At 38.3% G+C, this 288,358-nt stretch overlaps 1 protein-coding gene, 2 long non-coding RNA genes and 1 other non-coding gene across 20 annotated transcripts in view; 2 read left to right on the forward strand and 2 right to left on the reverse strand.

Annotated features, from left to right (window-relative positions):
* The window catches only part of LOC135407041 (uncharacterized), a 2,406-nt gene extending 317 nt beyond the window's left edge, over positions 1–2,089 (reverse strand). Inside the window, exons 1-2 of the long non-coding RNA XR_010426657.1 lie at positions 1,192–2,089; positions 1–1,033 (exon numbers count right to left, since the gene is read on the reverse strand). The exon at positions 1–1,033 is cut by the window's left edge and continues 317 nt beyond it. This is a non-coding gene — a long non-coding RNA (uncharacterized LOC135407041). The remainder of the gene's footprint in view (positions 1,034–1,191) is intronic.
* A 32,485-nt stretch (positions 2,090–34,574) lies between these two features.
* On the reverse strand, positions 34,575–203,317 carry NFIB (nuclear factor I B). Of its 17 annotated transcripts, none has more exons than XM_064641621.1 (12): positions 203,179–203,317; positions 196,572–197,103; positions 107,969–108,022; positions 97,272–97,340; positions 95,375–95,495; positions 93,479–93,597; positions 77,578–77,709; positions 75,066–75,250; positions 64,427–64,565; positions 60,764–60,846; positions 52,110–52,198; positions 34,575–41,235 (listed from the first exon to the last, which is right to left on the reverse strand). In XM_064641621.1, exons 1-12 carry the CDS (start codon positions 203,206–203,208, stop codon positions 41,106–41,108), a joined length of 1,683 nt encoding a protein of 560 aa, XP_064497691.1. In that variant the 5' UTR covers positions 203,209–203,317; the 3' UTR covers positions 34,575–41,105. The 17 variants fall into 17 exon arrangements, with proteins under 17 accessions (XP_064497691.1, XP_064497690.1, XP_064497688.1 ...); XM_064641620.1 differs by having other exon boundaries at positions 64,400–64,565; XM_064641618.1 differs by having other exon boundaries at positions 75,066–75,313.
* A 96-nt stretch (positions 203,318–203,413) lies between these two features.
* On the forward strand, positions 203,414–203,945 carry LOC135406995 (uncharacterized). Its single transcript, XR_010426622.1, has 2 exons — positions 203,414–203,506; positions 203,634–203,945. It is a non-coding gene; the product is annotated as an uncharacterized LOC135406995 (long non-coding RNA).
* Positions 203,946–248,570: 44,625 nt separating this feature from the next.
* Positions 248,571–248,642, forward strand: TRNAH-GUG (transfer RNA histidin (anticodon GUG)). Its single transcript has one exon. It is a non-coding gene; the product is annotated as a tRNA-His (tRNA).
* Positions 248,643–288,358: the final 39,716 nt, after the last annotated feature.

Consider the following 288,358-nt stretch of genomic DNA (forward strand, 5'->3'; position numbering starts at 1 on the left):
CGTGTAAATATATTTACTAGCTCTATTTGTAAAAAGAGACTGTTTTTGAGGATAGTGTGCCATTCTTAACTGAGTTGGGCTCAAGCCTGCTTTTTAAGTTTGTAGTGATAACTGTTTCCTGCTTCTATTTTACTCCCTCAGCAACAGAACACAACAAATACTGCTACATACATTCCATTAATAATAACCTCAGTTTTACAGTAATAGCTTAGAAAAGAGGAATAGTAACTTAAAACCAGTAAATGAAATATTAACATATTATTGGTCAAGATTCTTTCTGGGCTTAGAAAATAAAAGCAGAATATTAATACAAGTTACACATTTAAACATGATCCAATGCTCACAATCTTTTTCTGTGTGATCTCTCAGTTAAAAAAAAGCAAGACTTAAAGATCACAGCCTCTGGATACCTGTCAACGAGACCATACACTAAGATAGTTTACAGTTACAACTGAGCATCTATAAAAAGGAACATTGAACAAGAACCAATTTTAGTGGAAACTCCCTTGAATCATCAAGACATGCATTAACAAGCCAAAAAAAATTCAACATATGCAAAATAATCATGTTAGAATAGAAAATAATCTGACTCAATGCTCCAAAGCTAGAAATTTGCCACATCTCCTTACTAGAGTCCACTATGAGAAAGATGTATATGTGTTCTTCTGCCAGGAGGCCCTGCAACAGTAGGCCAGCTTACACATTCTTGATGCATACCTGGGCACTTAAGTGCTTGACTAACTAGAGACTGTTCAGAAAACATGTATTTTTAAAGAGAAATAGGTGACTGAAACATCATCAGCCAACTTTCAGTTCTGTTTATGTGGAGTGTCCGTTGTCCTCCCATGGACATAAACTGACTATCTCACATAAACTCTGAGATTAAAGCTTTAATGTATTGTTTTGGAATTATTCTGAGCAGAGGAAGGTCACCAACCTGCTGGATCAAGTTCAGAGGCAGGACACCAAGTTGATTAGAAGGATGGAACACATCTCCTAGAAGGAAAGGCTGGGAGAACTGGGATTGTTCAACCTAGAAAAGAGAAGGCTCTAGAGTGACTTAGTTGTGGTCTTGCAGCACCAGAAGGGAGCCCACAAGAAAGATGGAAAGGAACTCTTTACAAGGGCATGTAGCTTTAAGCAGAAAGAGAGCAGGTTTAGATTAGATATAATATAAAAAAAAATATTTACTGTGAGGGTTGTGAGGCACCAGAACCAGTTGCCCACAGAAGTTGCTCCATCTCTTGAAGTGTTCAAGCCCAGATTGGATGGGGCTCTAAGCAACCTGGTCTAGTGGAAGGTGTCCCTGCCCATGGCAATAGGGTTGGCTCTAGACAATCTTTAAAGTTCCTTCCAACACAAACCATTCTAAAGCTAAAATCTCAACTAAAAACTGCATTGTAATTGATATGAATCAACTGTAATGTAACCTCTGATTAAACAGCACCATTACATATTTTCTTTAATTAAAAGTTTTTAAGAAAAGACAGCAATGATTTTCCCTCAGATAGTTTAAAAAACAGTCTAAAGCTCTGAATTTGGAGGGCAGCAAGAAAGTTTTATAAACAGACACCAGCAGCAAAAGAAGACTGAGGAAAATATGGACCAGATGGTGTGTGGAGTAGGGTAGCTGATGACAAAGGATAGAGAAAAGACAGGGGTACTAATCACTTCCTCCACCTCAGCGTTTACTGGTGAGACTTGTCTTCAGGAACGCCAGGCACCTAAGATTACAGTCCTACAACCCCAAGAGGAGATTGTTGCTCCCTTGGTGAAGGAGGATCAGTTATGGAGCACTAGAACAAGCTGGACCTATACTTGTCCACAAATCCAGGTAAGATGTAGCCACATGTTCTGAAGAAGCTGGCCTATGTCACCACAAGACTGCTCTCAGTTGTCTTGTGAAAGATTGTGAAGACCAGAGAAAGCTATGGAGGAGACAGCAAATCACTTTTCTTCATGAATGGTCACTTTTCTTCATGAAAAGTGACCAGCAGGATCTAGAGAAGAATATACTGGTAAAGTCTCACATCACTCCCTAGGGAGGAGATGGAGTGAATAATCCTGGAAACCAGTTTCAAACTTTTACATGTGTATAAATACCTGATGGGATCCCTGATGGGAAGAAATGAAGAAGAGGCAAGTAGAATGAGTAGCTGGGGAGAGGTGGGCAAGAAGTTGGGTGGGGTTACAGCTGGGACAACTGACCAGAGTTGGACAAGGGAATATTCTATATTTTAAATATCAAGATTCCCATGTGATGGGATTTCTCCCCTTCTCACTTGAAAAGCCTTGGTCTTTTTTAAAGAATTCCCATTTAATATTCTCCAACAACCTACCAAACAATCACAATCAGCACAATCATTAGCTTTTGATTGAAAGATTTCATTAGAAAAAGCTCAGAAAAGTCTAGGACAAGCAGATCATTTGAAGAAAGTGATGCCATGGCTTGTGCTGTCCGGTACTTAACTTCACTTACCTTCACCAGTTTTGTCTTTTCAGAAGGCTGATGTTACACAGCTAATACACTGTGTAACTAAGCATATACCCAGTGGTTACATCATTATTGGTAGTTTGAGTTACATCAATATGAAGAAGCCACATTGAGAATTTGATTGGCCAGATCAGCCCATTCCTTATTTTTCACTTAAGAAAGATCAGGCCCTGCATGGAGCAAAAGTCACAAGTAATACAGTCTCCCACCTTTTTACTTGCACAACCCTGGTAATTGCTACGGGTTGAAAGGACTCGTAGATTCGTCTTTTGTGCTTCGTTTTCCACTCTAATGTCATTCTCTCATCTAATTGAAATAAAAAGTGTACAATTTGCTGTGACTTTAGTAAAGCTTTTTTACTATTTCACAAAGCATTCTCGTGGAGAAGCTGTCTTCCCATGGTGTGGACAGGTACACTCTTCACTGGGTTAAAAACTGGCTGGATAGCTGAATCCGAAGGATTGTGGTGAATGGAGTTGCATCCAGTTGGTAGTCAGTCACAAGTGATGTTCCCCAGAATTCTTTATTAGTATCTTTATTAGTTAATATCTTTATCAATGATCTGAACGAGGATATCAAGTGCACCTTCAGTCAGTTCACATGTGACACCAAATTGGGCAGGAGATTTGTTCTGCTGGAGGGTAGGAGGGCTCTTCAGAGAGATCTGGACAGAGTGGATCAGTGGGCTGAGGCAACAGTATGAGGTTCAACAAGGCCAAGTGCCAGGTCCTTGCAAAGCTACAGCTTTGGCTGGGAAGGTGCCCAACAGAAAAGGACCTGGGAGTTCTGGTTGACAGCAGCTGAACAAGGGCCAGCAGTGTGGCCAGGTGGCCAGGAAGGCCAATGGCACAGTGGAATGTATCAGCAATAGTGTGGTCAACAGGATCAGGGCAGTGGTCCTCCCCTTCTGCTCAGCACTGGTGAGGCTGCACCTTAAATCCTGTGTTCAGTTTTGGGCCCTTCATGACAACAAGAACACTGAGCTTCTAGATTGAGTCCAGAGAAGGTCAACAAAGCTGGTGAAGGGTGTGAAGCACAAGTTTTATGAGGAGAGGCTGAGGGAGCAGGGGGTGTTTCAACTGAAGAAAAGGAGGCTGAGGAGAGACCTTATCACTACAACTACCCGAAAGTGGTTATAGCAAGGTGTGGGTTGGTGTCTTCTCCCAAGTTACAAGAGACAGAATGAGAGGAAATGACCTCCAGTTACACCAGAAAAGGTTTAGACTGGATATTGGGAAACATTTCTTCATGGAAAGCAGTCAGGTACTGGAAAGGGCAGCCCATGGAAGTGGCTGATTCACTGTCCCTGGAGGTATTTAAAAGACAGGTAGAAGTGGCACTTAAGAGACATGGTTTAGAGGTGAACTTGCCATTGTCAGGTTTGTGGTTGGACTTGATGATCTTACAAGTCTTTTCCAACATAAATTGTTCTATGAAAAATGACTGGACCTTGTGGACCTTTGTGTTTAGTGTAGATGTTAGCAGGTTTTACAGTCAACGCAGTTGTAGCACTATAACAAAACGATATTTTTATGCTGCCTTTGACTTTTGAGAAAACAGGTCCTACTTGCCTCCCTCAAGCATCCTTGTATGAATACATGCGTGCAGTTCACAGAAGTTGTGTTTAAAGTTCGGAAGTTTTTCACTGAGTTTTTAGAGCCCTAGCCAAGTACCACACTGCCAATCCTTTTTAACTGATAGGAATTCTGCTTTTCTACCTGTGAGTTCAGACAAAGTTGATCTTTTTATTTTAATCCCACTTGCTCAATAAATTGAAATGCCTTGAATTACTGTTTGTCTGTCTATACTATACATCTTCAAACTACTAATTTTCCCTTAATGGCTTTGAAAATCCTGTTTTAGAATATAATTCTAAGCAATGACACAAATGCCACCAAAAATTCTGGGAAGCAGCCCTACACCTTCTGTGAACACTTAGCAACACTATGCATTTGTTTTATTCCTGCTGGTGTGAATCATGGCCTTATCTTTAAACGCTCTGGCTTTTGTCACTCTAGGTCTCAGACACTGCTATTGTCACGATAATTTTCTCAGAGAATTATCCAGGCAGGAATACTCAGCACAGCAGTATAATCTTTCACATCATCCTAATACTGTCTGGCTTGGATGTATTAAAGTACATAGCTCTAAGACAGGCAGCAGTAAAAATGTAATTTGCAAAGAATTATTAGAAGGCAGAGAGCCCCTAACGAGATGAGTAATTTAGAAGTCGTGATACCAATCCTATTCCTCCCTGTAGACTCTGGCAATTTACTGGTTTTTTGTCTCTCCTCACCCCACACCCACTACTTTTCTGTGTTGGAAGGGTTAACAGCAAACCAGACTGAAGTGGCATGTATTACCATGTCTTCTGCATGACTGATACTGCAATCGATCTGCAGCGGTTCATTTTCTCTCTGGAATCTTTGCCTACTGAGAACAAATACAAACACATGTGGAACCAATAGGAAGCAGACCAAGGGGTTTAAGAGCGTGTACCAACCTATGTCAGAAACTTCTCACTTAACAGATGGGGCAATTAATAAAACATTCAAGTGGTATGACTACGTCAAGGTGCCTTTAAGTGCTAACAATCCTCTTTTGTCTTACTACTGTAGTGTACAGATGGATTCCAACTGAGAATAAGCACTGCATTGTGCCCATGTTTGCCATCATATAGTGTCACAGTATTTATGGACTGCCAGGTGTCCAATGCCTATTATTTTAAAGACAAATAGGAAACTGGTTCCTTCCCTTCTTATTCCCATCTACTCTAGTATTTCAAGTGATGAAGTGATCACTAATCAGAATAGATTTAAACTTTACAAGTAAATCAGTCTTTTTATCAATTTATAAAGGAAGGATTTGCCATAAAATAAAGCTCACACAATGACTCCTCAGTTAACATGCATCTTTACTGTGCTGGTCCTGGACAAAAAAGTGCTTTGTAGTATAGTGCATACCTTGCAGTATGCCTCATGACATCATATGTTGATTCTCAGAATTAGACAGTTATTTTCCCTCTGGAGTATGAAATGCAAAACTGTCTATTTCCTATTTAAGACTTCGAGGTAGTTTTTACCAGGATTACTAACCTGGGTGTCCTGACCAAATTCAGCTGTGCTGATCTATGCTTATACCTCATCTTCAATCCCCTTTCCTTCTCTTTCCTCTTTCTTTTCCATGATATTCTTTCTCAACATTCTGTACCACAGCTGGCACAGGATAACTCTCATCCTTGTAGAGGTCTGTTCTCAGTTAAGCACAAAAAATTTTGGTCTCCTTTGAGATGAAAATGCTTTAAAAATACTCTTAGGCTCAAAAGAAAGTATAATAAATGTTGATTTGGGTTTTTTATATATGTCATCCACCTTTACTTCTCAGTCCAGGACAGAAATAGAGCAGTGAAGGTGAGGCTGTTTCCTCAGGATCACTGACTTACAGTCATCACTACATACTGCTCAGCTGCCAGCTCTCAAGCCAGAAATGCATTAGAGAAGGGCATTCAGCAAGACACTTGATGCACAGGCAGTCCAGTGATATTTTGAATTTTACTTTCTCCCTTTGTTAAACCACTAAATGGAGGAGCAGAGTCTAGCAAAAAGATATCATTGCAAGATATTGGAGTGTTCTAATTCTATTGTTGTGGGGTGTAAGTATTTGATTATGTCACCTTCACATTATTGCTTTGTCATAACATACTGCATAACTAATAATCTGCTTATCCAGTGAGTTGTGCATTATTGGTTTTACTATTGTTAAGTTGCTTTTTACCTCAAGAATACATCAGAAAAAAACAGAAGACTTACTTGTGTCTCAGATCATCCCTTCATCAGCTTCAGAAATATTCTGTTGATGGTAAACTTGAAAAAAGGGAGGAAAAATATGTTTATTTTGGTCTTTATTTGTCCTTTATTTTGCACATAACAATGGCATTGCCTCAAACTATTTTTCACTCTGGTGAGTAAGGTTTGCAGGATCAAGTCCTGCCTATTATAAATGTAATGAGCCTGTCAACTCACCAAAAATTGATGGAGTTGCCCCCACCCATTTGTGAAATCATTAAATTAAATGCCACTCACAGAGAAATCTCTTTACTATGACTGATGAAGAATACACACAGTTTCCCTCATTGATATTTGTTCAAATTTCAAATACTATTTGCTACTGGTTTTTCTTACAGTTTTTTGTTTTCATTCAGCTTCTACACTAGCTAATCAGTTCCACAGAAGGAGGATCTTTTTACTATAGACAAAACTTTTAATTAAGGCTGGAGAACATTGTAGGAAAGCTGTGTTTGTTCAAAATGAAACAAAATGGCTGTAAATTCTAGGCCAGGTCTTTTCAATAAACAAATTGCAAACATTCATAAGCTTGAATCTGGAGAAAAAAAGAAAAAGCTTCAGCCAGCCCAAACCAGATTGAGTCCTGCAGCTGCACTAGTGCTAGTTACTCCTTTAGACAGCAAGCTTGACTGGCATCTTCCAAGTTACTGTAGCATTATCTGTGTGGGCTGAGACTAGCATACTGCAGCACTCAACAGTGGGTCATGCCTGCCCACACCTGTGTAATGGGCTACAGAACATGTAGACAAATCAAGATAAAATTACCACCATGTCTGCAATATGACATTCAAACATCCACTAGAGATCTGCAGTAAAAAGGAGTAACAATGCTAGCGAAAGGACTACTATACCAGCTTTTCAGAATAAGAATTACACCATCCTTTCCTCCTGTAGGATCTTTACTGTCCTTATCATGACTAAGGTTTAGCAATAATGAAGCTGTAGGGTCAGTTTGGTTAAGGCTGGCTGGTTTCTTTGTTTTAGGCTGTGTATGAATTGTTTGTGGATTAAGACATGTGGAAGAGAAATAATTGTATTGGAGTTAGACTGGATTCTCCTCATCCCCTCCAACCCACCTAGAACATCTAGTTCATCCACCTATAATTAAGGGAATAAATATCTCTACAGTGATCCATGGATATGTAGACACCTCATCTGCACAGGAAATAACGTAACTGTAGACAAAGCACATCAGACAATTCTTTTAAAGTTTTACAATAAGATGGCAATATACTCATGTCCAGTGGGCTGATGTGTTCCAGTGACTTCCGTAAAGGTATAACTGTTGTCTCTCCTCAGCATTTTCTTCTACGCATTTCAACTTACCTATGTAATTTTTGCCGCATAGTAGCTCTTGTATGGCTAGCAGATCCTCAGTGGGTGGAAAGCATGTAATTCCAGAGAAATACCCAATTTTGTTATGGTTTAACTCAGCCAGCAAATAAGCACCACACAGCTGCTCACTTATTCCCCCACAGTGGGATGGGGAAGAGAATTGAAGGTAAAAAAGCAAAAAAACTCAAGGGTGAAATAAGGACAGTTTAATAGGTATAGTAGAAGCTGCACACACAAGCAAAACAAAAGAAGGAATCAATTCACTGCTTCCTGTGGGAAGGCAGGTGTAAGTGTTGCTCAGCAGTAACTAAAACATCTCTGTGTTATCAACACTGTTTCTGACACAAATCCAACACATGGCCCCATCCCAGCTACTATGAATAAAATTAATTCTACCCTATGTAAGACCAGCACAAATGTACACCAGAAGTTCTGCTTTGCATTAAATCTATCTATCACTGTGAGGCACAAGTGTCCTTATTTCTGACCAATGAGCAGAAACTCAACTTTCTCAATATGATTTAAGTTTGCTACCAAAACTTCATTATGCTCCTTACCGGAACCACCATCGATATGAAGCTGCTGCAAATGTCACCAACACAAGGCTGACATCTTTTAGTTCAAGAGCCTTTCATAGTAGCATAAAACCTTTCACAGTTGAATAAATTACAAATAATTTACTGACATATTCTTTTCCATCCCAAAACTATTTGAAGCTTCTTTTGATTTCTGAATTTATATATTTGTAACAACCAGATATAGAAGTCACAACTTTATGATTTATTTTATTCCACTGGCAGTCAATGAATTCAGGATGAAGTAGAAGAGAAAACCAAATACCACAGATTTCACAGATTTTCCCACATTCTGTGCACAGCTCCTTCAGAGGATTTGCGCCTTCACCATCTCACTTTTGGTCATCATTTGCATGTTTTGAACTCCTTTTTTTAAGAACTAGCTGCAATTTACTTTGTTTCAGAAGATGCTTTTGGGTCTCACTGACAAGCAGAAATATGTCTAGAAATGCTTTCTGGAAATAAATAAATAATTTTTAAAAAGGCAAATTCCACTTCCCAGTTTTGACTGTTCTTCAAATACAGTCTGATTCAGCAATCCCCCTCCTGACAGGCCTTACCTGCTTGTCTGCTGTGTAGATGGATAAATTAGTTGTCTGGCTGCCTGTATAGATGTATAAAACTCCTAAATTGCTTCAGTTTGCTTTTCAGGAGGAAGACATCAGAGAAAGCCAGAAGATGTTCAGGTTGAAGGAGTGCAGTCTAAGGAAGAGCTCTTTCAATTTTCTTCGTCACAGGAGCTTTCAGGTGACTGAACAACACTAAGAGTGTTGGAGACTGGGAGGAGATGCTGCCCAGGCAGCTGGAGAACATGCTTGTTCAGCACACACACACTGCAGCTTTGGCCAGCTGGTATTGTATACAGTGCCACATAGAGATTAAAGCTAACATTCTGCACAATGCCAGGGTGGCATTAGTGGGACAAACATGCCTGGTCCTCCTTACAGTTTGAGCTGTGATAGATGCAAAACGGAGAAGGAGATCCGCATTGCCAAGTGATTGAGAAGACAGACCAAGCTACTGTAGGAACTAGTACCAATGCAGTGTACCCTGTGGGCAGTATGGATGGGTGCTTTCAGTTCATGCATTTTGAAGAGTGGCTGATGCATAGCCTACAAGAAACCGTGTATAATGTGTTAGTTATATTAAGCCTAAGTTACATATTGAGCAATCACACGCTCTACCCATCCCTCCCCCCATTTAACCTTGCAACACATTAATCTAACAGCAAATATTTTAATAAATGTCTCTTTTGGTTTTGTATCATGCTATTGTTTCGGGAAAACAAGTTTATAGTTTTTTGTAGTGTCCATCTTCCCTTTCCCCAAACACACTGTTTCCTGCCAATCATGCAGGAACACGGAGTGCCAGGCACTTTTGACAGGATGTTTGCTTGCTGCTGACGTTAGCCAAGTTGCAAGTCTCAGCACTTACACTGAATATTCAAGTGTAAGAAAATGTCTTGAACAATTATTTTAACATTAACAGGATTGTTTATGCTCTAAAACAGCAACAGATTATTCCCAGGTGAGGAAAAGTTGCTGATGAACACATAAGATTCAGCAGTTTTCATATTCGAATAGTTTTGCAGAGCAGATACCAGACAACTTACAGCGTTCACTTAAACACAACTAGATCTTTTTGGTATTGTCAGTAAAAAAACAAGTAATACCCATATACTACAGACTGAGAAGTCTGAAACCTATTTCATTTTTTTTTGCAGAAATCAGTCTAAAATAGTCACTAGTTAGCATTCCATAGGTAGACTTCTACTCTGATTATAAAACATCATTATTTCAGGACATCAAATATTGATGTAACAGTGTGAGATGTAGTGGAAAAACAATCAGAACAGCTTTCCAGACTTCTCAGTAGCTCACTATGCATTTTCTATTTGCTGCTCCATTTTCTGCTGTTAACCTGCTTGTGGATGTTCCAGATCAAAAACAGCCTGGGCATGTTTGCATCCCTGGGGCAGAAGAGGCTGGGTCACTTTACAGAAAATGGTGGTAGTTGTGCTTGAACAGAAGAAATTAAAGACTTCAAGATAGATGACATGCCTGCAACAGCTTAAGCAGTGGTTTGTGCAGTATTGTTATTCTGAACGAACTAGAAACCCACACAGGAAGAAGCATTAATTCAGAATATAAAGGTTTGTAGTGGTCACAGGTTAGAAAATTATTCTATTCACAGGATTATGTCTCTCTGCGTCAATCCATTCTTAAGTGTTGGAAAGTTTTTGTTTCTTTTTCTCTCAATATTCTATGCCTTCACATGTGTCTCAGGTGTAGTGAGTATACGCAGACTCAGGGTCCTCTTTTTTTTCTCAGAAAGGCAATATGTGACAACAACTAAGGTAACATTTGAGAAAGAACTTTTAAAAGCCACAGGTTCCTAAAGATATATTTCAGAATATATCAAGATTCAATTTAAGGTCAGAACATGTCACATTAAGTACCAGTTTTGAGAGATGTATGCAGTGAAATCATGTAGCTGCACAGCCCTGAGTGATGGAGTATCACTATTCCCAAACTAACAGTTGCTTACCTTCTAGGTATGTACATAGTTCTTAGGTTTCCAGCTTGCATCTTTTACAATCAGCTGCATTTCCCCACAACAGCTTTCGATGCCTGGACTTGTGGGTAAAAAAAGAAAAAGCAGTATTTTTGAGAAGCCTTCAGAGTGGGGCTTTCCTGAGTTGTTGACCTACACATATCCAGAAGGGGCCAATAACTGAGCATGAAGCACATTTACTCAGGAACTGAAAGCATAGTCATTCTCAATAGCTGGATTGGATTTTTTCAGCTATTGACTAGTTAATCAAATTGACTTCCCAGAGATATAATTTTAATGGAGCAAGAATAATATTCTATGTAAACAGAAACTTACTTGTGTCATAGTTTATTTTGCCTGCTACCTCAGCAGTATCTTCTCTGTCTTAGTGTTTGGAGACCAGTGCTTGTTCTTTATCCACAAACTCCCCACTCTGCACATCCAGCATAAAAGCCTGATCTTTCATCCTGACAGCCTCAATGGACTGAGGCCAAAGTGACCTCTCAAATCCACATGATTTGCAGCTTCTCCAGATAACTGTTAATCACATACATGGAAATTGTCTATGTCTTCAATAAATTTTATAGAAATAAAATTTCTTTGTTTAAGAACCTTACAAGGACTCAGAATAGAAGAAAGTTTCTTTTGCTACTAGCAGTTTCTTGTTATGTATATCATTCTGTTTCCCTTGCTGTATCTGGACTGAGTGGAGGATGGGTGTCATTATGCATGCCACAATCCCATGCTCACAGCTGCCAGGGTTGGGGTTTGGCTAAAGTATTCCCTAGCTCTATTGGGCCCATATCCTTTGGCAAAAGTCCAGACCAAATAGTGCTATCCTGGTTCTGGGTCTTCACTTGAATAGAGAGCTGGAATAACGTCATAGTAGACCTGGAAAGCAGTCCTGGATTCCCCAGACTAGATATAGCCTTTGCCATAATTGTTCACTTGCAGACAGACAGAATAAGTATTTGTTTCCTTCTGCATTTAGACTTCTTAAATTTAAAAGGTGGGATGGCGTTTTTCAGATACTGAGCTGCAAGGTTTTGTAAACAGAGGTTACATGTTTTCATAATATGTAGTTGCTGTATCTTCTGAGTGGGCAGAGGCTTTCAGTGTATCATAGATACAAAATGCTGAAAATGACATACATTTGCTGAGCAGCTGTGAAAAGCTTTACTTGAGATCAGAGCATGCTGACCATTTTCACTGCCCTGTGTAAAACCAGCCTTCTGTTTCAGCTGTTCTCCCACAGCAAAACATGAAGAATAACAAATACAGAGAGAGGATATACAAAGAAAATATAATGATATGAAGAAACAAATCCAGTCTCCTTTAGGTAATAAGAGTTTGAGTTTGTCTTTGTTCCATGCTGCACTTTAGTACTTAGGTACTGTGGTGGCTGAATGTCTAACTGAAACAGACATATCACCTAAATTAAACAGGCAGCTTTTTCTCTTTTTTTCCCCTATTTTTCTACCCAGGTGTGTTACACTGTGGATCCCAAAAACTGCATGAGAGAGGTACTTCTTCACAGCTTGAGGAAGAAATTATTTTCAGAACAAAATGCCCCAGAAATCATAACACAGACTTTAGTTACAGTTGAAAAGTACAAGCAAAATTTAAATGGTGTGCCTGAAATCTCATTTTAAAAATATGTTCACACAGCTATCAGCTATTGAAAATATTTTAATTTTCAGAACTAAGATGTAGTGTCTCTATTTTACAGATCCTGCAAACAATAAAAGAAAAATGGGCTTCTTACAATAAGAAGCAGACTTCACAAAAAAATAGAAAGAAAAAAAAAGAAAAACTAATGAAACCAAGGGTTAAGTGAATTTAGTTTTGTTCCTTACATAAGTTTTGGTGTTATAAAATATGGCACGTTTTGTACTGTGTGTTCCCTCAGAAAGCCAAACAGAAACTTGTCATCATGGTTTTGAGAGCACAAGGCCTCTCCTTTCTCATATTTCAACTAAACAGTCTCCACTTGGGCTGAGGAACATATCATATATCATAAATCACTCTCTGATAGATATTTGGCAGCTAGTCAGAACCCTAGGCTATGCAACATATAGTATGGAACATTTTTAAGGTGGAATCTAGATTTTGCAACTTAAAGACTTAATAATATCTCAAAACCTTTTACTACTACCCGGTACAAAAAAAGAGTACCTAAGAAAGAAGAATTCTCCATATGGTTTTAGGTTCTGAATAATGCATGCACATATACAGACATACATATATACATACATACAATCAACCATGGAACTATAAACCTGCTGGGTTTACTTGACTGAATGAAAATGAAAAATAAATTCAGGAGCATGATTACAGCTAACCCTTATAGCAACAAAATAGCAAAGAAGTACTGAAATATATTTTTCATCTGTTAAAGGTCTTAACTCTTTCATTGGCTTGGAAGGCAAAAGATTTTAGATACCCACGCACATGTAGTCCAGATTCTGGTGGTTTTGATAAAAAGGTTTCGTCCAAAGTTTTTTCTCTTCTTGTTTATGAAATGTTGCATGTGCATAAGGCAGAGAAAGAACAGATGAGAAAAATGGCATTAAGTAGAGTACATAACTGATGGCAATTAACCCCTTCATCACAGTGCATCATTGGTTAGTTCAGGAAAGGATGCTTTATCATCATTTCAGGACAGCAGCTACGAGGAAGTGTTGATTGACAAGGCTATGCAAGAACAATTTCCTTGAGTTTATGCAGCTTGTCACGGGACACTTAAGGGTTAATTTTATGTTTTTGAAACGTGTCATAGTGTTCTCAATGTACTTAGACTGAGTAGTTCTCAGAAGGATGAAATGGAAACAGGAGGAATTGCAGAGCATGTGGTATGGGGGTTTGATTGGAAGAAACAGAGACACATGAGAAACAAAAGAAAGCTGCTGCACAAAATCTAGACCACGTTAAATTAAAATCAAGTATTTACTGAGTTTTTTGAAGAACAAAGTATTAAGTTCTAAATATTTTTTTATAATTTAGACTCTAATCTTATTCATATTTGGGACCGAAAAAAATTTTCACTTAAAAATTATTTTGTTTACACTGGATTATGCCACTTTTGTTTAATCTATTGTTTTGCAATGTTTTATTTCATTTAGAATGGGAATATGAAAAATTATATCTCAGTCACTGCTTTGCCTTTGGCTGTGACAACTTCAGATCAGTTGTTTATGATGAAAAACTACTGCTTAAATCTAACCACTACATCATTATCTAACTTAAATCAAGAACAAAGAATGTAGAGCCTTTTGTTCATAAAATACTGAAAATTTATCTAACTATTTTACATATTAACCTCCCTCTCCAAAGTTTTCTAAAGCTAAGCATATAAAATTTAATAGGCAATACCACATTGCGCATTTACAAAAGGGACAGTACAATGATGTGGAACAGAGATGATCTTCCTTGTAATTTGCATGTTTGGTAGTTTCACTCTTCATCTGATGGTCAACAGAAGACTCTGCTAAGTAGTTGATACAATGCATTAGTAAAAATACATTTTTCTGCTCCGTAAAAAGACAGTTCTCTGAGTGGGCAGCAGGCTATTTAAAACATCAAGAAATTTCTGTCCCTGCTGCTCCTTCAACTCACAGTCTGAATGATTAAGTCCTGTTTATATAGATGCATATGCCTACTCAGACATCCTATAATAACATGTTACAAAGGTCATATAGTGGTTTCTATAGTAACCTTCTTTTCCTGTAGCTCTGAATTTCAATTTATCACTTTTCAGTCTTGAAAATGACTGCAGAACGTTGCATTCATGGTCTATACCTGGAGGAGACTATTTATTTATTTATTACTTTGCAGGTCAAGCAGGTCATGCTTAGTCCCTGCAGATCTCAGTATTTCCTACCAAGCAGTTCTTGTTTACATGTTTATAAACTATGTTGTACTATCTGAGAACTAAGATAAAAGCAAAAAAAAGGTACAGTCCGCAGATCCGTCTGCGGAGTTCCAACATTCCTCTTCAGAATTTGTAAATATATATATATTTGAATCCATTATTAATTTAACATAAAATATTAATTAATTAAATAGCTGCAATACAATTAAAAGGTATAATCCAATAGCCAGAGGTATTGCATGCAGTATTTGAACCAGGTAATCTAGCCCAAATCACCATGAAAATCAAAATAATTAATCCTGTAATTTGCAGAACAATATGAATATACACCAAAAACCATTTTCCCTTACCACCTTTTCAACAGATAAGGAGATCATGTTCTTCTAAATGTTTCATCTGTGTGGTTTTTTTCATAGAATAATTAAGGATGCAGAAGACCTCTAATATCATTGAGTCCATAGCACTGCCAGGATCCCTGGTGGTCTAGTGGTTAGGATGCAGCCCTCTCACCGCTGCAGCCCGGGTTTGATTCCCGGTCAGGGAACTCCTCCAGGCAGATGGAGCTCGTCAGCCCTGTAAGGCCATCCATCTAAGAGAAGGTCACTCTAAACAAACCTACATCCTGAGGACCTCGCTGCCACCGCCCAATCTCACTCAACCCCAGCAGCTGAACCTCAGGATTAAAGGGTGGGCTCAGTTCAGTGCACACTGTGTCTCACCTAAAAAATCCACTGCGCAGGCTCGAAGGGTAATGACCTTTCCCAAATCTTCATTCACAAAGACTGGCCATGATGATAGCACTGCCATGTTCACAGTTCAAGCATGTCCCCAGGTGCCACATCAACATGTTTTCTGAACTCTTCCAGGAATTGTGATTCCATCCCTTCTCTGGGCAGCCCATTCCAATACCTGACCACCTATTCAACGAAGAAATTAAGAAATTATTGTCAGAATTTAGTTTTGTTTTTTGTATGCATTTTGTCTATGTGAAGCATTCACAGGAACAATAAAATTATTGTTTTACTTGGAAAAACCTGGGTGAGGCAGCTCTAACTAGGTATGTTAAAGATCACACTGTGATCTTTGTTCTTTTCACCTGTGTCTTAGATCTCATATGACTTCTTACACCTAAGGAAATTTTATGCTCATGTTTAAATCTTCAGAAGACTTTTTAAAGTCTATGTATAAAGCTGAAATTAGGTGTCCAGTGCCACTGAAAATCAATAAGCTGCATAACTAATCTATAAGTTATGTTTGAAATTGTTAGGCTTGTTCTCCTGAATAAATTATTAACTTGCAATTTCAATTGTATCCTCAGTTTCAATCTAATACAAAGAATAAAACTTACCTTTCTAAATTAACTTTGAACAGTGTCCATTCATGCAAGCCTTTTAGGACTGCTACTATTAATAGGGGAATAAAATTCAGTAGACTTACATTTGATTCACACTTAGTTTTAATTCTTCCCTGCTTCTTTTTCATGGAATGTCTATTTAGAAAGAACTGAAAATATATCAGTGGGGGGAAGAGAAATGGATGTTTATTATTAGAGAAGAATCAGTCAAAGTGTTAGTATTCCTTGCCTTTAAAGGAGCAGCCTTGAAGACTAAAGTCAGCCTTGAAGACTAAAGTATACTTGATTTTGGGGGGTGGAAGAACATTATTCATTATTATTTATAAAACAGGTCATATAAAGAGGAAAAAACTAATATGCTAATAAAGTTTCTAAGCTGCTATCTTCTATAATTCAGCCATCATATTTCTTAAACAAAACCAGAAATGGCCCTTTAATCAATGATGTTAAATAAGGAGTCCCAGACACTTCTATTGTGGACAGAACAAAACTTCTGACTTTGTATCTGGCAGCACAACAAAAAGAAGGCATCTGGAAGGAACCAGAGTCCCTTTTCAAGGAAACTGACTTGCATATTTTTTCTTTTTGATGTCATAAATTGACCATGAGTGTGTCCAAACCCTACAGTGTTTAAACAAGGTGTCAGCTACAAGAGTAAAGTTTTACTATTTCCTGAATAATCTTTACTCTTCTTCACAGAATGGATCCCAGCTGCTTTCCAAGCTATGGGAACACTTCCCATAAACTACTGTTTCCATGTGAAGATAAACAACAGTGGAATCCTTTACAGTCACAGGACAGATATGAGACAAAAAGTGGGAAATAAAGAAGAAATTATTTCTGCAGTAAGCTAAACTTGCCTCAGTAGAGGTGTGACTTATTAAACTTCTAATTGTAAAAGATACAGCAAGTCCCTTGGAAAGGAGATGCCTGGCTGCATGTGGCATTTCAGGTGCAAGCATTTCTGGTAAGGTGATCCATGGATGCACCAAGCTGCAGTACACTGCACTTCAGGGAATGGCAATGTTTTTTTGCACAGAACGAGGAGAACCTAAGTGCTCCTAGGAAGGAATTTCTGTGACATTACTCACAGTGGCTAGAAATGGCTTTATCATCATCATGGCTGGGCTTTGCGAACGAAGATTTGGGAAGGGCTCTACCCACGTTTGTTGCAAGCACGTTGGTGGCTGAAAAGGCCAATACGAGACAGGCACGTCCGGTTGCAAAAGGCACAGCAGAAAGACTCCTTAGGTGGTATATTCTGCAAGACATGATTCTTTCTGTGTTGCCTTTTCTCCTCAAGGGTGATCCTGCGTGCATTCTCAAAAGCATCAGCAGCATTAGAAATGGCTTTATATATTCACCTAAAAGGCAGCCTAACAAACCGGTCTGACTCTTCACAACATTTTGTTAAAATGTAGCTGTACAATGGTCTTGTCTGATTAAAAAAAATAAAAATAAAAAAAAATAAAATCACTGTTTGAAACTTAATCAAATTATCTAATGTTAAACTACACTAAAAAAAAATGCATTTTTGGACCTTGTGGCCCCACACTGGCTGAGTAAATTAATTTTCCCTACTTGTTTTATTTAATCTGATGTTTTAGAGAGATGAACTCTCCCCATTACTTACTATATGAAATCTGCAGTTCATCGTGTTTCATTCGATAAAAAGGAAGAAGTGACTTGGCCAGATTCCTGGGGGAAAGATAGCCTGTCATGTTTTCAAAGATTTATTTGTGAAAAAGCACTCAGGATGATTTTTTTTTTTTTTTTTTTTTTTTTTGTGCAGACCTCACTGTTTCTGCTCTGAGCACCATTATCAGAAACTCAGTTTCAGGATTCATTTGAAATCACAATCACAAACCATCAAGAAGGACTTTTCTCTACTGCCGTCACTGACTCCTCCACTTAGTTATTCAAAATTTCCTTATAATTATCATTGCATATTTTAAAGTCATGCATCTGGTTCTGCCTCTCCCTCCATTTGTTTCCCTGTTCCCAAGATAATTACATTTTGACAGAAATTTATTGAGACATCTGTTTTTTGCTTCAGATCTCCAGGTCATTCTATAGCTGTACCAGTGGTGCAGCATAGCTCAGCCATTTTCACCAAGGAGGGGGCTGCACTAACTAAACTGACGGCCAGATTGAGGGGAATCTCAGTATAAATCTGCCAGATGGTTTAAGGTGGAAAGTGGTAGTATACTTGGGAATGGAAGGAGAGATGAAGAGGAGCATCTTTCTGATAATGCTATCCTTCCAGCACTCGTAGTTCACCTCTAATAAAGCTAAGTTGCACAAAATGAGCAGTGCCAGCAAGCAATAGCTCTGTCAGGAAATGCTGAATTAGTGCAGCAAGGGCCAAGGGAGACTGGCAAAAGTAAAAGGAAATTTTAATAACACATTAGACAAAATCTAGATTAGAGCATTCCCTGAACACAGGAGGGAGGAATAAAGAAATTCATTGAAAGGAGGGGACCGTGTGTTTAAGTACATGGCCTAAGCAATTTAAAACCACTGCCTTCCTGGCTGGCTCAAATTTGGATCTGTGGCACAGTAATCCAGATGACATTTCAGCATCTGGTCTTGCATACCTTAGAATTTAACACAGGAAGAGGAAAATGGTATGATTTCAAGTCTGCACTATTAGATGGTATTCAGGAGAAGCAGGAGCTACAATGCTTTATACCTGCTACCACCACAACTTAGTCCTAAATTAAACTGCAAATCTCTTTTAGTGGTGGTAATGCTTCCTATTTTTCTCCATGTATCTTCCTATTTTTCTCTCTCTGTATCTTTACTTTGAGCATGTGTTATAAGTATTGTGTGGACAGTCAGTTGTATTTCCCATCTCATGAACTACTAAAATAACATCCAAAATACTAGTGAATGTTGACCTTAGCCAGCAATTTTGTTCAGCTAGGGTAGGGAGAACTTGGAGAAATTATTATTAGGAGCCTAGAGGGCATTTCAGTACACCTCTCCCAAATCTCAAATAAACCACAGTTTATCATTATTAAACCTCATCTTAGCTAAATCATACATAATGTAAAATTTCCTGTAATAATGTAAAATTTCTAGGACTCCTCTCACAAAACCCAAAGGTAGCATAAAAACTTTTCCAGCCTTTCTTTAACCAGACAAATATTCATTTTGTACCATGACATCAGTGACTTCATAACATGTTGTAAGGCAGGAGATAAACATCTCCTGTAAAAAAACATCTCCTGTAAAAACATCTCTTGTAAAAACCAAAGTTTTCTTTTAGCTATAGGAAATTAACTGCTTCTTTTGAAAATGTGATATTCCCTTCATATCTCAGGGCAAACGATATGGCCTACACTTCAGCGATCCCCTCAACACAGTGTGTGGTGTGTTTCTGTGGCTGGGTTTTGGTAGCAGAGGGGCTACAGGGGTGGCTTCTGTTAGAAGCTGCCAGAAGCTTCCCCTGTCCCATGGAGCCAATTCCAGCCAGCTCCAGGATGGGCTTCCTGCCGCTGGCCAAGGTCAAGCCAGTCAGGAGTAATAGTAATGCCTCTGTGATAACATATTTAAGAAAAGAAGATTGTTTCACAGAAGAAACTCCAGCCAGGGAAGAGCGGAGTGACAACATGGGAACAACAATGCACACACCAAGGTCAGTGCAGAAGGAGGGGCAGGAGGTGCTCCAGGCACGGGAGCTGAGGCCCTGCAGCCCGTGGTGCAGACCATGGTGGAGCAGCTGTGCCCCTGCAGCCCATGGAGGACCATCAGGGTGCAGAGACCCACCTGCATGGAGGAGCCCATGCTGGAGCAGGGGGATGCACATGAAGGAGGCTGTGACCCCATGGGAGGCCCAAGATGGAGCAGGGTTTTCCTGGTTAGGACTTGTGGCCCCTGTGGGGGACCCACACCAGTCCAGCTCATTTGTGAAGGACTGCACCCCACGGAGGAGTGACCCAGGGAACAGCAGTTTGGGAAGAACTGCTGCCTGAGGGATGGACTTACGCTGGAGAGGTCCATCAGAGGGACCCGAGAGGACCAGGGGAAGGACTCCTCTTCCTGAGCAGCGGCAGAAACAACAACTGACCATAACACCCATTCCCCATCCCCCTGCACCACAGAGGGGGAAGAGGAAGAACATGGAAGGAAGGAGGGGTGGGGGGAAGGCGTTTTACAGATTATTTAACTTCTCACTCTTTTACTCTGGTCCTTTTAGTAATAAATTTAAGTAATATCCCCTCTTTGAGTCTGTTTTGCCCATGAAGGTAATCATTAAGTGACCTCTCCCAGTTGTTATCTCAGCTCAATAATCCTTAGCTTTTTTTATCTCTCCTTTGTCCAGTTGCAGATGTGAGTGAGAGAGTAGCTTTAGTGGGTACCTGGCATCCGGCCAGGGTTAAACCACTACACAGTGTAAGAAACAGTGCTCATGGGCCAAAAAAGGAGTTACTTTATGAACTATTTTTATGTGAACTGAAATGAGTTAGTACCATTCCCTGGAGAAAAATATGCATCACAAAGAGAATAGGTGATCCTCATTGGCTGTTAACTCCATGGACTAAAACAACACAAAAGAAAGAGGAAAAAATGTCTGGTGGGATTTTTTATCATAACATGGTACAATAATTTCTTGGGTTAGATCGTTAGGCTCAGAAGGAAATAACTTACAAATGGAATGCAATTGAAATGCAATTGCAAAGTTTAGTTGGGTTTTACAGAGAAGTCCTTTCCTCAAACCTCAAAGTCATCACTGGGCATTTTTGCTTGCTGGACAATTTTGTGATCATATTCTTGGTAAACAGATCTATTCCTCTTCTTAGTTTCCTTTTTGTCAGCTCTGTTTTAACGTTTTCCTTGTAACTGGTCCGTCTGAGCAAAACCAACCTGACTTTGAGAAGATGAAGTAGTATGTTTGGAAGTAGGAAGGAAGGAAGGACCTAGTATCTAAATTTGTTCCCATGTTTCTGGGAAGATGAATATTTCTACACCTACCCATGATCCTGGGGCAGAAACTGAATGCAGGATACATAAACTGGTTAGCACGTTGCCAAATATTCTTTCACTTGTTCACCTAAACATTGCCTGTGAAAAAATGCCCTTTATGTTTTATATGAAGCGTAAATTCAACCTCCATCTTCACTCATTTTCTGTCATTTACTAGGCCTACGCTGCCATTTGTGCCAAAAAACATCAGCTAGACTAGTGATGAATCTGTCAGTTTTATATGTTACCCCAAGAGACAGAGCCCTGCAAACTCATCTCAAGTGTAGAACTCGTTTCAATCCCAGATGAGATAATTCAGATGAGATAGGAAGAGTACCAGCCTTTTTTTTTGCAGCGTGAGGAAAGAGAACAGCTGAGAAAAGCTCATAAGAGCCTACTTAAAACAAAAAGGACCTTGAATATAATTTGCTTCTGTCCTTACAAGTTCTGTAGACACTAGCATGATGACCCAAGTTATTTCTACTTAAAAACAAACTGAATGTGCAGGAAAGAAAATAAACAAACAAACCCCACAAAGCAAAACAACACATTCCTTGATTTTCCCATGCATTAATAGAAGCAAGTCGAATTTATTTAGCTTCATGAAATCTGACAATAGACATTGACAAAGGGGATGAAATGTATCTAGGGTGAGGAAGACTCAACATGTTTGTTGCATGTTTGTTAAAGCCAGATGCTTTGCTGGCTGCTCAGATTTGACAAATATTGCAATGATAATGACCACTGTATAACAGTAATTTTATCTCACAGAGCGATTCATAATCTTTTCCCATGTCATTGTGCGCAGAGGCACAATGTATGTGCTTTCTAAAACAGAAATGTTTCTGTAAGTGTTTAGTGTGTGCTCTTACTGATTGGCTGCTATGTGTTCCTGTGGCTTAATGCATCTGTTTATGCCCCATTTGCTATGGCAAGTTTTGTCTGACAGAAAAAGCATTTTGATTCTTGAATTATTAATAGACAGATCAGAACTGTGATTGAACAAGAGCCATTCAAACTGAAGTTTGAGTGAATTTAATGTTTTGGTTTAACATAATTAATAAAACAGCAAGTTATCCTCTTGAGTGTTCAAAATTGCTCTGTTTTCATTGGTAACAGTATTTTTCAAGTCTTCAGGGGACTCAGGAATATTTTCAGTAAAAGAAGATAGAAAAATACCATTATTGTTACATGTTGCATTTGCTCAGCTCATTGTAGTATTTTGCTACATTGGCTTTTGGAAATATGTTAATCCCATAATAATACTGTCAGTGCTCTAAAGGTGTTATTACTGTGAGACCAGCAAAAGTGTTATTCTTACTTTCCGTCTCCCTAGTGTTGCATTTCTATAGTCTACTCCCACTCTGAATCTGAATTTCCTTCTGCTCTAAAAAAGTTTTCAAATGCATTGTATTTGAACCCCTACCTGTCAGTGAATTGCAACATGGGATTGTGCAATTTTATAAGGCCCAGTAAGAAGAAATAAAGCATTTTAGTTTTTCTAAAATGCAATCTTGAGACTGTATCTCTGTCATGAGGCAGAACATCCTAAATCCCACCCAAGAAACATTTTGTGCTTTCTTCATAGGAAAAAATGGTTTGTTATTTTTCAAAATACTATGAATCTATAAAATTATCATTTATTTTTTCTTATTCTATTTAAGTATGCAATACCACAAGATTTGAGTATCTCATGCCATAAGAATTAACACAATGAGCAGACATGTTTGGGAATGTTGTCTGAGGAAAGGTCTGGGTGATCTTCAGTCTGATTTTGGAGTCCCAGATCCTCAAATACCTGTCAGCTGATGTAAAAAATTTGGGCATACCAAAAGAATGAGAAACAGAAGGTTATGTTTGTTGCATCATTTTTTTTTCCTCTACACCTTCTTCAGGTGTAGAGCTGCAGCAAACCTCTGTTTGTCTCCCTTTTCTCCAAAATGATTGTTGTGGAACAGGAAAAAATGCATGGCTTCTGGCATCCTTATATTCTGTACTGGACAGTTAGTCTTATAAGTTTGTTTTGTATGCCATCTCCACCTCCTTGCAACCACATACCAACCTGCTTTTATGGATGGAAAGCTTAAAATAATTTTGAAAAAGCATTAATCTTAGCTAGTCCCTGCACAGTTTATGCTGAACAGAGGCTCACACTTTTTTTTCCTATTCCCTGGAAAAGTGTCAATATGTAGTGACAGCCCCTGGCAGCCCCTGGGCTGATCTTCAACTCACTGCACACAGAGAGAACTGCAATTGATCTTATTCTCTGTGATATTAAAACGTGTAGCCATTAGAACTCATGACGTTGGATAGAGCTTAAAAGAGGAAAAAAGTTCATTTATTCCTTTATCCCTAGAAGTACAAAAGAGCCCATCTCTTTCATGCCAACCAGAATGTGTGAGGCAACTGATTTGCTCAGATGGCACGTAGTCTTCATTTCTCTGTCACAAATCAGTCAGAAGACTTGCTGCTCCCTTTTCCCTCAAAGTAGCTTACTTGCACAGCTGCACTAATGTCTGTCTCCACTGTTCCACTTCAAGAAGTGACTGGGATATTTTCTCTCACTGTTACTGAGCTAGAGTCTTTCCAAGGGAAACTGTCATGCATCTTGTTTTGGAAGTTAACAGTAGAGGAGTTATTTACTGTCCTTACACAAGCAATCCCTCAGCCATGGGCTGGCTCTTAGCCCTCTGCTTCAGCCAGCTTCACCACAGTGTGTTTCAGACTCCTGATGAGAAAGAGGTCCTGGTTACAAGTCCTGGATACTCTTCCTGTATTAGCCCATACCCCAGGAGTTGAATCAAGGTCTGAACTAAGTTAAATGAGGTTATCTAAGCATATGAAGTATGTTCCAACGTTGCAGTTCAGCTAGAACTTGTTTGCCAGCGTTTCTCCACTTCTTTAGCAGTCTTTCCAAGTTTCAGCTGAAAACAAAACCTAGAAGACTATAAAATAAGCATCATTCTTGTAGTAGTTTTACCTCAAAGAAAAGGACATTCTTGCAAATCCCCCAAGCAAACTGGACCTTACAAGAATACTAGGTAAAAATCTTGCACAATGGTGGTAAATACAAATATTTTTCTGCATTGAAATAATGCTCCCAAAATGTATGCCCCTTCCAAGTACAACCGTCGAGTTCATCACTTCCTCCACAACTTCATTCAAGGAAATAATTTCTCATCAAAAACAAAGTTGCCACTGGTAGAAGGAATTTGGCGTAAGCTGTTCTGCAAAGTAATATCAACTGTGGCAACAAAAATTTTTCTCTTTTTTTTGCAACACAGGGTACAGCTACACATCCTCTAATCCTAAGAGTAGATCAGATGGGCGGAAATAACAAGGATATTGTACTGGATGTTGGTGTCAATACCTTGGTATGGGTTTGCCTCTGTGGAAGAGTTTGGTGTGCCCAGTGCTAGACACAGAGAGCTCCAACACATCCACAGGACACAGCTGAACCCATCCGCCAGGCTGGTGATGTCTTGTGGAAAATGTATTTAAGAATGAGCAAAAAGCACTGCACAGGCAGTGAGAAATGAGGAAAAATTTCTCAGGAATGGACAGACCTGTAAACACTAAGATCAGAGAAGGAGATGGAAGAAGAGTTGGAGCAGACTCCAGTGGAGCAGTTATTTTCCTGGCTAGGAAAAAGGCATGAGGAGATATCTCATGGAGAGGAAAACAGCAGAGCAGGTATCCACACTGGTGGTCACGGAGGATCCCATGCCTATTTCTTGAAGGACTGCTGAGTTACCCACTCTGAAGTAGGGGAAGAGTGTGAGGATGAAGAAGCAGCAGAAATGGGTAGTTATGGACAGACTGTAATCCCCTATTCCTCATCTCCTGAGCTACTTGGGGAAGGGATAGGGCACAGGATTTGGAATTAGAGAGTGAAGTTGCACCTTGCAAAAAGGTGAGGGTGGAGGGAAGATGTTTTAGGTTTTGTGTTTGTTTCTCATCCAACTCTATTTTTAACTGGAAATAAATCAAATTAATTTTGTACATGCCAATTATATTTTGACTGTGAGGGTAATTTTTAACTGACCTTCCTGTCTTCATCTCAATCCAACTGCTTTTTCATCTTATTTTCTCCCCTCAGTCCTTTTGAAGATGAGGAGTGGGAGGAAACATGGGTAGGGGTTTGCGGCCAGCCAAAGTCAACTCATCATGGACACAATAGGAGAAATTCTGGTTTCAAGAAAGATGAATCCCCAGCAAACACATCCAAAGAGTTCACCCACACAGGCTTCACCTGAAGTGTGAATAGTCTGATGGTGAAAGAAAAAACACTTTTTCTTTTGAGAAAATTAAACCCAGGTAGAATTCAGGAAATACTTCTTTGTTCTTTCAGCAGATTGGAAAAAATCAAATTTTGTACAGCAAATCAAAACTGAAGATAAAAACTCATAGAGCCTCTCAAACAAAGATAAAGTCTTAAAACTAAACTTGGATAAAGTACAGACTTTATTTTGAAAGTGAAAGGTACAGTTCAATATCCATCAATCCATTTAAGAACTGAGATTTTTTTATTTGTACATAGAATTAAATGGTCTAGAAAGTAAACCTCCAAATAATTCCTACTTCTACAACTTCTATCACAACCATGTTAGCCTATTTCTTTGTACTTTCCTATCAGTAAGCCAGTCCTCAGTAGTAACAGAGAAGGATAGCAGAAGGAATTAAAGCGTTACATGTTCACTAACAGACATCAGCCAAAGGCACTAAGTAACACACTATAGCACCAGTCTGGTTTGAAGTCCAATTATTTTCATCATCTCCATTTGATAATGGCCCTGTTTCACTGCAAGGATTTCTTTGTTCCTAACATATTTTGGCTCCTTCTTATTCTGAGTCCTATAAACCGTTACTTTCCTTAACATCCTTTGTTTCTCTATATAATTTTTGTCATATTACATATATCCTTGCTTGTACATTTTTTTAGCAGACAGCTCCACTTCCACACTAGAGTCAGATGAGATTTTTGCAAAGCTGTCTCATTCTTTGCAAGCATCCTGGGATTCATAGCTATTTAATAAATGGTTTCAATGGCTTTAAGAAATCAGAAGACTATAGAGATATTCTCATTGCTTTCCATCCCACCCCCCCTTTCTTCTTTCTTTTCTTCTGTTTGTTTGGGTGGTTCACTGTTCTTGCTGTTGTGTTTTGGGTTTCTTTTGAAACATAGCATTCAAATTTATCAGAGAAGACATGTCAGATCCTTTTGTTTCCGCTTGAGAGGATTGAAATCCTACAATTACTCATGAAAATTATCAAGTCAGAAAAAAGAAAAAATGTCTTGCAAGGTGATTGTAAAAGTAGTTGTCAGATTATAATTACATTTCTGGCTGTTTTGTGCTAGATTAGGTACTTGATGTCTAGGAGAAAAAGGCATGCCTAACCACCATAACTCTAACCTGAAGACAAGTATCTTCTGAGTGTTTCAGGTAACAAAACACAACAAATGAGGAGATGTACATTGTAGCAACAGAAGTTGCATCTCATGTTAGGCATGTTAACAGCAAGAGATCAGGCAGCACATGGCTCTAAGCACATCATCTGCACAAAATTATGATTTAGCAAATTCTGGACTCTCTGCTTTATACAAATCCCCTTACAATAAATGACGTAGATGCTATGCAGACTGAAGAATGCCAGCAACTTGTTCAATATTGACTGAAGCCACCTCGTAACTATTTTCAGAAGATGCTTGGGTTTTCTGTTCTGTCCTTTTGACCTAGACAGCAACTTCCATCTAGGAGGTGGGTTCTTCATCTGCAGTTTTTGACAGAAAAACAATGGAAAAACATCAGGCAAGCCCAACACGAGCGCTCCCCCTGCCATCCTTGATCTCTGAAAATGGCAAAACATGCCATCACCCAGTAGTATATACCTGCCCTTTATTGCTAGCAGTTTCTATTGCCACCTTACAGTGTTTGCCTGCAGCCTTGCTCAGTAGGTCACCTCTGCTGCACTCTTGGAACAGCTGTTCAACTGCAACATGCAACACCACTGTGTAGGATTGTTGTTTTAGTTTAAAGTTGATTCACATTTGCTTGTGAGCTGTCTTGCCATATCGATGTACACCTCTTCAGCTTTTTTATTCTGTCACTATCAATGAAGCCATGCTTTAGAGAAGGTTTTCATAAAACAGAGATATGGTAAAATAAGCAAAGGCTTTCACCCAGGTTCTGAATGTATAATCAAAATCAAAACAGAATCATGTTGATCGTGCAAATTGTGTGAAGGAATGCCAACAATCAGGGAATTTGATAACACTTCCTCCAGATGAAGAATTATTTTTTGCCTATTGATATAATCAACATCACTGAAATAGCTGAAGATAAAGAAATAATTTAATACAGAAGGTAAAAAGAATAAATGGATATAAAGTAAAAAAATTGTAAGTAAGCACTAAACTTTGGGAACTTAACAGATCTTTCAAGAAAACTTTGACTGTAGAGGAAGTGATTTTGATTCCTTCTTTCAAGATAGAAAGCTTCAGATTGAAGAGTTTGAGATCCATCAGAACTCTTAATGAATTAAGTGACTTTCATGTAGAGAGAAAGAACTGATCATCTGAGTGAAAACCATCTGTGTTAGAAACCTACAAAATCTGATTCTTCAAAAAATGTGTATTGAGTTTGTAATAATAGTTTATTACTTGTATTAATGTGAACACCTAGAAACCTCAAGGAAGCCTGGCATCTCAGTTTCCCAGAAGCTAAACAAGTAGACCAGAAAATTAAGTGCTGCTATCCTATTTGACCATCTAGAAACAAAGACATACGAAGGTTAAAATCTAACTATTCCAGTTTTCAGTCTCCATGGACCTACATTTTGAAAATGATTGTTGGGAATCATGATTCAATAGACTGTGCTTGTGCTGAGAGTACTCACAGTTAAGCCATTGGTGGCACATATAAAATCCTTTTAAAATTGTCATGTCATTCGTTATTCCAAAATCACCAAAATAAATATGCTAAGTGCACAGTTGTGCATAAGTTCCACTGTTAGATGTCTCACTGACGGAAGACTCCCCAGAGGACCAGCATGGAGGAAAATAGGGAATAAGTCGTTGATGGTGAGGTGTGTGCTGGCTGCTTAAAGTCAGCCATTCCATTCTTCCCAAGGACGCCCAAAGGCACATGAGTCCTTGTGGCAGCTCAGGAAGCTGTGATTTAGTGCCAAACTCATCTGAAATTTTCTGCTTGCTACCAAATTATCTGTTTCTGTACTTTCAGTTCTAAACGACATACCTGCAAAAAAATTGGATGAAAGGAAGTCGAGCCAAAAAAGTTTGTGCCAGATTGCAACCCAGGTCAATATGAATATCAGAACATCAGATTATTAAGAAGTCCTAAATTTTACCTGAAAATCAACCAGAGAGTTCAGTATGTAACTTTCAGAAAACAGCCTTGAAACTATACTGGTTTCAAGGGGTGTTTTTGTTTATGGAAAAACATTAAAAGTTGTTAAGTCTGAGTGACCTTTATAATCTCCAGCAGCTGCTCTGTACTTTTCTAAGAACTATTGATAATGTTTGTGCATTGACTCATTCCCCTCAGGCAGATATTTTTACAGCCCATCTCTACACTGTAAAGGTGTCATTAGTGTGCCTGACTAGTGGCACGCAAGAGCAACAGCAGAACACTTAATTTTGGAGTCATTAGACAGGGCTGGACAGAGGTAGTTAGATTAAGCTCTTCCTTATAGACTGTTTTTAATATTTCTTCCTTTAATCTCCTATAGATTCTGTGGTACAGTAGCTGGGACCTACCACTGTGGTGCATACACCAGCAGCCACTGGCAAACCCTGTGCCAAGCACAGAGCAGAGTTTGGTTCTGAGTCAGGCTCCTGACCCCAGCTCACATCTCCAGGGTCTCTCAGCCTGGGGACTTGACTGAAGCACACAGCCTCTGAGGCATTGCCCATCCAAGGGAACAGGGAGTGAATCCATCCCTGAAACTGCTTTAAGGTATAATTAAGCTGAAACGTTCCCTTTCCATACCAATCCTTCCTTCACCTCTATAGCTTGTTCCCAATTCACTCTTTCACTAATCACTGTTAACCGCTAGACAACGTTGTTCAGAATCACAATTTTGCCTTATACTATGCTCACCCTATAAGAATTTTCCCCTTGCTGGATATTTCCAGACAGGACACTCAAACACTGGATCTGTTGCTCCAGTCATGCCTAACAAAGCCCTACAGGAAAGTTTTATCTACCAGCATTTGTCAACCACCTTTGCAAAGTCTTTCTCCCTTTCACCACAAGCCTGGAGCAAAAATGTAGAAATGAAATTGTTTCTACTTACAATCCTACAGTCACCTTGATTGTTTCTATGGAACAAAACACCCTAGACCCCAGCAAACACAGATATGGCTACCACAGACCCTCAGCTTGTGTTCATTTATTTTATCAATCACTATTAAAAACTGGAGTCAAGTGCAGCCAAGACAGAACACATACCTTCTATCTGAAGACCTAGCCAGTCCCACCTTCTTTTGGGACATCAGGTCAGTCAATCTCAAAGTTAGGCTGGAAAGGCACTCCTGATAATGTGGCACCCTGGTATAGCCACTCCTCGGAGAAGTGATGCCATTGAAGGTGAAAGAGAGGGCAGGCATGCCTATCATCTCTGCATGTGACCTTGGAGCACCCTTCTCCCTCAGCTGCTCCCCGACATGGGAAGGGATCCTACTAGAGTTCCTGTTCACCCATTATGAGTCACCACTAGGACAGAGTGATTCAACTCCACCACCTCTCATACTCAGGAGGAACAAGGAGGACACACGGCACAAGGGAAGCATTATAGGAACTGCTGCTTTGATTATTATCGGGCTGAGATAGTGGGGAATGGTAAATAAGGAGCCTGAGCAAACAAAGAAGAAGGGTAAAGGCAGGAAAGGGAAAGGTGTTCACTGACCATGCTGGAGAAGAGCCTTGTGAGCCCATGGGAAGACCGGGACAGGGCTGGCAGCAGGAGTTATGAAGCCAGCTGTGGGTCTGGATATGTCAGCTGTCTGTCTTTTCAGTCCCTAGCACCCTGTGAACACAGAGTTTTGATGTCTCACAGTGGGATGCTATGCCCACCCAAATTTGTTCCCTGAGCACAGGACAAGACTCTTTCTTTTTCCTTACCCTAGCATCATCCTCCTGGAACCCTCCACACAATATCAAAATCCAAAGTGAATGAACTTGTAATTTTATAAGATAGCATGTGTTTCTGATCTTCACATTGTTCCTTGCATGAAACATCACAAGCCTGAACACAAGGGTTAGAAACCTAAAAACTGCTTGGAAGGGGTCTCTTGCCTCCTTAAAAGCATAAGGGTGCAACAAGAAAACTAATTACTAAAATGCCACCACTGTACCATTCCCTTTATCTTCCCTATCCACTACTTTAACAGAAGTGTTCCAAGGACCCCCAGGGTTTCTTATGACCACAGATTGAAAGCCACTAACCTAGAGAAACACATCATCCATAGCATGTGGTGTCAAGCTTCCTATTGATACACCAGTCGAGGCTTGCCAGCCCCCATGGCTCTTGCTGCCATATGCTCCTGAGCGGAGTGATCCTGGTGGGTGTAATGGCACAGTCATTCTTGTGTGATGGCAGCATAACATATCCAGAAGGTACTAAGCAAAAAAGGTCTAACAGGTGACCATCTGATTACAGCTATGTTTGCATGATCTGCTTAAGTCACTTTCACATCCCCTAAAGTGCCTTAACTGATATTCAGTCCACCATTAATATTTCTAACTTGTGCAAGTTCTAAGTCTTAGAAGCATCATATTATATCAGGTTTATTTTCTTATAATTAGGTGTATTTTATGGGTATTGTAGTACATGTCCTCCTGTCCTGTTCAGAACCGAAACACGCTAGCGTACATTGAGGTATTAGATACAAAGTAAATTCTTGTATTTTAAAAGGAGGGAGTGAGGGCAGGAGAACATCAACCTACCTTGAAAAAAACCCAAAAAAACCAAAACCTAAAAACCAACCAAACAAAAACCCCCAAAACAAAACAAAACAAAAAAAAAACTAGCAAACCAAAACCTTATCTTCGTATTCTTGTTTCCATGAAACAGAAAAATATACTCAACTTCTAATGGGTTTCACAGATCCAGTTTTTCTAATCTGTGAAACAAATCCACTCTAAGTAACTGTGACATTTTTCAATGTACTTCAGCAGAAAAATACACTGAGGGAAACATTTCAATCTCAAATAATTTGGGAGAGAGGTGGTTTAAAATCAGAATTATGTCTGAAAAGTGTTTAAGTACTAAAGCCCCCACTTATCCTTGGGTGACCTCATTGCATTTAGTGGCATTTCAGCATTCTAACTGGGGGCACCATTTGTTTCTTGAAACATCAGCAATTATCTGATCAGAGTTTTCGAAAATTGAACAGACAGCTGCTTACAATTGATATAGTGCCAGCTTTACAGTGCTGCAGATCTTGACTTGTCAGTTACGAGGAGATACATCTTTTATCCCTGCCTCAGCCCTGTTGTGTATCAGTTTGTTGCTTGTCTGCCCACAGCAATGTGTGCTGGTTTTGGCAACTGCAATGCATCTAAATATAGTCAATGGAGACCATTGTTTTAGTAGTGAGTATCAGCTTAGCAAGCAGAAATAGTTTGAACACCTCTGCCCATCCTAAGGCACTTGCCTCAGGGGAAAAAAAAAAGCACATTAAGACCTGGAAATACATGTTCACCTAAATTAAGGTGCCTTACCAGAAATATGGACGGTTTTTAAAAATCCTTGTTAAAGATCAGTCGCAGGATTTCAGAGGGACTTGCATCTGAGGGACTGAGGTTGCATCAGTCAGCCTTCCAGAGGAGCTGGTGCCCCCTCCACCCCCTGCTCCTTCTTCCTTTTTTTAAGTAGCAGGTTCTGTTTAGGTACTTGCCCACTGCAACGTATATCAAGCTTGATATAAAGGACTGGTGGTTTTCTCATCAGTTCCCATATGTTTTTTTAAGCTTTGCATTTTACAAGCAATGTCCAGTAGCTTCGTTCATTCTTTTTCTGGAGAACATGATGATACTCTCGACAGAGTAAGAAAAGAGGACCAGGGTACTATACAATGGTGAATGTCATAAAAGGTAAATCGAGTTCAAGACATACTTGAATCCTTGCACATCTTTGGACAGACCTTTACAGCTCTCAGTATCTTAGTCAATCAACTTTTGTGGGTAAAGGCCTTGAAAATAGTGGCTGATCTCATGCCAATAAGGACCTTAAAGAAACTATCAGAGGATGCTCGAAAGACATATTTGGCAGGTAGAAGTAGGATAGCTCTTCTAAGGAAGATCTTGGTGAGGTCCTGCTTATATCTGACAATGCCAACAGACTTCTCTCTGTCATTAGTCTCAATTCTGCCATTTCCGAGGGTGATGTATATAACCTATCTATAAAACAATCCTGTAGTTACCTTACCAGAAGGACTTTAGGTTGCTGCTTTTTAAGTGGAGATGTGACAAAGCACATGAAAGTCACCTGAAAAACAGCAGTGAGCCTTTTTTTTTCCTCCAACAAAAGGCAGACAAAATTTGGTTCAGTCTTGAGCATTCAATAACCTTCTTGTGTTCAGACAGCCCTGGCTGTGACTCAGATACTGGCAGTTAAACACTCCCAAGGGTCCTCTAGCACTCAGTGCCATCATCCTAAAGAAACAGATGCCCCTGGGCTCAGGCTTACAAGGAAGAGGCCAAGTCTATGTTTCTTTTCAGCTTTATCCAAAAAACCAGAAGCTGACTGAGCAACAGATATAATATAAAAATTCAGATGAGTAACCAGAATAAAAATTAAAATAAGGCTCAAAAAGAACCCCAGACATGGAAAAGACAATTTAAGAACTTCATTTAATTGCTTAAGCAGCAAGCAGCACTGCACATTTCTACCTTGTTCCTTGTGCATGTGTTTCGATCTGCTGTCAAGATTTATGTTACTTTTCAATTATAACATTTAAGCTCATGGGAAAATAAACAAAAAACCACTGCAATTGAAATTTTAAAAAGCGTTTGCCCATTTCTTCTCAAAAATCTAGCAAATGGGAGAGCAGAAAGGCCTGAACCAGGACCTTTCACCCCCCTTGGGCTTGTCCTCACCATGAAGTTGCAAGTCATGGTCTTTGCATTCTCTTCCTCTTGCCACTTCTATCTTAGTGTTCTTGGGCACTGCATTGTGTACCTTGAGCATAGCATTGCAGCCCTGACTGTGGCACTGGCCCTGTGAATAGATGCAGGCAGCTGCCAGTCTCTGTCCTGAACTATTTGCATCAGTGCTACTGTGCAGCTGGCTCATGGAGTGGGGCATGCATGGAATGGGGGATCAAAGTCATGTAAGATTGCTGCAGGATTCTAGTGAGTTGTATACAGCAGCAGGATGCTGAAGAGTGGTTGGAAAAGTAAGGCATTTTCTTATCAGAAAGGGGAGGTAGGACTGAATTTAATTGTCTCTAGATTATGCAGGAAAGTTTTATGGTTTGGAGCTTTAGGCATGGAACCTGAAATCCTCAATATAGTTTTCAAATCATGTCCAAATGACATCATTCAAGGAAATTCTAGCAGGGCAAATTGTTTGAATTTCCTAAATTTTCATGCCTGGCAATTTGTTTTGGAGACACACATGTACAACAAAGGGCCTTTCACAGAAAAAATAGTACAATTAATAAACAAATTGTCTTTGTGTAAAGAAACCAGTAGGGAAAAATATTAAACCATTTTCCATTTTTCTTACTACTAGTTGAAACTGGATAAATCTTATGCTCTAGAAACTGCAGAATATTTTTGTCTAAGTAGATGGAGAGTTGTTTAGTAGATGAAGAGTTGTTTGGCTTCACTGTGGGACAAAATTTGATGATTTATATATAATCCAATTTAAGTCCTTACATTGTGATCCCACCAGTCTCTTCTTGACTGTGTTCATTTCACTTGCTCTCTGTTGATACTGGTTTACAGAATCCTAACAGCCTAAGCAGAAAACTATCTATTTTGAGAACATGAGCTGAATGAAACATCCCATACATACGCCTAATTCACACTTATGAAAAATAATTCTTCTTTTGTAGAGTTGAAGGATCTTTAGCTGAAACAAAGTTTTCTGGATTCAGAAAGAATTTTGGGAAGATTGGATCTTACCATCTTTATTCAATTAACATGCTATCATGAAGGCAGTTAAGAAATCAAAGACTGACTGTCTCACAAATCAACGGCATTAAAAGAAAACAGAAGTTTCCTGCCCTTTCGCTGTCATGATGAATCTTACACCACATTCAGGTCACCTGTGTAATTACTAGGGTTGGTAAAACATGATGATGAAAACTAAACATAAAATTTAAATCTAGCCAATTATCTGACTGTATCTCCTTTTCTTCTCGTTCTCCTCTGCTTCCAGTGTAACTGCTAAGCCAAAATGTGTGCAAACAAATACGTTAAATCTAAACTTAGTATATACAGAACTCTCTAAGTTGTACCATGCTATCAGGGTACAAGCTTTCAGGTTAGTTTCTAAGATACTACTAATTATGACTCTTAGAGGCAGAAAAGAAAACATAAGACCAGAGTCTGTAGCATAGCTCATTTTTATTGTTTAAACAGTTTTTGCATAGGAAATATATCCGCTTCCAGTAATTGACTGCAGTATGAGCAGCTGCTAGCAGTGTAGGCTGGATATAACAGTAACAATCACATTAAGTCAAGCTTGATTTACACCAGTTTAAAACTTGTGGCAGTTGAGTTCATTTGTAACCTAAAAAAAAAGTACCAAAAAGAACATTATTATCCTCCAACCAGGCACAATAAAAACCTTTGTTAACACTCAGGCTAAAAGCAGTTTTGATGCCAGAGGGCCCTAATTCCAAAATTAAGTAGCTGTACTGTAATACATCCTACTAGTGAAGGTTCATTACACAAAGACTGTGCATGCACCGTCTTTTTAATTAAAATGTAACCTTCAGGATTTATGGCCTCCAGTATGGGGAAAAATGCCAAAAGTTTTAAAATGGATCAACCCTGGTATGTAGCTAGCAAGCAATAACTGACTACTTGTCACCTACAGTTGTACTAAATGTATCTAAAGAAACACACAGCCCTACAAAAGTTGTTCTCAGAGAAATATCATTGAGATGGGGTGCCTCTTCCCAGCTTACTAAAAGTTCTATATGATATAAGCACAAATTAACAGCTTAATGAAGACATCTAATGCAGCTCTTGAGAAGCCTATGCCTGGGATTAAGGAACCCCTCACATTCTACAATGTTGTAGAGATTATTTTTGAAGAAAATGTTATCTGAAACATATTTACAGCTGAACTCAACAGAGACTGTGAAATTGAACAGGCACTGCTCATTTGTTTGAGTTTTTTGGTAAACATTTTGCTGGTTTTTGTTTCTTTCTCATTTTGCATCAACTTCTATCAGTCCATGCAACTTCAATGCCCTCAATGAAGAATGCATAATAAGCCATACTTCTTAAAAAACTTCCTTCTGCATATAGAGATACATTTGCCACATCAGTCCCTGTAGCACAGTTTTCAAAACGATTCTGTCAAAAATACAGTAATACAAAGACTGGCTTTAGTGTCACTAGCTCACACTGCTCTCCATTTATTTAGGCCACCTTTTGTTTTACTGTTACCGTATCATGCAATGAAAGTATCAAAGGCTTATTCTAGTATATCATGATGCTAGTGGCACTGAAGCCCTTTTTACAAATTCAACATACATCTGAATTGCAACACACAGATATTTCTAAAGAGTACTAACTAGTGAACCCTTTTATCATAAAAAACAAACAAACAAACAACTACTTACAACCATTGAAGAAAAAATTGCAACAAAAAATGTAAAAATTGACCGTCTCCAACTTGTCCCCTTTACTACTGACAACGTGACCAACAGAGCTGTGGCATGGAAACAGTACAAAGAGTTGTCATGGCAATAAGTTTGGCTGATGCAAAGGTCACTGTGCAGGGTTAAAGGGCAAAATAAGTGGTCCATGTTATCCTCCAACTGCAGTGCTCCACCACACCCACATAATTCTGAAAAATTAGAAAAACTGGGGAACTAGCAGAAAGTGCAAATAAGAAGGAGGCAGTTTTCAGCTCCTTCAGCATGGAGTAGAACATTCAGCTTTGAGCTTTTCCTGTTTAACTTTATTAGCTGGCATATGATTTTACTCTCTCTTTTTTTTTTCTTAAGCTTTCTATAGAAACCCAATAAAAAAATCCAGGAGCATGCAGCTGGTTAATGTTAACAAAAGACCTTGACAGGATCATGTAAACCATAGAGGATGTCATGCTTGGGGCCTTACTGCCAGCAACATTAGAGAGTTTTTTTATTGAAAGTGAAAACTGTACACTGAATATGGGATAACTTTCTGCAGCCTTCATAATCTCACACAGTACACATAATTTAAATTTAGGTACAGAACACACTCCGGTGTCACAGATGTCCTTGTGCAATCTCTTTCATTAAGTCCTTATGAAGCTACAAGTTGCAAATCCAAAATTCTGCTCCCTGAGGACACAGCTGTGTGAGACTTAAGTACTGTTTTAGTTTTCTGCCTATCCTGAATTGCTCTGTGAACCTAATCTTAAATACCATCATGTAACAATCACAAAAACTTTTGCTAAAGGCCATATATACTAATAAAAAGACAGTGGTGCTTCCAACATTTTGAAATGCTCTGAAAACCAACTTTTCCAATACTAAATACAACAAAATAACCTTCATAAAATATAACTTTTCTCCATTTACATTTTTAAAGGATTAGTAACCCACGCTTTTCAAGCACAGGAATCTGCGAAATAACTCCTAACATGGACAGATTTTTTTTTTTAATACATAAATTAAGAAACTGGAGAGTTTTAACCCAAGTCCAGTTTCCAAACAAAGAATATTTTTGTTTAAAAATGGAAACACATTTCCATTATAATTGTTAAAAAGTTAGCTTTACAAACAAGGGTATTTTAATTAAAAAAAAATCCTTAACAAAACTATACAGTGTACAAATTACTGTCTACAAGGTAGGCGGTTCATTCAGAAGATCCTCCTTTCTTCTTGCTACTTGCAGCTTCACAAGCTCATTCACATATTTTCAATGGAGCTGCCCACCTGAACATCACCCCACAACTATATTGCTATAATTAATATTTTTGCCATGTCTTTATGTACAGTCTCCTTCACTGCCTTTTTTTTTTCCTTAGTCAAGCCTCAAGCGTTCATGTCACTCCAGGGGAAACACACTTCAGTGGCACAGCCATGAGGCCAGGGCTGCAAAGCAACTTAATAAAGGCAGAACAGTGCACATAGAACGGGGTGGCTCAATTTAGTCAGAATACACTTCCTGGTGAAGGAGGAGGCCAGAGACTGGATTTGAGTTCTCAATCATCTTAATCTTTTGACTGCTGAGCTCAAAAAAACCCAAAACAAAACAACCAACAAAACCAACCTACAATAAATGAAAAGTTCATTATCTTCCAAACAGGCTTTTCTATTAGAGAGGCAGGTGTCAAAAACCCACAGTTGCTGAACAATCTCATTTATTCACATGGAAGAAAAGAGTTTACTTTTTAAAAAATTGCATCTGTAAGCTCAGCTTTTTTTGCATATAGGTGGTCAGAGATTAAAAAAAGGCTCTGTTAAGGACATCCATCTTCCTACAAGGGCAATCATCGTTTTGGCTATTGCATGTTGAAGCCTGAATTTGTTCCAATTTTCTCCCAATGTGCTACTGAAAGCATATGGGGAACACCTTTCTAATGGTAATAATCAAGAATGTCGCCCTAGCACACCTTTCTGCTTCCAAACTGTTCTGCATCAGTGACATGTGTAAAGGACAACACATAATTTATTTCACCAGGCCAGAGCCTATGATGCACTCCGGTTGGGTCGAGCATACTTTGTCATATGTTTAGCAAACAACTGATCTACCATGGGGCTCAGAAAAAGAACAACATAATTTTACCTTTTTTTTCTTTTCTTTTCTTTTTTTTTTTTTTTTTTGTGTCTTATATTTTTCTTCAGTTTAGCTAAATCTCAAAGATTTATTTCTTTACAAATCCTGTCTCTTTAGTCATTCAGGCCCTGCCCACACGTTTCCTCCTGGAGACACAGGGTTGTGCCACCACCACGGCTCTTAAGCAACATGGACTGGCTGAAGCCAGAAGCGACTAATGGTGGTGTGCCCCTGACCAGTACTCACAGGGGTGGCTGAAGCTGGAGCTGCACCTCTGGGACTGCTCCAGAGTAAGAAAACCTCCTAAAGGCAGAGACAACTGCAAAGGATGGATTTTCCTACCAGGGTATCTTATATCCACATCTATACTCTCCTCTGCTTGCACCCTAATAAAAGGATGTGCTTTAAAGAAAAATTCACCCTGTGTTAAGCCACACATTGCAAAGAGCCCTGGTGTATAAGAGGTCTCCAGCAACAGGCCCATTACTGGTCTACCAAATGCGATTTTACTGGAAAAAGACCTTCATTTCCATCATAGTCTAATTCCTTGCATAAATTCCTTCTCCACTACCGCCTAGAACTCTCCATGTGATCTGCCGTATGAGAAGACTTTGCAAACCTCTGATGTAGCCCAAGCTGGCTGAAAGTTGTAATTCAGATGCTGTGAATTAAAAAACTTGGTGGAAGGACAGGGATGAAAATAATAATGTGAAGTAAAAAAAAAAAAAAATAAATGTTACCAGTCAAGCAGTCTAAGGGAGGCAAATTCTCTGCATAAACAACTCCAGAGTCAACTGGAGTCACTGGAACTATGCCGGCAAAGATTTTGGCCCTGTATTTGCATTTCCTAGACAAACCAAGTGTCTTTGTCATTCTGAGCTAAAAGCATTTTCTAACATGCACTCTTTTGGGTGCAGTATCTGCCAGAATGGAAAATGCTTCACCTCACTGTGGGTCTTGACCTATTTCTCTGTCTGTCTCTCTTTCTCAAGAAAAAAACCCTTGAAGTAAAACAATTTCCTCAAGTCAAGTCTGCCTCCAACAGAATTCATTATTTATTTTTTAAATCCAGAAATGATTTCAGCTTGCACCCCAGGTGTGAAGTTAAAAAGAGGGAACCGATATGAAAGTTTGTCACAGTAGGCAGAACAGTTGCTTTGCAGCCCTTGCCTGGCTAAGGGTGCACTGCTTCACAGCTACACTGTAAAGTGTTAAAAATCCTCCCCACCCACCCCAGAATATATATATATATGTATGTATAAAAAAAAATCCCCTGTCCACCTCTCAGTACAGAAAAGGACCTCATCACACTGCAAAAATAGCAGTACCCACTTTGGTCAATTAAAACAAACAAAAAAAGCATACAGTATTCCTTTTTTTTTTTTTTTTTAAATCTGTGTACTTACCTATAATAACCAATACAGCTAAAAGCACTACCTACATAGGCAAAACTTGGTATTGCATAATTCGTATAAATTTGTATCCCCTCCCCCCAATATTAATTGGAAGATGAAAAACATGAAAGGTTAATAGAAAAAACACCAAAATACTGAAAATATTGCTGGTCGATTACAATTCTTAAGCGGCAACTATACACAGCCATGATATGCTTTATAAATGTGAGATAAAGGTATAACTGTCTAAAAAATCCATGATGTCACACATTTTTCGCATCTGGAATACAAAATATTTTGTCATAAAAATGGTAAAGATTTAAAATTATAATAAATGCAGCAAAACAAGTGTAGTGATGTCAATTTTTTTGTAGTTTTTTCTTTTTTTGTTTTTTTCCATTTTTTAGATTTCAAGGCAAGGCACGTAATGTGGACATTATATCTTCGTGCAAATTAGGATAACTGGAAAGAGTATTTTAAATTTTTAAAGAGACATAGAGGCAAAATGTCTGCCCATGCACATTATATTTCTGTCAATATGTGAAAATTGTTGAACAAGGCTAACTTCTGAAAGCACCATGCAAGTTTACAGCACCCTGTAATTAGACTTACATTAAGAGTGCATTATTTAAATACAACATATCCCCATCCTGGTATTACCAGTTTGTAAACGGTAAGCTTTGCCCTTGTGACATGGATTTGCCTATGTCTTTGTCTCTATGATGTAGATTTTACTGAAAGATGTAAACCCTATGGGTTCTTGATGCAACAAGTAACTTTAAATAAATAAATCCTACCCCTCTGTGGAGGCAGCAGCTAAACCAACATAAGTGCTGTGTTTCCATTGATTTCTTTTTCTCAAGAACATGATTTGTCTTGATTTAATGCCTTTTAATGCCCTCAAAAATTGAGGGGAAAAGTAAGTTTGTTCAAAGTAATTTTTATTTCTATTTTTAATCCCCTCAATTTAGAGTCCAAGGGCTGAAGGACTTATAGTGATGACCCCTTAGATACGATTTTTAAATTGCACTTGCCTCTGTAAGTGTTTGTTTAGTGGGGAAAATGTCACTTTTTTCAGTTTCTTTTTTTGTTTTTACTGTTGCATGAGAAGATAACACTTTTACCTATGTAGAGGCATTTCTTTCATAGAGCCTGTGTGTTCATACTGATTGAAAACTTCAAACCGCATAACACACTATAAAAGGCTGAATTAAGGGCCAAAGTTTAATAAATCCATACTGATAACTAAAGGCTACAGAGCTTATTTTTAAAACATTTAGAAATCAGAGTGTTGAGAAAATGGCTGGCTCACAGCCCTTGTCCTCCTGCAGCTCTGCTGCTGCTGCCTAGCCTTTGTTTTGTGAGATAACCAGGAATAGTGATCTCATGCGTAAACAACAAGAATACTAAACCAACAGAACTAGCTTATCATGCAAATATTAAGGCATCTAGAAAGTCAGTTAAAATATATTGTCGGAGACAGAACATCTATTTCCCAGCGGACTTCATATAACAAAGGCTACTTAGCAGGAGCTGCATTCTACCCATCAGTGAAATATCATCGACCCTTTGTATCTCATTTCAGTTTCAACCATAAGGGAATTAGTGATTGTAAGAGCTGCATTTGCTGGTCTACTTTTTCTTCTTTCTTCAGTTTCTTTTCTCATCCTGTCTTCTTCTCTTTTTTTCTTTTTTTTTTTTTTTTTTTAAATTTTGCTTTTAATTGTAATAATTTTTTTTCCCTCAGTTGCTTGTTTCTGCTTGAAGGAAAGGCTCTCCAATTATGTTCAAACCATAATTTGGGACATTTGTCGGCAGGATCGATGTCCTATTTGATACTTGAAAAGGAACCAAGCTAGCCCAGGTACCAGGACTGTTGAAAAGGGGAAAGAGACAAGGAGAGAGAGAAAGAGAGAGAAAAAACAAAACATAAAATTAATTTGACTCAGAGTTAAGCCAATATTCATTATTACTACAGAAAATATATTCATTATATCACTACTATAATGAAAAATATTCATTATAGCACTACTTAAAATAAAATTGGAAACCAAATTGTGACCATTACTTGAGATTTTACTTCCCAGTTTTCTTTGTGAAAGTATGAGTTATTTGAAAGAAAAATAACTTTGTTGAACTCAGTTGCAAGTTGTAACACTCCTGTGTTACATTAGGTGGCCTGTCTATGAAAGCCCCCCAAAAATTTCAGACATAAATATATAGAGCAGACACAAGTAAATCATATAAGTGACAATATATAGCACAACAAATGTTATTTAAGAGCTAGTGAAATACACTACAGTGTACAGGTTTTTCTCTTTTCAAGAATGCTGTACAAAGATTCAGTTGTTCAGCTTCCTGTGCAAACCTTACCCTCTTACAACCCAGCAGTTTATCCCAAGTTGGGCCTCTCAGGTGTGCAGATCACCAAGAGAACAGAAGACTTTTAATATTCAAAAAAACAGAAAGAGATTTTTCCCTAAAAGTGTCAGAGTCTAAGGAACACCAGCTAACACAGGACCCAGTCATGTAAACACCTGCAGCCAAGGCTAGCCATCAGTCAAGGGTAGCAGTGAGTACCATAACTTTTTCAACAAACCTCTGAGAAATAAAATATTTTCAAAGACAATTCAATGACTAAAGGAACTTAAGTCATTATTTCAAAAGCACTCTGACACTAAGGAGCTGAAGTCCCAATGGCACTGACAAGTTCAACAGGCACCAAGCAGAACAGGTACTGTCCCCAACACTATTTGCAAGATGGATACTCAGAGACAGGCCTCAGCTGCTGCTAATCAGTACCCAGCACAGACCCTGAGCAGCCTTTTCCTTAGATGTGATTCTGGCAAATCAGAAATCCAACCCAAATAATCCTACGCTATATGGTTCTATGACTTTAAAGAAAGTCTTGTCACATTTAATCAGAAATAAAACAGCATCTTTATGTCAGTAATCATTGCCAAAGAAGTAACACCAAAACTGGACACAGAGCATGCAAACACATCCTTCCTCTGCATTCCACTTATCAAGTTTTTCTCCTCACTAGGTCTTTCCACAAACATAACTGCTTACTTGGAAATACATTCTGGGATTAGATTGATGAGTTTCATGATAACACATCTGAAGACTAAACCCTCTGACGGTGTTTTGCGGAGGATGCATGCTGGAAGTTTTCTTTCCTCTCTTCTTTGGTCCCCTTTTTGGACTGCTCTCTCCTGGGTAAGCAGATGCACTTTCATGGTAGTGGTGTAAAGAGTAAAACACACTCTTATTATCTATTTTAAATGTGTACAAAATAATACATTTTACCTGACAGACTTCTGTGGTCTTTTCAGTTGCTGCTGTATGAATATTAAAGAATGCAGTCAACTTATTTTGTGAAATCCAGGGGACATATTCCTCAGGTCTTTCATATTAAAAATAATACAAACAGCTACTGTCATGTACTCCTGTTTCATACTATTTACCTCTCTAAATCTGTTAATTTACTATTTTGACTCCTAACAATTAATTTCAGGTGTCCTGTTTTAGACACACAAAAAAGTGGAATTCCTGACCTGCTTATCTCAATGATGGTCAAATTCTGAAGGGAACAGCACCAATTTTATTTCATCAAGGAAATAAAATAAATATGAATATCTTATTTTTTTCAATGTCTCAAGTACAAATATTATTCAATAGGGTGTTTTGTTTTATTTTGTTTTTCAGTTGGTATATTCTTGAAGGACACCCGAAAATCTTCATAATTTTAAACTCTTCAGAAATTAAAAAAAAAATCTCCTGTTTTCAAAATCTAAGATCAGCTAATACATTTCACTAAAATTTTTCTTTTTTTTTTTGTTTCAAGTCTATTGACTATTAAAAAAAGTCTGTTATGGAGAAAAAAAAAGTTTTGAAAATTAAAAATCACAGTTACATCACAAATCTTCAAGCACTCACAAAGACTAAACCCCAGTTATGCATGAAAGATTTTTCCAATGAGATCTGATGAAAAGATTATGTTTCAAAAAAAAAAAAATAAAGTCAATACCAGAATCTCATCTAAGAGGCTTAATTGTTTCAACTTATTCTTCATCTTCCTTCAAAATTTGTTTTAAAATGCATTTTTTTTGCTCCTTCCTCTTTGGATTTCAGTGATGTTAAGAAGTAAATTATGAAATAACAGACAAAAAGCAAATTGCTTCCAAGCACAGGGATTTGTTAAAATAGGAATTAGTAACAAAAATATGAAGAACCAAGAAGATTTGTTTGCTTGGGATCTGCTTGAATGTATGTTTTACAGTGCACAGTTCTTTGCTGCCCTGTAACACACGATCTACAGTATTTAGTGACTTCAAACAAAATAGAAGACTAATTAAAAGAATGTTTGACATCAACATAGTATTTAAACATAGTATTTAAACAATTTCTGTGGCAAAGGCTAAACACACAGGCTCCAGGTTATCTTTCTGAAGATTTACAGTGCACTTCAGTGGTTGGACACATATATATGTGTGACATTTTGCTTTGTTTTAAAGTTGCCAACCTTCTAATGACTACAGTGGGTGAAGAAAACAAGTAAATGGTGACTAAAAACAAATTACTATTTGCAGCAGCTTTTTTATCCACTACTTCAAATACCAGACAGAGATTTTGATTTCTGTGGAAAGTCCTCAATAAAATAAGTTGTAGCAAGTGCCTAACCAGACTGTTACTGCTGTATGACCTACAAATCTATTACAGGTGTTTATTTAAACCTTTCAAGCCTCCATCCTTATATTATGACCATAAGAAAAATGCAGACTGCAACAAATTCATCAGCACTGTTTATGAATCCCAAGGGAGTAACAGATCTCCCATGTTAGCACTGTGTGTATCCCACGGGAGTTTTGAAGTCCCTTGCACTGCTCGCACCAAGCCTTCTGCCAGAAACAGTGGTGCAAGCAGCAGAGCACCCGTGGGACTGGGTAAACCTCACACCATCCTCCTGCAGGGCTCGAACAGCTGCCAATCCCACATCTCGGGAGATGACTGAAGTCCTGGTCTAAACATCTAAACTGGGCAGAGTCTGACTGTGCTGGCAGCTGGAAAAAACAGCCATTCCCTCTGTTTGCTGGCTCTTCTTGAGCCATGATCTTCAAGGCATGATGAGTTCTGGCTATATTTTAGGAAAAAACATATTTTGGGAAAAAACCTTATCATACTACAGTAAGTCTATCTTGGGCCACTGCAGTCCTGGTTTCACCACCAGATGCTCACTGTAGACAAAGGAAGAAACCTGACTGAAAGCTACTGAGGAGGACAACCCTAATCACAGCACAGAGCTCTGAGAACAGCCGTGACACAACAAATAACCAAAAACACAACACAGGCTCTGCTAAGCTGAATATCTATCCAGCATTCCCACACACACACCCATTATGTTTATGGCAAATTTAGCTGAATTTTCAGCTACCTCATGAGCCACAGTCTGCTTTGTAGCTCTCCAGAAAGCCAGCATGCAGCCAAGCCAGACTGACAGCCCAGAAGAGCAAGGTCCTCTTGTCAACTTTGTCTGGCCTGTTCTGAAGGGACCTCTGTGAATATTGCAAAGTTCAGCTTCTGCTGTGGAAACCATTCATGGTTTCTCTGTAGAGCATCCTAGCAGAAATGACAAGACAGTTCCTGCTAGCTGAAAAGCAAATTCTGCCTGGGTGTCCACATGGGTAGCAATAGTAGGAAATAGAATAACACCTTTCCCTTCACCACACTATCCTGCAGTTTGTGTAAGTGCCAGGTACAGTTCCAGCTCATGGTTTCACAAATATGAAGGCAATGCTTTGCCTCTGTCCACTAAGCGCCTCAGCACCGGTGAAGCCAAAACTCTTTCCCATTGCCCAGGACATAGGCAAAGTGGCTGTCCTTGAAGAAGTTAATGAAATGTCCCTCTGCCCACACAGCTTCTCCTTCCTATAAAAAAAAAGTCTTTGTATGTATGAGTGGAATAAAGCAGACCTACCCCGCTCTCCAGCTTACTGCTCCTGAGGAAATCTATGATACGTGTGCTGACACAGGTCAAAATATAAATGCCTTTCCCTTGGAATATGAATGACATCTAAAAAATCTGCTCAAGGTTAAGTTTTGAAGAAAATTACATGAGAACACCATCAGATACTGCAGTGAGATTTGTACTCGTAGCCTTTGTGATAGAAAGTACGATTTGCAGGACCACCTTTCTGAAACATTATATCTTTAAGTAATTTCACTACCAGGAAGGGTTTTCGCTTCACCATAGCTAGACTATCAGGTGTGTTACACAGTCATCAGTCCCTCTCTATCCACAGGAAGAATAACGTATTTATCTGTTCAAATGTAATAACACAGCAAAGGAAAATTCTGCAAACAGCCTACAGGGTTTACATTCTCCATTACAGTATCTATTACAGTTTCCAGATGTTAATTCAATGAAGATTTCTGCCATGATTTCCTCTTAAAGATAATAATTGCTGTTTCAAGAACCTCTCATTAAAATATTACTGGAATGGACCACAAGTAGTACTTACATTATGTGTATATACAGTCCATTTTGGGGCTTATAATAACATGAAGAGTATAATAATGTTAAACAATTAACTAAATGCAATAAAAAACAAATCTAATCTGACCTGAGTAAATCTGAAGTCTTTCTGATTCTTATTTTCCACCATTTACTACCCTCTTTCTTTTACGGTTTCAGAATTAAGAGTATTTCACCATTCAGAAAGTACATCTAAACCAGAGTTTCATTCTTGAGGCTTTATTACCATGTACATGAACCTATTACCTTACAGAAGATAAATCAGATCCTGCCAAGTCAGTCTTTGTACAGAAAAGGTAGAAATGCCTCCAATTTTGAGAGAAGACAATAGCAAGCCACCAAGCAAGGTTCATCTATGTCTGTACTAGGTTCCCACTTAGTTAAGGGACCTTTACCCTTTAAAATTACTAAGATAATAAGAATTTTAGAAATGCAATTTTGCTAATCCCAGTGCCCTGGCTAAATTTCTACTTGTTAACATTCTGAACTGGTCTCTGTAGGTAAACAGCTGCCAGATTTCCCCAAGGTGAGCACTTGTTTCAAGAGATACATTAAGTATATCTTCAAGAGATATATTAAGTATATCTCAGGTTAATTTTGGATGACGTTTATAGTTTAGCAGGCACATACCACCCATCTAGCAGATGGAGGAGGTAAAGACCTACCGATTTATGTCCAGAAGAGGGAAAAGGGAATTCTGCTCTAAGAATACTATTTTTTCTGTTCCCTGCAGACTCCTTCTTGTGACAATGCAACAAAAAAGGGTAAGGAAAGAACAGGAAGAGGCTACAGAGCCCATCACTAACAAAGAATACCCGTAGCAGAGGAAGGACCCAGAGAAATGGTGCATGTTCCTGCTGTGCTTTGGACCTGCATGTATGAGCATTTGGTGCAGGAGCAGGGCTAAAGGAAGTTTGAAAACATGCAGTTGCGCAGAGAAGGCCATGACCAAGTGAAGCCAAACCATGGAGAATATGTGCTTGGGTTACCAGAGGCCACTGGGTCGGCTATGACTCTCCATTTTACAGACCTGCACTACTTCATATCCTCCAATTACTACTATTTCCATTTTAAACCATTAGATTTTTTACCTTAGTACTTTTAAAAAATATAACTATGAATCTATCAAATTAGCATGACTAAATAGAGACAATCCTAACAGCACCAACTAACCAAACAAATAAAACCAGTGCAGTTCTACTGCTTCAAAAGAAACAACTGAGGTAAGCTGACAAAGTAGAAAGCTGGAGTAACCAAGGGGTTAAAGATACAGTCTACACTTGGGAATTCTCTATAATATGTTCCTCCTTCCCTTGCAGCTGCCAAAAATCACATGACAGGAAACATAAGATTAAGTTTGTCCCACCTAAGTGAACAAAGAGTGCTCAGAACAGGCAATCAGTTCACTGTAGAGCAAGAACTTTTCTAATTCTGCTGGAATCTGCAGTGCTACTCAGAAAATATTACTGAAGTTGTTTTCTTTACTTTTACATCTTGCTTCTAGATCATCTCATTCATTTTGGTCACACTGCAGTTCTTGTTGCTTCTCTCATAAAGGTTAACTTCAAGCTCCAAACATAATCATGTGGAAAATGGACATTATTGATTCCTATGGTCCATTGTTCCCCCATTCTAAGTCCCTGAAGTTCAAGTTCAATCTGGAATTACATCATGTCTGGTTTCTCCTGGTTACCAGACGGCTTGAGACGTGACCACAGCTACAGAAAAAACAAACAGCCTTCTTCACGCTTCGGCTCCCCTATCGATTCAAACATAAACTTTTTTTCTTTCTCTCAAGTACGCTTCAAGTATGGAGCATGGTTAATTTAGAGATTAAGTTCCAAATTAGATTATCTAATGGCATTTTAATGGATTACTGACCCATTTCCTGTGGGATGGCAGCATGCAAGTCTGGCTTGAATACAACTAATTTCTTAGGAAGTGTTTGGAACATATTTGCCTAGATGGAGAGGAAACATAATGTTCTGCACATCTTTCTGCATTATGGAGTTGGGCAAAACTATTAGAGTTAGTAATTTAAAAAGATCAGAAATCATTAGATTTTCTCTCCATGAATATTATTACAATCAGGATACTTCAGCCTTTTTTTTCTGAAATCTTAATGAATTGATACTTCTATTCCATAATGAATTGATACTTCTATTCCAAAACATTGCCAGGGTAATAGGGACAGGAGGGAGAGATGAGGGAGGGGCAGGGGTCAGAGTATATGAACCACTGCTCTAACAGGTGTCTGTGTTTGCCAAAAAGTGCTTGCCACAGCAATGCTCCTGACTGTGTTCCTTTAGCTATGTGTTTGCTGGATATCAGACATGCACAAGGTGGTGGGCTGCAAAAGCAATCTGCACCTATTCTCACTTCCTCTCTGACTTCTTTCACAAATCAGATTATCCCATTTGATTGCTTTATCAGCATTGTTACCATAAACACAGAGTGGTGCTGGGGGCGGGGAGGGAATGATGCTTGGAATGCTGAACACTCCTACAACCAGAGTTGAGAAGGAAATTTAGCACTCTGAGAACAGAGCTCCCCTCAGCATCTCCAGCAACAAACCAGCTGTTGTATCGTGATGATGTGTGAAGATAACAGAACACAAGCAGGAAATGCTAGCCTAGTCCATTTGCCTGGATACTGTAAAGGTAAGTTAAAGTAACAGTTAACCCACAAAACTAACACAGAATGATTCTTAAAAGAATTCATATAAATAAAAACACATTTGTCAATAGCTGAGTTAAAATGTACACTTTGTCAATGAAAAGCTGCCTACAGTCTGTGAAAGACTTGCAAATACTCCAAATACTCCACATGCTCTAAAAGAGGCCAACCATGCCAGCTTTTCTGAGTATTTATACTGGAAATATTACTAATAGTGTAATAGTGGCTTAGATTCAGGATCAAACTCATTATCAGACTCATACACACACTTTTTGTCACTCTCACTCATGTTTCAAGTGTACTTTTTGCAAACACTCTTGCCCTCACGTAGTGACAGAGATTGTGTTTTCCAAAATGAGCCTTACAGATTTTCACAGCTTCCCTCTGCCTTATGTCTCCAAGAACACAAGTATTATCATAGAACTGCAGTTACCAAAAAAAAGAAAGGTTTGGGGTTTTTTAATGGTTCTGGGTATCTTCTTTACATTTACACCCAAAATTGGCCTAGATTATCTTAAAAGTACTGGTGAACTTAATTCTATGGATGTGTTTAAATATTTTTCAAAATTCATCAGAAATAATAAAATATATTTACAAATAAATACAAAAACACATATATGTATAAGAAAAAATATATAAAGACGTAATACGTACAATTAATGCTCTAAGTAAACCACAAAAACCAAACCAAAACAAAAGTGTAGATGGTTAGGTTATCAGGAGCAAAATAAAAACTACTACTTTCAAATACCTTATCAAGTAACTGAGAGTCTTTTTGGTTTTTTTTTTTTTTTTTGGATGCTCACAGGATTTTTAATATATTTCCTTTAAAGATACTAGAATGTTTAGTTCAGGTAAGCAAAGTATTAATCTAGTTTTTTTAATCACTATTCCTTGCAAGTCTTCTGGTTTTGTAAAACATGGTGTTCATCAATGACTAAAAAGTTTTGTGGCTTGGTGTTGGGTTTTTGTCTTGTATTATTCATATTCTCTTCTTTTTTTTTCAAAATTCAGTTCCTTTGCGCACAGACCACTACTGTCTTACACCTGAGTCTTTAAATGCCTGCAGATACATAATTTTATAAGGAAACAAAATCCCAGAAAATATATTTTGAAATCTATGTATCATATTTTGAAATCTATTCATTAGATCTACCATCAGGTATGATAGGCAACTATTAATAAGACAAAGAACACAGAAACAACAGAAGTTTTTTCATCATTCACTCTCCCCAAGTTTTCAAAGTGTGGTTCACCAAAAATGCTTCATGACAAAGCTTTCAGCTTGACCATGTTTGCTCCCTGATCTCTTTAGAGACAGGGCAGTTAACACTGAAGAACTGCCAACTTTTTTACCTTCTTGAGGTCACTAATATTTCAGAAAAATCAGTATACTTAAAATAACCACAAAAGCCTGATGTAAGAGGTCAGATTAAGCACTATCAAAATGAGCACTGCAGATCTGAGGAAATCACATAATCAAACATAATCAAAGCATTTGGGGTTGTGGAAACTTGTCTGGACTAGGATATATTTCTTTGCCAACATGTGACAATTCGTTTTGCAATACATTCTCTCTCTTTTTTTTAGCGTTAGTTTTGGTGTTAGAAAGTCTCACTGCTCCTTCGCCTGTGTAAGTATAATTTCTCCTCTTAGATTCTCACCCCTGTGGAATTTAAGGAATGTTGTATTCCAAAACCCAAATCCTAAAAGCAATCTGCTAAGAGAGAACTGTTCGTTTCCTTGTCCCTCAAGGCTGTGCTTAATCCAAGAGCAAGTAACATAGCCAAGGCCTCTAAGGAAATGCCTATGGCAGAGTTCGTGCCCAAGCTCTTCTGGCAGCGTTTCTGTATGTTCTTCAGGCCAAAGTGGCAGGCAGCATTCCAGGAGTGACCTGCAAGGCAGTTTTGTCTATAACATTGAGCAGATCATGGAGCATGCTTGCATTCACCACCAAGGTTTTCATGGTCACTGCTAGAAATATTTTCCCCTGCCTTTCCTTTCTTTTTACAATTTATGCCCATGGTCTTGTATGATGGGTACTGAAAAAGAGAATTCAGCAAACAGTAGGACAGTGCTTCAGCCAGTATAACTGGCACTACTTTAAAGAGGGTTCGAGTGATGACTGATTAAAACCATTCAAGGGTATTCCTAGATAGGCTGTTGTGATGTAATTTCCTAAAGGCTGACAGTGCCCTGAAAAAGCAACACCCTTTGTAGTGGGAGAATAAATCAACCCTCTCTGTGCTATACTAGTTCAGTTTGGATTCATTCCTGGCCATATATTGAAAACAATTACTGCATGATGGGGATCTATAATGTGAATCATAGCCCTTGAGGAGTGAGGTGAATCCATTAGCTAAATTTCCATTCTGCTATTTAATCTACAAAGACAGAAATGACATGGCCTTATTTTTACACTACAATTCTTACAGATTTAAAACATTATTACAGAAAAAATTGGAAAAAAAATTTAAACTTCAGATTTTGTAAACACCATTTTCAAATTCAGTAATTGCCCTTCCAAGTTGATTCTCAAAAGCCCCAAAACTTCTTACAATCCATAGTACTATACAGTGTATCAAAAAGCATTTTGCACACAATATATATACACAACTACACTCACACACACTCTTACACAAACTATTCAGAAATATATATATTTTCATGTACACACAAATTTCCAGAAAGTATTTAAAATTATTTCAAGAGTGACTGGCTTCATCTGACAGGCTCCCAACCCCCCAACCTGTTTTACAGGTACAACTCCCATTAAGTGTTGAGTGCTGCAGATAATCCTGCACATGAAAAAGACGAAAACAGATGTATCAAAATTATGCTGATTTGTTTATACACCTATTTAGACACAAACACACCCCCATCCTCTTCTGTTACCATAATTCATTATATACCAAGAGGTGTAAAATATTAGTTTAATAATATAACAAAGGTTAATGGGGTTTATCGCTTGTTTTATTTGTGGAGGTTTTTTCATATAAAAAACTCCTCTTTTTTGTGTAAAACATCCCCAATTATTCTGTTATTTAGTTGACAAATAAGATTGTTTATAGCTTACCTTCATGTTCATTTTAGTGACCTACATCTACACCAGTCAATTACTCAGAAAAGACTCTATGGATAATATAGTTATTCATTGCCCAAAACAACCACCACCTCAGCCATTTATTCTTATACTCATCTACACCTCTAACAGTACTATTTTCTTTGTGTTAACACTGAGGCCCCCAAAATATGACTGGAAATGACATTTTTAAACCCTAAAATCAGTATTCCCTTCAATTCACAAACCCATTGCATTTGACAGCACAACATTATCGTTCCAGGTGTTTAACTAAGGTAGTTTCTAAATTCAGCTTTTACATGAAGAATAACCTGAATGTGTATAGGAGAAATGTTACACACATACTTTGATCAAACGCTGTCACATATACCTCTGGAGACCACTAACACAGATATCGTAGCTCTATGCAACTTTTTTAGAGGTGGTGTAGGGGTGGAAATAATTAAAATGTTACCTTTGCCAAGTAATTCCCAATGTATCCTCACTGGCACTGGGGTATAAATGCCTGCCGTTTTGATTCATGGTCCAGTCACAAATTCTCAGCTGTCAATTGAAACCTAGCAGTCAGATATGGATCGAGCATACTACAGTTTTTAGTATTTAAATGAATACATGCAAACTAGTACTGTACATGGCAAAAATCTTACCTTCCCAAGAAGTAACTTTAAAAAATAAAAGAATACAAAGAAAAATAACTTATTTTGAGAAATAAATGCCTATAGATTTGCTTAAGATAATGCTACTTTAATATGATCCTTTATTAATAAAGCATAAAAGAGTAACTAGTGTGTAGCACATAACAATTAGCCATTATTAGATTACAAACTGAGCTGGAATAAAAGGAAATGTTAATATTCAATAGTGAGATGATTTGAGAAAGGAAATAAAAATGCTGGGGTTTTTAAGCAATGCTCTGTATAATGTGTATTGAGTAAAGGTCAAATACAATCAATATCTTCCAGCATGCATTTTGTAAACCATAGAAGACATGCAATTTATAGAAAATTTGCCAAAATTAAACAAACTGTATGCCCTTATCTTTTTATTTAAGAAGAGTAAAGGTATTATGTAATTAACGTTTATTAATCTAGTGTTACTGAAAGTGGTATTACTTTGCATGAAGTGATAAAATAACCTAATCTTGCTTTAGACTCAGAAAAGTAGCATTTAAAATATTTTACTGCATTTTAATATAATGAGGAATGTACTAAATGTTAGCTGAAACAAATTCTTCCCAGATCCTCAAATCATCAGTTCTGCTTTCGCAGATTGTTCAAGCAACCCTCTACAGCTCTGTTTATTTAACAGCTGCCTGATAGTGTTAGCAGATTTATTGAAAAGATATGTTGCTTATTTTTAAGCTTAAGAAAGTGAACTTATCTGGCTGGTGAATAAAACATACATTTTAACCTCTGTATAGTCATGCTTATATAAATTGCTGTTCCAATGTATACGATGCAGCACTCCAAACTGAAGATAATATTGCTAAGTTTAAATGCATTTTATCCATATTCACAGTTTTTAGATAGCACAGGCTACAGCAAACAAACTATAATAAACTGTTTTCACAGGAGCACAATTAATTGCAGTCTTTTCCTGAAAAATACAAATGCTGAGGACAAGACAATATTGCAAACCTGACCCTGTCTGGCTGTTAGAGTCATAAGCTTCCTGCTGTTAAGGTCTGAGAAATGGAAATGTTAGTCTTTGATGTTTTCATAGCAATTGTTTCTTGTTTGTTATCTAAAGAACTCCAAGGGGACCTTCTAAAAGCCATTAAAAGCATGACTAAACCACATGAAATTAACCAGAAAAGAAACAGGCGGTCAAAAAGTTTGCTAGAGGTAACTGTGAATATGTTTAAAGAAATGGGTAAGTAAATATTTGATTTAGTCACTATACAAAACAGTGTTCTAAACCTGATTTTCATAGTGAAAACATAGTAAAATATTTCAGCTCAGTTACTCACTGTACAGTAGACGTATTTCTACTATAATCCCTAAAAATGCTATCATCTTCACAACAGATATATATTTTAAAACTTTATAATTTATCTATAAAAACTCACTTCCAGCTGAAACAGAAGACTGAAAGGTTAAACCCACCCATCCACCTTTTTTTTCGTCTTTCACAAAATACAAAATCAATGAGTAAAAGTCAGGCATTAAAAAAATATTAAAATTACAAACTTAGTGTTACCAAATAATTTTATGCACTTAAATCTAACTCAAAAAAACTGGCAAGCACTTAGCTTCCAATAGAACCTAACTGCACTTGCCATTTGGGGGAAAACAGTAAGGGATTGATATATTACATTTTAGTAAATTAGCTTCTGCACTAAATAACTATATTTTTCCTGCAGTCTATATGAAAATCTTCCACAGGTAAAATTAATGTGTTAAATTTATCATTAAGAAAGCTCCAAAAGGCTTTTTAAACATATTTCATAAAGGTTAGTAATGACACGCTTCTTATTACATAGTAATATGTACTTCAGCGCATATACACCAAAATACTGCAATGTAATAATAGAACATGTGCATTTTATACATATGCTGTAGACGCATACATGCACATGTATATGAAGATCCATGCTACACCAACTATTCACTGCACCAGCTGTGCCACACTTGCAATACTGACAACACCTTGAAGAACTGCAGGTCTACACAACTGGTTCTGTGGCAAGCCCAGGACTGTATCAACTGTACTGAAATATACCTTCCTAATGTTAAAAATTGTTACTTCACACTCCTCAGTAGGCTCACATAACTGCCACATTATCTTTAGAAACTAACCTGCCTGGAAAACCTTTTGGGTTGTGGGGTTTTTTTGTCTCCCTCACATAAAATTTTCTCTCCCAAATTACTCCTGCTGAAAGATCAAGATGTCTAAGATTTAGAAATATACTGTCAAAAGAATATAGAAATATTACTTCCAAAGTCTGCAGCAGCATCCTGTGAGTGTGTTGAATGCTTTCTGGGCAAAAAGGCTGGAAAACCTTAAAAGAACTGTGTAAGCCTGGGGTCCATTTGATGGAAGAAGAAGTCTGTTCACAGCAGCAGTGGGAACGCTGCCCTTGGAGAGTGTCCAGACAGCCCAGTAGGGAAAGCCTGGGGGCACAGACCTGACATGAGTACCAAGCTTTGGAAGGATGTAGGGCACTTTATTACAGTATTATGAGTGCTATATATTGTCTGGAGTCGTACTGAAAGCTTTCTGTCTAGTTATTGTCCTCAGAGTAACTTAGGTGAACTCTAAAACAATTCCAGCTGGAGATGAGAAGGCACATTCACTCTCAACCACTCTAAGCCATCTAAAAGAGTTACTCTGCAGGACATGTGAAAAGAAGAGGTGGGACATTTGAATTCCTCACTAGAGGGACTTAAACAATCCTCAAGAGACATCTGACAAATGCTGAAAACTTTACAAATTTTCTCAGAGATATGATACGAACACAAAATAAATGACCTGATTTGGCATGTGACATCGTGAAAAGTCTTTCCTAGATGCCTGTTGGACAATCTTGCCCTTCAGTCTCCAGTTTTGTCTTTTTTTAGCAAGGAAAGCCACAGGAACTTCATTTTAATAACACCTTCCATCCACAAAACATTATCAATGATTTTCTCATTTATCTCTCATCTAACCACAAAGGAACAGAGGATGGATCTGTATTCTGAAGTGGGAATGGATGCCCAGCCTTGCAGCAGATGAGGAATAATCACATGCACCCAGCAATTTCCTGATGCATGGCACTGCCCTCATCCCTATGATATGCCCTCCCTACAAGACTCACGAAGCAGCAGAGGAGCACAAACCCCACTGCAAGCACTTCTCCCAGGAGGCAGTGCAACCCCCTCATTCACCTTCAGCCACCTTACAGGAAGGGGCCACAGGCCCAGACAGAAGCAGAGCAGTAGACCAAGTGCTTCTGTTCTGTAAAATGTCAGCAAATTGACTTTGTTTAGCACTTTCCAGAGCTGTGAGACTGACGCGAAGTTCTACCCAAGAGCTAGATTTCACTACAGCTGTCTTTACAGCTTAAATGGCACTTTTCAAGCACAACCATCCTGCAGAGTTTTAAGTATGCAAGTCACATATACATTATAAATCCATAGCCGAAAGCACAATCTTTAATCATAGTATGAATAATTTTTAGAGGTTAGAATGTAAGCAGATTTTGTAGTCTTGTATTTAAAGAGAGGCTGTCCAAGACTAACACTCATTTCAAGCTTCTGTGACAGCTAAGGAAAGTAGATACATATTTTAGAAAGTGTAATAGGAGACTGTGCTATAGCTTCTCTTACTTGAGAAAAGCCCATAAAACTTATCATTTGCATATTGTCACTGTTTTGACTGAAACTTCCTTTAAATGTGTTTCCTTTCTAGCAGGCATATGTGAAAGGTGACCTCTTAGCCATTTACATACCTCCCCGGTGATCATGTGACCCAGTTTTACGTCAAACTGTCAATTATGATAAGGGACACAATAAGAACAGTCAAAGTGCTGATAACCTGTTTCCCGAGTTTACTGAGAAGTTCTCTTAAAAAGTCCACTTGTGTTCTTCTTTCAGCCTGCTGCTGAAAGCAAAAGTGACATTGACTCAAAACATTTTGCAAACAAATACTCTGTGTTCAGTAGATATTTAAGTTTGCAAGTTCCATTATGAATAGTATGAAGAGAACTGCATTTTGAACTGTGCAACTCAGTAAATAAAGGATATATCTGGTAAGAACGTCCCACTGAGGAGACAGGGAAGACTTTTGTAGAAAATAAGAAGCTATCTACAGTTTTCTGATTTTGCATTTTAGAGACCTTTTTACTATGTACATTGAAAATGTTTGACTCATAATTGTAAAAGCTGTGTGAAAATAATGAGTACAATATACCACACCCAGAAAGTCCACGCTCTAGTGAAAACCATGCCACAGTGATTATCAGAGCAAAGACTGGAGGAGTTCACTAGCTCCTTGGCAATTGGGCCAGCATTAGTTAGCACCTTTACTGTGATAGGAAAGGTGTAGAGGTCATTGTCTTCACACACCTTAATAGTTATCCAATTTATTTATGTTTTCTAATTAAAAATAGAATCACCCATACAATGCCTCAAGGTGTATAAAAGTTAAGTAAATAGTCAAGAAAGAAAACCTTTCAGTTATTTCATTCATTCGAACAGAAATATTACAGAAACCATTAGTCTGTATTTGCAATAAATACAAATGTCTTTGTATGTATCCATCCATCCATCCTTTTATCTTTTTATACTGTTTACACAGGTAAAGTTCACAACTGATATTCTAGCAACTTTCTAACTTTATTGCCAGAAACAATATACCTGACTCTAGGTGTCTGTCATTTCAAGAACATAATAAATCCATGAAGTTGAGATGCCAGAAATGCCATCACATAACCATGAGAGTTCTGATCATTAAGACTTTGTTACTGAATTAATGTTCTTGCCATTAAAGTTAATAAGCCAAAAGAACAGAGATACAAATAGAATCTGGTAAGGAATTTTGTCCACTTGTAGAAGGCTGAATTTGACTAACTTTCCTCAATTTGTTCCTTTTTCCTCTAGTCTAGGCTTAGAAACCTCAAATTTTCAGTAAGTGCAAATTAGAGAAATAAAGGGGAAAAAAGGTGCTCCCATACAATTGGAAAGATTATCCAAACTTTTATGCACAATTTATTTAAGATGTTTCAGCACAGATGAAGAGCAACGAGCACTAGATTTGACTTCATAAAATAATTCCACCAGCCACCAACAGTAAAATTAAGAAAAACTCTGTCATTCAGGTACTAACTCTTACCACTTCAGTTGCCCCTTTTCAAGAAAAGAAAAATGAGTGGTCTCTAATATTTTGCAATATACAGAAGGGGGCTGATATGAATTTTTTACAACAAAATTACAAGATAGGTGTGACTCTCTGTATGCCACAAAAGTGAGATACATTTTGTAACTATTCATGCCACAGTATAAAAATACTTGGTATTTCAATGGTAATGGAAGATTCAAATGGTAATGGGAAGATCCACCAGCAATTGCATCAGAAAGTGGACTACATAGTTATAATTCCCCAATAGAACCTGGTCGTCCTAACTATCACTGTAACATGCTAAGTAATGCATATAACACCTTATTTTCACAGTATCTATACCAGTAAAAGCTAACAAACTCTCTCATTGGTCCTATTATGCACTGTCTTTGTAAGTTTTATTCAGTGTTTCCCATCTAAATATGAGTATTCCAGTTCAACTGTGCTATAAATTGTTTACTGGAAGTTCTAGAAAGCTATCACTTTGTCAAGATTCTGTGTGCGCATGTGTCGCAAAATACATGTGTAACATTTAAATTTATTGTTGTTACTGTAATTTAAATGGGCTACATAATGGTTCTTTTTAACAATAAAAAGTACTCAAGGGTACATGCCAATATTTCTCATAACCAGAGAGAATAAATCTTCATAAAGACTCCTCCAATGAGGTAAAAAATGTACCGGTGACAATATTTATTCTTGAAGGGTCAATGTGCATTACAGGGTACAGTGAATATTTAAAAGACCTCTCTGGAACTAAAACCATTGGCTTTCTAATTTAGAATTTCTCTCCAGTAATACAAAATGATTGATTGCCTTTATTTCATGTACCCCTTGATTTTTCTTTTCATTCATCATGGGCTGCTTTAAACCAAATGCATTTAAAATCTGCCACAAGAAGAGTGGTCTCTTTTAAATTGTTGTAAAGTAATGAAAGGACATAGTAAATCAATCCCATTTCTGCTTTACCAAAGGATAACCTTTGCTCTACTGAAGTTGTTTAGGCAATCTCAATGCTCTACCTCACTTTCTGGGTAATATATGTATATGGCACTGTCATCTCCAACATGCCTTTAGAGTTGAGTGAAGGTAATTAATTAATTAGAAACTTATACATACATACTTATATATTCATATTTATCCATCTGAAAAACTTTTTTGTTAAAGTATACTGTTCTTTCAAGTGGTTTCAGCTGTACATTCTATTCATTAATTTCCTACATATGTATAGGCATACATACACACACACAAACACACTCAGGCAAGTATAGATATGTCCATTGTATATCTTAGAAGAGAACAGAGAATTAACAGCAAAGACAATAACACAATTTTTAAATTTACTCTATGGCTCATTGGTCACCAATTGATGCTCTTGAATTAATATAATGAGACTATTAAGCAATATATTTTATCAGGGAGAACATTGGTTTAACAAAGTGGCATTGAATGATTCACTCAGAAGGGCATGTGAGACGTAACCGAGTTTCCCCTTTCCCCTAAGCCACCGGGCCACATGTTTTACCATGAAGGGGAGTTTAAGATGCAGTGCATGTAAATGCCACAAAGACCCTTGAGATCCCTCTCACTTTTATATTCCAACGACATTGCTGAAATTTTGAAATATATTTCTATCTGCACAAAGCCACAAATAAATAGAAGATGCACAACATTAGCAATATATGCCAAAACTCAGCCAGGAGAAAATAAAGAGTGCTTCCGCTACTTTCTGGCACATGACAAAAGTTTGTAAGCCTTTCAGTGAACTTGGAAGAAGGTCGAATGTGCTTAGGCAGTAGCAAATTTGCAGAAAAAATGGTGTCCAAAAATACGGAGTGAAAAAAAATTATTGCACATTCCCAAATTAACTGGATGTCAAAGACATTTCAAAGGATACTGTGTACAACTTCACAAGAAGTCCACAAATTACATGCGCTGTGCTTAAAGAGAGATATTGTGTGTGTTTTAAAACAGAATAAACATATACTGTGTACGTTTTAAAAAGAGCTGTGTTATAGTAATTGCAAAACATTTCATAATACAAAAATCTTTGAGAGGTTAAAAACCCTCAACAAAACACTATGCCAGAAAATTTACTGAGAAATTAATGGTTGGCAAACCCACTAAATGTCATTCGGTATTTTCAGAGTGTACAGATGTTTGCAGTTAGGTCTCACTAGTTAAAAAAAAAAAAGTTGGCAAAGCACCAACTACTTTAAATGAACCATCATCTTTATGATTTTCTCTGAACTCTGCATGTGGTGACCTTTAAAACGGACATACTGCCACCTTGCCCTCAAAGTGGGTAGAGATAGGGAGTTCCAGCTGAAGCAGAACAGGTAGGTTTTACTGAAAAATTAAACAGGCATGTGTACAAACTGCAGACAGGAACCCAAGTCTGAGAAAAAAAATACATTACAACAAATACCAAGGACTACTTAACAGCCCCTTTCTTATTGCCCCAATCAGCTTTTTTCTTTATAAGATTTTACATGCTGTGAATTTCAAAGTACTCTACTGTTAAGATCTAGGAGGGAACACAAACACACATCATAAAGTATGTTAAAATTCTAAAGGGTCTGAATTTATGTTTGTTACTAGTAATGTAGCATTTCTGTATGTGCATGGCCTTGCTACTGACTGCAGCTAATTTATTTGTATGCCACCATTAATCTCGGCTGTATATTTTCACAGTTTGGGTAAACACTTCATTTGCATTAAATTTACAGCATTAATGAGATGTGAAATTCAAAATGCTACTTGAAACATAAATGATGTAAAAAACTAGAACAAAAACATGGTTTTATCACATTTTAAATCAGCAAACCAATTTAAGCCTATTAAACTAGAAGTGATGATGTGTTGCATTGAGAATGTTAAATATCTGGGGAAAAAAACAAAATAGCTTGAAAATAATAAATTGGACTTTCTGCTTTGGAAATTTTGCTTATTTTTTTAAACAGATTTTGAAATCAATATTTGTTTCTTAAACAGCTCATTCTCTTTCCTAAAATTCTATTAAAGATTACATGTATGAGCTCTTGAAAAAATAAAATAATGAAAGAAATATGGTTAGAAGTTCCTTAAGATGGCACAAATCTAAGAAATACAGCATAGGCTAAATTGGTATTTCTCAAAGGGTTCAGTTGTTTTGAATAAACTTCATCTTCACATGACAAATACTGAAACCCTTAGGATTTCAATCTAATCCAAGATAACAGTGGCAGCACGTAGGAAGGTAATATCGCAAAGGCTTCTCTATATCATCACACCTATGTGAAACTTGCCCACCTGTTGCTGGTGTAGGAAGGATGGGTCTCTTGGGCTTAGTCCCACATATCGATTGGCTTGGGATGTGCCTGAGGCTGTGTAGGCTGATTAAGGAAGAACAAAACATATTGATAAAAATACCAACCTATCATAACTATTACCTTGTGCAGGTACAGTACAAATATGAGAGATCCAGAGTTATGATTTTGCATTATATAGGATGTGTCTGTGGTTTTCCTTTAGTCAAGAGGAAGCAAAAGAAAAACTGGACCAAATATAGGAGGGCATGTGTAAATTCCTATAAACTTCAATGGAAGCTGCATGTGTAAATTATAATGATGTCTCTTTTAAATAGTAGTTCCTCTGATTAATTTTTGTCAAGTGATGTCTTAAAATATTTATTTAAAGGAATCACAATTTTTATTTCCATTATATCAATCTAAAGCACCTGTGAAATCACTGAAATTACAACGTTGAGAGAAAATATTAATATACACATTATCTTTACTGCTGTGAAGGCCCTGTTAAAAAAAAACCAAAAAAACAAAAAAACCCACAAAAACCAAACAAACAAAAACAAACAAACAAACAAAAAACAAAACAAACAAAAAAACAACAAAAAAACCCAACAAACCACAACTGTAAAAGAACAACAAAAATTAGAATAAAAAGTTTGGTTTACTTATGTAAATGAATCCTTACAGGCCTTTGAAAATGGGATGTAATCTGACTCAGATTTTCATAAGAAAGGAACTAATTCTTACTGTGCAATATTATAGTAAATATTCAACTCTCCCATTCATCAGGAAACAACTTTTTCCCATGGGAAAAATTTAAAGAAGTCTCTCGCTGTCTGCTACAGAAGATTGAAGAAATCCATTTCTGAGGAGAAAGAGAATGATGCTGGGATCAAGCTACAGGATATGAATAATTCACCTGTAGGACACATTCCTGTCTGGTCTCTGCTATTACCTGCTCATGGCTTTTATTGGTACATATCTAGTTACTTAGGTGATCTTACTCCACTGCCCAGTGCAGAGATGTCCACACTGCAACTTCAACCAACTGGAAACTTGCTGGCAAAATAGCAAAGACTTAGTAGCAAAACATCTGAAAATGGACAGACACATACAAGGATACCAGTGAGAAGCTAGATGGGAGTACTTACTGAACTGGCCTGTAGTACTAAAGTCATACAGAAAATACAAGTAAGCAAAATGTATTAATTAAAAAAAAAATTAAAAATGCTATATACAGTAAACAGGGTTTACCAAAAAACTGTCATAAAAATTAATGAGTTATTAGAAGGAAATTATGGTGGAGGCCGCAGGGTTCTCCAAATATGATTAAAGCCTGCTGTTCTTTCTTATTCAAAACAATTCTGCTATTGCACTTCAGAATGAAAAGGAGTGCTAATCATTTAATTGCTATTTAATTCTCATCAGACTGAATAATCATGATAACTCGTTGGCCAAGCATAAGTTATATAAATATATATCAATATATATTTTCAACCAATCAATCAGTTATTGCAAATAAAAGTCAAACTGTGCCATAAAGTACATTCAGTGTTGATTTTCCCATTAAGTTAACATTAGGACTTTCTGAGATGGGTCTATTATGACTGATAATACAGTTTATATGTATTTATATACATATAATTTAAATATCAGTAGGACACGATCCCTCATTTTTTGCTATTTTCTTCATTAACAAGCTACATTTCTTCATGTGCTTTGCTGTTACAGTAACAAACCAATTTCAAAGGGGTTTACCAGCAGATAGACTACTGCAGTGCTCTGAAAATCATAACACCCTAGGCATGTAGCATTTATACACTATCTGGCACATTCAAATAAAATCTGCAAATAGGGATTTTTTTCTGCTATTATCTATGTGCTGCAATGACAAGAAATTACTTGCAAACTGCTATGGAAACTCAAGGAGGCCTTATTTCAAGTATCTAAGCCAAGATGTTCTAAAGTTCAGTGGGAATGAGCTACCCAAGTTCCCATGAATCGCACAACAAACTGAGAGATTATTTAACTGGAAAATATACTCCTAACCATTCCCTTAGTAGTAGGACAATGAACAGACTAGGTATGCTTTCCTGTAATGTTGAATATTAAGATCAGATTACCAGAAAACATCCCAACACAGTCCCGGCACTGTGTGTGCTCTTTTGGCCATCTGTATCAGAAACCCTGACTTCATCTGACACAGATATGTAGGCCAAGCAAGATCATGACAAATAGCAACGAGAATGAAACCATCAATACTTGAAACTACACATGAACTCAGTGTTCTCAGTTTTCTGTTCTGGTCCAAATGTTTAGAGCAACAGTTTCTTCTTTGCTGCTAAAACTAACTCTTCTTAAAAGGTGCAAGAACTGTACCACAAACCACCAGTGGGGCTACAGATACACTCTACCTATACTGAAAAAACAGCTGAAATGCTTCCAGAAATCTATCCATATAATTATTTGTTTATCCTTAAACAGTAGTTCATCCAAACATTTTATCCTTTCATAATAAACATAAATTCTTAACCTCTCTTTTCTCTTTTACATCTTGACCGCTCCTACGCACAAGTCTCACATCTGCTTCATATTCTAATGAAAAGATTTCAAGGAGTGTGACACTTGAAAGGCATACAGTTTATGGTCTCTGTTAATGACAGACCAAAAGTTATCATCTGGATTTGCAGTTCAAATATCAAATAGGTCTAGAAAAAATAATCTTAATGTGACAGACCCTAAAGAGTCTATTTTTAGACTAGTAAATTTTTTTTCCAAAGTGTATATGGAAGCGTCTAAAAATCTTCACCACTCTGATAAACAACGGCACCACTGGCCATCTCAAGTCCGAGTAAAAGTTCAAATACAACAGAAATGGAGAACATAGTAAAAATGCAACATTTTGCACAACTAAACATGAGTATCTGGAAGAGATTAGCCTAGATATGGTAACACCTTTGCTCCTATTTCCAAAAGCGCAATTCCATTGAAGATAATAGGATAAATAACATGGTCCTATATGTAATAAAGAGCTTAAAATATTGAAGTTTGTTATTTTGTATTAAAAAAAAAACACCAAAAAAACAACAACCACAAAACAGTGGGTCTACCATCCTTTGCAGCAATGAGAAGAACTTTTCTTTTGCCACAGCAGTTGTTTCTGGTAAAAATGACACAACCTATATTAACATGCAATTGTCATAGCTCGGATTCAGTATGTGTTGCAAACAGACTTGATTTCTGTAGGAAAGTTCATTGAGAAGCAAATTATCCAATCTCTGTTTGTAATTCCATCTGTGGGTCATTGTAAAACCTGGTTGTCTTGGTGTGCTTCTCAGTGTCTTAACAATGTCCGCCTCAGATGAACAAACACATTTTCTTTTCCTTGAACAGTGGTCAAATATGCAGGCTTTTCCCTTTCATTTTAGTTGTCATGTCACAAACTTTGGTTCATGTAACATGATCCACTGGTTGAAATTTGCAGAGGAAAAGCTTTGCAGTCAGATCACATTTGCTCTCCATGTAAAATGATGAGCACCCACTTGGTCAAATAGTAGGAAAAGGCGCCTTTTTCTGGCCTCAATTTGAAATCATATCGAATCTTCGATGGACATTTTTTGTTTCCTAAAGAAATACTTACTGGTTGCTGTAGGTGAAGATGCCTCACCTTCAGTGGATGTAGTGATGGGTTTAGTATCTGTCATGGTCAGGGTCACAGGTCGCACCGCACTGTGATGGGGAGAGGGTGCCAAAACTGGAGTAAAATGGCCAGGCACTTTCCCTACTACTTGACCACTGCTGTTAGGCTACAAAACAAAACCAAAAGAATGCCTTGTGAAACATATACATTGCATTTAAGGAACCTACCTACCTATCTTAGGGTTTTCCAAAATGCCCATGGTTGTAGTACCTGCATTTTGGAATGTGCTGTTATAGCATTGCCATGAATTTCTAGGAGATATTTGTCATCAGGCAGGTCTCTTCTCTCATAGGTAGTACATGCTTAAGTGGCAGTACTTTTTGGTAAGCTTTCTTTCTGTTTGGGTGCAGCATGTGTCAGATAGTTCCAAAATATATTTGCTGTTCATGCAGTGTCTGTGAACAAAAATCCTATCATAGCAGGAGTAAACTGACCAGGCAGAAGCCGTAATGTATGAAGTATTAAGAGCAAATGACTGATGTGAAACCTCTGTTTTCACATGCCATACTACTCTGGCTTGGAGGATAATCAAGACTTGACCACAGCTGTCCAGAGAGATTACTCATACTGGAAGGCTAACTAATAATTCACATGCTTGGGAATTTGGATTTGGATACAATGCACTATAATGCACACATCATAACATCTGGCCAAAAGCCGCTTACCAAAAACACAGAAGTGTTTCATAACAGGAACTCTGCAAGTCAAGAGCATAATAAGTAAGAACGCTTCTTCCATAGATACAAGAGGCAGTCTGTGTATGGCCTTATGGTGCAGGTCATAAGGTAATACGCTACTTTATATGTATAGGTATATGTGAAATTGGCAAAGTTGACTGGTAAATGTATATGTTTATCCAGTGCTTAAACACGCCTTAAACATTCTCTATGACTGCAAATACTCCAAAGGTAAAAATAACTTGCAATAAAGTCAGCTAGCAGTAAGTAGTTTTTTCAACAGTAACTGATAACTTCTGTCTTAAACTGATTGTGTACTATACGAGTCATAAGTATTTTAAAAAAGCCATACAAATTATGAAATACTGGAAATCTTTTTATCAGAAGGATCTTGTCAAATTTAAGATAACTTAAAGACATGGACTGATAAAAGACCCAATTCAATTCATTCAAGGAAAGGTTAAAAGAGGTAAGCATGATTTTGGTAATGAAATAATAATCAGATTGAGACAATTACTGCAAGTATGTGAGGAGTATAAACACATAGAAGAGGAAGGAATTATTTGGAAAATACAGGAAATACATACTTGGGGTAATGGAATGAAATTGAGAAGGAGGAAATTTAAAACTAATAGCAGGAGAAACGTCCTGGCAGTATGATCTACTAGACTTTGCAAATGCACCCAAGGGAGAGTCGGAGAGTCTTGTTTAGGACACCTAAAACTAAGCAGCAAACACTAGAAAATATAAGTGCAAATGGAAACCAATCCGGTGTCCGCAGGAACATTGAGCAGTTAGCAGACTATTTCCCTCCCTAAAATCGCAAGCCTTACAATGAAAAATAACAGTAAAAATGCACATTAAATGGACAACAACCTATCCCTCTAAATGAGAAAAATTCACTTCCTAAACATAACTCTTGTCAGTAAGATCTGCTTGCTATGTTGGAATGAATTTTCACTATGCTTCTAGGAATTCTACTGCAGAGGCAAGCCCTCTCTCCTGTCCTGGCAGCCCAGCTGTCCACACAGCCTGCTGGAGGGAATACCACGTCTCAGTTGCATCTGGTAGCTCCTAGGTGGAGTCACTGACCTGTGGCCACAGGGCTACCTTAGAAGCCTTATCTTATGTGGTGTGCTAACATCACAAAAACAGTTGAGAATTCCTTACCAAAATCATCAATTTTTATTAAAAACTAAGAAAGCAGATTTCGCGGAGCGGAGCAGGAGCCCAGGATGATTACAGCATTATATTTTCCCATAGTAATCCCAGTCAATGGGAATCCAATGGCTCACATGGAGTCCAGCTTAGCCTTTATTTATATTGCCCAAATGAGCAAACTCTTTCCTTGTTCATTGTTAAGACAAAGATTATACTTATATCTCATTCTCTTGTAAACCATGTTTTTCCCTGTGCAATACACAACAGCAGTGCAATACACAACAGCAGTGCAACATCACATGCTTCATCCAAATAGAGGGTGAAATCCTGTTGACAACCATGGGGTTGTCACTACTGATTTTAGCAAATGCAGTTTGTGACTCCCCGCACACATTTCTTTTCTTTTTTTGTTTTCCCCAATTTCTTCTTAAATGGTAGGTATTTCTCTAAATCTGTCTCACATATGAAACTGAGTGCAGATGCAATCCAATGAAACTGATATCTACTAGACACAAAAATAAAACCTCTAAAGTAAGAAAATGTTACTTCGGTAAGTTTAATTCTCATAGTTCCAAGATTTCAGATTCTGCATATTAGATTTCAAATGCAACAGCAATCCAGTTATCTATCTCTTAAAAATGTTATTGCATATTGTCACATTTCCCCAAATATATTCTGATTGTCATATATGATTTATTCTTTTTTTATTTTTGTAATCTCTAATGGCTATTATTCTCCTTTTTCCAGTACTTTACCTGTGTTTTCACATTTATAACAGAATAGTCATTTTAAATTTTTGCAATAATGTCTAATAGTGTATATTGTTCAAGTATTGCACAGCAAAAAGGATAACACAAGAAAGGATAAGTTCATACTATGTCTAAAAACCTAACTTCTTCTCTCATACTGAAAGTTTCCTGTATTTAAATTTAACTAACCAGACCTGTAGCTAAGCACATACCTAGTGGAACTTTTATAAATATAGTTCTTCTTCATAGAAAATGGTGCATATGAAGTTCTCTTAAAACATCACTCTTTTTCCTAAATATTCTGCATTTAAAAGCAAGTTTATGAAAAGAACTCTCATGCTCTCCCAAATTCTGTTACAGGAATGTCACTCATAAGAAGCCTTCACGAAACATCCATACTTGCCTTTCTTACAGTGAACAACAGTGTAGAGTTAACCCAACTGATATTTAAGTTATCCTAATTAGTTTGTAGCTTAAGATCATGAAAGTAGTCCTAATAAGCAGATCACATAATTGTCTCAGAGTCATTGCTTTGGCCTGTCTTCAGAATTGATGCTGATACTGCTGCATCGGTTTATTTTTAATTCACACTTCTATGATTATCTTTGGAAACACAAAACTAAAAGCTTTTGAAATAAAGGTCTAGATCCTGGGCTGTGGTAGTTGATAGCAGTAGAAGCTCATGAACATTGACTCTCTCGGATGTCTCAAGTCCTCTGACCTGCTTTAAGTTTTTAGTCCGAAGAGGGAAACCCTCTGATCAGAAACAGCTCCTTTGTAATCTTACTGAAAACTGCCATCTAGAAATAATTTCTGTGACCTGTTCTCCTTTTAACTTTTACAATTATGTCAAGAGATATTTTGGCATGTAAACTGCATATCTATTTGGACAGTATCTGCATGAATTACAAGTACAAATATTTACAGCACATCATTTAATACAAATTAATTTTGTCCTTAGATCAAATAAGTTCTAAGTTCTAGTTCCAGTTTTCTCTGAAGAGATTCTTACAGACAACTGCATTACAGGTGAAAAATCAACTGTTACTATCAAATAGGGCCTCAATATGTCTTTGTGATGGATTCACAAAGAGATGATGCCTGAGGCATAAAGCTCAAGCAAATTCCATGGAGGCAGCTGTGTTAGATAAACAAGATGTGCATTTGAAAATTGGAGAGGAAAAGAAGCAAACACAATGAAGGTCTGGCACAGTTAACTCTGATTTATGCAGCTATACATTTTTCTACTGTTGGATTTATTTTCAGATGTGTTATATTTTCCAGTTTTTTAATTCCACACTATCTTGAATTGCCACAGTTTAATTCATTCATGTGCCCAAAGCCACAGATGAGTTTTATTTGTTGTCGTAGTTGTAACATAACTCAGACTGTTCCTATCTGATGGTGTGCATTGTACACACTTTCAGTCAATCCTCAGGTCTAAGGATATATATTCTGTTTAAATATATGCCCAAATATCAGCACATTTACCCTTACACATTCAGTTACATTTCAGGACAGTGTTTTGTCATATAGATCACTATTTCCAGTGTTACAAAAGTCTTTCCAATGCCATAGTGAAATATCAACCACTAACATCTACAGATGAGATATCCAAACATAACAGAAATTTGACATACCTATTAAACAACTCACATAAAGTATTTATTACTCAAATTTTCAAATATATTTGATGTCTAAATCTGAACATTTTTTTTAAAAATAATTGCAATTATAATTTCAAAATCCAAATAAAATAAATCAAATTTTCCTTGGAATCTTAAATACATAGCATCTTCAAATAAATAATTAAGAAAGGCCAGAAATCATCTTAATCTGTGCATGTCCTAGATATATATTATATACCATCTAATTACTACACTTGAAGAATAATATATTTGCAACTCAAAACACAGGTTTTTAATAGAAATTCTGTGTTTCACAAGAAGGTTACCTTATTATAACCAGGTGATCAACTGGATGCAGTGTATTTAGAAATAATGTCACCCATTTCCTCTCAACAATTCCACTCACTTGTAATGACAAAGTTCAGATGCTATGCTGGACAGTATCACTACAAAACCCTAAAACAGTGTAGTTTTGAGACCACTGATTGAATTAATTTTGCTGATGAAGTTATAGAAAATCCAGTTCATTTTGGTCCCCTGCTCACATACCAAGTATCTTACTTTCACATTTGTCTACTAGACACATGTGTAAACCTGGAGATCACAGTTCATAGATCATAGTATGAGATCATCATAAGTTCTTTCTGTGAGCCCATGTCCTTGTGCTCTGTGGTATCCACAGAGGGTGACTGATGTTTCAGAAAATCTACAAGTAAAAGAAACTAGAAGTAGTAACTTTCATTTTTCTAACTCACCTCCTCTCCCTTTTGCCTAGGGCACCCTAATGCTAAATCACCCGTAAAAATCCAATGGCCATGTTATTATTCCAACAGAGACAGCTCACTGGTACAGCAGGCAGTTTCATGTGTGGAATTCATATAAACAAGTTACCTATCTGAGTAATAATAATAATGAGCCTTTGAGACTCTGCTAAACATAAAGAAATGGCATTATTAGAGTAACACCAGTGAGACTGTAGAAGGTATTTTAGGGCAGTTGCCCTCAGGTTGAACCTGGTGGGTTCCAGAAAGCATTTGGTTAACATGAAGCAAGACTATACAGATTTCCTTTCTGCTACTGAACACTATGATAGCAACAGAAATGTACTTTGCCTTTTTATAGTGCCCCTTACCACTTTTCATAAGGATGAATCTCCCTAGTTTCTGTACCAGGAATCTGAGTAACTCATTGCAACAGCACATCTTACACAGGCCTCTCTCTGAGATGCCACGTAAAAGCTTCATCCGGTTGACATGCAGCTACCTGTCTACTTGAGGAATTAGCTTCAGAAAAAAACATGCTGTTGCCAGTTCTTGGCTGACAACATCCCTTCTGTACTACCTTCTATAAGAAATCAAGGTGCTAACTTTGATCTATAAAGCTCTTAGTCTCATCCATTTGAGAAAGCCTTGATGAAATGCTGCTGAAACTGACAGCAACCACACAGTTTCGGCAATCCAAGTTCAGACATGGATGCTATAAGATATTCTAGAGTCCTCCATCTTGAAGCACAATTTTACTGAGCTCATAAAATCTGGGTTATTTGTCAACAGGTAGAGTACAAAGAAATACCCAGCTTTCCTCGTAATTTGCCTTAACAACAGGGTAAGTTTGTGTGACAGAAGCATGGGAAAGGAAATCCCTTTGTAGATAAATGTTCAAAAGATATCTTTATGTTACATGCTATTTCATGCACTCTGGAGACTTATACCCATGCATTTAGTGCAGACTACACAAAGTAATCAGTTACAATTGCAATTAATCTTAAAATGCCTTGCTGATAGATAGCACTAAGCTAGGACTCTTTTGCTCTCTGCCGCCAAATCACAATTAAAACCTGCACATTGCTTTCCTTAATCTTCAATAATTTCTTAAAAATTACAAGAAAGGATTTGCCCAAGAAGCTGGAAATTATTAAATGTCAACAAATAAAGGTGCTAGCTATACCAAAGAAACCACATGCACACAACATTGCTTTTCTTGGCTTATTCTGCTAGTACTTTCCCAAGAACAAACAGGAAACCCTTTGACCAGCCCAAACAGAGCCTATAAGATTCCCTTCTCAATGCTAAATGACTGTAGTTATTGTATTGAAGGATGACAAAGCATCTGCCTGATGTTCTTGAAGAGTGTGCACGTCTGTCATTGAATAGAAACTTGAATATCCCAATCATTTATGAGAGGAAAATAAGTGGCTTCCAGAAGCAACTCTTCTCAAGCACTTCAGATATTTCTATCTTCAGAAAAAGATAAAACCAACAAAAAAATAAAGCTGCAAACTAGACCACATTGCAACAAAGTACATTTTATCAGGCTCACGAATTTTAGTCAACATACAGTTAGCAGTTCACTCAGACACCACATATGTAAGGCATTTATTGTAAGAGAAAAAGGGTCCAATATTTAACTCCTCCAAACTGGAGTCAATTTTTGCCATGTCACTGAAAACTGCATATGTCATCAAAAATATCACAACATTTGATCTAAGGTTACATGTAGATTTTGCCCTTCAAATCCATACTCAAACATCTTGAAAGATTTTCTACTTCCGTTTGCTTGGTTCAGTCAGAAAAAAAATTCTCACTGATTGAAGGATATTCCTCAGCAGAATTCACCTCAGCTGTTTGCTTTACCATTGTTTCCTTCATCACATCACACTTGCTGATCCTTCTTCTGTGATTCACCACACCTTAACCAGGAAATTTTTCTATTTAATTCAACAGTGCATTAAGTTTGGAACTTTTGGTTTTGTTTTCAGCCACACAAGTGGTGGTGTACTTGATTTGTTCAGGGTCATTAGAAGCCTGATTTTGATACTATAAAGTGGTTCATATGCTCTTGAGTATTCATACATTTCAAGTGTGCACAGTGCATATTTATGTGCGTGTGTGCATGCACACATTATGCAGACACAGAGGTAATATTTTCTAGGATTAAAAGATTCACCCATCTAGAATGATTCAAAAAGTTAACACACGCTTGAAATTCGTGGTAGATTTGAAAACCTCAACACTGTAGATGGATAAACACCGTAGGTGGATTAGACACATATCAATAAATTAGTTTTTGTTGAAACTTACAGTAACTAGTACCAGTTGGAGATACCTGCATCCCATCATAATACAGATACACACTCACACATACAGTCTTAACTAGTAACATGAATGCCTAGTTAAGAAGAAAAGCTTTGAAATAAGTATAATAAAAAGGGCTCAGCTGAAATTCTTAATCACTGGAAAGTGCAGCAGTTCTCATAACCTTGGGAACTTTTCAGACTACTAGTTGGAGACAAGTCCAGCTCTACAGCTAACAAGGTTCATTTCTGTTCAGTACATTTGTTTGTTTATTCTCCAGATTGAGCAGGCGATAAAAAGCAGATATTCATGAAACCGACAGCCACAGCTCTCTTTTGTTTAGAATCATCCATTGTTGAATCATTTTTCACTGCAGCCAAAGGGCCTGTTTGAACTTCCTGATTGTTCATCACACATAATTTAGAGTATTTGACATTATGTCAAGAAAATTGCCCACTGCTTCCCACCATGGAAACCTATGGGAGCTCTATATCTTTAAACTAATTTTACTTAAAGTATTCCATTGAATAGCTTGACTGTCTCACTATAATCAGTGCAGCAGGAATGTAATTAATCTCAAAATTGCTGTGGGGATACAAGGCATCTCAGTTGCCTGTCGTAACAATCTAAATTAGCGCATTACTGAAAGATGTTGGGGAGGAACAGTTCATTTTAGGTAAATGCTGTCAGGGTATCCATCCTTTCTATTTCTACAGATGAAATTAAAATGATCATCAGAGTTCTCCTTTTGAAATCCAAATGAGTATGTTTTGAGGTGGGAAAGTATAATTAAATTTGATGTATTCCTACATTATTCCTAAATTTGACCTGTATTCCTACAGATGCAGTTTTGCATTTTATAATAATTAAATTTGTCTCAACAAAAATTCACGTTTTATTTAGAAAAGAAAAACTGGTTTGGCTCAAAGCACGCCATTGTATCAGAACAATTCCCTTTTGTCACTGAAACTTCACAGACGGTTGCTTCTTTTCCTAAGCAAAAAATTAATCCTGCTGTTTTTACTCTTTGTACAGTCAAACTTCAAGTGTTCTATTTAGGGATATTTTGACTGGGCATGCAACTACTCCAATGTACAGCAAATATCAGAGGTGAACTCTAAAGAATTAAATTTTAAAAATATTCTACTAATAATCGTGATTAATGTTAATAAAATGTGGTGAATAGCTGATGCAGATGCCTGAAATTGCATACTTGTTGTTATTTACCCCATTCCTTCTTCTCAGGAACTAAATCAAACATCAAATGAAATTAAAAACATTGCCCTAATATAAAGGCTACGAAAGCTGATGAAAGTGTTAAATTTACGCCAGTTAGGCCTGTTATTCCCTACGATACCAGGATACAAGTATATGAAGTGTTTTCAGACTGTTAATACTCTGAAAAAAATCAGCAGAGTAAAATTTTATCTTTTAAGGTCTAAAGATTATTCTTTCAACCAGAGGTAAGAAAAGAGAGTTGGGCAAAAAATTGAAGGCGTAACTCCTGCTCAGTTAATATACTCCCCGATGTCAAAATCATAAGACAGCACATTTTTCAACTGTCTGAAAGAAAGTAAGATGCTTCATTTAGATGTTGGGTGTTTTTTCAGTAATGATCCAAAGTAGAACATGAAACAATCCAGAGAGATTATCACCTAATCTGCTCTTTTAACATATATAAGAAATCAAAATGTAAGTAAAACAAGCACTGAATAATTGAAGAAATGCATAACAGTAAGGGCCTGATTTAATTTGCATAATTTTTCCCCTAATAGTGCCTAATTAAGACATCAGTTTAAAAAAAAAAAATCCAACAGAACTCTGAGATTTTCTGCACTGAATTAACGCTAAGGACTTTTAATGGGTGTCTTAATTAGACTTTGTTATTCATGGAAATTTTACACAAATTAAAATCAGGTCCTGCATGCAACATTCCCAGCTGAGTCTCAGAAAAAGCGCTATACGGGACTGAAAGACTTTTAATCCACGTGCAATTTGTATTCTAAAATCGACATACTTCATGATCACTTTTTGGTTTAATTTGCATTAATATTGTAACTAACAAAAATCACACAGTTAGGATTTCTCTGTTCAAAGAAAATTTTAGTTTTTTGGACCCACTGTTTTTTTGTTGGTTGTTTTTTTTTTTCAACTAGACATATAGAAAGTCATGCAGCTGGACCAGGGAATTAGCCCATGGGGACAATAGCCACCATGACCTTCTGCACAGCTCAAAGGGTCTGTATCTGTTATTCAACATAGAAAGTTTGATTCAGTCTCAAGTTCTATTGCTGTTGTGTCCAAAATGAATGCTGAAAGGCCTGTCATTATTGATGAAAAACAAAACAAATGAAGCAAACAAACGAAGCCCAAAACAAAATGCTGTCATAGCAACCCCTTCATCCCTGATAAGACAGTCCTTCCAAAGGAAACTAACTCTTAGGAGCAGAAAAACCTGACCATTGTCTCTTCAGTTTACATTCCCAAGGCTCTTCCAAAAAACATGCTAAAGCACAAGCAACAGGGCTCCATAAGAGCCTTTCAGGCAAGGCATCGAAAATAAATAACACTCTGAGCAGCAAAGATTACATTACACTGAGATTGGAAATATTCCAGGTATTGACAGACCAAGTCTCAACTGCAGTTTATCCTATAGTGCAGATACATGCTAATGCTATGTGCTGGTGCTGTCATGGAAAGCAGTTCTGCACACAATCCTTCACAAATTACGTCACTAATGAAAAACATGTTAATTTTCTATATCAGACAAGTCTGAATAACTGAAGCTGCCAGCAACGCATCTGCTACTGCATGTTTTCTACAAAAGGAAGGAAAAAAGAATTTGTGGGTCAGTGCTGTGCTCACTCCAAAGAAATTTCAGGTGCCTATGGAACCAGGCTAGCATTACCTTGGCAGAGCTTATTTTCATTGCCAGCTTATAAAATACACCATGTCCATGTGTGTGCTTGGACATATGTATGTTTCAGCACACTCCTTGCTGCATCCTGCAGGAACTTTGCCTCTGGTGGCCCTGCATGAACACAGGCACCAAGCCGGCAGGAGGGGTGCAAGACCAGGACTGCTCTGTTACTGCTGCCAGGTTGTTCAGTCAATTAACTATTTTTCTTATGCTTGACAGAGCAAGTGGATATGATTACCCTGTAACCTTTATTCAACCACGATGAACAGAAAAAGTTGTATCGCTCATATATCATCTTCCAGATTTCTCTGAGACCAGAAATGGAGAGATACCAGCCTAGATGCCCTGGAATTCCTCATAGGATTTGTTTTGGAGGGTTCGCATCTTGTTACAGTACCTGGCTAGTCTGCGGACTGGACGGGTCGTAAGAAGGTACATAATTCTTCAGAGTATCCTGAGGATTCAGGTGGGGAGGATATCTGATCGTTGGATGAGAGAAGTAGCTAGATGGGGCAGGAGGGAGAATAGCTTGTGCTGGAAATGGCAATGGTGAAGGTGGAGGTGGAGTTCTAGTTGAGATGACTGGAGAAGATAAAATAAAATTAAAATTACTTCGCATCTTGTTTCTTCTAAAATTCTTCACCTCTGTGTCACAGCAAGAAAAATAAAAAGTCAGTTATAAATCAATACACCGCACTCCTGCTTTATGGTATTTTTATAAAGTATCTTACAGTTCCTCCCCTTATATCCTCCCAGGAAATGGAAAGTGCAACTGTTTCAAATTTGTAAATACTGTATCTTGTTTTGGGTTTATGAGTTATGCCATCATATTTTTTCCATTTTTTTTTTCTTTAAATAGTTATGGTTCTTCAGCATGAAAAGGTATTTCATTTGCACACTTTTATCATCTGGAGCCCAAATAAAGAAATCAAATACTTGCTTAATATATGAACCCCACGCTTTTATTCAAAGCACTCCAACACTGAAGAAAGTAACCAACCCGCAAGAAACAGTTAGTGATTTCTCACTGTATTGCACTCTATCTGCCTCATCTGAGGACAGGGGAAAATATCTACTTAGCAATATTGCTATGAATATTTGCTGACCTTTATGAAAAACCTAATGAACATCCAACTTCAGATCCTGGAAACCAATCCATCTAATAAAATTATCTCTGACAAACAAAAAGGTATCTACACTTTTTTTTTCTTTCTATTCTCTTTCTTTCCATCCCCTACAAACGTATACTTCTCCAGCTATAAAGTGTGTGCAGTGTCTAAACAACTGGCATTGTTTTCATAGCGAAAGGAATGTACAGCACGTCTTTCTGCCGCCCAGTTGTTGGTCCAGAAGTGAACTGCACAAGAACACAGTTTCCACCCTTACTACACACCAAGAGAGTATCTACTTGGTGTATTAAAAAAGAGCTACTAAGTTCAATAGAAGTGGAGAAAAGACATTTTCATTTTCATCAATGGAAAAGTGCAAAATCGAGTCTGTATAAGCAAGGTAAACCGCTCATGGTTCTTTACTGTATCAACACATGGTGCTTTTCTGGACCACCTTTCACATCTCTGTTTTTTTCAGCTTAATTTTTAAAGCTGAAATAGCTGGTTTTTGGGCACTGCTCACTGCCATAATAGAACAGCCTACAAAAATAAAAATAAGTTTACTATCAAGTAAATAGCTGACCTGCAAATTAGGCTATGACTCAAGTATGTATAATTGAAAATTATACTCTAAAGTTAATATAAAGATATACACGTAAGTATAGGATCAAAAATAATTTCTTTGGGGCAGACTCATTTTAAACATAGCCCCATCAAATTCAGCGTAAATATAAAATCCTATTTAGTGCTCTGGCATGTCGCAGCTGTGCAAAACAAACACAAATGTGCAGAAATCTATACCTTCCATTTCCCCCATCATCTCTGACGTGCTTGAGTATTTGCTGGTAGTGGAAACCTTACAGGGACCAGAATGAGCACAGGCCCATTTTCATAAAACAAAATAAGTGGATATTAAGAAGAAAATAATCTTTACACATTAATTGAATGATGGGAACTAGAAATCATGGAGAAATCATAAAACAGAAACTTCTCAAAGCAGAACTGCATGTAAAAGAAAAGAAGAAAGTTTTCAAATCTATTTTACTCCCCTAGTCATCCAGCTCTACTCAAAAAATTAAACCCTTTATATTCAGTTTATAAAGAGACATGATGAGATGCTGAGGGGACACTTCTGAGGACCACGTTCTCAACCAAAAAATCAGGGTCAGTCTCACCTCTAAAGTTAAACAGACCATGATGCGGCAATTTCCCTGTAGTTACTGATAAAGCCTCAAGACAACATGCATTCTGTCATATTACAAGTATACAAGTATCTCCTTCACACTTTAAGTGAAGTTTTACTGTGGACTCACTGTGGATTCCAGAAAATAGGTGTTGAAAAATACTTATCAGGACTCTATGTCTAAGCATTCAAAAGATGCACTGGTATTTATTTCATTGTGTGATAGAGAACATGGTTGTGACTTCTCTCGTGTATTAAACAACTGGAAGCTATTGGTATTTATATACAACATAGTCATAACAACAAAAATAAAAAAGAGATTTAGGTGAAAGGAAGAAATACAGAGAGAGTTTTCCTCTGTCAGTTTCTTCATGCAGTATACAGTTTATTTTATTCACTAGTTAATCCTAAATCCTTTTTAGTAACTTCCAGCAGTCAGATTACCTGAACAGTTTAATGAACACTCCTGCAAGGATATCATAACCTTTTCCATTTTGACTCTCAATCAGTGTTATAAATGGTATTAGGGCTCTAAGAAAGTCTGCAAAAATGCATCACAACCTAATTATAGGAAAGAAGAACAGGGAGGTTTTTTCTTCCTCCTCCATAACCCTCACCACTGTGTGCAACTCCTGGGATTCCTGGGTGGTGATGCTGGGGAAAAGTGCTCAATCTCGGTGAAGAATCCTGGGGAGAAGTAGGACTAAACAAAGGCTTTTCAGGTTTCTTCATTGTAGGAGAAGACATATCTGTAACAGAAAAACAACAGAAGGGTGACATTAGCTTAGAAGTCTGTCTCAGGACACATCATTTTGTAGACTGAAGGTATTTCTTTTCACTGTTCGTGCATAAATATCGTTTGGTGACCCAACTCCCCTATGACCAATAAACTAATTTTAAACTATTGCTTTCAAACTTGAGAATTATAATAATCCCATAACTGGTTTTTGTCCTGAAAAACAGAAACTACATTCCTTTCATACCAGACAAGTCAAACAGTGAAGAAACTTTGCTAGACACTTCTCAGCTCCCCAGAACATCACCAAATCATCTGTTCCTTCAACAGCCACTTAATTTTATTGCATTTTTTAATGGAACACCTACGCTCAGGTGTGCAGGATAACTGCCATACATATGTCAGTTTATGGTTTTCATTATTGTGTTACTTCAAAACTTATCCCTTACCCTTCCCAAAACCATAGTGAAACAATGTAACCTCCCTAAGAACAAAGGATGCTTTAAAATTCTCTATCTCATATTTTCCATATCTGAAGAAAGTCCTTCCCACTTCTTCCTTCCAGTTTCCCTATCAACAAAAACATCTCTTTAGAGCTAACTATGTGAAGATAACACATAGCAGGGACAAATGTATAATTTCTACCATGCAAGCTCACTGATATTTCATAGAGCTGTATTCTGAATTACTGTATTCTTTCTAAAAGTTTAAATTAATTAAACAACATTTGTTGGGCTTTGCACCAAATTATTTCAAAGTTAATTACAATATTTTTATAGGACACACATCAATACTGCATTTGGGTTCCATCTCAAATCAATGGTACTAACTCATGTTTAAAGAAAACGTAAGTTCTTAAGCACTTTACTGGACAGGAGCCACTTTGCAGCTGATTTTCCTACATGGGCCATGTAGCTTTAAATGGATTTTTGATAATTTTAATATCATACACTGGTACACTGTATTTTACTATTCTGGGACACATGTAATCACCTCAGAAGTCAGAGACAGGCCTGCAAAATGTGAATGTCTTATTGAAACCAAATTGGAGCAATACTTTCTGAACTGGATAAACATTAAGAGTGGGTTTTCACCCTGAAAATAATACTTAGAGCAGGACCCATGAAACTGAGGTTCCACTTCTCTGCTCTGCCCCGTCCTGCTGCCAAGCCCTGTATAGACACTAGCACCAGACCTCGAGCAGACTCTGGCTGTAAACCTCCATCAATCCCCCTGCAACTCCTGCAGTCCTCTTTGGCCCTGACAACTAAGTCTCGTGATTGCCTGGATACCCTGCAAAGTTCACATCTTCAAGAATGCTGTTGCAAAAGGATTCAGTTCAGCAAAACCTTCAGTAAGAACAAAGAACTGCTTACAACAGAGCAATTCAGCAATCATTCTGTTTTAACAGATGTCGAAGGTTGTTGTTATGATTTTATTATACTGATCAGTTGCAATCTAATGTTCTCAAAAACACTGAGTGCTGACAGAGGCATCTCTAGTTGTTTTTAAAAATTTGGTAAATCAGTTTTGTTGAGGAAGAAAATGGAGGAATATTTTTAATAGCTCAGCAGGCAAAAAAAGAAAAACTTGCCAAATGCTTACAGCTTTGTTGAATATATTCTGCTTAGCTAAGAAATAATTTTTTAAATTGTAACACTGAATTTTCTTAAGTTGAGCTTTGCACAGGTAAACCATGATAGGAATAATCCTGGAATGACTTTCAAACATTTCACTATGTTTGACTTTCTGCTGAAACGATAGCCCTAGCTTCTTCATATTAGGCTCTAGACCCATCAGGGTAAGAAAATTCCCACACTTCCCCAACAGATATGAAGTGTTATAGAAGTCCAGGACAAAATTAACTGGCTATTGTCTTTGTATTGTGGTTCTGTCTCTGCAGAAATGCTGCAATATTATAATCTGAGAAAAAAGATGAGTGTCTAATAGCTTACAAACACCATCTCTGACTACAACACTGTGGCCATCAGAAATTGTCATAGAATTTATCAGTGACCAAATATTTTGGTGACTCCACCACATATAGTCTATTGCAAAAGAGATAATGTACAAACAGTTTACTTCAAATTAAAACTACTGCACTTAAGTCTCCCTAATGGGGAAAAAAACCCCCAACAAATCAAACCAAACAACCATGGACTGGAACTGGAAAATCTTTTCCTTTTGTAAAGCTCATATTCAACAAAAGAACACATGAAAGAAAGAGCTGCTCATCTCCTGAAGGTCTACATATGTCAGCAGCTCTGATCTCTGGAATTCAACAGAGATTTAGTTTGATTGGGAACTGTTACTTCATTCAACACACAAAAGTTGTGTTTTTCAAAACCAAAATATTGTAAATTCTCAAAGGAAGTATGCTTTATGAAGTGCAATCTAATCATAATACCCATTAACCTCTCAGTGGCATCACTAATTTGAGATGAATACACTGAAAAGGTGATTGGTACCTATGATAATCCTAGCATTCACTTTAAAAATGTGTAATTCATGCCCCTACTTTATAGAAATAAGAACTGTAGCTAGCACAAAGAAAACAAAGAATAAATTACAAATCAAACTTAGTGAACTTCTCATACAGCTGACTCCCTTCTCATCATGGTAATGTGAGCCTGGAAAATAAAACTCAGTACTGCCATAAAAATACTTGTTACCCACCAAAACAGCAGCTTGTATGCTTGCCCAGCACACCACCATGGGATACCTTCAGAAGCCTTGTTATATATAGCAAAGCAACTGCAAAGAATAACTGCTGAAGTGCAGGCAGCAGCTTCTTTTTAAACCAATGCACTTTGCATTGAGAAGTAATTCGGATAGTCTTTTTCCTCCACAACAGTCACAGCTCTCCCCACGTGTCTGGCCATCATGATGGAGCATTCCTGCTCCTGCCCCTGCCAAGTAATACATAAAGCCAACAGGAGAGACAGAATAACTCTTTGGATAGGTTAGGAAGAAAGGCTGCAGCCATCTCCTCCTTGACCAAGAGAGAAAGCTTCAATATTTAAGAGGAAAACATGCGAGATATGTTTCTTTGGAGAGTTGCCAGTTACAAAAACAAAAAAGTGAGGAAAAAAAATTTAAAAATGCAAAGCAGTTTTTCAATGCCTTTAATTTTGCATAAGAAACAGAGCCTTTGAATACAGCACTTTAAATCACAAAATCACAGAATATGCCCAGTTGGAAGGGATGCACTATCCCCAAGAGTCACACCAAGAATCCTTAAACAAAGGTTGAGCTAAAGTGACAGTGAGGCTTCATATGATTTTACTAGTAGTTTCTATATAATAGAAAACACATACTTTTCTCATTTTAAAACACATCTTATTTTTTCCACATCATGTAATAAAGTCTAATAGCTACAGAGAACTTAGTTATATACTGATAATTACATAATGAATTACATAGTTAAAAAAAAAAGCCATTTGCCCTTATGATCATGTTAAGGTTTCAGGAATGGGATTCCAATCCTTACTACTTTGAGAATTAAAAAAAAAAACCAACAGACTTTTGGAAAAAAAATGTTAAACACAGATGAAAAGCAGAAAGAGGCCAAAAGCACTTGGACAAAGTTATTGAAAGGTCAACATTAATCAGATCCCTTGTCCCCTCCTGCCTAGAATTTTCTTCGAATGTGAAATTCTCAGTGCTGTTCCAAATCACTATTGCCTGTATTCTTATATTACTTTGGAGATGCAGCATGCATGCACCCAAATGGGTGGCATGTTACACATTTTAAAGCACCACATCAAAGTAAAAAGAGCTTATGCAAATAAAAATAGTTAAATCTCCTCATCTCCCAACAAGGTAAATCTGCCTATACAGGAAGGCAGAAGAGCTACTGTGAAGCATAGCATATGTAGCCTGTTCATCAGCAGCTTGCACAAATGGTGCTCCAGATGTATAGCTGTTCAAGACAGCCCAAGGCAACAATTTTGATCAATTCTAATGTGATAAAATGCTGTAGGGAAAGTGCAGAAATGTGTTTACATCAGCCTTTAATTAAACTGTTGTTCGTTTCCAAAGAACTTTAGGAAACACTAATGAGACATGAGTTTTGGCAATTTCCGCATCAGAGCAAAGACCCTCTTCCTCAGTCTGAAGCATCGTGCCATCCAGGCAATTCCTGGATGAGTGTCACCTTGGCACACCACTTGGCAAGGCCACCTGTTAGAAAAAGTCAGCTGGAATTGAGCAGTGATCCGGAGCAAGTTTAAACGTCCACCTGCCTGTTTCTGGACAGATGACCTGCTTTCTAGCTCACCACCACAACATAGCAGCTTCGCTTTTTTTGCTGATGACACATGCTCATGAGCAGAGTTAGAAGAATCGATAAAGAAATATTAACTATCTTTTAATCCAGTTAATTCTTGAACTCATTAATATATTTTCTACTGCTTAGTTTCACAAGTCCTTCTTTATAAGAAAGACTTGCAAACAACAATCTGTAAAGATTTATTTTACAACTTATTAGTGTAGCATCATCTCCAGAGAAAACAAAATAAAACCATATCCAATTTTATGTATCACCACAGCGAAAGAGGAAAAATATGCAGTCTACAGCACCTCTGTCAAGCTATAAGAGGCACCTTTTCATGCTACAGTTTTAAATTAATTGATCCTTTCCCAGAGGCAGTAATTAGGATAATTTCTGGTGTCAGGACACACTACATGCATCACATCCAGCTGGGCCTCACTCTCCCCTGCCTTCATCACGTTTGGTAGGTATGTACGAAGCACACGTGAAAACTTGGGCAAAATTTTAAATTCACATTGTATAGCTGTATGATGATGAAGAATCATAACAATTCCCATGGTGCTCAGAAGAATCTGTTTTGCTTTACACTTGTGCATGTGAAAAAGGAGCACAGACACTCTGAACAGAGTCAACATCATCAATTTTCAAATAAACTCAATCTGATTTCCTTTAGCATTGTAAGCATTATGTATTTCTCAGCTGTGGGTCTTAATAAAGCACCTAACAATGAATACTGACAGCTGAGTGACTTTAAAGCACAGCCATCTCTTACTTATTGGAAAAAGGCTTTGTTATATCTGTCCTAAAGACTTTGCACCAGGGCTGAATGGAAAGTAAGAATCCTGCAAATTAAAACATTTTAATTCATTTATCTTTTCAACAAAAAGAAAAGAAATGGGGACATATTTTTGTGAACAAATAGAAGAGAAAATCAGATGTGCCTGAAAAGCTGGGTGTCTGAGATACTTGGCGTCTATAGCAGAGAACGACTGGCAAGAGTTCCTATTCTGTATCAGACAGAGATTAGTCTTTGCAACTAGCTCTTCCCTTTAAGAAATCTGTGCTCTAATCAACGACTTGTTGATGTCTCATTGTCCTTCACTCTGTTTTATTTTGGACTAGAGAGAAACCCTCTTAAAAATTTATTTATTTATTTACATTAAAAAATCAGTTCTGGTAAACTATGTTTTCCTGTATGAAAAAAATCAACAAAATAAAACAAAAGCAACAAAAATTCACAATCAATTCTCTTCCATTAATTTCTGAGACATGTTTAGAAATACTCAGGGTGAAGGCCTTTGTAGTCACTTTTGAGAGAAACAGTGGGGTCTTACATGAAGATGCATGAGCAGCTGAGAGTGTTCTGAACTTTAGGAGAAGCCTGTGTTAAGGTTTGGTAAAAGCTGCTCACTTCACGTTTAAAAAACTGATCTCCATTTTATTTTTGCTCCTACATCAAGTGTGGAAAAGCATTTTACATATGAAAATTTTATACTAGATCAGAATATTTCAGTGTACAAAGATTTGATAACCTCTCATCTTCAAATCAGCCTACTTAGTGCCAATGTTATTTTCACAGGCATACCTCCTCTATTACACAATCCAGTCCACCAGACTGTGACACCTGTTTTCCCATCAGGAACCATGCCCAAGGCTAATTAAACACTCTGTCATGCTATTCTGCCATTTCACAACAGATAAGCCACTTCAATCTATTATCTTTTGTGATTTGTATTGAAAAACTTAGGAAGAGGAGCTAGACTAGAATTTCTACCAATATCATTTTCAGTATTGTAAGCTGTCAAGCAAAACAATAAAACAATATTTCAATTCAGAAAAGCTACAGTAAAATGACTAAATTACTTGCAATACCAACTGAATTATGTCTTTGTTCATTAGTCTTCTAATAAATTGCACTATTTTATTTTGTATTGCTCAATAAGTATTAATATACATAAGAGAAGTGATACAAGAACTTTCAGACAAATGAAACACAAAATCCTTTAAATGGTGTGGACATGTCATTCTTCTCATCCTTACCCACATGAACTTGCAGAATACTCTACTCCATTACTGACTGTCACATTCTGTGGGCTGTGTTGTTCTCAATTACTTTCTTTTCCTCAACAGAAAGGGGTTTGTAAAACAGACAGCATATTTGGGGAGGGGGAGGATAGGGAGGTGTGCTGGAAACCCAGATGAACCTATCTAGAAACAAATGCAGGATGCTTTTTGTTGGTGTTTGTGACTAACTGTATAAAGTTGGACAACTGAAATACTCCATTGCATTACTGATTATCCTACATTTTATGGACACAAAGCAAAACAACTCAGCATAGCTCCTGTTAAAATTATATGCACAAGCTTTTGGAAAGTATAATTCTAGTGCATGGTCATTTAAGTTAGGGTAATTAATATATGTTTCCTAAAATTACCTTTTGAAAATTTTTTCACTTTTAACAAAAGGCTTTTTATAAAACAAGGCATGAGGAAAGATAGGATGGTCAGATTAAAGCATAAATATTGAATATGTGTGCATCAAAACCATCCATATCCCAAAGTAATTTCAAAAAACATTCAACAGTAGGGCAAGACATACAGACCTAATCCCATAACAGTTGTTTGACTGCATCATATGACATGTAAGTAATTACCTACCATAGTGAAGATATTATTCCTATTTAAATTTGTATGTATTCCCACTAAGATTAGGCTGAAACTATGGCATGCTGTTCTGCAAGAACTTTGGGCAGAAATTCTTAGTTCCCATTCTTCAAACCCATCTTGTCACTCCTCACCAGAAGGCAACAGTAAACCTCCTAGGTAAGGTTCATAATCAGCATGACTATGATCTGCTGGCATAAAGCTGGCCAGCCTTCCTCACCTATCCTCACCCTCAGCTCATACCAGAAACATGACGCAGCTGTGTGAGCCCCAAGATGCTGGTGTCACCACAGAGACCATGGGGATCTGGGGTGTTGCTGCTGGAAAAAAGTGAGAATGTCTCCACCACCTCCACAGAGACCCACAGGGAGCAGCCGCAGAGTGCCAGACTACACCTCTGCAGCTTCTCCTGTCTCAGGTCTTCCTACAGCTTCAGACTCAGTTTATCCAACCACCTCTGTACCAACACAGCCATCAGATGTCATATGGGAAGTACTCAGGAGTAATACAGAACTCAGTGGGGTTGTCACCTGTTAAACATGGAGCACCCACTGCAAGTAATGAGGCTGATTTTGGAAACAGAGGTAAAAAGTATCAGACCAAAAATACAACATTGCTGTAACGAATATATATACCATCACTAACAAAGCTACATGAGGCTCCAAGAAATCTGCACTACCATAAAAACCCTTAAGCAGTTACAGTGTACTTTAGGTATTTGACTACTTTTTTATTTAACTTTACACTTCAGAAACAGACTGGGCCATTTTATCATCTATGAAGCAATATTGAGAGATTTGATTCCAGCAGATAGCTGTGACAGAAGAGCATTCTGGGAGACTGAGAAAATCTTATTAAAAAACAAAACAAATTAAAAAGACTTTTGAGTACATTTCAGTCATTTATTAAATTATCCTACAGAAAGTCATCCAGACTTCAAGGAAAATGTACAGCTATAACACCTCATTAATGCTGAGACTCCAAGGACCTTGGCTAGAAAATAAAGTCAACATTGTAACCGTAACTGCAAAAGTCAGAAAAGTATTCCCAGTTTCTAACACAATAGGATTAAAGGGGACTTTGAGATAAAATCATGTAAAGGAATGGTCTTGAATGGAGAGAAAATCATTAACTCATTTAAATATACTACTTTGATCAAGTTTGATACAGATTGTATGAAAGCAGTAAAAAAGAGGATCTTTTCAAATATATCTATCTATAAAGCATAGAAACAAAGAATTTATGAATGAAGACAAAAAAGGAGAGGTGCCCAAAAGAGTTTCAATATGTGGGCTAAATTACTTTTTTTCATCTCATGTATGTCACATAACAAAAAAAATTCAGTGAGGTACTAGATATCTATCCTTTTCATAAGTGAAGATATTCTGCACCACATCAGTTAAATCATACAGGATAATACATACCCTACAAGGTCTACTACAAGCTTATCGTTTTCAAAAATACTAATGAAATCTCTTATTCAGCAACATTGGGACAGGAAAATGACACATCATAGTTCCTGGGCAAATCTTGCATTAATACATGCATTTTATCACTAATTTCAATTAAAGGACATCTAGAGTCACCATCAAGGTAACATGATGTTTCCACAGAATAAAGTTCATTGCAGAATAAGTGCTATGCATACAAGAAAAATATGCTTTTGCACTTACATTTTTCACTGGTCTATAGGGGGGATCTTGAGTGTATTTCACTCACTAATCATGCATAGAAAACATTAATTAATAGGCCTTTCCACAATATATTTGTCAGAACAAAAGACAAAGAACCTGTAATGAGAATTTTTTACAGTGACTTTATTGAGCAAATAACAGCCATTTCCAGGAATGCAAAAAAAAGCAAACTTTTTTTGTATGTTTCCCACTGTATCTCCTACTCCTGTGTTTGTCTTTCTCTCTATTTCCAAATATTTCTTTACTCCTCATTCATTCAAAAACTGAAGTTTTCATGGGCTGAAAGTCAGGTCACTGCTCTGCCCAGAATAAAAAATTCCTCATCTGCTTCTCTGAATATGTGAAGATACTAATGAACAGGCTGCAAATTGGTCTAAAGCTATTCTAAACACAGAAAAAAAGTATAATCTCTGTTGCTTTACTTAACATAATTCCACTCAGTAATGGAGGATGTAAATTTTCTTGATGCACAAACACCTTCACTCATTTTGAGATAACATTTTGGCTATCCTGTTCATGCATTATTATTTTCTCTTTCTCTGTATTTTTATTAAATAAGCATTTGAAAGCGCCTTCATCTATTTTTCTATACTTAGTGCCTTTCAAACTTTAAGAATAAGAAAGCACTTTTCATCTTCATGAAAATAATATTTTACTTATTTTATGTACCAGCAGCTTTTCTTGCCGAATTGCCCCTATGGAAACAAAAAGTAAAGCAATTCCCTATTGGTTTTAAATTTGTTTTAACTATAGCAGCAGAAAGATTGATTTTTAACAAGTATACACAATGTTCATTCAATGAAAACTACCAATGTCTTGTTCTGCAACCAAGAAGAAAGAAAACCCAAACTGTCGCCTCCCAAGTATGACTTACTCACTAGAGCTGTGTTACTGTGATGCCTCTTTCAGCATCATAGCAGGCAACAAGCTAAGAGAAGTCATGGCTAAGAATCTTCTCTGGAAGTACACATTGAGAAGTTACTCGGTGGAAAGTACATCTCACTTTATGAAATTGAAGTTATGAAAGTTATGAAGTTATGAAAACATCAACTGGTAGCATTTGACTACTGTGCTAACTAGTCAAAACACTAGTTCACTAAGTTTATACATATAAGTCTATACTAGTTAAATCATAGAAAATTATATCTATTGAGATAGCTAGATATAAAATGTTTGTGTGTGTATATATTTCTTAAAGAGTATTTTGAAATAATAAAAAACACAAAGGCAGAAGTAACAAGTTACTAACAAGACATAAATTGCTTTCAAACAAGCTTTGAGATACAAGGATTTTGAGAACTCGGGCTGAGTCACAAACACAGAACTGCATTTATTAGACATTCATTAAGGTAAATGTTTGCAAGATGAATTAGTCTGCTAGATGGAGTCTGTGTTTCTAAAGCATTAACCTTCAGAAACAGCACCAGGAGCTGGAAAAAATTCCAAACCCTGTCTAACACAGGACACCAAAAAGCTAAGGTGATCTGTTACTGTTCTCAACTCCTGGACCACATTAACAACTTCCTCTTTTAGATCCCTCACTTTGAAAATTAGAACATCCTCCCTTGACGATTGATGAGCCAAAGGCCCAACAGAAGAGCCACTGGGAAGAATCCCAGGGGAGAAGGACTGTCCCGTGGATGGGGAGAAAGCAAAAGGGGACAAGTGTCCAGAAGAGGGGTATCCAACAAAGGGGGTTGAGACCTGAGAAGTGGAGAGTTCAACAGCTGCTGGCCAAACAATCAGTGAGGGTAGTCCAGCTGTTGGTGTGCTCGCATCTTGGCTCTTGACTGTTGGTAGAAGTGGGTGAGGTGTAAGAGAACTAACATGATGAAGAAACTATAAAATTCACTTCATTGTATATCGACATTCAGTATTTCTAGACAACTGGCTACTATGGAAAGCCACATGAATCAACTTTTATAACAGCATGCATACTTGATAACCCCTGTTTTATTTATTTCCAATGTACACATTTTTGTAACACTAGAACAGTAAAACAGATCTCAAGGACAGATACTGAAATTGTCTGCAACTATGTTAATGAACTTTGTCAAGATAGCTTTCAGAAGGAAAGCCACATACACATACACTCTGCTCCCCTCTTGTCATATTCCTGTTCCCTTAAAGAAACGGTTAAGGAAAAAGTGTCTGATTTACTTACACGTTAGTAAATCAAGATGTCCAACAACAGTTCTTAGCCTATTAGGTCCTAAGTGCTCTTTTATCAACTGCACTAGTCACTAATTTTTTATGTATTTTTAATAACTTCCTCTTCCAAATTGAGGTGGATTGGTTTTTTTTTTTTCTACCTGCATAAAATTTCTAAATTTATAAAACAGTCAGCAATTTTACTCATGCAGAAACTTATATTTATTTCACAAAGTCTTACTACTGCAGGAACTCAAAATTTTGTTTCATATGGAACCATGTAAAGAATTGAGTAACAGCAACCTGGAAAAAAGACTGGAAGAGATCTACAGCAAGTTATTTTTTAGATATAAAATATATTTTCTACTGATAGAAGTGTTAAGACACGATTCAGACATTTTTGAAGTTATTAAGACATCCAGTTGGAAGAAACTAAGCACAAGAGAGAATAAATAACTTGCACAACATCTCACAGAAGACACAGCATTTGAGCTCCTAATTGTCATGTTAGGACCCTACTTTTAAGTAATGCACCATTCTCAGAGATGACTTCACTTTCTGGGACTGTGGGATGTTTGAAGAATGGTTAATTACTTGGAAGGCTAATGGCAAAGAGAAGGTTTGGGAGAAATAGTTGCAGTTATAAACCTGCCTATTTGCTCTACCAGAAGACATCAAATCTGTCTCAAAATCATGCAAATCGAGCAAGGTTTATAAGTATTTAAGACAGTAAAAATAATGGCCCAAACTACAGACTCTTCCCACAACAACTGTATGGCTGTACAGTAAAAAAACACATTGTAATTCTACAGTATTTTTTTTATTTGTTTTTTAAACTGTTACATATACACTTGTGGTTGCATGTATTTTTAAAATAGTCACAAACTTTTTTGCAAGGCAATGAAGTAAACATCCGGGACAGTATCATGGCTTCATAAGATTTTCTTTTCTTCCATAAGGATTTATAATCTGACTTAAATAAATACAAATAAAAAATTATTTTCAATTTTAATTTTGGTTAATTAGAGGAAGTTTTATATTTTTATATCAGATCAGTAACATAATTCTTTGTGGATTGTCTTTATCCAAGTTTATGCCATTTCTAAACTTACTATTTTTCAAATACACTTACTTATTTCTGCCCAGAATTACATCCTCAAACAGCCAGCTCCCTGAAAATAGACTATAAAGTACAACATCTGGAAATCTTATCAAAATATTTTTGGCAGCAGTATAACAGGAAGACAGTTAACAGCAAAAGGACAAAATATGGAGTTTTGCAACTGAAAGCAGATTCTGGTATGAGCAAGATTTTGCTGTAACTGGGGTAGATTTACTTTACTTAGTTTCATGAATGCCAAGTCCTGGCTACATCACAAGTACTCCTGTAGTCATTTTGCTACCCCTCATGATGTGTGCTTCCTATAGAAGCTATGGAGATTACAGCAGAATCACTCCTCCCTAATGTCTACTCACTGACTAAACTACATGGTATTTGTTTTTGAAAACAATGAAAGGTTGATCTAACTTGTTCTACCCCACTGCAAATTTTCATCTGTCCTCTTTTAATCTCATTTATGTGGTACTCATTAATTTTTCTCCTGTTTTCTCTATCAAAATTGAAGATATCTCTTACACACCTATGAAACTCTAACTATGTTATTACAATCTGCTTCAGCTAGTATTGTTTTATTGTGTTTATTTCCAGTTCCAAACTACCACCATCAAGACATTTCTGCTTTTTTACAGATAGAGTTAAAGATATGAAAAGCCTGCATAATTAAAGAGTCTTTCAAAGCTATCTAATTGCAACTTCTATGAAAATACATTACACTTAGATATGGAGATGAAGAAATTAGATCTGTCTATCTAAGCTCAGAAGCTCTCTGTCAGGTTTGAAACTTAGACATGAAACTGAAATTAGTAACACTGTATCTTAGTATCAATCCCATTCTTCATTTTATTTCTCTTAGAAAAGTTAAAATTGCATTAGAGTGAAAGACAAGCTATCTACCCATAAACACGATATCTCTGCATAGTCTTATTTGTGGGTACTGTGGAAATATTCACATTTCTGATGCTGATGACCTTTGGACACTGCCTGAAGAAGCAGTACCTGTTGTGACTATATGTGTTCCCTATTGACACCATATGAACACAAATGTGAGCCCAAATGGCTTATTTCTTTTCATTTATCACTAACTTCATATGACATGTGGATATCCATAGGAGGGAAGTAACACCAGTGAGATCTCTGGCATAGGAACCACCTTCAAACTGCTATTGCTATTAGCTTTGTGTTTGCAGGAGTAAGGAAACAGAAAAAGAGGTTTTCATAAGCATCGTATCATGGTAAGATCACTGTGTCTAAAGGGAGCTTTATACAGATACATGCTCTTATGAATCACAGAATCATCATAGAATATCCTCAACTGGAAAGGACTCACAAGGATCATCAAAGTCCAGCTCCTGGCCCTGCACAAGACAGCCCCAAGAGCCACACCATGTGCATTGTCCAAACACTTCCTAAATTCTGACAGGCTTGGTGCTATGACCACTTCTCTAGGGAGCCTGTTCCAGTACTCAATCACGCTCAGGGTGAAAAATCTTTTCCTAATATCTAACCTAAATCTCGTCCTGACACAACTTCATGCCATTCTCTCGGGTCCTACCATGGGTCACCAGAGAGCAGAAATCAGTGCCATGAAGATGATATCAAGCATGTTACAAACTAGCAGCAGAACAAATATGCCAGGAGCTGCCACATACCCCTTCCCAGTGAGGCCACACATCAAGGACAGGCATTGCAGTTACCACCTTACAGGGTTTTTGCAACAGCAGGATAACCTCAGAAAGTGACTGGAGCCAAAAATAACCATTTAGGGGCAAAAGGCTTATGTTTCCCTCGAGCAATGGTTTTCACACTGGACAGTGGTGTATCTGTGCCTTTGCAGGAATGGAAGAACATCTTAAGGACAGAAAAAAACAAAATTCTTTATAGTGTCTCAAAGACAATCTCTCTGCCAAGGATCCAGTAAGATTTCACTAGGTGCAGTAGTTCTGGAAGACACAATATTCAGAGAGGCATGCCAACTCCAGGAAGCGAAAGTAAAACACACTGATTTAAGTCTGCCTCCTTTATTCTCTCTTCCTCATTTGGAGTTCACTGATTTATAAAACATACAGAGTTAAAAGCTGTTTCAGTCCAGAAGTCTAGCTACCCTGTGGCACAGAAATTAAGTAAAGGTTCATTGTAAATATACTCAAGCAGTCTGAATTTTAACATTGTTCACTACTGATAATTGTAACATGAAGAAAGCTGGTAAAACTGAACAAATCCAGGGTTCATGGAACATGGTTCTTTGCAAGCAGAATGATTCAAGACCTAAAATGTAATTGAGATACTTCAGAACTATAGAGATAATTCACGAAATGCTCTGTCAGCAGGACTTGTGCTCAGATGTCAATACAGCTCTGCACTTGTCAGAAATCCCTATAGCTCATTCAGTGGCACAAAAGGACTTAATTTCAAAACTGGAGACCAGTTTAGAGAGAAACAATGGGCTGTTTTAACAATTACAAAAATAATTTATCTAAAAAATACAAAATTTATTTGAGGTACAATCTGATCTTTCATGAAAATACTAAAATTTCCTGGCAAAACAGGTAGGAAAATATTTTGCATAAAGAGGAAGATTCTGGCTGTCAGAAGTCCTATTTTCTGTTCCTAAATTTGGTTAGGCAAAGCCACAGGTAAGATTTTTTGTAAAGATTCAAAAGTGAACCCTGCAAGCAGCTAAAAATAAGACAATACCTGAGTCTCCATGAGAAAAAGCAAGTACAGAAGAAATTATGAAGAAAAAGACTAGTAAATATTGTGTGAGAGGAACAGCCTAATAATGAGACCACAGATCAGAGGGTAAGCAGAAGCAGATTAAAAGGAGACCAACTACAACAGAAATGCGAAAATAAAAGGCAGCTAAAATAAACACCAATCACATGCTACCTAGCACAAGGAGATGAAGGAGAAAACTTAGCAGGAAAAAAAAGAAAGAGAAAGAAAATGGAAAAAAAAAAAAGCCTTAAACCAATATAAAAATGAGATAAAACCAAAGGGTCAGTCAGTTATTGAAGAACGGAGAGCAATGATGAACAGTGGACGTGGAAAAGAAGGGCAAACATCAGAACATCAGCAAGGGAAGTAATGTCTTTTTCTCTATTTCACTTGTACATAATGTACTGCACATTTCACAGACTCTCCAGATAGCTGCAGCACCATGGATCAGCCATAGGATCCATTAACAAACACTGTTATTACATATAAGTGTTTAAATACACTTTCACACCAAAAAAGGGGAGGGAAAAGACTACAGTGGCATCTAGGTTTATAAAGCATCAAGATAACATGAAGGAAATTGTGACAATTAATTTCACTGTTTTGACAGACATAACTTTTTTCTCCACACAAACGTGTTTGTAATTTTGGATAACCCAGAACACAACACTTAACCAACATCCCTTAGCATATGGATATAGTCCCACAGAGCTACGTGTGGGCTCTTCAGAAAGAACTATTAGACCTATTCTGAGTCACATGGTGTGGACTAAATGCACATACAGGAGTCTGTCATGGTATAACAGAAACTGCATAATCTAGTGTTGACTAAATCATAAATGTTTTGGTTTTTCCTTGAAAGCACTGTACTTAAAATTCTGCTGGGATGATCACAGTATACACAATATCGAGTACCTCACTTTCCACTCATCTTTTCAAACAATAAGTCTATCACCAGATGAAAAGATAATTACACAGTTGTTTATACAATATCCTGTTGACTGTTAGTTTTAACTACATTTACAAAAGTAGCATATATATACTCCAGACAGAAAAAAAAATATTATTCTGAAAAGCCATCATTTTATTGCAGGAATGGAAAGGCAGATGCAACAACTTGTATATTTGAATATACTTCAAGATAAAATAATCCCATGTTACTCACCTTGATCTCTTTCATGCCATGTCCGACTCCCCGCAGCTGGTGAATTTGGAGAAGGATAGAAGTCTCCTGTTGGGCTTGGCTCCATATTTTCATCTATGGAGATAGTTTTGGGTCTTTTGCTGTTGAAGGATTGTGAAATTTGGCAGTGAATATGATATTCAGCTAGTAGTGGTATATAAACTTCGGATTTCAACAAATATTTCAATAGAGAGCAATTCAGGTTTGCAAAGGAAAAAAAAGTGGACATTAGAGCCTACATTAACTTGCACAGGTGATGTTACTTAGTAATATGTAATGCAGGTATGTGCTTGCATTTTTCATCTGACTTAATATTTCAGAGATGGCGTGAACGGGTAACATAAAATCTACCAGCATTTCACTGAACAACCAAGAAACCAGTTGCTGTAGCCTACCAAAGAGAGATTGTGTCATGAGGGTATTAAATATTACACAGAAACCAGGAAAGCAAAACAATTCACTGTAAAGTATTACTAATAAAGACAAGGTAGAACAGGAGCTTTTGTGAATGTGTAAATGAGGAAAAAATGTATTTTATTGTATTTCATCAGATCAAACTCCTAAGCTTTTCAAAGGGGTCTAGCCTGAAACAAACACTTTTCACTTCTGACTAGTTTAATCAAAAACAACAAAAGGCCCATATTTCAAGTTACACTATATAAAATGAGGCAGAACTTCAATACAGTGGGGGAAAGTCATGATTCTTCATAGCAATATATACTGAGCTGTTATAGTGACTGCCAAAGAAAACTAGGATGAAGGTTTTAATTGTGTGTCGTTCTTGTTATTACTATTATTACTACAACACTGTGATAATTAATTTATCTATTCTAAATAATCCATATATTCTAATTAATCCATCCATTTCTAAAATGTACATGGTTTACTGCTAAACTGAAAATATGATGGAATGAAACAGGGGAACATGAGTAAAGTAATTCAGAAGCACCAGGTGCTGGTGAAGGAATACCTCAGCCCCCTGACAGTCCTATTAAATCCTGTCCCACTGTTCAGACACTTCCTAACTCACTGGATTGCAGAAACATGGGGCAATGACAACTCCTATAGTGTTTATGAGTTCATGGTATATCAAACAATTTCATAAAAGCAAGGGGCCCCAGAAGCCTGACAGACACTATGTTATCTGGAAGTGGGAAGGAGAGCACTGCAGGTCCCCTCCCTCTGTGGGCCCATCAGCCTCTCCTGAGGGAGGAAATGGAGTCTTTCTCAGAGATAGGAGAAGAGAGCATGTTGAACAAGGAAGAAGTGGGTTCCTCAGATTAAATTGCACCTGGAGCCTGTAACTACGTCACATGTTCCTCCTTGTTCCCATTCTGTTCGGAACTGCTCCCTGAGTGAGGCAGGAAACACACTTTCATGAGCTGGGCTGATGTTATGGATAAAGACACCTTTTCTTTGCATACCCGGCTTAATGCCTTTTCCACGAGAAACAGTAGCTTTCCTAACATATATCTCAAGACAGAGATCCAAGAGGGAGCTCCCAAAGACAGCCTTTGTGTCTGTAACCACCCTGAGACCTGCCAGCATGTTCCCAACTGCTAAACCTTCCTCCAAATCAGCAGCATTTTTGGGATCTGTAGCTATTCTCTTTGTAGATGATTTAGTGAGCACTTCAAACCCTGACAAAAGTTATCACCATCTTCAATACATAGGAAATGACAGGCAATAATTAAAACACTTCAAATTATAAGATTTATAACTTACATATCTGTACATAGATTAGGGTACATACATAAGTAGCTAACCTCGCAAAATCAGAGGAAATTCATAAAATAGTTGGTTACTGACAGTATTTGTGAATTGCTTGTCCTACACTATTAAACATTGTTCACATTAGTACTCATTTCAAGTTTTTACCTGCTTGGTGGAGAGGACAAGGACCTCTGTAGATTTACACCCGAATTCATATCATGGTAATATGGCTGGCTCGGAAGCTCTCCAATTGGGAAGTTCACTCCAGTTCCCTGGGTTATGGGTGCTGAAAAACACATCATAACACGTCAAAGATAATCTTCTATCTTTTCAGCCATCTTTTCATTTTTAACACTTGGAAAAATATCAAGATGTTACTGCAGGTATCTAATTTTCTCCCTCTTGCAGAAACCAAGTACAGACAAGTTCTATCAATGATTATATATCTAAAAAAGTGAATTATCTTCCTCAGTACCTAGAAATTCCTTAACAGTTATGCAGACATAATACATTTGTTTTATAAGCGATAACATGGAATCACTAATATGAAAAAGATAACACCAACCTCAAACATTATAATGAATGATGCCAAGTTTACGAGGACACCTAGCATTACTTATTAAAGAACTGAAAAAAAAAATGGAAATAATAAACCCAGGGATACAAAAATCCTTTTCCCTTAATTGTAACTCTTTTTTGTTAATAATAGCCTTCGGTGTTGAGCACATGATTTTCTGCTTTCTTTTTCTTTCACCCAGTGTCACAGGTTCTGCTATGCATATGTACACCTACACAACAAATACATACACTCAGCACTATCTTCACCTCCTGTGTACTATACAGACTCTGGCAACTCAAGAGTAAATTATATGTTACATATTGCGGTGTATTTACCTTTGTTCATTGTCTGTGCATTGTGCATTTTAACTGCCTTTGGAACTTAAAAGAATAATTGCATGTTGTGTAACCTATCTGTAGGTTTGTATTTTTCCTGACAGTTGCGGCTTGAGGTTAAACAAATGCATGGTAAGAAATCCCACAGAAACCACATGCTTTAAAGCTTATTATTAGAAGTATATCATATATAACAGCTGCATAAGGCACGATTTCATAGCGTAATTACAATACTGTTTCTTTTTCAGTCTCAATAGCCTGCCACTTTAGAATGTATTTAACCACCTGACAAAAGAAAGTTGTAATTCACACATCCTCAGCCTCCTAAAAAAACAAAACCGTATCTTCAGCAAGCACAAAAAAAAGAGTATGCCTTAACAATGCAGGATGGCAATGCTCACTGTTTTGCCGAGGTACTTCAGATAATTTTAATTGTTGAATACTAATTTCTGGCCACAGCAAATGAAATAACACATGCATTTGAAGCCTCGGTAAGTTAAAGAAATTCCTCAAACATCCTGACCTGGCATGAATTAACAACTGTGCAAAATCTGGACAAACAGTTTTGGAAACTCGTACCTCATTGGTTTTTCCTCACCTCACCAGAAAAGAGATTATTCTGGACCATTCAGATTTTATAATGCTGATATCACCACTGCTAACTATAACTTTCAACTATATTACTTCTTTTCTTAATGAAGAGACTAAAAGAAACACTAGCATTTAATACATTAAGTTAATTATCTTTTATATACATGCTGCAATTTTTCTTTTAAGAGCTACAAATTAAAAAACAAACTAAAAGAATAATCAGACATCTTAGCAAAATTCAAGGATGTACTGGGCAACTTTAAAAAGCTGACAGTCTAACAAATAAAAATTTTGCTACATAAGGTAATTTTATTGATAGACCATTAAGATGTGCAGAGAGAGAGAGAAAAAATTGATTCAATCTCTAAATATCAAAGAGACAGAAGAAGACCTTATTTGTTTTATTACAAACACATGCAAGATGAACAGTAATACTGTGGACAAATATATCAAAATTGTGCATGGTTATAGGCATTTTCTATGCAACTTACATCTTGAGGAGAAAAAACTTCAAGAGAAAATCCTTCACTTGATTATAGTAGGCTTTGGAAATTATTAAATGCAAATGACAACTTACTTCTTGACACCCTCACAAGTTCTGACACGTTGAATACACCGGATTTCACAAAACTGTCTTCAAGGTACACTGAAAAAGATCACAGTACCATAATCAGTATAATGAAAAGATTAATAAATAACTATAGATAGGTTTATACACCAGCTAACAATGGTATCAACAGAGTCCCAGAACTACAATACACAGATCAAAGTACACTGAAAGCTGCTCACAGAATCTAATATATAAGATAAATGTATATGATACACTTTCCCTTCTGTGAAATTCAGGCTCAATTTGAAGTACTGCAGTGAAACAGCAGATGATAATCAAGACTTATCTCAGGACTGTAACTAGATAACCTTATGAAAAGAGAGCTAAGAAACAGTTTTCTGTGGAAGTCTCATATCAATAATCGCTGCAAGACCTGTACTACTGAATTTGAGATTACATGGCATCATAGCCTTTAGAGGTAGTAATAAACACCATTTACCAATAAAAATATTTAGATCTATACTTAGTGCACGTTGCTGCTCCAACAGTGTTTTTATTTGCCTTCATATGAGACAGTGCACTAAGAATTTCTTACTGTGGATTCTCTAGTCTCTTTTCTGAATTAAAACAGCTTTCTTTCTTTTGGAAATAAACTGCCAATTTTCTGTTCCAAATGTTTGAATAAGTAAAAACATTCTGAATAAACAAACAAATGAAAATTGCACCTACTGGAATATTTACTGGTTTGGAAAAGAATGGTTCAGTACTATTTTCTTAGGGTTTCTTTTGGCAATTACTGCTTTCATCTTCAAGTAATTTAGCAACACTGTTACTATAATAATAAAAGTGACTGTAAAAGCAGTACACTTCACTTGAGAGGTCCATCCTTGGTATACCTGGATAAATCTCTACTTACTTTTCATGGTCAAACAAAAAGGGCAGAGGCCAAAAGAGTGGTTTTCACTGCTTACTCACAGTCTGTGAAGTCCCACAGAACTGTCTCCTCCATCACCTCTGGTATATTTACCAGTGCAGGTATAAACAGTGCACCTGACGACATAAGCTGAGAGAATTTGAATGAATTTGACTGAGCACCTTTCCTGACATCTCTGTTACACTGTCAGACCCAAGTGCTGTGGGTGTGCAGAGTATTGTAGGCCTGTGGGATCATTCTGAACAGTGTTCTGCCAATGCTGTCATCTTCTCATCTTCCAGTCAATGTCACTTCGCACACTACACTTGCATGTCTTTATTTCCACTAGTAGCTCTGCAGGTTTCCCTCTCCTTCTAATTCATTTCCTTCCACATTTCTCTCTCTTTCATTTTGAACAGCTTCTCTCCATCTCCACTACTTTTTCCTCTCTCATTACCCTTCCCCTGGATGTTGCAGGCCTCTGCAACCTTATATATCTCCAGTAAGAGTTTTCTCTTTCACCTTCTGCATTCTCTTGCACTCCTTCTCCATGTTTTTTGTGTGAATAAAAAGATGTCATTGCTTCCCAAATATTTACTTCTTTATTTGACAGAACTTGGCATACCCATGTCATAAAAAAATACAAAGAGTAAATTTTTATTTCTCCTTTCCGTCTCAGTTTCTGGTTTTTAACCTAAGAATGGGCAAGCTGGATGAATACTAGTAATTCCTTGAACAATGGCAATCATTCCCTTCTCTGCTTATTTGCTCTAGCAGGATACATCTGAAGTACCACACGGAAGAGAGATTTCCAAAGAATTTGGTTTCTTGATTTTAGTTGCCCCATAAGTAAAGTGTGGCTTAAAGCCAGCGTACAACCATGCAGCCAGCTCTGAAGCCGGTAATGAGACATGGTTGAACTTCTCTGCTGTTTTTTCAAACACCACTACTTTGGAGTACAATGCCTCTCATTCAAGTCAGACTAACTTGAGAGGAGCTTTTCCCAAGTGTAGATTAATCAAACTATATTATAGTGAGAACAAGGCCCAAGGCTCCTATTAAAAGAAGAAAAAGCCTATTTCAGATTTTATACACAGATGTGTACATATGTATGCACATACACACTCAGACATACATGTTTAATCTTCAGTCTTCTCTCCTGAATTCTCAGTTTCTTCTCACTGATAGTAATGAGAATATCCATGAAGAGCAATACAGCATTTCTCTCCTCGTGATAACAAAATGGAGCAGGGAAAAAATGTTGACACCGTGATACCACTATGTATCATTCCCTCACAAAAGGATGCATTGTTAACTGACGGATCACGTCTTTCACCCAGGTTTCATTCTGCCTTGGATGGGCCAAAAATAACCACACCCACAGATATATGCAAATGCTTTGCCTGGCATAAGGAAAGAGAGGGATCAATCTCCATGAACTTAAAAAACAACTAGACTTTTTTTCTCTATGTTATGTGACAAAATATTATTTAAAAAATTGATGCAACAATAAACAGTCTATCTCACAGGCACTGAGAAACTTCATCCTGAGTCTCATATTCCCACAGGGAAGGTGGACTCCAGTGGTGCCTCTAGGTGCAGAACAATAAACACAATATGTTCAATTTCTAGTAAACGCCAAGTTTCACCTAGTTATGAAGATAATCTATGGTGGGTATGTTACAGAACTATTCTTGGTTCTCAGCTGGGCAATAGGAAAATGTTCTTGCCATTAAACAGCTGCTATTTGTTGCAAGAAAATGCACTCTCTATAACATAAAGGTTAAACAGCAAGACAGTATGCAGAAGGCCAACAGTACAGAACATTTTCATTTTACGGTGTGACAGTGCCTTTTACCTTGTGAAACTGATCACCCTACTGAATTAGAGTTAACATTCATATTCTCATTACTACACTGCAGGCAAGACAAAAATATGTGGTGATACTTCATATGGTATAGGTCTTACCTTTTTTTTTGATTAAGCATTCCCTAATGCAGCATTTGCATGAACATGTTAAAAAGCCTTAAATTAGCATTCTTGTTGTGTGTTTATGATCTGTTCAGTAGAGACATTAATGCACTTGATAATAGTCCATTGTTGTATTCCTCATAGAGGATTTACTGTATCTTTCAATGATCATGATAACACTTTGCTGTCTCTATCATTCAAACCTAATGAAAGCATTGAGTATTGTCATTTACTAAAATTTATCTTGCCTGAGAGATGGCACTGCTGAAATGCATGCATGCATTTTACTAATTGACGTTATTTTTAAAAATCTGATTTTTACAAAAAGAACATTTCTGACAAAACCACCATAGCACAAGTTGCATAAAGACTCAGTAACTTCCAAACCCCATATATAACAGTAGATCATTTTCTGTATTTCCTTCTAGCTTTTGTACTGGGTGAGTATAAAATCTCTTTTCTCTGCTTACCTTTTTTACAGAAAACTCATTTCTAAAAAATATATTTTCCAAACAATTCCACAATGGCCAGGCTAGTGACATCAAGTATGAAAGGTAAAGAGGTTAAGCTGAGAAGCAGTTCTGATCAAGTGCCCATATGCAATGGTAATGGGAGAAACCTTCAGTAATGCCTCCAACTGCTATAGAAGTCATTCTGTCCTAGTCCTTCTACTCTATTCCTGTACTATGCCTTCAGGAGATGAGTTATGAGTATAGGTTTTAACCATTTTAAACATGCAGAGACTTAAATTGAGGGGGGAAAAATAAAATTGTATAAGCCTACTGAAAGATAAATTCAGTTTGCACTAACAATTACTCTAACGGGCTTGTTCTCACATTACTTAAAAGCTTACTAGTGACGTTTAGCTTTACAAATCTTTAACCAGTCTTTTTATGTCTTCTAATTCAATTGTACTTTTATGAATAGAATGCCTGTTTACGTTCTGTTGCATATTGACTAGGGCCAAACCATAAAACTATTTCCTGGTATCATTTTACATCTAGTTTTTTCACTGATACTGCCTTGGTTTTGAGTAACCTATAAAACAAGGGTACGGATCCAAACAGTGCTGGAACAAATTTGTATTAGTGCACTTTTATTTATGGATCCTTAAAAAGAGCAATTACACAGAAGTAGATACTGTAGAGTAATACTACTATAATACTATAATTCTACTGTATAGTAGAACGATGTTGCATCTGTCTTACTGCTACTATAATTCTGCTGTGCAGTAGAATTATACTAGCAGTAAGATAGGTACAACATCAGGAGCTACTATAAGAAGAAAGGCTGGAAGCTTCAGCCTGGTGTATAGCAGAGCTGTATGTAAACTTCAAGTTATGCAATGTAATGTTCTGGATGCTGTTACAATTTTGTACAGCTATTTACAGTCCAAACTGATAGTGAAAAATTAGTCTCACACTGTTCTTTGTAAGTCAAAATACAGCCAGCAGACATGCAGTTTGCTTTCTTACTTCATGCTTTTTGAAACCAGTATCTGAAAAAAGGTACAGGAAACAGGTTGCCACCAAACCAGAGTACTTAAAGGCAGTTATGGGTGGCTAGTATTAGCCAAGGAGTCACAAAGAAGATTCCAGTGATTATGTCATTTGAAACACTTGAACTAAGGTCTGTCCAGAGAATAAGGCTATATTGATTATCGCGCAACCATCTCCAGCCATGTGACATACCCACAGCTTATTTTGGTTTGTTTTTCCTGAAAGTTGCAATAATGTTTTAACTGGGACAGGAAACAAACATGCTGAAGAAAAAATGCCCTGACTCCATTGAACCTTTTAGCATGATGAGAAACTAAAAACCTAATTATGCCATTTTCAGAAACAAATGAGATTTTCAATACCCTCAAGATTATAGCCGGAACTACAATATCCTTCATTGCTGCAGTAATTTGAAGAAGTAAACACCAGTTTTAATAGACTCTGAAATCCATGTACTAGAATCCAAGAAGTGAGTTGCCCTGAAATCTAGCAAGAAACAGAAAGGGTAACTAACACAAATGCAGACTTGCCTTCCACTTCAGAAGGTCTCAGGTTATACAGAAACTACAGTCAAAATTTAAGAAGAGGTTTGGGGGACTGCTTCCTAACAGCTATGGTATTACCAGGTACCAAAAAGGAATTTTCTGATGCCAAAGCAGGTTTCACGAATTCTAACTGGCAACATAAGATTTTTCAGTAAATTCTTGCTCTGTGCACACTTTGAAGTAAAATCCATTGCAGTCAACATTGAACACCACTGCATCTTAAGTGAACACAGCATAAGAATTATCACAGCATCACTTATTCACACAGTAAGTTCATAAAGAAGAACAGTCAATGCAAACAAGAATTCAAAAGTAATCCTAAGCCAGTAGATAGTAGTAATCACCCTCATCAAATTTTAAACCATTGTGCAAGGCCAAAAACTCTCCCTTTTGGAAAAAGGGGCTGTACAACCTGTGCAGGTTTATGATTGCCAAAATAGCACAGCTGGGCTCTGCCCTCAGAATGTCCCACCTGGCTCAGTGTTGGGAAGCTGATGAGGAAGAGTACCACCTCTCAATCACTGGCATTATTAATTCATAAGGCATTTGGGAAAGGGAGAACTTCACAGAAAATCAAGCCCTGATCAAATCCAACCCTGTTGTATATGAAGATCACTATCTGAGATGGCACGGCTGAAGGCATACGGGAAACAGCAAGGGTTTCAGAATCTCCACTCCCATGCTGAAAAACAGTGTTGAATATGCGTTTGTTTAAATATACAATTCTATCTGAATCCCCAAACTGCTACTACGGCATCATTGCTTAAGAAAAGCTGCTTACAATGATGGGCCATATCTCTTCTATTCCTATTAATTACGGGGCTAACTCCCCATCCACAAGAGGGTAACTTGCAATACAGTAAAATAATGAAACCATCTGCGGTCTGAGTCATTCAAAACCTACGACATTTCCTTATTGCATTTCCAAGAGTGCAAAGGTTGAGACTACACTACTCTAGAGAGGCTATTTCTGAAACTACGCATTCTAAAACTTAAAACTGAAATATTTCTATCTGAAACAGTCATATATAGATAAATTTATTGCACAATTCTTAAGGCATGATCCAAAAAGAATGTTCTCCCTATGGCTGCTATCCCATATGAAACAGCAAAAAAACCCTTTGGGGCTCTACAGCTGCAAGACAGATTTGCATATTGAGAGATACGTGAGGCTTATGGCAAGCTTTTTGGCAACACTTTCTTTAACTAAAACATAAAACTAAACTAATCTTCAGAGATGGTTATATCACTCAGGTCTTCTTTGGAGGTGGTTCCAAGAACAAAATTTCTAGTGAAAATAGAAGGGTAAAACCAATTTCAGAGCAGTGAGGCTGGGGCTGGGAATTCACCTACCTGTGTTTCACTTAGATTAAGGATTTTATCTCTAGGCAAACTCCCTGACAATGTATCATGGGGTACTGTGGAGGAAAGAAGGGAAGCAGTGAGAGGGAATGAAAGGCAAAGAGCCAAAGAGACAGCTTCTCAATCTCTTTGTCTAAAAGTGTGTCACCCTATATAAATAATTTAATATTCATCAGCACACAGGCTCCAGCCTAAGTCCTCTGCATTTCTCATTCAGCCCTGACTGATCTTATAGAGTCTGCAAAATTCATATGCAAATATTCCTTAAACCACCTGAAGTGGAATAAGTTCTATCAGGAGAAAAAACCCAACCAACCAACCAAAAAAATTAGCATAGGAAATATATAACCTAATAACTTAATAACCTCTGAACTCAACTGCTTGGATGAAAGGAAAAATCTAAACACGCTTTTCTTCCCTCACCAGCAAGGCTCATAGCTGTCTGTGTCAGGAGGGCTACATTTCCTTTGCACTTTTTTTTGTATTCCCCAATGTTGGACAAGAATAGCTTCAAAATCTTGAAGGCACCTGTACAAAATGCATCTGGTTGCAAGCTTTTTGGCAACACCTTCTTTAATTGAGTCTCTTTATTTTCCTATCAAGATAGCTTTTTACTCTATCAGTATTGTTATTTCTTACTCTCATTTTAGTAGCTTAAAATGCTCTTCAAAGATTTGAGCAACAAGGTAACAACTGAACACAGGCATGTTAACACTGATGCATAATAAATAAATCAAGTCTGCCAAGCAGTAACTTCAAATCAATGGCAAACAATAAGAATCTTATTAATGTCAAACAGTTGTGGCCAGCAGGCAGTAAGGAAAAGAATAATAAAGTAAAACAAAACTCGGAAAATCCTCAACTAGAAGAACTAGTCAGTAAAAACTGTAAGTCTGGAGACCGAATTGTTATGGAAGGTGTCAATATCATTAGCTTACTTGTAGTTCTAGATATTTTTCTATTTTTACTCTTTGTCATAATTTTCTTAGGCCAAACAGGTGAACTTACTGAAAGATCACATATTCTGTCTTCAGGACATATCCTGCCACACCACTGCAGGTATTTCAAGACACGTATGAGAAGGCTCTTTTTTTAGATTTTTCTTAAGCTACACACAAAACCTATGAGACTTGCAGAAGCAAATAATAATGCAGCATTACACGGAAATTGCCACTCTAAGTTTCCATAATCAAACAGCGGGTTTCAGCAGTAGGTCTGAGCAGATGCCCAGTAGAATGTTAAGAAACAAGGCAGGCCTGAAGTACTTGGGTTGCTTATGAGTTTTTGTTGTTGTTTGCTTTTATTGATAGTTTGCAAAGCTATAAATATTTTCAGTTTTAAAACTTATTAATCCAGGTATCCCTCCATCTGTTCAGTCACCGTCAGGGGATCCATGGACATGTTTATTCTCTCTTTTAGATCATGTAAACTTTTAATAGTTAGAACTGTGATAGCATAATACAAACTTTTAGGTATCAGGAACTTAATGGCCAATGCAACAACGGTAGTGTCCAGATTCTTCTCCTTTCTCAGTTCAAATCAGCTCACTTATCTGTCTGGAATTTACTTAATAATCCCTGCAGAGAGACAATCTTTACAACACACCTCTTAGAAAAACAAGATTAATTATTTAAAAATACATCAGATAAAAGTAATTGAAAAAATAAAACTAAGGGGAGTATACCCCTGGATTTAGTTACAAAAGCTACATGCCACTTTCACCACAAGCTACACCATCTTAATACTGTATTGGGCTATCAGTTAAGTGCCCTTAATGTTCTTTTGTTTGGCAAGTGACATTACCCTCTCTCAGTGGTTAGGACAGCAAATTACCAGACACCCTAAAGAAAGCAACAGTCTAGCCAAACCTAGAAAAAAAACACTTTTAACACTAGCAGCTTTGCCAACTACCATTCAGTTTCCAACATCCTCTTCCGTGGCAATATCTTTTTGAAGGTGATGGCATCTGAAAGCTAACAGCACATATCCCCTGCCAGCACCCTGGTTCCATGCCACACAGGCACTACAACAAAACATGATAGAATAACAAACCCTCCCGGCACTACCAGTCCACATGCTCCTAGCCTGGGACTGAAAACAAACTTCAGAGTGGATATCCTCTGGGGTTCTGACAGAAGTGATTGTCTGGCTCTAATAATAAGAATCACGTGAAGTTTAGTAAGAAAGAACGGGACAGTAGCCCTTTTCCCAGACCAGTTGAATGGAGTGCAATACCCCCTCGTTCTCCTGCACAGCCCTAGAAGTCCTGTGTTCTGCTGTCCCACAAATCTCAACACTAAACACCTCAACTAAACCTTGCCAATTTAACTCCAAGACGGTATCACACAGGCAAGATGAACAAGGCTAGAAAGTCCTGTATGCTCTGGGAGATGACATTCAATTATGCCTCTGTCTCTGCTTAAATGAAGGGTTTCAAGGGTAGCAAGGCACAGTTTTCATTTTCTGTCCCCCCTTGGCAGCAGATAAAGGAATAATTCTGGCAGCAGTGAGTCCAAATCATGAGAAAGTGTTACGCTCTTATTTTTAAGCAGGAAGTTTCATGATGCAATCAGCAACATATTTCTCTGCTTTCTATGTCCCTCTGTCTTCTGAGACACTAAAGTTTGTCAAACATTAGACCCCCAAGTCTGCTGAGAAAACCTATACAGTTTGACTGCTGCCCTCCCCAGGCCTCTGTTGCTGGCAGCAAGATTACTCCTCACCAGACTTAAGACTGAGGAGTGGAGAGACTGGACTCACTACAGGATGTGATCTTCACTAGTAAAATACATAGTTCTACCTTCCCCGTCCAAATATTAAATGGTACTTCAAAAACAGAATTTTAAAATATATTAAAGGTTTCCAAACCCTGCCTTCAGCTTCCCAAAGGCAGCAGTTACAAAGGATCCTTCAAAATGACAAGGGGTAGGGTAATGCATTTGGCTTTTCTTGTACTCACAAACAGAGATACTCTAAAACAAAATTAAATGCTCTACAGCTAAATGCTCCAAGTTTCAAAAAACTGTAATTATCCATGAGGAAATTTTTCAGACTTGTTTTAGGTGTAAATTTGCTGCATTGGGTTTTTAAACCACTATTCTACATAATTTATGGCATGTATTTAACAGAAAAATAAAAGTCTACTCTTAACATTGCACACAGTTTGGAAAGAAACAGCATCCAACTCTCCAGCAAAAGTGATACCAAGCCTACATCGTTTCTTGAAGAAAAAAAAAATCATTTGAAAAAGAGCTCATAATTGTTTTATTTGACTTGTTTTGCCCTCTTATCTCTAAAATATATCTGCAATCTTCAAGTGTATGTATCTGGGGTTTATATTACAGGAACATGGCTTTTTGTATAATGATCTATGATAGTTCTCCCACTTTTGGGTATTCACATGCAACATGCACGATATATTTCACAAGTAGAGTATACTTTGATTGTATGCATAGTATAAAACTGTATAGCCACAAGGAAGGTTGCTTTCCATAATGTTTGAATAGAACCAGAAAATATCCCTGTATATGCAACAGCCCAGCATCACACAACTACTTCCTGGTCAGACTATAGTTCATTTGGCATTTAGAAAAACAGCAAACTCAGTTAGTTGCAGCTTATTTCAGATACACACATCTTTTGAGAGCTAAAATGAGATGATGTAGCATGATGGTGGTGGCAGGAGTCACTCCTTTCTCATTAAGAAGTGATAGTGCATCTGCCACTTGTCTTACCCTGATAAAATTCATAACGTGGCAAAGATTTACAAGATTTACTAGCACAACCCAATTGATGAGAAGGATAAATTCATGAAAATACAATGAAACTTTTGTCTAAACAGACTGGAATGATGAAGTCTGAGTTTGATTTTCTCTTGAATTTTTATGTTAGAATAATTGAAAGGACCATTTACTAAGACATCTCTCTCAAAGAAATTCCAGTTGTCACTACTGTGACCCATTAACATGTTCAAAAACTGCTCTGAGCTGATATAAAAAATATTTTTAAATTAACATAGATGCATTCTATAAAGCACATGTAAAAAGTAAAAAACCTTATAGCTCATATCACAGACTTTAGAAGTAGGTAAATTGCATTTTATTGAGATATAAGAAAAATCGTATCATTTGAAGACTTTTATAAAATTAAAGTTATTTGGGATCTTGTCTCCTTACTCCTCTACCCATCTCCACTTGGAAAATTCTAAAACCCATGAAATTAAAGAAAAATTCCTTAGATTAAATGAATGTTGATGAAACTGCAACTGAGGCACTGCCAGTTTAAAAGAACTAAAATAATTACAGCTTGTCTTGATTATAAATACTTACCAGTGCAAAATAGGTTGCTGACCGATTATGCTCTCTTTAGCTATTAACAATAGTATCTTTGTTCTCAAACAATCTTAGATGCATATGTTCTGGAACTTATATTTACCTGGTGGATTCTTGGCAGGATCATTGTGGCTTGGACTTCCTGGTTGTCCAGAATCTATAAAGAAATTAAAGAAATGTTTTAATAATTTGTTTTGCAAGTATCTCAAAATCTTTTAATGCTCTCCCTCATTATTCAACTAATACTTTACTTTATTCTGCAAAGGTCATTTCCCTGACTTTCTATGTGAAGCATTATTGAACAAACACACTATATATAACCTGTTTTATGCGAAACAGAAACATTGTGAAAGATGCAATGATCCTAATAAGAGGAACTCATAGATCACTGAATAAGGACAAGAGAGTCATTGAGGTAAATACTCAAGTTGTAAACACATTTACAAGAGTACCTTTTCATTCCCTTTCCTTCCATCCCCTAAATATAATATTGCATAATCAGCAAAGGAGAGGTAGCTTATTCTCGGGCAATGACCAGAAAGATGTAACAGATCACGCAACTAGTGGCACTTGCAGTGATAAGTCCTGTTTCATTAGGCTTTCCTTAAAGCACCAAGGCCTATGCTGTTTCCACAGACTTATGACTGCACTGAGGATATGACAGTATGTTTAAATACAATATCGGCTTTGTGTTCCTAGCCTGTGAGAACTGCTGTTGTGAAATTAAATTATGTAACATAAAAACTAATAAGACTCAAATCCTGTAGACCCCAAAGACTGGTTTTTTCATAACGCATGCACCGAATGAATCAAGAGGAGAATGCAATTTCATGTTAATACACTAAATGATAAGTGATATCCTTATTCATGAAATCAATTGCTTTCAAAACCATCTACGTATTCAATAATATAACAAGAATTGCTCCACTGTAAGAAATTCTTAACAAAGACATGACAAACAAAATATGCAAAGCAGTAAGAAACCAAATGAAGAACTGTCATTTTTTCCATATATAGGTATCTAGTTTTACAAACTGAATAAAAAATATTAATTTTTTTAAATGTAGCAGAGCTATTAGTAGCATATGAGCACAGGACTATCAAAAGATTGCATCAAAGCACCACAGAAATTACTCCCACCAAATAGACTCCAGACAGAAGTAGAGTTGTTTAACGCACTGCTGTATACGATGCCCAAATTAAAGAATAAAAAAGACAGAAAAGAAGTACATATTAACAAATACTCGTCCTTCAATTCCTATCGCTTCTTCTTAAAGCCAGTGTAGCCCTTAACCTAGAATGAGAGATTCCCTCTGCCTGCTATAAGAGGTTCCTTGAAATCTGTGCCACCTATTATGTAGCTTAATAAACATGGCTTGACTCATATGTGTCTCTTGTACACAATAAAATATACATTGAATAGCGAATTTCACATGAAATTTCATCTGTCTTCTTCAATCTCAGGCAGGAAGCATGAAGGGCAAGTCTGTGGGTCAGATTCTGCACTTGGTTTGCACACTTGGGGCACTCTTAGGAGTGCAATTGTACAGCACAGTACGTAGCCATTCAGTATGTCTGTTTCTTCTCATGATAAGAAAGAGTACAACCCTTTAAAATATCAAGTCAATTTGTAAACTTAATCAGCTACAAGAAATGCTAAAAATATGTTTCTCTGCATATGGACTTTTCTATCCTTCTTGCTGTGTTGCAATGGGAAGGTTCGCCCTGCAGGGGGTGAACTGTAATCTTCTTCTAATAGGCATTCTCTGCTTCTGCAAACCATACACACTTAAATTCAGATTATCAGAGAGAATTATTTTGCACAGCAATGTTGAGTGTAAAACTACTATAGACATGTAGTATACAAGAAGTGTCAGTTTGGTAGTGGATGCACCCAATAAAGCTTGAACAGCATAGCTTTGGAATCACAGAGATTTGAAACTGAATGAGGCCTACTAGAAAATAACATTTGAAGTTTTCTCCTGTTAAAATTCACTACAAAGAAGGACAAAGGAAAGTGATATTTTTAGCTCTTATACAGCAATTTGCCTTTACTCCTACTTTCTGGTTCCAGGATTTAAAGACTGATGATAGTTTAAACAATTGGTTTTCATATTATAATAAGAAACTTAGCAAAGAATTTTCCAGTTATAGGGATAAGCAGTTGGTTGTTTATTATAATTTTACAGTCAGACTTAGCTTTGATTTATGTTAACTACTCATTGATCATGATTTTTACAGATTGACTCTCAGAATGTGTTTTGAGCAGTAGATGTTACTAACAATTCACCAGTGAGGTCTCAATGATTTTGCAAAAGAAAATTACTGCAGATGAATATGAGAAGCAAATTCTCCAATCCTTCACTTAGTGCAGTTGAGAAAGCAAAGAATTTTTTTCAGCATGAGAGCACCAACCTACGTAACTCTGCACTTAAACACAGAGAAGCCTCTGATCCTCAAGATGAAAGACACAGCCCTGAGATGGCCTGTGATGATCCAATTCTCTTACCAGTGTCAGTAATTATAAAGCACTCTTCTGTTTTGATTGGATGCAAATAGCTTTGCAAAGGACATGAGAACCGTGATCATTATAGGATTAAATTATATGAATAACTTAATTTATAAGCAGAACACTGAATGAACAGAGAGATATTGGAGCAATGTTCTTCTAAAAGGGGGACTAAGAGGCATTTTTGGAAAGCCAAAGAAACTAAGGAAGAAAAAAATATATTAAGAAACTTTAAATCTGTCTTTCTCCTCATCTGTACAATATCATTAATGAACAACATGAACCCTTTCTTCCAGAGTGATGGAGAAATACATAAGCCAGACTCATTTTCTGTCTTGCTCACTTTGCATTCAATTGGCCCAGCAAATAACTCTGTGAAAATTAAACAACAACCACAACAACAACAAAAAACACATCCCAAAAACCCACAGAAACCCAAACCACTTCCTAAGCTAGAAGTTGTAAGAAAAGATGCACAACAAGAAGCAAGTAAAACCCCACAATGTTTATGTAACGAAACTGAACTTTTCGACATTTTCATTTAAGTAGCTCCTGGCTGTAAGTTTCCTTATTTTGTTGTTGTTGTTCTTACTACAGAGCAAAAGCACATACCATTTCCACAAAATGCACCTCACAGCTACAATAAGCATATCTTCTGCTCTGCTCTTCTTGGTGCTGACCGATCCAACAACCAGAGACTGATGCCTTGATAAGTTGTTGCCCCATGGATGAACAGTTTATATGAAATAGGTTCAAGCCAGAATTTACTCTTACCTGGACATGTAGCCCTGTACACTTTAAGTACAATTTATTATGAATTAGCAGGGCAATCACCAAGAAATTCAAACTCTATCTCAAATTACTCTTGCTTCTAGGAGACTGTACAAAAGGATGAGTAAAGAAGCTGATACGTTTTATACTTGTTTTCCCATGTTTTCTTTTCCAGGTGTCAATCCCAATGAGCATCTGTGAGTGCAGACAACTCTCAGTGCAGCCAGAGTTAAGCAAAAATGATTGCTGAGGCCTGGTGGAAGTGAGAAAATAAGCATCCATCTCCCCTGTATTGCACTAGGAAAGGTGCTGCCATGAGACATCATGGCTTATAAGTCCTGGCTTATAAGGCAGAGTGGAAAAAAAAAGCCAATGATTTGCCATCTAGGAAAGGACAAGACCTTCTCTCCATTTGCACTACTTTTCCTTTGAAGGAAGGACACCCACTCCAGCAAAGCCAAGAAAGTCACATTGCTGTTCACCAGATTCCTGAGTGATTTTCAGTATTCCTCACCCCAGTAGTCTAATCTTCCACTTTTCAGCTGATAAGAGAAGATACTCTCCTTAAAAACTAAGCTATGCTATGCCTTCCTTATGCTCCATATTGTACATGAGTTTTTGCTTTTAAGGCTCTCTGTAACAACATAACATTGAATGCCTTGAAAGCAAATAGTGTCAGAATCTGTAAAAAGAAAAAATAGTTTGTTGAGCCATGTTTCAGAGAATAAAAGTAAACTGTCCCCAGGTATCACACTAATCAAATAAACTTCCTCAGTGGTGTCAATGAACATATTTCTCTTTTCTATTTGCCACAGGCTATGAGACAGCCTTTGTACTCAGTTCATCTCAGTTGACAGATAATAATTTAATCATTCACCAACAGGTAAACACATTCTTGCTCTTTGATAGTCCATGATTTTGGTATGGGGAATAAAGGACCATAGGGATGTGGCACCATATATCATTTTGATGCTGTTTAAACCTTCACATACCTATACAGCACTTGACTTTACAGCTGACAGAGTCACAATCATGAACAAGAATCACAACTACCTTCCAGACTGTCATCCTTAAGGATTATTTTGCCATCTTATATAAAAAGCTTAAGACAAATGATCAAAGGATCACAGGCTACCACAGTGTGCTAGGGACGTGGGTAGTCCCAGCCCCTGCCCTGAGAAGGCTCAACCACAGGATTAAACTCAGGCGTTCAAGGCTTTACAAAGTCAAGGTATGAAAGCCCTCAGGGGTGGAGATAGCCCAGTCTCCTTAGGGAAAAGACTTTCCTAATCAACTTTCGATATTTCAAAGACTTTAAGTAGTTTGTCATGGTAGGAAAGCATTCATGGCAGAAAAATAGTACAATATTTCCCTCTCCTCCAAAGTAAATAACATGAATAACAAAAATCCTCAAACCAAATAAATAAATAATTTCATCTATGCACTTTAAATCATTACCTTTAATTATTATTATTGTCCTAATTTTACTACGCACTTGTCTTCTACTACCTACTTTTTTTATCTTGACAAAGCAACTGATTGGATTGACAAAATTCCCAAAAACTTTTATCAATTTTATTTTGCAAAAGCTGTGTCTTTCATTGTACAGTATTACTCCATCTGACAATCCTGAATTACTGTACAATTTTATGACCATGCTTCACACCAACTCTAGTGATATAACAGTTAATTTACGGTGTAAATAAGCTCCAAGTGTTTTATTGCATTACATATCCACTGAAATGCTCGGTGAAATGCTATAAACATGGAAATAGAATGGGTCCCAGTGTCAGACTTGTTTTCATAAATATGTTAATTAGAGGGGGATTTAGTTTTTGCATTATCATAGACCACTACATTTCATTGAAATACTTCCCCTGAAAATGTTGGCTATTTGATAAAATTCTCACCCTCACCAGTTTCCTTGATATAGGTCAGGTCTTATGAGGATAGGCTGTAGAAGCTGGAGTTATTTAGCCTGGAGAAAAGGAGTCTGAGGAGAGACCTTATTGCTCTTTACAACTACCCGATAGGAGGTTGTAGCCAGGTGGGAGTCGGTCTCTTCTCCCAAGTACCAAGTGATAGAAAGAGAGGAAATAGCCTCAAGTTTCATCAAGGGAGGTTTAGATTTGATATTAAGAAAAAATTCTTCAACAAAAGGGTGGCTAAGCATTGGAATGAGCTGCCCAAGGAAGTTATGAAGGCACCTTGCCTGAAGATATTTCATAGACCTGTAGATACAGTGCTTAGGGACATAGTTTAGTGGAGGACTTGGCAATGCTAGGTTCATGGTTGTACTTAATGATTTTAAAGGTCTTTTCCAAGCTAAATGATTCCAAGACTGGATATCCCTGATGATACATGGTATGAAGCACAGTTCATACAAGGAGAAGCAGCACCTTAAAATACAAGTAAGGCTTCACTGTGAGAAAGACATTTGCTGGACTAAGCCTCACATCTTTTCCCAACAGCATATACTCTGTTAGCAATATGCAGTCATGACATCCACACTGAAAACCTCCATAACACTGAAGCAGTGACTTCTTTTAAATATGGTGTTCTGCTACTCTTATTCTGCCAGGAGTTCCTCTGTGTTCACCAAGATTGCTCGGCTGTTGCATTGGATAAGTACATGAAGCTCTCTCCTATAAGTTTTTAATGTGTTTAGTATTCATATAAAAGGTGGTAAATGAGCAGTGTAGAGAAATGAAGTTGGACATTTAGGCCCAAGTCACAGGGAGTGTCTTCGGCTCTGAAACAACACTTCACTGACAAATTCTGTTGGCCATTCAAGGAAGGATTGGTTGTTGTTCGGTATGCAAAGGCTCCGTGGCATCCTCCAGTTATGAAACCATTAGATTTCATCCATTGGCAGATCTGGTTTCACAAATTTAAGTAAGCATATCGAAGAAACCTATGTGCCAAGGCTCTTAAGCTGACACAGAAAAAAGTCCTGGTTGCTGTTCACAGAAGGTATACTCACATCTCAGGAAAGCCCCAGTTCCTCAGTGCAGACTCCATTTAGGCAAGTAATGCCCAAGAATTTTTTTCTCCTTTCATTAGTTTGCACGCAGTAGGCATAGGAGAAACCTCTCAGGAGACCCATGCAGCAGCAGGAGCTACACTGAAGGCTGGATGTGTTGATCCTATGTGGACAGGCTTCATCAGCACTCACGTGCCACACCAAGAGCCATAACAGTGACCTACGATCTTTACCTCAAAAAGGTGCTGCAGTCTAACCTTCACCTACCTGAAACAGGCAGCAAGGAATAGAGCTGACTGCTCACCCCAGAGAGCTAAGGTATCTCTTAATGTTAGTACCTAGCAGGCATGTCATTTCACAAAGCCTTCAAGGCTCAGGCATGGAGGTGCTTCTGCTGGGAGTTTGCCAGCCCAGTCAGCAGAAGCTGGGCTCTGTTTTCATTTTGGTATAAAACTGTTTGCTTTGGTCTGGGGACACAGCAAAATTAAGCCATCAGCTAACACATAACCCCACATGCCCCCATGCCCTCCTACCACAGACAAGTTCACCTATGGCTGGCATGACTGGGTGAAACTCTGTGCCTCTGCCACTGTGGGAGCATCCCCACACTCGGGCTGGTCAGGGCAATCCCAGCACCACATAGGCTGATACCAAGGTGGCATGTGATGAGCTGGGGTGTCAGAGCCAGACAGGTCATAGCAGGCTCCCTGTTTCACCCTCCCTTTTATCAGCAGCTCAGATCTGCTGCTGCCAAGTCACCCAGCCGGCCATTGTTGAGACTGTTAACTTTCCTTCAGAGTGTTTTAATTAGGTAAATAAAAAAAGGTAATTAAATCAACATTACGTAATGTGTTTCTGATTTGTAATCTCATTTAAATTAATTAACTGACTCAGTCCTTGTTTAGTTTTTAAACTGCCCTAGTTAAGAAGCGGAGCTCTGGGAGTAAATCCAGTTTTTATATAGTTGAAAGAAATTCAAGGACCTAGAAGCACTTAATAGAACCAAAATAGCAATAAGCACAATAAGTTCTCAGCTTTAAATACCATGCACAAATTTATCTTTTTAATTTAAATTCCTTTATTTGTTTATGCAAAATAAGTCACAACACTTATTTATTCAAAATATTTCTTATAGAATTTATAAAGACCATATGTTTCTCATTTTAAAAACCGAACAACTTTCCCCAGCTGTAAGTTGTGCATGAAATAAATACATATCTATGTATGCACACACATACATACACATATTTTTAAGTTAAGAAAAGGGTTACACTTTTACATGGCCTGAAACAAATGTTTCCCATACCTCATAATATTAGCTGAACTCTTTTTTGACATATACATTAAGAAGAGATTTATATACGTATCACACCACATGTGGATGAATGTGCAAGAATGAAGTTTCTTTCCAAAACTTGTTGGATTCAGTAGGAAAAGATGAGATATGAATGCTTAATTTTATCCATCTGGAAGATACTGTGGATACCAGCCATAGTCAGAAATATTCAGAAACATTCATTTTTGGAAACCAAGAAACTTTTTAGATTAAGGTATGTTTCATAGAGGTCTTTTATTACAGATTCTTCAGAAAATTAAAAGCAAAATTTAGAACATAATGAAAGACTAATTTGGATGTTTAGGGAAAAAACAAATAGACTATATTAATTTAAAAGTTAATATTTGTAAGCAAATAATAGAACTTTCCTCGCATATACCTTCAGCTAATTAATAAACTGACCATTTCATTCTGTTCTGTAAGACAAAGCTTGACCATGGCCTTCACACAATGTATATTACGAAGATCTTCACAGAATCACAGAATCAATTAGGTTGGAAAAGACTTCTGAGATCACTGACTCTGACCTATGACCAAACACCACCTTGTCAACTAGACCATGGCACTGAGTGCCACATCCAGCCTTCTCTTAAACACCTCCAGGGACGGTGATTCCACCACCTTCCTGCGCAGCCCATTCCAATGCCTAATCAGCAGCAATTCCTCCTAATGTCCAACCTAAATCTTCTGCATGGATTCTGGTTTTGTGGAAGCCAACATAGATTTTATCACTGACTCCCATGCAATCAAGATTTCACTTTCTGTTGAGTTTTAGAACAGTAAAGCAAAAAGAGTTTAGGGAGATAAAATTCAAAGAAGGCAATATTTTTAGGCAAGGGATGGTGATGACAGGACTAAGAAAAAAAAAATCAGCTTTGTTAACATGAGTCACAGACAAAGGTTGTTAAAATCAATGCAAAGTTGCTCCAGCAAGTTTTGGATGAGGCACTTCATGGTAAATTACCGTTTAAAAATACAAAAAAAGCACAGTTCAACAAATACCGTAGGACAGATCTGCATATTTTCTTCCAAGTGAATTGCATTCCCCACTAAATCATACAGTAATAAAAGCCAGATTCTTCAGTCTTTCAGAAAGTTACAATCATATGCTACATCATGAGTCTTATACATCATCTAACAAACAACTCACAAATATTAACAGAGGCTCACAAGGCCTCTCAATCATTCCCTAGACAGAGGTCACTTAAAATGCCAAGTATTCCACCACACTATACACTAACTGGGGGAAATAAACAGCAATTAAACCAAAATGTTAGGGCTTTCCATATCATGGAAGCTCCAATATTAGAATGGAGCACCACAGTGTTCAAGTATTGAAGTCTTCAAGCCAGATAAGAATAGCATGAGGTAAGATCTCTTCCAGAAAACATAACTGTGTTTAGGAACATCCTCAATAAATAACGTTTTCTCTGACATAGGATGAGAAAGATTTAATGAGTTGACAAACTGAGCATCATTGCAGTGTTTCTAAATACTATAACATTTACCAAGGGATCTCCTAATTTTGACCTATAATCTGCAATTCTACCACAACTATGCTTTATTCTCAATTAGTTTCAACTTTATGACTGGTGATAAAACACAATCTTTAGCATAAAGAATAGGGAACACATCAAGAAAAGACCCTAGAGGAGCAATGATTTGTTTGGTTTTGGTTGGTTTGTTTGATTTTTTTTGCAGCTGCTGTCTATACTCTGCTGAGTATTTCTTGTCTTGAGAAGCTATGTGAAATTTTTAAGTCCTGGGATATTGATTTACGTCTAACAGAGACAGGGTATAAGGAATGCCATAGTTCTGGGGATCCTTAAGTAACGTTTGTTATCGTAGATCATGTTTATGAAAACATGATGCCTCGAATGGCGGTATATACACAAAATTTATATGTTATGATACTGTGCTCCTTATAAAGTGGATCTAATTTCATCTGCTATAATCTAAAAATTCACAGACAAAATATGCACCACTTTTCCTGTCCATATTCAAACACACACTAATAAAACAAACTAACCATGACAAGAAAAAAAAAAAATTAAATTAATCAGTAGGCACTAAGTAGGTAATGTACAAGAACTGGCTGAGAAAAATCACCCTATCTTTTCATACCAGTGGTTCACAAACTTGACTGTAATTCCATGTGTGCTCACAGGCACTATGTTTATATGCAAGATTATAATAAATAATGAGAAGAGATAATATATATAATACAGAAGCAGTAGTGATAAAAAAATTATTAGCAATGCATTGATTTTCTTTCTACTTTAACCTTTTAAAGTAGATAAAAATTAGAAATACCTAATCATATGATGTGCCACAGGAGAACTTAAAATGTAGAACTCGCTAACACATAGAAATGTATCACCAAACCAGTTTTGGGTTTGGGCAGGGATGTTCTGCAAAAAAAGTGCAACTATTTCTAAAACATGACACCAAAAAAAAAAAGAAAAAATGTATCCTGGTTTAAACCTTGACTTTAAAGTTTAAAACAAAGCAATTTTAAAGAACATTTTTCCCACGGACTGTCCATCTCCCTGTTAGGAATAGTACTGCCATTGCAGTCATACTGGTCAAAAGCTATTAAAAAATACTAAATCCTATCTGATCATGTTCATTTGTGCCTTCCCAACATAATTGTGTCATTTTGTGAGTAATCATATGGGAGCATCTGTTTTGTAATTCTGTAACTTTCACTGTATATAACATATTAGCATATCCCTCACTTCTTCTTAATTCCCTAATTTCTAATTTCCTTAACTTTCTAATCATCTACATGGGTGACGTTCCCTGGTGTAAGTACAATACCAGCTGCAGTTTTGCAAGATTTTAAAATATGCTTGCTCGTTCAGTACACAGCAGAGGCTGCTTTTGCTCTTTCAATTTCGTTTACTTACAAAACTTGGCACATGTTCTTGCAGTACCTAAGGGTATTATATACTTGAAAAAACTATATTACTTTTTATCTAAAAAACCAGATGTATGGATTCAAATTCCAAGGCTTTCATTTTTATTGCTTACTACCTTTTTTTTGTTTGCATGAGTAAAAATTAAGTGCTAATTGGAGGGGAGAGAGAGGCAAAAAGCCTAACTCAAAATTCTTGCTGCACCTGGTTATTTGCCAGTGCCTTGCACATTATTTAACCATTGAGTGTTTCTAAGGCTTATTTTCTTACCATTGCTCCAACACAGCAGGACCTTGAGAAAACTATCAAGACTGATTTTGTCTGCATCTATAAAAAAATATAGTCTTTGGAGTTAAAAAACATTGTGCAAGTTTACTGAAAATACAACAGAAACTCAAGTTTCAGTTTGTGGTATAAAGCAAAATGAGTTGTACCACCCAACAGTTCCAAGACATGAAGTCAGAATGAGTAAACTTAGACATTCAACATGTGTACTACAACTGCAGATTTACATTCTTATTAAAGGTCCTTTAATACTTAAAAATTAACTTTCTGCTAGCTAAAGATATAAGATAAAATTTAATCCAAACCAATCTTTTAATTTGAATAACTTTTCATATTTCTGTATCTGTGCATATGTATGTCTGTGTCTGTGTCTGTGTGTGTGTGTGTGCTTGTGTATGTGTTGAAATGCATAAAGCTAAATGCATATAGCTTCAGGGTTATCTTATAACATTTGGGGCTTTGTAGATGGGAAAGTCTGATGGGCTAAACCTGTTAACTCTCTTGTGCACTACTGAAAGAACAGGCATAAATATGAACAACAGCACCTTCACAACAGCATTCCTTACTAAATACTAAATACTTTATATCAAAAATAGCAACTTAATACTTGCACTGCCCTTCTTCTGTGAACGATACTAATTATTTTCCCCTTTATGCATCCACATTGCAGGTTCAAGATTCAGTTTAACACCTTATGTGTATTCAAGCCCTTTGGCAGCTCTGCACTGTATTTTTCCCAGACAAATAGGTTAAACCCACTTGACCTGAAGGAGTTAGATGAGACACAATGCACGGCACAAGAATTCAGCTGTATGCACTGCAATTACAGCAAGCCCTTTTATGACCGATTTCAAGCAGGCAACAATACTGTAATGGAAACCTGGGAATTCAGATTTTCCCTCCCTTCTGCCTGTCACTCCCTGCCCTCCACAAATACACAACACACCTTGTGTGATTCTGTAATGAAAACATTCTTACAGCTCCCTTTTTAGCCCAGCCTTCTTTCAGTGGCGTTCCTGTCCCAAAATGCTTTTATGCTGTCAAGCAGTTTTCCTCTGAATAACACCTGTATCCCTTTAATGCCAACTTAAAAGTGAAACATGAACAATAGAGCCTTTTCAGGACAGCAGTACGATATCAGTAATGGCAAGAACATGAGAAAATGCAATTCACTCACAAAATTCACCTTGGCCTAGGGCTGTGTTTCTCCACCCAGTGGGTGTGACTGACAGGCAAGCATTGCAGAGGGGCCACTAGTCAATCACATGTCACACTTACAAAAAACAAACCAAGAAAACGACAAAAAAAAAAAAGGCATTGATCCCAGGATGCAGCAAAGTTCAGAAGACTGCTCAGCAGCACGCCTCCCGGATCCCCTCCAACTTGAAGCTGCCTCATAGCAACATGCTCTTCTGCTCCCTCGCCCCCAGGCACTTCCGCACATGGGGGCAGAACAAAGGTGTGTGGCCTGCTTGCAGTAGAGCAAAGCAACATCAGAGCTGGCAACAGAAGCACTCCACCAGCGGTGAAACAACCTCCAGAAACTAAGCATACACCAGTACATTGTTTGGCCAATTTTTCCGAAGTGATTCTGGCATTAGTCATCCTACATACACAATTGTTAAAATTAAATCTCTCTAATGATGTTAAAACACATTTCATATCAAGCCAGTTTGTCTCCTGTAAGTCTAAAGCCCTATGTTCCCCCAGGAAACACTAGGAATACTGTATGGACCTTTTCTTCTATTTAATCAAATGAACAACAAAATCACTTCCATACACATAGGTATTTATAACAGCATGATGTAAGTGTTCGGGAGAGGGAAACAGCACATGAAGACAGATCACCATGACAATAAGAATAAAACGAAAGTTTTATACCAAGTTTAGTCTAGAGGCTACCATAGTTTGGTTAGACGGTATGTGATTGTATATAGGAAACAGAGTAGAAAAGATCAGTCTAGGAAGACTATTAGGCTTGCAAGCCTACACTATTTTTCATATGCCACTTGGCTCAGTCCCAGCAACCATGGGTATCTTTGCACAGAACTCACCTATACCATTTCAAATAACGTGCCACAGCCTAACATTAAGTTTGTGTAGAACACAGGCAGTCACATCTCTCACCAAAGGCAAATGTCAACATCAAAATGATATTTGCCTTTCTAAATTTATTAGTGTAAGCAGATGGAAAATATGTAATCAGTATGTAGCAGCATTTAAAAAAAAAACTAGACTAAACATATATTAAAAAAATTGTGTGTTAAGATATAACATTTATGAAGTTATAAGGCCATGAAAAAGAAATGTAGTGACTATGGGGCAGAACAAGTCAAATTCTCTGGACCATATCTTTCCATGAGATTAGTAGGGGAGAGCAGCAGAAAACTGACACATCTTTGCATATGTATGGCTGTCCACAAGCAATATTTAACTCTAGCAAGTGTGCTGTTATCCCATTAAAGACATTGGCAGCCCTTTTAACCCAAGCTCCAGGTATACAATTAACTTTAGTAATACTGTTCGTAAAATTGTTAAAGATTTACTACAGGATAGCTTACAACCAACTGTATGAATGAACAAAACAACCAACAACACATTCTTTTCCCTACCTTCTCTGCATTCTCTCTCTACCTTCCTCCCACCACCACCATATGTCTAGGAATATTCTTCAACTCTGTAATTTTCACAGTGAGCAGGAAAACATTTTTAGTAAAACAAAGTAAAATCACTAAGCACAGTACAGGTTTCTTGCTCATCTGAGTAAGAGACAATCAAATGCTGCTTATTATGAAAGGTCTATTGCTAAAAGCATCTTTCTGTTTTTCCTTTTGCTTCTTGCTGTTACTTTAAAGAAGCACCTTCTCTTTAAAGGTGTGTAAGGTAGGCAAAAGGATGAGAGGATGATGAATAAAGTGAATATTTTCTTTTGAAGACAGACTGAAATAGTAAGCTGTGCTTTGCAACCTGGGCTTTGATGAATCATCTGAACAGAAGGCTTACCTTACAACTACACTGTTTTATAACTCACTGCCAAAAGTCATGCTGCATTTATGGCTATGATTATCAGCCTTACTGTTTAGTCTAAAACTTGGAGATTAAAGCAATAGGTGAATATCACTATCATGATAAGAAACATTATAGAAATAGAAGTGGTAGATATCTTTTTCTGCTTCAGTTTCACAAGGTGGAGAGAAGCTGAACCAAAATCAGGAAAATAAATATTATTCTGGGGAAAATGTACAGAACCATATAGTTCATGAGTTTTCATATTTATATCGGTGAAGTTTAGGTTCCGAACAGTTATATACTTATTATTAGAACTTCCCAATTATAAATATTACTGAAAACTTAATTTTCTTAGTAGTTACAACAGGGTCACAGATATTGATGTAGGTGCAGATCCAAGTGCAGAGATCTGTAGCACTAAGTTCTACAGGAACTTGACTCCTAAATACAGTAAAACAGCAGGAATAAGCAAAAACAAATTTGATGTGGGACTGGAGAGGAATAAATTCACAAAACTGAAAGATTATTTCTTTAGCACTTGGAATTCCTCTTAAAATGTTCAGTGTTCACTGCCTCTACAAGCAGTTTGCAGAAACTGTAATCTATACACTCTTTTGCAAAATTTTTTCTGTATTCCTGTCTCAGCTATGTGCTGTGTACTTTTCATTTAGCCAAATACAGAAGAATAGAAGGAAAATACGAATGTTGGCATAGGTGACTTCAAGCCTTAGTTGTTTGACCTTTTTGTATAAGCTTTTGGCATCTGTGACTTGGCAGGCAGAATGCAGACCAAGCCAGAACAAAGAGGAAGACAGGAAGCAGAAAGCTGGCCATGTCTCCTTGGCAGTCAGCGTTGCAACAGGGTGAAAAACCATGTTGTTGCCAAACCAGAAACAGTGGGGGAAGCCCAGATAGTTGGCAAGTTACATACGGTTGTATTGTACATCCTAAACACTAAACGCTTGATAAACTTAAGTGCTATGCCAGAGCCTAATCTATTTAAACTGTCTTCTGCTGTACAGGAGAATATTTCATTTGTCCTTCTTCATGTGTTTCCTAAAGAACTGACACAGCATTTTTACTACCATTTATGGGCTGGCAACTTAAAATTTTGCTGCTACTGTATGAGCATGAGCTTTCAGCATCTTTCTAAAGAATCCTCTAAGACAGTGCTAGAGCCTCCACACACCTTCATTTTTTGCTCCCAACCCCCATATCTGAGAATTCAAACTTTCAAGCACCCCCAGGATAGGCAGTGCATGGGCAATTGTGCCCAACTGCATTTACCACTTTGAAAATACTTTTTTAATTCTTGCCACATTGGCTGAGTGGTACTACTTGACTTCCAGTGTTTGACCAAACATTAGGTAAACATCCAGCTTCAAACCTGTGATCTGGGATGAGAGAAGCTGGTTAAAGCTGGCTGTTAGCCACCTCTCTTTCCTCACAAACACCCAAAGAAAGGGAGACTGTTTCAGGCTTTTCTGTGGGTACAGTTCTCATCCTGAGTGCAGAACTGGGTAGGTCACTCCAGAACTGTGCCCTGAAGATTGCTGCAGGCTACTGCTACCTGGGGCAGTGCAGCAGTGGTGCTCATGGCCACAAAGGAAGAAGTGGGAATACCCGGGACACTGCCAGTGTGTGCAGAGGGAGGACGACTATAGATGTCTCCTCCATCAGTTAGTCAAGACTTCTGGCACTTAGAGCAGCAGACCACAAATTCCAAAGGGAACATGCAGACTATGGCACATGTTGCTCTGCTACCCAGGAAGGTCTGGCCCCTGGAGACTGGCTTACATATAGAAAACCCTCAGCAGGGATCCTTCACAGGGAATCTGGCCTCCCAGAGTGGTACAAAATCACCTTGTGCCAAACCCAGCTGTTTTTCTCTATTCATAGAGAAAAAATACAAGCACTACTTCAATCCCAAATATTACCCATCTTTAAAGCCTTGAGAAAGGAGGAGGGGACTGCATTTTATACAGATCTTTATTTACCATTTATCTATTAAATTATTGTTGTCAAAGGTACCTGATAATCAATCTCTTCATAGATGCGCAATGCATTTCTCACTTCTGCCTTTCAGATCTTTCATTCCTGCAGCCAGGCATTTAATATATTAACACCATATGTTATTTTAATGCAAATGAATTACAAAGCATCCTTTTCTAAAATGCCGATTCTGCCTATGGACCATGATAGCATTCTCACAGACTTCTGTGGCCAAATAAAGGCGACAATAAGTATCTCACTTACAAGGTCCTTCACTAACAAAAACCAATCTGAATTTTTATTGTTCATGAAAAGGCCAGAGTCCATTAAAAAGTCTTATACTACTCCTAAAAGCACTTTGTTCTGTACTGTACTCACAGCAACAATGTTGAATAACTGTGTTCCTAATTAAGGGGACAGCACTAGAGAAAAATATCTAGATAATTCCAATTTATCAGCAAGATTGATTGAGTAGTAGAAAGAGTAAGAAGACTATCAATTTAAAGTAATGATCACTCCTACAATAGGAGTCTAAGAAAATATGATCACAAGGCAGAAAAAGTTACTTTGTATTCCTGCAATAATGGAATGCCCTCCATAAACTATATTCCCTTCCACACACCTGATCTTTATAACTTTGTTACAGAGAGAGAATTATCCTTACAACTAGACCCTACCTTATGTTGTTAGTGCTTTAATATCTGCTTTAGCTGACATTCTTCAGTTAGCTTTTTAATATGGCTATGTTGTTATGCCTTAATACTTACTAACCTAATCACATTTATTTGATGTCTACTATAGACAAATAAATATACTTTTTAAAAAACAGCATTTACAATTAACTCATTGTGTGAACATTGGGAAAGTGCAAATTGATTGGAAGAAGCTCTTGTTTTTCTGATGGCCTTGCGCTAATCAAACTTTCTGGAATCCATTCAAATTAGTCCATAAAAAAATTAAGCAGTTAATTTCACTTGCTTTTGGGCCATAACACACCTACTTAAAAACTTCCTGGTAAACTACGCCATCAGTACTGTCCCTTGTATCTATTTGCATATCTCTCCTTCCCCCATTCAAAATTTAAAGTAAAAATGCTTTAACCAGTCCCCAACAAGTCCCTGCATGTCAGCTGAAAAAATACGAAAAGGCACCTTGGTGCCTTTTACGAGTCATCACCCTGCCATCACCTCCTGGCCCCACACACATGCAAACCAAAGCTGAACACTCTGTGGGGCAGAGACCATCATCCAGACTGCTGTGGGATAACCAACAGCCCTCATTCTGCTGCTGCTACTGCATAATTATCAACAATGAGTGGTTTGGCCTGGAATTACAAATGCCAAAATTAAAGCAGACAAGATAGCAGTTTCTTGGATGCTATTCCAAGTTTCATGACTAAAGTCTGAACATACTTTCAAAAAAAGGAAAACCAACAAACAGTCTTTCCAGCTCCTCAGCTTATCCAAACTGAGCTGATCCTTTGAATCCTGAAGTCTGGCATCCCTAGACAACATGCTAATCTATTCTGTGACTGTGCTTACTCTGTTTTGCCTAGCTCCTAAATAGAGAGCCTTTGAAACCAGGGATAGCCCCTCTGAGACGGTGTGATCCCTCACAGAATTGGAGAGCTCTTGAATGTCAGGAAGGACTCCACATTTTGGCCTTTGAAAGTCACACTGAAGCTTTTCATTCCCACAAAATGCAAACATTATTAGAGAGAGTTATTTTAATTGATTTGATAGGGAGTAAAAAGATCTAATATGTCTTCTTATATTATAAAACATTAACCAGTTTCACAAAGCCAATTAACTCATCTCAGTATAAAATACGGTAACCACCAGCATTCTGAAGTTTTTAAGGAAAGGATCTTTTGCTGCTTTTGCCATCTAAGGCTGAATAATGCTTGTGATTGGAAATTATTTTTCTTTTACTCTATAAGAACAATTATTGCAGCTATCTCATAATTATTGCAATTATAGTCATAAGAACTGCTGTTCAGAGCTATTCTCTGTAGCAACATTCTTCAATGCCAGGAACGTTTGTCTTTTCTAATGATCACCACCAGCACAAATGTCCTTTTGTAGGTCTTTAAGTGATTTCATTTCTTTCTATTAATATCCTGTTACTTGTTTTGGGAAAAAGCAAAGGAGACAGGCCCCAATTAATATATACTTTTAAAGCAAAGGCTTTTAGTGAAGCCAGAGCTAAGGCATTTTAAAACAGGAATTGACACTTCCCTTTACGACAGCCTAACATTTTCAATGTGCCTCACTAAATGGATGGAAAGCCCCCAAAATACTTTAAATCTGTGTTTCATAAACTGTACTCTAAGAGAAGCAGCAATAAAGTTTATTGCAGACCTAAAGTATCTGCATAAACCCGTTTAATTGAAAAGTGGGTGGAGAAGGCTGCCAAATTAAATGTTTACATTAGCACAGCTGTATTGTAAAAACACTCTGCCCCCTGTGCTTTGTAATTATAAGATATTTCTGGACTGTGTATCTCTGCAAAGTTTATCTCTACTGCCAAGAGTGTTTTGGCACAGAGTGTCTGCAATTTTTGGCAGCCAGAGAGCTCTCAGCACAGGCAGTATCTAAAATGGCTGCCAAACAGTTATCCTGAAATGTCGTCGATCTAGTGTCGTCCTGTGTGAAGGGCATAAGCCAAAGCTAGTTCTAAAACCATCAGATTGCTTTAAATGAGGCACGGAGCTGAGTTTCCAGACAAGAGCATGACCTGGCACTGCAGGTTTGTCACACCAAGCTCACCAGTACACTGTGCATGGCACAGTGGGTGAGAAGGCATGCTGACTGCTCCAAGGGTCCCATCACTGGGAAAAAAAGGGGGAGCAGGAGTTTCCTGAAGGGAAGCTTATTTTATTGTTTTAAATTATGCACAAATCATCATACACTTCCCCTGTGCTGGGAGCAAATGCACTGGGACCTCTGCAAAGCACAGCCACCCTGCACTCGGGTGCAAGGCATGAACAAAGCTCCAGGTACCTGATACCTCCTTCACACTGATTGCATTTGTCTGCTTCTAAAGAAAATCTGTCTCTTTTCCAAGCAACCAACAAAACATGCAAACCCCTTCCAAACATCTCAAGCCTCTGCTGGGAGTCTCTCTCTATTCATTGTATTTGAGATAGAAGTCCTCACCAACCAACCCACCTTTGGCCAGAACTAGGAAACCTTAGCTATTCTGTCCTGAACCTGTATAATAAAGACAGGAGAGTGTTCTTTCACTGTATCCAATGTCAATTTAAACATAAATTGAGAGATTTGTTAGGTCGGTTACTCTACTTTAATCGTAACTGTCCACAACTGAAGTAGAGGCATTTCAAGCCTTTGTTGAGACCACTGCTTTTCTACTGCTCATTGGGCAGTTCCATGAGATAGATCTGGTGGATCTGGTGGTTTGGATAATGACAGTTGATGCTTGAGTGTATCATGATCTTTTCAGTGAATTTCCATTAAAAAATGTAACTCTACAGGTATTTTATCATCACACAAAATTAAATAAGAAAATAGGAAGTGTCTGCACGATAAAAATAAATATTCCATTAATAGAAGAATCACAACCTTACAGACACTAACTGAATACAAAGCTTATCTTGTGGGTGTTGCCCTTGTCTATTTACTGTCCTAAGCCTCCCTATCAACTATCATTATATAATAACATCTGAACAGGAGCTTTTTGAGAAAATGCTAGTCGACTGATCCATGAATTGCTTGTTGTCCATGGCTACATTGTTGTATCAGAAGACTTCAGATCAAGCTCAGTCAACTATTTATATAACTTCATTTCATTTCTAATCTTTTCTACTCTATCGAGCAGATTTTTGTCCCTCTAAATAGAGAGGACTGGGATAGTAACGTCCACTCAACTTCTGAATTGACTGTCATCCCTGTTTAATTAGTAATCAGGGTCAAAGTCACACAGGTATGCAATGCTGATGTCCTTGCAAGGTTCCAGTGAGCTAGGGTTAAGGTTCCAAAGAGCACGGGGATTGCACTGGCATGCAGTTCCAATTGGTCTCTCTTCTATTAATATTTAATAAGTGCACCTCTAAACTGCTCTGCACCAAAAAAAAAAAGGGGTCAAAACTAACAAGGGACTATGTTCAAAATATTTTACCAGCCAAATATGCACAGGAGCATCTTTATCACCCCCGTTTCTGAAGAATTTGCCATGGCTAATCTCCTGTATGTAAAACATTATCTCACAAAATCATGTCATTTTCTCTATCTTACCTTCTTCTTACACCCTCTACAGATGAAGCTTCATTCAGTGAATATCACATCACTCTTCTTCCTTTCAAATGCACATGTGTACTTTAAAATAAATAGCTACATGTTGCTCATTTCTCATCCTCGCTGGGTTAATATAGCACTTTTAGCTAAAACACTAAACCAATACAGGCCATTTTCCCCTATGGAAGCACCGGGTACTTAGCTTACTGGGAATCTCAAAACTTTCCCTTTTTACCTATCTGGATTGAAAATATTTGGAGTGCTCAAGAATACCATTCAGTTTATTTATGAAAGACAAAAGACAGATGTACACAAACAGCTTTGTCAAGCTCAAATTCCAGGGTCTCGCTTTATCTGTCTAATACTGTGCCAGTGACTTGGGATAAAGACTAGTATATATTTGCATGTAACTCAGCACTTTCATACTACCAGCAGTAAGAAAATGACATCTCATCCCAGTCCTGGGTTCTGCATGCAACTGCCAACAGGTTTACTAAATCCAAAGTGGACAAATTTTACCTATTTCAGCTTTCAAATGACTGTGAAATTCCTTTTACTGTATTAAAATAACCCATGATACTCACGTTCTAATTTTAATGCTGTAGGAAACATCCTTATATCTTATCAGTTCCACGGGTGTATTTAGAAAGGCCCCTACCAATTGGTTCACATTTTCACTGAGTTTCTGAAGTATTCAAAGTAAGGAAAGATGAAGATGTATTTTCTTTTTATCTACAGTTACTCCTATGTTCTCTTCCTTTTGCTGAGAATTTTCAAGTCAGGAAAACTCCAAGTATTTCTTCTATCAGGAGTGTCACCACAGATGTTTCAGTTTTACAGAAGTGTTGTGAGTAAGACCTCCCCTTTCCTTGCATTCCTTAGCTAATGGCTGGCTCTAAATTCCATAAAAATCTGTTCGTAAAGAACACTGAAATGTGTACTTGAGCCTAAAAAATGAGGAGGCAAAAGTTGTCATAAGTTAATTCTGCTTCTTGCATCAACGTATTATTTATCCTGCACATCCAGAGATCTCTAATGCATCTTGCCTAAAGTATACAAAAACTGTTTGCAAAAATCAAAGATGAATAGATAGATGCTCAAAAGTGTCACAATCAGTGTTGGAAATACTGATGTTTTTCTTAGCTCTCTGAGCCACATGCAATATAATTTTTTGTTATCCTTTGTTCAAATTCTGCATCAAGTGAACTGTCTTATATATTCATGCATTAAAGGTTGCCAAATTCATGCTGCATACTTATACAGCACCTGTGCACATATGTATGTGTAAAAAAAACAAAAAACCAAAAAACCAAAAAATCTTATTTTGGAAATAGAGTCTCTATTTGCATAAGGGTGCCTCCATTTTATTTGGAAAATATATTCCTGAGTCTAAATCTTTAATTTGACTACCAAATGAAGCATTTCCTTGGGAATTTTGTTCACTAACTGCTTGTGGCCATCTTTAGCAGTGTCAGGCATATCAACAGAAAACTGTCCTTGTATCAAAGATTAAAGAGAGAAGGAATCTAGGCTGAACTACACCTGGGATTCTGAAGCACTATTCCTTCAAAAGAACTGTGCACATCCCACCAAACCTGAACTAGCACTCTTCAGTAAGGGTCCCCAGCAAATAGGTTTTTGATCTCAAGATATTTTTAACAGGAAAATGGTGTAAATGAAAGTCACAAGATCATTCTATTTTGATACCAAGAAGGACTGTATTTTATGAGTCTCCTTATACATTGTCATCTTTTTTGCTCAAATTACATGCAAAGCATGACTACTTTCTAAGGCCTGAAAGCAGAATGGAAGCTTTTATGTGAGCTTAACTGTTGTCAACATGTGCTAATATAGTAAACTATTTAAACAGACTGAGGCATTTTTATTTAAACTTTCTGCTTTACTACTAACGCTTCATTCCATCCCCTACTGAATTTCACTTCCACATTTTTTTCTGTATTTCCTATTGTTATCTTCATTAAAGCTATGATTTTTTTTTTCTTTGATAGTATTTATCAGTTTTAGAAAAAGCTTCCAGGGACTGAAAATTATCATGCTTCTCAGCGAACAAGGACTCTAAGTGATCATTTTTATTTTTTAATGATTGAAGGAAAAGTAATTAAACACTTTCTTTTTAAAAAGTTTTCACATCTCTTTATGCAATGAACAATCTCTGTTCTTGTTCCCAGCCGTTAGAAACTGTTGAGAGTATTACCGACTCTTACCTACTTCATTGTCTGCTTGAATTCTGAATTTTAAAAATGTCTAATAGAAACTAATTCCAACGCCTGCTGAGAAGAAATGTTTGCAAAATAACACTGAAATTACATCGGACAACCAGCCGACTAACAGCTGTTTTCTGGCATTAATTTTGAAGCTAGTTACATCATGTTAGCTCTTTATGTTATGTACTGTGTACAGACTGACTACATCTCCACAGCCACGCAGTCTTCAGAGTCTTTTATGGTAAAGTCCAACCAGAAGCTTTCAATGCTTCTTTCTGTGCATCAGAAAAGAGGATTCTCAGGGCCAAAGGTGAGTTCTGCACTGAAGGGAATATTCACAACACAAATTCAATATTCTTGTAGTACAAAGTTTTGCATTATAAAAAGAAATAAACAAAACTGTCATTAGCAAACATTAAGAATATCATTGTCAAAGACAACGTTTACTAGAAGACAATTGCTTGAAAACATGGTTTTAATTGTGCATACATATTTTTATTCATTAAAATGAGCAACCAATAAAATCCCATACTATAGTGTCCCAGCCTCATAACACATTAATAAAGTTTCTTAAAGGTTTTGGCAGGGGGCCAGCACAGTCCATTAACTCCTTGCAAGTTGTAAAAAGAAGTAAAGTCATTTTGGGCTGCCTCGTGGTTATGAATGAAACAGCAGGCAGTCTGTATGGAAATGTCACTTTGGATATGGCACTGGTAATGGATGCTTTGCTGTTCAATCAAAGCAGCATGGGGATAAGTTAATGCACTGAATCACAGTTTAAATCCTGATGAACTGCAAAACTAATTTAGTTAAAAGTGGAAGGAAAATACCTAAAGTATTCCAAGTTATGAAGCTCTGAATATTTTCCTAGTAGGCTACCACACTGTATCAGGGTAAACTTGCCCACTGTGAAACCAAAAATTATACAATAACTTATTATACAATTAGTTTTCAATTATTCTACCAATTCTGTACGTCTGCTTAATAAGATCAATCACATTTTGGGTATTACCATTAACAAACAACATAATCAAATAAACTACCATTTTGCCTTATCCTTTTTTCTCTGAAATGTACAAAACATTTTAATTTTCTTGTTTTCTTCTTTTACACAAAGGAGCATAAATAACTTAAGCAATTGGTAACTAAGTGGCTGTCTTTAGCTCTGTCAAACAATTTGAATTAAAGTGCTATACTTTCCCCTTAAGCTTTATGCTACCATCTGTTCTCCCTTTTCATAACATTACAAGCGTTTGGTTTTGGAGAAGGGATTTAGTGTTTTGCATCCTTTTTAGAGGAAAAGGCAAATTTGAATGGTGTTGAATATTCTGAGAGCCAAAAAGATTTTCCAAGCAAGGGAACAAGTAGGCTGTAGGATTAGAGCATTTTCCTTAAGGTGTGGCCAGTCTTTCCTCTTGTCTTATCATTAAACATCAACATGTACTTTTTGATTAAAAACATATTCTGAAAAAACAGTACATTAAAGGGGTTTTCGTAAGGAACATTAAACGGAAAACAACTTGTGGAACAAAAGTCTTTCCACTTCTTAGCTAAACAACTGAAATGCCACAGACTGTTCACTGTAATAATAGTTTTGGGTATTTTGATGACTATTTCAAATTAAAAACTTAAAAGTTACATAAAATTTCCAGTGTGCAAACCTCCCTGAAGGATTTGGGAGGGACAACCAACTAATCAGCTGGAATGATATATTAATCCTTTACCTCTAACAGCCCCAGCTCAAATGTGGCTTAAATCAAAAATGCAGAAATTGTTTGTCTAGCACCTAGTGGGACTTTGCCACACTACAAAACCACAAAATCTGTGGAAATTAGGAGTGTCTTCAGAGGACACCAAGTAGTGAAATAGACGGGTTCTTGAGGCCAAGGGGGAAACTCAACAGATCTCACTACAAAAGCAGTTTAAAAAATAAAATTACACAACTATGTAAAATTCCTGTTGATCTAGCTGCCGCTGGGCACCAACCATTTCACCTATAAGCAGTGACATATTTCTGCATCAAAGATAGCCTAACACTTGAATTTCAATACGAAGGATAGTTTTCAAAAACTCACTCAGATCACTTATATTGGGAAATATACCAAATCGATTTTAATGGTATGAAATATATTCACTCAGAATCACACTTTTCTGACCCAAAGTAAGGCAACCAGTCTGGTTATCTAAAGATTTTCTGTTGGCTGGGATGGAAAATAAGAGAAGACACAATAAGGTTAAAATCGCTAATAAATCCTGTTAAGATATTTAGAACTTAACGTTTGTTAACATACTTGATCTATGCAGTGAATGGTATCTCTCAGTGACTCCAAGGTAAACTAGGAATAGTTCTACAGACTTCATTTGAGCTAATGTAGATTTATGCAAAGCTAATGCAGATAAATATAAAGTTTGGCTCAAAAAATGCATTTCACACACAACTGAATGTCAGCCATCTCTGAGATACACTTTTTAAGCTGCATACAACTCACAGATGCCACAGTTTATAAGCCTCACCTAATAAATCCATACTGTTGAATACACATCTACGAGTAGTCATACTAGAGCCCAACGGATCAATTTAAGCAGGAACTAAGATACTCCACCTGAGCTTTCCAAAAAATCAACTTTCATGCAGAAAACAATCTGTCAGTCATAACAACAGATCTGTCAACCTCGCCATCGCAAAAAAAGCTCCTGTATATGAGACAAACTGCATCGAGAATTTAAGGTGGGCATGATACACGTATCTAGGTTGAATTGTTTCAAATCTTTGGGCTCTTAGGAAAACACAGTCAAATTGCTTTATTTTTCCTGCCAGCATCCACTTTAAGTGGTAGCAGAAGATTGTCTGTGAAAGCTTTTTTGAAAATCCCCCACACTTAGCTTCTGGAAAAGATTATCTGATACCACAGGATATGTTCATCTTCCCAAAAACACCATATTCCATTAAGATACACAGCCCCACATTTCACAGGCATAGAAACCTGTAACAGAGGATAGAGATCTCAAAAAATTACCCTGGGCAGTTTTTTATACTCCAGTAAGTTTTAAAATGGAACATGTAGGTTGTGCATCCTGAATACTCTTTCCTTCCTAATAATACAAAGGACACATATGAACAGTCATGTCTCCCAGCATGACATAGTTTTCCAGCCAGTCATTCACACCACTCTAAGGGTATACATTAGTCCAGTTGAGGTTTTTGCGATTTGATTTTGATTTGCCTGGATTTCTTTTTCAGTGTTAGGCAAAGAATACTGAAGGCACTTGATCTATGCTGGAAATAAAGGAGGAGGTCTTTCTCAAAAATTCTTTTTGATTTTGTTTAGGTTTGGGGTTTTTTTAAAATTATTATTATTATACATTTAGTGAGTTCTGTCAGAACTTTGGAATCCTGGAATAGTTGCACAAGAGAATGATTGGCAGGTCAAGTGCCCTTGACTTAACGTGGATAACAACAACCAGCCTATGCAAAACAGTAGTAGGAAAAGGACTGTATTAAACAGTTTAGACTTGTTTTTCCTTAAAAAAGGAAAAATGCATATTTTGTTTCTGTAATGCTGTTTGTATTATAGAAAGAGGATGTCAGCTCCTGTTTCACCACTCTTAGATCAGGTCCATGAAAAGAAATTCTCAGATGACTTGAGAACAGTCTACACTACTTAAATATGTCTTTTACAGAGGAGACTTCTTGAGGTGCAGCCTGCACACATACCAAAGACACGAATATTTTGCTAAAATTTAATATCCTTGGTCACTTCTAGCTTTGATAGCCATTCCTAGCATGTACACGATAACACTGCATGCCCAAAACACGACTGATGTCAGTCAGGAAGGCAACCAGAGTCTTCAACACTAGCTGACAGCCTAGTGCACCATTACCAACTCTGGAAGAGGCCTGACTTATTCCCCAAAAGCAGTTTATGTCAGGGTGCTCTCTAAAATCATAAAATAGAGCAATGTGGAGTGCTGTTGTATGATTGCCATTAGACTGCAGCTCATCCGAGTAGCAAAAGAGGACAGGGTCATACCTAACCTAGACTGCCAGCCCTGCAAACTCTGTCAGGGCTTTGTACCAGGTCCAGTAATAACCACAGCAAACAGAAATACGTATGTGAACACCTGTGCAAACCTGTCCCTCTCTGATCAGTTGAATTAATCAGCCCTTTCTCTGATTGTCCTATTCTGTGCCTCTCATCGGCTGCAATGGGTGATGAAGGAGGAGACCAGAGATTGATGCAAGCTCTGTTCCTCCCATCCTTCTCTCATTTTGAAGGGACTTGGTGTTCTCTCTCTTGTTTCTGGAAGAAAGAGCAAAAAATGCAAATGATTTTGTTGATTGGCACAGGAAGAAGATGCAGTGAGACTGATCCACTCTGGTGACCAGCCAAGAAAACTGGCATCTCCACAAGGGGAAAGAGACCATGAAGATGAGGGTCCTATTAAAAAGCCAGAGGTTAAGCAGGACTGAGGAAGCATGGCAAGGATACACAGCACTCAGCAGCCAGCACAGAAGGGCATCTACCTCCTCCATGTATTCTATGTTAGACTCACCCTAACACCTACTCATGGTTCAGTAAGAAATACATACTCTTACTATCCTTCCCCAAAACATAGATGAGGACTTCTGGATATATGGGCAACTATTCACTGCAAAATAGTAACCAACATGGGGCTATTTATACAGTGTCTCAGCCAGGTTCATTCATTTCCAGACAGAAATGGAAGTTCTCTTTGCTGACTTAGCTGAGCTTTTGGTTTGAGAGCTCTAAACATATATGCTGATATGGGATTCATTTCTCTACAGATACCGCTATAGTAGGAATAGCATCATCTAGTTAATTAAATGGAATACCTACCATATAATGTTAATCTCTCAACACTATACTCTTAACTGTCCTTGCATAACTTATACCCACATATTACAGCACTCTGTTGACTTTTCCATTTCACCATGCTTCAGGAATGTCTAATGAGTCATAGTTTGTCTAGATTCCTCTGGGAGTCAGGATCTTCCCCACAGCAACTCATTGTATTCAGGTCCAAAACAAAATGATAAATAAACTCACTCACTGGTCTCCCTTTTCTACAATATGGTAGCACAATGGGGCAATAGATGAAAACTGTAACGATGTTTTCACATTTACCTCCCTTTTGAGACTTTAGGAGATCAATAGCATTATGTTTTTCTATTATACATGGCTGAACTCAATTTTCTTGAAATGTGCACTTGTTAGATGTGAACACACTGTAATATAAAAAGTGGAAAGAGAGAGAGTTAACATGTTCTCAAAGAGGCAAAATATTAGCAAGGACTGTGCCTGTGCTACTCTTAGTGTTTTTACCCAAGTACAGTAATCTTTCTAAAAATAATAGTATTTAGGACTGTTCAAGGGATCACTCAGGGGAACTGGTTGCATGTTATTTACGAATTTTTGAGTGGTATATATAAAAATTATCAAGCATTTCTGCCATTAAAGCTAAGCTACATATTATTTTTTCAGCATGAATTGAATAGTTAGTATGCACAAGGACAACAATATTCCCAATAAATCTACGGGTAATTTTTATTAAAAAGAATTAAAGAATTAAGTAATTTGTGGTAATCCAGGTATCAGCTGGTATCTTCCTTTCTAGAGATGGAGTTGTTGTCTATGCCAAAATATATATGCCTCATGGGAAAAATGAGACCTCTTCCAATAAAACTAAGTTTCCTTTACAGTTCCTCTTACTTTCCTCTTTTCTCTTGTGAAAATTTTCCCTTTCATAAAAGTCTTCTTCATCCCATATCCCCTCTCACCTCATTTTTTTTCCTTTTCACCTCTTTCAGAATCCAGTATTTTTGGCTAGGATTTTCACCCTTACTACAGGTAGCTTGGATGCTTATTACAGGACAGCTCCTTTCTAGGAAAAAAAAAATAAATACAAGGAGGAAAAAAAAACAAACCAAAACAACAAACCAAACTGTGCAATACAACCCCATAGCCTTCTAGAATTCAACATGTACACAAGATAGTAAAGAAATGCATGTCAAAAGATGCCACTAAATGTGGTTTAAAAAGAAAACCAAACTTAATAAATTCCTTCATGCAGTCTTTCACTGCAGATACAACTGCCTATCCCACTTGGTCACACCTCCAAATGTTAACTCATCATCATATTTCAAAGTCTGATCAGCAATGTATAATTCTGACGATGACTCAAAACTTCCACATTGCAAAATTATGAAATGTTAGACCTAGGTGGAAAACTTCCTTTTTCTATAAGACAACATTTATCCTAAAGTGTAAGTGCTGCTGCCCTTCCAATTTTATTTTATTTTAGTGTTTCTGTCACAGCAGCCAAAGTGGCAGCGTTTGCAGGCATTATTTCTACTCGAGCTTGAGGTCATTTAGCAGTCACTGGAAAATTATCCAGTCTGCCTCCTTGGCCATCAACGCTGCCATAAGAAAAGATGCAAAAACATACTGTTCATAGATTGGTCTAGACAACTTTACACACACCAGCTGGCAGCGTCTTGTCATTATTCATAAATATGGTGTAAGAAATAACTGCTTCCCAGATTTTGATGAATCCCAACTGGCTTATGTAACAGTTGGGGATTTAAACCTCCTGGAAAATCAGTGAGCCACTTAACTGGTGACTGAGCAATTTTACTATGTGATTTCCGCACAAGTTGTAGGGTAATTGGAACTCAGAACAAAGGTGACCTATTACACTGAAGTGATATTTGCACTTGCTACTGGTTACAGTAATTATGCTCAAAGAGCCTGAAGAAAAGTCAGTAGTGGAATGTAGTTGGTTTTATTTGATATTTCACTCTGTAAAGCGCTTCATGACTCTAGGATGTATACTACACACACCTGAAGGAATTAACTTCCTGTGCATTCTCTTCTCGAAGAGTTCTTGTAGAAGCAGCAAGTCACACTACTTGGAAGAATAAAATTAGGCAATTTTGGAGAATATTCTCACGCTGCAACGGGTAGTAGACTCTGCAATGGCAAGTGTATTTAACATCTGAACTGAATTTCAGTTTAGGAACATTTCCCTTCCTATTGTTTTCTCTCAATGGGAAAGGGAAAGCTCCAAAAGTAATTTTGAATTCTACTTATTTTGGTTAACAAGATTACTCTTCTTCTTTTTCCCCTCAAGCACATCCTTGCTTTTGAAAGCATTCCATCTGACATCTAATCTTTCGAAGAGGCCAAAAAGTGCTTGTGGTTTGGCTCTCACTGTAACTTCTAGTGGATAGCTTCTGGAAAAACTAATTTATTTAGAATCTTTCATCATTATTATAATTAATATTATACAATGGCAGGTTTCTTAGAAATTAGTTTTGCCGTGGTTCAATCCTATTGGATACAATGTGTGAAAAAAACTTCATTTAATAGATTTTTCAACTGCTTTCAGGGAAGGTAGGGAAGGAATTTGGCATGGCTAACTTTTAGTATCCTACTTCAACAATAGAATGTTATCTTTCTGCTAATTTTGATTTTGAAACGCAGGGGTTTTGTATGTAACAATCTGTCTCTGGAACTAAAAAGTTTTGGAAAATTACCTGAAAATTGTTTTGTTCTGTGCTTCCATTTTAAGTCATGTATGTAAACCCTGCAAAGCAGCTCTGCAACGTTGGTTCTTCTTAGCCTGAAAACCTGTTTTCTGAATTTTCAGGTGGGTTTAGCCTGCCCATCTTCTGGTACAAGAGCAGAGTTCTGAAAAGCACTCTGCACTGAACTGGCTGCATTCCCATAGTTTTTACTGTTGAAATCAGTAGTCAGTTTTGAAAATCTCATCTGAACCTATTTCTACTCTATCCATCACTTTTTGCTCCTGGTGATACTACCATACCAGAACATCAAAAAGACACTTACCTGACCTTCCTTCACTTTGCATATACTAAACACAAAGTTTGAGTGAATTCTGATGGCAAGACAAAATACTTCTGGAGATGTATCTCATGCAATGACGCAATAAGCAGAATTTGGATGTGTGTACTACTTATGAACACAGTCCTCACACCTTCCTTTCAGTGTATTGGACCTGCAACCTTTTTCTCCTTCCTCCACTTTGCTTCCTCTGTTCCTTCCCTCCCTTCCTTTTTTACCTTCTCTCTTTTCCCCTTTAAAACTGCAAATTCATCAGTGGGTATAGCAGCCCACTAAATGCTGATACCAAACACAGGTATCAATGATCTCACAGTAGGCCTTCCAAAGGAAAATGGCATTTAAAATGTTGACATGATATGGAGGATATCCTAGCCTTATTTTCATTTTGAGTGAAATTCACTGGAACATGGCACACTGAAATTTTTTCAGGCTTCCCTGCTAACTCGGGAAAGTTTTGAAAACAAGAAAAAACATCTAGTTTGTTAGCTCTTCATCTTTTGGCTTGATGGAACTGGATAAGAAAAGAACATGATTTTTACATAGGAGGCAAGACTGGAAGACTCATAAGAGCCTGGCACAAAATAATCTCACACTTGTCAAGTACCACTCTCAGGGACCGTGTCAGCCTCAATGCTCTAGTTACAGTTCAGGACAAAACATTTTAGAGAAAATGTGGTCTGACCACAGGCTTTTCCTTATGCAGAAAACAGTCTTTATCCTGGTTGAGGTTGTAAATACGTGGTGTGGAATCACCTGTAATGCCTCTCTACCCTCCGTAATACAAGCAGCATCAAAATCTTGTCAAATGTAACTTAAAAGAAATTTCCTTATTTGAATGCAGTACAGAAGGAAGATCAAGTCTCTCTGAATAAAACCCTATGTTTATGAAGTTCTTGGCAGCAGATGTTATCACAAACTATTTTGATTGCGTGTGAAAGAAAAACCCTAAGTGAAAATTATTTATTTTTATCTATTGTGCAATGAAGAGATTAACTCCCTTAAGAGTCGGTTCTCATTTTGTAGGTGTACATCCTACTTTCATTGTCTTATTTTTACTAATGAGAGGTTTATACCAGGTTTTAACTTAAGAATGATTGCTAGTGGTGAAATGCAGTAATTATGTGCCTTATGACAAGACACAAAGGTGCATGCTAGGGAACTTGCATAAAATGCCAACTTAATCTCCTCATATAAAAAGAAATACTTTACAAGCTGACAGTTCTTCAACTTTGAGCAATAAAACCTCTTTCTTTTTCTGCATAAAACAAGAATGAGTTAACAAAAGCAGGAACTAAAATCTATTTTCTCCCCTCCCTTTTTCACAAAACATGGTATTACAGGACTTCAGGATTTTTAAATCCCATGATTTGAGAAGTTATGTGAAGCAAAAGAAGTCTCTGATAATAACAAAACAGTCAAATTTGAAAATGAGTTCATAGGCAGTACATACTGAAGGCCTTTTAGTCATAGAATCACAGAATCACAGAATATACCTAGTTGGATCATATTAATTTAATTTAAAAGCAAAACAGAAATCCTAGCTAAAGGGCAAAAAGGCATTATGGGCATAAAAGTTAAACTAACATTGAATTCTGTTAAAAAATAAGAGGAAGAGGAAGAAAGAGAAAAGAAGGAGCAGCAACAAGTAGTGGGCAAGTCAATAGTGTTTGTACTGTTTCTGCATGACTGCATTTTCTCATGCAAGAGGTACTTCTGGACTACAATGGAACTGTGGTAAACCATCTGTTTAGGGATTAAGGATCCATCAACACTGAATGTTCAGTTCAACATAAACTGGTCACTTGTTTAACTCTGCATTTGCCATTGTCCCCCAAAACCTCTCAACAAATATCAACTTTTTAATTCTGTGGATAAAGAGAAATTATATTTGCTACAAGGTCTTGCAATAACAGTGATGTAGCTATAAATTTTAATGTAAATTACAAATTACTTAAAAATTGCAGTTTTAAGTCCAAGAACTGGACTGCGCCTGTGGAATTGAAAGGCCAGCTGATGACAGTCAACAGGGATTCGAAGCATTCAAATAGTAAAAACATGAGGCATATCGTAAAATATATGTAAACAAGCTGAGTCTAAAAAAAAAATCAAAACCTGAATATTTAGTCTAAATTTCTGGAAAATCTTTGCATTCATGAGATATTTAGGATTGTTCATCTTTTCTGAAAGGAATGACGTTAACACTCCCTTTGCCAAACCACAGCAGGTTTGTGGAAGTAGGCATGTTTGAGATGCATGTTTTAGTGAGACATCTGATGAGAGGAGAGTTACATAGGGAAGATGTTGATCTCATTTACTGATCAGTATTACAATCCCAAGGATTAGAACATGTACATAATACATCTTTTAAGTCTTTACAATTTACTACATAAAAAGCATAATATCCTTCAATAAAGCACACGATGTGTTACTTTGTAACACATACATCACATCACATACATCAATAACAAGCAGCACATTTTTGCCTAAAGGCTTAAAAAGCAGCCCAAAAAAGAGTAAATCATAGAGATTTTACTGTTGAAGTCTCACTAAAATGCATCTTGCCTTTCTGCTTTGAGCTTTCTTACCTTGCCCTTTTCCATTTATACTGCATCTATGACTAGCAGAGTGCAAGCTCTGAAAGTAGGAGCACAACACAATTACAGAGTTTCCTGCAGCCAAATGAAAGCTCTTATTCAGCAAACTAAACTGCTTGCTCACTAAAGACAAAGTATGCAAACTCCTGCTAAAAGGCAAAAGAAAACCACTAATTGCCTGAGCTTAGAAAGCTACTTCCCCTATGGGCAGGTTATTCTCCAACTGTCAATTAATGTGTTTCTTGCACGTTCCACCAGCTGCTATCAAACACAGAGTGCTGCACCAAGAGCTAAGTACATGATACTGGACTACTGATCCCATATGATATGATAAAATTCCTGTGGTCATAGCACACCTCTGTCTTAGCATTTTACACACTTCTACACAGAATTCGTGGCTTTTGTTTAAGGAGTCCTCTGATTACAAACCATTCCTCCCTACCCAGGGCAATAAAGCAGGCATTCAGTTCAGTTCCTCTGAGCTCTGAGAATGTACTTCAGGATGCCCTGTAGAGAGAATGCCTTCCTGAAATGGTGACTATCTGCTCCTGATCTGTCAGCAGAGTCTGCCTCCTTCACCAGATAAATGAGCCAGGGAAAGGAGGAGTTAGTGAAAGCAGCTAAAGAACGCAGCATCCTGTACCCACAAAATTGTTTTATCTGTTTCAGATACACTCTATGCTTGCTTATTAGTTGACTCCCACTGACTGAAATGTTCACATGGGGAAAGTATTTCTCAGCTTATCAGAAATGCAAGGGAAGAAGAAAAACCTCAACTATTAACTTCTATGAAAACATTCTTCTTTTGGAAATAAAAGTTCTAAAGATGCATGTCAGCACTGCTCCTCTGTAGGAGTAGGTATATCAAAAAACAAACTATAAACAAGGAGTTAATAAGTTGAGGCCCAAATCCTCCTGCCCACAAGCCAATATAATAAAATCTGAGAAACAGAGCTGACAGTAGCTCTATCTCATAAATTCACCAAGCCTGTCATAAGACAGATGACTAGCCATGATTACCAAATGCACCAGTGTTTTTGTTTGTATCTTAACCTTGCTGAATGATGCTGACAGTGAGCAGAGTGTTTATCTAGAAAGACAGGATAGTCACAAGTTCCTAGAACTACTACCTCTTCCTAGTTCTCACTGTTGCTACACCCTCTCCTGGCATCAAGCCTTGAAATAGTCCATAAACTCCTTAGGGCAGATATTATGTCTGTGATGGTTTTGCACAGTGCCCAGTGTGATTAAATTTTTATATCAACTGTCATTTCTAGAGATTTCTCAAGTATAGAGGAAGTAGAGTAGCTAAGGATCAGCTTTGGGGAGCTGCATTGTTTTCATTAAATATCATCAAGATTTTGTTCATATTTCTTGACCCCAGATTTTTACTTCATGTCATGGAAAATTACAATTTAAAGTAATAAAAATATTTTTAAATCCTTATTAAACATTCAAGAGAAATCGCAGGTACACTGTCCTCATGCTTTTGCTGCCCTCACACTCTTGCAGACATTTCCTATGCACACAGCTTCTTCAGCAGAGATGGAAATATCACATTCCTACTTGTTCCACTGATTTAAGGGTTCCTTGCTGGGGGAAAAACAAACACACAGTATGATTGCATCTCATTGTAAAGGATGTGCTTCCCAACTGCAACAGAAACATTTTTTCTTGCCATTCAAGTTCATAAACACTAACAAATAAAATTTTAAAAGCAAAGGAAATATCAACAGAACAAGTAATTGCAGATACCATAGGCACTTTAAAAGAAAACACACAGATGCAGTATGGGCATTCTGTAGTCATTATAGTAAAACATCAGACAGTCCCAAGTTGTCACCTTGCCTGGCCAGTCTTGGACACTTAAATGTATTATGCTTTGGATGGGGCTCAAAAAATCAGATCTACAGAGAACAAGTAGGTGGTTTGCTAGAAGAAAGGGGCAATTGTTTGACTTGCTGCCAACTAGGAGAATCCCCAGGGAAAAATGCCATTTCAGGACTACATCTCAAGAGGAGAGGGTTTTCAAAGTATGGGTTCCCATGAAGTTTTATGCATACTGGGATGCACTCCCAAAAGTCTCTTTCTTTGGATGAGATCTAAAATGTATCAAAACCAGTATGATCTTGAGAAAATAGGTTTTTTAAACTTCATATCATGGTCTAGTTCTGTGCATTTTGTGTAGTTCTTTATCTTCTATCCAGCATGTGAAGCACAGTGTGAGGTGTCGAAAAAAGTCATCTCCCATTCCCCAGCTCAATGACAGACAATGTTGATGGTTAATGCTATTTTTCAGTTGTCCTGTGTAGGGACAGGACTTGGTCTCAATGACTGCTGTGAGTCCCTTCCAACTCAAGATATTCCATGATTATTCTATGAGTCTGATTTTGCATCTAATATTTCTGCTCTTGCCTCTGTGATCTGTGAGAGAAGCCCTTTTAAAATTCTCTTTCAAGGACACAATTGTAACCTTTAATGATTGAGACAGTAGTTAGAATTGATCATTTTCTCTCTGAAAGATACTTACCTTCCTCATTAATATAAAGCCATAAGATACACAAAACGCACCAGTCCACTGGAATTGCAGAGGGAGCGTGATACAAAATGATCTGTATTCATCTCTGTAAGTCACAGGATAACTGTTTTTCTTGAAAACATCATTCATGTTATGTTATTATTTTTTCATATGCTGAAGAGTCTATACGATGCACATTTCTCTGTTACTGCTAAATCCCACAAAAATTTTTGGACTCTGTTTAATGAATGAGGATGTATTTTCATATAGTGTCATTGTTTTACTACTTCCCATGTTTATTTGGACAGATTCATAGCACTGGGTAGGAAATGTATTAGTTGGCAACTTCAGTTTTGGAAGAGAAAGTAAACACATGGTGATTAGCAAACAGTGAACTCTACTGTGTTTAATTTTGGCTTAACAAAAACTAAAAACACACATAGACAAATACATGAACCAGGGACCCTTTTCTATTTTGTTCCAAGCAAGAGCATTTGTCTGTACATTGTTTCCTAACCCTTCTTTGGAGAGTTTCCAGTATTATACTTTTTGGCCTTTTCTTTAAATTTGGGATTTGCCTTTTCTTTAAATTGTTTAAATTTAAATTTAAATGTTCACTAACACTGACTGCAGATGTCAATAAGGCACTATATAAATAAAGAATGGTAGGTCACCAATAAACAAATTGCCTCTGAGATGTAATTGAAATCATCAGCTGAGAAACCATACCAATTAAACACAGTTTAAAAAAAAATAAATAAATAAAAATCACGTCAAGTGTTGTTAAAGGAAAGGTCAAAAGAGTCAGTTATAGAAGAGCCCAGAAAAAAATGATAGGAAAGAGTCTCAATCAATTTCAAGACTAAAGATAAATACACAACAACCACTTAAGTTTTAAATTGTCATTGTTTTTCTTTTAGTATTCCCATTGTTTCTTTTAGTTCTTCATTGCATTTCTCAGATTCAAAGAGGATAATATTTTGATAATATTTTGATAATATTTTTGATAATATTTTACTTACACCTGTAAAATAGTCTCAGAAAGTTATAATGCAGGTAGACAGTGCTCTAACAATTCACTATCTCATCTCCCTTGCCACACTTTTCTAACCACTTGGCAAGTGTTTTTCCTGGAGTCAATAACGTTGGAGCCACAGGTGACCATGAGGTATATAGCACCACACAGTAAAGCCTTTTACAAGCTTGCCACATGCAATGCACAAAGTAATTGCTGAGCAACATTCTGTACTCCATAAAGATGAAAAGCATTTCCTTCCACCAAGCCCTGCAGCTGAGGGCCACATCCGCCAGAGCCACTCGGTTGATTTCAAACAAAGGTAGGAAATGGCTGTATCCTAATGCTTCATTGTGGTCCCATGAGTCAGTGCTTTGGAACTCATACCTATTCTTCACTCTTTTACCAGAAGAAGGAAAGAAAAAAAAAAAAAAAGGCCCAAGCACAACAACACAGAAAACCAGCAGATAAACACAAACATGCCAGGCTGCTCAAATAAATGCTTTGCTCAAGAGAGATCTCCTGGTCCTTAACTTTTCATTTCCTAATCTCCAGCTCTGCAATAACATTTTCGCACAAGCAGAAAATCACTCATGGTGAACAGTTTTTCTAATGCTATGATGGCCCAGCACTGAACTGGCCTGTCAAAACCATGTTGTTGGGGAGAAAGAAAGAGAGAAGGTGTGTAGGCAGAGAAGGCAACCCAGTTACCCTTCTGAGTGGAAAACCACTCTTGCAAACACAAACATAGGAAAGTTATTCACAATAGTAACTAAGGTAGCCAAGCCACAAGAAGTACATTTTTGCTTACTGGTTAGCATATTTTTTTTTTCAGAGTTAACAGGTACCTTTTACAAAAAGCACAAACAAAAAGAAACAATGGAAGTGTTGCCAAAACCACATCACATAGTATTGACCTTGCTATTCTTACCAGCCTACAGAACTGTTTATGATGTGGATGACCAGATTAACGTTACAAGAGCTATGCTATTGCATGGTGATATGGTATGCTACTGGGCAAACATCACCACATTTAAAAAACTCTTACCAAAAAAAAGTATTGAAAAGTTTGCTATTGTTTTATACTACTACAAATCATTTTATCCGCCACAGATATGCAGAGGGCTCTGAGGCGAACAGTTGCAAATGCTTAACACCCAAGTTAAAAATACTCAGTATTTCAGAAGCTCAGTGTCTCAGAAACATCTCAAGCTGCAAAAGATACATAGTTAATATAATCTTACCTCCTCAAAGGTATCTATGGTGACAGAAAGATCATGCACAACCATTATATACTACCATCAGATACAGGGTAGCAAACTCCTTCAGACAGGGGCAACTTCATAGTTCAAATGGAGACCCCAAATCCATTACAAGGCCCATTAAACAGCAGCATTAAAAACTTAAAAAGGAAAAGACTAAGAGGAAACTACGAGAGGTTGGGTTAAAATGGATTATAACCTCTTCAACATTACCAAAAGTATTAATGTATATTTTACAACTTGAGAACTTACTTTGTAGCATAGGCTCAATGGTGTTTTCTATGACCATTTCCAAATGTAAAAATAATATCATTTTTCTTCTTTAGAAAAGACAAAGTTTCAGCCTATAAATGCATAAATAGTTTCTGGATTGAAACAGTGTTCTTTTGAGATTTCGATAATATTCACTAAATTTTAATCATCAGGGTTTGCATTTTACGAAAAAGAAGACTCAGGTTCTCCCTATACAAAGTGGAAAACTAAACTCGTGTTTTTCTTAGAAAGTCTTGATCTAAATATTGTTAAGGTACAATGTTACATATACTATGACTATCATATTGATAGTTGCCTTCTTGCTCATTTAAAAGATAAAAGTAATAACCCCAATTTTTTTTTCTAACATTTACGAATCAAATGTCATCCAAGTCTTTACCATACTTTAGGGAGTCAAACTGACCACACGACCAAGATTGTGTACGGAGTGTATAACATCATGTAACAAGGAGCAAACTGCAAGAAACTTCTTCCTACTTTGCCCAAGTATCAATAGCCAGAACTGTTTACAGAGGTACAAAAACTATGGAGAGTTTATAAAACAAAAAAGGAAACGTATGCTATACAACAGGAAAGTTGAAAGCAAAATGCAATAACAGCACTATCTTGTTAGAAACACTCGGCAGCGTGTCTAAAGCATCATGGTTAAAGGCATGATGCAGTATGTGCTGTGTTTCCATCAGAAGTACTCCCAAACTCTAAACCTCTCCAGCCATCATCACCACCTCATTTGGCAGTGGCTCCAAAAACTCAGTTCATCTACTCTAAATTTATTCCACATGAAATAGATACGAACTTACTAGGTCCGTGTTGCATTCCATGAAAAGAAAAAAAAAAGGAACATTGGCAAACAGCAGTATAGCATATAGCTCGGCAGCTACAAAGACAGTTGCACTGTATCATGAAAGCACACTTGTACATCATGTCCACATCCTGTTTTCATTTTAAAATTTCAGTGACACTTCTCTTTATTTGTCTTCCTCTCTAAGTTCTTCCAGTTTCTCAGCCCCACGCTTTTTTTTTCCATGCTGCTGCTGCTGCACTGGACACAGAACTAATGTGTTCAGAACAGATAACAAGCAGTGTTTTGAGTGGATAAAGAGGTAAAAGGACACAAAAAGAACTAACTGACATCTCTTTGATTAGGAGTTGAGCTATAGGAACTCTGAAGGTTGTATTCCAGTTTTCTCAGAGTTATCACCAAAGTTAGTTTCTCAGAGTCTCTAAAACAGACCACAAAAGAAAATTAATGCATTCAGACACACTGAATTCACATTACAGCCTGCTGTATTTCTTAAAAGGAACATGCGTAAACTGAAAGGGGTCTTTTAAAGCAGCTTTTTAGCAAATCTTATTGTTAGTGCACTCAGTAGAATGAGGACAACAAACAATCTCAAAGTGAGCCTGGTGCGTACCAGAGACCGTGTGTAGAAGATGCAAGCCAACCTATCTGAAAGCAGAAGTGTTATGGTAAACAAAAAACTTCTTTTTACATCTCTATTTTCAAAACTCCCTTGAAGACACTGAAGAGGCAATTTCTTCTATTATTTATCAAGATCCCTTTGAGTATACTGAGAAGATGGTTCCTCTTCAGTTCTTCCTCCAAGAGTTTTTTATACAGGAAAAACAAGACTATATGCCCAAAACCTGTGACTCTGAAACATTTCAAGCATGCAAATAGCCATACAAGCTCCCAGTCATAATTTAGGACAAAACATGACGTAGCTCTATGGAGAGAGGAAAGCAACAGAAGCACCATTTTGTCCTCATATTTTAGTGAAGGATTGAGACATAAACATTACTTAGAAGTTGCACAGTAGGTTCTAGACTTCTTCAAAAAGAAGGAAAAAAGTGTTTTAATTAGAGTGTGTAAGTACCTTCATAGAGAGAAAATAACCGTCATAAAGAGTTCATCAATTTCACATGAGTGGCATGTGAAGCTAAACAACAAAGCATTGCAACAAACTACCAAATTCTAAGACATGTTTCTTTGTCTCAGATGACTCGTTTATTTCATGTATCTAAACTTTGAAAATAAAATTTGTGTATATAGTAATTGTCTATTCTTTATTACGGTTATTAGAGATGTGATTTGAGCAGAGGATTCAAGCACTCCTGCAGTCTATATTCTGCCTCTTTCAAGAGATGTGACCCTGAATAAGTAACTTTGCACTTCTGCCTTAATTTCTTCATCTGTTAAACAGAGATAACACTACTTATTTACATATCTCAGTGTATAATGTGGATTTGTTTTCAACTGCCATGAAGTTGAAACACCATTTTTAAACACCATTTGATTAACAGAACCATACATACCATCTGTAAATTAATAATAATAAAATTCTTTCCAAGATTGCTTGCAAAGATCAATACTAATTCTACCAAACAGGGAGTCCATAGATTTTAATAGCTTAAAGGTTGTTCTGGTTTAGTTGTATTCAGGATCGTTGCAGTCTGAAGACAGAAATACCAGTGTAGCTTCTGAAAAATTACTGAAAGTAGCCCCACTGAAAACAAAGTGCTCAGGAGTTCAAGACTGAAGCCCTCCCACCTTTGCGTAAACTCTGTGGCTGTCATGAGCCTTTCTCTTGTTCTATACATCAGATATGTCTGCTCATAGAAAAAAAAAAAAAAAAGACTATGATGAAAGCCAAGTTTTAATTTAGAATTTAATAAAAATTGATTAAGCATCACAGAGCACAAACAAAGCTGCTCCATAAATCTCTCAGCTCTTTTTATGCAGGAATGAAAGAAAACACTGTCTGCTGAAGCAGATGACAGATGCTGGCTTAAAGATAAGTATTATTTATACTTCTGTACCAGATTTCTTCTTATGCATATCTTATCATGAATGGATATACAATCAACAAAGCAATTATTCTGTATCAGTCGAAGACCTTACAACATACTTTTACTCCATGGGAATTTATTTTATACAGTTCATTGTTCAATAAAAATGGAGAAAGCAAACTTTCAAGAAAATGTTTAAATTATGTCTCAAATACTGTTTCATGCTGAAGTGCTGAAATAGAGCAACTGAAAGCTCTGTAAACTGTCATGTTTAGAAATGCACTGAGGCTTCACAAATCACTTGGGAATATCTGCAATATCTGCAAATATCTGTAGTCAGGGAATTTTTAATAAAATTATCTAATGCAGATTAGTTCTCCACAAACTAGTCTAATAAACTCTTCACTACTTGCAAAATGTAGAGTATCTGCACATCTACAATCCATAGTTCCTGGTTTTAGCATATCCCAAATATGTACATATATATTTGATAGAAATTATTTTTCCCTAAGCAAAACTAAATATAATTTCCAAGTTTCAATACTTTTTCTTCCTGCCTACCCCCATGAACACTCATATTCAGCAGTAGCCAACTGAAATGCTATGTTTTTCTGGCTTAATGGTGTAAAAGAAAAGGGAGAAAAGGATACAGTCAGCTAAATGGCTGAAAAAACCTTCCTGCAATGATCTATGGTAATTTGTCTCAAACCAGAGTTTGAGAAATGCAGACATAAATAGCATGTTCCTGTCATGATATACAGGTACCTCCATCACAATCACAAAAGAATCACTCTGAGAGAATTCAAATGACAATTCCTCAAAATTACACTGGCTGAGAAGTGAACTGGTGCTCTTTTTCTTTAATTGACTAAAGTTATGTCTTGAGAATCAGAAATGTATAACTAAAATATGATTCCTTAATCAGTACTTCTTACGCTGCAATATGCAATCAATTTCTCCCTTTTGAATTACACATGAATGCACCAGAGGAGCATATCAGTTAGAAGATAGGTCTTCATGAGTTTCTAGAATACTATCATCCCCATAAAGCTTCATCATACAGGAAAGAGTTTATCTGAGTAAGTAAGAAATCCTCTTTTCAAAATCTGGCTACTAGTATCCTCCAGAAGTATCTTGACAACCTCTGCTATGATTAAGATTGGAGTAAATTAAAATGCCCTAGTGCACATATACATCTTACCTCTGTACAAACAGTCTGCTTTCTCATTCATAGTGAATGACACTCACAAAGACTGACTGCAATATTTATGGGATTTAAACCACTTTGCATTCTTCCTTTTAACTAAAAATGCTTTCACTAAAAATTTTCTGCCATGCCTGGACCTTTCAAAGAGTGTCCTATGATAGAAAAGCAATTAAAGATCACAAGTAAAAAGCCAGAGAAACAAATACAGGAGACTTCTGTTTGCGTTCTTGATGTATTTCCACTTATGAACAAGGAAACTGTGTCTCATTGGCATGTTGGGTGGGATAAAAATATATATTACCAGGTGAAAGAGGTAAGGCATCTCCTATTAGCAATGGGTCCAATTTATCACCGGGTTTCAGAACATTTCATGTTTATAGCAGACAATTGGTAGAAAATATTTACAATGATTGGTTAGTCAGCTGATCAACCATTGTCTGCAAAGCAGACATTTGAACTAACTATGACCTAAACCAAAGAAACTTAAGAATAAGGCTACTTAAAGTTTTAAAAAATGTGAGGAGAAAGACTTCTGAAAGCAACACGAAAATAAATTCATTGTAAGTTGTCTAATAGTAGGAAAGCTGTTTCCAAATTGCCCTATAAATCAGTGGAGTCAAAGTATTACATTCATAGCAGAAGACAGGATGGTATAACATATAAAAATGGGATTTTCCAAAATATTTAAATGAAAACCTTCCAAAGGTATTCTCAGAATGTAATTTTATCTTTGAATTTCTCTGCCTGCCATTTTCTTAAGAGATAGGAAAATAATTTTCAAATGCAGCCAACCTGAAGGACCAGTTGACTTGCACTGAAAGTAATGCAAAGGTATGCCTGCTTAGACTACATACAGATTTGACACTTGGTTAACACATGTAAAAGATGAAATAAAAAAACACAGAATAATAATCTTTTGTGTTTCTCATCTTTTTCAGAAAGGGAAACGTCATTAAAACTTCCACTGACTTCAGAAGAATTTGGATTAATTGTTTTGAATCATGATAATAACACGGTAAACTCACTTTTTGCAAAGTCTATCTAAAAACACTGGCTTGTGTTAAATTATTAATGACTCCAAGAAAAATGTGTCTTGGAAACAGTACCATTATCAAGCAAAATACCACAGAAAATACCTGTTGAAAAAAATGCCTGTCCTACAGACTTTGTTTTAGTATCTCCTTGCTTTTTGGTGGAACAGTACTGTAACTGTATTTCCAACTCAGAGCATCACCTGATAAACAGGTTTCTTGTTAATATAACCTTTCTTGTTTATGATTATGACTTTTTCGTTACACTTCAGATAGCAGTCAGTCTTGTGTTTATGACAATCAGGTCCTCAAAACTATTCACAAGTGTAACCCTCCCTCTACCTTGAATATCCCATTTTATCTGTCATAGAGGACCCATAAAATGTTTTATTAGAAGAAACATACATGAGTACATCTGTCATAATAAATAAATACTAAATGTTCTGGGTCTTTCAAAGAGCTGACTTTTCATTTGTGTCTGTCTTTCCTCCAGAGATTTCTGCAGTGTAGGAACCTGGCAATGTTCAGTAATTAGCAGAATGTCTCATTTCACTAATATATAAAACAAACCTTAGAAACTTCAAAGGAAAACAAATTTAACAGCATTTCTCTGAAATTTGGCAAGAAAGGCACTGGGGAAGGAAAAAAAAAGCAAACAAAAAAGGAACTCTTGCTTCTTAAGATTAAAATATGTAACAAGTGAAAGAAGTAGCATCCCTATTCAACAACGTATTCTCTGGCACCCATTCTTCAAAAGCAAGCACTGTCAGTGCTGAGCTGCTAAACAGTTAATCTTCAGTAACTCCACTAAAGAGCTCTAGTGGCAGGCTGCCCATCATTCTCTTAGACAGAGCTTGTCAGAGAAAGTAGGGCAGCTTGTCCAGCCCAGCAGTCAACTGATTACTAGCGAGCTCAATGGGGCTGCTGGCCAACCCCTGAGACTGCTGCCAGCCCCTTGGGTATTCAAAGGCCAGGATCCAATGTGGCTCACTTTGCCAGAATCACATGATGTCAGTGCTGTTTTCTCCAGACCAGAATAACCAGTCATTCAGGTTGCTGCAAATGGTATGCAAACAAATGTCATCAGCTCAAACGTTTGCGCCTGCATTAACTTCCAGGGGTTACAGACACAGGATGGCAAACCTCACCTCTGCAACATACTTCTGCAATTTGGAGGGGCACAGAGCAGTGTTCACTCAGGTCTCCAGCAGCAACTACATAAAAAACAGCTACAGCAATTGCACTGACCAAATTCCACTCTGGAAAATATGCTTCTAAGAGATGACACCAGATCATGTGGCCTGGTACAGCTGAACAGAAACCAGGTGGATATTTACATGTATGGAATGGAAATGAAACTCCAAAAATGTCTTAGAAGAAAATGTATATTCATCTAATACCTAAAGGAATTCCAAATTGAAAAAAAATAATGGAACTTATTTGTAAGTAGGATGTTTTTCATAACAGATTTCTCTCCCTGCAAATTTCACCCAATCCAATACACAGACTTATCCACTTTTATATGATATACTCAACAGCATAAATCATACTATAGGTGTCCAAATAATTTGCAAAGTGAAATGCAGTGATGATATAAAAAAAGAACTAGATATCTTTTCTACTTTAAAAGTTTGCAAGTTTTTCAATAACACTTCCCTGACAAGGCAGCTGCACTGATGCAGTTAGTGATCTGAACTCTGTCTGAGTCTGGCTAATTGGAGAAAAAACAGACAACCCTTTTCCTGCAGGTTTTTTGGGGTTGGGGTGGTTTTTTGTATGTTCTGTTTCCTGTATCAGTGTATGAAGCCAACAGGGAAACATCAGGGAAATATCCCAAAGGTATTAAGGGGTGCTCCACCTGGGCTGGGACAATCCCCAGTATCAACATAGGCTGGGGGATGAACAGATCTGAGCAGCTCTGCTGAGAAGGACTTGGAAGTGCTGGTGGATGAGATGCTGGACATGAGCTGGCAATGTGCAGTCACAGCCCAGAAAGACAATTGTATCCTGGGCTGCATCCAAAGCAGCATGACCAGCAGGTCAAGGGAGGTGTTTCTGTCCCTCTACTCTGCTCTGGTGAGACCCCACCTGGAACACTGCATCCAGCTCTGGGGTCCTCAGCACAGGAAACATGGATCTGTTGCAGTGAGTCCAAAGGAGGCCACCAAGTTGATCAGAGGGATGGAGTACCTCTCCTATGAGAAAAGGCTAGGAGAATTGGGATTGTTCAGCCTGGAAAAGAGAAGGCTTCAGGGTGACGTCATTGTGGCCTCCCAGTACCTGAAGGGAACTTAAAGGAAAGATGGGGCGAGACTATTTACAAGAGCATGTAGTGACAGGACAAAGGGGAATGGCTTCAAACTGAAAGGAAGTAGTTTTAGATTACATACTGGGAAAAAATTCTTTACTATGAGGGTGATGAGACAATGAAATAGGTTGCCCAGGGAGGTTGCGGACACTCCACACCTAAAGGTGTTCAAGGCAAGGTTGGATGGGACTCTGAGCATCCTCATCTAGTTGAAGGTGTTCCTGGCCATGACAGGGGGATGGAACTGGATGATCTTCAAGATCCTCTTTTAACACAAACCACTCTATGATTTCACGACTATGATTGAATGTTTAAGAAAGTCCTCTGGACCTCATGAGGAATAACTGCTAAGAAGAAGGGAAAATATGTGGAAAGAATGAGATGTTGAAGAGTATCTCTTGCATCCTCACAACAGAAAAAAAAAAAAAAAAAGGTGATGGAGCTAACACTCTCCTCCACTTTCAGTTGCAAAGGCTCATTGTTTTACTGCAGGGCAGGGCAGATATTTTTATCTTCAAAGGAACATACAGAGAAATGGTTGACTTAACAGTCAGTCTTCAGGTGTCAGAGTGATTTTCACAAAGCCAAATTCTACTGCTTTTGACCACTGTTAGGTAGTATCCCCTTGTCAGATTCAAAAGAAGCAGTGATGCAGGATACAAACTAACATGAGTGTTGTAGAAAAATTGGCTTCAAACACTGAGCTAAAGCCTCAGGCCCAACACAGCTGCCCAGAATAATTTAGGAAGCCAGGAATTCTCACAACAAGACACAGAGTTGGGAACAAAAAAATCTCTGGCTGACAAAGTAAGCATGTCAGGCTGGCCTGGTGACAAAAGCAGATGGGGCTGAAATGCAGTCCCAAACCCCCTTGGCTCAAATGTCTGTGTCTGTAGATGTGTGCCAGTATCTGCCTGCAAAAATGCAGGGACTCCTTTTAATTTGGAGGATCACTGCCAATTTCCAAAGTCAGTTCAAGAGTCAGTAACATCTTGGCTCTTGACTTGTCCTTGTTCACCCTAGTATCTAACTGTCCTGTGGAATTACGAATTAGAGTTAAATCACACATAACTTTAAACCTCAGCCAATTATCAGCAGAAGAATGGCACTGAAATAACAACAGGTGTGTGTTTCTCGGATTTCTTTGGCATCAGTAACATCCTTCTCCCCTCCAGCATTCAAGACTTTTGACAAGTGGCCCTTCTGTCTCGTCCCTAGTCCAAGCGGAAAGGGTATAAGGTTGCACCCATGACAACCATTTCTATTGACTTGAAAGCAGCTATGACTGTAAAATGAAAATAATCTGTCAAATTACAGAAGTTAAAAAAGCAGTGATCCAATAATAACCAAGAGAGGTAAAAAATGTCACTTATTTAATTTTCAACACAGGACGAAAATAATACACGCTGTGTTTGATTTGGGGGGGCATCTTTTTTGTCATTCAGGTTCGGTATCCTTCCGCCTGGTGGCAATTAGGTTTATAGTACAGTATTCTTCTAAATCCTAGAATAAAGGTATACCTATCACACTGTATCAGAGACCAACTTACTAAGCATGTTTTTCAGAGTAATGTCACTTCTTCTTGCTACACTATATACAAACTAAGCAAAACCATGACCCACGAGTCACAAATTAAATCCAAGCACCTCGGTCAAATCTTTTAGAAATCTGAATATTCAGGATGCAAAGCAAGGAGCTGGCATTCAAGATCTCAGCATTCTTTCAAAATCCACTTAAGCTAATTGTTGTGCCTTAGTTTACCTCCTATGAGCCTCATCAAAATACAAGGCAGTTAAACTCATCTGAAAAATGTACATTTTTAATGAAACGTGATCTTCACTGCCACTAACAACTAGTTCTATGACTTCATTTGGTCCCATATGTTATGAAATCTCTCAATACTGTATACAATCTGTCATTTTAACATCTCGGTCTTACTACTTATATCCATTTCTGTCAATCCCAAAGATGAGATTAATTTAATTAGTGGTATAATACTAAGAATCAATTTCAGATTTCAAGGTCACTCCAGTTTTGGTTCCTCTAGTTACTCATTCCTAATAGAATAGTGTTCAAGATATGCATTTCATACATAGACTGTCTACTGTTCTAAATACTCTATTATTCTCAACTTCTGAGTACTAGAAATCATAGTGCATGCCACATGACAAGCTCAGCCCTTTGATTCACTTCTCTCTTTATCAGTTGGGTTATTTCTCCCAAATCCCAAAATTAACTTTGTTAAATTGAATTTAAGAATAAGGAAGGGGGTGGGGAAAACGTGATTTTATATTCTGCTTAAAACACAGAGTTTTACACTTACAACTTTCTGTAATGTATTTTACTGTCACTAAGTACATATGTCAAGGATTAAGCTGTAGTGAAATATCAGTCAAATACTCCGTTTATACAAACAGGTCAGAAAAGTAGTTAATTATCATTTTCTCTGTGGGTCCCCACAGCCCAAAAATCCAAAAATAGGGAAACAATAGGGATGGAAAAGTTGTCAATGAAAGGCCATCTGAACCCTCTACACAGTGGTCACAAGTCACAGGAATGGTGCTAGTAGCAAGTTTTCATGCTCCTACAGAGAAGTGGTCATTTCTTGCAGTGGTCTGTCTCTAAAGGAAGGTTAAAAAATGAGAAAAAGTCATCACGGAATGAAGAGACAGTCAGACTGTACTAAAATAAGCCTGTCCATTAAACACCCCAGCCTTTGGTGTTTCAGTAAGTCAAGCAGCATTCTGGGTGCAAGTCCTCGCACTCCTCACACGTCTGACAGAGAGTCCAATCACTATTTGCCTGTGACACAGGGTCACAGGACCGAGCATGGAGCACTTGGGCACTGTTCCTAAGCCTCTGCAGTCTGGGGAGGGGGGAGAGCCAGCACTTCTCAGCAAGTTCTCAGTAGCCATTGAGGAGCACAGCACGTAGTAGAAACAAAGCAGTTGTTCCTGCCTGTGCCTTGAAGAAATGCCCCGATAATTTTTTCAAGAGTTCTGTGGCAGGCTTTCACATGACTGCATGAACAACATGCCCAGAGGTGGCAGGCAGCTGAACTGCCTTAGAGTTCTGCTTTTTTTTAAATGTGAATTGTTTAGAAAGCTGATGGAGAGCAGAACTTTGGGGCAGGAGTGAGGAGAGGGGCATAACTTGACACTACAATCCTCATCTCACTGAGGGGAAAAAAAAAAAGATAAAGCTGAAGAGCAACCTGGTCTCTTGAAATTCTTCTTTGAAAGTAACTGGATACTGAGCATATTAAATTACAGTCTTTAATGAGACAATTTAGTTAGAGCCTCTCAAGTTCACAATTTTTCATTCGTCTATATACTTCGCTGGGATGAGGCACCTGCCTCTACAGGAGTTATGCCTCCTTCCAGTCCTTCTCCCCCCCGTATGCATACCATCACAAATCTGAAGGGACATTTCAATCACCACTTTGATAAAGGAGATCATTTTGGCATACAGGTGATCTCCTAGCAGATTAAGGATATTTACTTTCTTCCTGACGGATCATTCCCAGAGATACCAGCACAACACAACCTACGCAATTAGTTTTCACAGGTGGCTGTTTTGCCTCCAGTAAAACTGCTTTCTTTCTCCTCCTGCAAGTCATAGCAGAGCAAATGTATATAAAAACATTTCAGATATGAAATAAACACTTTCATAAAAGCAGCTGTGATGCAATGCATCATTTCTGTCTGACCTGAGCTATGGAATGAACTTTTGTTGCCAGAATCAAAGATGGTAAGGAGAGAGTAGAGGACAGGGGCCAGGACAGGGCTGGGGAAGATCAAGGCTCAGAATAGCACAGTGTAAAATGACCTCAAACACTCAAAGGGTAAATACCTGTTTGGTGCAAGCATACACTCTCTGTGTACTCTGCTGCACAACCTGTGCAAACAGGCTCATGCTGCCATGCAAGACAAACCAAGACAGTTGTCTACAACCAAGAGTTACGGAAAGACAAGTCCCTCATATATTATGTGCCACAGTCAGCAACTGATTTCCTCAAGCATAGTAAAAAGCACATCTGAAGCTGTAATTTTATCCCCACACCCTTAAAATTAGTCACTGTCTAGGGAAGTGTAAAAGAAAACCTCTTTTTAAAACTGCTATTGGAGAAGTTCAAGAACTGTACTTTAAAGACACTACCATGTCAATGTGGAAATCTCAGACAAAATATCCATTAAAGATGTTTCTATGTCAAGGGTCTCAAACTGTTACACAGGAGGGGTTCAAACATAATTTTTTACCAAGTTCTTTCAGGACTACTTTATATAGGAATTTGGCTATATTATCTGAACATCTGGAAAGCTCATTTGAAAAAGATTTCTTTTTAGTGTTAGAAGAAGAAAAGTTAGGAGAAAAATCTTGTTTTTTCAAGTATCTCCTTCTTTACATATTCATTGCACAGAGCCTGCATAAAGGAATGTTTTAATGCCAGGGGGAAAAAAAAAAAAAGAGGGGGTTGTCTTTGACAACTCCTTCAGCTTACTGATTTTTTTGAAAAATTACAATTTTTACTCAGGTAATTTTGTGCACCAAACACAAACACAGCAACTGGGCATTATTACTAGAGGCTTCAACCTTATTTAGGGGAGAAGCTTTTGGCATTTTCAGAAACACAAAGAAAAGAGTGTGATTATAATTGTGATGATATTTCATGTGAAAGTTTTCGCCTTGTTCTGATTTCTAAGTAGGGATGTACACCACAGCAGCTTCATCCTCAAATTCAGTGCAGAAAACACAGGCAGCAGGAGTCTACAGTTCTTCTAAGAAAAAAATCATTACTAACAATACTGGTTTGGTCAATTAGACTGTTGTTCAACCAATCATTAATATCTCAATGAGGACATACCATATATATGGGGATAAACTATTGTAGATTTCTGTATGTTACATAATGGTTAACTGCCAAAAGGTCAAAGGCCCTAATCTGTCATTCTTCTTCATGCAAAGTATTAATTAAAGCACTTTCTTTTGTAGATACCAGAATTGACCAGAAGGGTTTTCTTGTCTAATCCAAATATAAAATTCTGAGTGATACTCTGAAGAAATAGGAATAACTGCAAAAATGTGGTCAAATTTATGTAAATATATGTATTTAGCAATTTGAACACATTTTTTCTTAGTCTGTTAAAAAAGGTTTCACTGAATTAATTGGAGCATGATGAACACTGGTGTGGGGACTTCACCTTGAAAAAGGCCAAAGGTATATATAATTTAAAAAAAAATTGAAAAGTCTACTACGAAAATTTGTAAAAACAAAATAGTAGGTTCCTTATTAAAGCACCAGCAACATGCTTATCCAGGGCCAACCTACTCATTTTGGAAACTAAAGAAGACTTTTACTTTGATTAGCTTTGAAGAGCTTATATAGTTAAGAGAGCATGAGAAATAGATTCTAGCCCTTCTATTACAGCTACATTTGTTTATTAAACTTGCACACCTGTGCAGATTGACTCAAGGCAAAAGTGCAACTGAGGACATAGTTTGGCCTGTAGAATATTTGCTACTGGTAACAGATGAAAAGGAACAAGCCCCGTGCAGCTATAACAACTCAGGGTAAGTTTGCAAGTTGATAGGGTGGAAAATAGACAAAGGTAATTTACGCTGTGTTGCTCAGACACAGAAAACTCTCTTTTCTCAGACTGACTAATTTTTAGAGTTGCAGCACACTGTCATATCAACCTCTGCACACCAATCAATACTGCCATTCACAGCAGGCCTCTGAAGAAAACATAAACTAGCCTGACTTCCATGATGTGATCAAAATATTTTGAAGAAATTCGGGTCTGATCTTGCGTTACTAGGGAGCTTATCTTTCTTCATATCTTGCCATAGAAAGGCCCTTGCTACAGAAAAGAACCAGCAGCTTATCATTGTCTAATGAATAATGGCTGCTGACCACACCAGCATCAGATCTGCTTCATAAATGCACAAATACTTCATAGGTCTGTGGCTTCATGGCTTCACTAACATTTTTATTTCCAAGAAGAAATAAATAACGCCAAAGAGGCAAGGAGAAATAGCTGAGGTTTGTTCATTTCCTCCATTTACTACTGCCATTTCAGCTAGCCAAAGATGAATTTTTGTTCCTTCACTTGAAATTATCCTAAAAAATATATTCATTTTGTAAAGCTGTATAATTTCCATAAGTAAATCAAATATCATCAGATTATATTTTTAACAGTATAATGTTTACAATTAACCCATTCTTCTTTATCCTAGCTTATTACCATCCTTCTGCTCCTCCTCTGAAACAACTCCTTATTCCTACTGTATTAAAAACCAAGAGCTTTTCTCCTTACTTGCCTGATTGATGAAGAACTGAGACAAGAAGAAGGAACCTATTCCTCTTCTGAAATCCAAATAGGACCTCAAGAGCTGTTAGCAAAAGCTGCAGAAAATCCAGGTCTGTTCCTGGACCGGAAATTCTCAAAGCAGCACCTTCAAAAGAATTTGTCTGCCGAAGTCAGATGTGACTGCAAGTTAACATGCAAGCTGAACCTTCGCAAAGGCTTGCAACTTGGCCACATTCAGGCCTTTTTTTCACAACAGTATCAACAGGAATACCCTTACACCAGAATGACCTCTATGCCAAATTTCAAGATTTTGCTCAGAGGCATGGAGGCATCAAAGCTTCTCAACAATACAGCTGTAAGACACATTCATTAAAATCAAACATACTTTTGTTTAATGCCATTTTCAGGAATGTCTAACCCAGTTTTGCTGAAACTTTATAATAAAATTCAGCTCCAGGTGACACCCTGCATGGCAAAGTCAAAGCTCAAAGAAGTGGAGCTTGACTGATTTATGAGCAATGGGAAGCACACTTGTAAAGGGAAGATCCTGGCTACCTCAACGCTTAATAGTGTTACCAGTCCCTCTAAGAATAAAAAGAAAAAAATGAACCTTTTTTTAAAAAAAAAAAAATAAAAGAAAGCAACTGTACGTCTATTGCAGAATTGTAGTAGTAGTAACATGAATACAGCAAAACTCTTTATTTGGGACAAGAGCCGAAAATATCTTTCCAGCTTGCTGCCAAAGAGACAACAAATCCTAGCAAGCTTGACATACAGTATGAATCTTGACAGCGTACAGTGACACCATTTAGCTTCATTGGGGATTTGTTTTTGAAAATATTCTGGCTGACAAAATTCTGGGCCCAAAAGATGTTGACCAGTCTCATTTTCTGTCCAGCTGCTTAAAGCAGAAGCCTAAGCCACCCTTCTTGACCCATGAGACACTTCATACTCACTATTTTTAAGGACTGTTTGGGGTTCAGAACAGTGTTTAGCTGACATATGGTTGCATCTCTCTCTGTCTACCTTCTCCCCAGCAATACGGAAAGGACAAGGTCAGATCTTTAGATTCCTGTTATGAATGGAGGCTTTGCTTCCCACCTTAGATGCACTGTAAGAAGGCCTGCAATGCACTCTGCTCCTTAAGAAGTAAGGATCTTTCGTGGGTTCTTCCATTGTTGTGATTACGAAAACATCTTTCTCCAATGAACTCTGCCCATTGCCCTGACAAGTAAGAAGACCACGCAGAAACCTTGTTCTCATATTGCCCATCAAGCCTTCAGAAGCTGGAAGCACACTTGACTATTTCTTAAGTTATTTACCTCTGTAAATGTGCTTTTGAAAGCACCGTCAAGGAGACAACTATACACTGTAGTCATATAATATAAAATGGTGTAAAGGGAACAAAGGACATAAAAGTAAATACTTGCTAAATCAATCACAAAAGCCAATTATACACACACAAATAAGAGCAGTCTTTTCTTTAGCAAATATAAACCAAAGAATTTATGCATTGAGGTCGTAGATCATATATATATATAGAATCATATTAAAGCACTGCTTCTACTGGTGGATTTGTATGACTTCAAGGGAATTGCAGCCTGTCTTAGGGGATCTTGCTTCTTAGAAAGGCTGAAGACCACATATATTCTAGCTCCACTCAGTACTTCTGCACTGGGATTCTGGATAGATTTGTATCTCTGGATTCTTGTACTCTATGGCATCCTGGCATGGGATAACAGGGAATTTTTACTCTTCTTCCAACTTCATGTGTAGTCAAACACAGGAGTTTGTCCCACTTTTAGTAATGTTACATACCATAAGATGGCTGTTGGAATAAAATTATGGGAAAGGACTGAGGCTAGGATTTGTAAACACACATAGGTATTTTGAAATATATGGATATTAGCCATTTGCCAACTCTGGATATTAGCCATTTGCCAACTCACACATTTCAAGAAGTTAATGAAATCAGAATCTCAATACGCATGTAATAGTATAAAGCGAAATAAAATAATTGAAATCTTCTATGGGGCTAGTAAATGTATAGGTCAAAACCATAAAACTTTCCCTGTAGATGGCAATGACACTGAGAAAAGGTAACGGTTGAGTCCTTTGAAATAAAATTGATACACAGATTCTTATGATTGTACAATATTTTGTGACTATCACAAATTACTAGTGTTTCTGCCATGATTATATTCTGTATTCTTTTGCAGCAATTAATTCAGTTACTTGCATATCAACTTTTCTTTGCTAAAAAACATAAAATCATGGAACAAAGTACTTGATTTTCAGAACTCACTGACTGACTTACTAACCTAGGGAAGTGCAAAGAACAACAGATGACTCCAACACAAACATTTCTGCAGCTGAACCGAGCACAGGTTATAGTTTTACTGAAAAACATCACAGCATCTATCCAGCATTATTCAAGTGGTAAAAGCTTTTGTTTTATATCTGGCTCTTGCCTCCTAAGAATATATTTAACAAAACATTGGACTCGAACCTTACAAGATCAAATGGAGTAGAAAAAATGCAAGAACTTGTGGTATTTCAGCATGTCTGATCCCAAATGAAAAGACGAGCTGAAGAATAATTCCAGAAAAAACGTTAGTGAAAATTCACTTAACTATTTTGCCTCCTTCAAAATGCATCTGATTCAAGGTTGGCTTTAACTAGCCATTAGACTAGTACCTCAAGCAATGTTCATCAAAACATTCATTAAAAATTGTTCTTCTTGAAGGAGAGCAATGCCCAGTATCAACGAATGCTCTGGACCAGAAAGCCAAAATTACATCAGTCACTTGCTTAGGATTTTTCTGTTTACATGGAAGTGATTCCCATTTTTGCCACATTCTTCTTATTTTCTATCATATATTATCAGTTACCTTTCAAGGTCACTGTTTCTCATGCTTCCCAGTGTGACTATTATTCTTCGCTCCATGCAGCTTTATATTTGGTCGGTCCCGAACTAAGCAGTCCTGACTGCTCAATGGCAGTGATTTTTTCCTATTGCATTTCATCTCTCCCATTGTACCCGCAATTTTTCTTCTTGAAGAAATTTTTAGACCTTTTGTGAAATATGTCAGAAACTCTTACAGTAGAAATAGATCATGACATCAGAGAAGTGTCTCCACTGATTACCTACTCCATATGCTATTATTTTCATTGTTCAAATCTATTACTGGGGTGGTTACAGACATCTTGAATAAACGTAATAAAATATAATGAAAAGGAGTTGGACTTCTACATGTGAAGGGACCTAATTTCACATTTACTTTAACCTCTCTTATTTCTTTCCCCTTAAAAGAGTGCTGAGACACTAGATTGCTGCCCCGAGGACTGCTAAAATTATTCTAATGTAGCTTAAAGCTCTTTTAAAGTTTTTTATTTTGCATGATTATGATACACCATGTAGTGGAGAAACTGAAAGACCAACAGGAAAACAATAAGCAATTCTGTAAACATACAGCTAACCATAAAGTGTTTCAGAAACAGTTAAACATAAACTAAGCAAATAATGTCTTTTGGGTTTTTTTTTTTAAGTTTTCATTTGTTTTTTTTTCCAGATAAAATTGCCACCAACTTCAAAACATGTAATGTGGTTAAAAGGCTAGAATCAAACTGTATAAGGCCCTTAAGCAGAGAAGTCTTTAGTAAATATCCTTTGCAGGCTTTCTTTTTGTCCTAGCAGGTCTGAGAATTTTTCAATTGTTTTTTTCTATTGCTAGATACATGATTTTGGGGGTGGATTGTTTGTTTGGTTCTGTTTAATGAGGCCTGGACAGAAGACAAGTCTTAATCCTATGTGTGCATCTGAACGAGACATGAAAGTAGCACTATTTTGGAACACAGCTAAGGATCAACATCTTAATGTTCACCTCTGAGACTTGTCAATCAAGAGAGAAAAAAAAAGAGGGATAAAATGGAACAAATGCCTGAAGGTAAGGACTGATGCATGGAGAGTCCTACGACATCAGCTTCCTGGAGCAACAAATGGCAAAACAAAGGTCTCTGGGTCAACCTGTCTGCCACAGACGCGAAGATGCATAGAAGCTGTGCTTTGCTGTTCTCTCCTAAAACTATCTGATTGCTTTGGTTTTGAAATACAGCTGTATTATGTTCTCTTCTTTTTTAAACTGTATTATGCCAGACCCTAGCAATAAAAATCTAAAAGAATAAGGTTTCTAGCAGGTCTGCAATCTTCCATAGACTTGCTGAAGGAGCACAATGAAAAATAACATTGTTAAGATTCAGGGAAAAAAATTCTTAGACGAATGAAGCAAGGAGTTTCATTTCATTCATGAAATGAAAACTGAATCTTTGAATTTGGGAAGTCATTCTCACTTTGCTATCTTGTGAAGTACATAAATGTACTGTGTTCAGACTGGAAAAATCAAATCTAAGCTACCAAAAATAATATCCTGGTAAATAAACTCTTAGTTTGGGCTATTATGACTCTTACAATACTTAGTGAAGAAGACTAACAAAGTTTACAAGTGAAATATACCAAATACTTAATTGTACATATTTGTACAGAATATACAGATGTGGTCTAAGCTGTCTTTCTGTTTAAAACCAATATTAACTACATTTTAAATGGCAATGAAAGGTCAAATACATCTTGTACATCTTGTCATGTACCAGTAATTTCCACGGTTAAGGAGACTGTAGGACAACATTCCCGCACGTACCATACTTGTCTGTAAAAGAGGTAGCAAACCGTCATTGCAGATAACAAATAAAACATAGAGGCTAATGGCTCAGAACATCATCTTTTAGGAAGTATAGTCACCTTGAATTTTTGATATTTTTATGCTGTATTTAGTTTAACAAGCATCTATTTCTTTTAAGCTATTTATACTACACATACACACAATTCATTGATTTCTGCCAACAAAGGGATTTTCTATCTCCACAGAAATACAATCTATGTATATACAGATTTGAAAGATAGGATGGAAGCTCCAAGTGTTTTAATAGCCTATTATCAAAAATTATCCCTTGGCAATAAAACCTCAGACCACTGGCTTGAGATCAAGTCAATGAAAAATGGGATTATACAATTTTATTGAGAGAGAGAGAGAGAGAGGGGGACAGCGAGATGTGTTCTAAAAAGCCTAGGATCACAGAGGAGAAAAAAATCCAGATAGGGTAAAAGACAGATCAGCTCCATTTTCAGTCCAATCTACTTGTCTCTTACATACAAATCCTCTGGATTTTCAAAGCATTTTTTATTTTAAATTGATAAAAATAAAAAAGGGCTGATATTTGATATTTGTAATTTTTTAATACAGAAAAAAATCTCACCAGGAAAAAAACACCCCTATATTAAGAGGTGACAGGAAAGAAAACAGCAGTTTGTCTTAAATTTGCACAACCTAATTTATAGTAATAGAGCAGAACCTAAGAGTTCTGGTAAATGTCAGTGCAGTCATGTTCATTACATATGTTGATAGGTATGAAGCAAAGTCTCTGTAGGCCCTTCAAAAATTGCACACAGCCGATTTAATGCAAACCAGAAGTCACTGACTGCTGGATGAACATTTGGTTTCATTCCCAAATGGATATAAAGACAAAGCAGGGGGAGGGGGCTTCCTCCTCATTTATTTACAGTTAAAGGGTGGGTCTTGAGGAATGAACATGAGACCAGTGAAGAATGGATTTGGTTTATGGGAAGACACCTCCCAGCCTCCCATTCTCCAGCCACCGCAGTTAAAGTGCCTGGGTTGTGCGTAACCTCCTCCCCCATCTCGCATCTGCCTTGCCCAATCTTGTCTGGGCCCGCTCCAATAACAACATCTGCTTGGCAGCTTTTCAAACCCATGGATAGTTATCTAACTGAGGCTTTTGTGCTGCACTGTTTATTCTATGTGAAGAAATGCCTCCTTAGTTGAAAGAGTACTTTAGAAAAGCTGTGCAGCTATTAGCAAGTGAAGCACAAGGCTAATAACCCCCACCTGCTCATCAAATTAATTATGACATCTGAATCATTATAACTCAGAAAGAACACATGACTGCAGTCTTGTCACACATAGAAGTAAACACACTCTGCATTAGGGAAGGCAAATATATGGAAAAAAAACTCCAGAAGAAAAACATCTAACCTTCCACATTTCAGTTATTAAAAATGTGCATTACTAACTGCCCAAAGGCAAAAACTAAAGGAGAGAGGCTAGACGTGGACAAAACTTTCCTGCAGAACAAATCCCTACACCTCTGCGTGGGCTTTATGTAGAAAAGGAGAAGAAAAACTTATTAACACATTGATCTTCACAGCAGGATTATCAATCTGCATGTTTTGTGAGAAATCTTTTTTTCATATGATTTCATAGCAACCTGGTGATTATCTTATCCTTCTCCCCTCCCTCCCCCCCCCCCCCCCCCCCAGTTCAGTTACTCCAAATGTAACACTCTTATCTTAAGTACAGATATTTTCAGATTTAACAAAGACTAAGGTAAGGAAAATACTGTGGGGGAAAAAGCCAAACTTTAACTATTTAGAAAATAGCAAAAGAAATAAAATATTCAAAAGGTAGAATATCTGCAGGTCAGATTTCACTAAGTTCAAATTGTAAAGGATAAAGCATTGCCACGCTTCATATCCACACGTTGCCTTACTAATCTGATTATTGAAGCTATTGGATCATTTTGCCACAATTCATGTAGGTGATAGTTTCTTTCCTTCAAACACAGGTATGAATTCAACTAAAAAGGTTAAACCATGCATCAGCTTGTTACACTTCTAAATGTCTCAGGCATTCATAGACATGGTATGCATTTTCTGTACTTCGTAACACTTTTCTGGACAGCATAACAAATTTTCACTGCAAAAGATGCACCCCTGCACCTTATCCTGTACTTCACTTTCAAAAGTAGTTCTTAAATGCAAAGTGCAACTGATGGCTAATTAATTTTAAATAATTCTCAGACTCTCATCAAAATCAAGCGATAGATAAAACAAACCATTAACACATTCATGTATTGTGTTTAAGTTCAGCGAATAAAAATATGTCAGGCACAAAATACATAAATGTTGGAAAAGTGTTTTGTCTTGCATTAGCCCCAGCTCATTCATTGTCAACAGCACTTCGTCCACAACAGGACACAGAATTGCTGAGTAACTTCTCTGTTATGAAGAGTCCACCATCAAAAAATGTCTCTATCACAACTTGGGGGGCTTTATCAGTTACAGGAACAGAAAGCATTTTCTAAGTAAGTCACAAAACACAACCTGAAAAGTAGATGGGAAATTACTTGGCACAGATTGTCTTCACCTACACCATTTCTCTCATTAATGTCTATTTTTCATTACATTAGTAGCAAACACCACCCTTTGCAAAGAAAGACCTCCAGCATTATTTCTGGTTAAAAAATGTAGAATTAGCTTTCAGACAAGATGATACTAGTTGTCTGCCTTCTACATATTTTTCAAGTAATATGTATGCTAATCACTGAGAAAACCATGTTGAAACCTCATTTTAACTACTCATTTTTATTTGGTTTTACTTCAATTATTTTTCCTATTTGAAGGAAGATTTTGGTTGATTTATTCAATTTTCTCATTTAGCCCAAAGTTGAGAGGTATAAAAAGAAAGTAAATACTAAGAAGGAAGTTCCAGCTGTGCTTTTGCCAAATAAGACTGTTAAACATTCTAGAAAATAAATTACTATCACTTGAATGTGTCAGTGCTGCAGAATCAGAATAAAGAAGAAACAGGAAATATATTAATCACACAGACAGGCTGCTCTGCACAGATTTATATGCCTGGAAGGATGAGCCTCACATTCTGTCTTCTCAATAGCTCCACTTTTTGAGAAATTGTCTTCAATGGGACTTGATATGTCGATACTGAAACCTATGGCTTCCTCTAAAGTATTATTAGGTCTGTAGACAGAAAAATTAAGTGTGCTCCTCCCCGCTACACTCATACTCCTTAATACAGAACTATTCGTTCTGCTGTCCCTGCAATCTGTCCCTGCCCCATCTGATCTATATGCACATATTGCTCCTTCACATCACATAAAAAACCAGGAAAACTGTGAAGAAATAAAGCAAGGAAGAACATGGTGCATTCGGTATTTTCAGTGATTTTAATTTAATGGACTATTTGGTAAAAAGGAAAATAATACATGTACAGTTTTTATTCACTGATAAAAACGTGAATAATTCAATTGGCAGGAATGTACTGTTTCTGTTCTTACTGTAAGAACACACAAATGATATATTGCTCTAGGACATGTTGCCCTACAGAAGAACTTAAGCATAGCTATGAACCACGCTGAATCTGGCCTTGAGCTGATATGTTTAGGGGGTTCTAACAAGGAAGAAAAGGAAAAATTTTTTCTCAGCTGGTACACTGTTAACTGCACTTACAACAATGTGCATGACAAAAGTTTGAGTGGCACCATTAAATTTAAAAATACCTAGTAAATCTAGATTTCATCTGAAGGCTCTACATATTTTTCCCAAAATATTATCTCATCAGAAATCAAAGTAAGTAGAGACACAGAATTTATGGGTCTAAATTTAAATCCAGACTACTGTTTGCAGATGTAATATTCAAGTGAAAAGAGCTTATGCTAAACCAGTCAAAATATTTTTACAAAGTTATTTTGTAAAAACTAGTTCCCATGTTTATGGAATTTCTTTACCATGATAAATAATAATTATGTATTCCAGAAAAATGCAGCCAGAGTCTATGAAAGCTTGTGCACCCACACCCAAACACAGACACATGCACCACATACACGTTACATATGCTAAAGCGCATGAAGGGATTGTTATGCAAAAAAGTGTGACCTGTGATAACCAGATATGAAAAGCAGTTTTACATGGAATTTTCTGACAGGTTGCTACATTTAGCAACGTTGTCATCAAACTCTTAAAAATGCCAAAGGACACGGCAGTTAGAGTGCACCTTTCTCCAAATTCTGCAGTTCCTAGATCTTTACAAAGCAGACCGCTTCTCATATCCACTTAATCTCTGCACGCATCTCCACCCCTGCTTCCTTCCCAATGGTATGTGGTCTTGAAAATACAAATGTTCAAGTTTCCTGGAGCTGAGCAAAAGAGGAAAAGTCACGTTCCCAAGGGGCAAAACTAAAGGTTCTCAGTGCCCCTGAATTTGTTAACTACAATACAACATAACGTGTCACTTCACCATAATTAGCAAGAGGGAAACAGCCTTTTTTTCACCTCCAGTGGCATTAAAGAGATAAGACAATGAATTCCAGATCATATCTGAAGGCACAAAGACATCTGATTAAGAAAGTGCTTATATGGACAAGGGGTGACATTTTGTACAACAAAGCAGGAAACAAACTACAAAAAAAAAAATCACAGCAACACAAATCTGCTCAAAATCAGTTGCATGTAGCTGCAGATATTGTTAGCAGCAGCAGTATTTACATGCAACCAGGGAAGGAAAAAAAAAACAAGGAAAAAAACCAAGGAAAAGTCCTGTGATTACTACTTCCTCTTTAAATTTTTATTGATAAATGTGTTCTGCGTAATTTCTCCTAACTTTATAAATGCTCTCTTCCTCCTTTTTATGAAAACATTTTTTTCTGAAAGTGCCACTTTGGGTATTTAAAATGGTTACTCCTGAAAAGGCTTAATTCTCCAGCCTTTTGTAACTAACATTACTTGTATGAACAATGCCAAACAACATTATTTTGTTTGTCCATCCAACTTTCCCCCTTGCACTGTTACTCACTTTGAAAGTGAAGAACCAGAGACAGTACTGCAAACTTTCACTTCTCTGAAACCACTCATCATGAAACTTGTCTATAAAAGTTCCAATACTTTAGGCTACTATGGCAGTTTTGGTTTAATAGGAAAGGACCAAACGCACTACTACTACTGCTTGGTTTGTTCAGATTTGAAAAGGGAGGAGGAACGCAAAACACAACTAAAAGTAACACATAAAGCAGGCCTGCTAATGTCTCAAATCCCCCAACTACAGAGCAAATCATATATAAACAGGGACAGTAGTTTCCTCTCACTGATCTATTAATGTGCCTTAATGCTTTTCTAAAGAAACCATCAAAAAGAGTAATAATTGTTCAGTCAATCATGCCTATTCGTTCTTGGGTTTCTCTGCTGAGACTACCAACCATTTCAGTGATGCTTTCCTGTTAAAACACATATCAGTTCACCAGAAGCCAAACTAAACCTTCAGTCTTTTATGTCAGTGAGACCACATTCTTCAGTAGGCACTTCTGACACAACTCCTATTCCAGGCTTTTACTGATTAATCGCAGTAGTACCTCCCAGCCTTTTGAAAGCAGTTTCTACCATTTTCAGTCTGAAATTTGTCCATGTTCAACATTATTAATGTGTTCTCCAGCCACAGCAGTGCTTGGAAAGAACACTGCAGCAGCCAACCCTACTACAAACTTCCTCTGAACTCCAGGACAGAAGAGAAGGGTACATCCAGAAGTAGCACAGAATAAAAAAGAAAAAAAAACTCTAAGTCTGGGGGGGTTCAGTTTTGTGGTTTATGTTTGTTGGGGCTTTTTTGTTCATGTTTTCATATATTCTTCCTTTCATACAGCATCCTTCAGTGCCAAAGACAAGGAGACACTGTAAAGCCATTCCACCACTGTTAGATAAGGAGTGCCCAAATGTGTTGTCCTGCCTTTAACTACACTTTCTATTTCTGTTCTGAATCATGCTCAATTAAAGATTGTACCAACAGGGTGTATGTTTCTGGTGCCGGGTGCCAAAATTATTTTAAAAAGCAGTGTAGCTCACTGTGATTAAGCCAAACCAAAACTCTCGTCAGCGCCAAATGTGGTACTAGTGCCAACAGTTGTCTGCTGCTAGACTATACCACCCATTGTGGGATCAGTCTTCCTCTCTATCTGTGCAATAAAGCGGCTGGACTCCGTTTTCCCAGAGCAACACATCAGGGCTTTACTCAGAAATGCAAACTCATTTTTGAACACAACAGAAGGCTTTTTTCCCCTAATTTCCCCCAGCTGACAATAGATTTACAAGATTTTAGGCATAATTGAGGACACAAAACTACACTTATAAAACTGGATCTATGTATTGACAGTGAAGCCCCTAAAAATATAGGTTTTATTATTTTATGAGAGAATACAACTTCATCTCTTTTGCAGATCTACCGGAGTGCCCAATTTTTCATTTTCATTTCATAGATTTCAGAGAAAAGGGGTTTTTTCCCATCATCTTAAAATTAGTACCATAAGGGTAAAATTTTAAAAACTTGCTCCCAATCATCAGGCTAATACAGAACACAGAGCACTCAAAAACCTAGTCCATAGCTTTTGGATTCTTACATATACTCCTTATCAGGATTTATTGACAGTTCCAAAACCACAACCTCTGAAATACCACAGTCATTTCCTATTTTAGAAACAAGGTAATATGGCAGTCTCCAAGACAGCACAATGTAATAACCACAGAGAATTGCAGATTTTATACTGATAACCACTACACTGCTTTTTATCCAAGTGCTTCGAAGTGTCTTACAAACATGATTAAGCCTCACTGTGACTGGGAGATAAGCAAACGTATGAAGAGTTTCACTTAAGAGCAGAGAAGCTGAAGCACCTAGTGATGTCCAAAGGAGTTTTGCCTTTGACCTCCATTCAGGCAGGAATCAACAAGAAGCTTACGAATGAAACTGAAGGATTCGAACCAGATTCCCAGAGAACTCAAGTTCCTGGCCATTGCCTGATAGGAGCTAAGACAGACAGCTTACATAATGAATGAGTGCATGCAAAATGGATCTTTGAAGTATTTGACAAATGTACATGCAGGTCTGAACACATGTATGTTTCATTTATTATCAACCATAAAAGGACTTACTGAATAAACTAAACCGGAAAAGTAAGCCAAGATCTAACATTTTATATCCTTTCAATAGAAAATTTACCTTAGGAAATTAGCTTTACTGGTTTGAACTTAGGGATACATATAAAAATTATTATACTATTATAGTGCATGAATTTTTGTGATCCTTTAACTGTAGACAGCATTAATTGTAATCTTCATTTTCATATTATTTTTAATTTATTTTTTTCACAAATTTTTAATCCCAATTCTAATGATTAGTTGTTAGCCTCACAAACGTAATTACTGAGGAGCTTTTTTTTATATTAAATGTTACAGGAAAAAAAGATTACTACATTTTATTCTCGGCATTATCAACAGACTTTTAGGTCAAATAAGTCAGTTTTCATCCTTCCTCTAAAAAGATCTAAATATGAAGTACATATAAACAGATGAATTTTCTCTTCAGCAGCCCATCCACATCAGTTACACAGGAAAATATGGTAGCTTCCAAGATGTATTTCATTTAACAGTCTGTCTACACTGGGCAATCAATGCAGCATTGTCCAGAGTTAGCAATGCCATCATATTACTAAACTCTGCCAATGCAATAAATTTCTCTGCACAAAGGCACTCAGCACAAGTTGACAATGTTCACACCAAAAGCGGGTACAAAGTTTTTACTGGAGTGTAGAACAGAGTAGCTGAGTTTGCAGCTGTGCTTATTTAGCTTACTTTAAACAGCTTTCCATACAGAGAGAAAACCCTAAACCCATTTGAAGAATAATTAATATACCACACTAGGGTCCTAAAATTTCTCTATTGTTTGGGGGAGGTGAAGGGGTGAAAGAGAAGAACGAAGAACAGTAGCATTTAGTTTTGGAGCCTCCAACCACAACAAGGAGGTAGGCAAATCCAAAGTTTTTCATCAAAAGTTTTGAAATTAATAAATCGGTCCTGTAATACTAAACCACAATTTCCCACAGAGATGCCAAAAAACTGTTTACCTACACTAACTCAGATTTTACTCACACCTCCATAAATTAAGCTCACCCAAAATCTCAGCTGAAACAACTGCTGACATGTCTCATCCTCCTCACATGTTCAGCTATGTTTGAAAACTGTGTTCAAAGCAGTGAATGCAATTGTTAAAGCCTTTTTGTTCCATACCAAGTCTTTGAAAAATTTCATGTAGAATACATCTCTGATACTTTGCATATCTGATATATGCTTAGATTAATGCAGTAAGTTTGAAGGAAGTATGAAGGAAGAACAGGAGTGTTTCCCTTTCTTCTTTGTTACCTATTAAGGAAAGGCTTAATGCCCCATGGCATATGCAATGAATGGAGTCTTCTTCCAACAGGAAACAACATCCTTTAATGCTGAGTGTATTGGGTGTAGGTGTCCAGGTGTTGGCATTGAGGGGATACAGGGTGGTCTCTGTGGAAGGGATAGAGTCTGCCTTGGTTCCAGCTGGCTCAAACAGACCCACCACAGGGCACAGCTGAGATCCTCACCCAAGACTGAGGTGCCTCTAGGAAAATGTATACAAGAAAGGGAAAAGTAGTGAGGAATGAGGAAAAAAAAGTGTGATAAAAAGCCCTACAAACACCAAGTTCACAGAAGAAGGATATGCAGGGAGTGCTTCAGGACCATGGTGGAGCAGGTATTTCCCTGCAGCCTGTGGAGAGGACCACTCCAGAGCAGATTACACAGAATCACAAAATGGGTGGCTGGAAAGAACCACTGGAAAAAATTTGGTCCAATCTCCCTGCTCAAGCACGGTCCCCTAGAGCATGTCACTCAGGGTTGTGTCCTGTCAGCTTCTGGGTGTCTCTGGTGAGGGTAACTCCACAATATTTCTGGAAAATCTGTTCGCCCACACAGCAAAGTGCCTCCTCACATTCAGATGTCCACACCGCAGCTGTGGAGGACTCCACATTTGAGTAGGTGGATATTTCCTGAAGGACTGTAGTCCATGGTGAAGATGCATGCTGGAGCAGGGGAAAAAGAGGAAGGAGAAGCAGAGAGGAGCTACTATGGACTGACAACAACCCCAATTCCCCATCCTCCTGCACCACCAGGGCAGAGGGTGGAGGGAGGTAGAAATGTCAGGAATGAAGAAATGAAGTTGAGCTCGCAAAGAAGCGGGAGGTGGGGGGAAGGTGGCTTAGTTTTTTTTCTTGTTTCTCAGCATCTAACTCTATTTTAGTTGGCAATAAATTAGATTAATTTTCCCCAAATTGAGTATGTTTACCAGTGAGGGTAATCTGTAAGTGACCTCCCTGTCTTTATCTCAACCCAGCAGCTTTCTGGTCTCATTTTCTTCCCTGCTCTGCTGCAAAGGCAGAGTGAGAGAGCAGCTGGGTGGGCATCTGGCAGCCAGCCAAGGTCACACTAAGAAAAGACAAAACGGGCTTTGTCTTTTTCTTGTTGCGACAGAATATTCTGTACTTCTCTGTCTGTCCTAGAAGTGTCCAGACTAAAAGCCAAAATCTCAGTTTATGACATAAATTGTCTTTCATCACTCTCAACTTTCAGCATACTTTCAGCATCAATTTAAAAAAAAAAAAAACCAACAGTGTTTTTACACTTACAACTGTCAGGTGGCAATACTTCCACATCAAAGGTTTTAAAATCTAAGAAAATGCAGATTTCTCTCTGAGTATCTATACAATGTCTGTCATTGTTCAGTTGAAGAATGGACATAAGGATGAACCAGAGTACAGATGCATCTACCTCACTTTCTTGCACATAAAGTGTGCAATCAAAAAATAAGTTTGTTCACAAAACACTTGTCCAATACTGCAGATTTACCAGGACAGCTCTTTTGGCATAATATAATATTCCTTCAGAAAACTTGCTTTGGCATTAAAGCATCTTTTCCTCTTCTAAAGCATTTTTTTTACTTCTAAACATCTATGCCTACAACAGTAACTTATACTGCAATAAATCCTACAGAATAAATGACTTAAAATTTTGTATTTTTGATTTGGAGTGGCAAAGAAGCATGAGAAACACAAGATCACTCTTTTAAAATGAAGGGGAAAAACTCATGCTCCTCAAAAAATGAAATTATCAGTTACTTTTCTGCTATGTTTCATTGCATTGCGTTTCAAACTGTCAAATCATTACAACTGCTTTTTGTAAATGTAGTATTTTAACCAGATGAGTTTCCAGACTAAATTCGCCCCCTGATCACTTAAGCACTTCCTGCCAGCATGAAATAAAAGTCAGCAAAGTGATGAGACAAACAACCACCAGTGTCAGGGCAAGAGAAGGATTCTGTGGGAAGCTGTGGGAGCTGGCCAGCAGAGAAGAGCCTCTTTGCAGAAGTCATCCATAAAGTCATCTCAGCTATTTAATGAAGTTGCATCCTTAAATTTATCTGCATATTTGAAACACTTCACTGTGAAATAAAAGATGTGCCAGAGCCTAAGGGGATTAACATAAGGAAAAATGGTTACCATGGGAGGAAAAAAACTGATTTCTTGACTAGAGATTTATTTTATGGATGAGTTTGTACTCTAGTTTTGAGGTCTCCAAGCACTAGTCAAACGCCTTCTTTAAAAAAATTCAACAGAAAGAGAAGAAAGAAATAGCAGAAAACAAAGTAACCGGGGGGAAAAAAAAGGCAATTCTGACTAACAAGTATTTCTCAATACCAGCACATTTCATGTACATTGTCTCTGTGAATTTTCTCTTAGTGGAAACATCACCATTCCTCACACACAGAATGACAAACAAACAAAAACAAACAAGCAAACAAAATCCCCTTTGTAATACGTCTAGAACTCCTGGTAAATTAGTAGGGATACATAATCATCATATCCCAAATTAAAACATAACACACATAGTTTTCTGGCAGAGTTCATGATTAACTCCTCCAGATACTCAACACATGCACACAGACAAACAGTATAGAATTTTTGAATCAGTAAGTCATTTGGAAGAATCTCCAGAAGTGTGCCGAGGCATGCTTCTGGTGCTGTGCCAAATTATGTGCTTCTGTTTGTGGCTTTCATATATGGATTAGACAGATGCACAAGCATGTACTATTTGGCAAGTAGTGATAATAGCCTACTCTTCTGAATTTAGCAATTTAAGCTTTACTTAAGTTTTACTAGGTGAAAGAAAAAAAATTAATGACATATTGCTTAGGCTCTGTCTTTATATCCTTTTGTCATCTTCCTGCTTACTTGCAAAGACCAAGCCCCTTTAATTCCAGAATGTCCTCCTTATATAATTCTAGTGCAGGAATTTCAAACAGAATTTTCAAATGGCAAGTGCAATTAAAATGGAGCTTGCATTTTTTTGCTGTTACTCTAAAATATCTCAAAATTTCCAAATATTTCCACTATGACACTATATAATACTTCAATTTCTGGCCATAGATCCATTGGGAAATTAGTTAAAGCCCCAGTTATCCAGTCTTGTGCCTTGACTGTGCCATAGGTAAATACAGACTTTCTAACAATATATACCATGAGTTCAAAGGCTTACTATAACCAATAACCACAGAGTTCTTTCTCCTCTTGCTTACCTCAGTGAGGCTGAACGACATACCTGGGGCAATACTTCTTGATTTTCTATACTTCAGAGACACAGGAATTTCAAACAAAGCTTTATTCTAGATTCTGTAATCATTACAACATTCTGCAAATAACAGACTTTAATCTTCACTTTAATCTGAATTTACCAGGAGTATAAACACAAGTGCCATTGTCTTCTATAAATCACATATAAAACATCATGCAAGGTCAGTCCATTTACAGTCTGTCACTTGCCTCAGTTTATAGGTAAGAGTTACACATGGAAAAATGTACAGAAACCAGGAAACTTTTTTTGAAACATAGAAAGGATACTGAAAGTGCCTCATTGTTAATTGAGTCCCATGTGTGAAAGCTACAGAAAGATTAGTTTATGCAGCTGCTGCTCTTTGTCAAAACACTGCTAACAAGGTACACATGCTAAATCTGAGCATCTCCTTTCAGTCCCTAAAAAAGAATGACCACATTAAATCCTATGACAAATATTAGTTGAGAAAAAAACACTGCTATTTCCTGGGAAGTTTAACTATTTCAGATTATTCTTTTCATTTTAGTATGACAATAAGCATTTTTGACACAATTTTCCGTCAAATGAAAACTAAATGGAGAGTACAGACGTAGGAATAGACAGAAACTGGAAGTTAAATCCTGGTAATTTCTCCTCTCTGTCTCCAAATCTAAGTTATCAAGGACTGTTTTGAAACAAAACAAAAAAGTAATGTTGTGGTCATTGCCAGCAGAAACAAGGACATTTTAAATCCAAAGCATGTATAACTCAATAAAGACAGTGTTCTAAAACTAATGGGAACTTAGGTTTATTCTGGTTTTCTACAAACTCCAAAAAAAATCAGGGGGGCTAGAGATTGAAGTAAATGAGAAAGCCCTTCAACTAGGAAACAGACAAAACAAAGTAGCCTATAGCAAACCCATCCCTCCCTCCCTCCATACAAACTGCAAACAAGCAAGGAGGCCTTGCAAAGAGGGAAGGTAATTAGCTGGAGCCACTCCTGCTGCTTCTGCTAGGCCATGGTTACAAGAGTGGGCTACACTGCTAAGTGGCAGCTGGGTACTTCAAACGGAGCCTGACAGAAGACAGGAGCTGCATCTGAAAAGCAACTGCCATCACCATCACCCTTCCTTGGCACATGGCCTGCCTCATCCCTGTCCCTTGAGCTGGAGAGGAGCTATTTGCAAGGTCAGTGTTGACCACTCCCCTGTTCACATTGCTATTGCAAGTGTGGATGTATATACATGGTATTTGGTAGGCAACAGTATGACTGTGCCATGAGCCAGCTGGCCAAAACTGAGTGGCCTGTAGTTGCCGCAAGGTGCCTGGCTGGCTCAACAACATAGAGAAAGTTTGTTGAGTCTGCTGACAAAATGCCATATAAATATATCCTAATCTTGCTTCAATTTTCTTCATGTAACTACTGGCTAAACCATTTTAGCACAAAGCACTTCCCTAAAAGGGGAGCTCATTTTGTAAGAATTAGGTTGCGACAAAAATGTCACATACTCCACAGCAGTGCCCACTAACATCCTTAAAAATGTAATTGCACTTTCCCTTCTAAAACTGGATGCCAACATGATGGTACCACACAAGACTAATGCAAGAGGGAGTTTAGTGGAGTCTCAGAGAACCAACAGGAGGCATACCAATAAATGTGGGCAGGAAACCAGTCCTAAATTTCAACAGTTGAGAACAGGGTAATGTGGCCCACTTGAATGGGCACAGATATTGGAGATTAGAGTTTCCTTTTCAATTTGCCATACATTTTTTGTTCAGCCTAAGGAAAATTGTTTAATGCATTAAATGAAGATGCTTCATATTATCTACAGACCTCTTGCTACATATCATATACACTTAGACCCTTCAGTAGCTTCAGGTCTCAGACCTGCCTCTTGTGTGTATGGACAACTCTTTTATGTTTGGCTAAACCTTTTTCATCATAGAAACAATGGAGGATTTGCACTGTTTCACATGGTGGTGCTGTTCAGGAAATAAAGTATTTCTGTGCTGAATTCAAGTCTGCTTCTGTAAGAAAATATTTAAATATGTGCATGATTATGGCAAGAAGAAAGATAAAAACATGAACCACAACAAATAAACTATATTCTACACATTCACAGAACATTCAGATTTAACCACCAAATAACAAAAAATAACTATACATGTAAATGCATATGTGCAACTGAGTTGGATCCTTAAACGTTAAGACTTCCCTTATTACAGAATATGTATTGTATATTCATCTCAGTTACACTTATTTCAACCTTATAGGCTGCTGCCTCATTTGAATATGTTTAACATGAGCAAGTAGGCCAGTAGATAATAGTCAGTGTGACACTTCACAATTAAACTTTGATGTATATGATGTAACCTTGCTTACATACTTGCACCACTAGTGGTAAAAATGGCACCAGTTCCACAAAGCACAAGTGTCAGTTTACTGCATAAAGTTACTGTCTGTAATCTACAGTTTTGCTGATTCAGAAGGAAGAAGTGGCAAATAAATACAACACAAATATATTCACAAAACACAGAACTTAAATACTCTTCATGTGGTCACATAAACACAACAGGCAGTGGTAAACCCCCCAAACCAAATGTAAGTAACAATTTTCATTAAACCAAAAGAATGTATAGCAATGATTTTACCCTATAATTCTTACTGGATGTACTCCATCAACGGCGTACCTTAACTTCACTTTCCTAGTTTGCTGCTAAGCTATGAACATGGACGTAATTATAGTTGTTGGCTTCTAACTCTCTCTGTAAACCGTGTAGAAATAAACTGCTATTACTGAGCATACACACTATAAATGTGTTTTGACAACATAGGTAAAGGAGAAAAAAAAGTCAAAAAAACACCAAAAGGAAAGACAACCACAGCAATGATAAAGATCATGACAGAAAGCACATCAAGGTCACTTATGGCTTACACTAATTTGCTGGAGGTCAAAGGTTCATTACATTCACATGAACAAATGCATTCACATTTCAAAGCAAGTGGCCTCTTAAAAATCTGAACTTGTTTAGATGCCTCAGATTTCTCACTTTTCAACAAATGTGTGAGAACACTACCTGCCACGCATGTTCAAATATTTACTTTGTGTAGGAAAAAAAATGTCTTCAACTCATAAATTTTGTAAGACACGTCTTATTTTGATACCGTTAGCTGGATAAAGGCTGTGGCAGAGTCACACTTTTGTGGTTTCCAAGATGAGCCTTTTAAGTATTCTGATAGAAATATACTCTTGTATTGTGTAATTTCTTTTCACTACTTCTACAGAGAGTTTAAACTGCCTAGAAAAGAGCTGCCCATGATACCCTAACACTTTTTATCAATAAACATTATACTAATAATCTTCACCATTTCTTACAAACCACCACGAACTTTTGAAATTCAATATTTAATTTAAAAGGGTATTTAACACACTATTCAGTATGGCTCCATGAATAGGGAGCAGATCACTTAAATAGGCAAGCCGTACACTACAGATTGAAAAATACTCCTTCTGAAGTGTATGCATTGAAGAAAAACCTACAGTGAACATTTTTTCCCCTAATGAAAAGTCCTCTTAATTATGAATCTTGCACATTTAAGGAAAGTTGACTCATAATAACCAAAGAAGATACTGAGAAGAAAAGATGCTATAAAGTTACAGTTTGTGAATAAAAGCACCACCTTTGAACAGGCTACTTTCTCAAGTTGAACTATACAGAAGCTTCATTTATATCCTAGCTTTTGCATATCGGTTAAAATACAGGTTCCTCAAGCCTTGTCTATTAGACTTTGAACATTATTTTATTAATTTCAGAGAGGTGAGAGAATAATAATCTAAAACATTCAAAATTATCAGGAAAATTTACAAGAATATCCACTCATCTAGAGGAAAAACATGACTCTGTCCACCAACCCTGCAGCTTCTGATAGGATGTACTGTAGGTATATTTGCCATGTTACTCTCTTTTTTCCATTGATCTGATCGCATGAGTAGCAGCAGCCAATATGTCGCTCATAGAAATCTGAGACCACTGTCCTTGTCATATGCAGACTGACTGTAAATTTTAAGTGCAGAGAACACAAAACGTGAGTGAAATGCTAGAACAATTCTGCATGTACTTCACCATTGAAGCAGACCACCGTTGCTTTTGAACTTCAGGGAGATCTTCAACATACTAATGGCCCAACTGAGCTGCCAAGCTCTTTTGCTTTGCTTTTCTATAACTGTTTTATTATAACCTCTGTCCTGCAAGGGATAGTGAACAACTCCTCATCTCTGTCTTCAGCTGTACAGCCCAAGGAATGCAGCGAACACACACATGAAATCCCAAGAATACACATTAAATTACCTCCCCACTAGAACTCCACACACTCCTGCGTGTTATGGAACCAGGCCCACAGGAACTGGGAATCAACCAAGGTAAGGCAGCAGCCTATTGTCCCTTTCACACCAGACCTTCATGTACATGTAGGTACATGAAGGATTTTAGTAAAAATCCAGCTGCAGCAAGTGCTACCACAGCTATGAAAGTGTTCTCTGTTCTTAGAGGGAAGCAAAGGAACTGGACTTTATTCTTCCCAGCATGTCCACCATCTACTTTTGCTCTTCTTTTTTAGTTCTTTGCAGTCTTACCCATAGCCCATCCACCCTTCCACTGTGAATGCCAAGTGGACTCTCTGACTATTCTACTTTAGTTAATTCAGCCAAAGCCAAAACAGCACAGACTTGAATGGCAAGACCCAGAATACCTAACAATTGTACTGAAGAACTTTCTTTCTCTATTTCCAAAATCTTCAAAAGCAAGACACTGACAGCCATTAACCTACATGCCAAAGGTCTCTTTCAGTATATAAGCATATCTCAACATCTGCAGTATGGTCCACAAACTTTATACAGCATCTTTGTTGTATATGGCCCACAACTTTATACAGCATCTATGGACGTAGAACAGCATAAAAACACATGGCTACATATAGCGTTTTCTCTAGAGTAAATAAAAATATACAGGAAGGACAGAGAGACAGTATACACAGAAAGTTGCTTTTGATAATAATCCACTTTACAGAACTAGATAACAATGTTACTATTTTGCTGTTTTCTTTTAGCCCAGATAAAATGTTTCCTTAGAGTTTTCTTTAACAGTCATGAGATTATCACAGTTGGTGCAACAGATGTTGGTCTCTAGGAAGAATGGTTGATCCTGTAAAACCTGCTTTCTCATGTGCAGGCCCTTTGAAATCAGTGGGATTTATGTAAATAGGGATTTGCAGGATTAGGTCTACAGTCTAGAGAGTCTGCAGTACTTCAGTCATATGTGTTCTAGTTTTGTTGCCTGGGAACCCAATACACTAGAATAGCTTCTGAACAGGCCAAGCATCCTTTAAAGAAGCAGTATGAATCTGAACACAGACCTTGAAACATGAATTCAGTATTATCACTTTAAATTACTGTAAAATAACCCCTCCTGAGACAAATGAGGTTCAAAGAGACTAGACAAGATCCATATTAATCTACAAAATATAAGAAGAATGTCCCTCATATTTACAAAACTGGAAAGGGAGAAAAATTAAAATTCTTTTCTCCTTTTTTTATTTTTTCTAAATGGAACACAACATTCGATACGCATATTTTCTTCTCCCAGCATCCAGAGCCACAAACATTCTGTATACACTAACTTTGGGTTTCCATGGAGACACGAGAAGAGAGACTACTATTCAGAAGTCAACAGACCTGTCTAGTGCAAGGGGTTTCAAAACTGGTGCTATTGGCAATGGAGATGGCATCCTCCACTGCCCGCTACTCACACTCGCTCTTGAGTACTCTTCACTCAGACCCTGCCCACTCCTTTATAGCCCCACATCTACTCTCTCACCTCACCCCTCCCCACATCCCCAGAGGTCAGGAGCTGGGTTACTGCTGCAGTTTCCATTGACAAAGAGCAACCTAGCTCTCAAATGCTGACAGACTCCAAAAGAGCTGATGAGTGTTAACCGTCGCTGTGGAGACAGCTCCATGAAGAAAGGAAACGCTGGCACATTTATTCATCATCTGTGATGTCCAGTGATGCACTTATTCTGCCACCCACCTGTCTGCCACAAAGGCAACGAGAAATATGTCAGCATGGCACTGGTGAGGCCTCACTTTGAATCCTGTACTCAGTTTTGGGCCCTCCACTACAGGAAAGAAATTCAGGTGCTGAAGCAAGTCCAGAAAGAGCAACAGAGATGCTGTAGAATCTAGTGAAAAAGTTCTGTGAGGACCAGCTGAGAGAGCGAGGGTTCTTTAGCTTGGAGAAAAGGAGGCTGAGGGGAGACCTTAGTGCTCTCTATAACTACCTGAAAAGAGACTGTAGCCAGTGGGCAGTCAATCCCTTCTCCCAAGTAATTTGTGACAGGGCAAGAGGCAATGGCCTTGAGTTGCACCAGGGAAGGTTTATATTGGTTATTAGGAAAAAAACTGACCACCAAAAGCATTGCAACAGGCTGCCCAGGGAATTGGTTGAGGTGTCCCTGGAGGTGTCTAAAAGACATGCAGATGTAGTGGTTAGGGATTAGTGGTGGACTTGGCAGTGCTAGGTTAACAGTTGCATATGATGATCTTGGAGGTCTTTTCAAACCTAAGTGACTCTGGAATTCTATGTGCCACTTTCAAACAGGTCATGTGTTACCAGTGATAAAGAAACCAGATTTGAAAACCAAGGTAAGGCATCTTAGACAATAAGATGCATAATAATTAGGATGTGTACCAAACACCATTCACTGAAACTGGAAACTGTGTACCAGACACCACATCAACACACACATCAACAGACACAGATGCATATATTAGTATTAGAAAATAAAACATACATATAACAGAGACATGTTCAAATTAATCTCCTATGGTTACTCCAATGGGCATATTTTTCCTGAGTGTGTTGACATCACCCTGTAGGTAACCCATAGGAGCAGTGTACATAAAAGCACATGAAGATGTCATATGAATGCAGGGCTCCCATGAGCTTCCTCAGACCTTACCAGGATATCTTATCACTGTGTTTGTGCAGGCAGACTTCAGAAGAATCAAATCTAAGAATTCTAGATTTGCAACTTTTTACAGTGTGTAGATTAATCATTAGATTACATTCTGTTAATTTTGACACCTGTTCCCAGGGCATTTACAATGAAAGCCAATAACTTCATAAATAGAGTTGCTACAATAAAGCTGTCACTAATCACTCTTTCCCAAAATAAAAAACACAACTATTACTATTCACCAGTCATATCTACATGATCTAATATTGTTGCATTGTAGTGTCTCAACTGCATTTGTTGGTCTCAGACACAAGTGCCTATCAATGGCAAGAAAAGTGTCATGAGCACAGAGAAGAAAGAGTATCTCACTATACCATAACATGGAACTTAAGAAAAGATCTATGTATGGCCCTCTCACTAGACAGAATAGGGTCTGTCTTAATGTTCATCCTACTGTGAAACACTTCAGCAAGCCCAAGTTACCAATAATATGACTTGAATTCTGACAAGGTCAAACTGGCTGGACTATATTTAAAACACTTCTATCTTACTGCAATAGGATAATGTGTTCTAAGACTATAGACCACAGGAACATAAGACTCTTCTGCTGATTTAACCTAGGCTCAGAAGCTAATGCTCTGTACTATGCTTCAAGTTAATTACAGCTGAACAATGCAAAACAGCATAAGACTCCAACACAACCCCAAGTGAATTAGTATGGCCTTCTGATCAAAGAAAACTAAGCAGGCTATGTCCAGAAAAACAATTACAGAGCTGCAAATGTCTGAGAGAAAGTTCAGGTGATTTTAGTTGCTCACTGTTTGTGAAGTCAAAGCTCAGAAAAGGAAGAAATTTGACTACTGCATCAGCATCATTGAACCCAGAGATTACAAAGGACATCAAGAGATCACCCGAAACACTTGTCTGCCAGACAACTCAAGTTTAGGTGTGTTGTTTTGGTAGATGCTTCCTAAACCTGTCCTTGATAAAAATAACACTACCCTCATCATTAGAAAGATACTGAGTTTTTTCTTGAGCACATTCTTTACTGATGAAATGTTGAGTCTTCACTTCTTGACCTACCTATGAGGAAGGCTAATCAGAAAATTAGAAAATTTCTGGCTACTTCCAAATAACTCACACTTTTTTTCTCACATACATACAGCAATCAAAACTAGACAGCATTGAAAAACATCATTAGTCCTTTCAGTTGGATGCAATTAGTTGCAACTTCCTTCTAGGTCTTGCTTCACACTACTGAATGATCAATATAATTATTTGACTCTGTGATGATCCTAGTCCTGAACCTGGAATACATCTTTGAACACACATTCTTTACATCACACAAATACTGAAGGACAAACAACAGATTAATTGCTGGCCCTAATGCTGTGTTTTTGAGTGCTAAGAAGTCATTCCAAATGTTCCAAAAAGGATTAATGCAGTATAACAAGTCTATTTAATTACTGAAAGACCAGTGATCCTCATTTTACTATAAGCAGCTTTTCCTTTATTTAGAGGTTGTAAATAGAATAGAAATCATTATAGGACAACTATAATTCTTGTCCCAGAATATTCAAGTTATATCAGCAATATAGTGAAAAAAATACATGAAAGGCCAAGGAGGGCTATATACACACACTGCATTTGTGTATGACAATTACCACCTTTTAAAATATACCAGCACTCCTCACTATAGTTAAGATGCAAAAAACATTTCTCACGCTGTATGTAACAATGTGATATGTCTCCTTAACTAAAAAAAAAAAAAAAACCAAAAAAAAAGCAACAGTTCAGCCAGTTAAAGTAATTACACATAGCTTTAAAAACAATTCCCTTGGGTTTAATAAAACCATCAAAGTCCATGACTTCTACAACATAAGCCTTTACAGATGACTGAACTACAAGCAGTGAACCCACCTATGAATGCATATATGGGAAAATCACAACTTGATATAGTTGAAATTATGTCTCTGAATCTAGACAGTCCAATCAATTTTCCAATTCTCCTTTCTGAACATGCTGGTTATTCTTTAACTGGAAGATAAACAATAGAATAAGTTTTGATGTTAACCCTTGGTTCACTGTAAACCGCACTGTTTCAGTAACAGGTGGGAAAGTGCATTGACAGACTTCTTTTCGTTTTCATAAATTATTGTCACCTCCCACTCTGAGAAGCAGACACAGTAATTTTGTAGGTGTTATTAAGGCTGGTTCATTACCAACCCTGAAATATCATCATAAAGGAAGGAATGAGGAAAGCAATGACTTAAGGTGTAAAAGTAGAGGGCACACTGGGTCCAAAAAGTACAGGTTACTAATGAAGTATTTAGGCGTGTTTCAGTACAATCAGTGGAGGCTTCAGACAAAGGTAGGCCCTCTAAGACACAGCTCTGGACTAAGCCCTTATACAAAACAATGGTGAACCCATCAGTTGCCTCACAGACCAGATCTGCCCAAGTCTGGGAGATGAAAGAGGATGGCCAGCATATTCCAGGCACAGGCACACTGTATATCAGCTTGTTTTTGTCTCACACCTCACCAAAACTCCTGATCATCCTGTGCATAGGACTACAGTAGAGGAACTTCAGTGTTCTCTGGCCTGAGCTATTGGCCCACTTGACTGAAAACCTGTAACCAGAGTGGAGAGAAGGATGACTGAGATCAAAGGCCACCCCTGCAGCACTGCAAATGCCTCCTCTGTGGTTGAACGTGGATGAACACACATACAGTTACCCCATGATGAGTGTTTCTTTTATCTTTCTGTCTGAAGTATTTTTTCCTTCACTGTATCAGGGCAAGGAAACTCACAGAGCCCCCTGAGGCACCAAAGCCATGTCCCACCTTCAAGGGCCAGCCCTGCCCAGAGCTCCTGCTGAATGAAGCACAGGTGACATGAGGAGTGCTCCCACCACAGACCCAGTCTCCTATGATGGGCCAACTCCACTGCACCTTCCTCCTCTCTGACACCTTCTCCCACAAAGCAGTACCACCTCAGGGCTTTCAGTGAAGGAATGCTTTGTGCCGGCCCTCCCTGCTTGGGCAAGTTTCTTCCGTCTGGGCATGAGAAAACTGGGTACAACATTTTTTTACAACACAGAGCCCACTTGGGGGCTGGGCACTAGCACATGGATTTTGCTTGCAGTGAAATACAGGAGGGCTGAATATTTTAGGCAGTACATTACCTCAGTATTTCACAACCCTCGCTGGGGCAGTGCTGAAGCAAGTTGTGTTCTTTCTCCCTGGGACAAGAGACACAGAGAGATTAAGTAACCTGCCCGAGGTCACCCAGGGAGCCACAGCAGGGCTGGGGACCAGGACAAAGATTTTGAAGTCCTTGCATCAAAATATTGAGACATACTTTACACTGTCATCACTGTGATAGTATTCAAGCTCCTTGCACCAGCATTCCCACCCTCTTCCTTCAGAGGAATATAAAACTGCAATTAAAAATCACACCTACATTGCAGAGTTTCACACAGAAAGAAAAGGTTTGGTCATCTACAAGCACATGGGAATGCTGTATGCACACAGACAATCTGTTGGTTTTTTTTCAAGAAAAGACAGAATAAGCCTGCAAAGGAATCAGGTGTACTGCAGAAATACAAACCTGACCATACGCTGCAGAAGTCAGTGCAAAGTGCTGTGAAAGAATATGGGGTTTACACTGTGTCAATTTGTTTGAATAAACATAAGCAAAGTTTAAGGCTAAAGCCCTAAAATAAGAACATATCAATTATCTGATGACAACTGGATTACAAATTTACTTATTTTATAGTGGTACCAGTACTAGCCTAGTAGCTTTCTTAACCCAGCAAGGTTGTATCATGCCAGTTTTTCAACAAATCCAGTTACTGATTTTAAAAGGCATTACTTCCTAAAACAGTGTCACAATGCAGCAGATGATTTGATGTAATATCCATCTCAAAAAACTAAACTGTCCTAGCAGTCAAACTGTATGTAATTACAGGAAGCACAAAGCCTACATCAAGAAGCTGACATTAGCATCAGGGATATTGACAGTAGGCAGTTTGTCAACATAAAGGGCCAATTACTCCCCCCCCCAGCAAGAGTAATACTTACGAACAAGTAGCTTACACTAGAAATAATCCATTTCACAATTAAAAAAAAAAAGTATGACAAAGATTGTTCTTTGTCCCTTTTCAATAATTTTAGATACTGCATCAAGCATTACCTGTAAAGTCCTTTGCTTTAGAGACCATGATTGCTCTTGAATACAATCTCGGTCTTTTAGAAATTGATGTTTTGGTACTAAAGAAATCAATAGCCATTTATGACATTGACACGAAACACTTCTCCATTTCATGCCCAGAAATTATTTTGAGCACTCTTTTTTCCTAAAAATTGAAGCAGTGTGCATATCCATTAGATTTTAATCTCTAAATATTTTCAAAGCAGAACCTTCCTCCCAGCACATCCCACTCAAACAAAGCTCACAATGAAATTGGATTGACTAAGACTGATGACTTTTGCCCTCAAAAAATGTAGTGACCCCATGCACCTCAACAGAGCAGAATTCCACAGCAGCCTGAGAGAGGATGAAGTTTTCTTCCAGCTCCTAGAAATCCCCAGACCACTTCTTCTGCTCTGGAGGACAGTCAATTTGTCCCCATCGCTGTCAGCAGACAAAAGGTGGTGACATCAGGAGCACATCCAAAGGAGGACACAGCTGCTCCAGAAAGACACTGTAAAAGCCGCTGGGCTGTAAATTTGGGGCTGAAGTCTTCTTGTCAGCAATTACCACAAAGAACCAGAAGAAGTGGCATGGCTGCTGAACAATGGAGAGGTCAAGCAGTTCGCAGCCATTTCATGACCCAGAACAAGTCAAGGTCAAGAGATTCAGGTAGCAGCTTGGCCTAGGCATGAGTTAAGCACAAATGAATTGTTTTAACAAATCAGCTTTGGTCAATTAAACCTAACAAGACCCATTGCATTACATAGCAGGGTTCTTGACATTAAGGCCAGGCGCTGAGGCCAGCCTCGTAAAACACGTGTTTTAACGTGGCATAACAAATTTAAGGTAATCCTTTCAGAAACTGCAGATGTCAGAATAAGTTGTCTTGACTAGGAGAAGTTTTCACATTTTTAAATCAGGGACACCGGTGTGTAGTCAACCTTTCAAAAAGTCCATCATCATTTTCAATGGCATTACTGATGCAATGGAAAACTGATGCTCCAGTAAATGTACCTGTTATCTCTCAGACATAAGGCACATCCATAACAATCTTCTAAGCATTTCTCTGTTAGTCACTTCATCAAAAAAGGTTTGGCATTTTAGGCCAACGCAATTAACAAGCAAAAAATACATACTCTGTGAATATTTTTGTTACATTTAATTTCTAAAGTCAAACAGTTTGTAATTACTGGATTCTAATGTGTGCAAATTTATCTGTTTCTATTTTTAAGACAAGTGTATAAATCCTATGACATCACAGAACATAGTTTGTGAAGAATGTGGCAAGATAATTGACTACAAATTCAAATACAATGCTAAATTTAAGATAATTACTTCATAACCATCTTTCACTTGTTTAAATTCATCCTTTATGAAAATATGTATAGTAATTCAAGTTAATATATCTTGAAGATCAGGATGTCAAATACATAAACAATAGGTTCAAGATATAAATGTTTTAAATTATCAATTGTCAAAAAATTGCAAATAATATAGAATATATTTCTTGTGCACAGCATTCATATCAAACAAAAATCACACAACTTTTTTCCTAATTTCTCGACAGACACACACCAAGTTTCTCAGAGTTCAATAATTGTTTGTTTTTGCACTTGGCTTTCCTGTTCACTCCCTAAGGAAGAAAATGGGAATTGTTTTGTTGAATTTCTGTATGTATTTTTTTCAGAGCAGAAATAGTTAAAACCCCACTTACAGTCACAGAGATGCGTTTGGTGAAGGCACCTTTACAGAAGAATACTGGAAAACATAATGTGTCCCTTCTATTCTGGAGATAGGCATTTAGTGTTAAAAAGTGAAAATTTTCTCTGAGGGAATAGAATACTTAATGATTGAAGGGGCTTTAGCTAAGCTTTTACATCATGCCTTCCTCGATGACCTATCACAGCAACTTCTCCTCTATTTCTTTGCATTAAAAAAAAAAAAAAAGTAGTTTAAATATACACCATAGGCAATTAGGAGCAAACTAATGGTAAAATGACTCTGAAGTCCCTATAACTTTAAGTCACCTTTTTGGACTTGAAGAGGGGTCTGGGAGCAAGCAGGATGTAACACATAGGAGTCACGAGACATGAAGGCAAAAGCTCTGGTCCTCAGGGTAGTCAAAAACATTCAAAACACTGTTATTGATAAACACACTTTAGACTGTCACCTCTTCCTCAAAATTCCCCCTAAAAGCTAAGTCTGAAGTGCCTGTTTTCCACCACTTTCTTTGTGGGGAAAAAACAAAGGTAGAACAAAAGTCAAATGCCAATAACGATGTTGCTAAGAAACAGCTAAAGAAATATATTTATGTAAAATCAAAAAAGTCCAATATACTTCAAAAAGGAAAGAACCTCTCTCAAAGGAGAACTCAGTGGAGAGAGACTGTAAACAATCTTCACACACAACTGTGTAGCTTCACTGTGTAGCTTCACACACAACTCACTGCTCCCAGACAGTACAATATACACACTGAAATTAACTCTGTTTTCTCTTACACAAAGCTAATAATCTATTATTTACTCCCTCTTTACTAGGTTCTGAGCCTTTACAACCTCTTCTAATCCAGGCCTCACTGCCCTGAGCCAGGTTTTTAGCAACAACTTCTAAAAATTCCACCAGAGTTTAAAAACATAAAAAAGAGATACAGAGTAAAATCATTAAACCTCCCTATAACAAGTTACATCTCGATTGACATCTATCAAACAAATTGACTAATCACACAGACCTTTTTCTCTTTTCTCATTCACCTCATGTCTGGTAAGTGACTCCAGATAAGGAGTCTTCTTCTCTGCCCCACAATGGAAGAAGCAACCCTATTCAGTTAAGATAGCCCTTTAAATTTATCTTAACATCATCCTAAGGTGGGCAATTACAGCAAAGAAACATTTCACCTTGCTGCAGAGACTGAATGTAAAGCTTTAGGAAGTCTCTTGAATTACTGTGTGTGACATGGTTAGTCGCTGATCCAAGCACCACAGTGTCAGAGGGCCAGAGTGTCCTTAATATAACTATGTTACTACATGAGCAGCAGGGAGAAGGAGAAGAAGAAAAGGGCAGGGAAGAAAGGAAAGCTAGAAAAAGAAGTGAACTTGACAGCAATCTCATGCAATTAACTTTAAAATCCAATTTGCAGTGTTATTTAGTGTTTAATTATTTCAATGAAATTTTTACAGTTACAGTGAATTCAATATGCATGAAAATTTAAGAAAATTTAAAACATAAAACTCTGGTTTTACTTGAATTATTTTCTTTATGAATTGGGGCAGTTATTTATAGTTTAGAAGCATTCTTTTCATTCACAGTATTGTTTCTCTGTCTGAAACTACAGTGAAGCAAGAATCTTCTGTTTCCTTTTCTGTTCTTTATAGCTTCTTGCTGTCAATCTAAATGTCATTCATAAATTAACACTGAGCTCTAAATTTTCAACTAATTGCATAGAATTTATATAAACCTAAATCTCTTTTGTCTTAAACACAATTGCTGTTATTTAACCCTATGAAAATTACTCATTTTAGTGTATCAGGTAAGAAAGACCAGAATGAGGTAAATGCTCCTTCCTAGAATGTATATATATTTAATTCCTGTTGGCAACAATAAAATTAAATATGGAAAACTCCCTTTCCTTTCTCATGAATCTGTCACGTGACCTGCAATCCTGCTCTGAGAAAAATTAAAATTAAAAAGAAAAAAAAAAATTTTGAATTCTTCAGATCTACTGTTCGAACGTCAGTTCACACATAAACATTCTGAAAAATGGCATTAAGTAACCTTTCAGAATGTTTCAGTATCATACCTCTTCATAAACAAAGTATCTATAATAATCAATGGAAAAAACATTATCATGCCCATATATAAACTAAATTAAACTGCATCTCATAATGACAAATGTCTTTCTTGCCTGTAATTTTCAACACAATAGAGACAGTCAACAAAACAGTTATCCAAAATTTTACAATAGGAAACTAGAAAATAAATAAATATATAAAGTGTCTTTTACAGTTTAAAAAGGTTTTTTAAAATTACATTTTCTGCATGCCTGAATAGACTGAAATTGCCCAGAGTAATTCAGTTTTTAAAAGGTTTACTATTCCTCATGAGATTTTTCAACTAAAAAATGCTCTTCTCATACTAGAGCAGTTAAAATATAAACTCATACTTCTGTTTTTGCAGTGGCCTTCTGATTCAAAATTTAGATTTATCCAGGGGATCAGCATGCCATTTCACTGTGCAAGTAACAAGATCCTAAAGCACCTAGATGCCTGTAGGTACAGGCAATAATAAGCTCTATTTCCTGTTGTTCCTGCTCTAACTCATAATTTGCTGTGTAAACTCCAACAAATCACCTTGCACCTTGACATATCATTCTGCAAAAGAGGTAAAATGTTCTATTGTGTGTTCATAGCTACTCGGAAGGAGGCAAATCCTTAGAGTTAATAGACATAGGACCAATCAGCAATTCAATAGACTGATTGATACTTCTAAGCCCATAATTTCTTTATTAATTGTACGCAGAAGCATCAGTGCACAGAAGAAATGCAAACCCTCATCCAAAATCCATCTGGGCAGTGTGACACTACTTAGGCATATGAACATAATATGACTTAGTCAGAAACTGATTAAAATATGATTTTGAATGTGATCTTAGGTGTAACTTCACATAGTCACATCAAACTAACCAAAATAATTTTATTTATCATATTAAAATATAGAAAGAATTGTTATAACATGTTTATATAATATATTTGCTGTACTTTCTGTGTGAAAACTAAAGAATAACGTGAAAACTACTATACAAACCTCTTTCAAAATTTGACCTCCCTATAGAAATACTTTCACAAAATTCAAAAAGCTCTAAAAAAGATCAAGCCACTGATAAACCCACCCACTTCTGCAATTCATATGTATTACGTTCAAAAAAGAATTACAATTCCCTCTGGAAGGAGGGCATATTTTTCAAGTAAGACAAGGTGCACATGTTGCCGGGACCATCCAAAGTGAAAAAGCAGCATCCCTACTTGGTTAGGGATTGCCAGTTTGCTGGCATTAAGCTGTGTGGCAAAAGTTTTGACTCACCACGGCTGCAGCACCCTGCACCCCAGCTGAGGTCATCTGCAAACGTGCTTTTTATGAGTGCAGAGCACACCAAAAGCAGGGTACGTCCGAGCCCCTTGTCTGCACCACACTAGTGGGGGGCAGGACACCTACAGCAGGGCCAGGGCACAGCCATCCCCACACCTGGCACCTGCCAACCTCCCGGCAGCAGCAGGGGCAGCACGGCAGGAGGGTCCCGCACACAAAGTTCTCCTCATGGCTGGCCAGTGCCCTCGTTCTTCTCTCATCTCTTTTCTCTTGCCTTCTCTTTTTTTTCCTGGCCCAGCCCCCCCACTCCAAACCCCAAGAGACAGGACACAGTCTGGCGACTCAGGGACTCACATAGGCCAGGCTTCCTTCTGTGCAGCCCTTTGGGTAGAGCTGCTAATCCTTCTTATTAATTAACAAGATAATAGCAGTTAACCGGAAAGCAATATTAATGCTAACTATCTAGGAAACTTCCAACAGAAATGATTTATTCTTTTTGCCAATTTCCTGGTAACAAAGTCACGCAGCTGGAGCTGTGGCAGCATCTTGATGGTTTAAGACACTAAAAAACCAAAAGTGCCTATATAGTACGGGACTAAGGACATCTGTGTCTGTTTTCTGCCCCACTCCCTGGATAGTTTAAAAGATCCTCTCCTCTCTCGACTCCAGAGTTTATTAACAGCTGGGAATGTGGGCTCCCCCAATTATATCACCCTTACATAAGGACAAAGGAGAGTGTAAACAGTAACATGACTGATCAGAGAAACATACTCTGAGAGGCACATGCACTAAAAACACTTACAAATGTTAACATTTACATGTACCATTGCTTCAGTACTTTAAACTCCCAAAACATTTCTCAAGGTCTACTGTGCTTCATTCAGCATATGCTGAAATATGTAACATCAATTTAGGATTTTATTTATGCTGCAAAAAAAAAAGTAGCAGAGGTGATGCAGGATTTACGAATCCTGCAGACTAGGCACATTGCTAAAGGTATTTTATGTTTTAGGAAAAAAAAAAGGAAGGTAATTTTTAATTTATTTTTTTTTAATTACTGTAAGAGTAAGTAAAACATATATCAGAAGAAGGGATTTATATTATCTAGGTTCTGTTGCAGCAAACAAGTACTGCAGCTTTCATTCACTGATTGTCAAAAACTTTCCAATGTGCCCACTGCAATGCGGATGCCAACCAACGAATCAAAGGCATTCAGCAACTAGACAAAGAGGGTCTGATGCCAACCTCGGTGCCACTGGCAACCATTATTGGCATCAAGCACATTGTCTGCCTTTTTTTTCGCTTCTCCTGGCACTCAACAAACAAAATGGCGGTTCTTGTAGCAACGGGAACACAGCATAAGCGCTGCACTGAATCAAATACCATCAAATGATTTTATGGACTGAAATAGCAAATGATAGACATTCTCCGATGCCTGACGGTGGCGGGGGGGGGGAAAGGCAATTTTGTCAATAGAAACAGCACTCATGCCATCTTTGAGTTTGGGTTTTATAAAATCTCTTTGTGGGACATACACACACACCTGATACACACAAGAGTTAGAGCCCCGTGGAAGTGTCTTATGATCAAGAATTATTTTGATGTTAAACACTGATCACAGTATATACTTCCCATTTTCTTCCTCCATTTCAGTCAAAGCAGCAGCATCACAACGTATGACAATCCTCTTTTCTTTTTTATTTTTTTTTTAAATATCTTAAATCACAAGAGCATATCAGAAAGAGCACAGAGGAAAAAAAAGATGCTGAATGTTGAGATAAGCGAAAAGTAGAATCAGAGGAAGTTGGTCAGTGACAGAACTTCATAGATCAGTCCTAATTTCTTCTTTCAAGGCAGATATGGAAGTAGCAGCTCTTTTTGTTAAGAACTGAAAAGATTATTGACACTTCTAGATCTGGAAATTGTCAATATATTGTAACATTACTCTGCACTGCAATGCGGATGCCAACCAACAAATCACAGACATCCTAGGCTAAACAAAGAAGGTCTGATGCCAATCCTGGTGCCACTGGCAACCATCACTGGCACTCGAACTATCCTTCCTCCTCTTTTTTTCCCTAATCTTCTTTTTTTAAAGCAACAAAAAAGCAAACTACTTGGCCCCTTTATTCATGTTACGTGCTAATTCCTTCTTCATATTTCATTCAGGGATTTAATTGTTTTAATGTTTCCACTTAGTTTTTACATTATACTATTAGGCATGTTTATATCTTTGGAAAGATAAATAAAAGGCAAAACACCATATGTATAAAGCAGCATTTTGGTTGACTTCATGCTTATCTTTCACAAAGCCTGGCGCTCTTAATCAAGTGCACTACAAAGTGCCACAATTAACCTGCTGTCAAGGAGTATAGCGAATCAAAGTTTGATAAAATGGGAAAAAAATACATAGATAGCTTAGTATGACTTCTTCAAGAAGCGCGCCAACAGATGTTAATGGAAAATTTACTGTAAAGCACCAAGACAGATACAAAATACACGCAGTTTACAATAAACAAAAGGGTCTCCTAAGAGTGACTTGGTATATAGAAATTAACCAGCTTCATCTTTCAGTATATTCTCAAAGTACCATCGTGTAACTTTGAAAGTTATAACATTACAGCATGCTTATCTTACTAATTTCTGATTAGACAAGTATTTTAAATAAACTCATCTTCTGAATCCATTTAAATCAACAAAATCAGCTATGCCCTGCAATTCCTTCTCCCACTTCAAGTTACTAGTTTCCAACAACTTGTAAGTCGACAGTGTGTTAAGAGTACTCTGACCCCAGATTCTTCGGCTCAAGAGCTGCTTAAACTGTTTTGCCTCCTTTTGCAGTTTTGACTTTTAGAGACGGGTAAATCCATAGAATTAATCAGTAAGCTATGTCTTACACTATAATGCATTCAAAATATAATTTGAACTTTTTCACAAAAGGAGTTTAAAGGTACAAATTATTTGTAATTAAGCTATTTTGTTTAATGTTATCAAAGAAATCTTTCTTCCTATCAGATTTACCAGACTCTGCAGCTACTTAAATTTGCTGTAAAATATCTAAACGTGTCTGCTGCTGTAGAGAGACAAAACCCACAAAAAATCCAAGTAAGGGGGGGGGGGAAAAACAACACTTCTTTTTTTCATGACAAATAATCCAAAAAAAAGAACCTGATTTATATGATCACTTAAACAGCACTCCTCTTGCATTGGCAACTGCTAAAAGAGTTCACTTAAAATAAAAAGATTGTGTTTTGTATTTATTCTTTGAAAGAATGAGAACACACCAAATGAAGCCGTGCAATTTTACTTTTTTGTTACTAAAAAAATCAATTCCATTTGTTTTCCAGTTAAATCTTGCAGTTATTTATCGGGCATCAGATAACAGCCTGCCATCTGCCCTTCTGCAGGCCATTTCTGCCTACTACCAGGCCAAGTTGTGAAATGGCCCCACCATCTGCGGATGGTCAAACTTTCCATAGTTGAGATCTGCAGCTAAAAAATAAATGCTTTACTACTGCTGATCAGTCAGCAGTACAAAGACACACAGAAGATGGTATCAACACCAGAAAGAACCAAAATGATTCCTAACAGAGAAAACGCGTTTCAGAAGCCTTGGCATCAGAGAAAAAAACCCCACCTTTATCGACTTACAGCCATTTACAACTTTAGGGAACGTGCCTATGAGTATTTTTATTGAACATGCAATATGACTAGTAGGTTTTTGCCCTGATACATGATTATCAGAAGCCCTGTTTTTATTTGCATTCTGCAGAAACTAAGTTTAAGAAGCTTTTCTATAGAACTCCTGCAATTTTCCATATTTCAATTACTTGCCAAATTAAAGTATATGAGTGTGATTATGAAAATATACTTTACATAGAAAATTATCTCAAAATATTATGACCTGGATCTTTCTTTTAAAGCTCACATAGGTAAGATAAGCTAGTGATGTAAAATATTAATAAAAGATTAGATAATGTAGGCTGTAATTCTGATTCTATTTGGTAAATACAAGAAGTATATCTGTGCTAAAGTATTTTCAAGTTTTGTTTTATAGGCATGAGAAAGTCTACAGTTGCTCTTCCATGTGATAGCAGATTCATCAGTTTAAGGATAACTTCCTGGTTATTTGTAACTACGAAGACAATAATAAATATTGGTAGTATGTACAATTGCACATGCCTTCATCTGTTACTAACACTACTGGAGGGGTTGGTTTTGGTGGTTTGTTTTTTTTAAAAGAAGACTGTTTTCTGAAGTCACAATTATATATTTCCACTTTTTGACCAAAAAAAAGGCAACTTCAGTGGAATGAAAGTACTGCCTTGGTATGTGTCTCTCTTGAAAGAGAACAAGGCACGTATATCAAACATGCATGTCACACAGGTCTGTAGGAATATGTGTGTGCTTAAGTATATCTGTACACATGCTGATTTACAAATGGGTATGTACCCACACTACGTCTACAGACCACAGAATAATGTTCACTGGTAGCAGCCCACAGGGGAAATAGGGCTACTTGGAATCAGAGTTTGACATACTAACATAGAAATATGACAATCTGCTTCCTACCTTGCTCCTGCACGTAGTATGCCAAAAACAAATCAAGCTCCTTGACTGATACTGTTATGTGATGTGGCTGGACGCAAAGTGCTGGATTTGTGCAATGTGGGGATTTCATGAGACGTTCTCCATCCGTACTTTCCAAGGGGATGCCTTTGAACAGGATCACCATGACTAGATCCAGACGCCAGACTTTGTCAGCCTGTCGCAGGCAATCGATTCTCCTAATCTTGCCCTTCTGGTCAGGATTGGACAATACACAGCATGGGTGCTTCTTCCCAGTCACCGTGAGCACAAAATCCTCCCGGAACTCTTGGCGAATATCTTTGCGCAGCTTGGCCAGGAGTCTGGATGCCCACTTCTGTTTAATTTCAGGCTTTTCACTAAGTAGCTCATCCTTGACTGCTCTTTCCTCATCCTTTGACATTCGTTTCTCATGTTTTTTAAAGTACTTGCGTTTTCGAGCCTGAAGATTGAACCAAGTATAGGCAATTGCACGGACATGTGGAAGAAGCGCCTCAATGAACGGGTGAAATTCATCCTGTGGAAAGAAGTGAAGGAAAAAAATGAAGAAGAGAAAAAGAAAACTGAAAGTCAGTATCTCATAACTGAAGCAGTATCAAGAAAGGTTTCTGAAAATCTTCAAGTGAAATACAAGACAAAGAGAATAAACACTTAAAAGTTACACAGATTTCTGCATAACACCTTTTATGAAATTACTACTGTTGTCAGGCAGCAGGCGAGAACTGCATAGAAAATCACATTTTCCCCATATTTCATTCTTTGAAAGAACCATGTGAAGATTTTATTTTATATGCCTCCCCTCACTTCATCCCACAATGCTGCAGAGACTACATAATTTAAAAGCGATGCTACCAAGATGGTTTTTTTCCCTAACATTTAAATATCTGAGTGAACAGCTAACATCAAGAAAAGTACCATTGCACAAAGAGGACGCTATACGGTTTTAAAAAATCTGAGCAGAAATGTTCAGAATGCTGAGGCAAATGCCACAGTTCATTTCTCTTCTCTGTGGCACAGAAACACAAAGCATATACATGCTCAGTGTAATGCCACAGAGTTCCCGCTTTTGGAGCATGCTCTCAGCAAGAGACTGCTGGTGGTACAAAGAGCATGCGCCATTAAACTTGATCCATTTTCTTATCAAACGTCCAACATTCCAGCACTGAAACAGCACCATTCCAGTGGTGGTAACTAGAGAAACCAGCATACAGTAAGGGAAAGCAGGCAAAAGACAAACCATGTCATATACAAATCCTGAACAGAAGCTTCTGTACTTTCAGCTCTTTGGGCTTCCCCCACACCATCCCCCAAACTCTGTAAAATTAGAGTTTATGAAGGTGAGAAGAAAAATTACATTTATGTTCTTCCGGCAGCTCCACTGTGGGTTTTGAAGCCCCACGGAGTCAGTTAATTTGTTAACTGATCACATGAGTGTGGCAATTATTCTAAACCCCTTAAAAATCAATCTGAGGTGTACAATGAAAAATGGCAACTTGGCACAAACTTTGCATTCTTTGTGTTTCTGCATGCTGTGGCAAAAAGACATTATGAGTCCACTGCTGGTCAAATGCTGCTTTTATGAAATCCATGCAATTTATTTACAGTTTCAAAATATCCTTTTCTGTCATTTGGCTTCCCCTGCAAGTTCTTATCTTCTGCCTAGCAGCAATATGGATTGCATTAAGGAGGTAATGCATAGTTGTTGTCTACAAGTACATCTTATAGCAATTCAATTAATTTGATTTGTCTGCCTAAAGTACCATCCCACACATCTATGTTAATATCTAATTAGACCTTTCCCAAAAACTTCTTTTCCATGAACAAATCTGCTGTTTAAAACAGTGCAATCCGCTTATCAAACATTACTGTATTTTGATTTGGAAGGAAGACCTTAGAGGAGGTATCTTTCTTCCTGTGAGCAGGCATATTTAGTTTTAAATACCATGCAGATTGCTCATCATACTGAGTGGCACGGTGCAATCAAACTAAAACTGAATCTTTTTTTATGTAATTATATTCAAGAATACAATTAACAAACTACTATTTTAGTTACGCTGCTAGACAAGGAATGAATTATGTTTAATCAATAGGCTGATTAACTCCATTAGGTAAAAATGATGAAAGTATAACTAATGGTCTCAATTATAGAGTGCAGACTGCCATTGTAGAAGCTTCAGGCAAAGGATTTCATGTTTAAATCTTCAAATTTCAAACAAACTTCAAAATTTCCTGAATGGTAAAAAACCCCACTAGATCTAGTTACCTCTCTTCCCTAACTGTTCTCAAATAAAACAGAAAACAACAGAAAAGTTGCGAGCAGTCTACCTATGATCATGTTCTCTTCACAGGAAAAAAAAAAAAGAAAAGGAACAAAAAAAAAAGGAGACAACACAGGAAGATACTTCAGGACATAAACAATTGCGTTACAATATGATGCTTAACAAAGACCCACAGAGGCAACAATTAAACTGATTAGTAGTTTCCAGCACAGATTTGAACAATTTTGATACTATACTGGCATATAAAACCAGGCTGTCGAAAGAGTTAAACCACAATCTGTTCTTTGTGTGAGAAGGCAGTACTGCTCTGAGTAACCACAGCCCATGATAAGACTTCCCTATCTTCATACGCTTTCTGATGCCATGTTTTTTTCCCCCTCAGTTATAACTACTGAAGAAAGTTTATTTTTTCTTCTATGGAAGTAATCTTAATTGAAGTTTTCAAATAATTTTTTTTTTTTTTTTAAATTAAAGTAAGCATAAAGACTGTACAGTGTTAAATCCTTGCAATTCATTTTAGGCTGAATTAAACAGATTTACTACAGACTTCGAAAATTCTAACAGCTGGGGCTAAAGGTGAGGTGAAGGCAGGTGGCTGAAGAGCTTTGGGAGAAATTAGTTTTTGTCTCAGTACAATGATTTCCCCTACATCTAAACCGACTTCAGTATTTAGAACTTAAAATGGCAATAAAATAAACGTGGACATATTCTACGCTACTAAAATACTGCACATCTAGTTTTAATTTCAAAGAAGAGCATCATAAACTATTTCAGAATGGCTATGCCTTGAGGTAATGCACACAGTATTACCAATAATAACTTACGGCATTTTGCATCTATGAAAATTTTACAGGTAAGAATTCCACTGTTTAAATTCCAATCTGTACTGGCTGAATGTTTCCTTTTCAAAGAGAGGGGAAAAAAAACCAACAAACACACACCAAAAACCCCAGCCTTTTAAAAACTATATTCAAGCTTTTCTTTCACAGTATCATTAAGTCCTAAAGATATAAATATAGGTGAAAGAGTGTGAAGGAGAAATACAGCAAAGAACATCCTGTTCTAAAGCAATTTTATCAGATATATTCGAGCAATTCCTTGTGCACCTGGAGTCTTTTCAAATGAAACACTACTTGACGACAAGAAGTGGTGCCCATAAAAATGATCCTAAATGAAGATTTGCAATTAATCACATGCATTCTCCACTAAACCTCCTAAAAAGGCATCTACAGAATTTTATTTTTTTCCCTTAATATTCACACAGGCAATATTGAATTATTTTTTATTTTTTTATGTGGCATGCATCCATGCATCACAGTGTCTCTTGCAATAAAATCATTTATAAAGGTAAGATTTTGAAATGTCATATCAAATGGCTCAGGTGAACCATTGTGAACTGGCAATTTAAATTAAAATGGAAGTTACTATATAACATCTATGTAGCTTGTAAATAAAGGAGAAAATAGCAGTCATTCAATGATGATAGATAGGCCAAGTTTTCTTTTTGGAAAAGGTAAAGGGGATAGGTAACACACTTCTCCTATCTTCCACTTTTATAAACTTTGTATCAATTCATGGGAGTTCAAACTGAGGACTATAGAATAAATAAGCCAGTCAGAAGTATAGAAATTTTATACAGAAATGGTGGAACAACATATACAAGGAAAAGAAAATACAACATATTCTGACTTTCCAGACTACCATAACATAAAAATAAGCCACCGCAAAAATATTACAAGAGAGCAAGCACTAAAAGGCACGCGGTAACTGCATCCTATTCATGCCTCAGCAAGAGAGATAAACGCAGTTTACACTCATTGCAAAACACAGAGAAAGGCATATGGGAAAGAGACGAAGGGAGCCTCTAAAATTAAATTGCATTTGGTAAGTTTTCCTCTTCCTTGGAGTTATTTTCACCCACCAAACTTTTATTGAAAGTGTGATAGGTAACATCCAAAGTGTCAAGGTTTGTCTTAAAGCTGTACTTTGGATTTTAGACTTGTTTCTGAAAGGTGCTTCAGCGTTATCTCAGCACAAACTGAACTACTGCTTTCCCAAGGAGCTCAGTTCAAACAGGTGTTCTGTGTTTACTTTTACCAAAATATTTTCTTCTGAACATATACTACCACAGTCAATGTGTGTTGCAAGAGCCCTAGAGACAGAGATCACAATAGAGAGCAGTTTTGGCAGCACTACTTTAACGCAGTCACAACTCAAAGTGAGATGAATCAATCTTTTTCTTTAAACGAAGAATGCAACATATAGATTCTTATTGCCAGTGTAATTTTAATTTTTAATTTATGTATCATTCCAAGTAGGTAGAAAAAGATTCCAAATTAAAATCAATTTGCTGCAACTGTGTTCCATGTATGTATCACTAAGCGGGAACTGTCTCTGCTTGGCACATGATAGAGAGTGATTGCAAAATATTATGGAGAAGGTATCAACACACAAAAGCCAGGAACTGCTTCCATGTATTAATGGCTGTAGAAGTATGATGTTGTGTTTTCATATATACCTGAGTGCAGTATTTTAATACAGATTTGTAAAGAATGAGGAAATCTATTACATACATCAGTGAGTCCAAAAAGCAAGTATATGGAGGAAAAAAAAAAAAAAAGGCATTAGATCAGGAAACAAGAAAATGAACTACTGCTGCAATAGAGGTGGTTGTGAAAATTTGTGTGTTTCAAATGTCAAAAGTGCTTTCTTGAGTAGTACTCTCAGGTTTATACTCTGATGCCAAAGTCTTACTACCTATCACTAATTTCACAGGCTGGACAGCCTACACAGAATTTTTACTAACCGCAGATTCCATGCTAAGTAATTATTTCTCTGTGTGTACCTGTAAGCATGTGCGTATCTGTTACACAAAATGCTTCTCTTTTGAAGAAGAAATATCTCAACAGCACTCTTTTCCAGCTTTCCTCCACTGCAGCTCACGTTTACTTGCTGAAAATATCCATATCTAAGTCAATCACACTTAGATGCCAAACAAAATATAAACAATAAAAAATGTGTCAGCCAAAAAACTACAGGACTGTATCCAACCACTGAATAAGCCTTATCATTGTTTCCATCTTCAGTCACAATTTATGAATACTTTAGTCCTTTTGAATTACAATGCTTTGTAACAGAGAAATAACTTAAATCATATTTATTTATTCACAGTGGAACTGTAGGTGCAACGCTGGCCGCTCTGTAGCAGCCTTGCAGGAGACGCTACTTTCGCACATTTTCTACTTTAGCTATTTGTTGCACCAATGTGGAAGCAAGCAGTTATCGCTTAATCAGTTTACATCACATCCTCCTAAGACAGACTTTCACGAAAGCTGCTGAAAACTATTCCCAGGCTTTGCAGATCGGGTTTACCGTCAGGAACAGGCTCCGGTGCCCCGGCGGTCGCTCGCCGTTACCGTACTCCCGGCGAGGACGCTCCCGCGGCACCCAAGGAACTTCTCAAACCTGCTCCCGAAACCCCTCAGGTTGCAAAACCCGCGTTTTGCTGCGGTGGGGACCCCTGCTCCGGCCGCGCCGCAGCCGCCCCCGCCCTCCGCGCCCCGCACGGCACCCGCCGCCGCTTCGCCCCGCTCCCTCCCGCCGTCCCGGTGACAGCCGCCGCCCGGGACCGACAGGCGGCCGCAAGTGCGGCTGTAAAACCGGCCCGGTCTTTCCCCATGCTGAGGAGGGTGCATGCTCCTCCGCCAGCACCACAAATTTAGCTGGGAGGGGGAAAATGCCGTGTGCCCTTGTATAACCGAAGGAGAAAACACTGCACAGCCTCGTCATCCCCGCTTACATCGCCCTCATTGTTGGCAGGCTACATATTATTAATTAAGCATAAGACGGGATTACTTCGCACCGGCGAGTCGTCGTGTCTGGTCAAAAAAGCACTTTTGCTTTCAAACTCTTTCATTAGGCTCTGCGTAAACTGGCGAGCTGAAAAGAGTGCAAATCGCTTGATTCCAATCAAATCAATACTCCTCAAACCTGCTTTTTAGCGTAATTATGCTCATCTCCAGTTTGTTAACCTTTGACTTCTTATGCACCAACAATTAACAGTATTTGTCTACGGGTGACACATTGAATGGACCTCCCCAAAACAATGCCCTGGTACAGTTTATTTTCTAATATTCCCTCCTGAGAGGGGAGTTTGGATCCGACAAGCAGTTACAATTGTGTTTTAACCCGTTACAACTACCAACAATGACTCATTAACAACTCACATACATATAAAAAATTAAAAAAAAAATCCCAACAAACACGTGAAAATAAATAAATTAACAAATAAAATAAATAAAACGCGTCTATACCTGAGTGAGACAGATTGGAGAATACATCATGACTTCGCTTTGAGAACACGCTGCCCGGAGAGCCCCTAAGAAAAGCCTCAAAAAGGAATAATTTCATCTATTCATTTTACAGTCATCTGAGACTCAAGGAAGATGAAATCAATCAGGACGGGGCTCTGCTCTGGATCACCACAACTTCTCAACAAACCCCAGTCCTCCTTAAATAGCCAAAGATTCAAGTTCACTCCGTGTGCTAGATTTCCCGGGGTGAAATCCAATCTACACTTTTAACCCTCTTGTAGTCGGCGGCTCAGGAGTCTTGCTTTTGCTGCTGCTGCTGCTGCTGCTGGTTGTTTTGCAGATGAGGGGGGAAGGACTCGAGGGGGTGGGGGGGTGGGCGGGAGGATTTTTTTGTTTAGCTCTTTTTTTTTTTAATCCTTTTTTTTCTTTTTTCTTTTTTCTTTTTTTTTTTTAAGAAGTTGGTGGTGGTGCCGTAATAACACGACACTGTCACCACGCTCTCGAAAGTTCAAGCTTACAGCCCGGAGCGGAGCAAGAAGCTCCCGGACAGTGATGGCAGGAGAAACTTCGCCGGGCCGTCGGGATCGTGCCGCGAGAGCGCGCCAGGGCGGGAGCGCGCCCCGGGCGGGCAGAGCGGGCGGCGCGGCCTGCGGGCTCCTCCGGCGGCCTCTGCTCGCCCGCCCTCGCTTGCTCTGCGGGCAGTGGTGAGACTGCTTTCCAAACGCCCACCTTAATAAAAATGATCTCCTGAAAATTCAAACGATAAATCTCTCCCTGGCGCTCCCACCCGATTTGCTCTCGCCGTGTCCGTGTGTGTGTGTCCCCCCACCCCCAACCCCTCCGCCTGTCCCTCTGCAAAACTTGGAAGTTGAAAAATTCACCGGTTACACCCTCTGGACCCCGTTCCAGCTTTCTCCCCAAATGAGACTTAAGTATTTTTTTTTAATTAATTAATTACACAATTACCGCTTACACTCCTCCTACCCCTGCAAACACATTTCTTCTCCATCAGATCCCATTCCTTTGCCCTCCCTCTGCATTCATCACCACCGAACGCTGCAGAAGGAACGAGCACGTTTAGCAAACATCCCTCCCTCATTTTCCCGCTCTTCTGGTGGGAGAAAGTTGCGGGGGGGAAAGGGGGGCGGGAAGACGGCGGCGGGGAGGGGGGGTGGCTGCCATCTGCGAGAGGCTTCTTTTTCTTCTCCTTTCGGGGTACGACTTTGCCAGCTGCGGCGGGGCCCAGGCGCCCCCGCTTCCCCCCACCTCCCGCGGGGGACACGGGGGAGGGCAGCCCCCTCCGCCACCCCGCCCAAAGGGGGGACCCTTCCCCGCACCGCCCGTGACTGATATCCCCGCCCTCGCAGGCTGCGGCCGGGGGCGGCGAAGGGGTCCCGGCTCGCAGGCAGCAACAGGGCGCGAGGTCTGGTTTCATTCTCCCGGGGCAGCTTTTACGGGGGTAGCTGGGAAAGGGGGAGGAAAGCAGTGAGCGAAACTTAATTTCTGCGCCTGTGAGGAGGACTGCGATGCACTGCAGAGCTGAGGGGGCACCCGCTGTGTGCAGCCCCCACCTCCAGAACTGTCGCTGCCGGCTGCGGGAACGGCGGCCGGGCGGCACCGGCGCTCCCTCCCGGTGCCAGAGCGCAGCCCCCGGCGGCGTCCCGGAGGGACCGCTGACTTCCTCCTTGCCCAAAGTGAGAGTTTATTCACGTCAGGCATTTCACAACGACACATCAAGGAAAGTAAGCAGGTTCAAGTCAACCATGAAATGGTCACTTTTTAACCCCGTCCTGTCCTCATTACGGAAATGCTCAAACACAGCCCATTTTCAAAGAAGGCTCTTAATGAGGGGAGCTTGCCAAGGTTACCAGCTGCAATTCCCATAAATTTACAAACCAAACTAAGCAAAGGAATGGGCGGGGGAAGGAGAGAGCCCGTACAAGACAGGTAATGTCAAAGGAAACAGCATGAGCCAAACGCGTTAACCCTTGCAGAATCCACGCCGCATCCTCACAGCTCGGCTTCTGACTGCTCTTGCACAGTTCCCTCAGACTTGCAGGGTTTAAACGCGGTGCATTTTCCCTTCTACAGATCGTATTTTTAAGTGACAAGTTCAGGGCATGCACTTAGGCAAGAAGGGATGAGGCAAACTCGGGGTTACCCATAATGAGTAAAATTTATTTTTATATCTGTTGTAGAATACCCCTCAAATCCTATCGTCTTTTGCTTTACTCAGACACCGCAAAAAGCTGACAACAGCTTAAAATACCAGAGTTTCCCTTCAAATAAATATTCTATTTAAGTGGAGTTAATTTACCGTGAAAGACATTCCCTTTGGCACAAATGCACTGATGTCCTTGAACACACCTCTTTGAGCATTTGAACTCTTACACAACAAGCCATTATCGCAGCCCTGATTTAAAACCAAATAACGCTCCTCTGTCCCCTTTATCCCTCGCATCCCTCCATAAGGATCAGGGCAAGCTCCCAACACTGGGAGCTGCAGCAAGACTGCCCCTGTGAGCTGCATAGGTGTGAGGTCTCTCCATTCTCAGGCAGGGCTAGCAGGCGGCCCTACTCTCTCCCAGGATCTGGCCAAGGGACTGCTTTGTGCTAGAGTCCTGTGCACCAAAAGCAAGAACTGCCTGGCAAAGTCTAGCAAGCAAGGTGAGGCAAGAAGGAAAAAACAAATGGAGCAAGGTAAGGGCAGAGAGAAAATGGTCACTTTCTACAGCACTTGCTACTGCAAGGGATGTTGAGTCAGTGTGAGATTGGGTTTGCATGCCCTCAAGAGCCAGCTGATGGTGGGTTTGCATCCCTACCCAGAGCACACAAAGCAGCAGATGAGCACAGACAGCCCTGCAGCATATGCCAGCATCCCCCAGAATAGCACTGCTGGGGACCACGATAAAGCCAGACACCCCCACCCCCAGAGGCAGTTTGCTGGCCAGAATTGAACAGGCCCCTCATGTGAAGGCATCTTGGGGGAAATGAAGCTGCCCAGCCAGCACAGCTCCAGCAGCACCTTGTCTTCTGTATGATCTAGGAGGCATGGCAGGCTTAGTACATGTTGCCATGGGTTTGCCTCCAGTTTGACCCTAAGGCTTCTAGTACATCACTAAAAGCAAGCTGAACTGAGCACTCAAACGCATGTTTCAGCACTGCTTCTCTCTTGGTTAATCCCAGTGGGAACCCATACAGGAGGAAGGCTTTGTCCTGGGAGAACTCTCCACACAAACAGTTGTGCACATGCCTACACTCCCCACCCTCCTCCATCCCACCTCAACCATTCAGCTCCTTTCACAGGAAAGCAACCGAAAGATTTTTCCAAAATGGAGAAAGCACTACATTAAAACAACAAAAAAAGGGTAACTCTCTACCACTTTTTTGCAGAGGTGTGTAAAAAGGTATGTGGTGACTGGGTAGCCTGGAGAAATATGGTATTGATGTAGCAAGGACAGCAGACACAGTGGCTGGTCCCTGGCATACAGGGAGGCCTTGTGAGAAAGTGATTCAGTTGCTTTCAAATCCTGGCTTGCATGAACTCCCCACACCCCCAAAGACCCTTCAGACCACATACTAAAAATACTGTTACTTCTAAAAGTTCTCTACCCTTGAAGCTCCAGGCTGGAGGACAGTTGCTTTTTGTCCTCACTGCTAGAGCTATGCCAATCTCCATGCTGTATCTGGAAGTTCAACTAGCATTTCAATGTGGGCAATTAAGAAAATAAGAGTCATCATCTGACCTTCTTGGTGAGAGAGCTGTTCTCTAACACTAATCCTAACCTACTGGACTTCCAGGAGCCAGGATGGCCTAAGGTAGGATACAATACTTGGACACACACACAGCTGGGCACAAGCAAAGGGGTGCTAGAAAACTTTGTGCAACAAAAATGCATGTTCAGGAAGAAAAGGCAGTTTTTACACAAGTAAGTGGCAGATACCAAAGCTGAGTCACCCTCAGCCAGAGTCTGCACCCTCCATGCCTCACACTCAACTCTGGCACAGGTGGCCAGGATGGGGGACATCCTACACTGCAGCTCACCTCATAGCAAAGAACCAGAAAGACTTTCTGACACCATGGCCAGATGGGCTCACTCCCTACCTCCCATCCTCACTCCCCAGAGCAGTTTTCTGCCAGCAGTGCAGACCTATGTTTTTCCTCTCTCCCTCAGACCATGCTCACAAACTTTACCAAATGCTGCAAAATGGCACTGCCCTCAGACTTCAGAGGTAATAACATTTAGAAGTTAAACAGTTAGGTGCTTTCATGCTACCTAAAGCAGAATTTCAGCTGCTGCCTTTTGGCTGGACAACTTCTCAACTGTTTCAGGTTTTGGAGCACAAGACTTATTATTATGCATCGAAAAGAAAGGTATTGCTAACGCTGAAGTGTGAAACCTAAGATTTTCTCAGAATACAAGTGGGCAGTTCAGCCAAATGTCTAAACATATATAGTGAACTTATAAGAAATCAAGTTTCCATGAAAATTCCAGTAGTCTCCATGTGAAAATTCCAGCAGTTTCTTTGTGAAAACCAGAAAGATTTTGGTGTATGGCATTTGATCTAAAATATTAAATATTTGAGAACTAGCACCAAAACTTTTATGTAAAGGTCTCTATGATCCAAAATACAAGCTTTATAGTATTTTTATATCTAGTTTAATAACAGCACTGTTAGCTCCTTTTTCACCTTTTGTTAGAAAAGGCCATTAACACACATGTCTGTCCAATATACGATTCCTTAGGTACATACATAGATACTGAGTAGCACAAATAGAGTTTAGTTTATGTCAACTAGGAGTAACAAATATTCTAAATCATATTATATCATCATACTGTTACCTAATGGTGGTTTTATCTGTATGAGTGATCATGGTGCCTTGCAAGACTCCTTGTACCAGCATATTAACCTACAAAGTAAAGTTTTGTGTCCTTTACATAATCAGAGCCTTGGTCAGTTTTCTTGTGTGCAGGAATGCTTTCTGGGCATATTTGTATGTATAAGAGTATGTATATGAACATAAATTCAGGAAGAAAACAATAAGTAGTTAAATAAGCAAACTGATAATACATTGGTTTATGGGGCCTTGATATTTTTCATATGTGACTGAATTGTAAATTATTTATGACTTAAAAGGTAAACAGCAAGCAGTACAACTTCTAAATCAGTGCGGTATCACACCAATAAAATTATGTATCATCATAATTACTAGCCTTTTTGGGGGGCTTTGGGTGATAGGAAGAAAAACATACTGTATATAAACTGTGTATATATATAAGCAGATAGAAAGTGTGCATATATACAATCAGAAGTAACAAAACACACTAGTGACTCTGTACTGAGACACACATACATATGACAAGTGTGTGCGCTTGACCCCTGTCCACATATGGCTTGATGGGGACTTTAATACTTGGACTTTCCACAGCTCCCAGACCAGCAAATGAAAACATCAAACCTCAAGTGTGAAGCTGTAAACCACAGTGTTTTGAGTTACACAACTGTGCAGTTTTTGTCCTCTCTGCAGATCACATTCTCAGGCATACAAAGGCATGAAACTCTCTTTCCCCAATGCAGTAAATTCTTTAAAAATTCACATCTGCTGATCTCAAATGCCCTAGACATAAACAGCAACAACAACAACACAAATAAAATTCCAGCACATTTCTTTTCTGGCAGTTTATGTCACTTGCTAGATTCTCAGAATATTGGGATAGGGAGGCGGGGGAAGGGCAGTGTCTAGAAGCTGGATTTAAGTGTCTGCCTAAATTAGAATTTAAAAAGTGCTTGATTTTTTTTCTTGAGATTCAGCGTTAAAATTTTAAGCGTTGCAGCTCAAAACCACTTCAGAGAATGTTACGAGTTAATCCTGTGTGTTTTGGCGCCTTTTCCCTGCCAGCTACTGTACTTTAAAAAAAAAAAAAAAAAATAATCTGGAAATCTTGTCTGCCCCGTCGCAAGTTCAATGGCAGCACTTTCCAGGAGCGGGAGGAGAAGATGGCTATGTTCGCAGAACTAATAATAATTCAGATCACGCCACATCGGCATCTTGTGTCAGAGTCGAAACTGGCTTCCCCGCCCCCTTCAACCTGAGAGCTGCCAAATCCTCACACACTCCGCATTCAACCACAACTTAATGGATGGGATATTGTGCATTAAAATGTGGCCCAGACACACAGGCGAAGAGAGGACAAGAGGGAAAGCAGACAGACACACACGCACTCACACATACAAACAGACACGAAAGAGAAAGGAATGAATTAAAATACACACACAGGTCCTACAACAAAACGGCAGTGAAAAAAAAAGGAGGGGGAGAAGGAAGGAACAAAAAGAAACCCTTTAGAGTAACTTTAAAAAACAAGCCAGAAATGCCACCCGAACACTGCATCCTGCAACATAGCATGAAAGAGACCAGCACAAGCCTCCAATTTATCGAGCAGACCATACACAGAAGCAATGCCATTTCCTCAACATGATACATTAAAATTGCAGTCCATTAACTACAGAAACCACTAAAACAGCTAGAGAGAAAATATTATATTAAAACGTGAGTAAAGAAGCAATTTCTACAGCAACAAGAAAGGGGGGGGAAAGAACTGTCTGTAAGATACAAATAAAGTAGCATTTGCATTAATCCTTTCCAGCATTTGACTGATAGTTGTCTGCCAGAAAAGAAGGGGGAGGGGAAAAAAGTTGAAGCAGGAAATGTGCCAAGTTCAGCACTTTTGGACGCAAACTCCCATTAACTGATTTCTGGCATAAAAGTGTGACCCATATACAAAAGCTGCCAAAAAAAAATACAAACAATCCACTGCTTATATCTTACCCTGTAAAGCAGAAGTGATATCAGCATTTAAGAAAAGGCTATAATAACCACTTTGAAACCACAGAGACACAATCTCAGCCTGGAGGAGCTACAAAATAAGAGCCAATCAAGTTAAAAATAATATATACATATAATATATATAATATATAAAAAATTACTTTAACACCATGTACCATTATGGTGTATTGTATTAAATAAATGAGATCTTGAAATCTCTAACACACCACTAGGCCTTTGGCTTCACGTTTTCCAGGATGTATATCTGTATTCTCAAGGACTCAATGTATTGAGGTCTTTCTGTTGTTCTTGGTTTTTTGTTTATATTTTTAATTTTTATTTCCAGAAGTGGCTTTATACCTTTTGTTTTGGGATGGGGTGCCGTTTTTTTTCTTTTGTTCTGTTTGCTTTTATCATTTTGGATATTTTGGGGGATTTTTTAGAGGGAAGGGGGCGGATTGTTACTTTTATTTACTCAGGTTGGCTGTCAGCTTTGTTTTAGATTTATTTTGTTGCCGGCTTTTTGCCTGACGCAGAAAGAGATGGAAATTCTTGGCCTGAGCAAGGGAAAAGGTGGTAAAGTCACAGCCTGCGGGCAGACCATCCTCCTCCTCTTTTCTCAGTCTTCTTTCCTCTTTTGACCTGCCAGGCTGGAGAGCACGTTTCAGTGGCGTCTGACTTGAACGCCACCCAAGAAAAAAAATTTTTTTTTTTTTTTTTACGATTTTTAAACGCTTATGTGTATACATATAGATGTGTGCATCTATGGGAGAGCCGTCTCTGCGCGTTCCTGCGCGTTCCTCCGCCCCACCCCGGCCGCGAGTGGGGAGCGGAGCGGCCCGAGCCTCCTTCCAGCCTCGGCCATGAGCTCCTCGGCCACGGGCTGCTCATCCTCCTCCTCCATCTCGTTCTCCTTCTCCTCCTCCTGCGGTCTTGGCGCGGGAAGCGCGGCTCTCCGCTTCCGCCTGGCGGCTGCCGCACGCAGCAGGGCCGTCACGGGGGTTTGCATATTAAGGGTGAAATATTTTAGTTCAGCCTTCCCGGGCCACGCTTGACGAGTATGGTTCTTCGTGCGCATTTTTGTGAAAGGCTTTTGCAGACAGGTAATATAATTGCATGGTTTCAGATGCCGAATTTTTTAAACTGTGTCATCCCTTCCTGCAGGATGAACTCCGCTCTAGAGGAATTGTTCTCCAGGCCAAACCCGAAGGCAGTAATCCTCGCAGAGGCAGGATTTCACATCTAAAACTTCCTACACAATTAAGGCAGTTACAAGGAAATAAATAAAACTGGATGAGGTTAAAGTGGGTGACGAGTTTTAATCAGTCAGATAACAAATACATTTCTTCCTGTTAAAAATTGCCAAGTACAAACTCCAAAGAATCTTCATAATTGCTTGGAGACCATTGCCGGGAATATGGGGGCCTTTCAGGAACTCAATTCTCTTTTGTCTGATTCGAGAAAAAAGCCTAAGCTGCTAAAAATACATTCTACTCTGAAGCACAAATTGCCATGAAATAGGAAAAAAAAATCTGAAACATAAGCTTTCAGACTTAAGAACAATCATTGTAGAGCTTTTCTGTCTTTATTTACTGATCATTTTATGAAGAAGTTGGATCTAGAAAAATTGGATTATGAATTTGTCTGTTCAGTGAGCAGGGGAAATGATTGTTCATTCTGTGTGTGGCAGATTTTGGAAACTTAATGGCAGCCAGTCAGTTGAGTGGAGAGCAGACCTTTTTCCATGCCAGAAGGAAACTGTGGGTATTGATTTTTTTAATTTTAATTTTTTCCCCTTTTTTGTAGAAAAAGCTTGGAGTCTGAGAGTTACAATTAACAATTTGTGCTGGTCATCAGCGCTTAACAGAGGTTTTTTGCAAGAACTTTGACAATATTTCATTATAGATTTTGAGGGGGTTTGTTGCTCCTCAGGTTTAATTTTGTGATGGATGACAAAGATTCAGTTTCTAGTAGACAGTCCCATTACTCTCTGCAGCTTTCTCTGGTTGGTTGGTTGTTTTTGTTGAGTCTGTATAGTTACTAAGCCTAGCTCTGCAAGTGATTTAGCAAACAATTGGGAACTTTTTATATTATATCAAATAACAGAAATAATGGTATCAGGAAAGAAATAGGTATTTTAGTTTTTTAGAAAGAAAAATTTTATTGTGCAAAGTTGTCATAGTTTTTCAGTTTAGTTTAAGCCTAAATTGTTTGTCAGAGGCAACCTTTGTGAATGTATTTTTAAGTTCAAAAATTGTGTTATGTATCATTTATGTTGCCTTTGATTTCTCAATTGTATAGCACTAACATATGTTCATTTTGGCTTTCTTTTCCACAAGTGTAATCAAATGCTCATACATTTTGTAACAGGATGGCCTTAAAGTCTGCTGACTCTTGGGTTTTTTTCAGTCTTCTGAGGTTGTATATCTATATACTTGATATTTTTTAACATTCACAATGGATGAAACTTGAAAGGACTGTAAATAATTTTCCTCCATGGATAATTGTTGCCAAGTCAGCTACCTATCTGAGTAGATAACAATCTGAAGGAAGACAGACTCACTTGTAGAATTTCCACTAAAACAAGTAATAATTAAAGAATTATCTGACACCTTTATAACAGAATTTGTGAGAAAGGTCAAATATTTCAAGTTTTATTTTCTGAGATGCTGATACAAATTTGCTTTATTAAAATCTCTGTATTTTCAAGGTTTCCTCACTAATCAACAGCACAGGAAAATAAAATGAGTGAAAGAGGATCTGGCATATCAATGGTTCACCAGTAAAAGTCTATGAAGTAGACCAAGTAAGCAGGATTATGTTAAGCAACAATGCGGTAGGCAGAGTCTCAGTACAGTTCGGCTGTGTGCATGAGGGATACAGCCATCCTTATGCATAACAGGACAGCTGAGAAACCCAAGTATCTTCGGATAAATACATCATTTTGCAAATGTGAAAAACTGCTCTCATTTCACCAGCTTTCAAGTAGGACCTTCCCACTTCTCAGGGAAAAGTTACTGTAAAAAAGGTGATGCTTGCTATTTGTGAAACAACCTGTTCTGGTTCGTCTGAGCAGGGTGCCTCGAAAAATCCACGATTTGCACATGTGCTCAACACTTGCTCATTATTTCTGAAAGTTCATACTTTTGTCATGCTGCTCTTTATAGGCCCCCGGCCCCGCAGAGCCTCCCGCACAGTCTCCTAGCAACTAGGCGGAATTATAACTCCCAGTTTGGCTCCAGCAAAATGATTCCTTCTGCTTCTTCCCCCAGGCAAGCACTCTGCAGTCCAGGATAAAACGCACTGGGCACAGAGGTGGGGAGTACTGGGCAGAAAGCTTGCAGAGGCTGATATCAGTAATTCCCTGTCCTGCCAAGCAAAGCCTGGAGTTCCCACCATGACAGAGTCAAGTGCCACTTGTTCCGAGCCCTGCTCTGGTGTATTAGGTAAGGGAGAATTCAAGCAGATCTAGTGAAATTATTTCTAAAATTCTGTGGCTTCAGCAAGAAGTAGCAAAGTTGTTACTGATTATAGTAGGCTAGATTTTTCACTTTGGATAATAAAAGAACACAGGAGAGAAAATATGGCATATACAGTTTTAGTCAGCAGCAAGTCTCCCTCTCCTTGTCCAGGAAAGCAGCTGCAGAATCCTGATGCACAGTGTCTATTCCTGCCTAAATAATAGTCTCATACTATGTACTTTTATTTGTTTGGACTCTTCTTCGAAAAAAATATGGCAGAAGCACCACCATAACCACCACACAACCACATCATCACATCATCACCAGAACAAATCAAAAGATTAGGAGACAACAGAATGAAACAGTAAAAGTTAGGAAAAAATCTCCTATACATTCCATAAAAGAGCCTTCAACTCTTCATCTGTCCTTCATAACATGACAAAGTGTAATTTCTTCCCCCAGACCCTTGAGTCTCTCAATCCACAAGATTGTTAAGAACTGTGACATCACTGTTTTTAATAGGGGAAAAAAAAAGAAAAGAAAAAAAAAGAAAAGCTGAGGCTTAATGGTAGCATTTAAATGGCATACAGAGCCCTTTGAGTTCACACCTCATTAAGGTGAACAGGAAGAGAAGGGGTGCACATCTTTGTTGTTACTTTTGCCTTGAAGCATTTTCAGCCTAGCTATGTGAACCGACCAGCAGCATATTAAGTGACTTTGTAGCAGCTGTATTTTTGTAGCAGGTTTGTTTTGTTTGTTTGTTGGGGGGTTTTTTTAAGTTTAGAAATTGCAGAACATTGTGAAATGAAGCCAGAGCAGGCCCTTAGAAGACAATTATTTTGGCTTCCTATTTTTTGCAAGCCAATCTACCAGATCCAACTCTCCTTCCCGATCCAATTAGGGGGTCTCTTTTGACTGAACTTTGCATATTCCACTGTTTCTAAGGTGAGTCCTACAGCATCCAAATTGACTTGGCAGACTATTTCTTGCTCTGGGTGCAAGCGTGCTTATCTCAGCTGACCAAACACCTATGTGAAGGTATACTTGAAGAGCTGCCACATGGCCTATACTCCTGTAACAGACTCTAACTGTGTTGCAATTGCATAGGTGATCAGATTTGGCTCTAGGATAAGTTTGGCACTAGAATCCCTCAGCAAGTTTGCTGACAACACCTCTTGCCCTCTCCATGCTGGTATCACTGCACCCAACAGAAGCCTGTCAGCTGGTGAAGAGTGGTAAAGCATGAATTCAGCAGGATAAAGAAAATACAGTTCTTCTTCCTGAATAATTTCTGGATAAAAGTCTGGCTAGTGCCATTTCTAGTCTCCTGGCTTCTACAGTGTCCTGCATAGTGTCTCCAAGGAAGAGGATCTCCAAGACTCTCCACCAGTTTTTAAGACACAGGAGACCTGAGACAGGTCATCTTCAGTGGGGCAGGGCCCAGTGAGCAGGAAAAGAACTAAAAGAAAGCACTCTCTGCATTGCTTGTAAGATGCAAGAGGAAATTTCATGCTATGGAAACAAAATGAGACATGGCACTCTCCTCTAGCACAGATGGATATGTTTTGCATTGATGTTTTTACTGTTAGGAAGTTGAATATGTTAGTTGTCTTAATTTCTTCTTCCTTGAACATTCAAATGTCTGAGAATATCTGTGAAGATTGTCTAATTGATTTATTAATGAATTTTAAAAATATTAAAATAAAAGATATTACAAATGATGAGTTATTTAAACACTTTTAGAACCATTACAGGCACTCCAACTGCTTATAATAATGATTTTTAAAGATGCAGATTTGCAATGCCAGTAAGTGCTGGCGGTACAGTCACATTGGTGCTTGAGGATTCCGGAAGGATACTATTTCCCTTTGGCCACACAGCAATGCACTGTGTAGGAACAGAGTGAATAAGGAGCAGTACCTACTTCTAGTTCCAGAAAAACTGAAAATCTTCTACTCTCTGGTGACAGAACTGACTGTGTGAGAAGACAGTGTGCAGGAGAGGACACCAGTGAAATACTGGAGCTAGTTATGCCTCAGGAGTGGGAACCCATGCCTTGGAAACCATAGGACCAGTTGCTTTGCTGCTTTCTCTCTTCTGCCTTGATGCATGCTCTTCTAGTCCTGGTCAGAGAAGTCACTTTACATTCCTCCATTTCATTAGCTTTTCTATTTTTTTTTTTTTTTTTTTTTTTTTTTTGTCGTCATTGCTCTTCATCACATCAGTATCTTAAGTGTTCCTCTTCACTGGCTTAAATGTTTTTCTGACTTCTGTCTGGAGTTCATGTGCACTTCATGCCCATGTGAGCTCTTTTATTATACTTCATTGATTTTGCTTTGCTTATTAACCACTCTAAGAGGAGGAAACTTTCTTCAGGAAAAATGATGAGCATATAACTTGTCCTCTAGTCAAAGGAAAAAAAAAGAGTATCTCCTTATATTCTATGACTTGGCAAGACCACAGACCTCTTCCTTTAGCCCTGCATTTTGGCTCATATGTCATCTGCTAGAAACCAGATTCCCCATTCATGGGTGCATTTTGGGGAGCAATTTCAGGTTAGTTTCTTAACTGACTGGAAAAAGAAGTGAGGGAAAATGGACTGAGGGATCATTCCAGGATGTTTGTAAGGAGAGATTACTGCTAAGAAGACAAGTAACTTTCTCATGTGTAAAAATTTCCACCTGCCATCTCATGAGTTGCTGAGTGAAGAGCATGCCATGGCAGAGAGAGGGCTGGTGAGCTACAGGAAGTTTGTTCTGGCCTAGAAGCCTACTGAATGTTGATATTTTAAACCTTAAATGCTAAAGGCAAATACTGGCATCCTGGATTGGGGAGGGGGAGTATTTAAGCAGCCATTGAAGACTAAGGTGAAGATTAGCACAGACTGTCAAATTTATTCTCTCCTTCTCTCCTGGGATGTGAGGTTGTGAATTGACAACCTCAAGGAAGCCAAATTCTACAGCTTTGGGTGGAGATTTTTACTACGTGCAAACAAACATTGATAGTCTACAGTCTGGACTTGAAGACAGAGTCTTAGGAGTATAACTCTATAGTGCTCTACGGGTGTGGATGTTACAGGAAGCACTGTCTGGAGAAAGAAGATGCCATAGTGACTCATAGATTTCTTTTAAAAAAGATAATAAATTCTTTAATTCGAAAGCAGATATTTTAGGCAGTAATGGGCCGTTCAAGCTCACCACAGCTGGGCAGGTCCATGTCAAAGTGTGCTGTTGCTGTATTTTGCTGCACTGGATTTATAATGGCACTCTCTGAAGCCATAGAGGGCTTTCTCATCTCCATCTCTGAACATGCCTCACTAATATTGTTGATTTTCCATGCAGCTACTAAAATGAAACTGTAAACCATGATCACATCAGGGAGTAACCAAACCCTTTGGTAAGCCTGGTGTTGTCAAGGTCTGGTTAACCTCGGCAGCACGTCTAAGGTGAAACTTGCATGTAAAAATAGAATGAGTCGCATGACAGGAGAGTTACATGTGCATAAGCCAAAAGTGACCACAGGTAATTTGTGTTGCATAGAGGTAAGCCACAATAAGGAAGAAGAGCAGAACACTATGGGCCCAGGGAACAGCAGTACAGCACTGAGAAGCTACCAAAACATGCCATGATGATTTTGAACTTCATCGGCAGCCACTCTCTGTAGTGACCCTCTCAGAGCCAATTTTAAAAGGAAATCCATATTCTGCCTGTACCTGTAGCTGGACAAGCAATCCTGTCTCTCAAGGACACGTAAGTTCAGAGTGAAAAAAATTTGTTTGGAAGTATTTAAGCTAAAGTCCTTCTTCTTACTTTAAATAGATACTGACTTTTCTGAAAAACCAGCGTTTGTGTTCAGGGGAAGACTTCCTGGCATGTTAGTAGTTTTTACTAGACACATGAAATTTGAGTTCCAAAGGTGACATTTTCAGAACACTTTGAACATATGGAAAACAGGGCTATAATGGAGCTTCTCTGTATCTTAATCATAGCCTGTAGTTCTTTGAATACTCTAAATATAGAGATGCATGTACTCAAATTAATAAGGTAAGACTATTAATCTTTCTGTTAACTGGCTGAACTGATTAATGAAGTAATATACTTTGCAGTACAATATGTATTAACACAAGCAAGTGACAGACCAGGACAGCACTCAGCTCTTGAGTAGTGGAAGTAGGGAAAGTGAGAGGAAGATGTGACTGCCAGCATCAGGAGGTCAGTCTAGGCCAAGAGCAGCTCAATTTGACTGGGATGAGCAAAGGCAAGCTTTGTCACAAGAGTGGTACTGATTGCTAAGGCAAACTCAAAACAAGTTCCACCTCTTTTTTACCATCTTAGCCCCCACCTTTACCATTTCTATTATAACCCTTTCCTGTCTTTCTTCTGCTTCTTACTGAGCCAAAGAGAGGAAAATAAGTTGGAAGTAGGAGGAGCCAAACCAGCAGAAAGGTGTGTAAATGGAGAAAGCTCTATCAGACTTTACAGTGTGTGAAGGAAAGTAATAAAAGAGCCTCTCCAAAGAAGGTGGCAAAATTAACTTACAGCCTCTGAGTAGAAATACTACTAATTTTTCAGTAAATAATGTATTTTCAATAAATGCATATATTCATGCTCTCTGTATGGAGGTAGAAGCATAGGTTGGTAAATTAGAGGAAAAAGCAATCAGTGCTTTTCCATTACAGCGTTACACAGTGTTTTCTTCTGCAACAGTGAGAGAGGTTTCTTTTTTCCATAATGGATTTACTTTCCCTGCCTGAACCACATCCCCTCATGTTTTCTATGAAATTTTGACAGATAAAGTTTTCTGAGAAAGTATGGGCTTCTTGGTTTCCGGTATCCATTGTGCCTACAACTCCCATGGCCACAATTCAGGAGCAGGATTTGTTTAAATGCCTTTTTTCATTCCTACTCTTTTTAAGGCCAAGCTGTGATAGCGGAATGGCAAACATCAGAAACCAGGCTCCTCCTGCTCCAGGAAAGCTATAGTTTGTTCTAACACCTCTCCTGAAGGCAAGCTGAAGACTAAATCCAGATCACACCAACAGGACCCAACACCATCCCTAATCCAGCGGTGCCCACACAGAGAGGTCTGTCCTACCTAAACAGTTGTCCAGATCAGGGTGATCCCAAGGCCATCCCTGGCAGCTGCCCTAGGACCTGGGGTAGGCTGCTGCCCCTAGGGCTTGGACCACAGTAGTGGCCACACTCTTTTAGCCCAGGGAAGTCAGAGCAAATGCAGTGGGAAAGGACCCACAGCAGCCGGTGTGGGGCTACACTGCTATGCTGCCTTCTCTCACCCCACACCAGCCACCTCTCAACTGGCCAGTAGAGGTGCCACAGTTGGAGGGGAGGTAACTACAGAACAGTGTGGCAGGGAAGACATGTGACACCCATGGGCTCCTCTCCTTACCCGGCCAGGAGCACTCACTCAGCATCTTTTTCCTCTTTCCTTTTTTTTTTTAATGTTTGTTTTAATTTTATTGTATTTCCTACAATGTGGGAGGGAGCCGCAGCCAAAAATAATGTTGCCAAGCCAAGGGGATTGGCATACACTGCCTGGAATCTGCAGCAAGAGCAGTGGCTTTAAATAGACCTAGCCCTGGCTGCAAGCTGCTCCTGGAAGGCTGGCAGGCTCACCCCAGTGAGCGGGGACACCTACTGTGGGTGCAGGACGGACTGCACCTCTCTGTCCCTGTGCTTATGCCTGTGGGCTGTTTTACCCCCCCCCCCCCCCCCATCTGTGTGCAGCTCCCTGGCCACCCCCATCTCCCTGCTCACCCCCAGGGCAGACTGATGGGCTGAGAAGGCTGGCAGTGCAATCCGTCCACTGGAAGTAACTATTCAGTTACTAGAAATCTGTCATCAGTAAAGCTGTGGTGGCCTAGTGACAGCACATGTGCATGGTGGGGAAGCCTCTGCTCCAAGTGTTACGCATGTGAAGTGCCAAATGTGGTGAGAGCTACAGTGAGTAGGTATTGGGATGGCTCCACAGCCCTGCTGCCACAAAAGCTGTGCAGTATTGCTATTTTATTAGACGTTGGCCACTGGTGAATTTTCCAAGATAAAGCAGATACTCAGTTTCTATCTCCTCATCCTTTCCCCAAACCAAAAGTAATGCCTGTGAACAACACTCACGACCGCTAATTAAACAAGAACCTCGAATCCTGGCAAGCCTGATCAACTCTTCCCCTTCGGTGAACAGTGTCATGGGGGCAGGGTGACGAGCAGAAACCTCCAGTTCCCCCTTTTATAGCAGTAAAGCTGCCTCCTGCCACTGTGAGAGATGTAGGAGGATCCTTAAAACAGCTCCTCTGAAGCCTGCAGAGTTCTTCCGTGCGGGAATATCTTTTTTGCCTAGCGCTTGTCGTGCAGAGCAAGCACAAACTCCCGCAAAACTGCAGTGCTGAAGGCTGAAGCGTCAATTTACTTCTTTGGATTGTTTCCTTCTGCCTTTCAGCCCTTATTTTCGCAGCACCCTGTATTTCTGTCTCACATCAGCCGCCGATTATTTCGCTCTTCCGTGGGGAGAAGCCCCCTCCGCCCTCGCTCCCTCCCCTCCGGCAGCCGCTGGGACTGGGGCCGCCCGTCCCGGGGGAGGCGGGCGGGAGGCAGGCGGCCGCTCCGGGCAGCATCTTTCCTCACTCTTTTGCGGCCTCCTTCTGCTTCCACTTTGCATTCTCCCTGCAGGGCAGCTTGGCATGTCCCTCCTTGCGCTTTCAAAGGCTGCCTGCGCACCGAAAGTCACTTTCTCCGCTTGCTAGCTTCATTCCCTAACTCCAGACCTGCTTGGTGCTCACGACCTTAATCTCCCAAATCGATTAACTCCAAAAATGGGTCGGTTTCTCCGTGTTTCACCCGATGTATGCACATTTCCGTGACTCTTTTTGTCGTTGTTCTTTTGAGCGGCTGCTGCTCCGTACTGAGAAAGAGCTTACGTAGAATGAAGAAGACAGCAGTTAACATGAATAAACACTTAGGATAAGGCAGGCATATGTTGGCCATTTCCTCTCTGACATGCCAGTGTTACTTCTGCGGCGGACGGCAGCCCTGCTTACGCGTATTCCAAAGACAGGCTCTAAGACAGCGACACAGAGCAGGTAGGGGCGCCGCTACCCCTCTTTTTAAGAGCCGACTGCCTCTTTTTCTCTTACTCACCGATGGACGCACAAAACATGGAGAGAACAAGGAAATGGTCAGACTCTTAGGTTTCACCAGCTGCAAAAAAACCCCAAACCAAAATAAACAAAAGAAAAAACCCACCCTCCACTAGTGGCTTCAGCCGCGTTAAGAAAGTTTACTCTCACAATAGCAGCTGCAAAGTTGGCTGATCGATCGACTGGTATTTGCCTCTAAAATTCGCGTATTTGAATCTGAAATTATGAACGTGCCGAACCTTCAACAACCACCGAACTCCCTGCCCCCCAAAAACAGCCCACTCAAACAAACAGCGAACGGGCTCGATCCGCCGCGAAGCCCGAGCAGAGCCAGAGCATCGGCAGCAGCGGAGCGATGCTTGGCTTTTGTCTCCGTACGCTGTCTTTCTTCCTTTCCTTGCAAACTTTTGGATGCTCGCTTCAAGCTGTATTTATAGACCTGGAGCCCACGGCTATTTTTCCTTGTGCCTCCTTTGGCTTGGGCTTAAGTCACCGGCAGGGAAAGTAAAAAAGGAGGCAGGCAGGCGGGCAGACAAACAGGAGGACAGAAGAGGAAAAGAGCTGGAAGTCCCGCAGACGGGACCCTGAGGGAGGCAGGGCCGGCGGCCAGAGGTGCGGGACTACACCCCTGCTCCTGGTGGGCGAGAGAGAGGTAACGGGGGAAGGTCCGGCCCAGGCTCCCTGGCTGGGAAGAGGAAAGCCTCTTGCCCCCGGGAAAGGGGGAGGCCGGGACTGCCGCCCCATCTCGGTGGGGGGGTACTCGGCGTGGCCGAATCAAGGAGAGCTTGTGTTTGCGTCTGAAGCGAGGACGGGAAGACACGGAGTTTGTACTGTAGTACCAGGTGAAAACAAAGTGGGTACGAGGGGAAGGCGGGCTGCCGCCCACCCGCGCCGTGGCTACTGGGAAGCCGGAGGGGGAACCCGCCTTGGTGCGGCGGGTGGCAGCCCCAAAGGCTGGCCGGTGCCGGAGTTGCCGGGGGCGGCGGCGCTGAGCTGGGATGCTCGAGGGCTACGGCGAGAGCCGCGGGGCATCCCGGCAGCGCGCCCCAGGCAGCGCGGCTCTCCGCGGTCACGGAGGCTGTGCGGAGCTGCTGGGAAACGACGCCGCTCGGCTGGGCTGCCGCCGGCTATTTTAATATGATGTCTCTATTGTGCTTTAAACATTCAAATCCAAAAACAAACCTCACGCCGCTCACGAGAATAGGGAAGTATTAATAGCTATTTGGAAATAGTTTATTGGAAAAGAGGAAAGCTTTCCCTGCCTGCAGAAAAAGTGATCAGGGGATTAAAAACGTGGGTGCTTGGGGTTTTTGATGTTGCTGTTTTGCTTTTATTTTCCCCTAGTGTCTACAAGTAAAGAAACTTTCTTTTCCCGCAGGGTGGATGCTGAAAGTCTCTAACCAAATATCTCAGTAACGTGGATGGTGTAATTATCATGTTGTTAAGTATTTCCTTACTGACGTGCACCACAATTTAGCCTCTAATCTCCGAAATAGATGTCAAAGCAGTTTTTGACATCTTTAGAAAGTCTGTTTTGCGGGTAAGTAAAACGTGAGGCTGTAGAAGGAACTCGGTTTTGGGCTGAAAATGAGACTTAGAGGTTTGGCTTCGAGTGGCAGAACTTGGCTATGCAGTTTGGCATTATTATGACCTTGTTCAAATGCCACGTTCTGATGTGTCATGAGGAAGGTATAAAATTGTTAAAGCTTCCAACAATCCATCAAATCTTTTTCAGAGCCGGGCTCTGGACTCTAGCTTATTTAAATCATTGACACTTCAGAACAAACCCCTTTCACCCTTCGCCTCTCCGGGTGGATTTTCTATTTGATTACATTAATAATTTGATTTCTCTTTGCCCTTCCAAGTGGGAAAATCAACCCCCCTCCAACGTGGGGAGGGGCTGTTATTTTTAGCTCGTTCTCTGGAACAAAATGTTCCAACACTCCCTGCTTTGAATCTCATTGCGGTTTGACTACTCTTTGATATATAAGACTGTCGGTTATCCTTGTCAAAGTACCTGTTACAGGAAGTGGCTTCCTTAGCTTGGCAAATCACCTTGAATAAACTAGACAGGAGCATTTGCCTAAGTAAAGAAACGTTTTTAGTATTGCAGGGAAATATTAACCTGATAAATCTACTGTAGGTGCTACACTTATGATGACCATAACGATGTGCCCAGCTATCAAAACAAGTAAGAACTGAATAAAATATTCCCTTGTCTTCTTGTCTCCTCGATAGATACATTTTGTTGGCACTTGCTGAACAGTTTTGGAAAGTTCCATATGTACTTCATAAACAGCACTTAAAATGCGAGTCCGATTCAAATATCATTTAAAGAGCCCTGCTGCCCCTTCCCAGCTGCACTTCTGCAGCTACTGTTTCAGTAATGGAGTACTTTAAAGTGCGTTTAAATGTTCTTCCTCCTCACCCCCGCCCCCTCCCTCTCGCGTCCTCCGAGGAGTTCCAGCTGATATTACTACTGTGTCCATTTTAAAAACCTGTCTCTGTGTGTTTAGCTACAAACCGTCCAACATAAACGCAAACAGTGTTATGAAGAAACATAACAAAGTAGAAGGGAAGGGAAAGGAGAAATACACTTCTGTCAAGTGATGCTTCCTATAGAGTGAATTCCATTAAACCAGAGTTTTAAAGATAGCGCCCTTGTGAACACAATGCTATAAGCATCTGTATGAATGCATAGGTAGAGTCTGAGGCATAGAAATTATAACAAGAGTTTTGAACTTCATGGCTGCAGATTTGGAAAGTTCTCATAGCAGTTACTCCTGGCATTAGCAAAACCACTGCACTGAATCAAGTGCCTGATCATTACGATCTTCTTCACGGGATTTTCTGTTACTGTGTACATGCTCTCTTTGGCCAGGGGCCAGTGGCTGAACAAAGTCAAATGAATAAAATAAGTGCAAAGTAGTCTTCTTTGCACAGAGAGGAATAAATGCGCATAAGGGGAGCATCTAGAAAATATGAAAATCCGAGTTTTGCAGCTCCAAATCATTACATTCTCGGCAACAGAACATAATCATTATGCGCGAGAGAAAGGGGAAAAATTCTGCTCGTATAGTGATTATTGTTATGACGAGAAGCAATAAGTGCTTTATTATAAAAATAGTGTTTGTTCTTAAAAAATCGAGTGAGCAGCCATCCAGATAAACAGTCCCTGCACCTAACAAGCCTACTGTTTTCGTGAGGTTTTGTGTGCTGCTAAACGCCTGTCCTTTTCAATCTTTGTCGGTTTTTTTCTTGTAATTATACACATTATTTCCCACTTACCCTAATTTCAGACTAATGCTCCGAAATTGCATAAAGACGTAACAGAAAGGCTATTTTTTCCTGCCTGTGCACATCGATAAATTGGATACCTATTATTGCTGTGCAGTAACATTTTCATATTATTATACAGAGGCCACTCAAATATTAGAGCCTCTAATTCCTCTGTATGTTTAATGTTTCTTAGTTGCTTTTTACTGGTTCTTGAAGAATAGTGATCAGCTCTCTTTGACAGCGCAACACTGACGTTTTTCCTCAAGTTAGGCGCATTTTCTTTGTATCTCCGTTTACTTCGCTGTTGCAACATCCAGGGGGACCGGTGTATTTAAAATAAGCAGACGGGCACATGCCTGGAGAGCCTCGGCGGGCACCGAGGGTGCCGGGACAGCGGGGGTCCCGCCGCAGCACCGCCCGAGCGGGAGCAGCAGCTCCGCCGGACCGCGGGCTGAAGCCTGAACCGGCGCTTCCCAGCGACGGCAGCACAGCATTCCTCGCAAATGCAGCCTCTCGCGAACATAAAGCCTTAATAAACACACTAAATACAAAGTAAGAAGCCCACAAACATAGTTTTGGGATGGTGGGTAGCGGGAGGGCGTGCATCCCTTGCTTGCCATTGGAGCCTTCGGGAAGCTTCATTCCAACTCTGCGTCGTACTCGCTGGCCGACGACCTGGGTGGAGGCGGCCGGGTTTTGCCAGGGCGACGGGCTCCCCGCACCTCGTCGCCCTCGCCCCCCGCTCGCCTCCGCAAACACCTTTTCGCGTACGCACAACCTCCTCGGGAGCACGGGGAAATGCTCCCTAGGCCTTACAGACCACTTCCCGCCGACTCAGGCCGCCGGGATTCCTGTGGTCACCGCGGCCGACTCGCCCGCGGGTCCCCCCGCCTCCGAGCACCGAGGGCACCCCGGGCAGGGCGGCTGTAGCGGGGCAGCGGCGCAGCCCTCTCCGTCATTCACCGACCGTCTCGAGGCATTCCCTCATTTATTCTTGCACGCAGGCGGACTCAAACCCCTCTGCCAAAGCCGGCGGGCAAGCGGCAGCACTTTCCCAGCGGGGCCGGCTGCAGAAGCGCCGGTCTCCCGGGGTCCGTGCTGCACGCCTCCTCGCCCCCACCCCAAAACCCACCTGGCGCTTTCCCCCGCAGCGCCGTGACGGCCAGCCCGGCCTCGGCCGGCACTATTTTTAGGGCGCCACGGGTGTCCGCTCCCTCCGGGGGAGCAGCCCCCGCTCCGGTCCCTCAGAGCCCCGCGGCAGCCCCCCGCACCTCGCGAGCCGCCCCCGCGCGCCCCGGGCGCGGCATCTGCGCGAGCGCGCAGCGCCTCACGGCACCCGCGCGCCCCCTCGCGCCGCCCGCGCGGGGTCCCGGCGCGCTCCGGCGGGAAAGGCCGGCCCCGGCCCCGGCCCCGGCCCTGCCCTGCCCTGCCCGCCCACCGCAGCCCCTGCCGCCTGGGCGTGCGACCCACATGGGCCCCGTGTCTCCCCAGGCCACGGCAGCTCCCCCAGCTGTGGCCCTGTGCCGTCCCTCAAACGCTGGCTCGCCGGACCTCCGACCATAAGCTTTAGTTTACGGAAGGGAAGCAATGGAAAAAATCCAAAGTTTACAGGCTCTGTTTGAAATAATCAAAGTCTTGTTCTACTCTGGTCTCCTAAGTACTCTACAATAATGCTTATAGACGCAACTCTGTATTAAGGCTCCAGAATTCAGCTTAGTTTTTAATTAACAGAGGTGTGGCGAGTGCTTAAAACTGTTTACTGTTACCACTGCATGCTGCTTCTTCATTAAGCAAACTGGAAAATAACGTTCTGTGGAATCATCTTGGCAGCTTTTCCAGAGAGCTTGATGCCTGCAGAGATGTTTATGCAGAGCTTTTCCACAGAGCTGTCAGTTTCCTGCAGTCTGAGCTTTGCGCCATGTCCCCCAGAATGCCATCTCATCATAGAGAGGTATCATTGTTTGCTGAGGACCTACACCCCCCACTCCCTCCCTGACTTCTTAATCAGCTCAAATCTAACATCAGTTGGCTGCTTATGAGTCAGCACTGTTGCTATCTAACTCAATCATGCAATCAGGTCTTCAAAGTCAGCCAGGTTGCCCGCGTTGTCCCATTTCATGAAGCAGAGAGGCTAACACCAGGATGGCATTACCTCCAGGGGGGTCAGTGTGCCACACCTGATCTCCATTTTGCTTTAGGCAGATGAGCTTGGCAGAGCTGTGCAACCCTCTAAAATGGAGAGCATCAGCTCCTACCATATCCCTGAAAAGAAACTGTTCTCCTCTTATTACAGAATAGCAGAAATTTAGACATAAATCCAAACAAATTCTTTGATTGATGTGTATATAAGCAAAGTAAAGAGGCAACTTCAAGAAGAAGAGGAAATGGGAATTAACAAGTAAGGATGAAGCACCTAGATTTGCTCTGTCTTGAAGGTTGAGGAAAGCCATGGTAATGTTCTATCACAGCTTTAGCTGCAATGAGGAGAAGAGAGGGAGATAATTTTTTTCCTTGCTATTTGAATATGTCCACCCGTAACATTTCCAGACAGAGTAGCTATCTGGAAATTTCCTGCACCTCTGGTAACTGAAGCACATATGGCCTATTTAGAAATGACAGGTGGGGCAAAGGTGGCTCTTAGGATGCCTGCTGTTAGAGAAGCCAAATTAGATTTTGGTGTAATTTATCAGAGATGGAGGCCACCCCATGTTTCAGTAGTCATCCTAGTAATACTTATGATCACACTGTGCTGTACTTTTTTATGTTAATTTCCTTCCCTTCGTGACCCACATGTGAATAGTGGTGTTTCTAATCCACCAATGACTGCTGAATATTAAGAACCAATATTAAGTGTGAGTGGAGATCTCTCACAGAGGCTCCAGCAAGCCCAGTCACTACATAGGCTGTGTCGGGATAGGTACAATTTCAGAAGTATTAGAAACCTAGGAACTCAGTTTTCACTAGGAAGGCTTTCTGCCTACATGGTAACTCTTTCTCAAAGGCAGTTTCAGTGCTTTGTCCCCCCACTACATAACAAGAGAAGTTCTCAGCCTCTCTCTCTGATATATGAGAGGAGAGAGATAGCCCTAACAGACATACACAGAGGCCTTGGGAAGGCAGGGGAGAAACAGAGAGGATAAAGTGGCCCTGAGAGGGTGGGAACTGTCCTTTTCCTCCCTGAGGCCCAGTGTGCAAACTGCACTGTTAGGTTTCTCATGTTCTGGCCTACTAAATAAACTTTTTTTGAATTCTTTCCACTGCCTTGGCGTTTCTGGGGTTACCTGGGTATCTTACTTTGCAAGCTGTCATGTCTCCACACATACATGTTCCTCAGATCAGAGTGTAGCAGCAGGGAGGGCCATGAGAGGAGAAAGGCTTCAAAAGGGTTACTCAAGTCTTATTCCTATGCAGAAGGCTCCACCCTGTCTGGTAATGGGGGATGTTCAGTGCATATTTCTGGGCTTAACTCACAGTATATTAACATTACCGCTGGGATGAAATATACCCTCTTTTATGAGCTCAGGAGTGGTAAAATCAGAACTTTGGTGAAGTATGCAGAGGTCATCCTAATTCATGAAAAGGAAACGGGTTCCCTCCAAAAATGATTTGCCATGTTTTGTTACCATGTTTTTGGATCACCATTATTTTTTATACTTAATCTTTTATGGGGTTTTATGATTTTTTTCATGGGAGTTCATTTCTAGGGAATTTTCTTCTGCTCCCTTCCCTGGTCAAGACCCTAATATGCAAAATCAAGTTTCGTTTTCGTTGTTTTGCTTTGTGATTCAACTCTCAGAAGGCTTTTAGACTCTGAAGAACCTCTGCTATAATGGTAAGCAAGGGACCAAAGGAAAGGAAAACAGGAACAGAGATTTCTTTTACAGTTAGACCGCTCCTTGTGAAGCCTATTTAGAGAAAATCACATGGCAACTCTGAAGAGTTTACTGACACTATATTATCGCCTGGTTTGGGCATTCTTGATTTCATTTCTTTAGATCCTCTTCACATCCACACCTAAGGACGTTAACTTATGAATAAAGCAATGTGACAGTGTAGCCTTCATAGAATCATAGATTTGTTTGAGTTGGAAGGGACCTCTTAAAGGTCCTCTCATCCACCTCCTTGCAATGGGCAGGAACATCCGCAACTAGACCTTCAAGACAGTTTATATTTGAATGCTAAATCAGATTTACTACCTCACTCTGCACCCGCAGCAGAGCACACCATGAGGCTACCTACATTCTTTCTCAAGTAGCCTGATCTGCTGCTGCTTTTATTCACCAAATTAATGAATCATTCATGCCTGAAAGAGAGAGATGCAGAATTCATGGGGGACTCAGTGTGATGAGCCCCATTATACCTTCAAAAAATTATACTGGCTGTATAATTGGCCTGCAAGTAAAGTTCAACTCACCACAGCAAGTTCTATTGGTGAGCTGAATCTGTGTTTGCCAGAGGCTTTTTAGTTGAGCCCCAGAACAAAGAAGGTACCTTTATTATTAAAAAATTCCTCGTATTATTCCTGAAAAGGCAGCCAGAATTAGAGGTAACCAGTCCTTTATTTTCTAGGCAACCTCTGCCGAACAGCTGATACTGAGCAGGAGGGGATCGTTCAAACATCTGTCTTTGTGGCAGACTTGGAAGCTTCTGAGATGATTCCCCATAACTGCAGTTATAAAGAAAAATGAACAGGCTGATTTAGGGCAAGCACAATTTAAAACAAAAAATGTTTGAATTCTTTGACTATGCAAATTTTTCACTAAAAAACAGAACCTATACTGTCAGGCATTTCTTTGTAATTTCATTCCATCTGTTAGGTGTATAAGCATTAAGAGTGGTACTCTTTTTTTTTTTTTTTTATAAAAAGATATAAAAATTGATGTGTCTTGCTTATTTTCATTAAAAGAAGGAAGTGAGCAGTGAATATAGACTGAAAATATATTTGTGGCAGTTTGCTGTCTTTTCGCACAATTCTAGAATTGTAGGTAAAATGAAAAGTAGAGGCCAATAAGAGCAATTTTCTGAGTCCTATTAGCTTCCAAATGGAATCACAATATACAGTTAGCTGGGAATCTGCAAGATTTCACACCTAATTCTACTGGACTTAAATTTTAATTTGCCATCAGAACAAAACCTCTAATTGCAAGCAGAAGCAGCTTATTACATCTTTTATGTGACTCTGACTCACACATTGACCAAACTATAAGGAAATAATTTTCCCTTGCATACAGATGATGATCTTGCTTGAATGTTCTGTACCTAAAAATTCTTCACAATTTACTAATAAGAAACAGAGAAAGAGAGGAAATTATCTTCATCTGTTTCTCTCACCCATAAAACCCAAAATAGACAACGTGTTAGAACAATTGCATACCCCTGCACCTTCTCCAGTTAACTCCTTGCACAGTGCTCAACTAGCAAGCTGTTAAAGAAAAGAAATATGTGGGGAGAGGAACTTTTGTATCTCAGATATCTGTGAAAGGCTTGTAGTAAATGCAGGGGGGAAACAAAGAAAAAGAGTAGAGTTAGGAGTTAGAAGGGTAAAGGGAAAAATGAGGAAAAGGGCACCTACTTGAGACTTCTCTCTCCAGACATTCATGATCAAAGCCCACCATTAGGCATTGCCATTAGGCAATCAATCTGCAGTTGCATACATAAAACTTTGGCAGTGTATAGTCTCCACTGCTTTCAACAGAGGCTTTAGACATCTGAAACTGGGCACTCTCCCAAAATTTAGATCCAGTTGCACTATACATTCCAGAAAAAGCAGCATCAAATCAGAGGCCCTCTTTTACCCATGTTACTTTCAAGCTGCAGTGTATAAAAAGTTATGCTCCAACCCCTCTATTTAACCTCTTGGGTTAGCTTCATCAAATGGCACACACTGCTAGTAGGCAATTGCTGCCTAAATGCATTGTCATTTTAGGAGATTACTGATAATGTGTGCCTGTCCTTTCTGACTAATTCCTTCCAGGTTCATTCAGTCACCTACAGACTTCTTTATTTTGCAAATAGAAATCTACTTTGGCATAACATCTTGTAAGTGTAATGCACAGTTTCTTAAGATGAGTGATCCTGAATCTCCTGATTTGTCTTGCTTTTCAGCTTTTAAATTTCTTTGTCTTTTGTGCTGGGAGGTTCTCCTGCACTTGATTCAAAACCAGTACTAGCAACCAGCCAAAATTTTAGCACTTTTCTATTCTCACTCATGCCAGTCAGAGGTTTCTCAAGCAGCTGCACTGAATTCTTGCAGGGACATACATTCAAAGGAATTGTGCAGTCACAACGGAAGCACAGAGTGCAGCCTCAGTTATTTAATCCTCGTCTATTTAGCTCTATCTCTGGATGCTTCTGCCTTCTTCTGATAAAACTCTTCTTTACAGATAACTTAATCTCAGTGAATCTGAAGAATACAGAGGCTGACCTGCAGTTACCAGGTTTTACAACTACAGAATACTCCATTTCTTAATACTCTATCTATCTATCTGTCCATCCATTTTTCATTCCATTATCAGAAAAAAGTGCAGTGGCTATAGATGTATGGGACATCTGCTGAACTCTTCCACATCCACAAAAAGGCCCTGTGGAATGTGCTGCCTTCAGTGAAGTTCTGCAGAAGAGATCCTTCTACAAGAAAAAGTCAGAGACCAAACACCAGTTAGTAGCATACACATGGAAGTGTGGTGAGATCCAGAGCACGCCCATGAAATAATCTGTTTATTTATGATAAAAAACTCACTTCCTCTTGGATAACTTCATGATTGCTTTTGTTAAAACCTTGTCAGCTTAAAATTCATCTTGCTTTCCAGTGTCTGGGCCTTCTTCCTTTCTCTTTTCCTCTCTCTTCCCTATACAAGGGCCCCCTCTCTTCACTCAGCTCCCGCTCTCCCTCTCAAATGACATTCTTTCTGTACTTGTCTGCACAAACAGTGCAAGGCCCAGGCTTTGCTTCTGAAAGCCAGAAATAATGTCCTAGTCTCTTGTAGTGATTGATGCACGATCCACGAGGAATACTGTGTCTTGGTCAGAGAGGTTCACAAAGCCATGCACATTAAGATACCTGCTGATCTGCTTTTTACTCTCATTGTAGTTTAAACAGAAGAATTTGGTGAATGTTCTGTGACTTTGTAGTCTTTTTGCTGTTGTTGTGAAGCTGAAGCCCAAGATTTCAAGGCAGATCCAGAAAAGGAATCACACACACAGAGATGTATGTTACACAAAGTCTGTATTTAATATTTAAAACAATTAAAACTTGAAGAAAATATTTTGCTTGAACAGACCTATGACGAAGTGTTTAGTTCAGGCAGTGCTACCTAGTCTAATTAAATACACACATAACATTATAGCATGTCCAGAGAACTCCAAGCAGCTCACATTTCCTTTCCTAAACCTTTGACCTGTCCTGCCAAGGCCAGACATTAGAAAAGTACCTTCAGTGTGTATTTGAAGAGTAGAATACAGCCCAGGATCTGAATACTTGCCCATCTTGGGTGAGTGGAAGTATACTGCTTTACTGAATGCCTGAGCCTGCACCCAAGCCATGCAGGCATCCATTACTGAAGTTGCTGAAGTTTCTGAAGTTTCAAGAGATTTCAGTTTTACTGTAATGCTAATAACTGAGAGAAGTTCTGTCTGTTAATGTTACGGAGAATATTCATGCTTCCATCAAATCAACAGTAGAATTCTCATTAACTTCAGTGCTAAGCAAATATGGTAAAAATTGGAGAACTTTAAATACTTACACTGAAAACCTTGACCCAAATATACCAAGATGCTGGCAGTTTTTATCTGAATCTAAGCTGTGCAGTTAAGGAAAAGCTTTATTGCTAACCCTTTAACCTGCTGTTTTTCTCTGATTTTGTGCAAGGAAAGCTTAACCCTTAGGACATTGACATTTTTCTGAATCACCAGATAGTCAGAGCACAGCTGGCTTTCAGTCAGAAACTATCCAGGACAGGATGGAGTTTGGAAGAAAATAAGGTAATTGCCATATTAATTTGTATAGATAATTAAACAATTTAGTTAATTTATGGTTTCCAATTATAGTTATTTTTCTGTATTTCTAAGTCTCATGAATAAAAATGGAACTGAAATGACTCTGTAAAGCTCACTAAGATTTTCCAAGTTTCAACTAAATGTTGCCATCTACTGTTAGAATAATAATAATAATAAAATAAAACATAAATGGGTGAAACTAGCCCTGTAATTGTGGAAGAACTTAGTGGTTATTTGTGTCCTATTGTGCTGATGCACAAGGGATTTTTCTTTGAATGCACGGGCAATAATATGTCCGTAAATCCTTCTGCGTGTCAGAGGGAGAATAGAGTTCATTGTTTGCAAGCTCTCATTATGATTACTTTTCAGCTTCTAAAAATGTTGTAATAGTTTCCAGATTCAAAATTTATGGTATTCAGTATGCTGAGAGAAAATCGACTCAATTGAAAAGCTTGTTCTAAACGTTCCTCATCTATGTCTTTTTGACTGAGCACACAGAAAAGTGATAGTGCCATGCATAGCACATTGCGGAATATTTTACTTTTTGTGTATTAAAAGTTAAAAACACAAACACATACATGCACCCTTTACTAGCAAATGCATAAAGTATAGCTTTACATCAAGATCAGACGGGAATATCTGGCTAAGGACATAAAGAACTATCTCTTACAGACTGTTTCTGTTCTGAATTGACAATAGAAAAACTACTGTCTTTTACTTTATGTGCAGCAGAAACAGAATTAAAAAGCAGTTAAAAATCTCAAAGAGTACACTATGTCTGAAGCACCAGAAGTGAAGGCAATGTGCTTTTTTCCATATATGACACTGGAGCAGAATATGGATTTCAACTAATTATGGAGTTTATGAATTTCTGCTATGTGTGTCTTAACTGGCATACTAAATTTATTTCCCTATGTCTCATTAAAAAGAACCCACTGACTTTTCTACATCAGATTTTTATGGAACAGTAAAATATATCCCCTAACAAGGCCTAATATGTTTCAAAAAGAACTTCCCATAACTTTGAAAAATCCTCTGCTCATGTGTTCTTTTATTACATTCTAAAAGAAACAACCTCAGCTCCCTGTCACAAGCACAGGTTGTGAAAAGGTCAGAGGCTGTCCATACTACCTAGAACAAAAGGAATGTAAATACAGAAAGAGCAAAACCCATGGCTAGTGTCACACAGTGCCACCTGCACCTGAAACTGTGAATTGTAAATGATTTTTTAGTAAGGCTTCAGAGACTGACTTGATGTTGCTGCTGATGGAGCACTGATAAAAAATGGCTCTTGCTCAGCTGTGTAACACAAAAGATAAAATGGATGGAACATTAGTCATGTTTATTGTTTCAAAGTTTCTTTGAATTCTATCAAAGTATGTTTGTTCAAGGCACAGGAATGTGAACTTTTATGATGTAAGTTCTGATTCAGCAGACAAGTGCAGTTACTGTAAGGTGCAATGTAGGATGGATTCAGAGATATAGAGCAATAGCCCTGGACCCTGGAACTCTGTGCTGAATAGCTTTTCACCTTTTTGTGTTAGCCAAAAGCAGTATAAGAAATAGAATACAGGTCTCTTTGTTAGGAAATTACACAAAACATGCCAAAGCACTAAGAACTTTTTGAGATACAAAAAGGATGGAGTTAGGAATGTCCATGCTCAGCAGAAGTTGATATTGTCAAGGGATGTGAAAAGCAGCAATAAATGATTCTATGGAAAAGACTAAGATCCCCAGTGATGTCTTTGCCTCGTTTTACTGGTTGTGTTTGTCTTCAGGTCTCCTAAGCCTACTATCAAGGCCTTGGGGAATGAAGGATTACCCAGGGTAGAGGAAGGTTGAGTTAAAAAACACTTACGCAGGTTGGACACGCACAAGTCCATGGGACCAGAGAGAACGCACCTCAGGATGTTCTGGGAGCTGGCTAATGTCCCTGTGACACACACTGTATGATCTTCAAACTGTCATGGTGTTTCAGAGAGGTTTCTGATGACTTGAAAAAGGTTAATAATGTACAGCCTTGTTCAAAAGGGCCAAAGATGTGGGTCTAGGGAATGTCAGGCTGGTCAGCTTCACTTTATGTCCATGATAGGATTATGAAGCAAATCCTACTGGAAGCCATGTCCAGAAGACTGAAGGAGAAAAAGTGATTGGGAGAATGGACAATGTTCTTAGCAAGGACAAATCACACCTGACCAACTGGATTACCTTCTGTAACTTCCCATGTACACAAGAGGAGAACAGTGGACAGTGTTTTCCTCAGCTCACTGAGGCCTTCAGAGCAATCTCCTATATTATACTTACAGCCGGATTGGTGAGATGTAGACAGTACAGATGAACTATATAGTAGGTGGAAAATTTTCTGGATTGACAGGCTCAGAAGGTAATGATTAGCATTATGAAATCTGTTGTTGGATACTTGTGATGTGCAGAGGATTAGGAAATGTTTTAAGCAATCTTTTTCTTGCAATTTTTATAATTATGGAGCTTTTAATTCTGAATAAACCCCAAAATTTTCTAGCTTCAGACTCTTTAAGAAACTGAATTCAAGCATATGCTGAGATTTGTTACTTTCTTGGCCTTCCTAAAAAGTTTTTCCTTTGTTTGAGACTGCTTTTTGGGTTAGAATTGTCAGTCTGTAGTTGTCAGTCTGTTGAGAGAAAGTCTGGTCATATCATGCTAATGTTAGACCTAATAAAGGATGCATCTTACTACACATGGGAAGAAGTGACTACTGTCAACAGATTATCACTTTGCCATCCTTTACTGTGGCTGTCCTAATCCCAAACTCTTCTAATGCAGGGAGTTGTCCTGCATTAGCTCTAGTGCCTTTTCAATAGTGCCAGTAAGAATTGCTTTAGAGTTTAAAAAAGTAGCTCTGATTTACCTAATTTTCATTATAGGTTGCCTGGTGGACATGACAAAAAAGGTCCAGTAGAAGATACAGCAATGTTTTTACTAGGACTTCCCCCACCTAATACTGTCAGTAAAAACATTTCCCAAAAAAAACCACAGTGGAAATATCCGGCTTCAGCATATCCATAGTGTTGCTCTTCTGACGCATTAAAAGGCATATCCTGTTCATAGATAAGGTATGTTTTTTTCTCTGTGTGAGCAAACACTCCTAGGTATAATTTTCCCTTAATCAGACCAGAGATACATGAAGAATGAAGCGGTGGCCAATCCAGTCTTGTCTATGGCTCCATGGGAATCTTACCAATATATATAAATATCTGAAAGGAGCATGTAAAGAAGATGCAGTCAGGCTCTTTCCATTGGTGCCGAGTCAAAGGAAGAGAGGCAATTGGCATAAACTGAAACACATGAGGTTCCATCTGAATGTCAGAAAACACCTTTCCACTGTGAAAGTGAGCAAGCAATGGCACAGGTTGCCCAAGGTGGTGGTGGAGTCTCCATTTGTGGAAATAGTTGAAAGCTAACTGGACACTGTCTTGGACATCCAGTTCTAGGTGTCTCTGCTAGAGCAGGAGGTTGGACTAGATGACTCCCAGAGATCCCTTCCAACCCCAACCATTCTGTGAGCAGCTTTTTCCATAGCAAGTTGTGGCATAAACTACTAGTCCTATTTTATTTAAGAATAGCCTTTTTCTACAGTAGTTAGCAGCAGAAGGAAACATGCAGATAGAAACATGCTATACTTAAACACATTATCCTCCTATAACCATGTAACCAAGCAAAGAGTTCCCACAGTTATGTGGATAGTTTTGTTCCTTCTTCACTTTTACTTTGTTCTTCTTCAGCATATGCATATTACAGATCAAAATTTAAATCACATGAATAAAACCCCAAAAGGTCAGGTTATGTAAAAATCTTTCATTAGACTGCTACAAGAGACATGGAAGAGAATTGAGATGCAATGGGATTTATGAAAACCAATTCCAAGAGGGACCAATATTAGATGTGCAAAATAGTACCATTTAATATGGAACATGCTTTTTGTCTGTTTTGGAGGAAAGCTGATCGGTCCAAGAAAGCTTTAGGCTTAATTGGCCACAGTTCCTTACTGGTAAAGACAGTATGTTACAAACATCTACAAAATTTTTCAAATTGGAACAGAAACATGTCACACATCTTAGAAGCTCCTCAGCAGTCAGCGTATGCTGAGTCCAGAGAAAATATTAAGGACTCCCTGAAACAACATCTCAGCCTCGGCCATATTGATCATCATAACTGGTCTACTCTGGCCTCCAGTCGGGAGGTCTGGAGACACACCATCTATAACGCTGCTGATGCCTTTGAGAAAGCACACAGGATCACCCTTGAGGAGAAAAGACAATGCAGAAGGAATCGTGCCTTGAAGAATATACCACCTAAGGAGTCTTTCTGCTGTGCCTTTTGCAACCAGATATGCCTATCTCCTGTTGGCCTTTTTAGCCACCAACGCGCTTGCAACAAACGTGGGTAGAGCCCTTCCCAAATCTTCGTTCGCAAAGCCTAGCCGTGATGATGATGCTGAGTCCAGGGATAGCAACGATCCAAAGGGCAAGCAGTATTTAGGATGGACACATTTTGTGATAGCTGATTTTGTTTGGTACCAAACTTCGAAAAATGAGGGCTTTGTTGCAGGTTGTATGAATTGTAGTGTCATTGTATGTAATTATTTTGATTTTTGTGGCATTTGGTGTTTTCCCTCAAGCAACTGTTGGGGACTGAGGACTATATAATAATTATAATTATAAACAAATAATAATTATTATAACCATGTAATTATAATTAATAAATATTATAACATAAAATTATTATGCTATGATCATAGAATCGTAGAATGGTCTGGGCTAGAAGGGACTTTAAAGATGATCTAATCCCACCCCCCCTGCCATATGCAGGGACACCTTCCCCTATAGCAGGTTGCTCCAATCCCCATCCAATCTGGCCTTGAACACTTCCAGGCATGGGGCTTCCACAACTTCTCTAGATAAACTGTTCCAGTGTCTCACCACTGCTACAGTAAAGATTTTCTTGCTCGTATCAAATCTAAACCTACTCTATTTCAGTATAAAGCCATTAAATAAACAATCTAATCTTTCATTAAGATGAGAGCATCCTAAAACTTAGTTGTCTGTTTTTTCTTCCCTTTTGAACAGCCCCTTCAACAATTTGCTCTCTTGGTGTCTTAAAGGTTTCTTGTCAAACCTCATGATTTCTGAACAGGTCTCAGAATTTTGAAAGAGAGGGCTGAGCATTTTTTCTGCTGTCGTGGGAAGGAGAGATGTGAGGTGTAATAAGAAGCAAATGAAGCTTGTAGGGGCTGAGAGACGCATAAGCAAGATTTCTTTACTATTCAAAATTTTAGGGTTTTTTTCACAGAAAGGGATGACTTTCTAATGACTAGTGAAAAACACTAGTCTTGAGAAAGGCCTCTTTGACCCTTTGGACCCAGTATCTTCATCAGTGGTTCAACACTCCTTGTAGGTAATACTTATTTTCCTTTAAGTGGTGCTTTTAACAAGCTAGGTCAATAAGCAAATCCACTTTCCTAAAACAAATGGCAAAACTCCAATCAATGTCCAGCCCTTGTCCACAAGACCTAGGCAGATGCATATTCTTTTCTGCAGATCCAGCAGGGGGAGCTTGTTTTAGCTAGCAGAAAATGCTCAGGTGAAATAATAAGGTGTTTAAATTTTGGGGAGAGAAAATATTGCCTAACCAGACACAGAAAGTCAAAATTATATGAAGCAAATTACTGAGTCTTAACAGACAAAAACCAAGCAAACCGCTGTAAGGGGGGTACTTTTGAATTAGATGATCAATGGAGCATAGAGGCATGAGAAAGAAATCATATTAGGATGTGAAACCAGCTAGAGTATGGTACAGTGTAACTTCATGGCACAAGCTAATTGTAAGGTCCATTGTGCTTTTTAGCAAGTCAGCTTGATATCTCCTATTATCAGAGCTGAGTTCTTCCTTGGTTTTGCTACACATTGCAAGATAGATACATCTACCCTTGAAACACAATGGTAGAGGTCATATAGGGGTGAGAAGGATGATGATGAGAGGAAGATTACGTGGGCAGGGGTCGTTTGCCCCTTGCCCTACAGCAGGGCATGCGCAGACTGTTGCCATTAGGTAATGAACAGGCGGTGTTTGGCTGCCATTCAGGCATCCCCTTGTACTACGTACTGGCCCTACGTGGTGTAATGTAGAGCTGATAAAAATGGGGTGTCGGGACTGCTGAGTTGAGCGATACTCATCCTTCCACCGAGACCGTGTTGTTCCGTGGGGACGCCCGCTAAGCATGGGTACCAACCAGCTGCTGCAGATCCTGGTAGCCCTGGCCTGTCTGTGTGGGTAAGCACAGTTTATTGATAAGAAGCAACTGACAGAACAAACTTTTTAATAGCCTTTTAGTGATCCTTTAATTCCCCCTTTATTATTGAATATTGTTACGTAAATAAGTTGTTCATAGTATTTCCCTTTAATCTCCCTTTTTACTAACCAATATCGTGTTAATAGTTATCCATAATATTGTGTTAAGATGCCTTTTTTGGTATCTCTTTAACTCCCTTTTCAGTAGTTAATACTGTATTAAATGCTGTTTGTAGTATTTGATTTAATGGCACCAGATAAGGTAGTTATTTTGTATCCTTTTTTTAGTTTTTGCTAAGTTTATTATCATTATTATTCTCACTGTAATAAAAGATATTTTGTGTGTTTGAATGTTTCTTGCACTTGCTTTTATTCTGGACATGTATCCAAACGAACTGTTACAACCACAAACAAAACCAAACAAACCAACACCATGGTCTGTTTGACTGTAATAGTATTTTCATTGTGCTGTGCTTTCAGTCAAAGTTAAGTCTAAAATCAGGATGAATTCTGTCATTTCAGTCCTCATAAAAATTTATGTCATCACGGGTCTGACAGTTACCTCTTTTTGTTTATTATTTTTATAGGGCAATAGTATATCATTAAAACTCTGAACCTGTATCAGTTAATACATAGGAAGGCTTAAAATACTTCCAACCAATTATTGTTGCCTAGGCAGTTGTTAGGTGTTTGAGTTTGAGCCACATTTAGGAGATTGTTATACATGCTGCTGTTAAAATTACACACATGTTGTGGGTGATGCAGCTTTTCACTCCAATTTCTTCCTTCAGGCCTGTTACAAGTGCTTTTGTGAATTTTGAATTCCTTTTGGATGCTAAGGAAAGCATGGTTTTGCTGCCACATCTGCCAGGTCTCCTTAGTGTGGTCCACACCATGTTTACAGTCAGGAAAGAGATTTCTAGGAAGATCATTCAGAAATCTGCCTAGAGAGTGGATAGCCATTAGTGGAATGGAATGTGGGAGAAAACAGGCCAATTTTGGGGCACATTGTCCGCTCCAGTTATTTGGAAGTTTACCCCTGAACAACTACAGGACCCTGATACAGTGACAGAATATGTGCAAGGAGAATGCTGTAGCCATTCCAGAGAGGAGCAACTTATTGCAGTGTGCTGGGCCGTGGCTGCTATTCACTGGACACTGCTCATCACTAGACAGCACCTTCAGGGGAGGAAGAGGAGTGGCCACTCAAACTGCAGCTGAACCAGAGGAACAACCCGTGCTGGTAGCAGTCACCCTTATACAGAAGAAGAAATTCAAGAGAAAATCAGTTCACATAGTGAGGGATAAAGGGGCAGGGCCAGAGATATTCACTCAGTCCCTATCCCTGGGTGAGCTGTGAGGTATGTGAAAAGATTTCAGGCACCAGTTAGGAGAGCCCCTGGTGACCTGGCTGCTCTGATGCTGAGATATCATGGCCCATGATATGAAACTAGATGGTAGTGAAACCAAGCAACTGAGGCCCCTGTCCCAGGATGTGGGCATTGACAAGGGGATTGGGAAGAGGACAGAAACTCTCAGCCTCTGGAGGGGACTCCTGTCAAGTGTGAGGAAAAGGTATTTTCTCAAGGATGATCTAGTAGTGTGCCCAAGCAGGTGGAATGCTGTGGAGAAAGGTATCCTATACCTGAGAGAATCAGCTGTGCTGGAGGTAATCTACAGGGATTCAAATATCAAGTGGTCCTCTGTAGATCCAGGTGAGGTCCAGTGTACACAATCCATGTGTTGGAAGTTTGTACAGAGCATGCCATCATCATGCACCAACTCATTGGCATTGATGTCAATGAAGGAAGGAGAACAAGCAGTGCTTCAGGTGACTACCCAACTCCATCAATATGAAGATTATCTTTTTTCCTCCCTAATGACCTGTGCATTGGCTGTGGAAAGACTGTCCAAGACTTCAGACAGACTTGAAAGACTCAAGCAAGCTGGAGAGGAAATGTCCCATACCCTGCCAGTACGGACCAGAGTCTCTGCTATTGGGAGCAAGTGCCTCCCTGCCTGAAACAGAGGATACATGCTGTGAGCGTGTGGTTTTACCTGTGTGACCACGGAAAGGACATGAGGAAGTGGGATGGAGAACCCACCTTTGCCCTAGTAGCACAGGTACATGAGTTGAGAGGAACACCAACCACCACAGGAAATTCTTCAAGGATAAATGCCACTCCAGTTTCCAGTGGGCAGGTCCTCAGACAGAATAGAAGGGTGATGTTACTTCATATCTTCTTGAAGAGACCTCCAATTTATATTTACAAGAAGTGAGCAATGAGTACTATGACCAGAACCAGAGGGGCCTTGCCTCCAGCCAGGTGGAGGAAAGGGACAATCAGATCTATTGGACTGTGTGGATCTGTGTGGTCTTGCACATCAGACCCACAAGAGTATAAGACTTTAGTTGACACTGGTTCTCACTGTACTTTGATGCCATCAAGATATGTAGGGCCAGAATCCATCTCTATTTTTGGAGTAACAGGGGGATCCCAACAGCTGACTGTACTGGAAGCTGAAATAGCCTGGTGGGGAATGAGTGGCAAAACCACCCCATTGCAACTGGCAGAGAGGCCCCGTGCATCCTTGGCATAGATTACCTCAGGAGAGGGTATTTCAAGGATCCAAAAGGGCATCATTGGGCTTTTAGGATAGCTGCTGTGGAGAGAGAGGAAATTAGACAGTGGAATACCTTGCCCAGTCTCTCAGAGGACCCTTCTGCTGTGGGACTGCTGAGGGTCAAAGAACAAGAGGCACCGATCGCTACCACACCAGTGCACCATCGAAGACACCGCACCAGCTGGAGTCCGTGACCCCCCATCCATGGGATGATTCGTGAACTGGAGAGCCAGAGAGTGGTCAGCGAGACTCGCTCACCCTTTAGTCCTAAATGGTCAGTGAGTGATCCCAATGGAGAGTAGAGACTGACAATAGGGTATCGCGGCCTGAACAAACACACCAGCACTGAGTGCTGCTGTGCTGGACATGCTGGAATTTCAGGATGAACTGGAGTTCAAGGCAGCAAAGTGATGCCACACTGACATCGCTAATGCATTTTTCTCCATTCCTCTAACAACAGAGTCCAGGCCACAGTTTGCTTTCACCTGGAGGGGCATCCAGTACACCTGGAACTGACTGCCCCAGGGGTGGAAACACAGCCCCACTATTTGCCATGGACGGATCCAGACTGCACTGGAAAAGGGTAAGGGTCCAGAACACTTGAAATACGTTGATCACATCATCATATGGGGCAACACAACAGAGGAAGTTTTTGAGAAAGGGGTGAAGATAATCCAGATCCTCCTGAGGGCTGATTTTGCCATTAAACAAGGTAAGGTCAAGGGACCTGCCCAGGAAATTCTGTTTTTAGGAAAAAAATGCAAGATAGACATGGTCAGATTCCTGACCGATTGTTTGAGCTTTTCTAAAAGTTGGTATTCTCTAAAAATTTTAGAAAATCTCTTTCAGACCATTTGAATGAAGAGCAAGGGGTCATGAATTAGCTTTCTCAAGGAAGCCAGAAGTTGGACATTATTGTGCCTGTTCCTTATGAACTCCTGCTAGGTATATCTTAATTACCAGGCAAATCTAAGCCAGATAATTTTTGTACTCTTTAATTTTTCAGCCTAACAAAACATTAAGAATATGATATCTTAACCACTTTTATCTGCATGTAGCATATTAAATAAGATAATTAGGGATTTTTTTTTTAACAATATACGTGTGGGGTTTGGGTAGGATTTTTTTTTGTTTATTCATTTGTTTGCATTCAGTAGATACAATAAAAGACCATATCATAGAGTATAATGTCTTTCTAACCTTAGTATTGAAAGCAGTAGAAAGTTCTGCTACCTTTAAAGGGTTAAAGGGCCTCTACTAACAGCAGCTCTCATTTTGTTATCCCCATGAGTAGCACTTTCCTTACTCCAAATAGCATATTCAAGAGGTAACTAGCACAATGAAATCTGACTATAATCATCTTAACACCATTATTTTAACACCAACTAAACTTATAATAATTTTTAAAATCTACTGGTTTGTTACAAGAATAGAAATTAGTTTATGTAGGGTTTACGGTGTAGGTTGTTGAGCTAGTCATTTAGGTAGCTCTCAGTGCAGCCAATATAAGAGTCACAACTGAATTAGCAAAAGCTATCCTCAGAGATATAAAATGGTACATTAAAAAGAAAGAAAACAAAAATTACAGTATCTTTTCATTGCAATGCAAAAAGACTCACAGAAGCAGGGCAAGCACTAGCATGTTTGTAGTCAACATCTAACGGTTGCCAATGGGATGATATCAACAGGGAAAGTAATCTAAGTTCTCACAGGCACTCTGGTACACTGCTGTAATATCATTGACTAATAGTATTTTATAGGCTAATGCTGAAATTTATGTTATAAACATTATACAGAATGAACTTTTGATATATTTATAATATACGATCCATTATGTTTTTGAGGTTGTCTAAAAATTTTTGAAGTCTGAAGGAAACATCAAAAACAGAAGATGAGGAAAGAATTTTTGATAGCCAAACGACATAAAGAGTAGTCATGTACAGATGATGTACAGGGATTTGAACATGGGAGGTTCTGAGTAGCAACAGCTCTGGTGATACCAACATCACCTTTCTCTGAAAAGAAACATTCATATCAGGAGTGGCAATATCCCTAAAAAGGCTCAGAGAAGAAACCTGTATCTGTACAGAAGCTGAAGCACATTTCAAGTGAAATTGTAAAAAGATTTGATCAATTTGCACAAGAGTTCACATAACTGTTTATGAACTGTTTATGGACCATCTTGTATTAGTCTCTTATTAATTATGTTGTGACATGATTTTACACTGAAAATCGTGATCTACAGAAAGCAGCTGAAAGACAAAAGGAATCTGTGTGAGTTCCCTTAGAAATTGGTAGATTTTTTTTTTCCTGCAACAGCAATGAGCACAGGTTGATAGCTGAAAATAAATGCTCAGCTGTAGCAGAAATATTTGCCAAGTTGCTCCAGCCACAGGTGCTATGAGCTGACAGTATTGGGCAAACATGGCTGTCATGAGGCTACATCATAAATATTCATCAGAACACCAAGGCAAGACTCGCCGGCAGAGACACATTGCTTCTGATCCACGCACTTCTGATGTTTGCTAAGAATAGCAATATATTGCTAGAAGGATTATACTATGCTGCTGATGACTATTCATGTATCAGAGAAATTAGGCATTATGATGAAGATTTCAGGAAACCAACAATGAGTTTTGAAATCAAGAAGCACAGGATTTGAGATGCACATAATGGAAAGACGGGGGATTCATGGCTGCTGGTAGATGCTAAAGAAGACAATGATGTCTACACTGAGGTGAAGATAACAAGATGCTTGGCTGCAGAATTGCAATTGAAAGGTCATTTCATGCCTTGTTACATAATTCTGTTATGGAAATCTTCGTATTGGAACAAGTGAGAGAGCCCTGTTATTTCCTAGAAGAAAACCATAAACTTTCTTAGAAATGTTCTAGATATCATGTGTACCTTGTTTTATGAAAGCTGAGCTTCTGAGAGTCTAATACATTTTGAAATAACTTTTCGTTTTATAAAAAATCCCTTACTTAAAAAATTGTTTTTGAAATCCTTTTCCTATTTTGAAAGATTCTTAAATACCATCCATGATTTGATTTGGTTATGTAATCAGGATGATCTGATGATTGTTGCATTAGTGCAGCTGGTCTGAATATTTTTGAAAGTCCTCCACATAAGAGACGTGTGAATATTTCCTTTGTGGTTTTGCCTCACGGTTACCCTTTCCACAGAACAAGCTGTAAATCAAGTTGAATGTGGCTCCTGTAAAATTTTCCCCACTATTGCCATAGTTATCATAGAATCACAGAATGGCCTGGGTTGGAAGGGACCTTAAATATCATCAGGGGGTTCCAAACCCCCCTGCCATGGGCAGGGACACCTTCCACTGGGCCAGGTAGCTTCAAGCACTGTCCGACCTGGCCTTGAACATTTCCAGAATGGCACATCCACAACTTCTCTGGACAACCTGTTTCAATGTCTCACAGCAAATAATTTTTTCCTAATATCTAATCTAAACCCAGTGTCTTTTGGTTTGAAGCCATTCCCCCTTGTCCTGCCACTGCACAGTTTTGTAAAAAGTCCCTCTCTACCTTTCTTGAAGGCTCCTTCAGGTACCAGAAGGCCACAATTTGGTCACCCTGAAGCCGTCTCTTCCTAGCTGAACAGTCCCAATCCTCTTAGCCTTTCCTCATAGGAGAGGTTCTCTGATGGAAGAGTTTCTCCATCACAACTTTTAAAAAAATTATACTGGAAAAAAATGCTAACACACTTCTAAACCAAATATGTTTACTGTCTAATAGTACATTGTTTACATACCCTAAGCATTCTACAGTCTGAATTGAATTCTCATATAATCTGTCCACTCATAACAACCCAGACAACAAAAAAATAAATAAAATAAGGGTCTCAATTTCTATATTTTACCTAGTTGCAAAGGTAATACTGCATTGTAAGTTTTTAGTCTAACCACAAGAAAGAACTTTTCAGACTAATTTAGTGATACCATGTCATCAGGATGATTGCAATGAAACTTAGTTTGTCAGAGTTTACTTTGGAATAGACACTCCTTAAGGAGGTTCACTTGTTTTTCTCAGAAAAGTGCAAAGGGCTTAGCAGCTGAGTTAGCTCTTCTGTGTCCTTGGTATAGCCCAGGAAGAAGCCTCTTCCTCTGAGTCCATTTTGTGGGAAGTTATTCAAGATTACAATAACCTATAGCATATATTCATGTGTTCCTTTATTTTGATATAATTACATGGGAACAGAAGTTCAATCCAGTGAAAATTTGAATTGTTATACACAAGGAAAGAAAGGCAGTAACATGAGGGGAATATGGGTGTCAGGATGAAGTGATTTTATTGGTAGAGATAGCAGAATGTGAACATGTAGTGCTAACATGTCCTAAAATATGGAAAACTGTAGTACAGATGACTTCTTAGATGTCTTGGGGCAGAGGTCTGTTCTATCACTGTGAGTTAGGCTGCTTATACACTTGAGTGGTCTTGCTACCTCCAAATAGCCACACATTGAACACAAAAAAAGATGATGTCACTTTTGTTCAAATCTACTTGCCTCTGGGTGTTGTCTTATTCTAGAACCCTCTTTTCCTTGACATTGACATTGTCTGCTCTAATATAAGGCAACCTTACTATCTATGAGCACACCTAAGTTTCTTCTGCATGTGCTACCAGGTTAGGGCCAAACACTACTTCTAGGATTATTTTTAAATGGAAACACTGGAAACATGGTGTGCCAGGATTATTTCAAGGACACCTGCTGGCATTCAGTGCCATTAGGATAAGATTCTGAATTTTCAAATGAATCAAGGTCTTACCTAAATTTCAGCAACCACAGTCAATTAAAGAAACTAACATACTACGAAACCAAAGAATCTCCAGAGGCTCATGTTTTGTATTCAGACATGCTGACACAGTGTTATGTGACAGGTTTTTCCCTTGATGCCAACAACAACTAGTCATGCTTAACAGTTACAAATGCAAAAGATCAAATGCAAAAAAAGGCATAAGCTTTGATTCTTACTTACTAATGTAGCAAACATGCTTAAAATGTTTAAAATGTTGTAAAAATTGCTCTTTTTCTTGAATGACACACAGTATCTTCCAATTAGTATTGCTTTGCTATGGGTTTTCTGACAATAGGGTTTGTTTTCAATGAAAGAGATGTATGGAGGATAGAAGCAACAGAGACAGATTATTGGGCTGCAAGTAAACCTTAATTATGAAGTGGATAGGCATTTTATCACCATGAGACCACACACAAGCATTACGGATGTAAAAGTCTTTCATTTAACACAAAGTCTTACAAAGCAATGCAAATAAAGCTGTACATACACATTTGGGTGCAGAAATGTGGCCTTGTGCAATGTTAAAATAATTTAGACATTTGGATCAAATTCAGAACTGCAAATACTGGGACAAGATAAAATCCTATAAATGGAATTAATTTGCAGCATGATTGTGGATATTCCTATTATTATTCCAGCACATACAACCAGACACATTAGGTGAAGTTATTTTAAAAAAAAAAAGATGTGTAGTCTGAATACAGTGGTAAACTGACATATTTTTATTTATTTGCAGCTAGTAGATAGCCAACGCCCTTTTTTCAGAATCACATGGAATTTGGCTGAAACAATGTAATCTATATTTATTCACCTTGTCAAAAAGAGAAGCTAGAAAATTCCAGGCAATCTTGCTAATCTATACATTTAAACATACGTACCTATGACTTGGCACCTCTAACACCCAGAAAAAATATAGGACACGTGCTGGGCAAGATCCATGTTAGAAAGCCTTTGTCAATTCTGAAAACATAGGAGAAGACACTTAAAGATTTCCTAAGTGTTTTTGTACCAAATAAGAGACTCAACCTCTAGCTATTGCTTACTTCTCTGGCTCACACAGATTTTGTGGATTTTGACAGGCAAGGTTGTCACGCTTTCAAGTATTTAGTTGTCAATCTTTTTTCAAGTATCCCATTTCTTGGCACTCATGAATTCCCTTTGCTCAACTGCCTGTGCTGTTAAGCACAAGTGCACATTACAGAAGTGTTAAGAAAAAAATGTTTACAAGCACTGCCATTTTATTTTTTGTTAAGAGGTTTGGGTTGCTCTTGTTGTTTTTTTTTCCTTTCCTGAGAAACAGAATCACTGAGGCTGACTCGGCCCTCTGGAAATCTCTAGTACCACAGTGGCTTGAGCAGTGTTAGCCATAGCTGGTTGCACAGGACCATGTCCAGTCAGATTTGGATATCTCAGAATTGGAGACTCCACAACCTCTCTGGGCAACCTGATCTGGTGTTCAACTACTCTCACAGTAAATAAGTTTTTCTTATATTTAAAAGGAATTTCCTTTGTTTCACCTGGTACCCATCACCTTCTGTCCTATCACTGCATACAGAAAGGAAGCTGGCTTCAACTTCTTTACTCTCCCATAAGGTACTTATGCATAGTGATAAAATCCCCCCTAAGCCTGCTCTTCTTGAGCGTAAAAAGTCCTAGCTCCACTCTCCAAGCTGCATGTCCTTCATTATCTTTATGGTTCTTCAGTGTACACACTCCAGTATGTCCATGTCTCTCTTGTACTGGGGAGCCTAGCACTGGGCACACCACCCACATGTCTCACCAGTGCTGTGGACAGAGGAGGGATCATCTCCCTTGACCTGCTATACTGTTCTGCCTGATACAGGAGGCTCTTGTCCTTCCTTCCCTCAAGGGCACATTGCTGGCTCATGATTATCTTGGTGTCCATCAAGACTCCCAGGCCATTCTCTGCCAAGCTGCTTTCCTGTTGGCGAGCCCCCAGCATGTGCTGGTACATGGGGCTGTTCGTCCCTGGACACAGGGTTTGACACTTTCACTTGTTGAGCTTCATGGAGTTCCTGTCAACACATTTCTTCAGCTTGTGAGGTCCCTCAGGATGGCAGCACAACCATCTAGTGTATCCCCCAATTCCTTCCACTTTTTTAATTAACAAAATTGTAAAGACACTTGCTATTATCAATCTTTGCTTATTATTGCTGTCAGACACAGAATTAAAAAGTGAGACTAAATAGTGGATATAAGATCTTTAATAAGACAATTATTAGAATAACTCTACTAAGAACACTTGTGTTTTGAAACACTAACTTTCAAGCCTCAACAGAAATCCTTCTTTAATGACTCACTGCTGTCAACATTTGTTATTTTACTGGAATTGATATTTGTCTGCTGTGTCTCTTCAAAACCTGTCACAATGTGCCAGCTTGCTGTGACATTCCAGTGCCTGATACTATGTGCTATGGCAACCTTGGTTGAAATCTGGCTTGGAGCAGGAGTGGAACGTGTGTTTTTATGCTTCCCTTTTAACAGGTTTTAAATTAGTTATGTAACTTTGAAAGTCCTTTCACCAGATTTCCCCCCATCACTTTTTGAAAACAGAAAGAAGACTCAGAGACCAAAATTATTGTATATTTGAAGATAGATGTTGGCCAAACAGAAGGCAACAAAAGATTTCCTCACCAGACTGAAATTGTCAAAAGGAGAAGGAATACTTTTCTGCCACTACAGCATTTGTGCCTGTCTTCAGCATGTACTCTGTCAGCAGCACTGTTTTTGGCCGAGGGATGCCCGAGGGTGCCTCAAGAGTAGTGGTCACTCCGGGGAGGATGCCCACACGTGGGATATTATAGCCAGCCCACACTAGGTGGCAATGCCTGCACGGCTCTGCTAGAGGGGACAGAAAACACAGTGCCTTGGACATACCCACTGTAGCTCGCCGTGATCGTATAGTGGTTAGTACTCTGCATTGTGGCTGCAGCAACCTCGGTTCAAATCCGAGTCACGGCACGAGGGAAAGGAAGTTGTTTTAGTCCTCGCATTTGGAGGCTTGGTGCTGGAGACACCCACACAGCCCTCACTCAGAAGTAACTGCTGAACAGACCTCAGTGTTCCAAAACAGACAAGAGAAAGCAGTAGCTGCACAAAAAAAAACAACAAAAAAACCCAAAACAAAACAAAACAAAAAACCCCCCACAAAACAGAACAAAACAAAACAAAAAAAAGGAGGTCATCTAGCTCATTGCTACATGATAAAGTGGTTGATACTCTTTGCATAAACAGGTTTTTATCTCCTTTTGTGTGATTTCAAGAAAATCACACAGATGTTGCTGTGCTAAAGTTGTCTGGGACAACATTTTCACTGACTTCACTATTAGTATTTTAACATACATCCTTTCCCTCTCCCAGCAAACTTTGATTTCTTTCTATGATCTGTCCTCAGAGATGACTCACCACAAAGGACAATTCCAGAAGAATTTTTCCCAAAAAAGCAGCAAAGGAGGCATTAAATTACATGCTATTAATTTCTTTATTGTGAGGCTTCCTACCATCTTTATTCCAAGAATTATGCACTTAGCAATAGCAGTAAATGGAAGACATCGTGTCTAGGTCTAAAATTTGATTAAGAGAAGCAAGACACTGCTGGAAATGCAATGCCCTTTTGGGTGGGAGAGGATGATGTGACAGAGAGAATTCTACCACAGGACAGGGGGGAAATGGTCTAGTATGTCTCTCTGTTTATCTAAGCACCATTCAGTCCTCCTGGCTACACTGCCTGATGGATGTTTCTGTCTGTTGGGACAGGGAGCGGTAGAGACCAGTAGTTTTTGAGTACGGGGATGGTGAGGTAGGGAAGTTAGCTGAAAGGCACAAGGGAAGAAATTTTCAAGACACACTTCCAAATGCCTAAAGATAGACACTTTATAAACTGATTGAACCATACAGCAACATAGTTCTATTTTGTTATTAATAGAAGATGCTCAAAAATGTATTCATGAACTTAGATTATGTGACCAATTCTAATTTTATCTTCAGATAGCTACAAATCCTGGTGCCTGAAGTCAAAACTATTCATTTTGACCAAATAATTTCTTCATACTTCATACTACATACACAGTCTTGACTAGAACTAAAAAGAAGAGACAAGTTGAAAAAGGAAGAGGCAATAAATACTCATTTATGGTACACGGACTTATGTTTCTAACAGTTGAGGCCAGGTTCTCAAAAGTTTTTCTTGCTGAAGAAAGTGTATGTCCTTCTGAGGTCAAAGACTATTCAGGCAACTAGACACAAGCTTCACAGCTCTTGGCAAACTTCCTCCAGGTGTCTGTCCAGGGCAAAGTAAGGAAGCAAGACTATCTTGAAACTATTAAGATGAAAAGGGGTTGCTTTTAAATCAGGGCTCATATAACTGTGAAGTTCAGCAGGGAATATTTAATTCCATTAAACCCAGCAAACAAAAATAGAAAGGACAATATGTTGAAACAAAGCAGTTCTATAGCTGGTGAATCAACCATAAATCTCTTTCTAGAAATTACACTTTTGTCTCTCTGGAAGACTTCACATTTCTTTAGGCCTTCTAAAGTTCTTTCACAGTCATTTTTCAGTCAAGATCAGCTCTTACACACACACACACAAAATACATTCAAAACATGTTTCCAAAGAGAATTTTCTATGATACACTAATTTTCTTAATGATGCTTTAGCTAAATGATTCAGACTTTTCTTTTTGAAGTGTAACAGTAAAATAACAATTTACCTCATGTAGTTTTAATACAGATGCTTTCACAGTTATATCACAAAGAAGTTTTCTTCTTTGTGCCAGTACAAAGGTCAGTGCACTTTCTTGCCTTCAACTGTGTACCGAATAACAGTAATAGTGCAGGACCCAGAATAAGCCCATCTAAATATGTCAGACTTTTCTGAAGAGTTTAGATAGACCTGCTAACCCCAAAAGATTAGTGATACAATTATGCAGCGTAAAGTAAGAAGTTTGCTGCTCATATCAGAAAACAACAGGAAAAAAAAATTAAAATAATTATTCCAGGAGTCTGGAAGCATGAAATCTAAACTGAGAATTCAGGAATCCACAAGAAAGGAATTACCAGAAAAATTGGGATGGCTGTGTTGTTGGTTTCATGCACAGCTCTCTCATAAGTGCTGGTTTAGCAGCACAGATATTCTGGTTACGTTAACATTACAGACTGCATTATAAGAGAAGATTTTTGCCATATTAGCATGGAATATCAAAACTGTACTCTCTTCTCAGAGATTTTTAAAGCACTTTGTTTTGAGATTCCTTTGGATGGAGGCTGTTTTGTGACAAAAAGTAATTTTCTTTGGAAGGAGTATCACAAACTGTCATCTCCTGAGTTGTATTTGGTACAGAGAAAATATGCACAACATTTCTTTATAAAAGAGAGGATGAAAAAAGTTCTAAAACATTAAGCAAATGAATTAATTTCACCAACTTTTGTGAAAGATTTATTTACCAAATGTGTTTGAATTTAAATCAAAGAGCTAATTTTGGTTCTGTGACATTTTAAATCAAGACGGCACACCTATGAAGTTTTAGAATGAAAAATTGGGAATTTGGAATTCAAAGGTGAAAAAACAGGGAGAAATAAATACCAAATAACGTGCAACATAAAACATTCAGATGGTTTTGGACAATTGGTGGTTTGGGGTTTGTGCTGAACTGTGGGTGAAGCAGTAAAACCAGTAGTTTGAATTGCAGTGCAAAAAGTTGTTGGATTCAAACCCAAGTAAAAGCTTAACCCAAAGTGGTACAAGTCAAACACTTCAAAAATTGATGACAGTCTTCACATGTGTTCTGCTGCAGCTCTCACTAGTGCTGTGAGTGACTGCTGGGGCATTGCAAATAAGAAGCAACACAGTCTTATTTAAAGAGCAGGACATGCTGTCTTTCAAGTAACACCAAAGACAGATTATGAGAACAGAACTGCAGCATCAGACATTGTTTATGCAGTTCTGTTTACACATCAGTCTCAGGAATCTCTCTATCTGCCAAATTTTCCCCAATTACTACCAATTCTGCAGTAACAGCCTGTAAACTCAGAGCTGAATTTCCAGAGGTAAAATCATCCCACCTGTGAAGTGAATTCCTGGCATTCTTTGTTGAAACATGACCAGGTATTTAAGCTTTCAGGAGTTCTTTTTACCACATATTTCCTTTCAAAGAATCTACTTGACCACAGCCTTTTGAAAGGATTTCAGAGGGGACTTATAAAAGTCTTAATATGAGCTGCAGTCCTGGGAAGAGAATGAAAAAATAGAATTAATTTGATTCAATGACTTCAGATTCGAAACAGCCACTGGTTTCTGTCCTGCTCAACACCTGATATGAACACCAGACAGAATAAAACCAACTCTGCTGCACTCCTGAAAAATGAACAAGGTAGAACAGAAATCTACATCAGGTTCTATTAACATTTCAAAAGGTTTTCAAGACTTTCTGTTCAACATTGCATTCTTAAAAACTAGGTGTATTTCTCCATAACTTAAAAAAATCTAGCAGTTTTACCCCTAATAAGCAGTTAATGTTAAAATACAATAACATGATCTCTCCCCAAGCACTGTGGATGAGTACATCCTATTGGTTTCTGTGCCAAGAAGTGAATTGGTCATGCTAGGGATATGGAGACAGATACCTCTGTGTCTTAAAAGTTTTACATTCTAAGCAGAATGAGCCATGCATGAGAACAATAGCAAGCACAAAAAGACGTGGAAGAGCTGCAAAGAATAGCATGTACTCTCTTTTCCTGCCTTGTTTTTAACAACTATTCATTTCCCACCAGATCAGCTTGCTGCATAAAAGCAGAGAAGACTGCTGAAGTGAACTCTTCTCTCTGGCCTCCAAATTGGTCTTAGACAATAAAAATTTAGAACTTCAGAAATAGATTTATGTAAACTTGTTAATATTTTGAATATATTATTATCAGACCATGGTTTCCAACTGGAAAAGTGTTATCTCGACATGTCTGCCAGACATGAAGACCCACATATTTAAGGAACATACAGGTAATCTTGTGCAAATCAAGATTCAAGTTCCAGGATTACCACTCCGTGTTTCCTGATCTGCAATCCTGGAAACTCTTTTGTACTAAAGCTTTTGTTTTCTTTTTCCCCAATGGGAAGGAAAAAATTCATAAATATTTTCTCAGGAAATATAATGCTGGGAGCCACCTGTACTTACATGTTTATATTCCAAAATGAAGCTGGCTTTTAATTTTCATTCTCTTGTGAGGAGAATAAATAACTGCAGGGGGAAGCAGTAAGGAAGATCTGATTATCTGCCTACGCCATTCTCAGTCTCAGTTTATAGTAATACCAATTCAAATATTGGTATCCTAAATCAAACAGAATAATCACTGTTTTCCGGTAAGTCATCATAAAATACAAATAAATTTTAAAAAAGGAACATTTTGAATTTTTCTAGTGTCCTATCAAAACTCTTCAAAATCGTCAATATTACTACAACTAACAATAAGGTAATATTCAGCTAAGATGAACACTGGATATAGAGAAGTCAGTTCCAGGGAGGTTGAGGTCAAGTAGGGGTGAGCCTTGAGTTCTTCAGGAGCCTCAGGATGATGCATGAGTAGAGGAAAATTTCTGGCCTTGCAATTTTTGAATTTCTTTTCTAGGACTTAATTCACTAGGATTCTTTAGATTGTGTGCACCTGTGATGAGTTAAGTTGGTATCTCTGGAGTTCATAAAATCTAACACAGCAAATGACATTTCTGAAAGACTATAGCAGGGATAGAGTATGAAAGATCATTCTAGTCTCTTTCATGCTAGCACATATTTCTAAATTGCTGTCTTTTGAAAAATCAGCCACATCTGTCTTATCGATCAGACCAAGAATTCAAGAGATAATTGCTCTGACATGCTCCTAAAGGGCTGAATGATATTTAGATAGGAAATCTGAGGCCAACCAGAGGAATGCTCAAAGATATTTTGAAAAACACAATGGAAAGAGCTCTTGTGAACTTGAGGCAGTTCATAAGATGCCACAGGCCAGTAGTCTACTATGTCAAAACTGGGATGCCTAAGCCTCCAGCCTCCAGAGGTGATGTGCCCTACCAAGTTCCCAGGCATACAGGGCTTTGACTTTTCCTGACAATGGTGCAAAGAAAGATTTGTTTCACTTCCTCACTAAGTAGGACAGTAAGAAATTTTCCTACTCCCATAGAGAGAGAGAAAGGCACCTATATTCACACTCTGCAGCAGCTGGCCTGTTGCATGAATCTGTCTGGGCCTGGTGGAGATGTAATTGATTATAAAGGGGACTGAAGTCCCATCAGGTGCAGCAGTGACAGAAAAACAGTGCTTGCTCTTAAATTGACTCCTTATTGAATAAAGAACTAACTACCAGAAATTCTATCCAGTGGCCTCCAAATTATCGGATAAACTCCATAATAATGATGGAGTTATTAATAATTATTAGTATAGTTTTTACCAGATATGGATATATACCCACAAATATTTAAATTTTAAAAAATCTCACATGGCAACAGGATTTATGAATTAATGCTTATGGTATATACTCTTTTAGCAAAACATTCTTGTAGAAGTTACAGAGCTTTCTCACCTTAGTCTTAGACAGCACTAATAGATTATTTTTGATAGGGAATCTGTAATTATATCTCTTCAAAAGACTTGGATTTGAACCGAGATTGCTGCGGCCACAATGCAGAGTACTAACCACTATACCATCACAGCAAGGTATCAGAAAACTCAAATTGAAAGTGACAACTTTTTTCACCAGTCTTCTTTAAAATTTTGTATAAATGGTGCCACCTGCAGTTTACACTGAGTGTTAGCAAGCAGCTTGCTCTAAGCATTCTTATGATTAATTACATCTTACTGTCATCTCAAAATTGCTTCCAGACTTACTCTTCCTTTCTCTTAATAACATATGCTTATCAGGACTGCCTGAAAACAGGCTCAGGATAGTTATAATATACCTTCCCCTGTCCCCTAAAAGTCTTTTTAGATTTTTTTTCCCTATTTTGTCAAAAGCAGGGAAGGCAAAGTCACTGTAGAAATGACATTTCTACAGTCATTTACTGTAGAAAAGTCTGACAGTATAGAGACAGATTTAGGCAAATGAACAAAATCTGCTTAATTGAAAACTACATTTGATGAGTTGAACCAGGTATGATTGATTCTAGTGAGTGCTTGTATTGGTGGACATCACCTCCCTTACCTCTACAATAAGCACAGAACACAAACCACAACTTTTCTAGAATTTGCATTACCTACTGTGGAAAGACATGGTCAAATACTACAGAAGAACTCTGAGGGGAGTGAGTACTTTGCTTCCATCAATTAACACCATCAATTAGTGTAATACTGAATCTGAGGTACTGAGTAGCACCTGCCCTTTGACAGATATTGAGACAAAAAGACTGCAAACCACATTCAAATAGGCAGAACAGCAAAAAATTTAAATGAAAGCTCCAGCAGAAATCAAGCTGCACAACATAAAGAAAGATTATGATGAGGGAAAATAATAATGGGCAAGCTCCAGGGCACTCAAGTCCTGTTCAGAAAACAAAGCTTGTTTTCCTCATGCTCACCTCTCCACAGTCATATTCATTATTTAAAAAAAAAAACAAAAACAACATTGTCTGCTTGATAGCCTTGAAGATCACAGCAGCACCACCACTGCAGTGGTACAGTGTCTCACTGAGTCTTTGAAGAAAGAGAAAGACATTAAAAAAACCTTACTAGACTGTATTACATAAGACCATTAAAATACCTTCTGCATATCTTCAGCATGTTGAGATGTGGATTTACTCCGGATGAAGGTCTGCCCAGTGGGATAATTCAGAAGCAGACTGTGCAAAAGAAACATCAGGCTGGGACTTTAAAAGGCAAACCTACTAAACGAACTGCTCTGCCTGAGTGCTGAATCTCACTGTCTCTGTCTCAGGGCAGAACACAGGTACCTCCTGCACGCACATGGAATGGGTCCTGCCTGCCACTGGACTGCAGAAGGGAGGGAGAAAGTATCTCTTCCTGATGGTTCCTGGGGGCACTTGGAGCAAAAGGGTGCTCTGATGGTGGTTTGGACTGCTGTACCTCACCCTTCATCCTTGGCCTATGGCTCGGTGTGACCAGAATAGCATCTCGCTCATGGGTCAGCGTACCCTTCCACAGGAGAGGAAGGTGGCATTGCTCAACATCATGCAGGTAGACAAACCCAGAACAAAAATTATTCAGTAGTATCTTCTCTGAAGTTTCTCGTTATTGTAGACCTCTGAAAGTAGAGCTCTCAGAATATTCACTGCATTTCTATAATGAAAACTTTAAATAACCTTAGGTTTTCTAATTTCAGATCTTGTTATTATTGGTTACCTGTCCTGAAGTAACAACCACAACTTCAGTTTTGTTTGAGCTCCTCAGAACATACAGATTTCCCCTAAAGACAGAAGTCAAGTGAATATTATAGATATGCTTTTTGCCTATGGCAAAGTTAGGGGATTAAATTAAAAATACTGCAGAACTCTGTGAGGTGCTTTATAGCACAATAATCATGAGATGAAGGAGATTTTTAATGTAAGTCTTATGAATCATCAGTAAAATATTTGCAGCTGTGATGAGACAGGCTCTGTGCAAATTCTGGAGCCTGTATTAATCCCTATAGAGTGTCACCTCCCACTGCAGTCATAGGGGTGTCTTATTTTTTTGCAGAAGTGAAATAGTTCGCTAGATTCCCCTCAAAAAATGTCATGTGATTTTTTTTAAATCTGAGTGTCAGAGAAACAAACAATGCCCTACCTGCCCCCCTTTCTAATTCCATCTTATTGTAGGAAGCTTACAATGTCATCTAATGCATTTTTTGCAGAGTTGGAGTCACTTGATGTGCACTTTCTTGTTTCAGATCTACATACGCATGAGAACAAAATACATCAATCGCATCCATAAGCCTTTAAGATCAGTACATAAATCTTTGAGATGGTGAAACAAGCAGTAACCACTGGGTAACAAATTATAATTTCATTACTTGTATTACACTTTTCATCCAATTTCTATGCGTCTTGCTATTGTTTCTATTTATTATTATTTTTTATAATTTTTTATTAGTAAAATGTAATTACTGCTTCTTATTTTTCCCCAGAAGAGGGTTAGTGCACATGAGCATGCTTTGTGCAATATTTTGACAGTCATGTGATTCTCTGCCCTTGAGCTCAGCCTTTTTACCTTGGGCTCAGAAGATAGCTGTGAAATTGTTACCCATGTAACTGAAAAGATAATCTTTCAAAACAATTACTTTTTCAGTTAACTTGTCAGTTTTGTACAAAACATCTCTCTTGTTCAGGATTGACTGTCTGGTCAAAAGTAAAAAAGAGTAGTCAGAAGACACACAGACACATATTCCCCCAACAGTCAGGAGGTATCTTGGGCAGGCCTGGAAAAAGGAGGACTTGAAACATTTACAGATAGCATGTATCTCTCTCTCATTTCCCAAGGAGGTTCTTTACTTTTCAGATTATTAATTAATGTAAGGTGAATCTCTTCTCTCTTTGATTTACTTTTAGCCAAGCATTTAATGGGACTAGCCTCCAGACTTCTCACCTGTGTTTTAGTTGAGTGCCCTCAGTATCAGACCGTGGAGTTTATGCTTTTTTTCTTTGTAGTGAATTACCCGTGCATGACTTGATAGAAAAACCTGAGACAGGCATACCATCTCCACACACTTAGCCACGTAGCCCAGTATATCCACATAGGAAACAGAAGAAGCTGATCAGGTCTTTCTTCTGTCTGCTACTACATATCTGTATTTCTCAGTCTGATTCATGCCCATCTCTACTGGAAAGGCCGTTTTTCTTCTAATCTTAAAGATCAGAGACAACCCCTATTAAATTTTGAGCAAAAATCTTGATCTCCATGACTCTCAGAGTAAGTTCATGCATTTCAAATGTTTGTTCTAACCACATGATACAGTAGACTTGGGTGGTAGGTCAAAGCCCAAACTTGGCTTAATACTCTGTTTAAATTAATTTGTCACAGTTTGCAGCACGATACTGAACAAGCGTTTTTAATGATTACTGCCATTGGTACAGTAGGCAGTTGTCATGTCAAGACATTTGGGGATGTACAAGCGAAAAAGTTTCTTTTAGTACTGTTTTTTAGGATCAGAAAGACAATTCAACTGGCATTTTCTGTGTTTGGTGTTTTGTTCGTGGATGTCTTCAGGAAAGAAAGCCCATCCCCACACACATGCACATGGATGATTTGTCTCCGTAAAAAATAAACCAGAATTTATTACAGGTTGACAATATTTGGCTTAAGGCTCTTTGTTATTAAAATTATAAAGGATTAAAATATTTTTGATGCAGCAATAATAAGGACACTCAATGAAACTTAGCGTTCATAAGAGGCACAATCATCACCCAGATCACAGAAGCTGCTTTGAAGAATTAATGCACTACTGGAGTTGTCTAGACAACAACATCCAACAACCTTGTAGGGGAAGATGAATACCATAATATATCTGCTTTTTAGTTTTCATTGCAGAGTTAACTTACCCAATATTTGCAGTGCCCATTCTCTCTGATTGTATTTTTTTAATGAAGATGAAAAAAGGGAAGAGATGAAGTTAAAATTAAGTATGGCAAACCATTCAGGCCAGCATCTGGAAGCTTTCTCTGCTCCTTTGGATGGGTGCCATCATTTGAAAAGTAAAAAGTCCTAATGTGATGCATATAGACAATTCTGATTGGCAGTATTTTACAGTTGCAAGGCACAGGTGTTTTTTTTATTGCTACATGCATGCATGGCATTCAAATAGTTTCAGCTGGAATGCTGACTGCTTTTGCTTCAGCATTTTTACCACCACCATATGGACTGAGAGTGACCCAGCTTCCCAAAGACAGGGTGGGCTTCCCTTCTCCGACCTGCAAGGGACACTCCCCTCCGCCTGTGTGAGCCTTTCAGAGCCCCCAGTATTGTATGAGTCACTCAGCAGTACTGCACCTTCTGCCTTGCAGAGTCAGCTTTCACCAGAGTCCAGCTTTCAGCCCCCAAGGTGAGCATCAAAGCCATCAAAAGGCTGTCCCATCTCAGGGACAGTGAGATAATGTCATGCATACCTCCAGGAAAGGCTGAACCTACTCCTCTTTCTGCTTAAAGGATTGTCATTTTACTGAGCCTGTAACAGAGAAACTGAATACATGGAGGCAGCTTAGACTTTCACTGTAACAGGATTATAGGGAAATAAGGGCTTCCTGTGTTGGGCATGTGTTTGCCATTTGGCTACTGTACCTTTCTCAGGCAGATTCTGCACTGAAGTTCACTTTAGCCTGTGTATACATGGAAAATTGCTCTTTGGCAATTCATCAGACAAATCTGCCAATCTACTAATAGAAATAATATTAACAGAAGAGAGAATATTCTCTCTTCTGTTAATATTATTTCTATTAGTAATAGAAATAAAGTTAATATTGCTCTATTAGTAAAGCAACCAATCTTATTTTCATTGTGATCTCCTACACAAAGAGTCCTAGTCCAGAAAAGCCACCTTGGGATTCCTATTTTTCTTAGAATTCAAATACATCCATGGTGCAATGCTTTTCTTTTGTGCAGTGCACTCCCATAGTCAGTCACTAATGACTATGGAAATGTCTAGTGTTTTCCCCTAGCCAATATCATGTAACTTTTCTTCATGAACAAATTACTCCCGGTCCTAATGAGTTTGTTCTTCATTTCTGTTTTTCTTTTCCCTTCCTGCAGCTTTCAAGCTTCTTTCTGGTAGGCAGAGGCCTAGAGTGAAAGAAATGCTTCATCATTCTTCTGCCAGCACAATCTCAAAGCCAACATGGTTACTTCTGCAACCACATATATTTAAAAATAGACATTGATGGCACAAAGGGAGAAAGTGACACTGCTAAAATCTTCAAGGTAACAAAGTCCCACACCATCAGCATTACTTAGTTCCAATCACAGTTGTGTAATAAGTCTTACAGCATAACTCCTGTGTCAACAAAGAGAAAATTGTAGTCAACCGCCAATTACCCCACTTTGTACAAGGTTCGGCCAGCAGAGCACTTAGGTCAGCATTCAGACAAAGCAGATGCACCTCTGCTCACAAACAGTAAACTTCCAAAGTTTACTTCCAAAGTACTATGTAGTAAGTATAATTTCCTACCCTGTTATCCAATGCTCCTGGTATTCAGCCCAAACCTGTGTTGGCACTTCATTCTGCCAGTTTCTGGTATAAGTGAACGTGTCATCTGTTGTTCCTTTATTTTGCAACTTTTATCTGCTTGCAAAATTCTCCATCTTACTGAATATTCATGCAGACTGAATTCCCACAGGTGAAAATGCTTTTTCTGAAATAATTATTTCTCCTTTAATTTTTTGCATACTACTCAATGAAAACATGGAAATCAAATCGGATAACCAAAATGTGCGCTGTGGCTTACCTGAGGTGCATCATGAACTAGTACTGATCTCTCCCTTTAATTTAGATACTTAACCTGTAAACTGTCCTCAGGCATGCAGAGCTAATGTCCTGGGAGGGGGGAAAAATTTCCCTGTGTCTTCAAAAATGGACTGAAATAGAAAAGGTCTCAGGATGTTCTGTTACTGTCAAACATATCTTCTTAACTATAACAGCACATAAACACAACCTGCCATTTATCACTCTTATTAGTGAATTAGTTGAGTTGTATCCAAGGGAAGGATTTTGTATACACAGTGTTCCTTTTTTTTTTTTTTTTTTTTTACTGTAACACGAGAAAACACTTTCACCTAAAGCCAGGAGACTACCACATGTATCCAAACAGTTGCAAACCACATGACAGGAAGGATGGCTGTTAGGCAGTTTTGTAGTTTGTTCAGTACCACCCTCTCGCTTCAGATGAAGAAAAAGAGGATATACATTTTTAAGCCAGGATTTGCCAGTCCTTGTCACTATGCTGCATTTTAGCTCGTTCTCAGTGGTCATTTCCGCTTTCTATAGGGCAGCACTTTCTGTGCAAATACTCTTGTATGTTAGGCAAATCTGGAGAAAACACTCCTTTACTAAGAGCTAAGCCACATCTCATATTCAGCTCAGTGACTTGTAAACATTGTAAGATAGCTGAAATTTCTTACAAGGAGATAATAATAAGTAAAGCAGCTAAAGAAACAAAACTGAGCTAGAGTCTGATAAGTTGTATGGTCTATAATGGTTGTTAGACTGAACACATCTTGATAGCAGTTTTCAACTACACATTCATTAACAAAGCGGGTATTTGATCAGTCTATGTTTATTGTGAGTTCTTTTTAGAAGCACTCAAAAAAGCATTAAGGAGATAAAACATTAGCCTTGATTTACTTCTGTGAGAGCAGAACTGACATAGTCCATACCCTCCTGTCAGTCTGGAAGGTTGTGCCTTCAACTCTTAAATCCCAGGAGCTATTCCAGGGACAAGCTTCACAAGTTCTGAGATGTGTTGATCATAATAGCTTTAATCTCCAGCCTCCTCAACAAATGAGAGTGAGCATTATCTTCCATACACCTTTCTGGCAGAGCAAATTGCCCCATGTTTCCACAAGAGGAAGGGGCAGAGCTGCAGGATTATGCATATTCAGATACAAGCAGTTGTAAATCTCAGCTTGCCAGACTTTCAGGGCACCATGATTGCTGACAATCAGCATATGGCTCCCCCAAGACTTGAGGGTATCTGTTTGTTATTATAAGCAGAACTGCTTTATATTTCTTTCACCATGAGTCATGAGGAAGTCTGCTTGTGATTTTTTTTAGGGGGTAGGATACAGTGGGCCACAGCAAAAGCACTGAAGTAAATTATCCTGCAACCTGTATGGGGGTATTTCCAGTTTAAATTTACAGTCTCTGTTGGATTTTAGCTTGTAGTGCCACACAGTCTGGCTATCTCGGACCAAAAGTAACACTGACTGTGTGAGACCAGGTGTTGCCTGCAAGGTGAGACGCAGCTGGGAGCTCCAGTCACATCATCAGAATAGTACACAGTAGCTGCAGGTTCTGCTCCTAGCCTCTGTGAAAGTGATAATGTTACAACAAAAGAGAGAAAGCATAAAAACTGAAGGCTGACTAAAGAGAGACAAAAGTGTCATCGAGGGTGAATTCAGATAAGTAAATAACTTGTTAGAAATGAAAGCCTAAGTCAAGCAGAATTCCTAGTCAAGAAACTGGAATGTAGTGAGATGCTTTTTTCAGCTAGAACAGGGAGAGGATGTCCCAGTTTTTAGATCCTCCTCTTTGGTTAAATAACATCTATTCTTTAGATTGCAAATTCTTTATTATTCCTGAACATTGTGTTAGGGGCAATCATCTTAATCCTACAGAACATATGCATTTTCCAAATGAAACTAGCTAATTCTAAGAATCAATTTTGTTGATGCAAATCAGCTCCTGTTACTGTCAACGAGTAGGGAATAGTTGTCCTGATTTCTCTGGCTTTTCCAGGTCTCAAGGAATGTGAATGCATGCATTACTACTCACTCTCTAGTCCTCCCTCTCCCCATTACTCTCTCTTTCCCCATTAGCCTAATTATTTCACGTACTTATTTCATCCTGTAAACCAGTAGGTATTCAGAGGATTACTCAAAACAAGGCAGTCTGTATTGAAGCATGTTCATATTACTGTATCAATTTACCTCACTTCATCATTGCAGCAGATTTTATTAAGGGTTCATTTACTTGTGTATATGCATCCAAACAGGACAGATGGATGTAGGATTTGTGCAGGGATTTATTGTGACACAGCTGAGGACCATGATGTTAGCCAAGGTCCTGTACCAGGCCCTAGCAAACACATGAACAAAAGGGTGCCAATAGTAGGATAGACAGAGATGCTTTTTTTGTTTGTTTGGTTGGTTGGTTTTATTTGTTTTTTTTGTTTTGTGTTGAAAACCTGCCCAATACTGATGTGAATTTCTAGGATAGATGGGTGAGGTATTTCTTGGTCTGACTATGATCAATTTGTCTGAATCTCACATCATGTGTCCATGATATGCAGCTGTTTAATCCTAATGAATGGATGAACATCATGGCTGTAGGCTGCAAGGTGTCTGTGTGCTGTGAATGCACTCAAGAGTGTTCAAACTAGCCCCAAAGCATAGATGCCTGACTTTAGTGGTGGGTCAGTAGTTGTCTCCTCCTATGGCCAACACAAACAAGCTGAGGCTGCAACTCTGCATTGCACGTTGTGACTAACTTGAAAAAAACTGTGTTTGACTTTCCAGGCTGGATCCCAAGCAGGATTTCATTGCCCAGTGATCCAGTGGCACACACATTCTGAATATCTCCAGAACCACAAGATGACAGTGGTGCTATGGTCAGCATACCATGGCATTGCCAAGGACAAAGCAGTTTCTGGTTACCCTTATCTGCAGTAGATCAGCACTGTAATACAAATGGGTTTAAAAACTAGGGAACAGGTTCTCAAGCCCTATAGCAGCACAGACTTCTTTGATCTTCACTACAGAAAAGACATTGAGGTTCTTGAATGTGTCCAGAGAAAGGCAACAAAGTTGTTAAAGGGTTTGGAGCACAAATCCTGTCAAGAGTGTCTGAGGAAGCTAGGATTGTTTAGCCTCTAGAAAAAGAGGCTGAGGGGTGATCCTATCACTTTCTACAATACCTGACCGGAAGCTGTAACAGGATGGCAGTTGGTCTCTTCTCCCAGTAAACAAGTGACAGGACAAGAGGAAATGGCCTCAGGTTGCACCAGGGGAGACTTAGATTGGGTATTATCAAAAAATGCATCCCCAGAAGGGTTGCCAAACATTGGAACAGGCCAGGGAAGTGGTGGAGTCACCATCCCTGGAGGTATTTAAAAGACATGTAGATGTGGCACTTAGAGAGTTTAGTGGTGGCTTTGGCAGTGTCAGGTTAAGGGTTAGAGTCAGTGGTCTTGGAGGTCTTTTCCAGCCTAAACTAGTCTATGATTTTATGATTCTGTGACTTTTTGCCTTACTTAAATATGAAATGTGTGGTTTTAAACTGCAGCAGAGGTCCCTTACTGATTTCTGCTTAACAAGTGAGATCTTCAAAGAAAAGAAGAAAGCACACTGTTCATTCCCCAGGAAGACTGTACCTCTCTGACAGAATTGATTTCCAAAAGTGTTTTTTAAGTGGATGCATTTTTTCACATATACAAAATTCTTTCTTTTTATTATAGCCTGCAAATATATTTCCTATTTCCCCTTCTTCATTACAGCAGTGTGTATAATAGCAGTGAGTTCACCATCTTCTCCAGTGAAGAAGATGCCATTCTGGCTGCCATTTTTGCAGCAAGGAATGAGGGTAAGTCAGCATCATGGAAACTGCTAAAGAACCATTGGTAAGTGAGCACCATCAAGAGAAACACAAAGTAAGTCATAGCATTTTTAATCAGATTTTTCACACCTAAATTTTTATATATATTCCACTCCAAGTTATACTATCTAAAACATTCCTATATGTCTGCAAAGGTCATCATGAAGGAGTTTAATTTCATTTTAGATGTCTACAACACATATTCATCAGGTTTTTAAACATGTAGTGCATTACTGTAAGGAATGTGACCACTAACAAAGTGTGAGCTTGCACACAGTTATTCAGACCACTATGGAAGAGTTACTTCTTAAAATCTTACCCTGCAGCCCTTTTTGGAAATATGACCAAAGTGGAGCATTCAAAAAAGTCACAAAGTTATATCCCACAAATCATGGAACTGTCACTGAAATTCAGGTTTTGATATTTTTATTAAATATGTTATAAAATAGCATTTAAGATTCCAAGACTTGTATACTAATTTTCTTCTCATATTTCTATTAAAGGGCTGCAGAAAAAACACATCAATTGGAAAATAAATTTACAATGGGCTGTGTCACATACAGAATTAAATTGTTCCACAAATCATTTCTTCAACATAGCAATTCTTATTTTCAATATTTTAGTTTTATTCAGTAAGGAATGAGATAATTATTCTTTTCACTCAACACAAGGATTGTTGATTCGTTTTTTTTTTCTCACTGCTCTGGAGATGAACAAAAAAATAAAAATACATATCTTGCAGGATTATCAAAAGTGCTAGTTACCATGCCAGAGAATGACTGAATAAAATTCTTCAGAATTTCTTATTATTTGCCATGCTTTACTGACTAAAGTAAAACCTACAATTTTCAAGTTTAAAAGATAAAGCGTCTGTGCGCTCTTTAGAACATCTTATGCTAGTTCTGTACACAGAGTGCCAGATTCCCATATCTGAGCTTCTCCATCTCTCAAAAAGACACCAAAATTTATTTTCACATAACATATCCTCAAGGTTTAGTTATGCAACATTCGGCTTTGAACATTTTGGCTAGTTTTTAATGTTGTTTGAAGATCGAACAAGGTTTAACAAATCAGTAGTAGATATAGAGGATTTATCTGCAACCACACTATGCTGTTCCTTTAATACCTTTCAGCAACATAAGTGCTTACATCCTAATAGGTTTTTAGCTTAAGATCTAATCATCCACTCTTGAATTAAGATGCTTGAATGAAGCCAACTCATTTGGAACTAAGCACTTTAATGTCAACAGAGACATATGGTATTGAGACTGAATTACAAAGGATCTCTTCTGAGCCATCTATTACGGAAGCAAGACTAAGACCCCAGCATTATTATTAGTTTACTCATTTATTTGCAAGCAAATAATTGAGAGTAAGATCTTCTTAAGAAAGTGGAAATGGTCTAATAATTGCAGTCTGGTGGTATAGTACATTCCCGTGTGCATTGATTAAATCTCCCCCATCCATACTTTCTGGTACTATGCTCATCTGTAATATCCCCTTCTGAAACTGAAAGAAACAAACAAAATATACAGTGAAACAACTTTAACCCAGTGATTAAAATTCCAAGTTTTCAGCAGTAATGTCAAGTCCTCTAACAAGTCTCTAGATATTTCCTTGACTTGAATTATTCAAGTCTCACTATCTGACAAAATATTTCTTTAAGAAGGTGTTTTTGATAAAATTTATGGCAATAAGTAACACCCTTCGTCAAATATAAAGTTAAAAGAAGAGGTTTCCTTTTGTTCTTAAGCTGTTCCACTCTCTCTAGTCTCAACATGGTGCTGAGAAAAATATGCTAATCTCCTGTAGCATCAGTAGGAAAAAAATGAAATGGACATCCTCCCCCACTTTTTGGTTCTGGAACAGAAAGACCAAACAAAACAAACAAACAAATAGCAAAAGCAATACAAAGGGAAATTCAAACTACAATTTCTGTGACAGTCATTTTAAGTAGGACCCATCAGTATTTAAATGTTTATGACCACATAAGATTATTGCTGCCAAGGTGTTGTCTTGAAGTATCACTGTGTGGCTGAGATAAAACACAGTTTTTTTTATTATAGTATCAACAGTTTCTGCCTACATTGCTAAGGAAGACATGGACAACAAGGTTGCATTATCTGTTTAAGCCATGTATTACTAAGGGCTTCAGCAACAGATCATCTCTCTGAATTGCTCTTTATTGCACAAATGCATTCCTACTCCTGGCTCAGTAAAATTGCAACATGGGCTGTCATTACAGTCCAAATGCTTTCCCCCTTCAAAGGCGAATACTATCCAAAAAGCAGAACTCCCTCCTAGGTGCCACCACAATAAGCACCTGGCAAATATGATTAAAGAAGTAAAAAGATGCAGTGCAGTTCTAACAGGAACATCAGCCACTCCAGTCGTGTAAAAGGTCGAATGAGATTTTCCTTTCTCCCAGCAGACTGTGCAAAAGAACCATGGTCATGGATTAGATTGGTTTTTTTAGAAGATTTTTAACTTTGCAAATCTAAATGACCTGTCTTCCTGACTATATGGAACTTCCTGTAAAAGCTTATTGACATTGAAAAAAATTGTTTAAAATCTTCTTTATTTTTGCTAAATTTTATATTTGAGTATTCGGTTTGCTAAGAGCAAGACAGCTCCATTTTTGATGTTGGATCTGTGTTCTTAACTACCTCAGAAGCAGAAAAACTGTTTTAAAAATAACATAAACTCCCAAAAAGCCCTGCAGAGCAGACCTTCATATTAAAAAGTCTTAGAAAGCAGGAAGGTTCATGTCACTGTCTATAAGAAGCTATTATGAAAATGACTTCAAGAACAATCTACATTGTAGTACAGGACAGATTCGTAAACCCACCCAAAAAAACCTCATTGCTTTTCTCCCTGTGCAGACAGACATAGTCCTGCTTTTGTTTAGACTTAATTGTGTTGGTTTGCTTCAGCTTACTTTTTATCATTTCCAAAGCTTATATTTTAGGTGGACCATGAGATGTCAGCTAAGTCTCACCAAGGTCACAGCAGGGACCTGGCTGCAATTAGATGCTGTAGGAGTTGGAGCACAAAGCCAGGTCCTGTTCTCTGTATTCAATGCAAGTAGCACACAGACAAACACCCCAGAGAGAAATGTGGCCTTTCGCATGTGCCAACTCTTTAGCCAGGAGAGAGGTAAGTGATGCAGCAAACAGTGCGAGATGGGAGCTTGTTTTCCTGAATCTTTTCTCCACAAAGAACTTGGGAAATTTTTGAGTATCTTCAGCCCAAGAGCTCATTTTTTTTGTTTTGACCTCTGTCTTTTACAATTAGATTATAATACTGAGGAGCTCTGTGACTAGCATGCCCAAAATTTTAAAATGAACCATGGAGACAGCTGACATTGTGAGGGATTTCTTCCCAAGTTGCAAAAACTACATCACTCATTTTTGGAAGTTTTTCTTCCAAGGACCAGAAACAAAAATTTTAGTTGAATGAAAGCAACATGAACAACATGGTTGTATCAATCCTAATCCAACTGTACTCTGTTACTGGATTCATGCATGGAGGCTTCATAACATCTGAAGGAAAGGCGTTTGTAAGGATACAGGAGAAATCTGTGTTTCTGATTCTTTTTGAAGAGCAACTAATATTTCTTCACAGTCTAATTTTTTTTGTACTAATTATTTGAGAGGCCATGAGAGAGACTAATGCTAAAATAAGGAGAAAGAAAAGAACAGACTTGAGGGGATGAATGGCAGCTGTGGTGAAGAAATCTATGAGATGGTAATTGCACAAGTCCTTAAATATCCAGAACTTAATCTGAAACCTCCTCTGGTGTAGAAAGGCATGTGACAGAAAGCCATGGTTTCAGTATCACCAGGAAGTCTTTTGTTCACTTACACAGAGCTGCAGTTGCTTGGGAGCTCACACGAAGGGCAACTTTCAGTTCTAAAGAAGGTAATGGCTCATCGTGGTACTAAATCAACACCATTAAGTGAGAACACGGCCAAACAAAAATGCACTACCCCTTTGACCAGTGTCCTACCAAGATCCACCGACTAACTTTTATGTAGGAATATACTTTGTGCTTTAATCTCTTTGTACTTGAGAGATACCAGGCAACAGTAAAAAACACAACAAGACAACTTTTCTGTGTGCAGTTCAGTGTAAAACACAATTTTTTTTGTTGGTGATTCATTGACAGAAACACTGCAAAGTCTGATAAAATTAACTTGTCATAAATGTGAACTTCATATAAAAATGCACACACGTTAGGTGTTACTTTTAAAGGAAGAGGAGCATGTGTCTCCTTTTCAATTTATTCTGAAACACACCTTAATTGTGAAGATAAACCTAGGTACCTCCATTTAAAAACTTAGATCATAATGTGCTATCACTAATAAATAAAAGCCAGACCTTACTTCTGAGGTCAGAATAAAGCCTCTGAAGAAGGAAATGAACAGCTTTAAACAGTAGAAGTCCAATTATGGCAGTATTTAAAATAAATAGAAAATAATTTCCATAGCCGACAGCTATGATTTGAACAAGCTGTCTGGTTTTCTGGACAGTCCTTGCGTTCAAAACATTTTGTTCCTTGCAAAAGCCTTTACTCCTTTGAATTGCAAAGCAACGTTTCATGTTTTGCTGCAATTCTCATGAGCCACCACGTGAGGGACTCGAGGACTCTTTTGTCTTATGATTGCGATCCAGATTTATACTCAGGTTAGACCTATTGCTCATGTTAAAATGGAAACTTTCAGGAAAATATCTCTGCACTTGCCATCAGTAATGCTAATAACATGTATGGAAGATTTTACTGCAGCAAACCAAATTCATCTGTTTGTATTGTGATAGGATGTAACTAGATGATGGTAACTCACAGAGAAAAAATACACAAAAAATATACAAGGAAAAAAACCGATTTTTTTTTAAATAAAATATTAACAGTGATGAGCCCCAGCATTTTTCTTCCTTGTTATATTGAGGAAACTTTTATTCTGCTGATTTAATATCTGCGCGATATGCCTCTAAAGCACAGATTTCATTTGTTCTAAGCACAGAACATTGTTCTAAGCCATGAAAAAAGGAGAAATACAAGGAAATATCTGCATCACCAATGACAGGGGACAATTTTACACAGAGTTTTTGTGCTGATTTAGAATCAAATACAACTATACTTGGAGATGCTTAAACCCTATTCCCAGCTGGAGCTTCAGACAGAGCTTTGTAAAAGTTAAGATTTTTCTACATGGTATCCCTGCAAATCAAACTAAGGAATTTTGACACAGAGAAGCTGTGAGTTGATGAACTCTTTTTTTAGAGTACAATTATAGATGATAAATATGTAATAGCAACTCCCAGATCATGTGGGAGTGGGATCTATTGTTTCAGAAGCAAAATAGCCATCTTATCCAGGCACAATGCCACACTGACGAAGAAACTTATCTTCCCAGTTCAGGGAAAGCTGAGGAATTGCTGTACTATATTGCATTATATAGCAAGGAAATTCTTTTTGATTTCAAGCATGAGTACAAACACCTGATTTTTTTTCTTTAAAAAGGTATGTTCTTATTTTGAATTTTCTAACTGAAAGTCAGATATAAGCAAGAAAAGGCACTACATATTCTCATCCTTAATCAGCTGGCTGACAGATCTTCATGGCTTTAATCTGGCCTGCTAGTTTGGACTGAAAGCAAACAAACCAAAAGGGTGTCCTATTTTTTCTAGGATTTAAAGTAGATTAGCTGACTTCAGGAAAAGAACATACTGTTTTTCTCATGAAGACAAATGCAAAATTTTACTTCTAAATACCAACTGAAGTGAAAAGTCTTTCAAGTTGAAATTGTTTAGTAGAAGAGTAAGATAGAGCCAAATATCTGGAAGTGGAATTAAATTGAAATACAAGCGAAATCATCTGAAAAAAATGGAAAATTACAATCATTTGCACAAACCTACATCATTATCTAGCTGAAATATGATTATATAGAGATATGCATGTAAGTTTCCTAATAAAAAAAACCAGAAATACTTGCAAGTATCACAGTCCTTTTCCATAATCATGAGTACTCCATAGGATAGGCCCTCATGACACATAAAAACTGGGGTTTTTGTTGTTGTTTCTACTACAAAGTTGGTCACTTATTGCATAGGCATGGTAGCAGAGAGCTAAAGCAGGCACAGAGAGCTAAGCCTTTAGCTTTCTCATAGATGAATGAAAAAGCCAGATAAAAATGCAGCATACAGTTCCTGCAGCGTTTCTGTAGACCACAACCCTTTGCCTACATTGCTTACAGTCTTTAGAATGCAGAAGCTGCTACTCAAATACAGCACCATGCACAGGGAAACTGTGCTCAGCTGATGTGTATATGCTACATAATACAAACACTTCTCTCTTAGTAACACTTGACACTGCCTGTAGAAAACAAGTACCAAAAAGACAGAAGGATTGCCTCATTTCCCAATCCCAAGAAATCTAAACTTCCTAGTCATAAGGAAAAAAGGATTTTAAAACAGATGTGACATGTCTATTGTCTGTAACCCCAAATGAAGAGAGGTGTTTGGAAATCCAGTGAAGTGTTGCTAGCACTTACTAACAGGTTATTGTGTTGTTATGTGGTCAGTGTTCTTTCCTATTTCCAGGCACTAAATATTGTGCCATTAAGACCAGAAAATGATACTAGAAACTTGAAAACAATCTGTCAGTGCAGATTTGTTTAAACAAAGCTGGTATTCAACCACTGGGAAAAGGAAGTGCCATCTCCCAAATGCATGCATGCGTGTGTGTATGTGATATGTATTTTAATGAGCAGAGGTCATGAAAAAGTGCTAAAATTTGACACAAACAGAAATATTTATCATGTATTCTCTTGGAGTATTTATCTGGGGCAAATATCTTATGAATATTAAAAATAAAGTGCTGCAGTTGCTGTGAGGACACACACTTATACAAGTGCTGGCAGACTTGCGGTTGTAACAGAATACTAAAGTACAGGAGAAGCAAAATCAGATGTGTTTTTGACATTAGTTTTTAATTATTTACTTGTTTTATTCCATCTGCTTTTCCTTGTTCAGCTAGTAAAGATTTGGCAACATTTGCACAATCCATATGATGTCCTTATAACTATAACTTTCTATAACTGTCGTGGGCACCATTTTAACCTTGTCATTTGACTATTTAGGAACTTTCCCTCTCCGGTGTTATTTTTTTTTTGTTGTTGTTGATTATTTTATGGTGTGATAAGGAATGCTGAATGCTTCACAGTCAATCTTGCACAGGATTAGGCCATTCCTTTGTTCTGTGGTAAGAATAAAAACTTCAGTCCAACATTCACTCTTTGAGGAATCTCATTTCACTTCACTATCTCCTCTACTGGACATAACACAGCGCAATTTCCATTTTTATTTTCTTTCCAGGATAGATAACTCCCTTCATGCTAGGTCAAGTGTGTCTCTGAGGTTCCTATGGACTGTATCCACAGAACATTACTTAATGTTCTGTGGATATTACTTAAATAAATTACAACAGGTTAGCAAAGGCATACAGTGCTTTCAGAAAGCTTCATAAAGAGTTTGGCAAAATAAACACCTGAAGAAAAGTACCAAGATCAGTGTTTACAGAGCCATGGTGCTGTCTACTCTCTTATATGATTCTGAATCATGGGTCATCTACCGCCACCACCTGCGTCTCCTAGAACGCTTCCATCAACGCTGCCTCCGTTCAATCCTAAACATCCACTGGTCAGATTATGTGACCAATACATCTGTTCTAGAGCAAGCAGCAGTCACAAGTATTGAGGCCATGTTGCTGAGAACACAGCTGCGATGGGCAGGGCACGTCTCAAGGATGAAGGACCACCACCTCCCTAAGATCTTGCTTTATGGTGAACTTGCCACCGGCTGCTGCAAGAGAGGAGCCCCGAAGAGGAGATACAAGGACTCCCTGAAACAACACCTCAGCCTTGGCCATATTGATCAACATAACTGGTCTACTCTGGCCTCCAATCAGGAGGCCTGGAGACACACCATCTATAACACTGCTGATGCTTTTGTGAAAGCACGCAGGATCACCCTTGAGGAGAAAAGGCAACGCAGAAAGAATCGTGTCTTGCAGAATATACCATCTAAGGAGTCTTTCTACTGTGGCTTTCACAACCGGACGTGCCTGTCTCGTATTGGCCTTTTCAGCCACCAACACGCTTGCAACAAACGTGGGTAGAGCCCTTCCCAAATCTTCGTTCGCAAAACCCAACCATGATGATGACTTAAATAAATTAAAGAAATTGCATTTACCTTGACATTTTGCTGGAGAAGTCCTTTCCTCAATTGAAGTATCCTTCTTTTCTCAGTGGTTTTTTTCTCAAAGACTTTCACCTTAAGAAATGCTCTTCATAGCCTGCCTCATTAAGAGAGATTATCTTTAAAGCCTCTCCAAAAATGATCAACATTCAGGGAAAAGACTTTAATATCCACCAAATTCTATCTCCTCCTCGTTCAAAAATGATGTGATCCAGAGAATTTTATTGATGTTCACATACAGTTTATTTTAAAAATCATGGTTTCTTCTACCAAACTTTATGCTCAGCAATTGCAAAATGTTTTGTTGGTCCTTGTAAATCTTTACTTAGAGGTCTACCAAATCTTGTTAATACCTCTTTTAAATATTCTATTTTACCTATCATAATGTTCTGGAAACATTACCACTAGATGACACCTCCTAACCTTTCCTACAGCTTACATCTACCAGTTTACCTGTTCCCATTAATTTTCACTGATGCTACAGTTGTGCATCATGTTGTGCAAGTGAAGACAATGAAAACATGGCCTTTAAGGCCACTTCATAGAGTGACTGTTGGTTTGTTTTCCTTTGACCCTTCTCAGCTCCCACAGAGATGACTAGAGAAGCATCCTGAGAGTTCCCATTAACTGAACTGCTAAACATGGGAAGTACAATATGAGGGAGCTACGTCAACAAGATGACTTTTTTTCCCAGGGTAGGAAAGACTGTGTCAGTTTTGGGTTTTTTTTCCTTTCTATTGAAAGATCAATGTAAAGCCTGTTTTCTCTTATCACAATTGAAGCCCTTCCTAAAACACAATGTGTCCTGTTACTTCTACTTGAAGAATGCTAATGCATTACTTCATGTTTCCTATTCCTCTAGTGGAAAACATCATTCAGTTGTAACTATAATTGTATGATCAAACAGGTCTTGGTTATACTAGAATCTAAACTGCCTATCATTCTCTTGTACTACTTTTTTACCCCCACCCCCCACCCCCCCCAAAAAATAAACATATGATATTTGTGCACACATGTATACAGAAATTATGAAAAACCCTCTGTTTGCCTTTGGTTACTGGCTCATTCATGACCTTTCTTTCTTTTTTTCAATTCATCCTTTGCCCTCAAGAACACATTTTGATCATATTCAAGACCTTTCTTGAAGCATGAGACTTCATGTCTCATGCTGTACAGGAAAATTGCTCCCAGCACAAAGACAGAATGAGTATTTGGAAGAAAATGTTCAAACAATCTCAAGATGATTTAAACAAAAAGATGAGAAACTATCTAGGAAATGGCACACAGAATCAAAAGAGAAAAAACATTTATTCATCTTCGTAGACCTCTGAATCTCCCTAAAGTTTCCAGATTTGTGAAACTACAGAACTAAAATTTGTGCAGTAAGTCCTGCAAGGCTTCTGCCTAACTGATTGCTCTACATGAATTCTTTGATGCTTACAGACAGACAAGATTTAAAGAAATACTAACATATACACATAAAACATGGCTAATAGAGAAAAGGGAACAACAGAGCATGTTTAACACTGTTGCATGTTAAACAATTTGATTTAAGCATATGGGAGGAGTTAGATGGAATGAAGACAAGGTCATGGTTTCAATAACGCTCTGTTTCTAGTTTTGGCTGTGCAGTATAGGAAGGACCCCCACAAACTGCTTGATGGTGCAGGGAGGCCACCAAGGCAGTGGGCATGGAGCCCTTGTCCTGGCTTAGCTGGGACAGGGAATATTTTCGAGAACACCCAGCAGTATTCCTGGCACCTGCAGGAGGGTAGGGACAAGATGCAGCTGGGCTCTTCAAACAGCGCATGGCAGGAGGGGGAGAGGCAGCAGCAATAAGGGGAGTTTCACACCCTAACTGAGAGAAGCCTTGAACGGCCCAATCTGAGCCCATGGCCGAGCCTGCCTGGAGGTACCCACCATGCCCCAGAATGAGAATGCTGTTCTGTGATTTATTACTGGAAAACACAGGTGGTGTACTTGGATCTCTCTAAACCCTAGGTTACTTCTCTCCCCCTTATGCCTTTACACAAGCTCTGAAAACAAAAACTGAATGAAAAAAACAGGAGGTTCCAATTAGTTATTCTTTTCTTAATGAGATTTGGATGGCAAGAAACAAATCACCTGGACTCATTTAAGCAAATGCACAGTAATTAAACTAGGCAGCAAACATGTAGGACTATTTAATTATCGTCCTCTCAAATACCTCATTTAGTAAACAAAACTTTCACAGGTTTTGTGGCAAGCATGAGAAGTCTCCATTTTATGACATATAAAGATTCTGAGCAGCTGAGTATAAAAAACAATAATGCACAAAGGCAAGCTCTGTTTCGTCATTCACACTGGGTTGTACATCCTTATGAAAAGAACTTCAAGGGTCAGCACAGCCATTCTACATTTAGTCACAAATACATGATTTTAGAAACCTAGGGTCTTCCTTTATCTCACATGTAGACACACCTATATACACATACACGTATGTATACATCCATGTATAGACATAAACACATACCTATCCAGATGTGTTTACATACACATGTATATGTATATATGTATTTTTATATACATATACCTATATAAATATATATACATACACATATAAATATTAGTCTTTCCAAAGAGGTGTATATAAAATCTCTCTAAAGACAAGTCTTAGTTGGGGGGTTGGTTTTTTTTGACACAGAACACAAAGAGTCTTCTTTTGAATAGCAATATTTCTTTGCACTCCTAAATTAGATCAGTTTATAGGAGTAAATCTTTAAGAAGCAGACAACTAAGATAACCATGGCAATACTGAACCAATACTTCCAGTTCAGTCCTTGTAAAAACCTGTGTGTCTGGATTTTTAAAAGACAATTTTGTTCAAATACACTATGAAGGATATATCCTACTAATAAAAAAGTCATATTGAGTCTGCTTGTTACTTGGACAAATCCCATAGCATTCTACTGTTGCTAATCCTCTGGCCTTTCAGGTAAGACATGGAAGTATGACTACTCACATAAATACAGATAATTTACCAATTAGAACTTAAATTAAATTACCAGAAGCAGCCCATGTTTTGCAGCCACCTTGGCATTTTACAGAAGACATTATATAAACAGGGTCACTAAAATGGGCTTAAGCTGATGCCTTGAGGAAAAGTTGTGTGAGACATAAAAAAAAAATAAAATCCTTTCACTTTTAGGTAAGGGCATATTTTGGCATCTAGGAAAAAGTGACTAAACCAAAAAGGGAGGCTTTTCTATTTAAAATGGAAACATTTTTGGTTTCCTCAGTTACCTACTTTCCTACATTTCAACCACAACAGAATTTTTGCAGCTGTATTATAAATGCCTGACAATTGTTGTTGGAAATAGAGACCGTTCTATAACTAGCACAGGAAGGCTGGATACAACTGTTGCAGCAGAGCATTCCTCTGAGAAACAGGATAATGGGAAAGAAAAGTAAATTGCAGAGGGCTACAGCAAGAGGACATGTCCAGACAGAATCTATAGTGTTGTTTATTGGTTTTTGTTTTACACCAGGCAAACAATGTTCTTTCCATGTCTGATTAAGTTGTCAGGAGTTTAGTTTACTATCTTGTTCTCTGTGTCAACCAAAATACCATGCATTTGTTCTTACAGATGGAAAGAGGAAACTTTTACTTCTGATTCCCTCTCAGTGGAAAAATAATTTAGCAATTCAGCTACCACACTGGGGGAAAAAAAGCTATGAGCAAAAACCCAAAAGTATGTTTATAAACTCAACTTATTAACTTTCACAGCAAAATAGCCAAGAGACCTATTTGTCCTTTTTCCTTCCCTGCCAAGCTTATTTAGTTCACCCTGCACATGTTTCCTCTAACTTCCTGACCAAACTTTTTTTCAGCTTTTCTAAAGGCTTTTGGTCACTGAGCATTTCTTAATGTTTTGACCCTGTCTAGAATCAGTCCAAAGAAGCTCACCGAGGAAATGACACTGATTCCTCACAGTTTAACACACACAATGTACCTGCCACCTTGCACTTTTATTGTGACTGCAAAAAGGTTCTAAATGGTCGTTATGAATTTCAACTTCCAAACATGAAGTTTTGTGCTTGTTATGTATAGTCTCAGCTTCACTTTAGAAGTAATAGCTATATAACATCACTTAGTTCTTACTGCTAGGTGAGGATTTCACTGTATTTCACTTACAGCTAACAAACAAGCTTACTTTTAAACAGCGTATATTTATCTCCTCCTTGGACCCAGGTAGATTACAGAGTGTAATCTAATCAACAGAGTAACAAACAAGAAGATGAGTAAGGAACAAATGCCCCTGAAACTCTTGGCAATATTCCTTAAACATTCATTCATTTGGGTTAAAAATGTGGTTAAATGAATGAAAATTACTAGGAATGCATGCTTGAGAGAAACTGCCTGGGTTATTGAACTCGACTTTCTCCTGTTATGGATCCTCGTTCATCCTCAGGCTGTATATGTTCTTCTTGTGTCACCATAGGCGTTGCAGCAGGTTTTTCTTTGTCCTTGTCTTGGAGGAATTACTTCCTCTCTCTGTAGTCCTGGCAGTTTTCTAGATGTGCAGCAGAGGTGAGTGACTTTTACATGCCTTTTCCCACTGTTGATGCTCTAGGTCATGATGGCTTGAGAGGCATGGTGAAGCTGAGACCAAACACCTCAGTGCCCAGATGCTCAAAGATGTTCAAAACAAGTGACTAGGAAGCAATTATAAGCTGCCACCACTGATGGCTGTTCCTTGTTTAGAGTAGACTCTGCAGCCTCATTAGCATAAAGTTGCTACATCAGATGTTGTTTGGCAGCTCTACTGTAAAGGATTGAACTGGTGTGATTATGCTTTCTGATTCTGCAGGAGCTCTGGGAGATCAGAGTTGAGAAAGTTTTGACAAACTGCCATGTTCAAGCTCCTGTTACTGTAGCCTAACTTATATCTCATGTATCTTCTGTAGATAAAAAAGATCCATGTCATCTCAGCTGTGCAAATATACATTTTTCCTTAATTAAAGGAGTCACTGCCAATAGATTGTAAGAGCCTTTTTTCTTTCACAGTCAGTTGCATTCCAAAAACTCTGCTATGCTCTCTACAATTTTAATAAGAGGAATGTCTGAAAAAAGGCAAGATTTCTGTTTGTCTGTGAATGTCTTAGGTTATCCCTTTGCTGTTTTCTAAGCAAAAAGACACATGTGGAGTCATTCCAAGTATTTAAGAAAACAATATGCAGTTCATTCATATGTATGTACACAATAGCAATATGTTTGTTCTGTTGTGCAGAGAAAAAGGACAAGATAATTACATCCTGTCTAGCACACAGATAAAAATACATTAGTAAAAAAAAAAAAGGTAACATCTGTGATAAAATCAGAAGGGTCTTGGAACAAGCCGTCAGAGAACTAACTGAGGATATTTGATACAGCTGAGTCAATACCGTCTTTGTTGCTTTCAACTTTCATTTTGCTACCTATATGAATAGAAGCCTTTTCTATAGAGGGGTAGTGATGCCAGTAGAAGTTGAATTCTCTGAAATCTCTTTCTTTGTATTTAATAAAGGAATTCTTTTATAATTTTAACTCTTGAGGACAGGGCAGAAGTTATGGAACTGGAATTTCTCTGTGAATATCAAACCTCTCCTTTAAGAGGAGACTAATTATACTTCCCTTTTTCACAGGCAATCTAGTATTAGAATAATATGGCCCTTATCGATTGCCTGCACATATGAAGCAGGAGAAGAAATAAACATGATTTGAGGCAAAATGCCCTTCTCTTTCCATGCATAAAGAGCTGAGACTGTGGAATTTCACAGTGTAAACTAATTGTAGTAAATTTCTTCATGAACATTTATCAAAGAGGGAGCAATTTCTCAGACAGGAGTACTCTAGACAAATATGGATAACACAAATGAAATGCAGAGGTACTCTGACTGCAAATGTGACCAGTCCTGCTGCTGAACTGCCAGAATACATCACAACTGGTGCTCTATATACTGCATTTAAGCAGCCAGTGGAGTACCATATCCCAGCCTAACTCCAGTGACAGCCCCAGGGCAGCAATCTGAAATAGCACCTCACATACACCTCTTGCAGTACTAAGACCAAAACATGCTGCCTACATCAAATTTTGCTGGGAAGAAATAGCTTCCATTCCTTCTGAAGTCATATAGGCTACACATAAAGCAAAGAAACAGAGTTCTAGTCTCTGCTTTTCATGATATGGGGAGAAACTGTATGGTCCTACTGACAGTGTTTCTGACCTGGTCTTCTCTCCTTGCTAAGGGAATGGTCTGATCAGTGTGCTCGAGAACTGCAGCAAGGCCTAAAAGTAACTTCATTTATATACATTGTACTAGGCTCACAGATAAAAGCATACATTAGAAGAAAATTGTGTTCACATCTTATGAATACAACATACTCTGGACTCTGGCTTTCATAGTTTCTGTGGTTTACTTCTTCAGCTCTCCAAAGCTCTGCTGTATCCAGCCACACCATACACCTGTCCCTCCATGAAAACAGTAAATCCAAATTTCATACTTGAAGAAAACAAGGCATGAACAACCTAAAATGTTGCTGTTGCAGAGGTTTGAAGCAAAAAAGAACTGAACACTTTATGCTTCTGGGTTCTATTCTGCTTCTTCAGAGCTACAGGACCACTTTTCTTCAGAACACATCTGGAAGCTCTGCATTTTGGACATATGGATTGGTGCAGAATGTTTCATGTCATAGTAGGAGCAAACTTCATAAAGACTGGCTTCATTGTCTTTAAGACACTGCCTCCAGAATTTGGTTTAATCAGATTTACTGCTGAATTATGTCACTAAAACATCATCATTTCACCAGCTTTGACTTAGTATGTAGTTTAGGTTTGATTAGACACAAAATCCTCAATTTTTTATAGCTCTTAATATAAGACACTAAAGACAATTCTACTTTTAAAATTTTTAATTATTTTTTGTTTGTTTTTTTCCTTTATGCATTTAGTCTTCAGAGAAAGGTCTCTTTCTTTCATTAATTGCTTTAAAGATGAAGGAACTGTTAGTGTAAATCTAGCTAGCAAAAGGAGCAGCAAAAAGAATTGGACATGGTCACTTGTTAACTACAAAGCAAAATTTAGAAGATAAGAATTGTAAGAGCAGATCAGATAAATAAACTTAATATCCATGTGCAAGATCAACATCTCTCTGCTTATAAACATAGTTTCACAGAATTATCACATAACTAAACTGTGTGATAATGATATAAAGAAACTTGTCTGAACTGAAGGCTCTGGTCATTCTTGGTCCTACTGCTCATTTAATTACTAAACCAACCAAGGTCAGTAAGTGGTGAATATTTGTCAAATAATATCCTTTAACAGTGAGTTTTATCAGTTAATCATGTCAGATACTATTTGTGTGTATCATAAATGCATCCCATTTCACTGAGTGCCACATTGGTTATGTATAATAGAATGGAGTAGAATGGTTTGGCTGGAAAGGACCTAACACAATCATCTAGTCTGAATGCCAGTGCCATTTATGTCTTGCAGCATTTATGCTTCTGTTATATATCCTCTTACTTACCTGCCTGCCAACCTAATAATTCTAGTCCTCTTAATCTCTTTTCTAAACTAACATGCTCTCCTGTTGCTGTATAATTTGTGCCATGGGGACAGAGGGAGAGCAGCAGCCAGTGCTTTTGTGACCAGAGCAGCTCTTGCTTTCCTCCCAACATACTTAGAGACTTAAAGAGTTAGGGGGCAAAAAAAGAAAAGAAAAAAAAAAAAAAAAAAGAAAAAGGGAAATCCTTCTTAGTGCCAGTCATGAGATGATTATGAACAGCTCTGGCTGTGAGTGAATGCTAAGAATAACCAGAGATAATACCAACAGGGCTGATAGGGACTGGGTGCACAGAACACCAGGGCACTGGTTTTCACTCAAAAACAACTTAAAGAGACACACAGAAAGTTCCCAACTTGGAAGTATCTTTTAGAAAGCTACCGCCTATCTGGAACAGAGTGTGTGACTGCATGTGTTCATCCTCACCAGGATCTTTTATAAGTAGTCAAAAGAAGGAGAGCTTCTAATCCTATTCTAAGCACAAGTAAGTACATAGGCTTCATTACCAAGTTTTTAAAGCAGGGATAAACTTGGTCATTATGATTAGTAACTTGGTGGAAACAGAGAGCAAACCGATTTTGCCTTTGAAACATATGCTGCTACTCATCCGGTGGTTAGTTCAAGTTTCAGATTAATTAGAGAAGTAAGTTCCTGAAGTACTCCTGAAAAACAGTCTTCTCTACAGGTTTTCTTTCAGGCCCTGGCTGATGAGAGCAAACTGGCTTGTAAGCTATTAAAAGTCTTGTATTACATTCAGGTCTCAAGTTTCTTGAAAAATTAAATTCTTGAAGTCTGTTGTGTAATGCACTAATAAAGTTTTAAAATACTCTTTCTCACATATACCTGAACTCTGTACAACATGGGACCGTGTACAGCACAGTTAGGCAGTGAAGCAGCTGCAATCAGACATACAATGTGACTGAAAAGCATCATTCAGATTTATAGGTATGTAGAAATATATGTAGATATATATATAGAAATATGTAGAGTATTCACAAATCTTTAATAAAAATAATGCAGACAAAAACTTCCCTGTTCCCTTACCGAAACATTCCAGAAGACAAAATCATTTACTTTCTATAGAAACATTCATCAGTGCAGTGCCCATATAAATTACTCAGCAGACAGATCAGTAAGTCAATTTCTCAAGAATATATTAATAGTCAAAAGAAAGTGACATTAATCTAAAGAGACTCAAAAATTTCTGAGGAAATTTCACTGAAGTTACCGTGCAATTTCTTTATACATAACCAACAAAAATTATATGAAATGACACTTAAAAAAATGGTAGCTCAATGAAGCAAAAGGATAATCCCTTAACCAGTTAAACTGCAGGTGAGACAATGTACCTACTTGTCTAGCTTGCTTCAGATGTCTGCTAAAGACAGAAATACCTCCGTAAACTCCACTGTTTTGAGTAGCTTTTAACTATACACAGAGCCTATGGCCACTTGCTCACATGCAGACATCTATACCATAGCAAGCTCTCTCCACCAGATAAATCCCTTCCTGTGCTCTGCTTTGAATGAGTCAGGGCAATGTTTTTGTGCAGCTCTGTGTCTGGCTTGTCTCCAAGAAAAATCATCAGGTGAAGTTGTAGGAGCTGTGGTGATTGCTGTTATTGGATTATCACTATAGGATTCACCTGGCACATTGATTTATGGACATGGATTATCCTAAAGTCATAAATATTATCCCTTTGTCAAAATGTTGCTTCACCTCAGTTGTTTCAAACAAGATTTATTATTTCTGTTTCAAGCAGTTGTTTATATTAAATTTACATTTGGAGACAGCCAAGCGCATTAGCATTCCAAAGAAGACTGAATATACCAAAATGTTAAATGCAGTGAATTAAGTCCTATTTCAAAACACTATGTATTAGTGTCTCACTTCAACAGTAGCTTCAAGTAAAGCAAGAAAATGTACTGAACTGCCAAAAAGCACATACATCAAAACTATTACTGTGCCGAAAGGGATGATTCAACATCTGTATGAGGAGCTGTAACTTCCTAAAATGCTTTTTACAAGTTACTTATGGTTGTCTGACCAGTCTCTTACTGTTGTGTATTCACTGTTCTCAGACACTAGAATAGGAAGGATTCAACTTCTTAAAAAATGGGCTATGCCTTCAAACATGTTTCCAGATCTATGACCAGCTGAGACATTTTTAAAGGTAAGAATACTGTGCAACTTAATACTGTAAGTACTTTTCATCTAAAAATTCAATCAATTGTGAAACACTTCACACACTTCTCATCCAAGCATGGATTTGAGCTGGGTGGGAATTCTTGCTGAAATAGCATTTTTTTCTCAAAAATCCCAAATAATCCCAATCAAAACTTTTAATAGAAAATTAACAGCTTAAATAAAACCTTTACCAGAAACAGAGGCCAAATATACTTTTTCATTAAACAAGAAAAAGGAGGCAAGGGATGGGGAAGAAAAGCAGCCGCTGCTGTCTAGAGTATGTCACCGGTGGAGGAAATTCAATTTACAGCCTCTATTCCCCTTCAGATGAAATGTGTATCCCCTACATTTAATTTTTTGTTCCAGTTGGTAAATATCTTGGAGTGAGTCTCTGATTTCACTTTGTACATATGCAGGAAAAAAAAAAATACTGGATTCACTGACTGTTTATCTGTTTATTTCAGGTATGTCAGGGAATTTAATCTTGTCATATGTTTTCCTGGATATGATCATAAAATACAAGTCTGCCTATTTGTGAGCTATCTTCTCTGTCACTCTGCTTCCCAACCACCCCCACCCCGGTCCCACTTCCCAGTCCTAAGGAATACATACACAAAAATGGAAAATTTTTTCACTGATGTGAAGCAGAAAATACTTGAATCTGTGGAAATTCAGAGAGGAAAGCCAAATTACAATCCACAATCTGTGTAAAAATACTTGGAAACTCTATATACTTTTTGTAAAGTAAGCATTTCATGATTTTTAGCCACTATATTTTGCATTGTCTCCTATCTACTCAGCTCAGACAAAATCAAAGAGAGGGATATAGGTTTGGTAAGACTGCCACCTTGGAGTGCTTCTGGAGCTTTCCCTTTTCCAGAACTAATGGCCTTTCTGTTTGGTGTAAGGGTTGGCATAAGGCATCTGGCACTTCTGACTGTGCAGATTCATCCACAGAACACTGACAATAAATTTTTCTTGTTCATTTTGGAGTACTTGAACTCCTGTGTCTCTTCTTCCTTAGCTGCTTTATATATATATATGTTAAATGGGGAAGCTTTCATAATTGCTGTTCTGTGTGCATTTATTAGCAGTTAAGGAGAGACACTTTATGACAATTTTCCTGCCTGGCAGGAGCATTCAGCACAAAGAAAAACTGCTAATGAATATAGATTCAGCAATAGTGCCCAGATTTCTTGGCTAGAGGGTATGTTCTTGTGCTTCAGCCACGGAGTGCATCTGTACCACACACTGCACACTGGCCAGATGCTCCATGTAAGTTAGTCTAAGAAACATTAGTTTGAGAGGTAGAGGTCATCACATGATAATTAACCTGCTTCTTTTTCAGAGACAGTTTGATTACGTTTAAATCCTTTTACATTATGTTGCCATGAATGGTGTGGGTTTTCCTATAATAACTACTTAGGCCAATAGTCTAAGTGTGTACTTAGAACTGTGGATTCCTGTTCTGTTTTCTCTGATGACAGAATTATATTTTCTCTTTTCAGTCAAAAAGCTTAGGAGATGCACTCAATCATGCCTTCCCATAAATGACAGTCTCTTATCCTTTTTCCTGTTGAAAAAGGCATGGTATTTCCTTGAATATTTGTCCTCATTACTATATTTCTTTGAAAACCAGTATATTTGGGCTGTCTGCAGGAGCAGGGAGATTTTCAAATACAAGCCCTACTAATAATATGACATTATTAAACATATCTGTCCTTTCTTTACTCAGTTATGCTTTTGGAAATGTTTATGTACTGAATTTTACCAGACATCATCCAATTTCTTTAGTACGGTAGAATTTAAAGTTAAATGTTAGCGATATCAAGATAGGCTTTGTGTGAAAAGGAGATGAAAAGGTGATTCAGCCACTACATGTCTGAGCACTCTGCAGTACTTACAAACATATACAAATGACTAAGTAGGCTGATGTGTTAAACTTCTCACAAGGCACTGAGTGGAAGGCAAAACTAGCCTACAGCAGTGCATGCTATTCAAGCTTGAGAAGCAGCAGCCCCGAGAAAATGAAAATGTTTTCAGGATGTAACCTGAACCCTTTCACAACAACATGAAACTCGACTAAACTCATTTCACTGCTTTTCATAAAGTGTTCTATTCCTCTGAAGCTGGTTCTTCTTCAACACTGTCTCATAATCTGACACCTGGGAAGATAAATAGGTCTCCCAAGCTGTTGGGCTGCTGTTGTTGACCTTGCATTTTTATCTCACAGAAGTTCCATGCAGAAGTTCAAATCATTGACTGATGCACAGTCTTTTCAGCCTCTACTATAAAAACACTGAAGAGCCTCACAGGCTGCTTTGAGAAAGACCAGAATGATTTTTGTTCTACTTCCACAATGCAATGCCTTTTGCCTGTTTTTCATCCTTCCCTCTTTGCACACACAGTGCGTATGCAAACACATTTTCCCTAGGGAGGGAGAAGTATGAGAGTGTACGGATAAAAGATTTTCAATGCCTGATGACATAAAAGGACTCAAATGAAACAGAAGTTCAGAAATCTGACGGGGGCAAGATTGATTTAAATTTTTAATTAGGTCTCCAAAAGAATAGGTGTCATAATTATCAGTCCTATAAGAACAGGCAGTGCACGTAAGGTATACACAAAACACTGCCTCATTATGTAATATCCCTACATTCTTCTAAATTAGATCTGCTACTACTACACACCACAAAATCTATTGTACTTTAATTTCAGTGACTAACCAGGCATTATTTTGAAATTACCCCATCTACCCAAGAAGTCTTTGGTCCTACTGAAGAAACTGTATACCATAGCAATACTACAGTACTGTATTGCAGTAATAAATAATAATAACTAGCATACAGGGAATTCTTGAAAAAAATTGCAAGCTAAGGCATACCTGGTAAAAGTTTTCCTAATCTTATATTTGAAATAGCCATAAAATCTGCTCACAAAGCCTTGAGTGACCAGAGTGATGAAGGGAAGTGTTGTATATCCAGATCACAGCTTTAAAATAAAAAGGACCTTAGAGTCCTTTTCTAATATAGTCTAAAGCATAGAAATTCAACCTTCTTTTTTATTTTAAAGAAAGCAATGAGATAGCCTAGACATACTGTAATTATTAAGAAAACAGCTATAACAAATGCTATAACATTGAGGTTCAACCACCTTTTAAATCACAGCATTTGCTTTCAAACATATTTTTTTTCCTACCCAAAGAGTTTATGTTTGCTAGCAATATCATGGACATAAGCATACAACATCTAGTTCTCTTTTAGCTTGAAATGAGCCTAATTTGGAAAAAAAATCCTTGTAGTGTCTCTACTGTGTAGTGTATTAGTCACCCTATCTTTTACAGATTAAGCTCTCTGGCATTATAGGAGAAATCATCTGCTGCATACTGGCATCAAGCAAAAGCAGATTCATAGACTCTGTCCTTAATCTCTCTTTCAGTTTTCTTCCAATTAGAAACAATCTTTCGCTGATACTCTAATTAATACTTACACATTAAAATATTAGGCATTATAGTAGAAATCATCTGTTATATTCTTGCATAAAGCAAAACTAGGTTTGTAAGTCCTTGCCCTTAATCTTTCTTTCAATTTTCTTCCATTTAAAAAACATCTTTCCCCAATACTCTAATTAATGCAAATGATATTCATGATTAGTTAGTATTATGCTAATCTGAGCCCCAAATTTCCCTAAATCTACATGGTGTTGTCTGAGTACCAGATTGCTTTGGGTTTCTAAGTAAAATTACATTAGCCTGCCAGCTGTACAAAACACCATGATAGAGTAGAAATCCAAGCAAATCATCAAGATTACATTAGTTTTGTTTCTTAATGAACAACTGTTTGCATTAGGGATTACAGACAAATTATGATTTTCCTCTCTGTACCCAGGCAGCCAGGCATCTGTTGAGAAGTTTCATTTTTTTTCCTGACTAAATAGATTGAGGAGAGCTAAGGCAGAGAGGCAGGTCTAATATTTCGCGTAATTGAATTTTTTCCATTACAAAGCAATCAGCACTCTGGGGCTCACTGCTAACCTCAAATTTCTCTCTTCCACTCCTGCCTGGAATGCGGGAGAAACCTGAGTGGCTTTTTTTTTTTTTTAGAGAGCCATCAGTCACCCAGCTTCTCCCCTCTTCCTACTGAAGCAGATTAAGTATGATAGTGTCATACCTGATTCCTGTTACACTTCAAGACTGTTTCCCAAACCATGCTGTTGCAATTCCCACTGCTCTGATATATAAACAGTATGCCACCAAACAGCATCATGTGTGGAAAACAGAACCTCGGGCTCATGCCTCACAGTCTGCGTTAACAGTGCACACAATGAAACTAATCCAGGCAAAGTTGGGTGGTATTGAACATGGTACCCTAACCCTAACCCAAGACTGCTAATCTTTAAAGTGTAACAACAAAGCACAGTCCTGTGTACACATGCAATTTAGCAGCCTGTTTGAGTTTGTCCCTGTTTCGTGTCAAACTGCTGTAACATGCTCGTTATTATGTCCTGCTTGATTTAATTATGCTCCTAGTGTACAGGTTTACTCATTCTTCCATGCACTAATCTCGTCTCCAGAACTCACACTGTGACAGCTCATTATTGCTGGCAAAAATGTAGGACGCTGATAGGAAAAGAAAGGCTCTGATACATTCATCATTGTGTATCAAGACGTCCTGATTATAAGATACAAGTAACGAGTTAATTGTGGATCAATCTGTAGAATGCAGGACAGTAAAGAGCGGGTAAATCACTATCCGTGTCTTGAATGACAACACCAAGCAGCAGCAAAATAATTCTAGACATTTTCTTTCTTTGTGTCAAACCCTGTGCTAATATTACAATTCCCTCTCGGCCTATACAGAGCATCAGATGTATACAACCGTGTACTGAAGGACACTGCCACTGTTGTGGAATTCATTAAGGAAACTTACCTGAACATCCTCCAGAACACAACCTCCCTTTCACTTCCTTCAAATGGTCAGTTTAAATACTTGTAATTAAATTTAGGAATAATATATGAGGTAAAAAAGTAAAATAAACTGACAATTATCTTTTCTATTTATAGTCAATAATGCACATTCCAGATTTTCTTCTGTACTCTTTCAAGTTTCTTATTCCAAACTACTGGAGAAAAAGATCATTCTAAATCTTATTTTATATGCTGTCAAAAAGAAACAAATCTAAAAATACCTGCATATGAAGTTTACAACAAATCATGTTATAAAACTCACTTGAGAGCTTACAGAAAAATCTGAATGACTTCCAAAACACTTTGGAAAAAATATTTATGAGGATACCTTGTCTGAAACAGAGGAGCTGCAGTTCTGTCTTCACTAGGTCTTTTTAGACACAGCTGTTTAAATAGGAACAAGATGAAATCAGGCCTTCTACTTGAGAAGCTGTCTAAGAGCTAATTCAAGTGTTTTCCCTTCCATGCTTGTCACATTTTATACTTCTGTGTGGACATTATTTTGCTGTTGGCAATATATATAGAAAATAGTCACACAAATTACTCAAGGAAGGGACAATGTTCACATCAGATACCAGGAAACTTATAATTGCACATTAGTATCATTCGTGATGTAGAGATTTACAGACACTCCAAGAATTAAAAATATGTTTCATAGTTTAAAGCTCTCTACAATTTCTGCTGTGGTAAGAGGCATGGATAAGGCAATTAGATGGACTGAAAACCTAAATAGTTAGTATGCTACTCAGTGCAGACATTCTGTCAGTTAATGATACATCAGTTTGCTTATTGATTTGTAAAAGAACACTAACAATTAATTATCTTCTGCTCTATCTCTTTTCAGTGAGATAATGTGAGATAATTCTAGTAGCACTATGCAAAAGCACATCTGGATGAAGCAGTCTGAAGATCACTGTACTACATTAAATTTGGGTAAGAGTTTTAAGTAGTTCAGAACTTATCTGTCATTGCTATTAACACATTCACCTTGTACTAAGGTAAGATTTTACACCAATTATTTGGGCAGCAGTGTTAACTCTCATGTCATTTTACCTGAGCAAGAATAAAGGGACCTCTCCATTCTCTCACTGACAAATGCTCCACACACCTGAGGCAGTCTTAGCCTTAGATGAAATTCATAATGTTTTCCCCCTCTGGAACAATTTGTAGGTTCATAACTAGTTTCATTGAAAAAAAAAAGATTTTTATGACAAGTCACAGCATGAAGTTGGAGCCAGACACACCACTTATAGGATTAAAGGGAAAAGCATGTTGGTGGGAATGAACTAAAATGGCTACTGAAGACTTCGGTAATAATTCAAATTAAGCAAATGGCTAACTGAGTTCAGATTCTGCTCCAAGATTCCTACCCTGTCGCGCAAACATGCTAATTATCAATACCAAGG

This window comes from Pseudopipra pipra, chromosome Z (genome assembly GCF_036250125.1).
Source record: "Pseudopipra pipra isolate bDixPip1 chromosome Z, bDixPip1.hap1, whole genome shotgun sequence".
NCBI lineage: Eukaryota > Metazoa > Chordata > Aves > Passeriformes > Pipridae > Pseudopipra > Pseudopipra pipra.

Excerpts from the sequence above, each read along its gene's own strand:
- NFIB (XM_064641617.1), bottom strand. The coding sequence starts at position 203,208 with ATGATGTATTCTCCAATCTGTCTCACTCAG. Across the intron at positions 95,496-97,271 it reads ACTTGTGAGGGTGTCAAGAA|CACCCATAACCCAGGGAACT; the intron begins GTAAGTTGTCAT and ends TGTGTTTTTCAG. Across the intron at positions 52,199-60,763 it reads CCTTCCTACACCAGCAACAG|CTGAGAATTTGTGACTGGAC; the intron begins GTGGGCAAGTTT and ends TTCAATTGACAG.